The 288,358-nt window shown below is 46.5% G+C and overlaps 1 protein-coding gene across 1 annotated transcript; it reads left to right on the plus strand.

Annotated features, from left to right (window-relative positions):
* Window positions 1–2,234: 2,234 nt before the first annotated feature.
* On the plus strand, window positions 2,235–144,614 carry SLC25A10 (solute carrier family 25 member 10). Its single transcript, XM_085617517.1, has 11 exons — window positions 2,235–2,425; window positions 82,740–82,859; window positions 83,673–83,787; window positions 84,515–84,563; window positions 104,185–104,226; window positions 105,174–105,217; window positions 111,938–112,008; window positions 112,369–112,461; window positions 137,954–138,031; window positions 140,901–140,957; window positions 142,834–144,614. The coding sequence occupies exons 1-11, from the start codon at window positions 2,336–2,338 to the stop codon at window positions 142,933–142,935; spliced, it is 861 nt and encodes a 286-aa protein (XP_085473643.1). The 5' UTR covers window positions 2,235–2,335; the 3' UTR covers window positions 142,936–144,614.
* The last annotated feature ends 143,744 nt before the right edge of the window (window positions 144,615–288,358 follow it).

Below are 288,358 nucleotides of genomic sequence, written 5' to 3' on the forward strand. Positions count from 1 at the left end.
AGCTAGAAAGGCACGTATGGGAGTGCGAACAATGCCAAAGACCGGACAAGTCCCAAAGCCTGATGCGACCACCCTTAGGAAAATTTGACAACCCTAATAACCCATGGGAGGATATGTCGATAGACATCTTGGGTCCGATATTGGACGCTCAGGGAATCCAGAAATATGTGGTAGTACTCGTAGACCGGTACTCCAAGTGGACAGAGGTGGACATACAGGCAGACAGGGACACTGACAAAATATTAAAGTTTCTAACTGCTGTTTTCCTTAGAGAAGGTATTCCATGCTCTCTCCTAAGCGACAATGGGCCTCAGTTCATGTCGAACAAGTGGAACGCGTACATGGGAAGGAATGGTATAAAGGTCAAACACACATCCATATACCATCCTGCAGGGAACGGCCTAGCCGAGAGGTTCAATAGAGTCATTATGGGTTCGGTACAGTCGGCGATTGGAGCTGGGAAGGACTGGGAAAAAGAATTAAAGAGCATGCTATGGGCATATAGGATTACCCCGACCAGCACAGGATACAGCCCCTTCCAGATCCTAAGAGGTCGAGACCCATTCACGAAAGACAATGTAGCTTGGAAGGAGCGCACTATCATGAGCAAGTGGTCTCCAGTAGTAGTGCACCACAATCTAGAAAAAGCGCAAAGAATATATACGGAACACTTCAACAGAAGACGAAATGTCAAGGAGATGGAGTTAGAGAGAGGAGGGTGGGTTCGAGTCAAACTAGCCCAGTTAGGAAGGAAAGGTGACAGCAAGTTCAGCGCACCCATGCAAGTGGAAGAAGTTTGCAACCGAGCAGCCCTACTGAGCGATGGGAAAGTTTGGTCTCAGGACAGGATGTCTAAATGCAACAAGATTCTGCGATGGAATGAAAGAGAAAGAGGACAGACAGTGACTCCCCAGACTCAAGATACTGAAGCCAATCCAGTGGGAGAAGGCACAGTAAAAACACTAGAGAAAGAGAGAGAGGGGAAGAAGCAGAGATGGGGAGTGATCCAGGTGCCTTGGAACTCTTGGAAAACAACAGTGGATCACCTCATAGAGGGGTTCCCCTGAGTATAGAACGTAGTGGAGTGAAAAATTCCCAAGAAGTTGCTGTGTACACTTTCAGTACTCCGGTGAGACGCACCCGCACCGGAAGCGCTGTGGTAAGACCGTTGAAGTACAGAGACTTTGAGATGGGAGATGGGAATGAGCCCACCAGCAGGTAGACTGTGAGACTTTATCGTATTTGTGAAATGTATATCCATAAAGAAGGGAGATATGTAGCGTCGCGCTCTAGTCTTCACGTCCCAACGTGATGACGTAGAGCGCGGTGGCCATCTTAGAAGCGGCAGGGAGCGCGGAGCCCGCGAGCAGAGCGGCGGTCTCCCGGCGCTCTCCTTTAAGTGTGTATTGTAATTATGAATAAACCTACACTTACCTGCAGCATATTGGGTACGTCCTGTTCTTCCTCCATGTGACCCCACATACTACAAAAGCGCTTTACATTAACAGGATATTAGCATCATATGAATAAAACAGTATCCACAGAGTCCATGACTTGGGTCTCACTAACACAATTATGTGGCGAAAGTGCAAGTGCGTCAGTGCGTCATTAATATTTATACAACTCAATTTCCAGGTTAATACCCCAAGCATTAAACCCTTAATAAAAAGGTCAAGGTGCCAAGAGTAATCACAGAAACCTGAATAAAATACATAAAATAGCATCTTAAAACAATTTTAAGAATTTAAAAAGCAGCATTACTTAGTCAGGACAATCCCCATGCATTTATTTCGTTAGTGCTTGTATGGTTTTTCATGAGAACACAATACTGTATTTTCAAATATTGTATTCGTCCAGAGGGCAAGGCCCCATAAGGAGACCAGACTCCGTGAGGTAGGCCTGGACCGAAGAGGAGGTCAATGCCTGGGCTGTCAGTGCAAGTCAGAGCGCGGGGGTGCAGTGTGGGCGGGGTTTCAGAATTGGAGGTCGTTTCAACGCCGGACTAAGAAGACGGAGGTGCAGGCACGGCTCCGAGAAGGGGGTTTAACCCGGCAATGACGCGCGGTCAAGGCTGGCATTCTGGCCGAGGACTGCAAGTTCCGTGAACCTGCCTCCCACGTGGTTATTATCTGCACCCTACAGGCCTGTCTCCGGGCCGCGAGGCGTATCCTGGGCTCAGCCCCGCCCACATCCCGAGTTAGTCCCGCCTCCCTCGCCCGGGCCTATACCCGCTGCTTTTACGCTCGAATCCCCCGCCCAGGCCAGCACACAGCAGGCCAAGCACGGCTGGCTCTCTGCCCCTGGCTGCCAGGCTCACACGCTGACTGCCTTCACTATGGCGGAACGCCGGGTGTCGCGTTGGTACTTCGGGGGTATTGCCTCCTGCGGTGCGGCCTGCTGCACCCACCCTCTGGACCTGCTCAAGGTGAGGAGTCGCAGGAGGGCGCAGCCTTGGGAACCAGGAGTTGGCACCCATGCGGCCAGGGATGGCTGGGGGGAATTAGTGCACAGGGGGTGGGCTGGTGGGGCTGTTGTTCATGGGGCTGTAAGACTTTACACACAGTGATCGCTGGTGCAGCGGAGGGTACAAGGGTCGGTAACACGGGGTGGGAGAGAAGTGACCCGTACCCCAGGAGCTCAGTGACAGCTGTGGAATCTGGCAGGCAGGTGGTCTGGGATTTTTCTCTGAGAGGGTGGTGGTGGATGGCTCATTGCTTATCTGTGGGCTGCAGGTGACTGTCGAGAAACTTGCTGTGGCACGACTTGTGTGATGACCCAATTTTGTAGGAGACTGACCTTTATGGTTGGGTGTATTCGGTTTGGTTTGTTATGGATAGGGTCTACCCAGCGGTGATTTGTGATTTAGACCAGTTATGGAGGCGACTGGTTTGTATCCAACCATTGGTATCTTTGTGGATGGTGCGCAGCACAATTTTGCTGATGGAAGGCTTACATCTCTGGACACTGAGCAAGTAGTTCTAAAGCGCCCTTACCTCGCAGTGGCTTGTGTGCATGCCGCCTTTGCAAGGAACTGATCTCTGTCCCTGCTGTGGGCTTTGCCAGTTCTACCGTTATTATGCCTGTGCTCAGCCCTGTGGATATCCAGGTTTGTAGGCAACTGAGTATGGGATGTGCGGACTTTCAGTTTGATGTGTGTCTAGTTTGTACCCACTCATGAGTTGAGAAGAAGCACTGGCCTGCAGGTGGCTGGTCTGTCCTGCAGGTGGCTGGTCTGTCCTGCAGGTGGCTGGTCTGTCCTCAGCCATAGGGTGTGTGATTGCACACACTGCTCAAGGTAAGATTTTGAAGTGAGAATAGTTTCCCCCTGCCTTTGCAATTTGAGAGTAAACTGATCCCTTAAGGGGGTTACTATTTAATTCCCATTTCTAACGTGAGTATCTTAAGCAGGTAAAACATTATATAAAGTTATTTCAAATTAGATGTGTTTGTGTTACAATCCATGCATTCTTTGTAGCTCGAAATTAACCAAATGATTCATTTCCATTGTAAATATCACTCTTTAGATAAAGCAACAACAGTAGTAGAACTTCTTCTTGTGGCATATCAGTACCAGTGCCCCTCATATGAACGTATCTCTAGGTGGATGCCTCTGCAGTGAGTCCATCACTGCGTATGGTAGTGTTTGCCTAATGGCAGATTAAAACAGACCCCTAAGTTGCTTATCTTTTTGGGCAGCATACACAGTTCGCTTCGTGACCATCCTGTTCAGTTACCTACCAGAATGACCATTTGTACGTTTTCATTTGGTTTGTGACTAGACTGACAATGAACCCAGCCATGGTTGCAGGCCCAATACTATTTGGCTGTTTAGTTATGGTCTCTGCATAAGTCAATGCTGCTGCTAACTAGTATGTACCCAGTAATTGGTTGGTTACACACTCTGTTATCTAGGTGACCAGGCTGTACCCACCTGTGAGGGCTTACACCTGTACTAGTCTTTATGTGACTGACCTGTATCCAGCTACAGGTTCTGTGGTTGCAAGCCAAGGTCTGGTATGTTTTTTTTTAACTAAATTAAAGTTGGGGTTATGCACGAATCTGCAGGTGAGGAGCCTGCGTACACATTTAGCTTGGTTTGGCTGATCTGTGGCCAGCAGTTGGTTGTGCAGACGCCCAGTTCTGCAGGTGATTGATCTGTGCCTAGTCGCGGTTTTATGTGGGTTCACTCCTACAGCGTGGGTGGTGATCCTGATGGCTGACGTTTGATACTTATTTGAAACACTTGTAACTTTTAAAATGCAGAGTGTTTCGGCATGCACCGACATTAGAAGAGGGCCACAAAGCTTAAATGCCACAAAGCTTAAATGATTAAGCCTGCATACAAAATTGTATATGTAGTAGAACTGGAAGCAGCCCAATGATTGAGATATGATCAATTCTAATACCAAAATCTGCTGAAAAGCATATAGCTCAGTAGTTGTAATGGACCCCAACAAGCAGGCAGTCTGCTACTAGAAAGTGACTGTACAGCGGGCAGGAAGTTAAGTGTTTAAAATTCAGAGAGAGATTGCATTTCTAGTATCGCTGTTATTAGCGTCGGGGGAATAACCAAAACAAGTTTATTTTTAATACAAGAAACCCTTTGAATTATTGTATTAAATGCGGTGTTGAAAATCCTTAAAGATGAATGGAGACCACCAGTTATGATCCAAGGTATCTGGGTTTGCGGGTTATAATTTACAGAAGATATTGGTGTAATAAATGCACGCACCTGCACTGCTGGAAGACACCGCAGACCGGCTACTGGGAGGAATTGAGTATCATTCAGGGAACACTTTTCACATGTGGTGTGGTTAATCTATATACATCTTAAGCATAAAATATTATATATTTGTATATTTTAAACCTAATTGTTAAGCAGACCTAAAGAATATCTATATATTGTTAAACCACAGGTAGAATATATATATATAGTGGGCTAAAGAATGGTGATGGATTAAACCCAGATCAGTTGACTGGGGGTGAGTGCTTGCAATGTTCAACACTCCGTCCATCATTTCCTTTGGTTTTTGCTTTGTTCGCCATAAGTTGGCAGGGTATGCTCAGACGTGAGTCCCTTGCTCACTTTGCCACTGGATTCCAGCAAGCCTGGCTGAAGACGGCTGAAATGCCAGAAACCGGTCCTAGGAAGCTTGTTTCCGGTCCAGGGAAGACATGGCTTGGCAGTTCGGGCTGGACTGTTCCCATGAGGCACAGGGTCAGACTGATTTGCATATGGCCATGTCTGAACTGGGGTGGCAGAGTGGGCTAAAGAATGGTGATGGATTAAACCCAGATCAGTTGACTGGGGGTGAGTGCTTGCAATGTTCAACACTCCGTCCATCATTTCCTTTGGTTTTTGCTTTGTTCGCCATAAGTTGGCAGGGTATGCTCAGACGTGAGTCCCTTGCTCACTTTGCCACTGGATTCAAGCAAGCCTGGCTGAAGACGGCTGAAATGCCAGAAACCGGTCCTAGGAAGCTTGTTTCCGGTCCAGGGAAGACATGGCTTGGCAGTTCGGGCTGGACTGTTCCCATGAGGCACAGGGTCAGACTGATTTGCATATGGCCATGTCTGAACTGGGGTGGCAGAGTGGGCTAAAGAATGGTGATGGATTAAACCCAGATCAGTTGACTGGGGGTGAGTGCTTGCAATGTTCAACACTCCGTCCATCATTTCCTTTGGTTTTTACTTTGTTCGCCATAAGTTGGCAGGGTATGCTCAGACGTGAGTCCCTTGCTCACTTTGCCACTGGATTCAAGCAAGCCTGGCTGAAGACGGCTGAAATGCCAGAAACCGGTCCTAGGAAGCTTGTTTCCGGTCCAGGGAAGACATGGCTTGGCAGTTCGGGCTGGACTGTTCCCATGAGGCACAGGGTCAGACTGATTTGCATATGGCCATGTCTGAACTGGGGTGGCAGAGTGGGCTAAAGAATGGTGATGGATTAAACCCAGATCAGTTGACTGGGGGTGAGTGCTTGCAATGTTCAACACTCCGTCCATCATTTCCTTTGGTTTTTGCTTTGTTCGCCATAAGTTGGCAGGGTATGCTCAGACGTGAGTCCCTTGCTCACTTTGCCACTGGATTCCAGCAAGCCTGGCTGAAGACGGCTGAAATGCCAGAAACCGGTCCTAGGAAGCTTGTTTCCGGTCCAGGGAAGACATGGCTTGGCAGTTCGGGCTGGACTGTTCCCATGAGGCACAGGGTCAGACTGATTTGCATATGGCCATGTCTGAACTGGGGTGGCAGAGTGGGCTAAAGAATGGTGATGGATTAAACCCAGATCAGTTGACTGGGGGTGAGTGCTTGCAATGTTCAACACTCCGTCCATCATTTCCTTTGGTTTTTGCGTGGTTAATCTATATACATCTTAAGCATAAAATATTATATATTTGTATATTTTAAACCTAATTGTTAAGCAGACCTAAAGAATATCTATATATTGTTAAACCACAGGTAGAATATATATATATATATATATATATATATATATATATATATATATATTTTGTACAAAGAAATGCACATATCTAAATACATGTAATCAAATTATAAATGTTTATATACACAGGTATATTCTGTACGTTTGAGTATGGTGGTTATATAGAAAAGAGGCAAATCTTGAGTGCTCTTCTGAAGATAACTTAGTTATCCATGGATCTTATATTTGAGGCAATGAATTCCATAGTTTGGCTGCTTGAACAGAGAAAGATGTACCACCCATTTTGTTTTTTTCTTATATGTTGGGGTTTTGAGGCGAAGCGCCAATCTGGAGCGGAGGTTCTTTTGTTGAATGTATTTGGTGATTTCATTCCTGATGAAAAGCATTTTTGTTCCATGTACTGCTTTGTGGGGGATACAAAGCAGCTTGAAGGTGGATCTTCTGGAAACCGGTAACTAATGTAGGGCCCTCAAGGCAGGGGAGATGTGGGCTTGTGGCTTTACATGTAGGAGTAGTCTGGCGGCAAAGTTCTAAATCCATTGTAGTCTTCTAATAGTTGATAAAGATGATTCATGATGGAGGCCTCTGGAGTAATTAACTTTAGACAGTACATAATAGATAGTAGCCTGGACCTTGTGTTCAATTCCTAGGTGGGTGGAGTTTTCATAGCAAAGAAGCATGATCTTCCAAATCTGTCCACTTAAGCATTCATTGATGACTTGGAGTCCATGGTAATTCCAAGGTTTCTTACTGCCTTAGATAGATGGTGGTCCCAGATTGTCAGGCCAGGTGCAGTCATATTTTTTCCAGTCACCACATGTGAGTTTAAAACACTTTTTTTATTGAAAATGTTGCTCAGCAGACCGCTTATACAGGGGGTAAACACAGCTTTACATGTCACCTTTAGCAATGAAAATTACAACATGTCTAAATCACATTTGAGTTATCTTCAAAATGGTGCTTGCCCGGCCAGTGTACAATTCGGAAAATGGTCATCTGTGTCAGGCACAACACAGAGAAACTCCCCCGCTGCTTCCAGTAGCACACTCCCTGATTAGTAACACTTGAAAGCACTCCAGGCCCTCCACACCTTTTCTCACTTTTTAGGGTATCCCCGACTTTGATAAACCCTCTGTTCTGCCGTCTGACTTCAGTCAAGGCCTGATTCACAATCTTCAATGCTGGGGGGAATACTTTGACCCCATGCCCTTGCTATATTGCGCTTTGCAACCCCGCAGCCAGTGCTAACCAAATCTTCAGGTGTCTCGACCAGGTTTCCTCACCTGTCACCATCCGGAGGAGCCCTTTCGCATCTAGGGGCATAGGTAAAGACATAACCCGGGACATTTCAGGCACGAACTTACGGCAAAAGTCTTGTATCAGCAGAAACTCCTATAGGATTTGAAAGAATGTGCCCTCTTGGTTACATCCCTGGAGGCATAGTAGCGTGTCCGCTCTTCCTATTTTGTGCAAGAGGGTCCTTGACTAGCAAGACCTATTTACAATCCTAAGATGGACCAATCGGAATCTTGTTCTAATGACTATCTCTCATGTGCTCTGGATAGCCTCCACCCATTCTTTGTCATAAACGTCGCCCAAGTCATCTGTCCACGTTTCTGTCAGTGCTCCCAATATGTCGGGAGTTTTTAATCAGTTTTTTATAGATAGTGGATATTCCTTTTTCGGTGATGGCTCCGTGACCAAACGGTCCTTCAGAGCCGACGCTTCTGGGAGCTGTTCTCCCTCGAGAATGTGGCTCCACAGGGTGTGTCCCAGCCAGAGGTATTAATAGTACTCCGACTTCGCCATCCTAAATTCCTGGCGAAGGGTCTCGAATCGTATTCTGACCTGGCCCCTCCAAATGCCGCTCAGATGTTCTTTCACAATCAATTCCCACCCGGAAAAGCCCCCCCCCCAATTCCCCTATCTCATGGAACATGTCACTATGCCACAGAGGGGTCAGGTAGGTGAGTCTGCCAGTCCAGCCCAAATAGCTCTGCACTTCTCGTCACACCTTGACCCCTTGCATTGGCATGACCCGTTCTCTTTTCCTGCTATAGAGAATCACCTGGTGTCCTCCATGGCCCATGGCATCTTGATCAACTCGATATGGCGGCTCTTGCCTATCCAAAAAGGCCCAGTCATTAATTTCTAGCAATTGCGCCACTCAATAGTATTTGTATATATCTGGGATGGCCAAGCCACCGTCATAAACACCCCGTTGTAGTTTGCCTAGAGCAATACTTGGGGTTCCACCCAAATGCAAGTATTTCAGATTTGGAAACATTCAGAATGAGATGGTTTCATGTCATCCACTGATGAAAGACTCTTTGCAACTGAAGATTTTTTGAGTTTCCAATGTCTCTGTGGCTTTTCAGTTTAAGCAGTATTTGTGTGTAATCTGCATAGTTACAGCATGTGAGCTGAAATTAAGTGATCATTGCTGGTAATGACCTCATGTCGATATTGAAAAGCAATGGTGAGATGAGAGCCTTGAGGAACCCCTGCTTTTTGAAGTAGAATTTGGATGAGATAGGTGGAGTATGGATGACATGTGTTCTGTTTTGAAGGAAGAATGTGATCCAGTCGAGTGCTGCCCCTCTATGCTTGCTTCATAGAGTCTTTGGATTACAGTGTCATGGTCAACTAGGTTGAAGGCAGGTGAGAGGGCCTAGAGACGTAGTGCTGCGATCCCGTTCTGGTCTACTGTGTTTTTAAAGTCACTCCAGATGACGATGAGGGCAGATTATGTGCCTCTTCCTGGATGGAATCCTGTTTGGAAGTAGGAAAGTATGAAGTTATCTTCAATTAATTGTGATATCTGGGCGAATAGTCCACTTTCTATTAGTTTGCTCAGGAAAGGCCAATTTGTAATTGGCCTGTAGTTGTTGGGGTCATGTGGGTCCAAGTTTTTTTTCTTTCTAATGGAAATATTTATGCCTTTTTAAAGTCTTCTGGAAAGATTCCTGTTGTTCATTATTGATGATGATTCTTACTGGTGTAGCTGAAGAGGTAGTTAAAAGAATGTTCTTGAAGATTTGTGGTGGACAAGAGTCCGAAGAGCAGCCAGCTGGCCTGCTTGTTTTGGCAAGATACATAAATTCACTTTGTGATAGTTGTTTGAAGGAACACAGAGGTTTGGCTAGCCTGCACTTGGAGGGGATTGTTGGAAATGGTTTGGTGGTGGTGGTTTTTCTTTATTTTGAATTAGAAGTCCAACATGACTGCTTTGGTTCTGTAATGTTTTGCCAGTTGGTCAATAAATTCTTGAGTAATGAGAAGTTCTTTCTGAGTATTTAGATTTGCGAAATTCTGTGAGAATTTTATAAAATTCTTTATTTGCATGTTTAACATTTTGTATTTTGTCTGAATAAAACCTTTTTTTAGTTTTTTTGATTGTTGACTTGTATATTCTTTTGCGTTTGTGTAGGGGAAGTTTGTCGTGATTGCTATTTGTTTTGAGCCAGATGCGTTCAGCTTTGCAATTCGTCGTTTTATCTCTTTTAATTCTGCATTTCTCCAAGATGCTTGTTTGCTTTTGTCAGGTTTTGGTGTTCTTAGTGTTATTAGGATATGAAAAGCTTCCTGGAGCACTTCCTAAAGTTTTGACCTGAATTTATTGTGTCTAGATCGGTGTTGGATGTTAGTTGTGTTTCTAAGTACTCAAAATTGTGTTTGGTCAATGGGTGGATGCATGCAAGGTGGCCTTAGGTGTGTTGATTTGCGGTGTGTTATGTTGGAAAGCTACAAAATCTGACCATGTGACTTGAGTAATCCTTTCAAAGGTTCTGGATTTGCAGAACTGACATTTAGGATGTGTCTAGATATGTGTGGGGGATTTGTGGACAATCTGATGTAGGTTCAGTGTGTCTAGGCCAGCGGTAATAGTTTTTGGATGGGGCATATTGGGTTTGTCTAACCATATATTTTTAAATTCCCTGACTTAAACAGGATTACTATTCAATATGGAATGTGCCACATATTTGAAAATGGGTTGTGAAACAGCAAGCACTGTCTGTTACCCTGGCCCATTTCCTGCCTGAAGGCTGATGATGAATATGTGTTATGCATTTGCCAAACCCTGTCGTAAAAGAGGAGATGGAGAAGTCTCCAGTGAAACTGTTCCATTTTTGATGGGGTTTTGGGAAGGAAATCGTATGAAATAACCTACAGTTGCCCTTCTCTGCTTGATGTCCGAGCAGCAAGGTCATCCAGGGCACCAGGTTTATACTTACACGTGAGTAGAAATATTTGATGTGTTCCTTGGATGCAACTTGACCACTGAGGCTTTCAGTTCACTCCACCAAGCAGCAGCGGAGCAGCGAGTGGTCACTTAAAGAACACACACCTAAGCACATACATTATTCCACGTGCCAAAGAGCAGGTCTTCATTGGCGGCCCCACTGTGCTTTTCAGGTCAATCTCTCATTCCGGCGACGTCACAGGAATTCAATGTTTGCACCATTTCGAGATCTACACGATTTTGACCCATTTCTAGGCCATTTCCACACTTAAAGTAGAGCCACTGTAAAATTAAAATGCGATAGTGATTGTAAAGTTGGTGCAACATCATGTCTGACACTTTTTTTTTTACAGGTCCTCTGTTAGCTGTTGTTTGCTGTATTCAGGCATCTAAATAGGTGACGATTTTTCCCATTTATGGCTCGATTTCTTGTTAGCTGGTTACATTGTGTACAAAAAAAACTCCAGCACTAATCCCTTGTGCACAGTATCTGGTGCACTTTCACGCCATGATAACGTTTGCAAAAGTAATGAGAAAAACTGTAGAAAAGTATTTTGAGCCAACCTTTGCTCACGATATTACCTCTAACGCACACTTCTGCTTGAGCGATCTTCGACTTCTCCAGGTGGGACTTGGAAGATATTGCCTCGGCGAAAATCAGATACGAGAGGTATTTGTGCTAATCCTGTATTTGGCACACGTCCAAACTGCTCGCAGAAAGTGTCGGGCGTTCAGCTGATTTAAAAAACTTTGAATACCTATGCGTAATTCCATGAAGTGGAAATAATGATGCCTCTTTGTCATTAAACGGCCTGGCTTCACTGTTTACACAGCCCTTCTAAAAGCAGCAGTTGTTTCGAGAGAGCTCAGATTTTAGAAGAATCTCGAATGTCCTGTAATATGAACACCGGGTAAACTTTAGTTCAACTAAGACCAGTATTGGGAATAAATGAGAATTACCTGCAAGAAGTGTATACAGTAGGCCCTGTTTCTTCAGAGTGCAACATTGGATGTGTTCCACTCAAACCAGTCTTCCGTGCCTCCATGCACAACAAAAGTATTATTTGGTGACTAACGTTTTAAATAGGGTATGAATGTTTGTAATTTTCTTTCTTATGAAATCACTGTACCATTCAAAGCGCTGGACTTGGTATTTGATGAGTGTTAAAATGTCAGCATAGATAATGGTGCCCCAGAATGTGGTGAGACATAATTTGCCCATGCCACAGTGTACCTCACCTCCCATGCGGCATACTTTTGACCATTTGCAAAAAGTGGTCGCAATTTGCACACTGACTTTTTGTGTTGTGGTCTGCAAGTGATAGCAGACCACCATTCTTGTGATTGCATTCTCTAAAGGGAAAGTTCTTTTTTTTAATGCAGCCCTAGTTCTTTAACGAACCGGTGCTTCTTTAAAGCAAAAATAAGTTCCCATTTTGGAAAGCACCAGGGGAGAGCTGGCGGTGGTCCAAAGTACCACTGCCTACTACTCCCCCCTGATGCTGCAACCTGATTCCCATAGTGGGATGAGTCCCAAGAGGCCACCCTCCCCTTTGTGAATCAGTAGCCCCCTCCTTTGAGGAATCGGAAACTGGTCGATGGTTTCCGTCCAGAAATGCTATTGCAGACCATTGACGCATACCATAACGAGTCGCAATTTGTAAGGAATACCCTTGTCAGGCCCCTCACAAATTATAATTCTGTATGGATCCCAAAACCCATTTTATGAGTGCAAGCCGTAAAACTTTACAGACCCTTAAAATGAGTTTGGTACATTGGGAATGGCCGTCGTGCACTCACAACGATCGTAGGGTTTGCGATCGCAGAATCTTTAGTACATCTGGACTTTGTCCTTTATCGCTGTCTAGCTCTATATAAATCTAACTACAATGTCAAATAACGTAGGTGGACCTGCGTATAAACATAGTGTTTGCATTTACACCTTCCAAGCCAGAGTTCTGCTCCACTATCTAATCTACTTTTGTGAGCCTTTGTGCGTATCATGTTAGAGGACAGGTCTGGGTGTGTCATTTCAACACTCGGCCCTGTCGCCACCCACTGCCACGGGCGATGAAGGCAGCATGTGGTGCAATGCCAAGCCAGACTAGCGCGGCGTGCATATGTGTTAATGTGTAACGTGACCACGTGCGAGAAGCGTCAGCCTCCGAGAATTGCACTGGCTGGCTGTATCTTTAATGGGGCAATGGAGCCGGCCACTCACGAGTATTTCAGGGCTTTAAATGGGATGAAAAAACGTGGGGGCTCTCAAAGGGCGTGGCTTAAAAACACCGAAACTAAAAATCTGTACTTGACATATTTTGCCGACCGACTGGTATTGTGTTGCTTCTGTCATTGCACCCAGATATGATACAACAAGTAACATTACACCTACAACGAGACAGGGCTATTGGCTTTTTTAATGGTTGTTAGTTGCATACAAATAAGCAACAACTGTGGCTTCATTGCATATAATATTGAAATGCTTCCGTTCGGAAATGACGAGACTGTGAAAGAGCTAAACGAGTCTCCGAGATTACATTAAAGGCTGCGAGCAGTGGTACTGCTGCGGAGTTAAGATTTTTTTCCCCACTGTGAGGGTAAAAATGGAGAACCCGATAGGGAACCTGCTTTTAAGGACCCGGCCCACTTAAAGCCCTGGGAAAATTCACAACATCACGATGTCGTAGGAGCGCACATGCGAGCCAGTGATTACGAAAACAAAGACCATGAATAATCACATTTCCGCAATAACCAGGGTACCGGAGATCCGTAATTCAGCGTTAACATTATATTCAGACTTTTTTTTTACCTAATCATCAAACGTTGACCTCACAGACTTGTTGTTAAAATTATAGGTAATTAATTTTTGTCACATCAGGGTGGACTTGGTTGTGAGTCAGACCCTCTAGTGCGTGTGCAGTGGGGAATTAAGGCTGGATATATCACAGAAGTGAGTTCGCTCAGAGGCTGACTTTGACAGCACACGTTGGCAGCTTTTTCGTTCATTTTCTCACACTTGCGACTTCCTTTTAGTGCAACCCTCTGGTAACACTGTGTCTGTCAGAGCAGCCCCAGGGCTTAATTTGCCCCAGGGCTTAATTTGCCCTGGCCGGTGGGTGCCACCAACACTAATTTTTGGGGACTGGCACTTATTTTTCCTCTTCAGACATTTCCCAAGGGCAATAGAGCAAAACACGCAGAATAGAGAAAGAAGGAAGAAGAGAGAGACGGAAACCAAGGCACAAAGTAAGAAAGAAGGAAAGCAACAAGGCTTAGATAAAGGGGCAAGGGGTGGATTAAAAAGGGTCCAAACACGCAGCCTTCGGTTCATATTCGGCGCTTGGACATTTACTAGCACCGGCCTCGGGCTTCTGGGCAGACCTTTGGCTGCCAGCATTGCAACTTTGACAAATGAAGCACTGCAGCTCTCTGGAAATATTTCGCCCCTCATTTTGAGTTAATCGTTGGAATGTTTCAGTTCCAATGACTGTGGGCCCGATTACGATGCCGGCCGGACGAGCATCCTACCAGCATCGTTGAGGGTAAATAGACTGGCCGACAGGTAGTCAGTCGGCATCCCGACCGCCAAATTAGGATCCAACTGCCTCTTTGCATTGAGGCTTTTGCTGTGGCCCAGAAAAGGGCCGCAGCACAAGTCCCAATACTAAAAAGCATGTTTATAAACATCCCTGCACCCTGTGGCAGGCACCATGCAGTGCCTGCCACACGATGCAGGGATGTTTAGGGGGGCACCACAGCGGTGGGCCCTGGGGGACATGGACCCTGCTAGGGAGCCCCAATACAGCCTTTTCCCCCAGCGTTTTCATGTCAGAAGAACCAACGTAAAATTGCTGGTGGAAAAGTGGATCGTAATCCCCACGGCGGTGCCTGAGAAGGTACTACCTCCATTGTGGGGAATGTGATCCGACTGACTGCTCGACATGCTCCTTGAGCCTTTCTGAAGCTATCGGTCGATCTCTGGAGCAATGCAGTCTGACAGACCGCATCGTAATGTGGCGGTCTGACCGCAGATATAGATGTCGATGGGACCAACACTGATGGCACGTCGGAGTCGGTCCCACCGAAATCATAATCGGTCCCTGTTTGTTTGGATCAAGGTGGCCTTGTAAAAACTTGGGGCCTGCACTGTTGCTTTTGTGAAGTGGAGGGGCATCAAGTAGGTCGTTACTAACAGGAGAATGCGCACGAGTAGATTGTCTGGTTGCTTTGTTTACCTGTACAGACTCTGTAGTATCTGTTTATCAGCATGACACAAGTCCTTCAAGAGCCTGCTGGTCCTTGAGAAGGAGTCCGTTCGCACCGCAGCCTCAGCCAGTTAAATATTTCAATCGCCTCAAGATTCTTCAGTGGTGAAGTGGAATGGGAACTGGACTGTGGGGTCCCTGCTCCACTCTGTTAGAGTCCGTATAACATGGCTTGTAAAAACTAAATACGTTCCATACGTGCATGAACGACACACACACAGAATGCTGTGTGTTTGCACTAGGGACATGTGGGGACTGGTGCTGATTCAGGAACAGAGAGGAAGCAAATCAGAGGACTGCCAACAATATTTTACCTTCTAAATTGCGAGAGAATGAGACAGAATCTCCCATTGCAGGTTTCTGCCTCCCTGGCGCCCCCGCGCCCGACCTGACTTGGCATGGGCTATGTATGCCCTCCTCTTAGGGGGCAAAAGTAAGAGAGCCATTTAATGAGACTGCACTGGTAGGAAGGGCGTCGGAAAATTGAGGCCGTGCCTATCAAAATCAAACTAAATGGACAAGTTAGGGTGTTGGTTTGTGTGGCTGTAATATGTCATGTGGGGCTGTGCTTTTGATGGCTACTGCCGGACATATGGTGGCTACATCTTGAAATGTGAGCCAACCACTGGGTGGATGATAGCTATTTCTTGGTCAATTAAGCCATACCTGGGCATATGGTAAGATGTTTTTTGTTTTTTTGTAAAGAGATGCAATTCTTCCTTCGTTAGAAAGCATATGATATCCTTTTTGTATATAATGGCAACACGTCGGTTTAGGAGGCAGTGCCAAGTGTATGGTGGCTATTCGTGGCAAATAATATAGTCATACTGCCTTTGTCAGTGCCTATTTATGCAGGTTGCACTGCCAGTCTTGCCTGTGGTCTTGGAAGGATTCCCATGATATAATGTTTGCAGCTGGACATTTGAGCCTGTCACTGGACTTGCGGTAAAGTTGACTGAAATATGAGGGGAGTGCCTGTAATGTGATGGCTGTACTGGGCAGTGCAAGACTCTGCCTCGCACATTAGAATGTACCCAGTATTTGACAGCTATGCCTTGTCATGTGAAGCTGTACCTTGGCAGGTGATGTTTAGGTCCTATTGTTACTGTGATTGGGTACATGGGCTGCACCTGGCACAAAATAAACTAAACGATTGACTTAGTCATTGCTTGTACACATAGCTCCTTTGCCAGAGGCTTGCTGCTTTGTATTGCTGCAGTGAACAGCAAACTTAACTTAATTGCCTCTATTTTGCTGATTGCGGAAGGGCAGCGTGTATGGATGTTATTCGAGTCGGTGGCCTGCAGTTTTCCCAGTCTTTCCCACAGCAGTTGCATTGATCCCCTTTGCTATGTTATCAGCTGCATAGACCTGGAAAGTAGCAGAAGGAATCTGCTCTCTCGCTTCTTGTTTTTGTTTTAAGGAAGCATTGGTCATTTATCTGCAGTAATTGGAAGCAAAGTAGTTACTGATGAGAACAGCAAATGGATGAAGACTCTCCGGTGCAGATGTTTTGTTTTTGTACTGGTCCAGATTCATGCCTGTTCTGCTGTTTAAGCTAGCGCACCCTGTTGAGGGGTGTGTGGGGTTAGACCAAGGGTGCCCATGGATCCCTACTGCTTCCATGCTCTTGTGATTCTATGGCTGAAGACTATTGTTTGTGGAATCACACAGGTGCCCGGAGGAGTAGTTCCTGCCCTCTTGCAGTGTGCAAGAGTTCACTAGGCGCTGGGGGCAGGGAAGACAGGAAGTTGGTTGCTTGAACTTTGCATCAAGGTAGGCTGGCGTCGCGGGGAGGAAGTGGTTATTTAGACTGGGGTCATCTTGTCCTTTGTATTTTCCTTCCCGCGATCCCAGACCAGAAGGCCTGTCATGACTCACACCCCCACCCTCCCAGACCCCTGGCATGTCAGTGAGCTGCGCAGTGGTTGTTGGGAGCTGCAAGTGTATCTTATTGTGGGATAGAGGCCAATGGCAGCATTCAATACAAAAAAAAAATCCCATCTACAGTATAGGAACGTTTTCAATTCTATTAAGGAAATGGAGGCTAGGATTATGCTTTAAACTTTCTTCTTAATTAGTGCAGCAACCCAACATGTATGATAGAGCAAAACATCAGACACAAGGGACTTCAAATCCCGTGAGTCCAAGCAAAAGTTTGTAAAAGTCAACAAATCTGGTAACTTGGGCACCAAATAACAACATCCCCCCCCACCCCCCAGGAACAGCACTTGCTCATTCTTTGTGTGATAATGTCAGGTATGGGATCGTCTGCACTGAAATTGTTGCTCCTGGCAGTGCCTGTGAAGAATACAAAATAATCAAAACTTGTTCCTGTACAATTAATCCATACAATTCAATGTGTCATAATCATCAGAATAAAAGGAACCAAAATAACAGGCACATCTCTTCTACTCTTTGTAAGTGTACACTTGTACAATAAAAACGATATCTTACCCAACGAAGAATTCCACCCTGGTACGTAGGGAAGGGATTAACTGGCGAATGTATCTTAGGTGAAATAATCTTCGCCTCCGTGTCCTTAATAGAATTGAAACTTTCCTTCATGGTTGCTAGGGAAATTTGTATTGTATGTCTGGAACGGAGGTTCACCTTATGTTGGTTTAAATCTTACTTAGCACCACTGAAGCCATTTGCATAACAGGCTTCAAATAGAACTTCTTAAAAGTGGAGTCGTGTGACCAGTCTGCCACCTTCAAAATGTCTTCCAAAGTTCCACCCACAGAAAAGCCCTTAACCCTGTCGGTGCTCATGACGGATTGGTTCCGTCAAGAGTACAGGGGCACTAAATCCCTCTGCTGCAGACAGCCAAGGGATTTCCTTTTTTTTTACTGGCCTCAGAAGGTTGGGGGAAGTCTGTACCAAGTTTTGCAGAAGAGACAGTGCCATCTGCAAATTAAGGTTAGCCAATGAGTGAGCCTGAGCCATGAAGTGCATTGTCTAAGTACACTATCATGCGAACTCCCTGTGCTCTGAGATGGGCTATCACCAGCTTCATTACCTTGGTGAAACACCATGGTGCCCAGGGTTGCGAATGGCCTGAAAGCGGGGGGTGCAGTGGCTGGTCACTACCGGCTGCAGGGATTGCGGACGCGTATACATGCAGAAGGAACGAAGGAGGGGACAGCGAGCGTGTGGTGGGTGGGGTGGGTGGGTGGGTGTTGTGACATGGTTACAAATTCTCAGGAACTAGACCAGTTTTGTAGGAGAGGGTGGATAACACTAGGCTTGCCATTCAAGCACGTCAGGCTGTAGTGTGGACTGGGGACTAATGCACCTTCCATTCTCAGAAGTCATTCTGTCTGGTCTATCGTGTGTGATGTTTTTATTGCAATGCCGCCGGTCCTCCGGGATGTCAGCTGAATGGCCGTGTAAGAGACAACTGAACCGCTCTGCTGGTCTGTAGGGTCATCCCATTGCTATGGGATCCCGCGGCGATCTGACCTGTCCATTTACTATATATCAATAAAGGTTTAAAAAAAAAAAAAAAGAAACACCATGGTGCCGAGGAAAGCCCGAAAGGAAGGGCCAAATATTCCAACCACCGGTTCCTCCATTGAAACTGTAGGAAGCGCCGATGAGGGGGATAGATAGGAATCATCAGATAGGCGTCCTTTAGGTCCAGCCGGACCATCCAATCTCCCTTTTTTAATAGATCTGCCAACAAATGGATACCCTCCATCTTGAAGTCTTTGTAAACCATGAAATGATTGAATTCTCTCAGTTTTAACACCAACCTGTGACCACCACCCTTCTTCTGCACCAGGAAGACGTTGCTGCAGAAACTGCGAACTCCGTTGTCGCAATAAGCAATCGCGTGCTTCTGCAGCAATTCTATTTCTGCATCTATATAAACACATTCTTGTTGGGGAAAAACTAAGTTGTCTCGGAACTTTGTCCTGGAAAGGTGTCTGGTAAAACTCTAGGTGAAAACCCTGAATAGTCTGTAAAATCCATGCATCTTTGACAACACTCTACAATTGTGTATGAAGAACTGTGTACAACCCCCCCAAGGGTAGGTGAGATAATTCTGCTACTCTTATCTGTAGAGTTTTTAGCCGGAAAGCCTGCTCTTTGGCCACCTCTGTTGAACCAACATTTGTTTAACCTGTGTCTCGTCGGGTAAAAGGTTCCACCTCTGGTAGAGTCCCAGTCACCTCTACCTTGTCCATAGTCTCCTCTGGGAGGACCTTTGTAGTATTGGCGGCCTGGCGAGTGTCCTCTGCCTCGCCTCGCCCAGCCCTGTTAAAAAGGCCAGCGTAACACAGACGTTTAATTCCTGATTGGACCTTCTCTAGTGAAGTAAAAGTACCTACATACTTTGACACATCTTTGACAAATCTGTCACCTCTGTGAGGGGACCGGGTTCGGCTGAGGCTATTTCTGTCAGATTGGATAGCGATTAATGATGGTGCAGTTTGCATTCCCTAGGAGACAAATTGCCCTCTGTGTCCAGCCTTCCAGAATGTCTGGATCTATGGGGTTGGCTGATTCTTGGCCTGGGGTCCTGCCACGTTGAGGAGCTTGTCCTGGCAGCCCCACCAGGCTCGATCAATACCCTTTTTAGGATCCTTTGCGAACTTTAAAAAAAAATGTGAAGAGACTAGCATAGATATCGGGTCAAGGGCACTCCGACTGCAATCTGTTGCGCACCTCCTTATCAAAACCCTTCCTAAGATTGCATGTAAATAGTTCGCCACTTCAGGGGCTGGAACCCAAACTATGTCTGTTGGGTTAAAGGTGAATGGAGTGTTGAGGTTGTGAGGCGTCATATCGGGTACTAAAATGACTGCCTTTCTAGACTTCTTCTTAGGGGCTGCCTCTTCATCAGTAGTGTCTGTGTCAGTAGTGTCAGTATCTGTATAAACTTTTTGTTTGCGCTTTGCCTTTCCACCTTCAGTGGCTGATGGTGTGGAATAGCCATGATCCACTGCATGTGCCTGTGGCAGATTGGCTAATGCGCCAGCATGGGGCCATGACCCTGACTTCGACATACTTTTATCAGCAGGTGTATCTTTAGGTGATTCAAGAGGGTTTTGGAACCCGTGGCGTTTTGCAAAGCTTTCCAGCTGTTTGGTAATGGCTTTCAGCGCTGCTGCCAAGGCTTGTTGCACAGTGTTAGGAACCGTGCTTTCACTTGCCCTGTTGACAGACTGCTGGACAAATGCGTCCAGGGCGTCAACAGAATTATCCTCTAGTACAGACTCCTGCTGTCCCTCATAGTAGGGTTCATCCTCCTCATCGTATCTCACCCACTCTTCCATTATGGAGCCACTTTTCCCATGCTTGCCCTAGGAATATAAGGTTGAAGGCAAGGTAGGTATAGAAGGAGTCAAGGGGGGGAGGGTGGGGAGCCAACCCATGTGCACTCAGTGTAGGGAAATACAAAGTACTTAGTTCCGCAGCAAAGCTGTGGTCATTTATTGTTCCAGCCCAGTCTCGGGGCGTAATGAGCCAATTTTCAGTGTCTCTGGAGCGTGTGCGCACTCCCTGGGCTGACTATTATTGCTGCCGGTCAGGTGTTCACTCCACGAGGTGCTCGCTGAAAAGTCCGGGCTATTTTATAGTAACCCAAAGGGGCAACATGCATACAATACACTAACAGTAAAATAGCGATATTTACGGCAATAATCAAATTATGCCCATGAGCCGAGCTCGTTCAGACAATCACGCGCGCTTAAGGCAACAGCTAAATTTACATATTAGTAATAAACACAAGCATAGAAGGAAAGTCGAATTTGCACTTCTCTGCCGTGAGCAGCATAGAAAGAGGCTCATGGGATAGTGACTCTTATAGGGTCTGATGTGACATGATTGGTGGAAGAGGACCATGGGAAATGTAGTTTATTTGTGTTATGAAAAAGTTTTTTCATTGGGTGCTGTGTTTGACAGTGAAGCATAATCCGAAGCGTCCGGTCCTGTAATAGAATCCAGGATGTGGTGACTTGTGTGGCTCTCACTAGGATGATGGTGATGGAAAGTTTTGCAATCTGCGCAGATCCACAAACTTCCACCCACCCAGCATTCCCCAAAGTATCTCGAAAAAAATAAATAAAAATAAATAAATGGTACCTCACTTGTTTGGGCAGACCTACTACCTGTGACAGGAAACGGCCCAAAACGCAACATGGACACACCACATTTTTACAGTGAAAATTGACCCTTTTATTGGCTAAGTGCCTAGCTGTAGATTTTGAACCCTAGCTCTGCCGGCACCTAGGGAAACCTAGCAAACCTATACATTTTTGAAAACTAGACACCCAGGTGAATCCAGGATGGGGTGACTTGTGTAGCTCTTGTCATGTTCTGTTACCCAGAATCCCTTCCAAACCTCAAACTTTATAATAAAAAAAATACATACTCCCCACATTTCTGTTATGGAAAGTTCTGGAATCTGCGTTGGTCTACAAACTTCCACCCACCCCGCATTCTCCAAAGTCTCCCGATAAAAATGGTACCTCACTCTTGTGGGTGGGCGGGACAGGCCAGGGCCCAAAACGTATGGTGGAGACTTCAAAATGACCTATCACAAAACAACCTGGCTTTGCAATGGGGGTGGGGGGGCGCCTGGGTTTTTGGCCCTGGGCTCAGCGGCCATCTAGGAAAACCTTCCTAACCCACACATTTCTAAAAACTAGACACCCGGGGGAGTCTAGTGAGGTATGGCTTGCGTGGATCCCCCAATGTTTTCCTAACCAAAATTCCCTGCAAACCTCCCATTTAGCTGAAAAAAATCACTTTATCCACCCTTTTTTGTTTGGGATCACTGTGCCGGCACAAATGTCCTGCCACCCAGCTTTCCCCTTCGTCTCACTTGTACAATGATACCTCACTTGTGTGGCTGTCCAATGCAGAATCGGCTAAAAACTTTTTTTTTTTTAAATGTAGGGTTTAATCCCTATGTTTTTGGCCCTAACCCAGTCACAGGCCTTTTGCCCACCCACACAAGAGAGGTATCGTTTTAATTGGGAAAACAAGGAGAACGCTGGATGGTAGGACATTGGTGCCAGCATGGTGATCCCACACAAAAATGTGTGGAAAAGGTGATTTTTTTCCCCCCGCGAAATTCGAGGTTTGCAGGGGATTCTGGGTAGGGATCCGTTGGGGGATGCACGCAAGTCATACCTCACTGGACTCCCCAAATGTGTTGGTTTGGTAGGTTTCCCTTGATGGCCGCTGAGCCCGGGGCCAAAAACCCAGGTGCCCCTCCACCTCACCTGCAGATGCAGGTCGTTCTATGATAGGAAATTTTGAAGTCTCCAAAATACGTTTAGGGCCCTTGCTTGTCGCGGGTACTTGACCCACCCACACGAGTGAGGTACCATTTTTATCAGGAGACCTGGGGGAACACAGGGTGGATGGAAATGTGTGAGCCCGGTGATGCTACAACTTTTCCACTGGGGTGTTTGCAACTCCTTGGAAGCCTTCCGTGCTGTCGCAGACACAGGTCAGAAAAAAACTGCTGAAGCGCTGGTGGTCCTTGAATTGTTAGTTGAACTGCAAATTACCCTGCGACCTCTGGGAGGCTGGGGGAGTATAGGTAGGCGAAAGAGCGCCCCCCATGCCGGACCCTCCAAAAACCCATTTGTAGAACACTTTTTTCATGAATTGCTGGGCTTTATCCAGCAAGGAGATGGTTGTGATGACTGTTCAGTTCCTTTATGAATGACTCCCCAAAGACGCCGCCATCTGCAACTGACCCCTCCAACTTCATGTCGATAAGTAGGGAACAGCTCTCAGTACAGAGGGCACAAAAAGTGTTCCCGAGAAAACCTATTGCTCTCTGTGACCAGCCCAACAGTATTTCCAGGGAGAGTAGGTTGCCAGGCTCTTTAGCTTCCTAGGCCATGTCTAAAATTTTTGTTAAGGGTCTGAGGATCTCCAACAACTTGTCCTGGCAGGCCTTCCAGGAGCTGTTAATACCATTTTTAGGGTCTTTAATAAACTTTGTTATAAAAGTGTCCATTTAGCCATCAATCTCCGGTGTCCAGGCAACTTTCCTTTCAAGGCATGGTGTGGACACTTCGCCCTAAGGAGGCCTCTAACTTCCTTGTCCAAGGGTTTCTGGACTTGGTTACCCACAAACTGGGTCCCTTTACCACCGGAGCCCACACCACAGTAAAAAACCTGGGTATAAAAATAGATTGTTTGCTGTCCATGAAGGGTCATATTGCGGCCACGTCCACCTCATGCTACTACAGCCTCCGGCTTCTGCGGAAAATACTTCCATATATGCCTACCTGTCATCGTTGGACTTTAGTGCAGGCTTTGGTAACCAGCAGTTTGGATTACGGCAATGCGCTGCTGGCAGAAGTAAGAGAGACCCACCTAGCTAAGCTGCAGGTGGTTCAGAACACAGGCAGCGACAATGATCTTTAATCAACCGGCAGGCTCCCCCTCGCTTCCATTGCTTAGAGAATTACACTGGCTATTGGTGAAAAAGAGATCCTTTTGTAAGATTTGTTGTTTCACCTATAATGCTATGAACAACAGAGGGCCCCCTCTATTTACAAAAAAACTCCTCAAATATTGTCCATCCAGGAGTCTTGGATCTAGCCTGCGGGGCCTTCTTCAGGTTCCTCTTTTCCATCTTACCCGGACGGGTGGCAGAGCTTTCCCATATCGTGCTCCAAAATATTGGAATCAGCTTCCCCAGACTTTGCGATCAATTCCCAAGTACGAACTAATCAGGAAACAGCTGAAAGTCTTCTTGTTTTGAACTCTCACTCTAGTTCACTCCACTGTTTTCTTGTCCAGGATGTCAAGTCTACTAGTCAGCGCCGAGATGCCCCAGGGTGAGTTGAGCGCTTTATAAACCATTTAACATAACATAACATAACCGAACACGGGAGCTAGAAACCATCCGTTTGTAGCTTGCTTCTATCTCCATTGTCCCCATCTTACTCCCGCTTGGGGACGGCTCCAACCTGGGGCATTTTGAAGTGCCATCTGGTCTCTAAAGTCTACAAATCCCACGTTCATTATCTGAATCGTTCTGGTCGGGGTCACTGTAATCCTCCCCATCAACCTGGTCCTCACATAAAGAATGCTCTTCATTCTCAATGGGTGTTATCCTAGGTTAGAGGGGATCCAAAGGATCCACTGAGGTTTTAGCTCTGCATTTCATAAACCCAATCTGAGTTTCTAGATTGGTGTCCGAAGGAGGGGAGGAAAACATTTTAGACTGAGCCCTGCTTTGTGGTGGGGTGGCGAGGGGTGGAGGTGCCTCTTGAGGTACACGTGGCGTGTAGGGACTCATAGGTTCTACCAGTGGGAGGGTTCATGCTGCGCTCGCAGCCACCATCCATAGTTTTCCGTTCAAAGGCTCTAGTGCTAGTGTCAAGGCTGTCTGAAAGGTGGCGTCTACCGCATCTACAAATTCCTTATCAAGAAGGTAGGGTATCTGTCTCACTCGCATCTCTACAAACTCCCCTCTCTCTGTGTTCCTGCCATTGATTGCCCTGGAACTAATATATTTTTTCAGGCCAAGGTTGGAAAATCCTGAACACATGCAAGTAGATGTAGTGGGAAAATGAAGGGTATGACTGGGCCTGATAATCCCCACCAGTTTACAATATCTCCCTGGTGGTTCAAACAGAGTTACAGAGGAAGGAGGGCCCAAAGCAAAAGCGTGTAGCCCTGTCTAATAAAATGCCCGCAGATAGGTAAAGAGAAAACTGAATCGTTGCGAGGCCTTGGCAGACATGGGATCGCACAGCTCGTTTCACTCAAACCGGATAGCAATGCGATGTGACTCATGCGAGTATCTCCTAGCGAGTAGTGTCCCTCGCTGCCGAAACTGGGCACTACACCCTGCAGTCTCTGCCCACTGTGCCGAGTCGCTTGGGAGACACTGCACAGAAAGAGGGAAGCCATAGTGAGGCTCCGACACCACGCAGACACCAGTGGCAGCCTCTGGCTTGCCAAGATGCATGATAGGCAACATAATTGAAAAGCCTAGCTAGTATAAGAAAAACCCACGCATCGGGTATTACTCACATTGAACACAGTGCACCTGAATGAATGCCAGTAAAATCAAGTGCAATTAAAGCAGACCGGTCATTAACTGGAGAACATAAGCACTAATGTTATGAAAACAAACATTTTTAAAACTTGTAAATATCATAAAACGTTTCCAAGGAAGAGCACTTATCTAGCGGTTGAGCAGCGAAGAATGAGGAAGTGCTGCTCATTGGGGAGGTTGTTATATGGTGCCTGACTTACTGGATTGGTTGGTTGACCTTTGCAAGCGTTTGCTTGTACTCATGGAATCTGCATTCTCTAGCGTTTGATGCTTTGCTCTATCATACATGTTGGGCTACTGAGCTAATAAGGAAGAACATTTAAAACATAATCTGGAGCCAGGAGAGAAATCCGGTTGGGCGGAGGTTCGGGACCGACTCTGGATGCAGGTGGTTTCACTTGTGTGGTTTTGTTGGAATTAACTTTGTACCAGAGTGCTATATAATTCAAACATGCAACCAGCAAGTGTACATAGGAAAGGGTGAACTGTGAATTGAGATGTTTTGAGTTTAAAAAAAAAAAATTTTGGATAACTTTAAATTGTGCCGTATGTCTGATGTTTTGTGTTTTTTCTCTTCTAATAAATGACTTGTACATAGCTAAAAAGGTAAACTGGCCCTGTCATGTTGTGGACTCGGTTGGAGTTTGAGGGGTGGGGGTCCACACTGAGTGCCTCCTTTGCCGATTAGATCTGCACCATGAGTTGCAACAGTCTTGAAGACAAACTGGCTGTTTTTAGGTCTCGCCTGACCCAGCGCATGCGCTGGTCTGGCGAGACTTATTGAGAGGGCTCCAAAAAGTGCTACCAGGCCAGCCTAGAGCTACAGTGCATGTGCGCGCGCGCCCCGCTTTACCGTTATAATTTTCACTTTCACGGCCGCTTTGCATAGCCAATATTTCTCGCTTTTGGGACCTTATAAGTATTTAGTTATGCAACTGTTGCATGGCTAAACACTTATAAGGTCCCAAAGGCGAGACCTATTGGCTATGCCAATGCTTGTTTATTGTTTTTATCCAGAGTATGGTTTTATGGCATTTTCAAATACATAGATGTGGCCAGTGCTTTGACCCCCAAACTGACAAGTCAAGCAAGAGAAGTATGCTGCTTGTATGAGTTGACTACTCAGGGTGTGTAATTTACCTTGACAATTCAGAGCGACACTTGAACAACCAGAAAGTATTTTTTTAGCCTCAAAATACGTTTGTACCTGATTTTTGTCCGAAACACTCAAGGTTCTCAACGACATGACATAACCAATGTGTAAGATCTGTAAGATTAAAGGTAAAGAATTCTCCAAAAAAAACAAGTATGATCAAAATCATTGTGCTGCTAAACAAGTGTCTTAATAGCACAGTACCGGTGCAAAAACACTGCCTGATTATGGTAAACTCGCTTGATTTTGACACTACCCCACTACCAGGGCCTCACTGTTGGGTGCTTTCTGCTGTAGTGAGGCTGGGCAGAGGCCATGTATTTGTGTTTTGCTGTGGAGTGTGTATATTTGCTTTCAGATGATGTCTCTGTTGGACTTGCTGCTACCTGAATTTTACTTGGTATTTCCCGCTTGGTTTCACTCGCTTCCCTCCTGGAGTGTTGATTCTGCCTTCTTGCTTTGGGTTTCATCCCACCTCCAACCTTTTTATGCTTTAGTTTTTTGGGGGTATTCTGTCCCTCTCACTTTGCAGCTTCATCAAAGGAATTAGCTTTTTTTGCTCCAGTCTCCAATCTTTAGCTCTGGTGTCCTTGTGCCTTTCTGTTCTCCTGTGGGTAAGCCTTTCTTACTCCCTTTTGGATTTAGACCTTATGGGCATGTGTACCTTTCTGCCATTTCCTACCCTACTGCCCAGGTTTTGTTGCTTCCTCACTGCTGTAAAAATTGGGGAAATGTGGCCCCCTAGACTTACCAAGTGACTCTTCTGTTGCTGTTGTGATCTCTTGTTTTTCTTTAGTGGTTTTTGCCCTATCCCACTTGTCTGGGGTGTGGGCTATCCTGTGTGCTTCTTGTTGAAACCTGACCTTATCAATGGGTGGGGTGTTTTTGTACGTTTGGTGGTGCTCCCTTTGCTACCTGATGGGGACACTGGTCCTGTGTTTTCCATGAGTTATTCTCGCTGGAATGTTGGCTTTGCCACACCTTCCATCCACCTTATGTCCTCAGTAGGGATTGTTAATGCCTAATTGTGTTACCCTGTCTGCCTTAATTGGCATTGCCTGGCTTTCGACTGTGGAGATTGTGCCTGGTCACACTACTATTTAGGTCTTGTAGACCTGCGTTGCAGGGCGCATGTGCTGCTCGCTCTGTGAGGCTTCTTGTAATCGGGGAAACTTCAGAAGTGGTGTTTAAGCCCGCCCATCTTTTTGATTGGCTGGCGTCATCGTCCATGCTAAACGCTGGCTTCCGATTGAAAAGGAGGCTTCTTAGTCCCTCCTTGGTACCGCCCTTTCTCTTTTTGGGACGGCCCATCCGGACTGGATCTTTTACTTGCGGCGTTACACGTTCTCCTTCATTAGTCGGTAAGCACGTACTATTTGGGAAATGGGCACCGATGGGCACCACGGCAGCTGCAGCGCTATGTGCTCTAGAGTGTATATTGTGTATTACTTAGCGTGGCGCCAACTAGGGACACCGCGCTCACTTTTTTTACGTTGAGTGCGGTGCCCGCTTCAGGGACACCGCACTCGTTTATTTAGTCAATACTGTGCTAATGTTGTTTTCTGTGCTGCATGTGGGAAAATAGGAAGAGGTGGAAGATTAATGTAAACCTCTCACTACATAAAACCCAACACTGTTAGCTTTGCCTGTTTTGTTTTTCCTTGCTCCTCTTACGTGAAGTTAATTTTCTCTCGTGTTCTTCCTTTATCATTCCCCGCTGTAATCTAAACCTGTGCATCTTAATCTCGATGCTTATATGCAAAATTGCTTCGGGAGTAAACGCTTTAAAATGAAATAAGTAAAAGCGTTCCTACTGACTGATTGCAGACGGTTGTAAAGAGGAGCGGCGCAACCACGGCTCAGCACCAGCAGCAATTGTTTTGTGCAAGAGGTGCAAAACCACCAAGTGAAAAGTTAGAGATGAGAAAATGTCTATTTTATATTCATTGTGATCATTTTGAGTGTTTCAGTTGGCGATTCGCACTTAGAACCTCTGTCCTACCAGCGTGTGCTGAAACACGTTAATTGTGTTCTTACTTTAGCGCATTGATCGAATTAATTAGGTATTTTAAGAATTAGTTGATGTCCGCATTGTATGACTTAAGCAGAACGTCCTCCTAATTACAGCCGGCAATGGTATTTGCAGGAAGGCCATTGTTATTGTTTGGGCTTGGCCCTACTTAACAGAAAAATACAGACTCGTCAGTAGGAGGCCTCCCTGTCCGTCGCCCAACAAATAAAACAAGCGTTTGCAATGTATTAGGTCCCGTATTTAATCGTTTAAGCTATTGACATTGTAAATGGCAATGCCTTTTATTTTTGTTTTAAAAACAAAAACAAAAATTAAATGCATTGTTATTTGCAATGTCAATAGCTCAAACTCGTGTAAATGCGAGACCTATTGCATTGCAAATGCTTGTTCTCATTGGGCCTGTGCCTAGGTTTCCTCTTTCTTGGGATTGGGACTCTGTCTTTTGTGTGATTGATCCTCGCACCTATTGTTTCATGCTGGACTTGGAGTTTTGATTGGCGTTCTCTTTGGACTACTCACTGGTTTGTTCTCTCTTCTTGCTTTCCCTCTCTCCTTCCTCAATTGATGTTTGCCTCTAGGTGTGTGTGGTTGATTTAGACTGCCTTGGTGAAACTTTTTTTCATTTTGCTTCTGTGACCTCACGCCAACCTTTTGTCTTTCGGATGGGGCATGCAACGTCAGCTGTGGGTTGCCGCATGCTTATGGCTTGTGCTGTTTGTGTGCCCCCCTTCTCCTGTGTTGTTGGTACTTTTTGCAATACCTTCTTGCCCTTCCTACTCTTCTCATCTCTGCTCGCTTGACCTTTGCTTTAAAGGGTGGCTTCCTCTGCTGTTCCAGTACATTAATCCTCCGGTTTTGGTGATGACTCAAGTCGGGACACAGATCAGAGCAGTGGCTGATCTTGCTGGAGAGTGAGGCTGTTTAGTTTCTTGCTTCTGGTCCTCTTTTTTTTGGAGGCCATGCACTTGGCTGGCCTCGTTGTGCTGTGGTGTGGGTAAATGTGCTTTGGTGCATGGCGTGCATGTCTGTTTCCATATCAGCTTGATTTCTTCATTATAATGCTGAGACCTGGCCTTTGTGTAAGGCGTGCCTCCCCTAGGTTGTTCTTGGCTTTTTCCTCTGGGATGGGTCTTCCCTTTCTGTGTGTTTGACACTGTTCAGCTGCGTTTGGTTGACACTGGCCCTGCTTCTGACTTAGCACTTCGATTAGCTGATGTGTTCTTGTGTCTTTCTTCAGGTGTGTATAGTGTTTGTTTTTGGTCATGCCTCTGTAATTATGAGAGTTGGATTTGTTTTGTTGGGCTCGGTCTCCTGTCTTCCATCTGGGCTTTTTGCTTGGCATTCCTATCCACCCTGTTGGTGGGTTTTGGTGTCAAGTGGGGTCTGGTTTCTGCTTGTGCTAGGGCATGGTTCCGCTCTTGGAGAGTCTTTGTGCTGTTGCATTTTTGCCATGTCTGTCTCTTTCCAGTGTTGCTAACTGGGTTAGTTGACTGGCCGCTGTGTTTAGTTTTCTTGGCTGTCTTGTTCCCACTTGTGGATCGTTATTGCGGATATCTCGGGGGCCTGCTCCTCTAAACGCAATGGTTGTGCCTTATACTTTTTTGCTTTTAGTGTTTTTTGGCTTGCTTGTGGACTAGATCCCATCCTATGACCTTATCAGCGCTCTGTATTAGGTCCCTCTGGTGATTGTATCTGGTGATTGACCTTACAGATTGGCCATCTTTGTGGGCAGTCGTGCCTGCTGTGGTTGATCTTTAGGATCTAATGATTTGGATGAAGTGAGTAGTAGGTCATGCTTTCATTATGTTCACCTAATGTTATGTTCAGTTAATCCTGTTACTCAGATTCTACATAATCATTCCAGTGCTTATAACTCTCCCACCTTCTCCACTGTGTGACGAGCTTTGATTGTGGTTTGTTTGGCCTCCTTTTAAGTCAACTCCGGCGGTTTCTGGGATAGGTAGTCCTCAGTTGGCACACCAGTGTGGGAGGTGCAGGAGTTTGATTTGTTTTCCTTCTTTTGGATAGGCACCCCGTCTCAAGATGTGGACACATATCATGACTTCCCGCACCAGCTGGCTCACGGCTGTACATACTACCGTTTGCGCCCATCTTCCTGTGATTTTGCTTGCTTCGCTTTTCCCTGTTTTTCACTGATTAGCTGTAACTGTGATATTTACCCCATGTGACATTTACATAAAATTTCTTTTTTGTCGTTTATAAGTGTACTCTTCTATTAGCCACTTAAATTAGCATCTTTGTAAACACTAACTGTTACATTGTGTCATTGCTGCCTCTGTTACGCTTACGCTGCATTGGCACCATTTTTCTAACCGCCGCTCATCGCCTACTGCCTGTGCCCCTCTCTCTTCACAACCTTCTTAAGGGAGGCTGCAGCAAGAGAGTGCTTAAGGCAAGCCAGTCTGCAAGCTGTCGCGCCAGGATCGTGACCAGCGCCAGGAACCCTGGCTAGCCCACCACCCGAAGATACACCACAACAGAACTCAGAGCCCTGGACTCCGCAACAACTGCTGTCGCACCTCGCCTTGATTCTCAATAGGATTTTTCACCTGCCGGCACTACCTCTTCTCCTGCAAGACTGAAGCACCCACATGCACGGCGACCACCACCACGCCAAATCAAGCTCTCTGCCTCCTGCTCAACACTCACCCTATCTGCAAGCAAGCCACAGAGCTCTGGGACACCATCCCTTCCCTCACCCTGATGGCATCTTCTCACCGAAATCTGGCTCAAGCTCGCATCTGTGTCAGTCATTGCCTCAGCAAGATCAAACCCTGAACAAGATTGCACCCTGAGACTGCATCAACAAACACAGAGGTGGAATTGCTGTCATCCACAAAGAGACCATCCTCTGCACCACCGTGGACGACGCCATCCCGATCATAGCACACCTTAAATCACCATGAGAGGCACCCTAACCTACAGACATCCAGACCCTTGCCCCAGCTTCTGCCTGCGACGCCATCCCCGAATTCATCGCCCTGCTCGCGATTGATTCCAAGCACTACATCTTCCTCAGAGACCTCAACTTTCACCACAACGACACCAACACCGCATAACTACTACAAAGCATGAACAACATAGGCCTCTCCCAGCTAGTGACCAACACCACACTCATTGCAGGGCACACGCTTGACCCCCATCTTAACAGCCAGTGACAGTCAGTTACAGCCACATCACCACACTCAATTGAACAGACCACTCAATTGTCTATTTCACAATTACAGGTTCCCCTGGCTTTTGCCACAAAGCTGTCCAGCACCCATCACCGCCGCTGGAACAAAGTATCTAAGAGTCAGTGGACCGACATCCTCAACACCTTCCACCCTCACACCTTGGCCAACCTAGAACAAGCTGTCAAGAACCTCCCCAACTGGATCACCGACTGTGCTGACAAAGCCGCCCCCATCAAACCAAGCATACTCAAGAGACCCTCTAAAAAGCCAGCTGGTACACTGCAGAACTGAGAACCACCAAACGGATATGCAAGCGGCTTGAAAGGAGGTGGCACACAAGCAAGGAGCCCACGGACCGAGCCAAAGAAAGGCCTTGCTGACCGCATCGAAGCCCACTCCAACCACAGCAAAGAACTCTTCAACATAGAGAGTTCAACAACCCCTCAGCCACCGAAAACCTCATCACCCCCTCACAAGGAACTCTGGGACTCATTTGCAAACTTTTTTTATGACCAGGTCACCACCCTCTACAAAAACTTCTAACCCCAACTCACTGCTGCCAACACCCCCAACCTCCTCGCTCCCACAAGCACAAACTACGACCACCTGCGACCAGTTCACCTTGCAAAGCACCACCACCATCATGAAATCCATCAGCTCTGGAGCATCCTCGAACCCCTGTCTCAACCACATCTTTGATCTTGGGAGCAAGATAATCAGCCACTAATTCACCCCATCCTCAAAACTTCATCGCCACGGCCACATTCCCCAAAGAATGGAAACACACATAAGTCAAGCCCCTTCTCAAGAAACCTACTGCCGACCCCAGCGACTTTAAGAATTACCATCTCCTGCTCCCCTTCCCATGCAAAGTCCTCAAAGGCCATTAACTATCAACTCACGGAGGACTTGGAGAACAACAGTCTTCTGGACACCTCCCAATCCGGATTCCACAACAACCACAGCACCAAAACTGCCTTAATCACTGCCACCGATGACATCAGAACACCCCTTGACCGGGGAGAAATGCTGTCCCTGATCCTCCTTGACCTCTCAGCTGCATTCGACACCATACCCCACCACATTCTCATCAAGAGATTCCACCACATTGGAATCTAAGGAACCACCCTCAAGTGGATCACTTCCTTCCTCATCGGAAGAACCCAGAGAGTCTACCTACCTCCTTTGACCTCCGAACCCAAGAACATAATCGGCGGCGGCCCTCAAGGCACGTTCCTCAGCCCCACTCTGTTCAACACCTACATGACCCCTTGGTCAAACTCGTCATAACACACAAACTTAACATCATATCCTACACAGTCAACACCCAGCTCATCTTCTTGCTATGTGAAGATCCCTCTACCACCATGGCCAACTTCCACAGATGCATGATTAGCATCGCCAAAAGGATGACTAACAACTGCCTAAAACTCAACACAGACAAAACAGAAGTGCTGATCTTTGGGAATAATGCCTCATTGTGGACCTACTCCTGGTGGCCTTCCTAACTAAGACCTTCACCAACTCTGACAGACCACACCCGCAACCGTGGCGTTTTCCTGGACAGCAAGCTCACCATGAAAAACCAGATCAACGCAGTTTCCCCGCCTGCTTCTTCACCCTTTGCATGCTCTGTGAGATCTTCAAATGGCTCCGCGTCAAAACAAGAACTGTCACTCAAGCCTTTGTCACCAGCCGGCTGGACTACGGCAATGCTCCCTACTTAGGAATCACTACACAACTCCTGAAAAGAATACAGACCATACAGAACTCAGTGGCCAGACTCCTCCTTGGCCGTCCCAGATGTACCCACATCACCCTCCCACCTCAGGAAGCTACACTGGCTCCCCATTCAGAAGAGATGTCAATTCAAGATACTGACGCACACCTACAAAGCCCTACACAACCAAGAACCACCAAACGTCAACCATCACCTGAGCTTCCACCAACCCACCAGACATCCGCGTTTTTTGCCTCCCTCTCCCTTGTTTGCACCCCCCATCTGCCGAACAGTGAAGGACACTCCTCCTACTTAGCTGCCAGTCTTGGAACGACCTCCCCCTTCACCTCCGAACTTCATCTTCCCTGCAGTAATTCAAGAAAGATCTCAAGACCAGGCTGTTTAACAGAACCCCCCTCACCGCCTCAGGGTTCATAGCGTCTGGATACCCTCACGGGTGATTAGCCGCACTTTACAAGTCCTGTTTGATGAATGGCACAATGAAGTAGAATTGGAGTAATGGGATCAACAGTAGGTACTTAAAGCATTACAAAATAATAACAAACACATCGTCTCTATATCACTGGGAATTCCAGAACCATACTAGGTGGCCAGCCTCAGAAAACATGACCGAACTAAAGTAGTAGAAACACTGAGCAAATGTTGTGTAAGTACTTAACACAGCATAAGATCTAACTTATTTCGTAAGATCCGATATATGGCCGGTACTAATCATTTTTGATTTTTAACGTCTCCCTAACCTGCGGATCAAATTTTAACTTACTTTTAAAATAGTTGTGCAGGTGCAACGAGTTTAATGAGCTCAGAGTCCCTGTGCCAACAGTATACCTGGATCTGCACTTCAGCTTTTAAGTATTAAGTCTTGCTTTATTTTGTTGCTTCGGAGAATAGTAGGTTTGTGTATGGGACTCGCGATCATGCATGTTAGTGGGAGCACCGCGCAGGTGTTTTTGATGTTGAGGGTCAGTGAGCTGTGCGGTATTTGATTGTTCCATATTTTTATCGTAAGGTCTGCATGCATGCTGTTAAAGTGGTCGAGCACGTAACTGCTTACTAAGTCTGCTTTTGTGGTTTTGACAAGTCAACACGAGCGCGTTGCAAGTGAGTGCGTGCGTGCGCGCCGGCACGACGTTCACTGTGGAATCAAGGAAGCCGATAAGTCAGTGATTTCTGACGTTCTTTGCCGTTGTCCCAGTGACCCCCTTGCACGCATGTTAGGGTGACCAGACGTCCCGGTTTTGCCCGGACGGTCCCCGTTTTTTGTGAAATGTCCCCGTGTCCCGACACTGTACTCCAATGGAGTCAAATGTCCCCGTTTTAGAACAGTGTCCGGGTTGAACAAAGAAATGTCCCGGTTTTTCACTGTTCCGGTTGCGCGCATGCTCTGTTTGCACAGTTTGGTGACGTCACTGAGGTGAGCGCTGTAGCAGGAAGGGAAATCCTTTGAAGAGAGACATGTTCTCTCGGGATTTCCCTTCTCTTTGTCTACACAGCGCCACCTACGTCATCATGCAGCTGGTTAGAACCACCTGTGACCGGCATGACCCTGATTTTACAGCCTGCAGCAATCCACCGTGACCCTGCTCTGCCTTAAAGCGAGCGAGGGTCGGACAGTCTCAAACTACAGCAGAATCCAGCAGCAGCTTCGTGACGCCTCCCCAGCCCTACCAGCACCGTTGGGACACTGCCTTGCATCAGAGCTGCATCATCCAGGAATCCTTGCCCTCCCAGCCTGCAAGCCCGCAACGTGTATTTTAACCCTGAGAGTTTTATCCGCACCAGTGCTGGCTTCCTGGGGGCGCCGTGTAGCGTTTCTTTCCCCCAGCAATTACCAGGCCTCACATAAATGTCAAGAGTGTGATTAATTATCTTCCTGGAGAGAGATCAGCATTTTGTATAGTTGAGGTTTTGACTTGGCTGAAGTTAGTGCAGAGGGTTAATATGCCTGCTGCAAAGAACGTGTACCAAGTAGATTACAGAGTGTGTATGATGTAAACAGATCAGCAGGGTTACTGCTTTCACAAGAGACATTTTTTTGCTACTTGCAATTTATAACTTAAAGTCCTAATATAGAATAGTGAGCTATTAACTTTCATCCTAGAACTGCATACACACTGCAAAGTATACATTATTAGAACATTGATTAATGTTTCAAAAAGGGTTAATCTGGCTAGAAATCGATTCTTAATATTAAAGAAAACTCCCAACTATGCTGTTTCTTTTTCGACTCTGCGTTTGTGCTTCTCCACACCAAGCACTCTTAAACTATACTGCCTACCAGTATGGATGACATGTGACTCCTACACTTTCAGTCCTTTGGCTTATGTAACATTTCCTATACACTGATTTACACACGTATGATTGATTGTCTCTGTGTAATGTGTGTGTGATACAAAGTGCTTAGACACCCTACACTGGTATGAGTGGCGCTATATATAATGCATCTGATAGAGTGTGGTTATGGTGACTTGGTCACTGTTAAAGGGTGCTAGTGAGAGAATCCGTGGTGGAGGTGGTCATTGGGGGGGGCGCCAACAAACATTGTCGCACAGGGCGCCACCAGCACTAAAGCCAGCCCTGTCTTATATGTTCTAAACTATTTACTATGCTAATGTGCGTAAATGTTTCCACGTAAATAAAGCAAACATTATTTATATTTCAGTCAACTGCGCTGAACGTAGGGGGAGTGCTTTATGGGAAGGAGTATTCTACAAACAGCAGTATCTGATTTTGACGATGACAGAATGTGTGTGTGTGTATATGTGTGTATATATATATCTATCAAACTCGCTAGCGATGCACTCGTTCACTTCCTCGTGGCAAAAACAAGAGCACAAACTCCTCTTCGATTGTGCAATTTTCTTTATTGTTCAGTTAACAATCCCAATATATATACTTATCTAATAAGAAAACAAACTTGGACTAAAGCAAATGTTGAGGCAAAGTCTGTTTAAATGGAATTAATGCTTACTGCCGATAAAAGACCTCTGATTTGTCATCTGTAATGCTTCATCTCGGTCTTGGAGGGAGCTGTTGTAGTCCCTTTTCTATGTTTATCACAGCTGTCAAATAGTCCTACTTTTATGTCGGTGGTTACTGCAAATCGTAGTCCTACTTCTATGTCTATGACCTGTCCCCGTTTTTTGTTTTGAGAATCTGGTCACCCTAACGCATGTCCCTGTAAATACATGTAGCCTGGAGTAACCTTGCAAAGTGGGAACGTGTTTACAGTCGCTTTCTCTCATCCGGTCCGGCACCAAATTTGGCGGATGTTTGTGTCGGGGTGTGAAGAGGCCGTACCCTCCGCGGATCGGCGTGCGCGCGCTGCTCGTGCAGCCTGCGAAGCAGGAGGGACTCGAAGGTCGCTATGGAACGGCGCGAGTTTGAGTTGCTTTGTGAATATAGTTATAGTGCTCTTAAAATCCACATGTATTTGTGTTAAGTTGCTGACTGGCCTGCCAGCACAGAGTTCTATTTTCTCTTGTGATGTCTGCTTTTCGGAACTGTTCTTTTGTGAACATTTTAGGGTAATTTACTCAGTGTCCACGTGGTTCTTTGGTGTTGCTACGTTTGCTTACTTTATCATAATGTTACCAATAGAGCTCACATTTTAACATGAAGACCATTAAAAACAAAACACTGAGAGAATCCACTAGCACGCGTATGCTTTCACTTTGAAGCTAAAAATAGGAATGGCAGGAAAAAGCGCTTCAGGATTGTGTGTCCTGGCTGAAGCAACGTTCAAGGCAAGGAAGGTGTCTGCATTGGGGTTGTCAAACTTCTAACAGGTAGGTGATTGACTCGGGGTTCTTATAACCTGCCTTGCTCTGAAGATGGGAAATCTTTGACCTGACGGAGATGGGCTTGGAGTTCTTGGTAACCAGGGAGTTTTGGATATCGTGTGCTACTGTAGATGCTTTGGGCTGCCTGAGAAGCTCCACCCGGTTTCCTTTTCGTAGGGTTTCCTTGTTGAAACCAATGTGGATTAATTAGCAGGGTATGTATCCACCAGCCCCCTCAAAACGATGTCCTCCGTTTACAGCAAAGATCTTAACCTGCTGTGCACATCCGCTCACACAACACTAGTCAGTGGGCTGCTGTCGGTGTTTTGCTGGGCTAGCTCTGCCTTACTTGAAAACCCATCTGTTCTTTGTTTCTTGCTGTTGCTCTCTGAGCTCAGATAGTTGTGTGGACGTCTTATCGTTTGCTGATTCGTATTCCATCTCCTGCATAGAATTCTACTGGAAGGTAATCGAGTTGATCTGACCCCCCCCCCCCTTCTAGTTCTTGCCCAGCAGAGGTGGGAGGGTGTCCACCTGCTTTCTGTTTAACAGAGTGTTGCGGTGTTGCTCTTGCATATAAATCTTGATGGATCTGATAGTCCTCATCGGCATTTGGTGAGAGGACGTGAGCTTCACCCCACTGGCGCGTTCGTGATTCTCTGCCCCACGTGTATCCCATAACAGCAAGGGATGGAGAACAGCCCCACACAAAGATTACAGTAGAGCTCCCCCGATTACCGACTCTTGAATGAGGCTACCTGAGCTCTCGGCCCTCTGTAGAGACAAAACCACCGCTCTCGGGCCCCAGCTAGCTAGAGAACAGTGAATACCAATTGATAAAGGATAAAAAGTGGGGTCTGGACACACAGGCACCACCACGCTGTGGTGAAAGAAACACGGTGACACAGTTAGAGCTGGGTCTTCAGTTATGGAAATATAATCAAGGCTGTACTCTTATCACATGTTGGAAGCAAACTAAAAGACAGAACTTTTCCTGCCTTAGTTTGAAAAAGTCTGAATTGCACCCCAAAGGCCAGAATCCCAACGAAAGCCTCTTGACCAGTTGTCAGAACCTAATCAAATAGGATAAGGTACCCTAATCGGAATTGGGATGATTGGAGATACTTGGGTGCGTAACACTGCTAGGATAACCCATTTGAATTATAAAGGGACCCGCACTCTCAGCATGGCTTACGGCATGCTTTATCATTGGGTCCCTTACCTAGATGGTGCATGTGAGTGGGGTCAGTCTCATTCAGGGAGTTCCTGATATTGCAAGAATAAGGTATATGTTAAAAATTATCTATGGTGTAACCCTACTTTGCCATTTAATAAGTGTCACCCTGATGAGATTAAAACCAAATGAGTACTTCCTTAGTACTGTACCTGAACATTGGAGGCTGTCTACGGCCTTCGTGGGTCTACATGTTACGGCCACCAATAGTTTGCCATTGTAGGTCAGGTCACCATGGTCAGTACTAGAATATTGCTAAACCGTATTCACTGAATCCTGTTGTGATTCATATTTTGTAGTTTAAAAAAATATAAAAAACATACATGCACACACTTTTGGACGCTTAAATATGATTTGCAGGAGACTCACAGGTCATCCTTCTTAAAGTCACACAAAAGCCTATAGGGTGCGTCATGGGTCTGGTTCTGTAGTCACACTTGAAAGAGGACCTTGACATTGCATAGTGTCAGCCCTTCCCGCTACCTCGGACGTCTGCCCCCTTACACCGTATTCTCCCACTCTCCCACTTGTTAGGTCGCAACCTGGCAGCATAACACTTTCCGAACCGGTCCTCCCGATCCTTTTCCGCCTTTCCCTGGGCCTGTCTCCTATCAGCGGTCCTTTCTCTCTCGCCTACGGCGGACCGCCCCATGCCGGGCCCTTGATTTGGCCTGCCTTTCACCTAGTAACTGTAGCCCCCCCCGTTTCCGCGGACGTGTGCACCCTTTTTATCGCACTCTCCCGCCCGTTGGGTTGCAGTATAATAGCTTAACCTCCCCCGCCAAGGGACAATTGCAGAACCGGCTCTCCCGGGCTATTTTGCCAAGTGCTTCGGTCTGCCTCCCGCCAGCGGTCCCTTCCCTACGCAGGACCGGCCAATTGGCCCCTCCACCGTCCTTCACTGTCCATGACTAGTCCTTATTGCCTTCCCATCTGCATTAGCCCTGCTGACCCAAATTACCCTCGCCCCTACTCGGGGGTTGGGTTTCCACCCCCTGCCCTGCCCCCATCATTAGGCTGCCCACACGATCCTGTTTCCTCCAATCCACGTTCACTCCCTCTTATGAGGGCCCTTCCATTTTTCAGGTTTCCTCACAAGTAGCTGTGGTTTCCTGCTCTTCCACACATGCGAATCTGCGCGCCCCTGTTATCGCTTGGGACTTTCACTCCGTCCCTTACAGTGAGTCATCCTTTCTTCTTCCTTCCTTTTTTCCCCCCAGCCCTCTTTTCCTCCCTTCTCACTCTTGCCTTTATTCTCCATAGACTTAACCTTGGTATGCCTAAGGATTCCCACGACCTTGCACCCATCCACCCCGGACTTCTGACGGTGTGCCCCCAGGCGTAAGTGGTCCTCCGTACTCTGTCACTAGCGCTATTTTACACTTTCCCTCCTTGAGTCTAGACACACGGTATTGTTCTGCGGCGCCCTACATCCTCTGTCACCTTCCCTACTTTGGCTCCAATTTTATGAATTATATCCCTTTCCTCTCTACACTTTCTCCTTGGTCCACTCAGGAATGATCACTTGTATACAGATGTTTGTATAGCCCTTTATCCCCAGCACTGCCATATAAATTATTGTAACCTGGTCCTGATGATGGCCTTACACTTGGCTATCCTTCCTTACTCTGTATAATTTTAAACCTCACTTGTTAGTCGTTGCGCCCTTCACCGTGGCTGTACATACTACCTCACTTGTCACTTGCGCCGTCACAATCCTTCATGAGCCCTTGTGCACAGTATCCAACAGGTTACATGTCGTTCAATGTAACGCAGTGCAACTCTTCGTTTATTTGATGAAACTGAATATGTCAAATGTGTAAATGCACTAATACTATTTGTATTGCAAAGAATCTTGTTTCCCTGGTTTTCTCCCCTTCTTGATTTATTCTTCAGCAATTAATTGTGCTAATTGTAATTAACCTCCAACTGACACCCTTTTGAGACATTGTTGTACGTTACGGATGTTTGTCCTAGTCTTCTAAGGGTATATGGGCTACTTCCTGTAGTCTGATACTGTTTACTATAAGGAAAGACAGGCTGGTTTGTACAAAGTGAAACCAGAAAACCTGGATAAATTGCGGCTTCCAGCTTAAATTGGGTGATCTTAGGCAAATAATTTACTTCACCAAAACTCCTTTTTCTTCATTAGAACTTATGAAAACACTTCGAATATGTCAATTCAGAATACCAGTTGTACAAATCCCTATTGTGTTTGATTGAAAAGATTATAATTTTGTTCTATATTAATCTGAGACACGTATAGTGTTTACATGACAACTGTTTTGCCTCTTAGTTCACTAATGGTCCATGTTAAAAAACGTACTTTTAATAAGTGTTTCTCAGTGCAGTTCTATAATGTGACGTATTAATGTCAAAGCTTTCACTAATTAAAGAAATTTTAAAAAAATTAATAGCAAATTTTATTAGGTTATTTTGCAGTAAGAGGGACCATAGCCCTACTAAGACAAGTAAGGAAAAAAGGATTTTGTTATCACCAATAGCCACGTTTCTGTTATGCAATAATACCCCGCAAACAATATGAGCAATGTGCAGACAGTTCTTGATCTCCATAGTAACATATACAACATATCAATTTCAATGTATACATATACACATGAAAGCAATGCTCTATCTAAACAAAATAGGGAATAATAAGTAGCATGGATCAAGGGGCACCGATTAAGGGTCCGTTTCTGGCAAAGGGGAAAGGTCAATACCTCTAAGTCGCACATCGGGTCCAGATCTTATGGTGCTTCGCAGGGCATCCCTGTGCTTCAAAAACAGCAATCTCGGCCCCCATACATTTGTCTAATTCAGTCTTCCATTTGCCTAGGGTCGGGGGGGTGGGGGGTGGGGTGAAATGTCGCCTTTCACAGTTGCGCTATCTCCCTCTTGGCATTGGCCAGAAACAGTAAGGTAAGTGCTGTTTGTACCGATTCCCACCCGATATCGTCAGTAGAATGAAACAGGAAAAGTTGTGGGTCGAGTGGGCGCTCCCACGACAGCACCTCACTGAGGCAGGACCCAATCCTACGCCAAAATGGCTGTATCGCCGTCCAGCTCCAAACCGTGTGTATGAAGGACTCCTCCTCCTGGCCACACCTCAGACATGTAGTGGACTGGATAACTCCCATTCGCCAGAGGCGGACTCTTGTAAAATACGCCCGGTGTATGTATTTGAACTGAAAGAAATACATTTTTTGAGTGTTGAAGAAACTTTGTCATACATTACATCATGTTTGCTGTATGATATACATTTCAAACATCTTCAGGCTCAGCTCGTGCATGAGCTTTAAGAGCCGAGCCAGAACCGTGGCTCAGCTCTCCTTGTTCGTTTGTTGGCTCGACCACCTTTATGAGCAAGCAAGGAAAAAAGATCAGAAATAGGGCCAGGGGAATTTTAAGTAACTAAGTGATCCTAATCCCTTCAGAGGAAGTCCGGCTCTGTGCCTGCTGTTAAAATGTCTCTGTTGCTGACAAACACACATTCATAAACCCCCTCTTTCCCCTTCTTTCTCAACCCCGCACTGTGTCTGCAGCACTCCCTGGGATGCCCTCTCTCCACACCCCAACATGCAGTTCGGGTTCGCTGTGATACAAATCTAAAAGCCCCCTGACTCCTTTATGCTTTAAAGGGTATAGGGTGCCTATCTGCTCTAAAGTCTTTTGTCCCTCCTGTCCCCCTGCTATTAATCTTCACACCCAGGGCCCCGAAGGGCCTATCGAACTTGCATGCAAACTGAAAGAGGTGGGGTTTAGAACCTTGTTTTTTCTCAATTAGTTATTATAAAGCAGCTCACACTCCCCCTCTCTGCTTCACAGCGAATAGCCCCTCACCCTTAGTGAGCAGCCACTGGCCTGAGTTATGGCTGTCTTACTATGAAAAGAAACTTCCTGGGGGCGCCGTGTAGCGTTTCTTTCCCCCAGCAATTACCAGGCCTCACATAAATGTCAAGAGTGTGATTAATTATCTTCCTGGAGAGAGATCAGCATTTTGTATAGTTGAGGTTTTGACTTGGCTGAAGTTAGTGCAGAGGGTTAATATGCCTGCTGCAAAGAACGTGTACCAAGTAGATTACAGAGTGTGTATGATGTAAACAGATCAGCAGGGTTACTGCTTTCACAAGAGACATTTTTTTGCTACTTGCAATTTATAACTTAAAGTCCTAATATAGAATAGTGAGCTATTAACTTTCATCCTAGAACTGCATACACACTGCAAAGTATACATTATTAGAACATTGATTAATGTTTCAAAAAGGGTTAATCTGGCTAGAAATCGATTCTTAATATTAAAGAAAACTCCCAACTATGCTGTTTCTTTTTCGACTCTGCGTTTGTGCTTCTCCACACCAAGCACTCTTAAACTATACTGCCTACCAGTATGGATGACATGTGACTCCTACACTTTCAGTCCTTTGGCTTATGTAACATTTCCTATACACTGATTTACACACGTATGATTGATTGTCTCTGTGTAATGTGTGTGTGATACAAAGTGCTTAGACACCCTACACTGGTATGAGTGGCGCTATATATAATGCATCTGATAGAGTGTGGTTATGGTGACTTGGTCACTGTTAAAGGGTGCTAGTGAGAGAATCCGTGGTGGAGGTGGTCATTGGGGGGGGCGCCAACAAACATTGTCGCACAGGGCGCCACCAGCACTAAAGCCAGCCCTGTCTTATATGTTCTAAACTATTTACTATGCTAATGTGCGTAAATGTTTCCACGTAAATAAAGCAAACATTATTTATATTTCAGTCAACTGCGCTGAACGTAGGGGGAGTGCTTTATGGGAAGGAGTATTCTACAAACAGCAGTATCTGATTTTGACGATGACAGAATGTGTGTGTGTGTATATGTGTGTATATATATATCTATCAAACTCGCTAGCGATGCACTCGTTCACTTCCTCGTGGCAAAAACAAGAGCACAAACTCCTCTTCGATTGTGCAATTTTCTTTATTGTTCAGTTAACAATCCCAATATATATACTTATCTAATAAGAAAACAAACTTGGACTAAAGCAAATGTTGAGGCAAAGTCTGTTTAAATGGAATTAATGCTTACTGCCGATAAAAGACCTCTGATTTGTCATCTGTAATGCTTCATCTCGGTCTTGGAGGGAGCTGTTGTAGTCCCTTTTCTATGTTTATCACAGCTGTCAAATAGTCCTACTTTTATGTCGGTGGTTACTGCAAATCGTAGTCCTACTTCTATGTCTATGACCTGTCCCCGTTTTTTGTTTTGAGAATCTGGTCACCCTAACGCATGTCCCTGTAAATACATGTAGCCTGGAGTAACCTTGCAAAGTGGGAACGTGTTTACAGTCGCTTTCTCTCATCCGGTCCGGCACCAAATTTGGCGGATGTTTGTGTCGGGGTGTGAAGAGGCCGTACCCTCCGCGGATCGGCGTGCGCGCGCTGCTCGTGCAGCCTGCGAAGCAGGAGGGACTCGAAGGTCGCTATGGAACGGCGCGAGTTTGAGTTGCTTTGTGAATATAGTTATAGTGCTCTTAAAATCCACATGTATTTGTGTTAAGTTGCTGACTGGCCTGCCAGCACAGAGTTCTATTTTCTCTTGTGATGTCTGCTTTTCGGAACTGTTCTTTTGTGAACATTTTAGGGTAATTTACTCAGTGTCCACGTGGTTCTTTGGTGTTGCTACGTTTGCTTACTTTATCATAATGTTACCAATAGAGCTCACATTTTAACATGAAGACCATTAAAAACAAAACACTGAGAGAATCCACTAGCACGCGTATGCTTTCACTTTGAAGCTAAAAATAGGAATGGCAGGAAAAAGCGCTTCAGGATTGTGTGTCCTGGCTGAAGCAACGTTCAAGGCAAGGAAGGTGTCTGCATTGGGGTTGTCAAACTTCTAACAGGTAGGTGATTGACTCGGGGTTCTTATAACCTGCCTTGCTCTGAAGATGGGAAATCTTTGACCTGACGGAGATGGGCTTGGAGTTCTTGGTAACCAGGGAGTTTTGGATATCGTGTGCTACTGTAGATGCTTTGGGCTGCCTGAGAAGCTCCACCCGGTTTCCTTTTCGTAGGGTTTCCTTGTTGAAACCAATGTGGATTAATTAGCAGGGTATGTATCCACCAGCCCCCTCAAAACGATGTCCTCCGTTTACAGCAAAGATCTTAACCTGCTGTGCACATCCGCTCACACAACACTAGTCAGTGGGCTGCTGTCGGTGTTTTGCTGGGCTAGCTCTGCCTTATTTGAAAACCCATCTGTTCTTTGTTTCTTGCTGTTGCTCTCTGAGCTCAGATAGTTGTGTGGACGTCTTATCGTTTGCTGATTCGTATTCCATCTCCTGCATAGAATTCTACTGGAAGGTAATCGAGTTGATCTGACCCCCCCCCCCTTCTAGTTCTTGCCCAGCAGAGGTGGGAGGGTGTCCACCTGCTTTCTGTTTAACAGAGTGTTGCGGTGTTGCTCTTGCATATAAATCTTGATGGATCTGATAGTCCTCATCGGCATTTGGTGAGAGGACGTGAGCTTCACCCCACTGGCGCGTTCGTGATTCTCTGCCCCACGTGTATCCCATAACAGCAAGGGATGGAGAACAGCCCCACACAAAGATTACAGTAGAGCTCCCCCGATTACCGACTCTTGAATGAGGCTACCTGAGCTCTCGGCCCTCTGTAGAGACAAAACCACCGCTCTCGGGCCCCAGCTAGCTAGAGAACAGTGAATACCAATTGATAAAGGATAAAAAGTGGGGTCTGGACACACAGGCACCACCACGCTGTGGTGAAAGAAACACGGTGACACAGTTAGAGCTGGGTCTTCAGTTATGGAAATATAATCAAGGCTGTACTCTTATCACATGTTGGAAGCAAACTAAAAGACAGAACTTTTCCTGCCTTAATTTGAAAAAGTCTGAATTGCACCCCAAAGGCCAGAATCCCAACGAAAGCCTCTTGACCAGTTGTCAGAACCTAATCAAATAGGATAAGGTACCCTAATCGGAATTGGGATGATTGGAGATACTTGGGTGCGTAACACTGCTAGGATAACCCATTTGAATTATAAAGGGACCCGCACTCTCAGCATGGCTTACGGCATGCTTTATCATTGGGTCCCTTACCTAGATGGTGCATGTGAGTGGGGTCAGTCTCATTCAGGGAGTTCCTGATATTGCAAGAATAAGGTATATGTTAAAAATTATCTATGGTGTAACCCTACTTTGCCATTTAATAAGTGTCACCCTGATGAGATTAAAACCAAATGAGTACTTCCTTAGTACTGTACCTGAACATTGGAGGCTGTCTACGGCCTTCGTGGGTCTACATGTTACGGCCACCAATAGTTTGCCATTGTAGGTCAGGTCACCATGGTCAGTACTAGAATATTGCTAAACCGTATTCACTGAATCCTGTTGTGATTCATATTTTGTAGTTTAAAAAAATATAAAAAACATACATGCACACACTTTTGGACGCTTAAATATGATTTGCAGGAGACTCACAGGTCATCCTTCTTAAAGTCACACAAAAGCCTATAGGGTGCGTCATGGGTCTGGTTCTGTAGTCACACTTGAAAGAGGACCTTGACATTGCATAGTGTCAGCCCTTCCCGCTACCTCGGACGTCTGCCCCCTTACACCGTATTCTCCCACTCTCCCACTTGTTAGGTCGCAACCTGGCAGCATAACACTTTCCGAACCGGTCCTCCCGATCCTTTTCCGCCTTTCCCTGGGCCTGTCTCCTATCAGCGGTCCTTTCTCTCTCGCCTACGGCGGACCGCCCCATGCCGGGCCCTTGATTTGGCCTGCCTTTCACCTAGTAACTGTAGCCCCCCCCGTTTCCGCGGACGTGTGCACCCTTTTTATCGCACTCTCCCGCCCGTTGGGTTGCAGTATAATAGCTTAACCTCCCCCGCCAAGGGACAATTGCAGAACCGGCTCTCCCGGGCTATTTTGCCAAGTGCTTCGGTCTGCCTCCCGCCAGCGGTCCCTTCCCTACGCAGGACCGGCCAATTGGCCCCTCCACCGTCCTTCACTGTCCATGACTAGTCCTTATTGCCTTCCCATCTGCATTAGCCCTGCTGACCCAAATTACCCTCGCCCCTACTCGGGGGTTGGGTTTCCACCCCCTGCCCTGCCCCCATCATTAGGCTGCCCACACGATCCTGTTTCCTCCAATCCACGTTCACTCCCTCTTATGAGGGCCCTTCCATTTTTCAGGTTTCCTCACAAGTAGCTGTGGTTTCCTGCTCTTCCACACATGCGAATCTGCGCGCCCCTGTTATCGCTTGGGACTTTCACTCCGTCCCTTACAGTGAGTCATCCTTTCTTCTTCCTTCCTTTTTTCCCCCCAGCCCTCTTTTCCTCCCTTCTCACTCTTGCCTTTATTCTCCATAGACTTAACCTTGGTATGCCTAAGGATTCCCACGACCTTGCACCCATCCACCCCGGACTTCTGACGGTGTGCCCCCAGGCGTAAGTGGTCCTCCGTACTCTGTCACTAGCGCTATTTTACACTTTCCCTCCTTGAGTCTAGACACACGGTATTGTTCTGCGGCGCCCTACATCCTCTGTCACCTTCCCTACTTTGGCTCCAATTTTATGAATTATATCCCTTTCCTCTCTACACTTTCTCCTTGGTCCACTCAGGAATGATCACTTGTATACAGATGTTTGTATAGCCCTTTATCCCCAGCACTGCCATATAAATTATTGTAACCTGGTCCTGATGATGGCCTTACACTTGGCTATCCTTCCTTACTCTGTATAATTTTAAACCTCACTTGTTAGTCGTTGCGCCCTTCACCGTGGCTGTACATACTACCTCACTTGTCACTTGCGCCGTCACAATCCTTCATGAGCCCTTGTGCACAGTATCCAACAGGTTACATGTCGTTCAATGTAACGCAGTGCAACTCTTCGTTTATTTGATGAAACTGAATATGTCAAATGTGTAAATGCACTAATACTATTTGTATTGCAAAGAATCTTGTTTCCCTGGTTTTCTCCCCTTCTTGATTTATTCTTCAGCAATTAATTGTGCTAATTGTAATTAACCTCCAACTGACACCCTTTTGAGACATTGTTGTACGTTACGGATGTTTGTCCTAGTCTTCTAAGGGTATATGGGCTACTTCCTGTAGTCTGATACTGGTAACTATAAGGAAAGACAGGCTGGTTTGTACAAAGTGAAACCAGAAAACCTGGATAAATTGCGGCTTCCAGCTTAAATTGGGTGATCTTAGGCAAATAATTTACTTCACCAAAACTCCTTTTTCTTCATTAGAACTTATGAAAACACTTCGAATATGTCAATTCAGAATACCAGTTGTACAAATCCCTATTGTGTTTGATTGAAAAGATTATAATTTTGTTCTATATTAATCTGAGACACGTATAGTGTTTACATGACAACTGTTTTGCCTCTTAGTTCACTAATGGTCCATGTTAAAAAACGTACTTTTAATAAGTGTTTCTCAGTGCAGTTCTATAATGTGACGTATTAATGTCAAAGCTTTCACTAATTAAAGAAATTTTAAAAAAATTAATAGCAAATTTTATTAGGTTATTTTGCAGTAAGAGGGACCATAGCCCTACTAAGACAAGTAAGGAAAAAAGGATTTTGTTATCACCAATAGCCACGTTTCTGTTATGCAATAATACCCCGCAAACAATATGAGCAATGTGCAGACAGTTCTTGATCTCCATAGTAACATATACAACATATCAATTTCAATGTATACATATACACATGAAAGCAATGCTCTATCTAAACAAAATAGGGAATAATAAGTAGCATGGATCAAGGGGCACCGATTAAGGGTCCGTTTCTGGCAAAGGGGAAAGGTCAATACCTCTAAGTCGCACATCGGGTCCAGATCTTATGGTGCTTCGCAGGGCATCCCTGTGCTTCAAAAACAGCAATCTCGGCCCCCATACATTTGTCTAATTCAGTCTTCCATTTGCCTAGGGTCGGGGGGGTGGGGGGTGGGGTGAAATGTCGCCTTTCACAGTTGCGCTATCTCCCTCTTGGCATTGGCCAGAAACAGTAAGGTAAGTGCTGTTTGTACCGATTCCCACCCGATATCGTCAGTAGAATGAAACAGGAAAAGTTGTGGGTCGAGTGGGCGCTCCCACGACAGCACCTCACTGAGGCAGGACCCAATCCTACGCCAAAATGGCTGTATCGCCGTCCAGCTCCAAACCGTGTGTATGAAGGACTCCTCCTCCTGGCCACACCTCAGACATGTAGTGGACTGGATAACTCCCATTCGCCAGAGGCGGACTCTTGTAAAATACGCCCGGTGTATGTATTTGAACTGAAAGAAATACATTTTTTGAGTGTTGAAGAAACTTTGTCATACATTACATCATGTTTGCTGTATGATATACATTTCAAACATCTTCAGGCTCAGCTCGTGCATGAGCTTTAAGAGCCGAGCCAGAACCGTGGCTCAGCTCTCCTTGTTCGTTTGTTGGCTCGACCACCTTTATGAGCAAGCAAGGAAAAAAGATCAGAAATAGGGCCAGGGGAATTTTAAGTAACTAAGTGATCCTAATCCCTTCAGAGGAAGTCCGGCTCTGTGCCTGCTGTTAAAATGTCTCTGTTGCTGACAAACACACATTCATAAACCCCCTCTTTCCCCTTCTTTCTCAACCCCGCACTGTGTCTGCAGCACTCCCTGGGATGCCCTCTCTCCACACCCCAACATGCAGTTCGGGTTCGCTGTGATACAAATCTAAAAGCCCCCTGACTCCTTTATGCTTTAAAGGGTATAGGGTGCCTATCTGCTCTAAAGTCTTTTGTCCCTCCTGTCCCCCTGCTATTAATCTTCACACCCAGGGCCCCGAAGGGCCTATCGAACTTGCATGCAAACTGAAAGAGGTGGGGTTTAGAACCTTGTTTTTTCTCAATTAGTTATTATAAAGCAGCTCACACTCCCCCTCTCTGCTTCACAGCGAATAGCCCCTCACCCTTAGTGAGCAGCCACTGGCCTGAGTTATGGCTGTCTTACTATGAAAAGAAACTTGGGGTGCATTTTCCTTGCTAGCATTAGCTCCCATGTCACCATTGCTGCTCACGGAACCGGGTCCAAGCAACAGACCTGGGAGGAATAGATTTTTTTTTTTCACAAAGCAGCAGAAAGCCTGTAAGGGCCCAGTGGGGTGGGCAGAGTGGGACAGTCTGCTTCGCGGAGCTGTAGGCATCCTAGTTGCGGCAGAGTTAAAGCTGTTTTATTCTCCTTCCTTCCTTGCTTGCATTAGATGCCCAGGGCGTACTTGCTGTGCCAGTGTTGCGGGCAACCTCGGAGCCATGGCCCGAGTGATGAGGAACCCACAATATCACTATTATGAATGTTTTACTTTAGAAAGTGGGCATGGGGGCTCATTTTCCTTGCATGGCAGATGGCACCCTTGCTAGAAAAAGGAGGAGGGGCAGCATGTGAGACCTCATATTTTTTTTCTTCAGAAAGGGACATATTTCAAGATTGAAGTGAGTCGGGCATGACGGAGAAGGAGGGAAAAAGGAGAGCAGGAAGCCTGCTTCTCAGGACTGCAGCCGTCTTCAGGTGCTGTCGCATTGGGCCTGCTGCAGCCCAGTCGCGGGGAGTAGTGCGTCTGCTTTTGTTTGATGCCGCTGCACTTTTATTAGTCTCACATTACGTGCGGATTCCGAGCTACAGAAAAAGCGCCCCTGAAACCATCTGAAAAACCCTTCCTCCTGCAACGAGCCCTGCACCGCCCGGTTCCCAACGAACTACCCATATCGTTTTAGAGGGGACCCAACTCAAAACATTTTACTTGGCGGGGTGGTGGGGCTCAGAGCAAAACAAATTGAAACGCGGTGCTCCATAGTTTGCATTAGGTAGATATTTGGGGAGGAATGCGGCAGGTAGGAGTGAAGTTCACACTTGACAGTCTAGACTTGCACCGTCACTGGCTATTCAGGAGCTCAGTCATTAGTAGGGGGGGGGGGGGGGGGCCGACGCGGTTCCGCCCCGGATCCCACAGCTCAGCCTGTTCTACCTGCTTGGGAGCCGAAGTGAAGCGTCAGGATGAGACGGCGTATTCTGCATGACGGGAGGGGACATCTGGAGGGGGAGAGCTGGAGGGAAAATGGACCAGCCCCTTGTTCCATGTGCCACGAGGATGGCCTCCCGGGGACAGGCAGTCACCCTGACGCACACGCAAAGCACGTTATTGGCACAAGTGCACGGGTTTGCCAAACTAAATACAGCCGAGGCTGGGAGCGAGGGTGCAGGAGCGGACAAGCACGTACAGTGGGTACAGCGAGTCGGTAACTAAACTGCCTCCGCCCCGAGAAACGTTTGCCGATTGTGTCATTCTCTTCCCTACACTCTCACTGCTCCGCCTTGAACGGTTTCTTTTTTATCCTTCCAACATCTCTAGCGTCATTTTATTTCCCTTCGAATTTCAAAGGCTGTAGGGCCTTCCTCAGCCGGTCCCAAACCTGTCGGGAGTTAGGGTGAACGCTCATTGGTGACTGTGGGACAAACTGGTTTACTAGTAGCTTTTTTTTTTTTTTTTGAAAAACCTTTATTGACATTTCAATCAATAACAAATATGGGCCTACAACCCCCCGGGGCCGGCCGCTAAGCAGTCAGAACAACAGAGAGCAAATGTTAACACAGGCAGCACCTCGGGGAGCAGAATCTTCATGCTAATATAGTCTGGCCAGTGAAGAGCGCAGGTAGGACACCAGGATAAAAAGGGTTTTCATTTTATAATGGAAAAAAACAGAAGGATCAGGTGCCGAACAATTTCCCAACAGCGATAAGAGGCAGGCAGAATGATAAACGTAAGCAATAAACAGCAATCTATTGAATCAATGGCGCAGACACAGGAAATTCAGGATAGGGAAGAATATCATGCCCAGCTGCGCCTGCAGTCCCCTGCCCTAAAGCCCAGAGAACACCCCGGAAATTGTGGCACACATGAAAAGGCAACGATTCACAACAAAGGAGATGTACCACGCTGATCCCAGAAAAGAGAAAACAAGAAGAATCAGAGAAGAAAAAGGAGGCCATGGAAAAAAGAGATTAAAGACTAAAAGAATCCCCTCCCCCAACCCCCCACCCTGCACCTCTGCAGATGAGTACGGCCCCCCCCCCCCCAGCAGTGTGCCTGTCGCCCCGGACCCGAAATATAGAAGAAACAGGGAAAGAGGAGTAAGAAAAGAACCCCACCAGAAGGGGGGGTAGAGAGAGTATTAATAAACTGGAGGAGGGCCTTCAAAACATGCCCCCGGCGTCTCCCTCCCGCACATTATGTTTCCCCCAAAGCAAACAGTAAACAACACAAAATCGACCATGTCAAGGAAAGATGGGGAGCATTTTGCACCTACTATACCGACAGTTATACCATGAGAGCACGCAACCCCGAGCCCGCCCGCCTATTAGCCGACCACCACTGAAAGAGCATTCTTATCCTTGGCCACTCTTGGCAAATCCGCCCATGCATACCCCTCGACCCGGCGCCATGTCCAATGCTACACGGTAAAGGAGCGTCCAAAAACGACCAGGAAGCGACGCACCCCGGTGGGGTGGAAGTCTCTGAGTACCAACCCAGTCAGCAGTATGGAGGAACGTCTTTCCCAGTGCTGCCCCAGGATCTGCACTGCACACAAGGTCCAGGAAGGCGGAATCAGCCAGAGTAGACAACCGTTGCTTGAGTTTTCCCAGGGTCGCCGGAGGCCGCACACCAGACAAGGCCACCCCCCCCCACTCAAGTCCAATACCTCCGGGACAGATCAGATCCACAGCCAGCCGATCACACAATAGTAGACTGTCCGGAGTTTCCAGCTGGTCACTAGGCACAGGGGTGGCCCCGACGTTGTCGTCCTGAGTGCAGTGCAGGAAGTCCCTGTGTATCGGAGGACAGGCAGGCCGCAACTGTCCCAACGCTGATGCCACACCATCAAGCCTACTCCCCAATACCCAAACGCCATGAAGCAAGGTGGAATGAAGGGCACCGAGAGCCTCGAGAAGGTCCCGGTACCCCAGCACAGCTCTCTGCGATCGCTCCGCTACGCTCCCCAGAGTCGCACACTCCCGATCCTGCTGTGACCTGGTGGACAGGATGGTAGACTTCATCGTGACAAGATGGCCGCCGGGTAGGTCCAACCCGTAGTGGGACCGGGACCCAGGGGCAAGCGCATCAAGGTCCATGTCGCTGGCAAACAGGGTTCCGGAGGCAGACCAAAAATGTATCCGTTATGTAGTCACGGGCAACAGTCGTCCCCACCACGGACCAGCGCCCGCGAAAATCCGGGAGCAGCCCGCAGGAATCATGGCGAGTTACGGGCGGCGTTCGGGCAGCTCACCGTCGAAGGCGGAGGCAATCACCGGAGAGTCGTGGAACTGCCACCCCGGGCATGCACTTGTTCCGCTCCGCTTAATGGTAGGAAGCGACCACGGCGAAATGTAGGCCGATAGTCGCACCGATCCGGCAGTCCGACTCCACCCAGTCACCAAAGGCCGCTGTTGTGAAACTGCCACCCGGCCAAGATGTCCACTCAAGGTCCCGGCTCCAGGGCCGCACAGGCCGCAAATTGCAAATACCCGTTTCTCCGGCGGTACAACCGCCAGAAACTTCGGAGTCACTCGATCGGTTGCCGCTCTCATTCACAAACACGGGCGCATAGCGCAGGCTGAGGATCTAATGCAGGATATCCGTGCGGGATACGGAGGTTCACGGAGCCGGGAGTCTACGCTGCCGTCCCGGTCGCCATCTTGGCTCCTCCCCCCACTAGTAGCTTTTTTGGTAGCTGAGTGAAATAAAAAAATAAAAAAAAGAATTCAATCCGAGACGTGTATTAATTAAAAAGAAGTGTACATTTATAACGCTGCAAGTTCCCGTGGCAAGTGTGAGCACTACCTGTCTTAATAGGGCTACGCGGGAACGAGCGAGGGATGAATACAAAAATATAGAATTCAGCTGAACGGTCGGAGCATGAAAAGAGCGCCGTTTGGTCCAGTTCCCATATATTGTATATGACCTCTGGATCAGCCTGTGTTGTAAAACACTGTTTGGGAGCCCCACGATAAGTTCGTGGCCGAAGAACCCTGTTGCATCTTGATTTGACAGACTGCGCAATATAAACCGAAGTCTGGAAACCGTCAGCAGGTGCCCGTCTTCTGTATAATACTTCTAATCCTTTCCTGGCCACCTGTGAGGAGAGTAGCAGGTGATAGTGTGCCTATCCGGGCAAGACACAGACGGGTCTTGTGGATTCCGTGTCCCCTGGTAGTAAGATCAAAGGGGAAGAGCCTGCCTCGACCCATATTGATGCGAGAATCTTGGTTGTGCAACATTGAAGTAAAGTTGGACAGCAGACCTTTTAAGTTCACCCCTTCATAAGGTGGATATGCTTTTTAAAATCGTAAAACTCAGTTGGACGGCCCCTGAAGCCAGTGTTTAAAGCAAACAACTTGTTCTAGATGTTTGGGCCCCGAGGAAACATTCCAACAACTGGTGAACTTTGTGATGACGTTGTCTCACTATCTGTTTAACAGCAATAAAGTTGGAAAGTCTTAATGAGGCGGCCTCGTGATTTCAATGTTTTTGATCAGGTCATGTCTGTGCGTTTATATAGTAAATTATTACTGGGTCTCCTCCAGGACGGTTTTGTTTTGTGTGAATTCCAGTTGGTACAAATTCTAGTAATCCACAGGCTGAAGAATTGCATCGTGTTCTCGCATCTGCAGGGAGCCTGGCACCGGTCTCTACAGATTGCTACTAATCGCAGCTGAAGGTGGGATGTGCAGTAGACATGCATGATGTGACAGGGGTTTAAAAAATCTCCTTACAAAAATATTTACCTGCACATGAACCATCAATCGCACATTTTCCCTTAAAAATGGTAGAGGTGGAGTTAGTAAACTGACCCAGTTGAACATCAGGTGAAAAATGTGCTTGGCTGAATTTAATAATGTAATGCAGGTCAAATTTAATGTAGGGAGGTAATTCTGTTTAGAAAAAAAATGATAGTAGGTGTTTTTAGTCTGTTTTTGCAGGTTGTGTTTCGGTCTGTGTTTTCACATTGAATTGATGCTTGCTGTGATAAGAATAGGATGTTGCCAGCTCCCAGTTCTCTGTCCCTGTGGTCAGGGCTTTAAGTGGGCCGGGTCTCACCGGTGCTGAGCACCGGCAGTTTTTAAAAGGGGACCTCGAAACGGGTCTCTATCACGCTCTGTTTTGTGCCCTGGCGCAAGCGGTCCATTTTTTCCGGACTGCAGTGACGGCAGGCACATCCATGTGTGCATGCTCACACTGCTCACTTCTCACTAGTGGAGAAGTTACAGCATGATGTTATGCCAGGTGAGCGTTGTAGGGGGAAGGCAAACGGGGCCGGACTGGGAACCAAAACTGGCCCTGGCAAAGAGCTCGGCCGGCCCCCATGGGAGCGGCCGAGCTGTTTGTCAGGGCCGGTTTCGGCCGATTTTGTTACAGGGGACGATTTTGCAGCTATGCTGCAAAAACGGCCCTGTAACAAACTCGGCCCCCAGGGGCCCAAAATCGCCCCCTACCCTAGCGGCCCACCGGGGAAACGCCCGGTGCCCGCTACGGTCAGTCCGGCCCTGAAGGCAAATCCTTTAAAGAGTCATTTTCTCTCTGGATTTCCCTTCTCTTTTTGAAACTCGGGAGCAGCAACATCGTCGTGGTGTCACCAGGGCTTTAAGTGGAAGCTTTTTCAATATTATATACAAGCCATAGTTGCTGCTTATTTATCTTATGCAACTAACAACCACAGACACAGCCAATAGTCCTGACTTGTTGTGGGTATGATGTTACTTGTTGTATCATATATCTGGATGCAATGACAGAAACAGCAAAATACAAGTTGGGCGGCACACTATGCTAAGCAAAGATTTTTAGCTTATGTGTTTTTAAGCCACACCCTTAATTACATTGGCCATGCCCCTTTGAGAGACCCCCCAATTTTTTCATCCCACTTAAAGCCATGCCTGTGGTGATACTCTGCATAGGGCTTGCAGCATGCTACAGAGTTGCGGCATAAAGCAGTCCGCACAATGCCCTGCCAGCGCTGATTGATCTTATTTCAGAGGGACGTGTGCTGGACGCTCTTGAATTCAGTGTACCTGCCATTGTACTTATACCGCCATGTTTTGGGGATGGTGATGGTTGCTCCTGAATTCCCAAATGCCATAAAATCTTCAGTGAGTCTGAGCTTACGGTTGCGAGGGGAAGGAAGCCTCCCAGCCCTTCCTGTCCCCCAACAAGCGTACATTTCAAAATCTTGGAAGTAATATCAAGAATTCTTCCTTAGGTACTGCCCTGTCAGAGTTAAAGGCAATCACATGTCACAGGCACAATATCAACAGCTTTTGCATCTAGGATTTCCAGACTGGAGACACCCATGAGACCTGTGGACCTCGTGTCCACAGTGACACTTGGCTGCGATGGCCATGAGGTTCTTCTATGTGATCTCCCTCACAGTAATCATCCTCATTGGTCAATTGGCTGATGTAGACAGGAATGTGGGAAAAGGAATAATGCACATACCCCATCAAATGTTCCAAAAGGGGCCCATAGTACTTTGTGTAAGACTTGAAAAGGATTGTGCAAAATACACTGACCCTCCCCCTCCAGACAAGACAGGAAACAAGCATTGGCATAGCCAATAGGTCTCAACTATGGGCAGGCGCGCAACGCCAGTTGGGCTCAAAGGGCTTCAGTCCCCCCCTCCCCCTCCATCGTGTGTCAGCCCGGGCTGAGACGGCTTCCCCGGCACACACACAGCCGCACCGAAGTACTTCACAGGTCTTTAAAAGACCATTTACTTTCTAACAAGGCTTTGTTGTCTTTTAACCCCTTCTTAGAGCCCATGCATCTCAACTCTGCATATTTCTGGAAGAATCAGCCCCCACACCCCTGAGATTAATAGTAGCCCCCCCTGAAATTTGGCTCTAGTTGCTCCTCTTCCTTTGGGACCTTATACGTTTTTAGCCTTGCAGCACCTTAGCCTGGGGTGTTACAACATCTACTGTTCTTGAACATGGAAGCTTTAACAGTAATCTGCACATGCTCTGCCTAGGCGAGACCTAACAATGTCTAAAAACGTTCCCGCATTCTAAAACTGCTGCTTGTGCGCCTTCCTCAACCAAACTGCTTGTCACGCAGTTGGTCTTCAAGGGGGGGTATATATGGAAGACAAACAGCCTTCAGTAAAACCGATACATTTGCTATACAGGACCTTTTAAAACTAAATTCATATCAACGTAAATATTTGTTTTTATGCTGTGTGGGCGTTTTGTAACTTTCTTTTGCCCTCTTTTTCTGAAAGACAACTTACACAATTCTTACTTCTCGCGGACAATTGGGTTTTATTTATTTTTTAACTTAGGGATGGCATTTATATAGATTCACATATTCTGGGTTCCGCCTGCTTGATGATTTAATGAGCTCTGAAATTGAGTTGACTGGCATTGGACAGGGTCTTCGCATAACTGGCAGCATAAAATGATGATTGGCAGCGCATGCGCACTACTGTGTCCAAGATGTAAGCGATCTCAAGGTGTGCTTCCTGGCTGAATGGAAACTTTTTGCCGCAGGATATTTTTTTTATTCCGATAACCCGAAGAAAATCAGCACCGGTTGATGATGATCCAGCTTGAGGTCAATACCTGATCAGGGATCAATACTCAATTCATACATTTACAGTGGCCCATACACATCCACCCAGAATCAATGATACACTGGTGTCAATTTGTTTCATTCAACAATTTTCTCTCCTTTGAATCAACGTAACGAGTTTTAAATACCTTTCAATTTAATTAATCAACTTTCCTTTTACTTGGTCATGGACCAGTTAGTTGAATAGTTGATGATAATGATTATCATACCTTAATTAACCCTACAGTTGACTAAATAGCCACAGACACTTGATAAAGTTAGATGGCTTTATCTCAATAAATTGCAGTTTGCTCAAATGCATTCAATCACAAATGTAAATAATGAAAACCACAAAGGGAGAAATACACATTATCACCACAAATGCAATACAATCTCATCAGACCAACTCGATGACATACACTGAAGGAGTGGATATTTAAGAGATAAAAGTTTCAGTAAAATTTTATATACAAAAACTGAAGATACCTGACGGAAAGGATAGATGACGAGACCAAAGTTTCATCTAAAATATTTTCAATGAGTGGATAGGTGGAGAGACAAAAGATTTCAGGAATAAAATACATTTGCATCAAATTGCACAAATGAAATCGGAGACTGAAATACAAACCTATTGGTTTGTAGGAAATCCCCCTTTTGGCTTAAGTGATGATGGGGGTTCCCCGAAATAGGATCAGGGAACAAAGTCTAAAGGACAGGATCAGGACAGTACTGGTACAGCTAGGCCTCTCTGCAAACCGACAGACAGCGACTCATTCCCCCTCTTTCTCTCCTGCCAGCCTAAGCGTAAACCACACCCCTAAAGGCACACCAATTATACCCTAAAACCAACATGACCATCCCACAATTGTTGCAAACTTTCATGAACTCTCAAAGGGATTGGTAGGCTTGAGGGGTGGCGTCGTCACACCACTGTGGCTCCCCCTTTAATTCAACTAATGCATTGTTCTTTATTAGTTCCCAGGGTTTGGGTCTTAGTCCGTTCTCCCGTTTACTTTGTATGATACAAAATTTTACATTTCCATTCATTCTTTAACATCATCAGCAGAATGAATCTCTGGTCCCACGCCTGGGCACTTCATTTGGCAGTAGACACTCTGGCCTTTTCTTGTCATCTGCGGTGCAAGGCACATTCTGTTCTGCTTCTGACAGAGCGGACTCACTCCTCGAATTTCCTCCTCCCACTTCAGCCAAACTTAGGAAGATGGCTGTTTCATCCAGCACACTAAAGTAAATAAAAATGAACATTTATTAATTATGTGATAACGAAACCATCACTGTTTACCTCCCGACTGGTGCTATTCCTTGTTAAAGTTACCTGGCATAAGCTTTAAGCGCAAAATAGCATTATTTATTATTCCAAAGCAAGATGCAACATACAAAATTACTGATGCGCATGTGGCCTAGTCGTGCAACATTTCTCGTTTCTTTCAAACACTACATTTATTACAATATTATTTATTTACGTGTTAGTTCAAGCATGCGCAAAGCAATTCCCCTTCTGTTTATGTTGGGTGTACGTTAGTTTTTCTACTACTACTTACTGTTAGTACGCATTATCGGGGTACTTAATTCGAGCAGGTTTCGTTTTTGCGAAACCCTGCTCCATCAATAATAACTGGCACATTTACATTTCTGACTGTCGCAACTCCCAGTTGTACGGAAATGGAGTGGCTTGATAGTGGAGCGTTGGAAAAAGTAACAAGTAATGACTGAGGGGTGGGGTAAGAGGGATGGACGGGGTAGGGGGGGAGGATGGGTGAAGCAAAAACAAGGGAGGGTGTGGGGATGAAAACAGCAACTTGAAAACGCAAAGGGGTCGAATTTGAGGGCAAGTAAAACGGGTTGTAAAACATGCCAACCGGGAAGAAAAGGGCAACACGCTATGAGGCTACAGACTAAAAAATAGTTGTTTTACTGGAACTCTCAGCAAGAAGCTGTAGATTAATGCCAATAAGAGTAAAGCAATCCATGAAAGAGTTCCAATATGCTTAGCTGAATACACAGAATCTTATCTATATATATTGGACTACCTCTTTGCCAAATTTGGTGTCATTCCGTTCAGCTGTTCGGGCTGTAGCTACGACAACAGATCCTTTGGGAAATTGCATGGGGAAAACCCGTTTTGGGACCCCCCTTTTTTCTCGGCCCCCGCTTGACGGATCACCGCAAAACTTTCAGGGTAGGAGCCGAGCGGAGCTGGCCAAAAGTTTGGAAAATTTCGCGAGGATTCGTTAACCGGCGCCAACGTTATTCCAAATAGAATGTTGCGGATTTCCTATGGAAAATAGGTCCTAACTATAACTATCCAATGGCGACCGCCAGTAGAATATATATATATCTCACTCACTCCACTCACTCCACTCACTCCACTCACATCACTCACATCACTCACATCACTCACATCACTCACATCACTCACATCACTCACATCACTCACATCACTCACATCACTCACATCACTCACATCACTCACATCACTCACGCAGCCCAGGAGCTCTACACCAAGAAGAGGCAGGAGCTGGATGTGCAAAATTCAGTGAGAAGCTGCTTTACAGATGACAAGACCCACTCTAATAAAGCTGCAATCAAATGCAAAATTAATTTTAGATTCTGGGGCATAACTCCTTGCCCTTCATGGTCCTTTTTAGGTCTCGCCTGAGCCAGCGCATGCGCTGCTCTGCGAGACATTTAGTTAGTGGCTTTTCAAAGTGCTACCAGAGGCTTTTGCTGACCTCAAGATTGCGGTTACGTGCATGCGCGCATCCGCCATCTGTCTTTCCTCCGTCATGGCTCATAAAGCCTTACAGCGCTCTCCCAAGCGCCTCGCTCTGCCCCTCCCCCACCACAGAGCGCGTCCCTGCGATCACTTTCACGGCCGCGCTGCCAATGCTTGTTTAACTTGCAGCGCGAGGGTATTCTGGCCGCTGCAATCGCCGATCACTGCTGTGACGTGAAGCTCTTCCATAACTGAATTAGGAGTGGCACCGCTGCAATCCCCGATCACTGCTGTGACGTGAAGCTGTAGCCAACACCAGGCTGATGACTCCAGTGGTCACATGTCTCTCCTGGCTCATGCCCATTAACGGCATTCGTACAGCATACTCTCCACCTAACAGCCAGGCTTTGTAGCCCGCCAGTTGTCTATGGTGCCGCGCTATTCTCTCACTGCCTCCACCTTTCCCCATCTATCATATCTCAATGTCCTGTGTTCATATTCCCCATTGTGACTGACATCCCATGATAATATCTCCCATGGCGTACACTCCTTGTGTTTCCCATGTCGGCGACACACTGCCCATGTCTAGCGCGATCCATGCCTGCACTCACATCGTACATTGCCTCGCTTAACTCCCAACGCTCACATCTCCCTCATGTTTCATGCTTATAACTTACGTTGAACTCTCGCCCCACTCTACCGGCGGATCTCTGACTGAACTCCGTGCTCTACTTTTGTACAGCGACGGAGACACTGGATAATCCCACATGATGAGCCACCTGAAGAGATGGTGTTAGAGCTATTTATAAACACATATGTGTTAGCACGAGATGCAATGCTTTGGAAGAGAAAGGACAACTGAAATCAATGGACGTGGCCACTTTCTGTGGAGAGGGTTTGCAAGGAAAGTTAGTGATCCTACTAAAATCAACTGGAGTCACCTTGTTACTTAGAAAGGTGAAGTCCTAGAAAGTCTAAAACTGCCATATATCTTCAATTAAAATACAATACAAATACGAGCCAATGCACAGTAACCAGATTATGTCCAGCCACACTACTCCATGTCCAAGTTTCGTACCGGCATAGTTCTCCTTCAATATACCGCGTTCATCTCTACCCTCCCTCAAATCTTCCCCTATCTTGTAGATAGACATCCCGCTGGTTCGCATTCATAATTCTCAGAATCCTTGGCCAGTGGCTCACATTGCGGCGGACAATCTATCCAGGCTGGCGCTCCTCTTCAGCAGCGGTGTTTACGGTTAGGAGGCTTCGGCTCCCTTCCCCTTCCGGCTTCCAGTACTGGCCTGTTTCCGTCTGTCACCTCCGCTGAAGTCCGCTTTCTATTTCCATGGCTCTAGCTGTGTTGCTCAGCCAGGAATCCCAAACAAGCGTTAGCTCCCTCGAAAAGCAGCAGCAAACAAGCGCCCGTTCTGCCAAAAGAAGCCCAAACAGAATCCGACTCACTCTTTTAATCTAAAACAAACGAGCAGTGGCAAAGCCTAGAGATCTCGCCTTTATAATTGGTGTGTAGTGTTTTTGCTTTACCAGTGTTTGTTTGAAAAGCATTGCTTGCTTTATATGGATATAGAGTATCGCCTTTAAATTGGAATGCCGAGTTGTTGCTTTGCCAATGTTTGTTGTAAAACATTTTTTGCAAACAGTAAAAGAAACCAGCATTGGCATCGCCAATAGATCTCGCCTTTAGGACCTTAGAAGTGTTTAGCCATGCAACACTTGATGTTGTTGCACCAAGGATATTGTGCTGGATAACTAAACACTTATAAGGTCCCAAAGGCGAGACCTATTGGCTATGCCAATGCTTGTTACAAAGAGCTGCCCCTAGTAGCATCCCAGCGGTGGGGCTTGAGCAGTGCTCAATTTGTAAATATAAATAAATAACCGGCGGGCCCAAGATTTTTCTCAGAAGTCCACTACAATTGCCGCCATCCACTATCCTCGGTAGCGCTGTAAAATACCAGTATTGATGATAGCTGCAAACCATCACACTCGTGCAAAACTAGCAGTTTGGCCTATTCCAGGTCACCAAACCTATAAGAATAGCCTGGCAGCTGTGGTACTGCTTTTTTTTTTTTTTTTTTTAAAGGTATATTAATTTGTTAAAGCTGCTGCTGTTGTACTGCGATTAAAATAAGCGGGACAGTGGTACCATTTGGTGGAATGCCATAAAAATATACCTTTGCTTAGAAATGAGTGACAGTGCCGAGCGCCGACAAACACCTGCTCAAATTAAGTACTGCCATTGAGAGGCTGCAGGAAGTGCTGCTTGGTATGTCAGGGACTAAGAACACACTTTGTAGACAGACACAAGTAACGCTGTGTGACCCAGACAACCGTGATACACTTCATGTAACTAAAAGGCCAAAGCCCCAATCTGGCACTCGCCCTCCACTAGGACTGAGAGTGATGACATTCAGGTATGTAACTGCACTGGAGGTTCATGGGCGGGGGTAACGATGATGGATTGTTCCATGGTTCTTCTGTTTCAGCCAAACTACTCTCCCCGAAGATCATACATATTTAGTACATCAGCACCAACCCCACCCCGGAGCCTGTGCTTCCTGCTCCCTTGTTTCACTGCAGCCAATGTTCTGAAAATCGAGTATAGGATCGTGTCCTGCCCACAGAGATGGACAAGATCAGAGCTGGAGGAATGGGCGGCCCCCATGAAAGGAGGAGCACCGGGTGGGGCCCCAAGCAAGAGACCACCAACCCAAGAACTGACCTGAGACAGAATTCTTTGAGTAGGGATAAACATTTTAGGCCATATTTATTAACAAAAATATATTTTTGCAATAGTAAAATAACAGACAAACCATGAATTACAAGTCTTGACAATATTATGGTTTCCCATGCAGTGTAGGATAGACCTCTTCCTAAACGTCTGACCATCTTGATGCACAATCTGCTGAGAACGTATGGACTGACTCCTCCCCAGCTCCTCTGGGCATCCTCGGGAACCAATCCGAGCCCCTGTCCACCTCACACCTGCCAAACTGCCATGATACCCTCTCGGGTGATTAGTGCGCTATACAAACCAACATAATATAACTACGAGTAGTATGAAAGCCCAACAAAATGTGATTCCTCAGCTCCCCTCGAAAGGTTACTATTCCATTCTCCATCCCCAGGTCTGCCTAATCAGACCCTCCAGAATTTCGTGATTTGATTTAAAAAAAAAAAAAATCGCAAATTTAGCAGTTTTGTTAAAAGGCTGTACTTTTTAGGTCTCGGCTCGAAGTCTGCGCTTGCGCAGTCTCGATCCGAGATTTAATGACTTGGAGAAGAGGGGCTTGAACCCACCCCTCTTCTCCCCTGTTCTCCATTGGCTGGCCTCTTGTATGCTGGCTAGCCATTGGAGAAGAGGTCCGTCATTCCGATTAGGCCCCGTCCTTTTCGGATCGGGGGCGTGTTTTTTTCAACAAATCTAATTATCTCCTCCAGCCAATGGCAAGAGGAGATAAAAGCAAAACACGCCCCCGAATCCGAAAACGCCACTGCGTTTCTCCGAGGCATTTCTGCTCTGCCTCGGAGAAAGGCAGTGGTGTGCTTGCCTTTTGCTCTGCCTTGTTTGGGTTGTCGGGGGTAAACAGGTGTAGTTTTGCTATTCTATTGCAACCACGTGGATTAAGTTATCCTCCGTACCTTTTACCACTTGCTCGAAAAACTGACAATATCTATATGCCGAGAGGCTTAATAGAAAACCAACACTTAAACGCCGCGGACTTGTGTTAGTTCGCTGCGTGTGAAAACCCGACGAAAATCGGCGATTAACTGTACAGCTCAACATGTAAATCCATATAATTGTGTAGCCAGTAAACAAAACTCCAGGATGGTTACAACACTGCGAAGAGGGTAATCCAGCTGTCTGTGTTGGGGACAGCGAGGTTGGTTTGAACTGTATCGCGACGAGCGCCTGGCTGACGGACTCCGGCGCTGCGCTGTGGGGCCGGGCTGCACTCGTGGATGTGGCACGTCAGCTTGGCCTGCCGATTTCGGTGCGGGAAACCTAGTGTTTGAGCCTAGGGGGCGCATCCCATCCGGTGAGTCGGTTTGCGCAGGTTAAACGCGGGGCTCTAGTGCAGCGCTCCGATTTCTGGGGGCATATATTACTGGCCATGTTGGTGCTCTGAGCCTTGTGTGCGGTGCTCGGGTAAACAGTTGCTGGCGTGGGTTCTCCAACACTCCCCCTCCACTGGGTCACGGCCCCGCCCCTTGTTGCGGAGCTGGCTCAGGGGCCTCGGCCAGTGTGGGCCAGATGTGAGTGCGGGGCGGGGGACAGTGAGCGTCGCGAGGTGCCCCACTCCGCTGCTCTTTCTACGGCGGGGCCGTCAAGCCCCCGGCGAGATGGGTCATGTTGTGGATGGTGGGGGCAACGATCGATTGCCACGGGGTCCCCAAATAACTCTGGGGGTGGGGGGGGAGCATGGACGGGACGCTCCTCCCTCCGCTTAGATGCACTATGGAGTGCCGGTTCAGGGCCCCTGCCCCCGGGGGCTTGATGATGCGTGTTGCGGGGGAGGGGGCGCAGAGTGAGCAGAGTTCCGCAGTCCGGTATCGACTGCAGGCCACGGGTCCGGGCCTGTGGGTCGCGTCCACATCATGTGATTTTAGGCTAATTACATAATCTCCCCTGCCCAAATGTGTAATGCTAGTCTGTGCTCTGGCCAATACCTTCGGGTCGACGTGGCGCCCACGGGGGGGGCACCCAACAGCCCCGGGCTGGGGAAGGCTTAACTGCCGACTGTGGAGCAGGAAACCAGGGTTCGTGCCTGGGGGTCGCGTTCTCATGTGATTTGGGTCAATCGCGTATTCTCCCCGTGCCTGAATGTGTCATGTTTATCGGTGCTCCGGCACAGCGCTTCAATACTTTCGGGTCGCGTTCGCGCTATAGATATGATGGTGCCGACTCCTGTCCCGCATGTCGCACCGGCCGGGTGCAGCGTGGGGAGAGTCAGCGGGGTCGGATTGTGCTGGTGCGCGGGTGGGTTGGCAGACCGGGCTTTGGCCTTGGAGGCCCTGGGTTGCCTATGCTTAGCGCTCCAAATCTGTGTAACTGATGCGAAAAAGTAACGTGCCACCATATTACATCACGATTGAGACCTCTAGCATGTCATGTCTCTTCTACACCAAACAATGCTTTTAATTAGGAAAATTATTTGGAAAACGACCACAAAATAACCTACGGCCACACAAAATAAGCGATTCGAAGGAAGAGTATGTACAAAACCAACCGGATGGGATCGGGTCGCCTGATGCAACGAACCAGTGATTTATACGAGCCCACACTTTTCAACCGCACACATGCGAATTATCTATCCCCCGTTACTTCAAAAGACGCCTAAATTACTACATTAAACAAGGGGGAAAGGCGTGTGTGTGTTTATTTCTATTCATAGTACGTTTCCACTAATTAAATTACCGTGCGGGTACATACATCCTAATAATACGTGTGGCCGCAGTTTACAGAGTACGAGGCTAAATCAGAGCGGAGGGAAGAGTTAAGAAGACCGCAAGAGGGTACAAAAACTATTAAGTTCTGGAAGTCTATTATATTTAAACACTATGGCATTTCAGAGGACAGTAGTAATTTTTACATATGATACGTATTGAATAATTATCGCCTTCCTCATGTTTGGAAAGTTGCTGAAATTGATCATTTTTTCCCAAGCGAATGTAGAAAAAGAGAGGGGCTCGCTTTAACAGCGCAAATCCTCCCTCTCACATACGGTTAGACAGGGTCTAAACCTCTGCAGATTTCAAACATGGCCACTATATTTATAACACCTTCTTCTGTTTCTATTTAGCTCAGTACGTTTCGGAATCGTTACTTAGTCCTCTTTTTATTTCCATTGTCGTGTTACTTTTCTATGCTCCTCCTACTTCCTATCATCTTCCAAAGCGTGCTGCTGCCTAGTGCTTGTTTCAACAGTTTTAGGAGCTACTTACAGCAACGCCTGTGTAGCCGCCAGCATGGTGAGTCCGCTTGGGAGGGGGAACCCTTTCAATGCCCCACCACAACTCTGTGGGATTGTTATTGGCCTCAGAGATACTGTTGAGTGTCGATCCTGGGCTGTCACCTATCACTGACTACCACCCCAAAGAGCAGTAATCTTTGAGTTATTTGTGTTCCACCTTACCCATCACCACCTACAGCTGACGCATGCCTCAGCTTTTAGCTGTTTTGGGTGCATTGACACAGTGCTGTCACCTGTGTCTTCTCCTTGCCACCTGATTATAAATGACTCCGAGATAGATGAGGTATTTTAATGTCATTGGCATGTATCAGTGAATCCGAGGTTTCCCCACCAGGTGTGGGAGCCATCGAGCAGTGATCATAAAACCTATTTTGTCAGACACGCAGATAGTGACACTGGAATAAACGTCTACATCTGCTTCTGCATACAGAGAGAACAATAACGCTAAGACTGTCAACTTCCTTTTCTTACCAAGCAACAACGATCGGAGGGGCTGTCAACAGTGTTTAATTTGTTAAAAATTAATAGGTGTAAGTGCAGGCGCCTAATTTTTCCCACTAGGAGCTTGCAAGTTGCAGCTGATTGACTGTTGGTGTTGCCATTGAGCAAGATTGTTTAGTTGTGATTCCACATCATGCTCCTTTTTTCCACCATCCTACATTTTCTCTTTGTTGCTTGAAAAGATGGAATCTAGCTGGATAGTGTTGCTTTCAGTGCGCTGGTTTTGTGCCTGCCATAGTGTAACGTGCTGACTTTGTTCCTGTGCAATTTGTTGACTCCTAGACGTCTGGCTATGCCTGCACTTTGCTTGCTTTGTGTTCAGAGCAGCAAGCTGCAAGAAGTGGGGGAAGTCTCGTTTTCAGTTCTAGGCGTGCCCAACTCAAATGCCACATTTAAAGGGCAATGCCGTTTCTTTAAATGTTTTAAAAACAAAAACAAGAATAATGTCATGAGCAATGCCAACAGCTCTAACTTTAACAATGCCGAGACCATTGCATTGTAAATGCTTGTTACAAAAGTGCCTGCGAAATTTGGAGAATGTACAGATTTTTTCGGCTCTCGATTTCCAACTTTTTAGAAACGAGGACATCTTGTGGCCAGGGATGTAAAGTGATTTTTTTTTTGTTCCTATCTCTCATTCGGCCTTTGGTTGTGCGCAGCTGAAAAGGAAATCTCATGCAGGGAAGTCTGCTCCATGACTGGTGCCAGATCCGGGGGCCATCACAAAGCGCCTGTCTTTTTCTGGGCTGATTTGTTGCAAACTATCTGTACAGCAAAAATATGCTTCATACTATGAGACTAGTCAGAGGAAGTTGAAATAGCAGCCGGCACTGCTACATCTTGTCCTCAGAGTAGACATGAAATGTATTATCAAACTTGTCCGCTCATAAACATAATTTTAATGTCGCTCTGCACAGATAGGAAACTAATTAAATATATGGATCTGCGTATGGATTTGCACTACAGTGTGACTAAACATCTGAGTGACGTAATCCGGACAAGACTGAACTCGTTGTGATAGGAGGCACTCAGAACCCTTGGAGCTCCCATTTCTGGCCAACTGAGTTGGGCTCCCTCCCCCCCCCCCCCCCCCCCCCCTCCCATCACATCCCTATAGGCCAAGAGCCTTGGGGTGATCAGCGACCTGACTGTGAAAACTTAAATTGGTTCAGTTACCTCGACTTGCTTCTTCCAGTTGAGAACAATAAGAAAGATCAGTAGACTGCTTACTAGGGAGGTATTGATACAGGCAGTCCTAACTATGGTCCTATCACACCTAGATTATGCAACTCTCTTTACTTTGGCATTCCACTATATCTTATGAAAAGACTGCAACTGGTGCAGAACCAGGCAGCAAGACTGATTTTCCAACACCCTAGATGGCAACATGTCTCCCCTCTTATGAGAAGGCTGCACTGGCTCTCCATCCCACAACAATCAGCATTCAAAGTCTGCTGCCTTATCTTTAAGGCCTTGCACGGCACAAAATGTATCTCCAGCCTCATTTAAAGGCACATACCTACTTGCAATCTGCGCTCATCCTATATGAACCTTTTGGCCATACCCTTCAACAAACTCAAGCGCCAAGGTGGGTGCAGGTTTTCTGTGCTTGCACCTAGATTCTGGAACTCCCTTCCAGCTGACATTAGAGCCTGCACGGATCTTCTGAGATTCCAAGAGCTCTTTAAGACATGGTTATTCATCCAAGTCTATGACTGAAACTTAGCACATGATAAACTAACAGGGCTCCAGCAGATCCTATAATCAGCGCCAAGAAACCAATTGGTGTACGTGCACTTTATAAAATCATTTAACATAACATAACAGTGACACAGCAGTGAAATACTTTTTTCTTTTTTGTGACAGTATTAGTATTTTGTGAAAGCATTTGTGATTGATGGGCTTCATCAGTCATCCCTTGTTTGTTTATATCGGTCTACAGGGAGATTCCATGGGCCCCTAAAGTTTCTTTTTGTTGTATGCAGATTATTGTACCAGTATACTTGCAAAAGCACAGGAAATACCAAGAACTAACAATCGGTTAAGGTTCTATGGGACGTTTCAAATGCATTTTTTTCCTACAAAAATATATTTTCAAAAAGTGAACTGAAAGAAATGATGAACGAATGGGGAAGAGAGGGCGATTTCCCTGTCTGAACATAGATGAGAATCAAAAAGGGAGTAACCAACAAGAGATTGTGTTTGGATAACTTTTACTGAGGTATCGGGAACACATTATGGATGAGGACATTTTGTAGCCTGGGATGGAAAGTGATTTCAAATGGTCTCCATTATAAAGTTAAAAGGTGATCAGTAGTACTTTTTAAATAGGAATGAATTAAAGGTACAGCAGTTAACAAAAAAGTGCTGCAAAATTAACAAATTTGTTCCTCAAAATTTGCTGATCCATGCTGCAAAATCCTGGGGGGTCTGCCAAATAAGCTAATTCGGAAATTTCAGCTGATCCAAAATTCGGTGGCCAGACAGCTCTTAAATCTCCTTAAATGTTCCCATATCTCCCCTAAGCTTAGGGATCTTCATTAGCGATCGGCTGCAAGCATTGGACTGCTTGATAGGTAAAGTCGCAGATGCAAGCCTTTTCTGGAAACTACTCCAAGCTTCGCCGATCATACGGAATACCCCAACGGTGCCTGCTATGGTCCAGTATTTCACTGGGGAGAATTGTGAGAGTGCCTCTACACCAGGCTGTTCCAGAGCTCATCACATAGGCGAGGCACCAGCATGGAGGATGAGTTTGGTGTGCATTAGGAAACTGATTGCGCGAACTTCTGCGAACAGTCATTCAAAATCAGGCATCATTTGAAGGCAAGGCGTATGTTTAGTGAAAAGAGCACATGCATGTCAAACTCTGTCTCCACGTGTTGAATGGGATAACTTGGGAGTGTGGGGGAGGGAAGAAATGCATATCTGGATCGGTATATTGAAGGGGATCCAGGTGTTCATTCCCCTTTTATTTATTCATGAAAAACATAAAAAAATCATAGCTACGCCCTGTGAATGCCATTGCAACAGATGGCACCAGGGACAGTATCATAGTAGCATTGTGCACCCGAGAAATGTTTAATCTCGGTTTCAACTGCAGTACAGGAGTGCTCAAAGAGTGGCCCATCTAGGCCCACGATATGCATGTTGATTCAAAACACATCATGAAGTACCCAAGTCGCGAGCCGGCCTATCGTAATCCGGTAGGTCTTTTTTTACCCCTGGGGGACTCTTACTCAGTTTTTTGGTCCTTTTGCATACCATTTATTCTGGCTCTGTGATTTTCAACACAAGCGGTTCATTAAAGCCCTGATTAAATTTTAAGCCACTGCTTACTTCTGCTGGTCGACCTATCAAATAACCATTTAGGACCATTCCTCATCTACAGTGTGAGTTGGTTTAACTCTTGTTGGAGGTACTTTCTGATGCTATGTGTATGCTCTCTTCTGTAGTAGGGGATCTCTGTGTATAGTCATAATCTAGTGAATAGTCCCGCCCATGTGCGTGGACCCCGGAGCAATAAAAAATAATCTCTAAAAGGTGACAAATCATGCAGACCTGCATACACCTTTAAGAGAGAATTTAATTTAAAGACAGATAATGCAGCCTATACCCACAGGCTACACTGTCCAGTACTTCAACTAGAATTCCACCAACATCCACAAACAGCACTGCCTGTCTAGTTTTTCTCCACATAGGAAAAAACCCTGCCTCTACCAGCAAAAGCCTCTGGAATGATAGAGAGGAAGGAGTGGACAGACAAGCCCCATAGGCTGCCATTATGTGGCTTAGAACAGGATACTGTGCCTTTAAGAAAACTTTCCAGATTTCCAGAACTTTCCACAGTATCCCAGAATGCCCAGCAGGTCCCATTTACTTTCAGTTCTTTTTTCCGGCTCCTGCTAGCAGGACCCTGGAGCATTGAGCTCTCCCCTTTTCAAGGGTTTATTGGAGATTTTGTCAATTTTTGTCACTTTTTCAAGTGCTTAGTAGCTGGTACTGTCAACATGCCTGGCTTGTTCGACAAGTGCCCGGAATGTGGTAGAAAGAAGGCTAAAACTGATCCACACGAGGTGTGCATAGGTTGCCTTCCCCAGTCCCACGTGCCTGAAGACTGTGATATCTGCCACTCGTTCTCAGCCTGGACCCTGAGGGACAGAATGAAAATCAGGCTTCAAGTTCTGGAGGAGAGAAGACTGAAGGCACCAGGTGGGTCTGGAGGGGCTGATTTGGCCCATACTGAGGCCTCTGGGGGGCTCCCCAGGGGCAGGAAGACCAGTAAGCGCTCCCACTCCCCGTCGACGTCGAGGGCGTCGACGGCGACGTCGAGGAGGATGACCACCATCTGTTCGCCGTCTCCCCAGGGCTCTGGGGAGAAGCGGCGTCGACGATCGACGTCGAGGGACTTGAATAGGCCGCCGTCGACGACGCCGTCTAGTGGTCGGCGTCGAGATCGGACCCGGCGTCGGCGCTCGCCGTCGAGGGGAGATCGCCGTTCGCCGTCGATGAAGAGGAGACGGTCGACGTCTCCGTCGAAGAGGAGATCGACGTCGAGACGCTCGAGGTCAAGGAGATCGACGTCGAGGCGAAGGTCGCCGTCGAGGCGAAGATCGACGTCGAGGAAGAGAGAGTCATCGGGATCGGTGTACTCTGTGGTGTATACGCCTCCCCGGATGCCTACGTCACCTCCGACTCCGCCACCACCACCGCCGCCGCCTCCACCACCTCCACCGCCACCACCGCCTCCACAGCCTCCACAGCCGCGGACACTGCCTCCGCCGCCTCCACCTCGGTCGTTGCCACACACTCCAGTGGGGCCGTCAGCGGTTCCCCCGCGGTCGGTTTCCCTTCCGAGGTACCCGACTCCGTCACAGGGGACTCCGAAGCCACGACGCCCGCGGTCGCCGGGACCGGCTAGACCAGCGGCCAGACCGAAGCCGAAGAGGTCGCGCTCCCGCTCTCTCAGGAGGAGAAGATCACGGAGCCATGGACGGTCATCGTCTGACTCAGGACGACGCCGTAGGAGGCACAGGTCCAGGTCGCACACGCGCTCCTCGACCAGAGACTTTTCCCCGACGCTGTCGGACTCGCCGGGGACTAGGGTGTCTCCGGTGGACGATTTGGTCTCTTTCCAAGAGGTGCTGTTGAGAGGGGCAGCAAATTTGGGTATCACGGTGACGGTTCCAACACCCACGACGTCCGTGATATTCGAGACACTTCATAAGAAACATCTGTCTCGCCCTCTACTGCCCCTTGTACCAGGACTGGTGGAACCCGCGTTGGAGCTGTTCCTCACTCCCGCGGTGACGAAGGCCGCCCCCTCCAGGCTCATGAAAAAGTATAGGGCCCCGGAGTCGGACCCTACCTTTTTGAGGGTGGACCCGAAGCCGGATTCGGTCATCGTGACGGCGGCGAGGAAACAACATGCGACCGCCCCTTCATCGACGGTCCCGCCTGACTAAGAAAGCCGCTGGCTGGATTCTGCGGGCAGGAAGGTGTGTGGGACCGCCGCCACCACCATGAAGGCGGCGAGTGCAGGGGCTTTGTTGGGCCATTACGACCGGGCCCTGTGGGAGTCCCTGCAGCAGTATGCGGACCTGCTGCCCCGGGACAAGAAGGAGGACTTCTTGGAGACAGTGTGCGAAGGCATGCTGGTTTCTAATCAGGTGATCGGCGCAGCGGCGGATGTATCCTTGTTGGCCGCCCACGCCTACTGTCATGGCGTCCACCAGAGGCGGCATTCGTGGCTGCGACTGACGTCCCTCAAGCCAGAGGCGCAGCAAAGAGTGGCCAACCTGCCCTTCTCGGGGGAAACCCTGTTCGGGAAACATGCGGATGATGAGATGGCCCGCATGAAGGCGGAGGCGGAAACCCTGACGGCCGTCGGGTTGGAGAAGGCCGAGAAGAAGAAGCGCCTGTTCCAGAGGCGGTTCGGGTCTTCGGGCAGAGGGCGTGGGCAGGGTTCGGGACAGCAGCAGCAGCAACAACAGCAGCAGTTCCGCAAGCCCTTCCAGAAGCGCCAGAGGGGTAGAGGAGACCACCACTACCAAGGGCCCGGCCGGGTCTCGGCCCTGAGCGGCTACTTCCCCCTCAACCGTTACCCACTCCAGTGGGGGGAAGCATTCAATTTTTTCCGGCAGAGTGGAGAAAAATTACTCAGGACAAGTGGGTGCTGAATATTGTTTGCAATGGATACAGTCTTCGGTTTATCAGCCCGCCTCCAGCGATTCCGCCGGTCAGCTCTCGATTCCAGCTGAGAGAGCTCCAGGCGGAGGCAGACATCTTGTTGAGAAAAAGGGCGGTAGAAGAGGTACCTCTGTCTCAAAGGGGAAGAGGTCTGTACTCTCGGTTCTTCCTCGTTCGCAAGAAGGACCAGAACGAGTTCAGGCCCATTCTGGATTTGCGACAGGCAAACAAATGGATTCGCAGAGAGAAGTTTCGCATGCTATCGTTGCACCAGATTTACCCTCAGCTGCAACGGGGAGACTGGCTCTGTGCCATAGATCTACAGGATGCGTACTTCCATGTGCCCATAGCTCGGAAGCACAGGAAGTTCCTGCGATTCCAAGTCGGCGCCAATCACTATCAATACACAGTACTGCCATTCGGGCTAAAGTCTGCGCCCAGGACCTTCTCGAAGTGCATGGCGGTGGTGGCGGCACACCTGCGGAGGAACAAGGTGTTTGTCTACCCGTATCTGGACGATTGGCTGATCAAGGCTTCATCCTTCTCGGAAGCGCAAGATCATTTCCGATGGACGTGCGCTCTCTTGCACAAGCTGGGGTTACACGTCAACATGTCCAAATCGGTCACGACTCCGGTCCAGTGCATACAGTACCTGGGGGCCTCCATCGATACGCGGTCAGCAAGCGTGTCTCCTTCGGAGGAGAGACGGTTATCACTCCTTCGGAAGGCTCAGGACCTCATGACTGCTCCATCGACGACAGTGAGGAAGGTGTCTTCTCTACTGGGATCGACGGCTACACATGAGACCACTGCAGGAGTGCTTGGAGGATCAGTGGGATCAGAGGACAGGCTCTTGGGACGACAAGATACGACTGTCGCTGCATGCTCTTCAGTCTCTGAAGTAGTGGTGTTCGGCGGAAAACCTCCTCAAGAGGGTTCCCTTCCACAAGGAGATTCCCACGACGAGTGTCGTTACGGATGCTTCTCTCCTGGGCTGGGGAGCGCATTCCGGGGACTTGCAGATTCAAGGAAAGTGGTCTCCTTTGGAATCGACATACCACATCAATTTCCTGGAACTCAGATCTGTCTTCCTGGCACTGAAGGCCTTCCTTCCGTCCTTCCAGACCAACTCGCTGCTGATACAGACGGACAATACAACCACAATGTATTACCTCAACAAGCAGGGGGGGTCGAGATCGCGCACTCTGTCGCAGGAGGCGCAGGCGATCTAGCGCTGGCTGCTGGCCCGAGGACTGACGATTACGGCCACGCATCTGCCAGGGGTGCAGAATGCTCAGGCGGACGCCTTGAGCAGGCTGATTCAGGAAAACCACGAATGGGTCATAAACGACGAAGTACTAGGAGAAGTCTTCGCAAGGTGGGGGACTCCAGACGTAGATCTGTTCGCCACCGCCGAAAACAGCAAATGCCGAGACTTCGCATCCAGGTACTACCAGCGGGGGACGCTGGGGAATGCGCTATGGATCGATTGGTCGAACAGCTTTCTGTACGCTTTTCCACCTATTCCCCTGATTCCGGCGGTGCTCATCAAGCTGTCCCAGTCCAGGGCGCGGATGATCCTGATCGCCCCGGAGTGGCCCAGGCAGTGGTGGTTCACGGACCTACTTCACCAGTCTCTCCTTCCTCACATGCGGTTGCCGTGCAGGCCGGACCTTCTCACGAAGTTCGGGGGGCGGATGGTGCACCCCAACCTCTCGTCTTTGAGTTTGGCGGCATGGCTCCTGAAATAGTGCAATATGGCCATCTGAATCTACCAGACGATTGTATGGACATACTGAAGGAGTCTAAACGACCTTCCACTAGGACATCCTATGCTTACAAGTGGAAGAGGTTCTGTATCTGGTGTAAGTCCAAGAACTTTGATCCGACAACATGTAAGGAAGATGTCATCCTTCCATACCTTTTACATCTGGCGCAGTCTGGCCTTAATTTCCATTCCATTAAGGTTCATCTGGCTGCTTTGACTGCTTACATGAAATGCCCTTCACAGACTTCCTTCTTTCAGATCCCTGTGGTCAAGGATTTTTTGGAAGGCTTGAAGAAAGTGTTTCCTCCCGTCAGACTTCCCTCGCCTTCCTGGGACTTGAATGTGGTGCTGTCCAGACTGATGAAGGAGCCTTTTGAACCCATTCACAAGGCTTCATTGCAGCACCTATCCTGGAAGGCGGCGTTCCTAGTGGCCATTACATCGGCCCGCAGGGTGAGTGAACTTCAGGCATTATGTTGTCAAGCACCTTATACTGTATTTCATGCTGCTAAGGTTGTGATGCTTACTCACCCTAAATTTCTTCCTAAGGTTATCTCTGATTTTCATGTCAACCAGACCATAACTTTACCTACGTTCTTTCAGAATCCCTCTTCGCCAGCGGAAAGGTCTCTCCATTCCCTGGATGTTCGGAGGGTGTTGAAATTTTATCTGGATAAGACCAAGGATATTCGTAGGTCTGACCAATTGTTTGTTAATTATGGATCAGTCAGGACTGGTCTTGCAACCTCTAAGCAGTCCATTTCTAGGTGGATTGTGTCCTGCATACAATTGTGTTATCAAAAGGCTAATAAGACCTTAGGGGGTAAACCTAAGGCTCATTCCACCAGGGGCAAAGCTGCCACGACGGCTTTGCTGCGTAATGTTCCTATTGCGGAAATCTGCAAGGCGGCCACTTGGAAGTCGGTCCAGGCTTCGCTGCGAAATTTGTTCGCACAGTAGTGGGTTTGTCTTGTTTGTTCTCCACCGCTGTTGTTGTGTGGGGATGGGCTTGCCATTCTATTCACTAGATTATGACTATACACAGAGATCCCCTACTACAGAAGGAGTAGTTTCTTTTCTGTAACTCCAGTTCTGTAGTAGGGGTATCTCTGTTATAGTCATAAGCGCCCGCCCTTCTCCCCGGTGGAGAGATATTTATTCATATGAAGAATGCTTCAGGTCTGGCGTGCTACGCCTTCAAAAAGAACTGAAAGTAAATGGGACCTGCTGGGCATTCTGGGATACTGGGGAAAGTTCTGGAAATCTGGAAAGTTTTCTTAAAGGCACAGTATCCTGTTCTAAGCCACATAATGGCAGCCTATGGGGCTTGTCTGTCCACTCCTTCCTCTCTATCATTCCAGAGGCTTTTGCTGGTAGAGGCAGGGTTTTTTCCTATGTGGAGAAAAACTAGACAGGCAGTGCTGTTTGTGGATGTTGGTGGAATTCTAGTTGAAGTACTGGACAGTGTAGCCTGTGGGTATAGGCTGCATTATCTGTCTTTAAATTAAATTCTCTCTTAAAGGTGTATGCAGGTCTGCATGATTTGTCACCTTTTAGAGATTATTTTTTATTGCTCCGGGGTCCACGCACATGGGCGGGACTATTCACTAGCTTATGACTATAACAGAGATACCCCTACTACAGAACTGGAGTTACAGAAAAGAAACTACTCCTTCATGTGCTTCTCTCTTATTCTAGGGCAACCCAGGATGCCCTAGAATCTTCTCCTTCATTACGCTGCAGGGCTCACTTGCTTTGGGATTGACTCGCGCCCTTCTGTTGCCCCAGGAAATTCCTTCCCCCTTTTTTAATAATATTTGTACCTTAGACATGCCCCATCATGCTCCTTTCAGAGCCTTAACTGTACATTTTATTTCCAGATATTTTGTGCTCATGCACGTCCTGAAGATGAACTTACATTGGGAGAGGTCGAAACGCCATCAACAATAGACGTGTTTAGGCTCTGTTCCTCAAATTGCAATAATAACAACAAGCATTGGCATAGCCAATAGGTCTCGCTTTTGGGACCTTATAAGTATTTATTTATGCAGCACAATATCCTTGGCGCAACAACATTAACTGTTGCATGGTTAAACGCTTATAAGGCCCCAAAGGCGAGACCTATTGGCTATGCCAATGATTGTTTTTTTTTTTTTAAAAAGGACAAGCAGTGCTATCAAGCTCCGGCTGCCACTTAGAGGTAGAGAGAGGTGTGTGTGTAGAGAGAGAGAGGTGTGTGTGTAGAGAGAGAGAGGTGTGTGTGTAGAGAGAGAGAGAGAGAGAGAGGTGTGTGTAGAGAGAGAGAGAGAGAGAGAGAGAGAGGTGTGTGTAGAGAGAGAGTGTGTGTGTAGAGAGAGAGAGAGGTGTGTGTGTAGAGAGAGAGAGGTGTGTGTGTAGAGAGAGAGAGGTGTGTGTGTAGAGAGAGAGAGAGAGAGGTGTGTGTAGAGAGAGAGGTGTGTAGAGAGAGAGAGAGAGAGAGAGGTGTGTAGAGAGAGAGAGGTGTGTGTAGAGAGAGAGAGAGAGGTGTGTGTAGAGAGAGGTGTGTGTAGAGAGAGAGAGAGAGGTGTGTAGAGAGAGAGAGAGAGGTGTGTAGAGAGAGAGAGAGAGGTGTGTAGAGAGAGAGAGAGAGAGGTGTGTAGAGAGAGAGAGGTGTGTAGAGAGAGAGAGGTGTGTAGAGAGAGAGAGAGAGGTGTGTAGAGAGAGAGAGAGAGAGAGAGAGAGGTGTAGAGAGAGAGAGAGAGAGGTGTAGAGAGAGAGAGAGAGGTGTGTAGAGAGAGAGAGAGAGGTGTGTGTAGAGAGAGAGAGGGGTGTGTGTGTGGAGAGAGAGAGAGGTGTGTGTGTAGAGAGAGAGAGAGGTGTGTGTGGAGAGAGAGAGAGGTGTGTGGAGAGAGAGAGAGAGAGGTGTGTGGAGAGAGAGAGAGAGAGAGAGGTGTGTGTGGAGAGAGAGAGAGAGGTGTGTGGAGAGAGAGAGAGAGGTGTGTGGAGAGAGAGAGAGAGGTGTGTGGAGAGAGAGAGAGGTGTGTGGAGAGAGAGAGAGAGAGAGAGAGGTGTGTGGAGAGAGAGAGAGAGAGAGGTGTGTGGAGAGAGAGAGAGAGAGGTGTGTAGAGAGAGAGAGAGAGAGAGAGAGAGGTGTGTGGAGAGAGAGAGAGAGAGAGAGGTGTGTGGAGAGAGAGAGAGAGAGAGAGAGAGAGAGAGAGAGGTGTGGAGAGAGACACAGACACAGAGCCACAGAGACACACAGCCATCCAGAGAGAGAGAGAGAGAGAGAGAGACACAGAGAGAGAGAGAGAGAGAGAGAGAGAGAGACACAGAGACACAGAGAGAGAGAGAGAGAGAGAGACAGAGAGAGAGAGAGAGAGAGAGAGAGAGAGACAGAGAGAGAGAGAGACAGAGAGAGACAGAGAGAGAGAGAGAGAGAGAGAGACGCACAGAGACACAGAGCGACACAGACACAGAGCCAGAGAGAGAGAGAGAGAGAGAGAGAGAGGTCCCGAAATTGCGTTCTGAAAGTAAGAAAAAATTGGTTTTGATAATACATTGTGAGCATGTAGTCTCACTATAGCCGCTATGGATAAGGCGCATACCAGACATTGTCAGTCCCCAGAAATCACCAAGGCATTTCAACTCTGTCTCAAGACACTCCTAATGGGATGGAAACTAACCGCTACCAGTTCCCCCTTGTTATGCTGCCCGTAGGGGAGGGGCATAGAAATCCATTGCCCCGGTGGTAGAAGCCAAATAATTATCTTGACGCACATGTCACATCATTATTAAGTCCAGTTATCCGTGTTTAAGTGAAAGCCTAATAAGGAGAAATGGGCCTCCGTGAATACTGAACGTTCTGTCCATAGAAAGTAATGTATGCAGCACGTGTTTATGGCAAACAGTGAAGGCGCGCTACATCCCGCATGTCGCGTCATTATAAAACGCAAAATTAGTTTGCCACGTTTAGATGAAACCCGATAAGGAGGAATGGGCTGCCATATAAACTAGACGTTCCATACATAGATAAAAGTCTATGCAGCACGTGATATGGCAGACGGTGATGGTACGCTGCAGCGCATGAAATATATCACAAGCATAGGAGGAATGGGCCGCCGTATAAACTAGACGTTCCATACATAGATAAAAGTCTATGCAGCACGCGATATGGCAGACTGTAATGGTACGCTGCAGTGCATGAAATATATCACAAGCATTGGCCACGCGGCCGTGAAAGTGATTGCGATCACCAGATGGTGCCGGGAGCAGCAGCAGCCAGCGGGAGGAGCGGGACGCGCTCTGTGGTAGGAGAGGGGGAGGAGCGTTGAAGCGTGCGCTTGGGAGAGCAAGCGAGAGGAAAGCCAGATGGCGCCTGATCGAGCGATGCGTGGAATGCGCGTTACTGTGCGCACGATCTAGGCCAGCAAAAGCTTGTGGTCGGATTTCTAAAGCCCACTCACTAAATGTCTCGCCAGACAAGCGCATGCGCTGGCTCAGGCGTGACCTAAAAGGATTCGTATGTATTTTTATATGTGATGCATGTTTTCTTCTTCTATCACTTATCACTGCACGTTTGTTCACTTATGTGTGAGCACTGGATCTCTTTACAAAAAGAAATGAAAATGCATAATAATGATAAAAAGAATGTGGTTACTTAATAAACTGTTTGTTATTCAGCATTTACTGCCTGCCTTTCCGCTTGTTTTGTCTTGCCAAGGGTACTTCAGTATGCGTCTTAAATCAATGAAGACTGTATTCTCTCAGTTTGATTGATATCATAGCGAACCGTTGTTTTTTTTCTATATACTATTACCCGAGGTACTCAAAACCTTTGGGTTTACCCTTGTTTATAACACCGTCCTATGCACATGACTGCATTCAAATTAACTTCCCAATGTTAGTTTCTTTTTCTGTCCGTCCCAGTGCTCTGAAGTGGCCTAGATGACATGTAGCGCTATTTCAGAAGCTACTATAACAAGCATTGGCATAGCCAATAGGTCTCGCCTTTGGGACCTTTATAAGTATTTAATTATGCAGCACAATATCCTTGGTGCAACATTAACTATTGCATGGCTAAACACTTATAAGGTCCCAAAGGCGAGACCTTTTGGCTATGCCAATGCTTGTTCTGAATTGCTCTAATTTACTATTATGGTATGTTAAAAAGCAAGGATCATCTCATCACAAACCACTCTTATGCAATATTTCTTCTATCGGAGCACATTTGGCCTCTGATATGTGTTTGTTTAATTAAGAAATGTTTTCTAAAAAAAAAAAAACACAAGCCAAGCTGTAATGAACATGTACACATAAATGCAAAATAGGCCCATTGTGTGTGTGATACCTTTAGCCACACCGCATTTTAGCCATCTGCATTGAGTATGCTAGGATTTGTGCATTAACATGCCTACTTATAAACTCAAAACTACTAGAAAACCACTTACTGTTAGTTAACAAGTTAGCACTGGCTAAGCTTGGCACATGACGTAGTATGTCACAAGCCTTTTGTCCACTGTATTTGCAGCAATGAGGCTGCACTGACAGGACCACCTGGCATTTTTACTTGGGACGTAAGGAGTCCTGATGCAGGGCCTTCAGTGGTTTCAAGAGCCTGATTTTAGCATAACCAATCACAGACTCGAAGCCTCACCCTGTGTGCTCTGCTGTTCTCTGCAGGGCGCATCCCGAACTACAGAGGATATCACAATAGACTCCTTCGACATCTACAGACAACAGACGTACTAGCTCACCAATTTGGGGAGACACCAGATCAGTGTGCACCTACAGCCTCCAATTTAAATTGCGTGAATCCACCTTCACCCAGGACTTAGCACAAACAACTCTGTGGCTTGCAGTCCTGCCGGAAATTGCATTTCTTATAAACTAAAGAAATTAGTACCATGTTCATCAAGCTTCACATTGCATTTTTACACTTTGATCAAGGCAATTAATATGATCGGGACAATGAGTCAAAAGGTAATTACTTTTCTTTAAGACATGTCTTTCGGATTTCTTAAAAAAGCATACATATTAATCATCATTAAAGACATACAGAAACTTAGTAAGCTAATCCATACCGTATAGGGGGTGAGCCAGGCTGCAAGATGGCTGCCTAGTTGGGAGACTCTGCCAGCTTGGGGCTAAATTCGGCATAATAAAGTTAAAACTAGCGAGACGTCCAGCTTATTGCTAAGGATCCTGTGTTGTAGGTCCCATGACCAGCGATTGCAGCCTTAAAAAAAAAAAAAAAAAAAAAAGGGAGCAGCAGCCCGCTGGAGGGAGTGCAGTACGACCTTCGAATCAGCAGTGGTGGGCTGATTGAGGATAGCGCAGCGGGGCAGCGGCAGCGTTCATGCTGAGAGCAGAGATCATCGACCCCGCCGCCCCCCACTACCCGATCATAGTAGGAAGCTCTGAAGCTGTATGCGCTCCCCCTGGGAGATAGCAGCTCGGCAGGGCTGGAGAGTGCTCCTGTGGGCACCAGTCCAGGAACGGGTGCCCACATAAAGGAGCAAGTGTGGAGATGTGGTGGGTGAGGATTGCTTTTGCTCCACCCCCCCCCCCCCCCCCAAAAAAACAATCAGATACCAGACTCACTGGGATACCTGGGCCCTCTAGAAACCAGTGCATCCGCCAGGCATGCGTCATTCTCCTGGCGTTGCTGGGATGTGAGTAGGTTCTACGTTGTTAGAGGCCTCGTTTCGCGGGTGAGGAGAGCGCATATTCTGCCACCCCCCACCCTGGAGAGAGTGGGGAGGAAAATTTGCAGCGGTGGTACAGCACTTGCGGCTTGATGAACGGCAGGACCCAACACCTGGGCCCCCGCCTCCTGTCATGTCCCCTATGTAAGACTTCAGCATGGGCGGCCACTGTTGACTCCTGCCATGTCTGCCTAGAAGACTTATGGAACTGCTTGTGCCCATCGGCCTTTCTTGGGGGACGGGACCAAACAACACCATTCCACCCACTGAGCTGCCCCTGGCAATCCTGGGCTAATGTGTAATGGGATCTATGTGGGCATATCTCTCGTGGGGTAGGTATGTGCTGAGGGGCCAGTAACACAGTTACAGTTTCGGGAAGCGCACATGGTGTTAAGCCCATTGCTGCTGACTTTGGAACAGGTGTGAGTCCCGGCGTCAGCTCAGCAGCCTGTGATTCTGGGCAAATCACGTAATCTCCAAGTGCCTAAAAAAGAAATGTGATTGCGTGTAATATAACCGGTGCGCATGTAAAGCACTCCAATACCTTTGGGCCGAGTTTTTGTCATATAATACTACACAAACAAGACCGGAAGTGGTGCGCGCGCGTGCTGTATGGAATGCAGCTGATATCGAAACCTGACCCAAACCGCATGGCCCCTGCGCGCTGCTGCTGGCTCCCGAGAGCAAAATGCTCTGGGAGTAAACATTTAAGGAAAAGCTGGGACATCCACACGCTTTTGGCCAGTTGCATGCTAAAGCCAGACACAAAGGCCAATAGCGTGTAAGCACAACACGCACAAGCTTCTACTGAAGCTGAAGTGATTCCAAGGGCTCGATTTCCTATGCAGCGCATGCGTGCTGCCATAGGCTCGACCTAAAAATGATGTGTGTTGGAAAGTATGAAGAGCAGACCTGTGCACTGTTTATGTTCTGTGGATATTCATTCGTAATGAAATATCCTAGGTTTCTTTGGAATACCCCATGAAAACATGAGTTGAAGGAAAAAAAAATCAAGCGTAAAATCGCAAAAAGGAATTGTTGGCATTGGATTGCTGGATCTGTGACACATCTTTTGTTAGACTTTGTGGCGAACGAGGAGTCTTGCGCAGTGCATAACAGGAAGGCTGACGCATCCTTCTTACAGGGGCGAGGAGCAGGGGATTAGGGAAATGGGGTGTTAAGGAAGTTGACCCCAATCTTCCAGTCATCATGAAACCCACAGAGTAGCGTGAAAGGAAAACAATTCAGTATATTGGGTAAGAGGGTCCTTCAAATAGCTGCAAAGGGCAAATGGAAATGTCTCAGTATAGGATGGACTGAAGTCATCGGACACAGCTGTAGTCAAGCATAGGATCGAGAAGAGTTCTTAACAGATCCTGAGCCCAGGGAAAGCACGCTGAGAGAAGCCTCTGACCAGCATAGACACAGCTTGAACTAAACTAAAAAACAAGCATTGGCTAAGCCCATAAAACACCTGACACAGCGTGCTTCTGTTCTTTGCTCCTAGTTCCCTACAGTAACTCAAGATTAGATTTTTGGTTGTGATAAAGATTTTGTTTACAGATTCCTCAACTATTGGAGCCTTCATTGGACAGTCCATCACCTGTGTTATTCTGATAATGAATTGTTCTATCTGCTCGATGAAAAGAATGTCAAAAAGTACTTCAAAGTGTGAGTAAATGTAAAATAAATATCTCCTTTTTAAACCACCCATCTGCTTCCACCGTGTTTATTTGCTTTGGGCTTGCTCAAGTCCAGGAGATAAGGGCCAGACGAATTCGGTGCTGAAGGTTTCAGCTCATCCCATGTGCTTTAGGCTCCGGAGGAAGACCTAACGCAGCCTTACATTGACTGTGCACTGATGGGACAAAGTGCACTGAGAGGGTGAGGGCACACCAGATCCTGATGTACTGACTGGATGCTGAGGAGAGTAGTTCATTCAAAGAGTCTAGCAAGGATGCAGGGGCACACTGCACATGTCTTATACCTAGGGCATAAGAGCACACTGAGGGGTTATGGTACACTGAGGAATTTCAGAGGTGGGTTCTAGGCTACACTATATCACCTATTCTGTTTTTTCTGTTCCAGGTTCATCTTCAGACACAGCAGGAAGTGAAGCTTCGGATGACGGGCATGGCGCTCTCTGTAATACGCAATGATGGGTTCTTGGCTCTCTATAATGGTCTCAGTGCCTCTCTCTTCAGGCAGGTGAGTGACATAGGAGCACTGGACTTGTAGGTATGACTTTATAATGTGCCACAAAAGAGGTAGCTGGGCTGTTTACCTTGTACATAATAGTAACAAAAAAGTCTTGTGAAGGATTCTTTAGCTAATCATATACCAATTCATTTTTATATGGAAGTGAAGGTGAGCAAATCAATTACACTTCTTGATTTTCAAATGGTTACTATTGTAATGTGATATGAGCTTAGCCCTTAAAGTAATCCCATGTGAAGTTTAGTATTGCTGAGTCAATTTGTAATTCCAAGCAGCTGGGCAGTTCTAATTCTAGGACTACTTCACCTGGAAGGATTACCTGACATGGTCAAAATAGGCAGCTTTAAACGTAGGTGGGGCTGGCTAAAATTTCGGAAACAAGGTCCAATGATTACATCATGCCATGGGCTCAGTGGAGTTTCCGTTTCCCTCCTCCAAGATGCGGGCTAGGGTGGCCCGAAGTCTCAATCTGCATGGACCATAGACTGATCGAAGGTGCACCGACACGGTTCAGAATGCAGCAGTCATGGTGGAATGAGGACTTAAAAAAAAAAAAGGACTACTTCACCTAGGTTCATGTTAACTCTAGCAGGCCCAATGAAGAACATGGCACGCTGAGATGTAACCTATTTGCCACACACTGACATACATATCCGCTTGGTGGTAGTGATGTCCAATCCCGATACTCTCATGGTGATGCTCTATCTATCCACTCAACCTCACCTGCTCTTCTTCCTACTTGTAAAGCTGCCCTCTCTCCCCAGAGAGCACCCACAATAACTCCCTTCCTCTTCCGTTCCTCAGTTGACGTACTCCATGACAAGATTTGCCATTTACGAAACTGTGAGGGACAGACTGTCCAAAAACAACAATGGCCCCCTCCCATTCTACCAGAAGGTGATGCTGGGAGCCTTTGGAGGTGAGAAGACTTCACTGGGGAGGGGAAGAGAGCGGCTGGAGGAGAGAGGAGAACGTGAGAGGAGGCAATAGGTAGATGTACCAATGGGAATGTTAGGGAAGGGCTTTGGGTACGAGCTGAGGTTATAATTGGTTAGACCACAGGATATAATAGGCAAAGCATGGGTTCAGGAAAGTGTATCAGAAGAAGAGGAAAAGGGCTATACAAAGTAATGGAGATGAATGTGCATGTGATGGGTGGATGGCCTTTGGTGCTAGCAGTGTCTCAGATTTCTTTGAAAGTATTAGAGGTGTGAATGTGTTGAGGTGAAATATGTTTGAGTGGCAGATTGATTGATTGGTGGATTCATTTAGTACATTTCTGTAAGGTCTGCATAGATTCCTTTTATAAGTGCTGGTGAACAGCCATAACCTAGTTCGCAAGAACAAATCAGATGGTTATGCTGGGAGTTCCATAATTTGGCCTAGAGATGAGCTTGAAGGAGGTGTCTGAGTCGATTTTGTGAAGTAGAAAGGTTAGAGGTGAATGGGAGGGGACCAGGGCCTAACAGGGCACAGGTGAATGAAGCAAGCATTTGGTACACGGGTTGGCAGTGAGCATTCGAGACTAGGAGTGGAGTTGGGTGTACGCAACAGGTTTATAGAGGTGTTCTGGAGGCACTGGTTAAGGGTTGGAGATGGGTGTCTGATCGGAGGTGAGTTATTCAATCTTTTTCTTGTGCTTTCAGGATTCACAGGTGGCTTTGTTGGGACTCCCGCAGACATGGTGAATGTCAGGTCAGTTTGCTGTGCTGTGTTCCCATTATCTTCCCTCTCCATACTAGTCGCATTTTCAGCATGTTCTCTGCACCATTGCTTACAGCTCTTCCATCTTTCTTCTTCATCTGTTCTCCCATCCTAGTATCTCATCATTCCCAAGTGCTAAGGTTTCACTGCATACATTTCCCTCTTGAAAAGTGGCGCACAGCTAAGCACTAGCATCTGATATCTATTGTGATCTGCAGGTCGTTAGTTTGAATCACATCAGAGACAGCTCATCTTTTTATACCCCCAAGATTGGTAAATGTAATACTATTGAGTTTGGTAATAGGTTGACTAGACCTTGGGGCCTGTCCTGCAAAATATATGTGAAAGGAGCCTTCATCACACCCCGTGGCATTCTTGTCACCAAACTCCCACTTATTGAAGGCCACTCAAACGTAAGCTATCCCACATGCTTTGTTCACCACATCTCTTCTGTTGTTTATTTCATTTCTTGTCCCTCTCTCATTATTCCTCTATTCTAGTTTTCTCTATTATTTGTCACCTAAGTCTGCTCATCCTAGATATTTTCTATATCAGTTGTCTCACCTTTCTCGTTTGTCTTTTTCTCACTTTTAGTGTACTCTTTGTCACTTCACCTATCTCTGGTGTCAGTAGCTGTATATCTCTACTTTGCTTTTCACCTCTCTGGCCTGTCTCTCCCTCTTCCGCATAGATACCGCATCTCACCTTTATCTCCCTTTCATTCTGATCTCTAATCTCTCTGCTCTTTCTCTCAATTCTCTATTTTTATCATCTTTCCATCTCTTCCTAATCACTCCTGTCTCAGTTGTGTTTCTAAATTGAGTGTCTCTCTCGTTTTATTCTCATTTAGCTCTGTCCCTTTATAACCCTTCTCTGGCATGTCCCCTGCCATCTCTTCTGTTTGTCTTTCTCACCTGTTCCCCCTTTTTCTCTCAGCTGTTAATCTAACCTCTCTCACTCTCTTTATTACTCTCCTCCCAGGCACCGGTCTTTCTCTTTTCTCACATATCAATGCTCTCTTTTGCAACCTCTGTCTTCATGAACTCTCATCTGTATCTCTTGCTTTACCCTAGTCACATATCTGGTTCTTTCTCACCTGCCAATCTTTTTCAACTCTCTCACCTGTCTCTCTATCATCTGTCCTCTCTTTCACACCTCTCTCCTCTGTCTCTTTTTTACCTGTTTATTGCGCTGTCTTTCACACCGGTCTCCTTTCATTGTTTTCTCACCAACCACTCTCTTGATATCTTTCCTCACCTAATTTCCTTTTTAAATGGATTTGTAGAGCGCCATGGCTACTCCAAGGAGTGTCCCGACACAATCCTAAGGCACAGAATTCAGTTGCCAACTCTGAATAATTCGTAGCAAATAGTCCTGTTTTCAGATGTTTCCGAAACAGTCTCATTGCCGGTGCAGCACAATTACAAAGGGAGTTTGTTCTACTCCCTAGAAGCCAAAACAGACAAGCATTTGTAATACAATAGGTCTCGCGTTTACGTGATTTTAAGCTATTGGCATTGGAAATGACAATGCCTTTTATTTATGTTTTACAAAGCAAAAAAAAACAAGCATTGGCAATGCAACAGGTCTCACATTTATACGAGTTTGAGCTATTGACGTTGCAAATGACAATGCCTTTTATTTTTGTTTTTAAAACATAAATAAAAGGCATTGTCATTTGCAATGTCAATAGTTCAAACTCGCATATATGCGAGACCTATTGTATTGAAAATGCTTGTTCTCTCTTTTGCTGAGGGTCAAACTCTGCGGATGAGGAAAATATGCGCTGGGGCCCCAAAGTGCCACTGGTGCCAGAGAGGGGTCGGGGCAGAGAGCAGGGAGGAAAGGAAGCAGGAACAGGGGTGGGCAGACAGGACAGGGACAGTGAGCAGAGGCAGAGAGCATGTGTGGGACAGTGCACAATGAATCCTGAGGGTATAAAGGGTAGAGGCAGACAGCTGTGGGGCATAGAGGAGAGATGGAAGATACCCCAAGGGTAGAACAGGCACGGAGGACAGGGGGAGGGCAGACAGGACAGGGACGGTGAGCAGAGGCAGAGAGCATGTGATGGGACAGTGTACAGTGAACCCTGAGGGTATAAAGGGTGAAGGCTGAGAGCCAAGGGGCAGAGAGGGGAGGTGAAACAGACCCCAATGGTAGAACTGGCACGGAGGACAGGGGGAGGGCTGACAGGACAGGCACAGTGAGATGAGAGAGAAGATGCGAGAGAGTCTGAGGGCAGAATAAACAAGGAGGAACAGGGAGGAGCGGGCAGAGATTGAAGGAGACAAATGGAGTAAGGGTGAATGTGACAGTAGGCAAGTAGCAGAGGGCGCACAAAGGATAAAGGGCAGGTAGCACAAGGACAGTGAGCACGAGAGTACTGTCAGAAGTGAGGATAGGGCAGATAGCACAAGAGTACAGTCGGAAGTCCGGATAGGCCCGAGAGTACTGTGAGAAGTCAGGATAGGGCAGAGAGCACAAAAAAGTGAGAGGTAGAAATGAATGTGGGTGGAGAGGGAGAGCACAAAGGACAGACGACTGTTGGTAGACAGGGCGGAAGCCGTATCGGAGCACAGGATAGACAGAGACAAATGGGGGCAGAGGTGACAACAGTAGGGGGCACAATAATTGGGGCAGAGAGCCCCTCATTACTCACCCGCTCCTGCCCCGGGGTATATACAGCCACTCTCTGCTTACCAACTCCTGCCATGGGGTATGTACCGCGCCTCGCTGTTCACAGCTCCTGTTCCGGGGTATCTACAGCGCCTCACTGCTCACCGGCTCCTGCCTCCTGGGCTTCGCGGCTTTTGGTGGCTGAAGGGGAAACCCAAGGCGGGCAGAGCCGGGGAGGGAGGAGAGAAGGTCTACGTGTAATAATGATAGCTATGTATTCAGGTGGCTTTACAATTTGAGCTAGCATATATAAAAATCAAGTGTTTGCAAATAAACTGAATTTGGGGTTTATTATCTGTATAGCACCCAGGCCTTCTAGCATCGAAGTCTCCGCTAATGCATGCACTTTAGGATTATTTGCTGAGTTGAAAATGCAGTAATGTGTAAATGGCGTTCATTATGCAGTAAAAAGGAGATTCTGAAATCTTCCAAAGGGTTGGACGTCTCTAAAAATAAATAAACTAAAATGTTAGACATGTTCCTGAAACAATCAACAAATCATCCTCAAATGATCATGAACAAGTCTTTTTAATTAGAAAACTGTGGTGCTTGTCAAGTAATCCGACAGTCAGTTTCAAAACAATCCTAAAATCACCATTAGCAATGTATCTTGTGAAGTAATCAGGTACTTTGTTTCAAGTCATCCTCAAATCACCAGGAACAGTCACCTTGTGGAGTCATCAGATAATCATTTGGACGTCATCCTGAAATCGTCAGGGTTAATCACATCTTGTGAAGTCATCAGATACTGATTTTTAAGTCGTCTTCAAATCATCAGGCTCAGGTTTCTAAACTCTGCTAATGGCTTTAAGAGCTTGATGATGTCTGATGATGTGAAAATGACTTTTAGAGTAGTTGGATGATCCTCCAATGGCTCTGGTATGGCTTCTAAAGTAATCCTGTTTGACCTGGGATGTTACCGTATCTGCACCACAGACTGTAGAGCAGGAAACAGCTCAAATGAATGATATACACATGGCTCCTTTGCATTTGTATTGCTTGCATGTATGAAAATAATGTCCACTGTTCGTTAATGATCTTGCCACATACAGAGCAGCATTCCCTGAAAAATGAAAGGCCGAACAAGATTGTGACATGCTTTTGGAAGATACCATTCCAACCAGAAGCATCAGATAACAGTGTTGGGACCACTTACTGACAGGAAAAAAGTAAACACGTTTATTTCTGTTTCCGGTTGGCTTCAGAAATGATCATCGTTATTTGCTCTGCGTGATTACTTTTCATTCAGCGCCTTCTCGTTTGTGTCAGACGGGAAACTGGAAACTAAACATTTCTCTCCAAATGCTTCCACAAAATGGCTACTGGTATTTTAAATGGTTCTTATTTGGTGTACTTTGCATAATTTGTTACGCTAAATATGAAACCGATTGCGATCACAGTTGCAGTGCATCTGTTAGCATTTAGCTTGCATTCTGTCTACTGAAGCGGCTGACTAATCCAATGCCTGTAATAGGGGAACAGAAAAGAAACATATTCCCGCATGGATGGTCAAAATAACTGCCAACGGGCAGAATCACAAAGGGGAGTTCTGTGTACGCTCTCCCAGTGTGGATAGCGGCGGAGAATTCCGTGCAAATATCGAGTCACACACACAATCTAAACATGTGTAAAATGCACAACGAGATTGCAATTTGCATTTCGAGCTCAGAAATGCGCACTGTAAAATGCACTGTAGGGCACGTGCACAGTAGTGCACTGTAGGGCTGAGTCACTGGTGTGCATATCTCGTTGCATCATTTAATCACACCTCATCGACTCACCCCGGTGTAAAACTGAAAGTGGATATTAACGTCCTCTCCCACTATTGTAAGCACTTAGAAAGCCACAGCTCACAACAGACCTGTCAACTTTAAAAAATGTTTGTGTGAGACAACTAGTGGGTTGGCCTTGGTGGGGATGAGGCGTTAGAAGGTGGGGCTTTTTTCCAGGCACTGCATTAGCTCACCTAGTTCCCACTCCAAACAAGCATTGGCCGCGCGGCCGTGAAAGTGAAAGTGACACTGATGGCGGGAAACCCAGCAAAGTTCCTCCAGTGCAGCACAACACACAAGATGCAGGTGGAAGTAGAGAGAACAGCTGATCGCTCGTCAAGTGCTGACACGAGTCAGGTTGATGCTCCAACACTTACAGTGCCCAGAAAGTCTTGTACAGTTCAGCCGATGAACAGGACAATTCACTGTCTCGAAGGATTTTACTGTGAACAGCATGAACAGCTGATGCAGGGAAAGAAAATATATATTGGCGCTGCGACGCTTGCAAAGCGCCGCACCTTGGACAGCTTTCATTTTTTTAGAACACCATTCATACATGGAAAAAGAGCTTGAAAAAACTCTAGTTTACGCTCTTTGTTACAGGAGAGGCACTTCCCGGTGGCGCTTCATCTGCTGTGTGCAGAAGAGAGAGCTAGACGTTCTGTTATGAGTCGTATTTGCATGTTTTTTGCCCGTTTTACTGCTGGTAATTGAAGGTGTTTGTTATTCCTGTATCAGCTTGGACTTTGAATGGAAAGAGAGTGAATGGGGCAGTAGCTTTTTATATAGATATTTTCCTCTTTGCCTAATAGATGTTCAAGGACAAGGCAGACTGAAAATCACATCAAAGTGGCCGCGAAAGTGAAAGTAATCATGATCGCGATCAAAATGCTACCATGGCCGGCCTACAGCTTGCGTGCATGTGCAGGCGCTTAATGAGCATGACGAGGAAAGCCATATGGCGCCTCTGCTCGTAAGCGCCTGCCCGCGCACATGCACGCAAGCTGTAGGCCGGCCATGGTAGCATTTTTTGAAGCCCTTACTAAAAGTCTCGCCAGACCAGCGCATGCGCTGGGTCAGGCGAGACCTAAAAAGTCATTGTCGTTTACAATGCCAATGGCTCAAACTCGCATAATTGCGAGACCTATTGCATTGCAAATGCTTGTTTTAAAAATGGTAACCACTGTCTTGAAGTGAAATATCTGCAATGATATTAATAGACTTGCCCTCTAAAACGTCTGATTTCGCCCTCGTTAGGATTTCAAATGATTGATAGGTATGCTAAAAATCATGTTGGAGATTGTCTGCCTAAAAGCTGGGGAGTTTTGTGTTATGCTCTGTCACATGAGTCTCAGTGTGCTGGGGCAGTTTCTCATCTCAGTCCTCCGGCATAGAGTAGCTTCCACGTAGGCCCTGTGTCCCAACTCCCAAATGAGGATGTAATGCAGTTCTTACTGCTCTCTGCTGAAGCTCCCTCGCAAACATCTCACACTTCCATCACCCTCACCCCCTAAGTCGGACTTGGAGTCGCAGTGCCGTTCTTACTGACCAAGGGAGGTCATGATGCTCGGTGACCTGGAGTCAGCAACAAGGAATATCTTGTAGAACGGAGGAACAGGGAGCACGAAGACCGCAAAAATAAGAACAGCACCAAGTATATTTATTAACAGGGCTTTGGCTGCACAAATGGAGTTTTATGCCCCAATTTCTCGTGGGTCACTTGCCCCTCCCTGTGGCCTTCACTTCACGCACGCCATAGGACCTACCGTAGAAAGCCTTCATGTTAATATGAACAGAAAACGATAACTGCTTTTGCTGTCCGCTTTCAACAGAGTCTTCCGGTCTCAATCTGCGAACAACACATTAAGTTTGGCTCATCGCAGCCATCCTGGTTGGATTTCCCATATCTGTAGCTACTGAGGATCTTGGATATGGGCACGCATGCTATCTATTTCAGCTGAGCTGCTAATGGTGCCAAGAGAGATATACGATGAACTGTCTTGGAAAAGTTAATCCAGGGATGCTACTGTTGAAAATACACGTTAACGTGGTAAAAACTACCAGAGAGATTTCGGCTTACACTGCGGGAGGGTGTGCGCAGCGTGTGCCACGACACAGCCATTAAACTGTAATGCATTGCAGAAACGCACTAACACGACCTCGGAAAAAAAACTCACTGTTAGGAAGGGAGCGAAAACGGGACCGATCCATCCTGGAAATTGCTTTCCAAACACAAAGAAAGTAGTGCTTACAAGACAAAATAACACCTACCCTATAACAACCAAAGTAAAAGGTCCAGTCACCAGGGAGGTTCCAAATGGAGACAAGGCGGTACGAAGGTGGCACTAACAAGCCTGTTTACTAATCAGACGCCAGTATTTACGAAGGACACTGACACAAGCCAATGGCAAATATGGGCGGAGAGTGGGCGGAGCTTCCATTACATACTCCACGTCTCCCCTAGAGCAGCCCATGTGCGCTGACTCTAGGCTCGACCTAAAAACGAGCAGCCCCCAGGTCCTGTGTGATAGAACTTGCATCATCCGATGCCCCGGTTCAGACAGTCCTGCAGTGCAGGATACGAGCTGAAAGAGATTTGAGCTCAGACCTGTGCAATCACAAGATGGACCAAAAAAAAAAGCTTCAAACAGGATAAGTTCTTTTAACAGTCTGATCAACCTATATGAATGGCCCAGGTAGAGACTGACATTGTCCAACCTAGTTGTGATCAAGGCGTAGACCACAGTTTTACGTGATGTAGACCGGAATACAGGAATGTTTTTTAGGTCTCGCCTGACCCAGCGCATGCGCTGGTCTGGCGAGACTTATTGAGAGGGCTCCAAAAAGTGCTACCAGGCCAGCAAAGAGCTACAGTGCATGTGCGCAGGCGCGCGCACCGCGCTTTACCGTGATTACTTTCACGGCCGCTTTGCATAGCCAATAGGTCTCGCTTTTGGGACCATTTAGTTATGCAACTGTTGCATAGCTAAACACTTATAAGGTCCCAAAGGCGAGACCTATTGGCTATGCCAATGCTTGTTTAAGGATCTCAGCAATGCTAAATATGTGACTGCCACCGACATCACTTGAGGCTGAAAAGACAGGTTACAATCAAATTCTACTCCCAGGTTTCTGGCTACCGTTACGGGCTGCAGTTGACTGGGAAAGATGTTTAGGCCAACAATTTACGAACCAGTTCTCTTTGTTCTGACCAAAAGTAAGGTCTCTGTATTACTGGATTTTCCACTACTAATAATTTGTTCTCCTCCACTCAAAGATCTGGATAAACAGAATTTAAATGTGGTCTGTGTACTTAATGAAGAACCCTGTGGCACCCCAAGTGTAGTGGTTTGCTGCCTGATGAGTAAAGGGCCATCCAAACAGCTTGCTCTCTCCTCTCTAGGAACGACTTCTCGATCAGGTGTCTCTTTCTCGCCTGTCTCCTTGTCGCCTCTGTCCCATTTCTTTCTGTCTCACTCACCGGTCACCTCCTCACCTGCATGTCTCTATCACTTGTTTCTATCTCTCTCATACCTGTGCTGTGATTTCTGATTTTTTTTCTCACCATTCTCTTTTTTTATCAGCTCCCTCATCTGCCTCCCCTTTCCTCACTAAGCTCTCCTTCTTCCCTTTCTCTGTATCATCTCTTTCTCCCATCAGCTGTCTTTCTTTCTTGTCTTTATCATCCTTTTTCACTCGGGTCTCAATTCTCTTTCTCAGCTTTTTCTCATCTGCCTCTTAGAGACTCTCTCTTTGCCAAGGTTTTCTCTCTATTAAATGTCTTTCTCAACTGTTTTATCACCTCTCTTGTCTGTTTATTTTATTAGCTGTCACCCCTCACCCATCCATCTCTTTATCACCTCTCTCATTCACCTACTTCTCTCTCTCATCCTGTTTTCTTTCTGAGCGGTCTGTGTCTTTATCACCTCTCTCAACTGTTTGTTTCTCTCATCTGTAGCCCTATCTACCTCTTTATCACCTCTTATTCACCTACCCAATTCTCTTTCCTTTGTTTCTTTCTCACCTGTTCATTACCTCTCACCTGTCTCTTCTTTTCTCACTAAGCTGTATCAACACTCTCTCATTATCTTCTCTTCTATATCCCTCTTTCAACTTTCTATCAGCTGTCTGTCAAGATTTCTCTTTCATCAATCTCTCTCTCCTTCCCTTCCCATTGCCTTTCTGTCTTTCTTATCTGCCTGTATCTTTGACCTTTTTGTCATCAATCTCTCTCTCTCACTTGGGTTTCTCTCAGCAATGTGGAATTTAAATGCACATTTCTCACACAGCTGTCTGGATTTACATCAAATAATGAAAAGCAGGCTTTCAGAATAATTTCTACCAAATTTAGTGTAATTCCATTCATCTGTTTTTTTCTGCACTGCTTATCAAAATTTCCTGTGGGTATTGACATGGATAAATTACATTTTGCACCACCCCCTGCCTTTTTTTCTTAGCCTCCGCTTGGCTATTCACTACCAAGCCGTCCAGGGAGGAGCGCATGCGAAACAAAAAATGCTCTTCCTATGGAAACTCGGAGAATCACTGCTATGTGCGTATTATCTATCTATCTATCTATCTATCTATCTATCTATCTATCTATCTCTCTATCTCTCTATCTCTCTATCTCTCTATCTCTCTATCTATCTATCTATCTATCTATCTATCTATCTATCTATCTATCTATATATCTATATATCTATATATCTATATATATATATATATATATATTATCCCAAAACTTGCTCAGATTTGAGGCCGCAACTCACCCGCAGGCGGCTCACAAAGCCTTTGTATAGCTCATTGCAGTTTCCCATCCATTTAAAGCCCTCCATTAGGCTCCCGGATGAGATTGTGCAATGTCAATAATGCTCCCCGCTGGTGCCGATCAAAGAGGAACGTTACCTCTCTGTTGGTTCCTGTCACACTTTCAGGCAGCGCGATCCCTCCACGGCCGAAGCCGCCGTGATATTTATTATCCCAAAACTTGCTCAGATTTGAGGCCGCAACTCACCCGCAGGCGGCTGCGGGTGAGTTGCGGCCTCAAATCTGAGCAAGTTTTGGGATAATATATATATATATATATATATATATATATATATATATTCACTGAAAAAACCATAGGATTCACACACGTTATAGTTAGCAGGACATTTCACTCGTGAAAAACCAATGAAATTCCCCCGTTATAGTTCGTGCAGGCAACTATAACTCACGCGACCGCAATCCTCTGCTGATGACGTCAAATATTACATCACTGTATTTAGACACTTATTTACCCATGTCTTCTTCCATTAATTTTCAGCTATACATATATTACAAATATTTTTTTTTCAGAAAGACACATATGTCATCAGTGATGTAATATTTGACGTCATCAGCAGAGGATTGCAGTCGCGTGAGTTATAGTTGCCTGCACTAACTATAACGGGGGAATTTCATTGGTTTTTCACGAGTGAAATGTCCTGCTAACTATAACATGTGTGAAACCTATGGTTTTTTCAGTGAATTTGCAAGGTTTTTTAAATGCTAATTCCTAACTATAACGTGTGTGAAACCTATGGTTTTTTCAGTGAATTTGTACGGTTTTTTAAATGCAAATTTTTTTGGGAGATTTTTGGTAAAAAATAATATCCAACCTATGTATAAAATAATATATGTACTATATCCTGCATTATGGAATGGTTAATTTTTTAAAAATTAATGTTTACATACAGTTGTACATCACAGTTATTATCTTCTACAACTCTTGAAACTTGTATTTTTTTTTTATGCATTTTTTGCCGTGCGCGTACGGTAAGCTGACGCTACGCGCTCCGTACGTCATAAGTACGGTGCGCTTACGTGATACGATGCGCGTACGGTAAGCTGACGCTACGCGCTCCGTACGTCATAAGTACAGTGCGCTTACGTGATACGTACGTGACGTACGCGTACACGCATGCGCCTTGCGCGGAAGCAACGTCGCGGTTACGCAGGGGCATGTAATGCGCATGCGCGAGTGCGTCTTACGTACGCGCTCCGTAAGCGTCACGTTCGCGCATGCGTACTTGTTTACGAGCGCGTACCGTAAGCTTACGGAGCGCGCACGGTAGGTCATGTGATCCACAAAGAACACTTTTCATTGGTTGAAACTACTTTCAGTTCCAGAAACTTCCCATACCACACCCATTCCCCTCATTACTGGTTGAGATCCCCTAGGAGAAGGAGCTGAATTGACATTGAGATACAATGGCAGAGCAGCAGACCTCTTCTGAGAGTGAGCCTAGCAGCACCATCATCAGACAGAGAAGGAGGAAACAAAAGGATTCTTTTGTGTGGGAGTATTTTACTTTTCCAGAGGGGCAGAAAAAGGTCAATGCTCCATTGGTCACTTGCACACTTTGTGACCGTGTTTTATCTAGAGGAGATCCAAGGAAGAAGTATTCCTTTGGAAATCACTCTATGATGAGACACCTTAGGGATAAACATCCCAGGACCTTTGCTCGACATACTGAAGAAAACTCTTCAGTAAGTCACCGGAGCCCAACCTCATAAGCTCAGCCGAGTACATCATCGGCAGCTCAGCTGAGCCCTTCCTCTGAGGTGGGAGCATCACCTTCTTCTGCTCCTCTGGACATTAACCCTCGATTTCGGAGGGTTTCAATGAGGTGTACAACGTGTTGTGGTCTTATTGTTTTTGGGGAGACCAGTGTTTCCCTTATTAACAATAAGATAGACCAGCATGTTTGTAGACGCTCATAATATTCCCATTCTTTCTTTCCTCTATCCCTGTATTAACCCAACGGCTCTTTTAAGAGCCAACCTTACCACACAATTTTGTAATTTTTTTTTTTTTAAGCTTTCCTTTTTGAAATTTTTTTTTTGCCGTGCGCGTACGGTACGCGTAATAGTTACGCGAAGTTCGCGGAATTTTCCCTTGCAGAATTTCTCCGTTTACGCCGTGCGCGTACGCTACGCGCATTCGGCGATTTTTTGAAAAAAAATGAAAATTAATTTTTGCCCTTGGGGGTCCTTCTGGGATCTCCTGACAAAGCCTAGGGGGTCAGGAACTGTCCACCCTGCCCCCTTTTCACGTTCTCCACCTTTGTTTTTCACCCCCTCAGACTGCGAGAGACAAAATGGCAGCCGACACTTCCTGGTTTCGACCGATTCGAATGTTTACTGAGATCTAACAACCAATCAGAATCGCGCTTGTGCACGGCGACGTGCGCGTACGGTAAGCTTACGGTACGCGCTCAGAGCGCGCCTATAGATATATATATTGATTTAAATGCTATTTTCTCAGGAAATACTGAACAGATTTACACAAGACCTTCAAAAGGCACATCCCTGACCTGAGGGCTACCTCTCTGCCAAATTTCAAGTAATTCTGTTCAGCCGTGCGGGCTGTAGCTCGGACTAAAGGTCCTATGGAAAAATGCATGGGGAAAACGCGTTTTGGGACCCCCCCTTTTTCTCAGCCCCCGCTTGACGAATCCCCCCGAGACTTTCAGGGAAGGAGCGGAACGGAGCGCCCCACCTATTTTGAGAATTTCGCGAGGATTCGTCAATCGGCGCCAAAGTTATTCCAAATAGAATGTTGCGGATTTCCTATGGAAACACGGTCCTAACTAGAACTATCTACTGGCGACCGCCAGTAGATAATATAAATATATATATATATATATATATATATATATATATATATATATATATATATATATATATATATATATATATATACACACACACACACGCAGCATACATGAATTAAACGAGAAACAAAATTGCCAACGCTACCCCCGTGTCGGTGTCCTTTTCATCAGGGTGATTCGGAAGTGATGTGTATATATGTGTGTGTATGTGTGTGTGTATATGTGTATATATATATATATATATATATATATATATATATATCTCGAACATACCTATAATACACCCACATTTATCATTTAGTTATACTTACATTTGTGATATGTTTGCTACTATGTTTTTGAGCTGACATGTTGTCCATGATCTGGGCGTTAGTATATACCATCTGGGTGATATTAATGTAGCATTTTCTCCATTGTAAATGTCCTTCGTGAAGATCTTAAAGACCACTACAGAATGCGTCAATTGGTTGTTATTTTGATGGTCTTTGCTACTGTCTGTTCCCTGTGGCGCACTGGATTATTCTCTAGGGCTACATTTACGGAGAATGCCATGAAGTTAAAAGTCCCTGCTCTGTTCATAAGTCGTCGCTGCAATTGGAATTTGTGTCGTAACACAATTGGAGTGGTTCTTGGGTTGCTGCAATCCTTACTTGATTAATTTTGATATTGTACAATTCCCAACCACCCGCCACGACGCCACCTGTCATACCCTGCATATATTTAGACTGTTATGTGATGTTTTGGTCGAAAGTGCTTTCAATTAATGATGTGTGCAATGTGTACCTTTAAGGAACGAATACCAGTTGGTGATGGGCAAGTCGTGCTGTTTTAGGTCTCGCCTAGCATGGCAGCGCATGCGCTGCTCGCTCTGCGAGATTTATAGTTAAGGAGGACTTTCAGAAGAGGGCTTGAAGCCCCGCCCCTTATTTCAATTGGCTGGCATCACCGTTTATGCTAAACGGTGGCCTGCCATTGGAAATGAGGGTTTTAGGTTCATGCCCTTTCGCCTCCGAACCGGACTCGGTGGCCTGCTTTGCGGTTGTAGCAAAGCACTTTCTTATCTTTATGGGGCCATGTGTTTTTAATTAGAAACACATGGCCCCATAAAGAAAAGATCCCCATGCTCCAGCTGCAGCACAGTCCTCTTTCACTTATTATATATCTGTATGCAATGACAAAAGCAGCAAAATACAAGTTGTCGTACAGGACCACGAGCAAGGCTTTGTTTAACGGCGCTGTGCGTCTTAATCTACACGTCTGTCCAGCTGCAGCGTTGACTGTGGCGTTACAACCAGAACTGCAGAATTTGGAATTTGAGAACCATGATCGAATCTCGGCGTGCTCAAAATCCTGTGATTCTGGGCACATCACTTCTCCCCATGCCTCAAAACATGAATGTGATCTTGTGTTTTTTAACCGGTGCTTATGCACAGTGATCCAATATCTTTGTGTGGAGTTTGTGCTATATAAAACTGCAATAAACGCTACTCCATCATGGTTTTAGATTTGTTTACATCTTGTTACTTAGAGAAGTCGAGTGAAATGCTGCGCATGGGTGGCCTGCTGTGCCACTTCTTTTCAATCTCGTAGTGCTTGGGCCGGCTCCTCTGGCGTCTTTCCCGGGCCCAGCTGCGCGAAAAACCTCTTGTGTGCCTGCGCAAGTATCCGCTCTTCCTCACACTTTTGATGTTACTGCTGCTGCACTTTGACTCCAGGGAGCACTTTAGCTGCATGCTGCAGATCCTCGCTGCCCCTCCTGCTACCCCACTGCCAGGGTCTTTAATGGTGCACTCGTGAGTGCCCTCGACCGTGGCTAACAGAGGGCACCTTGGCCCCAGCACTGCAATGGTTCGTATTCCTCGAAAGCTATGCCTCGAGGTTAACTGCAAACGTGACGCACTCTTCAAAATTTCAACACGCAGCACGCTGTTTATTTGCACCCATTATTGTGTGCCACTGTGCTTGTGCAAATTAACAAAGCAGTGCTTTCTTTTAGCTACATAAATAAAAACATTCCGATTTTGAAACGCAACGGTCACTTTATTTTCAGGCGCCATTTACGGGTGCTTTTTGTTGTACATGTTTTATGTTTAACGCACTATTCATTTATTTATAGTCTAAGATTTATTGCTCAATGTTTCTCATTTTTGTGCTGGAATGAGGGGAAAATGACTTAATTGACGTTAGTTCAACCCCAATGCACAGCGGCAGGGCTGTTTCAGAGGTCTCCCTTCTGTTGCTCTTCCCCCACATCTGTGCTTTTATGGCTCTCTCACCAGTGTGCCTCTCTGCTCCGTGCACTTCCCCCACATGACGGACCTGGCATGCTGTCCTGCTCCTCTGTATTCTTTCTGCTCTGCCACACTTTTCACACACAATAGCTATTTATTTTCTCACATGAGGGCCTGCCGAGCTGGGCCGCTTTGCTAGGTAGCTCTTTTCCATAAATGAGCTCCCTGCCGAGATTTATGGCTGCATCTGCTACTCCACCCTCCTACAGTGAGCCATTAGACTTCACATGTAATGTCACCAGGGCAGTGTCATAAACCCAGCACACTAGCAGATCAAGACTTTGTATTTAGATTACTGTGCAATTTGTATGTCTGAGTTCTAATCCTATTTCAACAAACATGTTTAGAGCTTGCATTTTTAAACATTTGAAATGCTGCTGGAGCTTTATTCATTAAATCTGCATTCGCCACCTAAATTATGTTTAAAAAGTTATTTCTTTTCCAAGTCAAAGGCAAGGGATGGTTTAAAGTGCTGCATCCAAATTGTAATATCACCTGAAACCCTTCATTTAAATACTCTTTCTGGCAGCATCTTTAGGATCTGTGTTTATTTATTTTTTGGAAATGTTGTAGCGGTTTCTGTCTGGTAACTTTGCATCCAACAACTTACTAAGGCTAAAATGGGCCCTGCAAACTCATATAATTTTGACAGTCCTCCTGCAGCTGTTTTTATCGGTATTCATAAAGGATAATAAAGTACATTCAATATAGCCTTTGAACATACGTGCACATTAATCATTGCCACCTAATTACACTCTACTAACTACCAGATAAATACATCCCAAATGCATCCAACATAAAACCACTATGCCACATAGCAACCATCCATAAAATACACTCCACACCATGCCACATAATTCCCATCAGCATAATTTCACTCCCAATACCACACAGTTCCACCCCACGCAATTCAGCTCCACACATTTCCATTCTGCAACTCATAATTAAACAACAAACCACATTATTCAAATCAACACACTTGCACAATAAATGCATCCAATCCACACCTCAAAATTCAACATCATGTCACACAATTCAACTGCTCATCACATAATTAAATTCCACTACATACCACGCCACAAGACAACATACCAATACACATATATACACTCCATAACACGTAATCCCATTCTACATATTTCCAGCTAATTTAATACCACATAATTACTATCCACATAATTCCACTACACAAATACACACACACACTTTTCCACCCCACACAATTCCACAACTAACAAGTTCAATCCAACCCATATAATTAAACTCCACACTACATACATCCCCTCCATAAGCAAAATACATTGTCCTTTACAACACCATTAACTCCAACTTTCACGAATGGGAGACCAATTGCATTGCAAATGATTGTGTTATTGTACTTTGTGGCAGATCTGCTCCACTGTATCTCTTGAGGATCTACAAACAAATTTGGTGATGAAGAGTAGATTATATTTTTCTTAACAACTTTTTAATTAAAACGTTCTTCTCTTTAATTTCCTGTAACTCCCATAGTTAAAAAACACAAGCATTTGCAATGCAATAGGTCTTGCATTTCACGAGTTTGAGCTATTGGCAAGTGGGCTGCTGGATGCTGCTGGCGTAGGAGTGGTTGATCATAAGAACTTGCAGGAGACACATGTGAACTCTCATTAAACGGTGTGTGGTGCAGTGTGGCAGCAGTGCGGTGAGCGGCAGCCAGGCCTGAAGGCACTAAGGAGTGCAGCACGGTAGCCGGGCTTGGCACAGAACCAAGGTCCCTGGTGCTGGACACGGTGCAGGTGCAGATAGGCGCTGCTGTGCCTGCTGCACGCATCCTTTCATCATCCGTTTTGCGGCTGCCATTACGTAGCTCGTGGGAAAGAGGAGTAGTGCAGGGTGCCGTGGGCGGGAAACAAAAGCCAGTTATGTCACTTCCTGTATGATGGATGATCGGAAATCCAGTGACGTCCCTTTCTATGCAGATGGTTGATGGGAAATTAAGGTCTTTGTAGGTTTCTTCTTCTGCTTTGATATAAGCCCTCATTTATTCCCCATGCTTGCGGTGCAATACAGTAAGTTAAACATTCACACTACACATATAGCCAGCGCACCTTTGTACATGACGCCGTTTACATGCATGACCACATTGAAGCTTGGTACAATTAGACTACAGCATTAGTTCTGTATTGAAGAGCTAAAAGTTGGAGAGATTGAGGCTCTTTTCGAGAGTACATATGGAAAGATAAACTGTTTTCAAAGTCTGCGTTCTATACGTTTTATCTTGAGTAACACCGATGCAGGCCATGGAACTGCTAAGCTCGGCGTTTCATTATTGCAAAATATCCAAGATAAGGATTGCCTGATAACTGGTAAATATAAAACTTTGCAATTAACACAAAGGTGTGTTATTACCATAATTGCTTGGCGCTGCACTGTAATGGCATTCTTGTAAAAAAAACATCTCTGGGGTAAAAATCTTTCACAACAGGGCACATAATTTGACAGATTATTTTCCCCTTCTTACTACCATACTCCCATCGGTGCACTGTAGTCACCAGCAAGCCACTTTCGTCCTAATGAGAAGGAATTATGGCAGCCGTTTCACCAACTCTCTGAGGAATACGGCTGGGTTTGGCAGGTACCATGCATGCAGTCGGAACAACTTGCAAAAAAAAAAAAAAAAGAATGCATTACAAATGCAATAGGTCTCGCCTTTCATTAAGTTAAAGCCATTTGCATTGCTATACAATACCATTAGCAAAGCAAATGGCTTTAACTTAATCAAAGGGGAGACGTATTGCATTTTCAATGCATGTTTTTGCCAAGCTGTTGCCTTTGAAATGGCAGTCTGCATGTGGGCACAATCAGTCACATGATAGCTAGCTCCTGACATCAGGAGGCTCCCTCGCTGCTTGTCCGACCAGCCCAAGATATCACTGCAGCTTATCGACTAGTTGGTAATATGTTCACTGTCTTTCTTGGTTCTACACTGCGAATGCGAAGTAGGAGTTCCTAGAGATGGGCAGGCCCGGCAGTTAATATGGAGAGCCGAGCCAGAGGTCTGGCTTGGCTCTGAGAACGAGTGTTTACAAGCAGGTGCCGCATGCGTCCTGTATCAATATGATGGACTATAAAATTCAAGAAAGTGTATTTCTCTCGTGTGTGGAAGCTTTTCATTTCAGTACATTACATTGTATCATTGCATTGAGTGGCATTTAGTAAAAGTGATGGTTTCTAAACATAGACTTAGAAACATTTATGAACTGCTCGCCTTTGCCATGAGCCAACCAAGCGACAAGTCACATATCACGTGCTCCCTAAAGATGACCTTTATTCTTATCGATGGAGCAACATAATAGCCTGTTTAGATATATGTAGGAGGTTTTTTATGTACAGAGATCATCTAGAACGGAATTGTTTGTAGGAGCTCTCAAATGTGATTATCAGGAAAAGGATTATTGTAGTAACTTAATTGTTAGGATCACACAATTTGGTCAAGTGAACTCGGATTTCTCATTGCAGTGTGTGCAATTCATCTACTACATGGATATCTCAAAGGACAGGGCTGTGTGTTTATTTTTTGAAGAGCTGAATCAATAGTGTGTTAAATAAATAACATTTATCGCCGCTTCAAGCAAGCGGACACAAGGTCTTTCTAGAAAAGGGTAAAGCGTTAAAGAAGGCAGGGCTCTCTTATTTGTATGCTTGTATCACGTTTCTGCTTAATATTGACACACAAAATAGACGTAACTTAAAAAGGCTTGTTACGTGCTCGTGTTTGTGGCTGCTCTCACCTGACTTCCAGTTCCAGTTAATCAATTGAGAGGGGTGAATATTAACCCTCACTTAAATTGTTGGAATCTTACAATGAAGTGAGGGTTGGTTTCCTGTGTTTAAGTATTTGACACCCGAGTGAGAAAAGGCTCTGCTTTTGAAAGAAAGGAATTGACGAGTATCAGTAAAGTGAAGTTTGGGCTGTTTGTGGGACAGTGAGAATTAATAGCAATGGACGGCTTTCATAAGAATATAACCGGAGAAGAAAGGTCACAACAGGAAATCTCGAAAGTATAACCCAATGTATAAAGAAGAACAAAGAAACCGCAACATTAACAACAACAAAAAACACAAGTAGCAGCTGGGACTGCACGGGAAGGATTCCTCGCGGCACACCACCCCTGGACAGATGTTACATTTGTAACCACACATGCATGGCTCACATGTCCGTTTACAAAGTAAAGTGTCTCACTGCACGCTGACCCTAGGTGTTTGCTTCACACACACTCTCAATTTAGCAAATTGATTAAAATGGCAAAGCTGGTAGTTTACTCATTCAGAGTTTGCCATCATTTAGTGTTTTGGATAAAACTGTTTGGCAAGGAACTTACCGGTATCCCTCAGAAGCCTTTTTTATTGGAAGAGTGAGCGTGCAGCCGCAGAGCCCTCAACGCTTTGAAGGGCATGGCTTACCTGAGGTGCATCCTTGAGCAAACTCCGCTCAATCGGAGGAGGAAGCCATCATTTTGGAAAATAACCATCTGTGTGGAGGTGGCCACAGGGCTTTGTTACAAAATGGACACATTGCACCTATGGAGGCTCCGTGCAGTCATTGCATCGCTTTAACCCAAGTCTCACCGGTGTAGAGCATCTGACCTGTAATGCAGCGGTCATCTCTCCACACAGTGTGGTACAGTGTGCTGCTGTCACTTCACCTCCAGAAGGATACATAATCAGAACAGGCCTGAATGCCCAGCTGCTGGAAGGCATTTCCTGAAGTTCAACACAGTTTTCTAAAAAACATCTAGGGCAGAGGATGTTCCTTAAGGATGAAAAACAAAATGGCGGTCATTATTGAAAATTAATGTATCTTCTACCTGTAGTTAATTACAGCGCTGAAACCGTGTTACTGTCTCCGTTGTGGCTTTGGGGTCTAAAAGGCATACATAATGCTAGCCAGCAGTTCACCCAGTGACCATTGAGGATCTCTGTTAGGTATCCTTAACCACCCGCCATGTGTGTGGGGTCAGCGTTCCCCCCACCTCACCGGACACTAAGAATCCATGGTCCCAAGGGTTGTTATTCATGGGGTGGCCATTCTTGGTGAATTTGTGTGTATACGCATGCTCGGGAGAGGTAGCAGTCTACTCTGGGTGTGTCCTTTCCCGCGGTTGTCGGGGTGCACACTGATAATAGGTTATTCTGGAGAGGTGGAGTGCCTCTTTCGTGCTAACTGATTCATTTTTTTCTGTTTTGTTTTCAGGATGCAGAATGATATGAAGCTGCCGGCGCACCTGCGACGCAAGTAAGGAGTGACTGTGCAGGTGTGATGGGGAGGGCAGGTTCCTGCATAGAAAGAGTCTGATTCTATCCCACCCACAGTAGCGGGAGTGATCGGTGCCAAGAAGACCCACTTAACCCTTTCCCACTTGCAAGGGGTATTTTTGGCATTACCAGGAATCAAAAGCACCAAAATGTGTTGCTTCTGTGCGTTGTTCTTCCTGTGTTTGGACTACTTTGCATTTTTTTACGCGCCTTCTGTAATATATATATATATATATATATATATACATACACATATATATATATATATATATATATATGTGTGTGTATATATGTATTTTCTGTATATATACAGAAAAGGATTGCTGTTTAAATTCTACCTCCCACGTACCTCCCTTTGAGGTCCCTGGTCATGAGTGCATTGCTGAGAAAGTGTCTTGCTGGTGTGGGTGAAGTGTTGTCGTCACCGTGTGTTTAAACCATGGTTAATGGTCCAGCTCACAAGCATTTGGGATTAAAATCCATCCCGCTGACTGATTTATGTGATGGCACCTACCTGTAGACTGAGTTCTGGTGGGTTAGTACACACAGGGGCATTTAATCATTAAGCCCCAGATCGAGGCAGCCTAACAGAGCAAAATGACCTTGCCACATGTGTGCCACCTCCCCTTACTCCCACCCTCAAGCAGAATGTGTTACGAAGCCAATTATTAGTGAAAGTAATTCTGGTCAGTGTAGCACACCGGACTTGAACATGTGTACATTATATACATGAATCCCCTTTTTTATGCAACACCAGCTTTCTTGATTCAGCATTTTGACTGCTTGTCTTGTGCAGTCTTCCCAGGAAACCTTTTGACTGCCTAAAGTCGAGGTGGGGGTTGGAATGGTTTTCCACGTTAGTGCATAAATTGCTTGTATTACCATTACCAATACCAAATAACCCGTTTTTCAATGTGTGCCCTGCAGTTACGCCCATGCAGTGGATGGAATGTACCAGGTGCTGCGCAATGGTAAGGACGTAGTACAGAACTTAAAACAAGCGAGATTGGGTGAGACTTGAAGGGGGCAGGCGGACATGTGAAAAGCCTGAAGTGGGTTACAGTAGAATTAGTAAATAATGCAATATTCGGGATCTCCAGTGGTAAAATGAGGTGCCCCTTGATGGCAGGAATTTTTACTGGATATTTAAGATTTTCGTAGGTCTTGATCCTTCCTTTTCATCTGGCTATTCAGTCGTCAGTCAGGCCCATGTAGTAGAATTTCCCCAGTGACCTGTGGCCCTTTCAGTGAATGTAGTTGCTCACTGCTTTGAAGGTTTCTCTAGTCGTTGGAGGGTTCCTCAGAGTTGAGGGGAAACTTCCTTGTAGATTATGTTCTTTTACTTGCGTGCAGTCTCCCTGATGTAGGGGGGGGGGGGGGGGGAGTAGATTTTCTTGGAGGTTTGGGAAGGAGGTCTCTTGTGGATGGTGGTTACTCTTGGTGGTTTATGTCTACAGTACATGTTTGGGTCCCTAGTGGTTGGGAGGGGGAGTCTCCAGTGGGTAGGAGAGGCCTCTGGTGATTCAGGATACTAATATGCGGCTGTGGCTTTTCTTTTGTAGTTCGTCATCTCTAGTAGATCGTGAGTGATTTGGTGGTTGTAGAATCTCTCTGGTAAACGGGCTATATCACTGGATCCGTTTGGAAGGCATCTCTGTTGTTTTTTTGTTGTTTGTTGTTTGGTGGGGTTCACATGGTGCCTGGTTCTGTCTTTGTACTGGCTTTGGTTATACCAGCGTTTGGTCACTCCAGTGAGTCGGGGATCTCTGGAAATATTATTGAAAATCTCACATTATTCACAAAGAAAGCCATACTTATAAAAAATAAGTCAGTGATTTTACACTTAAGGTGAATACTTAATCGTGTGGCCAAGCCATATTAAAACTATAAATAAATGTGTTGCTGTCTGACCCCACACATTGTGACTACCAGGCCTTAACCATGAGGGTTAAGGTACTTTGCCTCTGATGTCCTGGGATCCGTGTGACTATGGCTTTGAAACATGGGACAAGTATCATCCTTTCTACACTTATATCTCAGGATAGCATGGGCAAACATTCACAGCCTTCTCAGGGAGGTTGTGAGGCAGACCTCAAGCTCAGAGCTTAAAACTCAATCAACAATCCAATAATGTGAATGTGCTGCCCAAAGCTTGCCTTCACAAGGAAGAAAATACTTTATTACACACGGATTACTTAATACTGCAAGTTACAAGCATAATCCGGCACAGATGTAGATTAAAGAAATCCAAAAACAGTTTGTGTGCATAGTCATTCAGTTCTTACCTGCTTGCAGGTGATTATCAGTTTATTCAAAGGAAGCCCTTCGTACCCGGTACTTTTGGACGGCCTGTCGAATATGTGGCAATGTACCAGCAGTCAGTCCGAAAGTTTGTCATGCCTCAGTGCTGGGCCGCATTCAGCGCGGCACACCCGCTTTGGCTCTGCAGGTGTGCAGGGTGGCAGCAGTTTAGATATGTCTCTGTCCCGCTGGACCATTGGTCAGTGTTTGGGGCCTCTGAGTCTTGGCGACAGGTCACATCTTTGGCAATGCAGCCCCCGCATGGGCGAAACTCTGGGCAACTGTAGATTCGTGGTTGGGAATCATTGGGAGTATCTTGGAGGCCCTAGGGTGTCTGGATTCTCCTGGATTGCGCTCCAGCAATCTGCTCTTCTGGGCACCCCACAGCCACTTGGAAATCACTGCACCACCTTCTTCCTGGACAGTCTCTCCTGCAGGGGAGGCCGGCTCCTTTCCTCTCTCAGCAAGCAGGCAAGCCTTTAAGCCCTTTTGGACCGGTATACAGCTTGTTCAGCAAGAGATGTAGACTTTAAGTGATGTCCCCTCCTCTCTAGGTGACTGTCTGTCTGGCAGACACAAATCCTGATTAACAAAATGCCTTCCTTGGCCATAGAGTTCTTGCAACTGGAACCACATGTGGGTTAGTTGGGTCCTAACCTTATACGCAACAAGCAGTCAGGAGTGGTGGATCTACTGTCTGAAACTGTGTAACTGGTTTAAGGTTGTTTACCTTTCAAGTGTCCTTTTCAGAATGTTCTATACTAGACACAGCCCTGCACAACTGGATAATCTCCAACCTGGAGCACCCACAACAGAGGCAGAAAGAGGTGTGAGTTTTCTGCTACTAGTGGCCATCAGCCCAACTGAAGGAGTATTCGGAGAAAGACATAAGTGCAGGCCTCGCCTAAAAGCTTCCTCATCTTTCACTACAAACCCATACTAAATGGCAGCATTCATGGAGGCTAATCAGCAGATTCTTTGTAACGAAAATGCTTCATAGAATAACTAAGGGAACGCTATCTCCTCACTTCACAGTATAAGCCTCCTTTCTCCTTTCAGCTTTAGGAATGTGAGCAATTCACTTCCACTGTCTAGGAGCACCGTTTTTACCTCCATTTTGTGTAAGGGTAGATCAGGGGCACTCAAAATGGATTCCACTGGCCTCCATTACTCTGGTTCATTCACACGCCATGCAGGCTACATACAAGACATGCATTTTGAATGTTAGCATAAACAACTGTGTAGTGGTATCACAGCGGTGGACTTTTACATGAGTGGGCCCGTAGGCCTCCTCTCCAGTGACTCCGAAAACAAAGGTCTAGTTACAATATTAAACAAACCACTGTATCCTGTTACCCTAACTCTAAGTAATAAACCCATTAACATGGGTCTGGGGTTGACCGTCATCAGTTGACTGCACACTTGTTGCACCCCTCCAGGTCACAGCATGAGCCCATGACCTACTCATGCCAAGAATATGCCTAGGCCTTTGGGCACATGCTACATTAGCATGGTGCCAGAGCCAAAATCTAGTCCGGATACCCAATACATGCAGTCGGGCCCTTCGAGATGGGGAATACTTCTGTATACCGCTCAGCGGACATGTGTTTCCCAACAATTACTAATATTAAAATTAAATGTTCAGAAATCAGAATATTTTGAGAAATGTATGTCACACATTTTAAAGGGTCCCAGCAATGGAAAAAGAGGCAAGGAAGAGAACCCCGAAGGGCGTGATGTGGAAGTGGTGAATGTTACTTGATGTGTTGCCCCACAGAGGCAAAAATATAGAAATGTTTAAAAAAAAGAATTGTCAAGGCATTCTTTATTTAGTTTTTGTTCATTCATATTATTCAAAAGTATGGTGCAATGAGTTCTAAGTTTTGGAGTCATGTTAAAGGCCTTCGAAATGCTAGCAATTTGGGGGGATTTCTGTGGTGTTTGCAGGGATCTTCCTGGTTGCTCATAGCCTTTTTGGTGAGTGGTTCCAAGGACTGTCTGCTAGATATAGTGGGGCATGGTTTCTGGTACTAGGTTTGCATCCGTTTACTTGACGTTTGTCTGGTGGTTAGAAGATCTCTGAGGGTTTGTGTCTGTTGGCACACCAAAGTCCCTTGCCTGATGATGGACGTATATTCCTGCCCTAAGTGCCCCCAACTGCAATAATGTGACCCCTGATGCTGATTTTTGTTGTTATGGGGGAACACGGATCATGCATGTGCGCAATAACATAGGCCTATCTCATGGATAGCACTCTTTATTTACTCTTTATTTACCATGAGGGGCGCATAGAGCATTTCTCTCACATTGCAGAAAGGCTACTGCGTTTGACAGGAGTTCAGCAGCTTGAGTGCTGTGGTTGCAGCATACCGTGTAATGATCAGTAGAAGTGAACGGGCCTTTTTACCTATGTCACGAGAGTGAGGCCTAGAGGTTCACTCATTTAAGGTTCCACTACTATGTGTTGACTCATCCTTGGCTCACATGAGGTAAGTATGCAGTGCTGTGCAGTACATTTGTGCATATGAATGGTACAATGCATGGCAGATTCTGGGTTACCAGGGTTGACTGGAGGAGCATGAGGAGAAAGAGAAATACTCCCAGACGGATTTGTGGATTGCTGCATTCCTGTGAGCTGGGTGGGATATATTGGGGGAAGGGAGAGCCAGGCTCTTCAGTATACTTCAAAGGGTGCTCTTTGATTCATAGAGTGGTCACTGGAAAGGGGCCTTGGCACAACTCAGGAAGGGGGTGGGGTTGATAAGAGAATCATAACGAGTAGGGCCGAAGCGCTTGAGTAACCTTTTGTTACACATCACTGTGGCTGACAACCAGGTATAAACCTCTACTCACTCCCATGGCCTGCGTTATGGTGTTTTGGATTTGCCTCTGCGGTGACGCACTGGTAAGGCAGAGAAAAGGGCACCTCCAAAAGAAGGCAGACCCCAACATAAACTTCAACTATTCAGACCTTAAATCATGTTTGGTGTCTGTAAATGAGCTATAAGAAGGGGAGCTTGAGGCCGCCAGCATTGTCAACTGTCAAGCAGCCAGACGGGCTGTGTAAGGAGGAGAAGCTCTGCAAGACGTTTGCCTTGAACCAGGACTGGAGGCTAAGGCCTGTTTGGGCTCTCAGCTGGATGAGGGGACATCACCCAGGGAATCCAAGACCACCTGACCCTGGAGCATTGGGGACAGTGACTGCCTGCCTGCTTGCTAAGACCAGTGTGCCCTGTGAGGAAAATGAGAGCGCTGGAGGGTGTGAGGTCCATGGGAAAGCCTGGCTATCGTATCTCTGAAGTGGGGAGTGAGGAAATAGCTTCTGCACCGCTCATAGCCTGTCATTGAAGATTGCTGCAGTGTCGATCGGACCATAGCCTGTGTGCAGAGGAAGGATGGTGACTCTGTAGGCCAGATGGGGTCACTGGGAAAAAGGCAAGGAGTGTGGTCTGGTTGATACTGTCGTCAAGAGGAAGAGGCTGCAGTGGTAAACCATGCGGCTCGAACGGCGAGTGAGTATCTGTAGCAGGGTGTTGTATTCCTCCCCCGCCTCATCCTGTAGGGAGGATCCAAAGAAAGTTACCAGCATCGAAGGAGCGTCAAGAACACTCGGCTGCTGTCCCTGCAGAACCCCATGTGAAGAACTCGAGGACACCTGACTGCTTTCCCTGCAGGGCCGCATGTGTGGTACTCACCAGAGACCGCAGTCATAGCTTCAGCGCCCACAAGGGGGCGCTCTCAGAGACTTCATCGTGCAGGTCCTGCTGGTGCAGGTCAGACTGATTAAGAGGCCAGAAGGCCCAGGGTGAACTTGTCTCCCATTTAGCGCTCCAGCGCTGAAACACTTTATACTTTAATAGGAGTTGGAGTGAGACTCCTGAAACTCAAACTACTAGTGGGGCTTAATCTTAATGTCGCCTATAGTGAATGGGGAATAACCAGTACTGTTAGCCAGGTGTGAGTGGGACTCAGGAGCTCCTTATTGAAACACTAGAGCTCTGACCTCGAGGTACTGTGTATATAGATACAAATGTTTCATAAAAGAAAGTATTTGACTGGACAATCAGTTATCGCTGCTATTGAAAGTATTTTGAGTTGTGAGCCTGTATTCACAACTCTGTGTCTACCCCCCCTCGCCCTTTCCTGAGAAGGCTCGGACTGCTCAACCTGCGCTACCACTGAAAGTCAAGTATTGAAGGGGCACTTGGGCCAATTGCTCAGGATGTATATTATGTCGGGCCCTGAGACATCAAAAGTCCTCAACCACCACGGTTAGGCCCAGTAACTCCCGCTTGCACCGTGACTTTCGGAATGAGGTTCTGACGGCATCCATGCTAGTTGGGCTTGGGTGGGGTAGCTCTGGTGGTTGGTGGAGTCTCAGTGGGGACTGGAGTATGGCTATGGAACATCTCTAGTTGTTGGGGGTTGTCTTATGTTTGTCAAGCTCAGGTAGTTTGGAGTGTCTCTGTGATGGTTTTGATTATCTATGTATGTCCAGATGTGTCTCAGGTGAATTAGCTGTCACTCTCTGGTAGGTTTTCAAGTGTCTCTCTAGTTTATTGGGGTTGGGAGTGTCTCTTTAGTTTTTTGGGGATATCTCTGGAAGTTGTGTGGTTTCTCATGTGGTTCAATGGGTTCTCTGATAGTTGTTGTGAGAAATGCCCATGGTAGTTGGGGGTGGTGCTAATGGGTCTGGGGTGTCTCTGGAGGTCTTGGCGAGCTAGTCAACCTGTTTATTGAGGGTCCCTGGGAACTTGAGTGCCTTGCTGGAAATTAGAGTGGTACTCTGGGAGTTGGAGTGTCTTCCAAGGACTGGGGAGTCTGTCTGGGATCTGAGACTAGATGTCTGTCTGGGATCTACTGTGTCTTGGAGTTGTCCATTCATCTGGTGCTTGCAGGATTCCTGAGAATGAGATCCTTGATGGGTGGAAGTGAAGTCATTATGATATCTAGGGGGCTGAGGTAGTTGTTGGTGGGGAGGGGAGAAGGTCTCTGGTTTGTGAGAGTCCTTGGAGGTTTAAATGTGTGATTCTAGTGCCTGTGTGGTGGTTCAGGAGAGCTTCTCATTTTATTGTGGGATCTTTGTGTCTACGTCCTTTGGTTAGGAAAGTTACTTTATGATTGTGATATTTTTCTCATCGCTTGGAGTATAACTGATAACTCGAGAATTCTCTGGTGGTTGCGGAGGTAGTTTTGGTGTATGGAGTCAGGTCTCATAAGCTCTTTTTGTAAAAGGCATCATATAGAAGTCTGTAGAAGTCTGCAGAGCAAATTAGAGGCATAAAAACATGTGGATCATGATATGAGAGTTATGGCTTAAGCAGCTTAATGCAGAGCTTTTCGTTCTGCGTGTTGTAATTAAATCCACACCTTCTCTGGTTTCTCCTTAGAGGGCCTAAAGAAGTTATTCTCTGGTGGAAGCATGGCATCCAGCCGTGGAGCCCTGGTCACTGTGGGACAGGTGAGGGTCTCTTCTTGAATACCCATCTACACTTGGTTGCACCCTGTCTGCCGCTTGGCATGATCACTTTTCCTTACAGCTTAAATCTTTTCACCTGGTCCCCTTTACTCTCCATCTCCTTTATTTACGCTTTACTTACGCTTCCTCTGCTTCATTCTTATCTATTAATTGTATTTCCCTGTCCTTTACACTCTCCCTCTTAATTACTATTTCTGATATATTTACGCTTTCATTCTTTCCTACGATATTTCCTCTAAATTCTACCTGATAATCCTCCCTCTCTGTTACCCTGGTGCTCTACCTCCTGTACTCCAGTGTGCTTTCTCACTCCACCTAATCCTCTTCCTTACCTCCTTATAGCTGGCATGCTATGACCAGGCTAAACAGCTTGTGCTGACCACAGGGATTCTGTCAGACAACATATTCACTCATTTCCTGGCCAGTTTCATCGCTGTAAGTATAAGGCTTGCCTTTTTAATTGACATATGTATGACATGAGATTTTTATCTCCCTTTTTTTAAAGTAATCTTCTTTTGAATTGTCAGGGAGTGACTGGCTTGGTTTTTAAGACCAAGTGTTGAACTTGGTAGTAGTAATATCTTTCTGTTCTGACCGGTTGTATTGCTTTTTGAGGTGTTCATATGATTTGATACTGGACTCTTGGAAAAGTTCTTCAACCTTAGGCTGCCTTTAAGTTCTAGGTTAGCAAATGTTCCTCCTGTTACTGGGGAGAAATGAGGATTACCTATCAATGGAGTAAATGGTAAGGGAAAGGAGAGGGACACGCCTGCACTGCAACCTTGTCCCACATCGCTAATGCCGCTCGTTATGGGCGATGAGTCCCCAAGCTCTTATTTTGATAGCTGCATGACTGTCCAGATAGACCACTCTAATGCAAGAACAGCCAAGATATCACATAGTGATTGGTCATGGGCCCTCCTCATACTTTCGACATAGTAATACATGCATCAACTGTAAGCTTAGTCACCTCAATTTAAGTTGTGGTTGCTAAGCTTATGGTTGCCTTATGAACATAAGTTGAGATTGCTAAATGTATGGTTACAGCCTGAACATAAGTTTCTGTTGGCAGTAACGTGGTCCCACCATGTACAACCATTTTTATGCATGGAATCAATCAAAATTGTTTACAGAATTCCAGATAGCGAAGAAATTTCATCCATTGGTGGCGATAGATTGACGTGTTGGCAGTATGGCAGGGTTCTTTGAAAGATGTCAATAAATTTGGAGATTCGAATAATTGGCACACTATGGTACAATTACTCTAACAACTGAAAAACTAGATGAAAACTTGTTGGAAATAAATATCGGTATAAAAAAAGAATCAATCCATAAAGGATTTATTTTCTAAACCAACAGATACGAGCAGAATTTTAGACCCCGAGATTTGTCACCCTAAACCATTCATCAATAATCTTTCTTAGAATCAGTTATCGGGTTTAAATAGCATAGTATCTGACCAGAATCTTGACAAAATCAGAGAAATGTGTGAACAATTTGGGCAATGGAATTGCAATTAAAATGTTTGAGAAATATAAAAGGTTTTAAGACAAAAATGAGAGCAAAATCTGCAAGATGACCCAAAATATGACATTGTCTTATAACAATGATTACATCATTCTCATAGAAAAGTAGAAAATTATCAGAATCCTTTAGACACATGGATTATTTTTTAAAGTTTTAACTATTTGATAGAATTATGTAGTCAAAAGCCAATGATTGTATATTCTTGTAAAAATAATCTTTAACAAATACTGATTAGAGCAGACCTGTTGAAAACCTTAGAACAAAGCTTTTAACATTAAAAGCTAAAACACTTGACCAAGCCTATAGTGTTCTACATGTCATCATGTTACCAAATGGTATTATATACAGCACACAACCTCGTAAAGAAGATGTATTTGTGACCTGTATAACACCCAGTTTCATTTACTTATTAAAATGCCAAGGTGGGAAAGTATGTTAGCCAGACTTCAAGGACTATGAAACTAGTGGAACATAATTCTGACATTAGTAACAAATATGTCAAATCAACTGTGGTGAAACAGTATACGCCTATACGGCAATGAAACCATGTTAGCCAAATTCAATTTCAAGTTTTGGAAGTGGTCAGCAAGTCAAGAAGAAGAAGCCATATTCACAAAAACCTTTTACAATGCGAGCTGCAGTGGATTGAATTTCTACAATCATATGTTCCAAAAGGGTTAAATAAATTAATTTCTCATAGTAGCTTCCTTTAAATAGTATTAACAAATGATGAGGATGTTGAATAAATCTCTTGGTTCAGAAAGTGAGGCACTGAGGCATTATAGGAAGACTCTCTAAATTACAGTGGACATGAAGGAAAGACTATACGGCTTAAATTGGGTCATAACTGTTTCATTGTTTTTATATCACTTTTTAGCATATAAATATTGTGAATTGAGATTGAATATATAATTGGTAGTTGTCATTGGTGTTGATTGATTGCTGAATAAAGTTAGTCTTGTGATGTGCCGGATATTATCAGGACACCGCAGTACCACCATGTATGTCTTCAAAGAGGAACGTTGAGGAAACATGGGGAATGTCAAACTTAAAGCAATGTTAATGAAAGATGCTGGGTAAGTTGAGGTTACTAAATTCATGGTTGCTGCATAAATTGCCATGTCGACAGAAGGAGGAGACCCCATGACCAATCATTAGGTGATATCTTGGTTGTTGTTTACTTTTGGTTCTAATATCTTGAGTGAAATTCTGCTTCCCTGAAGTTGGGACATCTGTCCCGAAACAGGGTGGGATGTACATGAATGACATCGCTGTAAATATATGCAAAATTTAAGAGCCCGATTTGCAAAATTTGATTAAATAAGTGAATATTTGTAGATGAAAGCTTAAATTCCCCATCCCTTCACCATGTGCAGCATGTTTGATACCCGTATTCTTTTAGTTGAGGAATTGAGACCGCTGGCATTAAAGCTTACAGTTGTAACCATTACAAAGTGTACTAATATTGCGGTGCCTAGAGCTATATGGGAAGACCCAGATCGGTTTGTCTTTGCGTTAATAACTCTTCTGCAATTCACTCCTTCAGCTGTGGAGTAAGTCCATGAAACCCCAACATGAAATTCTACCACAGTCTATCCCACAGAACAAAATAACTTTACCTTCACCCACCTTTCAGTTCCTCCTGGAGTATACCAACGTAAACTCCTCAAACTGTAGTTGTAGACGTGTATCTCTTGTTTTTCCCCATGCACTCTTACCACTTAATGTTCATGTTACTCATAAGCATGATTATGTTTCTCTCGTTCTACTTGTGAATATGACACTGGGGTCCTCTGATGTAGATCCGAGTTCTGTTTCTGGCTCAAATCCTTTAGACGTATCACCCCATCCACCTTGACTGCAACTACTGATTTTGGGGACAGTCTTGTCTTCTTATCAGCTTCTCACTACCACCGCATTATCGCTTCTTGAGTAACATACTGTTATAATCCCCAGAGGCAGGATCTTTCAGTCCCAGGATTTTCCCAACATCTAAGTTTCTGCCTATGGTACGTCTCTGGTTCCCTTGTACAATGATACAGATGGGGCTCCACCACTATAAAGGGAGTCTCTCTGATCTGAGTCTGATAGCCTGTGATCTCTTTGAACCTCTCGTTCACAGAGTTTCTTTCCGATTCTTGACACAAGAAGGGTTTATGACCTTGTAATATTATTAGCTCAGACTAGATTCATCAGCTCTTCCTTCTTGAATGTGGTTTCTTCTTAAGACGCCTGGATGGCCACCATTCCTAGTTCTTTAGAAGACAATTTGTGAATACAATCTACTCTTATTGGAGGGTTTTGGGGCCTGTGTTTAACAGAGTGCAGCATGTCACATATGAAGCTATGAGTTTCTGATGGATACTTATAACTGCAGATTCCTCACCTTTTGAATAGTCACCAGGCATTACACTGGATCCAGAAGCTGTGAAGCACTTCCCCTGTGCACTGGTAAGATGGCGTCCTGCATCTCTGCACTGACATTGTTCTGCTCCAGAAGTTACATGCGGAACCTCATATAGGCACTACAGCGCTGACATTAGTTCCTTACTTTCTGCACCACCAGATGGGGATCCGGAGCAACTCAGTAACTTAAAGGTGCTTGTTTCAGAAATTCCATTAAAACTCCAGTGTGCAAGGGAAAATGGAATCTCCCAAGACTACAGGGTTTAAACTTTGTAGGGACTTTTGCAAACAAATGTCTGTGACCCACCCTGATCAGGTGGCTGGGGTCACAGCACGACTTCAAGGCCTGCAGTGACTGCGACTTGCTGAATCTCAAGGCCACACAGGACTGCGAGGTGAAGCTCTATGCTGTCCAACACCAAAACACTCCATGTTATAACCAGTTGAAGAGAAGGTCCCTTTCCTCTTCCTTTAGTCATTCCCATGACCAATCATAGTCCTCGCCGAGAGGGTGTGTTTGTGCCTCCTGGTATCGCCTCTGAACCCGTTCCTCTTTGGAGCGGATTTCGGCCATTTTCCAGAGGCAGCCCAAATTTCCGGGGCAGTCTGCAGTGCCACTGCAAATTCGAGATTTCCACGAAGCCATGCTGCAGCCCATTAGCCGCTCCCTCTAGCATAACTTTGGGCCCCAAGGAATCGCAAGGGCCTCCACCTGGGACTCCACTGGCAGGCACACCTTTGGTGCCAGGAGACCTTCTAGACCTGCCATGGGATCCGCACTGGCTTCGCTGCTGACTCCGATCCTGAAGCCATGACCCAATCCAGACCCTGTACCTGGACTACAAAGCGCAACTTACTGTGCCCTCCGAATCAAAGTCGGTGCAGCTTTGACTTCTACAGAGGCAGCGGCATAATCCCCATGGGCTGCAGCCTTTAGTGAACCCTTCAGATTCAGATTCTTCGCCCCACCTCAAGGAATGGCCCAAACCTTCCATTCTCTATGAAGAATAAACTCTGGCAATGATGCATATGACGCTGGCGATGAATTTGCTCAACTTATACAGAGGATAATTGGTATGAAGACCTTCAGAATGCAGGTGGTCTTAACACCTCACCAGACAATGGGCTCATTTCACCTCTGGCTCTGCCATGGAAGAAATGGCCTCCTTTGCCGTAGTCATGTGAAGGGCGGCTGAGGTTCATGACCTCCCAGTTACCTTCCTTGGAGGTGAACAACATTGTCCTCACTGAGGTACTTCAGTCTGGGCAAATAAATACTGAACCCCTGCTACCATTCTGAAGCCCTCACAGACACCCTTCTTGGGGCATTTGCAAAACCCAGTTCCAGGCCACCAATGAATGGTACATGGAAGAAATGCTATGCTCAAACCTGAACAAAGACAAGGGATCTGTTGCTTCTACTGGGCAGAAACCGTTATAATTAAGGCTCCCTGTTCTCCGTTTTTACTGATTTTTACAGATAAATACAGACAGAAAACCATTTACTTTCCTGTCTGTATTTATTTTTAAATGTGGATAAAAACGGAAATTGGGTTATTTTTGAGTGATTCTGAATGCTGTCAACAATGACTGCCAGACCAAAAGCTGTGCAGACTGACTGGCAAGGAGGTTAAAAAAATAAAAAATAAAGAATTTAGTAAAGAGCCTTAAACAGTGGTTTAAACTAACCCTGGGCGTAGTACTACACTTTGCTCACGTAGATTACACCACTACACCCTAGGCACAATGCACAGTGCATAATCTGTGCTACAACAGTAGTTTAGCAACTATATCAACAATACCCACAAATGCTTTGTTAAAGCAATTTTACATGCTAAAAAGCATGTAACCAATTCACAAAAGTCAACTGTGAATGAAAATATTAGGCAATGAGAGAGGTGATGATTTTGGGGTCCCCCCTAACATAGGGGGAGGACCAAACCGATGCCTTGAACACAAAGAGCATATCATGCTGGTGAACGATTCAGTGTTGGTCCCTTCCTCATAGGACCACCCCAAGCACAGTTATGGGCAAAAACCAATCCCAACCAAAGGCCCTGGAAAGCATTATGGGACTATATTAGCAGTGGGCAGTGAATATTATAGTATCCAATATCAAAATAATTCTTCAAAGAGCTGCATTTCAACTAGTTGTTACTAGATGTCCCTCACGAGTCAAATGCAAAAGCATTGAAATTATTACATCACGCTGCAGTTCCACTAGTCGTTACTAGATGTCCCTCACGAGTCAAATGCAAAAGCATTGAAACCCTTTCATGAAGCTTTTGCATTTGACTCGTGAGGGACATCTAGTAACGACTAGTTGAACTGCAGCTCTTTGTAGAATTATTTTGATATCGGATACTATAATATTCACTGCCCACTGCTAATCTCGTCCCATAATGCTTGCAGAGCCTTTGATTGGGATTGTATTTTTTCCAATAACTGTGCTTGGGGTGGTCCTAAAAGGATGGGACCACGACTGAATTGTTCAAGGAGATGTGCTTTTTATTTTCAAGGCATCTGCTTGGCTCTCTCCCTAGGTTAGGGAGGATCCCAAAATCATCACCTCTCTCACTGCTTGCTAATTTATCATTTTCACTTTTGAGAAATTACTGTATGCATTTTAGCATACAAAGACAGAGATACTTATTTTATCATAACTTGCACAGTGCAAGATGCTGTTTGCAATTATTTCTCAGAGCAGACAAGCACTCAGTGCTAACAGCTACACACTCTTTCAAAGTGTACTTTGCGTAGCTACGTGTAGTGCTACTACGCAAACTACGCCCAGGGTTAGTTTAAACCTAAAAATTGTGTGTATTCTTATAAGTGCATATTTTATCATCTGAGTGGCTTTATATCCTTGCAACCTGTCAGGCACGAGTGTACATAAATTGGTTTAAATTAATGTAGAACTATACCCATTTCAGCATAATTTTTTCCCAAAACCTAAAATAATTATGGATAAATACAGGTAATATGAGCGAAAAATAAATATGGATCAATACAGACGGAAATGTAAAAAAAAAACCATAAAACTGGGAGCCATGGTTATAATGTGCTGAAAGAATGCTGTATTTTGAGATGCCCTGAAGTATACAAAAAGTGATGGGTGAAATGCATGGATTAATCTCAGCCACTGGTAATTAATTACTTGGGCCTGTGTCCCAGTCCATCGGTTTTTTGTACACATGCAACCTCAGTTTGGACGCAGCCACATGGAAATCAGTCTTTTCCCTACTCTAATAAGAACAGTCTAGGTCGAACTGCTAGGACCGGTCTTCCCTGCACTAGACACAAGCAACCCACAACTGGTTTTGCCCTGATTGGGGCTCTTCACTCCGGTGTAGCTTGGTTCCTGTGGCACAGTGAGCACAGCATCAATGTCTGGGCATACCCATCACCCATACGGCTTCACACTCAAGTATACAAAAAAGTGATGAGTAGGATGCATAATTTAAACTCCGCCACTGGTAATTACACTGGGCCGCATCGCAGGCCATGGTTATTTTGCACTCCATGCCATCTCAGACAAAGTCTTCATTGATTTTACTGTGCTGAAAAAAACTCAGATGCCCTGAAGTATAAGAAAAAGTGATGGGTGGAATGTATGAATTAATCTCTGCCCCTGGTAATTATTCGGGCCCGTATCCCTGTCAATCGTTATTTTGCACACCATGCCACCCCAGTTTCGTCCCAGCCATATGCAAGTCCGTCTTGAGCCTGCTCCACTGAGGACAGTCCAACCCTAACTGCCAGGCCTTCCCTGAACTGGAGCACAAGCAACCCAAGACCAGTTTTGCCCTGATTTGGGTCTCTTCAATCGTCGGCAGCTTGGTTCTAGTGGCAGAGGCCACCATATCAATCTGCTGGAGTTACGACCCATTCAATTAGGTCATTAAGGGCAAGGCTGTCCAAGTCATTGTGCTCAAAACTACCACCATGTGTTAATGCTACAACTGAGTGGTGAGGGGTCTCGTGCTGTTCCAGGAAGTGCAGTGACAGTCGAGGTTGCTGTGTCTTTAAGGAATGTCCCTGAAAGTCAGCCACCTGACAGGCTTCCTGAGCTCATCAGGTGTCCTTTAGCCAACCGCGAGTTTTGTCTGCACCTTGATGTATGTGCCTTGAGTAAATTGTTGTGGTTCCACCGAGAATGCTAAGTATTGCACCTCACTGGGCTCAGGTGGTCTGTTACTCTGTTCTGCTGAGTCTGTGCCTCTATTCTCCCTCTTTGTAAGGGCTTACTGTGCCAGCAACTGGGCAGGGTTCTTCATTCGTTTTACCACAATCTGCATCTCCATGCGTGGAGATTGAGAGGAACCTGATAAGTGGTTTTGAGCTGCTTGAGGAAATGGTGTGGGGGGGTGGGGGGGGGGAGCATCTCTTGCTGCTCGTCATGCATACACAAAGTCCATCTATTGTGAACTCTAGGCAAAGTTTATGGCCTTGTGTGAGGACCATATGGACGATGTGCAGTTTGTTCCGCATAGCAAGGTCATGCTGTCGGCATTGTTAGGTTTTTGGACACGTTGGTCAGTTTTTGCACATTCCTGATTAGCCCTCCTTATTTAAGTCACCTTTTGTGTTGCATTTTCTGAAAGGGCCTATTCACATGTTTCCTCCTGTGCCTCTTTTTATGCCACAGCAGGACCTCAATTTTGTTCTTACATTCTTGATGTGTGTACCTGTTCTTTGAGGTTGCTGGCTCTTAAGACTGCCTTCTTCATTGCTATTACTTCTGCACGCTGAGTCAACTGCAGATGTTGTTTGTACAACCACCCTATACCACCTTCTTTCCATTCTGGCCGGTGCTTAGGACTCTGGAACCCTTTCTGCCAAAGGTGGTGGCACCTTTCCTTGTGCTGCCTGTTTCTCTCCACCACATCCCTCTAAAGGGGAGCGGCTTCACCTGCTGCACCCCAAGATGGCCTTTACCGTCTCCATCAGTTTGATGAAAAAGCAGCGGGTGGACTCACAACCACTTCTGTTGGATTCGCTGGAGTAAAGAAGGGAAAGGCAGTTCAGAAATGGACCCTTTCAAGATGTATTGTCCTCTGTATCAAGATGTGCTATGTCCTGGCGGAGAAAATACTCCTGAGAGCCTTTGGGCTTATTCCACCAGAGCCAGTCACCACTAGTGTTTTGGATTGTGCTGTTCCAGTGCTGCACCTCTACCTGGCCTCTCTACCTGTGTGTCAATCAACATCTTCATCGAGCAGGCTACTGGATTGCAGGGACGACAATTTTGCAAGTTCTGTCCTCCAGGACTTCCTTGTGCAAAGTGCAAAGTTCACCCTTCAGTTTCACCTCCTTTGATGGTGCCATTTCTGGTGGATACTCTATCGAACCACAGATTCCTCATCACTTTCCCTCCCTGTTCTGTTGAGTTGACTTCTAGGTGTTAATAATGTTCCATGTTAGTTCTGCACACTGTCACTGTTGGAATTCAGATTTAAACTGACCTTCATGCATAGGTGGGACGAGGCTACAGCAGAGTACAATGGTGCCACCTACTGGCATGTTATAGCAAATGCTGGAAACATTCTGGATCCATTCCGGCGTATCGAGGGAATTCAGAAGGAGAAGATCCTATGGCTTGATATCGTTGTTTTTTTTTTTTGCATATTTATATAGCGCGAACTCGACCCGAAGGTATTGGAGCGCTTTACATAGCACCGTATTTACATTACACATTCAGGCACGGGGAGATTAAGTGATTTGCCCAAAATCACAGGATGTGGATGCGACCTCGAGGCTCGAACTCTGTAGCCGACGGACCACATCCTGAGAGAGCAGTACCAAAGGGAAGTAACGTGTTCTCCTATTCTCTCCGGGCAGCATCTAATCATATTTATTTAAACAAAGCTACAGTTTTTATAAAACACCTAGGACTTTATAGAAAATTACCTTTTGCAACATCAGCCTAGAATAGAGTCCTATGCTCTGCATAAGCCTGCGTTCCTGTGGTTGGTCAGGCTACATGCATAAACAAGCATTTACAATGCAACGGTCTCGGCAATATTATAGGTAGAGCTATTGGTATTGCTCATTATTTTTTTATCATTTTTGTATCCCTAAATAAATGGCATTGTCCTTTCTATTGGCATTAGCTTTTTTTTTGCATATGTGATACCTATTGCATTAGCAGAGAGAGTGTGAGGTAGTGAGATAGAGAGAGAGAGAGTGAGGTATTGAAATAGAGAGTGAGGTAGTGAGAGAGAGTGAAGTTTTTAAGTAGTGAGTGAGAGATAGTTACTGTGGTAGTGATATTGTGTTGCTGTGAGAAAGAGAGAGTTGAGTAGCGAGTTAGAGAGTGAGGTAGAGAGTTAGTGAGACAGAGTGTAGTATAGTGAGAGATAGTGAGGTAGTGAGAGATAGTGAGCAGAGCCACACACATACAAAGTGTATCACCCAGACATACATACAGAGCCACACATACAGAGTCAGCCAGACACAGATAGAGAGCTATCCACACAAATATTCAGAGCTACAGACATCCACATACCGAGCCACTGACTTACACATACAGAGCTAGCCAGAGACATAGTCACTTAACACACATAACGAGCTAGCCACATAAAGATACTGAGCCATCTATACACACACAGAGGCACCTATGCACTTATTGAGCTACACATTCACTGAGCCACACACACGCACAGCTACACACATAGAACCACACAGACATACACAGACTTACACATACTGAGCCACACACACACAGAGCCACCAACACATACAGAGCCACACACACGCACAGAGCCACACAGTAACCTCAAAATGTGACACATATTTACTTTTTGCTACTTCAAATGTCACCGCTACCATAGATCCAGTTGTAGAGTGCATCGATTAAACTATGAATACTGTGTTGAAGATGGAAGGACGCAGGCAATACCGCAGTTAGTTATTTATAGCAGCGGCGTTGCGTTATGATTCTCAAGCACAATTTAGAATAGTTCCACCATAATTTACGTTAAAAGCATAAAACAGCAATATTCGTGTGACGTCATTCCCACCGGAAAATACCATAGGCTTGAATCTTCTGGCAATATTTACATCGTGTCCGTGGGCTCAATTAACTAGTAGTCCTTTAAAGGATTTCCTTAATTAAAGGGGGTTAAATTAGCTGTAGATACTTCCACTTGCCAGTGAACTCGAAAGGAGGGTATTACAGCATTACAAGTTCAACCCACCTTCAGCTCTTCGCCCTCTGCGGCTCCTAGGCCCGTACGTGCCCAGGTGAATCCCAGAATGCAGCGCTGCTGGCCCCAGAGATCTGACGTACGTCACAACTATTAACTGGCCCAGGGCAGGAGTTTGAACTCCTGCGAATTCAGCTAGCATGTGATGTGTCCGAGGCCCAATTGGGCAATATTAAACGGTGTAATGACAACAGCTATTGCTTACAGTGCTTTAAAACATAAGTGAGGCACTATATAACAACAGTCAATTTGCAGGGTGCCCGCTAGGGCCACACTAGGAGGTTGACGGTGTCACAGATGACACAGGAAACTCAACCGGTGCTCCGTCTCCCTGCATCACTTTATCAGGGTAATAAAACACGGCGGACTCCGTATCAAAAGCTGAAGAATTCCTTGGAGTACCTTACACCCACAGGGCCGGGAGTGTTCAGTCAAAGAGGTGCGCAAGAACAAAGGCGAGACACTGAGCGTCAGTAGCAGCCAGGATCAGATAGGATCTACGTTGGCTGGGAACCCGGGATTAGCAGTTGAAGCCTGCACACTGCCCCCACAGTAGCCCACAGGTCCAGAGTCAGACACCCCACTTCTGCACCACTCAAGGAGTCAAGACAAGGGGGGGGGGGGGGCACCTCACTAAGTGACATCACCCGGTACGTGCTCACATTTCCATCTTGTGGTCGGAAGTGCGGCCGCCAAGCCCCGCCGCCAGACAACTATATTACGTTTCGGGTTGTTTGCCCCCCACGGGGGCTCCTTCTGTGGCTATTGTTGGGAGACAAAGGCGCCCCTGTGAACTGTCTGCAGAGGCCCGGGGCCAGGAGATACAGGCCTGGGGGCACGGGCGTGTCTCAAAGTCGGCAAATCAATCAGGTTTACAACTTTGTCGCGAGAGCTCACATTTAAACACAAATCACAGATAAGATCTGCAGGCTGTAACTAGAAACAGGCAGCAAGCAGAGGGACCCCCTTAATGAATGTAAGTGGCTTCTACACCTGGGCTCCCTAAAGGAAGCAGCCTGGACTACCAAATTAGGTAGCTCAGCGAGCTAAGCACTCGCTGACGAGAAACGCAGGTAACAGATTCAAATCTCTACAAAGCTGTCCTTTTAATCTGTTAAATGTTGTTAAAATGAGTACACGAGCACTTTGCCAGGGCCGGTTTTGGTTCCCAGTCCGGCCCTGGATGGAATCAGCCTCAGCAAGCCTCTTTTGGCATCGGCATTATTATGTCATTTTGTGGTGTATGTCATGTACTTACTTATAGTGGAGGGGGCGAGTACAGGTCAGGAGCTAGTCCTGCGAGAGTAAAGAGGAGCCATTGAAACAATAGAAACCATGCGTGTTTTAAGTTTTTGGTTGCCAGCTTTCAGCATATGATGAAGTACTGTTTTATAGTTCGAGATTAAAATCCACTCTTTTTCCTATTTGTGAGGGACTACACAGCAGGGCATGGCCATCCTCACATAAATTGTCTGACAGCAGGCTGGGAGACAAAACTGTTATGAATCCTTAGCAAAATTTCAACAGTGGCTATAGTTCTGAATATTGCAATCCCAAACAGGACAGCCTGCTTCTCAGAGGCTTGATCTGCAGGGGTCTGTCTGTCTGTTAAAGTGTCTGCCCGTAGCATGGACTGCAATCTCACAGATGGGCCAATACGGCGGGTTGTGGACATCATTTGGGGAAGAGGTTAAACAGCTAGTTCACAATATTTCCTTGTGCCAGCATGTCAGTCCATCATTAAACTACAAAAATGATTGCAACAATAACAGTGACATGTTTATAAAGTGGCATGTTTGTATAATATGAAGTTAAATTAACGTAAATAAGGGCGTAGCTTTATTTTAAATATTGCACTTACACTTAAAACAGAAATGAGGTCTTTTGCTTAATTACATAGGAATGGTTCAGAATGTAAACGAATTTACCACCAACAAACTTCACACGTGTTCAGTCACTAATATAAGGCTTCCAAGAAGTAGCGTACAACCCGCAGGGCATGCACTACAGTGCCTCGTAATGTGTAGTAGACGATATGCAATTAGTTTAGCCTGCCCCCACTCCCAAATAAAAGGGGGTATGCATATTTCTTTAACACCAGTCTAGGTTTTAATGATGCCCCCCGAATTGTTTTACTATCAAGCATAAAAGAGTATCTCCTGCCCCTGCACATAAAATCATTTCTAATCTTACAACTCAATGGGGCATCGATGCTTTAGTCCCAGCAATTTCAATCAAAGCGAAAACAGAGACAAAAAACAGCGCAAGTCACATTTTAAAGCTAAACGCAGTTAAACCTTTTACTGCCTGTGTTTGTATGCCGGCGTTTTGAGCATTATCTGTATTCATGCACCTTGCTTAATGTAAAACCACGGGCCGCTCGCATGACCATAGACATTACAATTGCCCGACAACTTGAAACTCCATCCTGCACAAACGAGTTTCAGTACTGTTGGCTGTCACACAATAGCACTGGTAACCTCAATAGAAATACGTGCAGGTTAGTACCCGATGTGGAAGCAGGAGCCCGGTGAGTATGTGGGAGAGGTAGAAGGGAGGGGAGAGTGAGAGCAGAGAGAGTGGGTAGAGGAGCAGGGAAAGAGACATAACTAGCACAGCAGCCTCCGGTCTGACGGTGTTTGTTTAGCCAAAGCGCTGCAATATCTTCGGGTTGAGTTTCCGGTATTTCAAAAATTTAACAAAGAAAATAAACAAGAAATCTGCAGAGCGAGCTGCAAGGCTCCTTATGTGTAGTGGACCAGTCACCATTTTAAACCAGCATCATTATTCAATGTTAGCAAAGCCTGTGCCACGCTCTTGCGATCAGCTAACAATGCACGCGGGAGGCATACACAGCCGCAAGCGTTATCTGGGGTCGAAGAGGCGAGGCTGGCACAGGCCGGGGGCTCCTCCAGTCTTCGGGACACTAGGCTCCTGGTGAAGCTGCACGGAGAAGGAGCGGAGCAGCCCTTTCGGTTTCAAACGCACCTCTCGGCTCGACGCTGACATCCTGCTGGGCAGCCCCTCTCTCTAGCAGTGAAGGGGCTGAATGGAATCCCGGTTGCTGGAACATGCCTGGCTTATCAAACAAATCAAACAAGGAGCGAGGGGCGGTGGTGGTGGGGTGGGCAACACCGTGAAAAGTGGCGCGTGTATATTAAACATATGGTGGATGGAAGCTTCGAAACTCGTCCTAGGGCCCTGCCGATAACATCAGTTACAGAAGGTTCACAAAAACCTCGGAGCGTCTCCAAGACAATGGCTTCATTCCTCTGTCACAAGCAAAGTGCGTGATCCTTACGAAGTTCGTAATTCGAGCCGTTAGGGTCTATCGGATAGCTCGCACAATAGGGAAAACGCACAAAGGAGGAAAAACAAGCACAGCGTGAAAACCCGGTGTGCAGGGCAGCGAGGAGGACGCAGGCGGGCAGCGCGCGAGAGCAACAGGAAGAAGATCCTCACGGTCAGATGATAGGTAAAAAATGGCGGATGGGAGCTTCCAAACTTTTTCGGATTCGGGGGCGTGTTCCTGCTGTTCTAAAAGGGCGTGGCTAAAAAGTAGAAAGAACAGCAAGGAACACGCCCCCGAATCTGAAAAAGACGGAGCCTATTTGGAGGGACGGCTCTCTCCTCCAATGGCGGGCCTCCGTTTAGGAAGCCAGCCAATGGAGGAGAAGCAAAAAGAGAGGCGGGCTAAATAGCCACTCTAGGAAACATTAAATCTTCCGACTTCCGGTTCTGCCTTCGGCCGGTAGTCCTCGACCTAAAAAGTAAAGATTTCCTCTGGCAGTCCGCCTTGATGGCATATATGAAACAGACACGCCTCATGACTTCAAGTGTAGCCCATCAGTGCCCTCGGTCAGTCCAGCGTCTCTTTCCGTTTGGGATGTTTGCAACTTGGAGACATTTCTGCACAGATGAATCAACAGGAGTCTCCAGTTAGGCCATGAACTGGCCCCTCCTCTGAACTGGATCTCCACGGTTCCCTTTCTGCTGCGAGTGGCACCGGATGTGTCCTTCAAGGCTCCTCCTTTTCCCCAACCATGTTCTGTACCTTTCTTTGGCCTCTTGGCCTCATAATTTGCACATGTCTTCCAGTTGTATTTCTTTGCTGATTAAACCCAGGTCAAGGTATGGCCCTTACAGCAGGTTGTTTTAGAGATTGCTTTGCTGTCAGGGTAGAGTAGATGAGAATGAACTCTTATGTAAATACCAACAAATACAGGTTTTGGTGATTAAGGGCGGCGTAGATCTCTGAAACACCACAGTCTGGCCTTTACCACTTGATGATTCCCCTGTGACTATTGCCCTGTTACAATGTTTTTTTTTTTGTTTAAGTCGGTGGTTCCAACTGACTATAGAAACACCCTTCATCTTTGGCTTCCAGTCACAAAGATACGGTGCAGTCATAAATTGGGCCAGGATTCAGCCATCCATAGGCAGTGTGACGTCATGAATTTTGATCACGTCTGTGGGGCACAACAGTTTTCATAGTCTTCTTGTTCAGCAACTCATCTATTGTAAGACTCTCCCTCTCATTTTATCAATGTGTCCCTGCTTTTTCGCAGGACAAACTTGGACCCTATAAGATTGTGTTAGGCATCTATATTTCTTCTGTCATTTTGCCATTTTGCGAGGCCTTGATTTTTTTTTTTTTTTTTTATTATTGGTATCCTAACATTGGAATGCCTTCCGGAACGGTATAGATCACCAGGCCTTCAAAAAGTCCATCTTTTAGTATTTTCTCTTGCTTTTCGGCTTCTGTCTCCAACATTTTCTGTAATGAGAGCTACTTCTCATCAGTGAAAATTGTTGTGAGCTATTGAAGGCCAAGTAACTCGCACATTGTTACCAGACACCCCTTTGCCCTTTATCGACTTTAAACTTAATGTCCATGGAGCCCGATACTTCGGTTTGAACAAAATACGGTGACTAGGGGCACTATGAAAGGGCTGCCATGTGCGACAGTGACTGCATAGTCTGTGGCGATGTATGAACATGGGTATGAATGAATGGGATATATGTGTATGGGTGACTGAGAGCCTGTGTCGTATATACTTGTGGCACAGGACATACCTTTCATCATATGTGGCACCCTTACATATACAACACAAACATACAACCATTTTTTTTTTTTTTTAAATGGGCGAAATTTAAAGCGCAGGATTTTTTTTATAATGGGGTTTATATTTCTGCACTTTAAATTTCCCCCATAAATAAACAAATAAATAAATAAATTGCTTTATTTTTCAGTTACAAGTATGGCAGTGTGTCTTCCAGCCACTGGGAGCAAGAGGCCTCTTGTGCGTACATGTGACATTTCGAAATGGGAGAAAATTCAACTGAAGAGTTAACTTTATGTTTATATGCATTACATAAAATTCATCATTTTTATTTTCTCCCAGAGTATCTTTACAAACAGCAGGCATTTTACTCCCTGTGGCCGGTATACATGTTGCCACATTTATAACATGAAAATACAGTTGTTTGTTTAAATGTGAGAAATTCAAAGTGAAGAAACATTCTTCATAAAACATTAGGGCTTAATTGGCTTAATTTTAAGTAGAGAAAAACATTAAGACCATGTTTCATAGAAACCTTTTTCTCCACTTTTAATTTCTCCCATTTAAAAGAAAGTGGCTGCATTTTTCAGGTATAAATATGGCACTGTGCCTAGAGCCACTGGGAGCCAGAGGCCTGCTGTTTGTAATTGCAACACTTTGAAAAGGGAAACAATTAAAATGAGGAGTTAACTTAATCATTAAGTTAACTCTTCAGTTTAATTTTCTTTCATTTAAAAGCATTCATAAATATCATTTTGTTCTCGTGCTCCAATATTGAGTTAAGAACAACTTTTATTTAAGAGTTAAAGATCTTAGTGCTTCAGTTCCAAACCTCGGCGTGGGTCTGAGTGGAGCACTGCTCATTAAAAGGCTCTGCTATCTGCAGCCTGATAATGACATAGCGTGTCCTTAACTTTAACAGGAAAACGCAATGCTTTCTTATTGCAGTTCTTAGTTAAGAATGAATTCTGAAGGCGTCTGCGAGCTAATAGCAGCTCGCGATCGACTGGTTGGATACACCTGGTCTAAGCATTTCTTCTAGCTATGCTTTATTGTCAGAGAAGCCTTAGGTGCATTGGTGTATGTGCACTTCTTAACTTCAAACTCCTACTCATACCCATGCATTGTTTTTTTTTTTTTTTACATATGGTATCTCACAAACACAGGAAGAAGATAAGGGCATTGCAGTTAACTATGGCAGCAAAGTTCGGAGCCTTTTTGTCTTGGGTGATAGGTTCTATAATCATTCTTTGATGATCGCACTTTCCTGTCATAGATAACAATGGAAAATCTTCCTTTACTCAAGTGCATCATATTTGCATGTTATTGGAGGAAGTTTATTTGGAAAGCCCTCTTAGTTCGAAGCATGGAACGTATAGAAATTAGAGGGCTTCCCATTTTGGATTATTGGTGCTTGGAGAATGAATCTTTGTATGTCTAGTTTAACAGTCCTTCACCTTTTGTTACCAATTCTTTGCAAAATTCTCGAGTTATTTGCAGGCTACTGTGCTCACTTTTGGTGGTAGGGTTCCTTGTGGAACTGCTCACTTTTGGTGCTAGGCTTCTTACTGGAGGGTTCATTGGGAGTTCTTGGTCTTCTTGCTGTACGGTTTTTCCAAGAGTTCCCTTGGTGGACCTTTACCTATGGCACTTATTAAGTCCCGGGCCAGTGGTTTGTGCTCCTTTGCATTTGGAGGCTTTCTACCAGGTTATCAGGGGTCAGTGGTTCCTTCATGCTGTTAGACTGTCTCTCCATTTTATCAATCAGGTCTGTGTTTTTTCTTGGCCTCTTCAGTGTTTGGTGGCCTGTGTCTTTTTTCTGACTGTTTTTCTCCTGATCCCTCCAGACTATGTGGTGTTGCCTGGCTTTAGCTTGAATTATGGTCCCAGTTCTACTGGGAACGTGACATTCTTCTGCCAGAATGTTGTTTCTGGTCTTCCTTGCTTCTTGGGAGGGACGCTTGTCTTAACTTGGTGGGGTGCTTGGCTTGCTAATTCCTCTAACCCAGGCTGGGTCCCTTCGCTCCTGGTAGCCTTTATTGGTAGTTTAAGTGCTGAAATGATGCATATAAAATCTTCCACTGTGACCTTTTTATTTTTTGGAGTTGTGAGGCTGGTGGTGGCCTTGGGGGTTTGTTGTTACCACAGGTGATGACTGTGTTCTAGACCAATGCTGGCAGCTTGACAGTGTTCGTATTCTGAGAATTTGGCTGCTTTGTGTATCTCTGTGCGCTGCAACAATTTACTCCACGTCTCTTCTCGTCCTTATAGGTTCTTTGATGGTGTTTTACCTCTGTCACAGTGGGCCGCTGCCTTGTTGTGTCCACTGCTTGCTCCATCCTTTTGAGTTTCCTATTTTTGGTTATTTGTTGCTCGTCAGTCCGCAGGCTTTGATGTGCTTGGTATATTTTTATGCGCTAAAGACTGTGATGAGGAAGACTGGACAAGATGGCAGTGCCACATTTACCTACCCAAAGCTCGAAAATCCTCTTGCATTTGTGAGCTAGATTTAATTAGGATGAGCTATTTTTAGGTCCTATTCGCCCTTTCTGGTGAGTAGGAAGACAAACTGACTTTTGACCTGTGCTTCTGAAAGCAGAGCAAATGTGACAAGATAGCAAGATTTAAAGGTATCTTTATTGCACACAAAGTGAATGAGCAATAGAAATGCCTTTAAATCTTGTTAACTTGTCAAATTTGCTCGACTTTCAGAGACAGGGGGTCATGTGCATTACAGTTAGGTCGAGTAGATGTTTCAAGTTACTAAACCTGCAGGTCTAGTGAAATGTTTATGATTTTTCTAGCCCTGCTACTTATCTTCATCACTCCAAGTCTGCTTCAACCTTGCCGCAGTCTCTCTTCTCCCCAGTCTGCTTCCAGCTGGGCTTGGTAATTTTAGACCTTTCTGGTGGCTGAAGAAGCTTTATGGGTAGTGAGGAGGAACAGCTATGGGTAGCAAACAAGTTAAATATCTTTCCTAAGATTTTAGAATTAAGGATTTCTAAAACGCTTGTCTTTTTTTTTTTTTTTGTCCTCATTCTCAACCCATTTAAGCATGCCCAAACTGATGATAAAGAGAAAGTTCCACCGTCTCAGTACAGTGGATCTGCGGGCTTGTACCTAAAGGGCACAGCCAGCCGGTGTTATCTCCATCAAACAATTCTCAAGACAATACCCTCTTGGGAGGCCCTTAACTCAGCTTAAAATGCTGGAACATCTCAATCGTACCCTTAAAGATGATTAAAGGGTATACCAGAGAGGGAGGGCTGTGTAATCTTTGGACTAGGGGAAAAAAAAACCACAAATAAACACCCCTAGTTCCATTTCAACAGCTTCCAGAAGTCTCGCTTCTTCTTATTTCCTGCCCTTGAGAGATCCAACCTGGAAACCCTCAAAAGAGATGCCTGCCAGTCTTGATATGTAGGTGGTAAAGGGTCTTTCCATTTCATACAGATCTCTCTTCTAGCGAGTAAAATAGCCTAAAATAAAAGTTTCTTGGCTGGACCTTCCAGCTTTGTTACTAGGCCAAAGATAAGCATTGGTAGATTGATAGGAATATGTGTCCCTAGTGACCTTGAAAGCATATTGCCCACTCCTTCCAAAAAGTCTGCAAGGGCGGGGCAGTTCAAAAACATGTGGATATCTGATGCTGCAATTTCCCCACATCTCTCACAACAAACTGGTGGACCATCTGAGAATGTTGTTAGTCTCTGAGGTGAATAGTAGGCTCTGTGAATTGTGAAGAGGTGGTTCCTGCGGAGCCAGGCTGGTTTTACAATGGCCCACAGCATTTTGCAAGAGTTCAACCACATTGACTGGAGATCTTGTTGTGGGATGCAGCTCTCCTAGAGTAAGGTTGGCAGTAGAAATTCACCGTCCTCCTCTTCCAAAATACACCAACACCAAAAAGCAACTTCTTTCTTTGCTGGAGATTTTTGTATAATCAAATGCTCAAATTGGTTGCCACTACCCAATAGATGTTTATTTTGGGAAGTTTCAACTGAGGTAGCCCAACTAGTTAGTTGCAGATATTTAAATCTAGAAAGAGATGGACCTACTTTCTCCCTGAGGACCTCCCAGGGAACTAATGTACTATCCACAAAGAGATCTCCCCACCTCTCAATTCCAGCCGTCCTGAGGGGCAAAGATAGACTGTCTAACAGACATTCCGGGGTCCCTGGAGAGTCCCAGATTGGAGCACAGCTAGAGAAATACCCCAGCTTCAACGAGACTTTCAGCTTAACCCACATTCTTGCCAACCCCTGTAGTACCATCAACCTAACTTTTTTGAAAAAATTAGGGTCGCCGTATTTATAGAAGAAACCGTCCTCTGGGATACTAGACCCTCTCAACATGGCCAGAAACATAGTTCCAGCTCCCTTATTAGTAGGTTTCTTTAATAACATACGCGAGTGGGATAATTGAAACGCCCAGGCATACAGCTGTAAGTCAGGGGCTGCCAGACCTCCCTTCTCCCTACGCCTTCTAATTTTCTTCCAGGCTATCCTGGAATGTCCAGAAGCCCAAAAAAATGTATTAAGTTCACTTTGTAATTTAGTCAGGGCGACAGTATCAAAAAATAAAGGGATAGAATTAAAAAGTAAAGTAAATCTGGGCAGAATGGACATTTTGATTAGATTAACTCGCCCCAGTATAGATAAGGGTAATAATATAGCCCAAGATTTCATTAGCTTCCGAGTTTCTCTTGCAACCAGTGTTAAATTATAGGTAGGTATCTTATCTATGTCTTGAAGAATATGTATACCCAAATATCTCTTGTTAGTTTTCAAAAGGGGGAGCTGATATTGGGTCTGCATATTCCAAGCCATTATTTCGGTTTTAGAAGTATTAACCTTATAGCCTGAGACTATACCAAATTCTTGAGCCAACTCAATAACAGCGGGGTAGGCAGTATTCAAATCTGATGTAAATATCAAGATATCATCGGCGTATAAAGCAACTTTTTTTCCCCATACTTGAAAGAAGATAATCTATGTTCATCTCGCAACATTTGGTCGAAAGATTAAATGTATAAATAGAACAGTAGTGGGGAAAGGGGACAACCCTGGCGCGTACCCCCAGAGATCTCAAAGGGTTCTGCAAGGGAGCCATTTATAAAAAGGTTTGCCGATGGTTTACTGTATAGGAGTGCAATAGAACGCCTAAAGTTATTCCCGATCTTAAACTTAGCCAAGGCCTCCGACAAGAACAACCAATTGACCCTGTCGAAGGCCTTCGCCGCCTCAAGGGTCATCACTTCAAGTGGAAGAGACCACGGTGAGGCCAGATCTATAGCCCAAATCAAGTCATATGTCAACTCCGACAAGTGACGGCCCCCAACAAAGCCCTTTTGGTCCTGATGTAAAAGATCCCCTGCGACCCTTCCAAGCCTAGTAGCCATTATAGAGGCATAGATTTTATAGTCCGCATTAAATATAGAAATTGGCCTATATGATTTACAGCTTGTGGCCAATTTCCCCGGCTTTAGAATTAGGGTCATGGTTGCATTATTCCAAGAGGGTGGGGGTGCCATTCCGTCTTGAAGAATTTGGTTGAATAGGGTTGTTAAGACCGGGACGACCTCCTTAACAATACATCTATATATCTCAGAAGGAAGGCCGTCCGGGCCTGCTGCCTTACCGTTTTTCAGCCTCATTATTTCTCTATAGACCTCCTCCTGGGTAACCGGTTGATCTAATGCCGCGTGTTGTTCCGTGTTTAATGCAGGGAGATTTATATTACTTAACCAGGACTGAATTTTCAAGAGGTCTAAGTATCCATCCTCCTTGTATATTTCCTGAAAAAAAGAGTGGAACACCCCTCTGATATCCGTATCAGATGTATAGGATATACCATCTTTGAAGACAGAGTTAATATAATTTCTTGCTTGGTCAGATTTTACTTTCCAGGCAAGAAGTTTCCCTGCACCTTCACCATATTCAAAGTGGGCTATTTTACTAGCCTCCCACCTTTGCATTAAACGTGAAGCGGTACAGCTTCAAGCTTTCCCTTAAGGTCACGTAAATTAGCTTGCACTCCTTCAAAAGAGCCCAGGCTAAAATGCTTGTCTTGTTGTTGAGGACTCAGCCTCATGTTTTGAGGACTGATGGCTTCAATAGTAAGTAATTGGGGCACAATAGGGTGCTGAGCCAGACCACAAAGAAAAGTTTATTCCACAATATCCAAGTTGCTTTGTTCAAAGTTGCACAAAATTGGCCTAATCACCGTCTAAATAGAAAGGTATTTCATACAGATACACAAGATGTACTCAGTACTGACTGATCTGTTGAGTTCTGTTCACCACTGGAACTTGACACAAGTTTTGATACTGACATTTTCAGTCAGACAAAAGTTCCTTTAATATCAAAAACACTGGCCACAGACCTCTGCCTTCCCCACCAAAAGACAGTGGAGGACTTGAAACAGAGTAAAAAGAGATGGTAGGAATGATGCACTGGCCAAGGATGAGGTCTGTCGCTTAGAATAGCAAACTTGATGGTATTCCTGGCTTGGTATCACATAGAGGTTCTAAGAGCAGGGGGTGACAGAGGTCCATTCTGAGGAGAAAGTGGTCCCAACTGCATCTGGACAGCACTGGATGCATGCATTTATATCCAAAGATAACAAACCTCGATACTACTGTCTCTTCCAAACATAAAGCTTGTGATATGTGTCTTTAACATGCCTTTTATTGACAACACACTCTTCGATATTAATGTGACAAAAGCCATGGTGGCAGCATTGTCCACAGGTGACGTACAATGACTGATGGGAGTTGTTGGGTAAAATTGTACTTTCCAGAGAAAACTGCTCTCTTCCCCCTAAAGGGCAAAGTTCTAAAAGATATCGGGCCCCATCCCGTCTCCTCGCCCTTTTTGGAAGCCGTATGAAAGATAATAATGTGCAGCACTAGGCGTCTATGGGACGAGGTAAAGCTGCAAGAGGAGTACCCATGAGAGAGGTCAGACTTTGCCACGGAAACTCACATCCAGAGCGTCCTACTATAAGGAAGATGCTACAACCTCAAACTGCATTGCAAGGCATAAAGGGGGAAATGAGAGCTGGGCAAAGTCACTGGTGGTTTCAGGGTCCAGTTTGCCAGGACTTTCGTGTCGCTTCCACCCAAAAACACCGCCCACTGTTCATCCACCCCTGCACTCTGAGCTGGGCCAACACTCCTCTAAAAAGTCTGATGGGGTCTGTTTATAGTACAAAAAAGATGGCATGCTAGGGCCCATCCTAGACCTTTGACCGCTACAGCAGGGGAACAAGAAAATTAGTTTCAAATAGCCGCACTGCATGGGTTGTATGACAGAATGTTGTAGTCGGAAATATATGCTGACCGATATTGTTCCCTACTAATTGTTTATAAAAACGTTGTCCCAATGGGTGTTGATTTCTTATTTTAACGCCAATGGGGAGCTTTTATGTAAAATGTATTTAGGACACAATTTTTATGTTGGATGATCTTGCGACTGTGATGTTCTGGTACTATTCTCACTGCCTGACATAATCCCCACCACTCAAGAAGGAAAAAAAACCTGATTCATGTATATCACATACCCCCATACACCCAAAGGGCTAGAAGTGAGAAATGAGTGATGAGGATTGAGTGGTATTATTTGTTCTTGCTAGTAGGTTTTCAGCTTTGATGTGAGTTTGTACATTGAAAGATGCATGGGAATGCATGCGGAGTTGACTTGTCTCACATTTCTTCATTTCAAGTCCGCCTAAGGGCTTGTCTCCCGGTGCATTTGCATCATGAGGTGCAGAATCCCCACTCAGTGTTCCCCTCCCTGTCAACTAGAATTTTGTGTATACCTGATATCAAACCTCTGCTACTTAGCCGTTTACTAGCGAAGTTTTCAATGGGAGCTAGTTCTCTTGTTGCCCAGCCCTAATTTGCAGATGTAGAACCCAATGCCTTAACTGCTGATATTGAAATATGTCTCTGTGATGTAGGTGTAAATGATGGATTTTCAGGTATTGAGTCCTCTTGTTCCATGGCAACTTTTATAATTTTACCAATGACACGTGGCCTTTTACATGCCCATATACAAGATTGCAAGTTTCGGTGTAAAACGTCAGTGCCATCCTCTGGGATGGCCACTGGCAACGTCTGTAACAGATATAGAAGGCGAGATAGAACATTCATCTTGATGACCTGAAGTATGCCCTAGTGGGACATATACTGAGAGTATTATCTTTTAAAGATCCATCTTGATTTGACTTAAACACAGACACTTTTTCAGACTCTTAATATCTCCATATAGTGCCAGCCATGCATCTTGGTCAGTTAATGTTAAAAGAATGTTGTCTGCAAAGAGACATATCTTATACTGTTCACCACAGACACTATGCCTCTTATCTCTTATGGTTTCATATTTGTATTGCACAGGGTTCATTTACCAGGTCAAAGAGGAGGAGAGACAAGGGGGTTAGCCTGTCTGGTCTCCCTATGTAATGCAAATTGGTTTGACTACAATCTATTTACTCTTATTCTCACTTCTGGCGCTTTATAACCTTTATCTTGGGATCCACACCAATTTTGTGTAACACTTCTTCTGAAATACTTAGCTGACATGGTCAAAAGTCTTTTCCACACCAAAACATAAGACTGCTGGGATTCATTTACACTTCATATTTTCCATTAGATACACCACCCGTTGTTCCTTCCTTGCCTGTCTTTGACAAATCCTACCTTGTCTATGTCAATGAAGTAAAGCAATTTCTCTGCGAGTCTGGAGGCCATTATTTTGGCGAAGGGCAATTGGTTAAGAGAACAAACCATCTTCTTGGTTCTTCCTATGTTTGTGGATCAAGGAGATATCAGCGCCTCTAATTGAGGCTGTGACACCTGTCTCATCATCAAAGGAGTTGGAAAAAAAGAATAGGCTCAGCTAAGTTTGAGAAAAATGTTTTGAAAAATATTAATGTGTAATGGTCTGGTCCCACGACTTTCCTCATCTTCTGGTCTTTGAGTATCCTACACGGATCTGTTAGTTTTATAGGTTCTTATAGCGCCTTCTTCCTACCTGGGGTAGAGTTAGCATCTCTCAGGTGGCCAAGAAGGCCCTGGTCGTCTTTACGAGTGCAGTCCCGGAAAGAACCTTCCAGAGGCATGCCTCTGCTCCTCTTCCCGAATTGGCCACATTACTTCAGATGTTTTAATGTGCTCCCGAGGGCCCTTCACATCCTCAACTATTTGAGAAAATAGAGATCCTGCTTTGTTTCCCCTCTCAGAGATTGCAGGTCCCAAATCTATCGCATATATTCTGCGTGTTCACCCTAATTACGTTCAGCCGGTGCAGCTCTCACTGTAGATGTCGCTGAGGTCTGTCTCTGTAGCGACTGCGTACGATATTAGTGTCTGGTAAAGGTGCATGTCTACCACGTATACTAATAATACCCCTGTCGCGGTCTGTGCGCACTATCGATGTAACTGCTGCCTGTGCCGCTGTGCTGATTGTGAATACTATTGTTGAATGCACCGATGTTAATGGTTCCCACTGCAGTTGTTACTGGTGCCGGTCTCCACTCTGAATGTCACTGGTTTCTCTGCCACAGTTGTCTGTGCTCATTGTGAATGTTGTTGGTGTCATCTGTAATGGTGTGTGTGCGCCCTAGATTCATACCATGTTCTGTCACACAGCATGCCAGGACCACCTGTGCCAATTTTTTGTACCATCTGTGTCTTGTTGATTTGTTTCCCTTCCTATTTAGGGTGGATGTGCCACATTCCTGTGCCAACCCATGGACGTACTTAAGACCCGCCTGATGAATTCCAAGGGGGAGTACCGGGTAAGTGTGCGAACAGAGAGTTAATGTCACTTCACTATCTGCTCTCTCAAACAAATACTATTACAGGAACTGTGAGTGCCTCCCCACCTTTATCACTCTCACAGTGCTGCACAGACACTGCAAATACCACAGTAGCTTTAGTGTCTGCAAGTATGTGCAACTGCACACACTAAGTGCAGTAAAACAATTAGCAAGCACACAATGTAATTACGCCCCAGCTTCCCCACACTTGAACAATTGCAGCGACACCTCTAGCCTTAACTCGCGCCTTCACAAATACCTCGAACATGGCAGTGCCTTCATTGCTCACAAGCACACTTACTTCTACACATGCAACTGTGACAAAACTGCAAGTGCAACCCCACCAACCGTGCACATACAGTGCTGCAAACCACAGGAGTGCAGTAACACATTCAGTATCCTCCATGTATGCAGCCAGCATGGATGACCAATGGCGGCTCAGAGCATCCCAGTGAACGTGGAAGACTGACCTTTAAATTAGGCTCTCCGTTCACTGGATCTTCACTACCGGCATGCTTATCACAGCAAATCTTCCAGAACATTGACGTTGCACAGGAACATCAGAAGATCCATTGATGAAGCAAAGCATAAATATAGAGTAAAACCTGTACGCAGCATTACAGGGATGGTGGCTCCAACCACTGTCCAAGGGAAAAAAAACTGGAATGTGTTTGGAGGATGACATTTCTGACAGCCAAGATTTTGCACATTTCTTGTGCTTGATACCTGCTCATTTCACAAGTCCCCCACCTCCGCAGATGGTATATACATGCTACCTCCTACACACACTCTCCCACCATAATAATCATAACTTCAAAAGCTAAATGTGCCATCGTGTTATGCACACCATTTTGTAACAATTTATTTTTTAGCCGGTCTAGCTGTATTTCGCATTGTTTGCAGAATCTTGCCACCTTGTGTTGGGCACAGCTGTTGCAAGTTGTTTTTCTTTTGAAGTTTAAGTTTCGGTTTCGAGGTGACTTGTGATCCCTCCCTAAAACCTACAATGCGCTAGACAAAGACTCCATCTCACACATTTTTTCCCCCACCATGTGGTTCAGCTGTGCATTCAAAGGTCGTGGGCCGTTGAGCTACGAAACAACAGTTCTACTCCAAACACCGGACTCTCCTGTTACGACTAGAGAAGACACCACCAGAGGAAGTCTCAGAATCAAGTCTGGAGGTTTTCTCTTGGAGTCATGCCATATCAGAATGACTCATTGGGGGAAAGAGTGGGGTTGGTTATGAAGAACATCCCCACACAGTTTTGCCCCACGTGTGCATAGTATCTGTAACCTCTGGTTACCCAGAGACCATGAGAAATGAAGCTACTTCACCTGCAGGGCCTTCAAAGATAAAAAGTCTCTTCAATGTTGGAGGGCATGTCGATGAGATCTTTATGAGATACAGCATCAAAGTTGTCCATCACCATTGATTTTCCTATGCGTTGAGGACTTCGTAGGAACCTACTCTGTTTGGGAGAGGAAAGGCCCAGCCAGTATCCCATTGTGCCCAGTGAAATCTCCACCCGGGACACAGGCTGCATCGTAAACCTCCACAGCATTCACGCCATCCGAGGAAGATTCCTCTGAGCTTGACCCATACAAGAGGCTTGAATCCAGGCTAAGCACAGGGCTGCAAGCCCTGAGACTGCACTGAAGAGGCCTTGCCTGGCCGCCAACCACTGTCCCAAGCCCTTTAGGCACCACCAGCTCACCTCGGCTCCAGAGTGCATGGCCCAAAGCCTAAAAGCCCAACCACGTCACTATTGCCGATTTACAAAAGCAATATATCATTACATCTGCTAGACCCTTCTGGTGTGGAGATATATATATATATATATATTTTGTGGGTTTGTCAAGAACTCAACGTACCCAGAGCCAATAACTTAGCTGCACTTTGCAATGCTTTTTCATTGTCTACCGGCTATAGAGCAATTCATATGGTAAAATACAAAGAGTGAAAAACAGGTATCAAGGAAACCTGTGTATTTCCGAAATAGTCTATGAAAAGCATGTGGCCTACAGCTACAAACTGAAAATGTGACTTGCCTTTAACTATCGTGTTTTTAGCTTGTAGTGCTGTAGATTCACATGTGCCCTCCCACCTCCTCAGATGGTCTATATTATATCTATCACTAAGTCTTTCTCCGCGCACCATTTACTTCCTACTTTGCCTCTTTCCACTTACATTTGGGGTGAAAAGCAATCTGAGGTGCAGACTTTGTGCTTGTGCATTGTGGAATTTGGTGAGAGATTGAGTCATCTGGAAACGAAAACTTATATTTCTTAGAAAAGCAACTTGCTACGAATGTACACAAAACTAAATGACAGAAGTGCGCAAAGCATGTGACTCTACACTACGAGCTACAAACCAATAGTTACAGATAAGTGACATTTTCCAGTCCAGCCAGTGAGAAAATACTAAATGTGTGTGTTCTGAAATTCACTTTTTGCATCATCTACCAGCCCATTAATCTGGGATGCATGTAAGCTTGTGCATTGATGTATAATAGTTATAGCCAAACATCTACTTAGCTGTTTGACATAGACACACCTGCACTCAATCTGCCCACCAACTGCAGCTTAGAATGTGCAAGAACACAACAGCCAGTCTATATGACCTCCATGGAAACACATGCACACCTGTCAACTCTGCATCTGAGACCATGGGTGATCCGGCACTTACATAAGTGGCACCACAGCTGTTCACATTGAGGTGCCGCACCATATTGTGCTCTTTTGCAGCACGCCACATCACATCTGCGCCTTTAGGAACGGCACACACAACTTACACAGGTGTACTCACAACAGTGTTTATTTTCACACTACGTTTGCTTTGCTTTCAGGGCGTTGGTCACTGTGCACTTGAGACTGCCAGGCTGGGACCCATGGCGTTCTACAAGGTGAGAGCATCTTCCGGGTGCAGAGGGCCCTTCCTGTCCTCTTGAATGCAAGGCGACTCTTCGCTTTTTTTTTCTGGGTATCTGGGCAGTGTGAGTGATGTGAGATCAGCTGGGTTGATGTATTCTAAGAATGAAAATACCCCTTACGGCAGTGTTTATAGAAAAATGGACACTCTTTAATGTACAAAAAAGAACTTTTATAATAACCCTTGAACTCTCAAGGGCTCCATGTAACAGCTGTCTCCACCTCTATGATATCTATGCATTTTACAGCTTAAAGCAAGAAGGGGGAATTAAATAATATTAAATACTTTTGAAGGGTTTGAGATATGAAACGTTAAAGGAAATCCTCAAAAGGGTCAGAGATTGCATAACAACCCTAGTAATAATTTCCAGTCCCATACCCGATTCTCCAACCAAGTATACACACACACACCTTTTGGACGTACCACTGTAGCGCTGTAGTTTTAACACTCGGGGGATTCCCGCTATAAAAGCTCATTAGTGAGTATTTATTAAAACACACTGACATCAGTGCGAAGTTCTCTCAGCGGTACATGACTACTGATAGGTTAGTCTTGTGCTGGAGCCCGTGAAATAGACTAGACCTGTGTGACATTTCTGGGCCATTGGGTCTGGATAAGGTGGTACTGCAAGCAGTGCCATGTTAGAGGAGAAAAATGAGCTGATAATGAGGAAATCAGTCGCTGGAATGGTCCAGGACCACAGCTGATCTGGCTATAACAAATGTTCAGTGTTCTTCGGGCTTCCTGTTTCCTTAGCTAATGTCACTGGCCTACAAGAGAACTAAAAAATATAATCCTACTTCCCGACAATTAATGGTCATTCAGAGCAGTACACCCCCCCCCCCCCTCCCCCCAACAATCAACCTAAGTTTCCTCCAAACAAGGCAAACATAACCGAACCAAGACAGGTAATAATCACCAATGCAGCGGGCAGTGACCTACCCGTTCTGTGTTGTTGTTCTGGGTCCTCACCAACCTGGGGGTAGATGAGCAGTGAGGCTCTTAGGAAGCAGGAGATTGGATGTTCAGTGCCACCGCCAAGAAGGTCGAAGAGCTGCCACAAAATGACTCCGCCTCTGAAGGGTAACTGATGGCGTCTCAGCCATGGAAACCACTGCAGCAGCGCGGCGGCCATTCCCTAGAAAAGAGACTGTGCTTGCAAGGACCAGCCTCTTTCTTTCATTTAGGTGTTTGTATGTGCAGGTAAAATCTTTTCTGGTCTGATAGCAGTTGTGCACTTAGAATGCATCCATCAGCCCCCATTGAAGCCTATTCATGTTGATAGGCATAGGCTGGCCAAACACGCACTCGTTATAGTCCTGTTTCCCTCTGCTAGATTCCCCAGACAAGGGCAGCGAAGAGCCTATGAAAGCACGCGGTTTACAGGCTAGTTTGAGCCAACACTGCAGCTAACTCACACCTACGAGGAGACCCCCCATATCTGCCCCGACAGCCAGCACATGAAATGTTGCTCTCAGGACAGACCCCTAAGATGGAGATGGATAATAATTCATATGAATACACTTAGCCTACTTGAAGCTGCCTCCCAAACGAGAATAACAGAACCCTTATCTCCACTATACATTATTGAATCTGTAAAATGACCAGTGCAGAATCGTTTCTGTTTCCTCACCCACGCCGTTATCTTGGGTAAGACTATAGGCAACCCTGGGGTTTCAATTTACTTCTGAAATGTATGCTCGTGATGTCTGGTTCTACCCTGTGAACATCCAGTAGAGAAATATGCGATTTCCAAATGTAGCAAAACTTACTCTTAAAAAAGACTATACTTCCTTCGAACATATACCTCTTGTGTTTGACACTTCATGGGTTATTTTCTCTCTTTCCAGGGCTTTGTCCCAGCTGCCATCCGATTGGTCCCTCACACTGTCCTTACTTTCATCTTCCTGGAGCAACTGCGGAAGTATTTTGGCATTATAGTCCCGGCTTGAACGGGTCGGAGTTTGGACCAGTATTGCCAAACACCAAGAAGTGGACTCCAGAACTGCACTTGTGCCCAGTGTGCGTGTGCGAGGGCAGAGTATGTTTGCCAAAACGCGTGTGCATCACATGTGGCAGAGTGCGCTTACCTGTGGTATATGCACTTGCAGACAGGTGTATGTGCATAGCGGTGTTCCACAAACGAATGGATGCTAGTGCTTCCAGTGTGTGTGAGTGTTGTGCATGTGAGATCTTTTAATTATCACTTAGTGAATGTGAGGGAGTGTGTGTGAATGTGCTAAAGGATGTCTGTATAACAATAAAAATGTGAAAGACCGTAATCGAGCAGACGTGCTTGGAAGCCATCTTTGCTCAAGGAGCTGTTGCAGGGCCTGACATTTCAAGATTTCCATACCCTGGTGAAAGAGTGTGGACTTCCATTTCTCCTTGTGAACTTCAAGACACAAGGATCCTTGTTCCTTTGCTTTCACCACCGCCCCTCTTCATGCCCTAGGGGAGGCTCCCCACCATTCCACCCACAATGCAGCCAGTATAGTTTGTGGAGCCTACCCGTCTCCCCTGCTGTATGTCTTACATGTTCCCCATCGTGATACTGGGATACTGGTGTTTAATGGGGCATTGAAAAAGAAACCATGCAGGGCAGCATGTGGACACACTAATGGTGCCCAAACACATGGGGACAGTTTCTAGAGTCTTAATTGGAAAGGGATGAATTTAGGGAGTGGTTATAGAGATGCGGATTGGAGGGCAACAGTATAGGGATACTAAGGGCAGTTATTAAACACACGCAGAGAGCAGGAATACAGGGGGACCGGGGTCAGGGATTGGTTCCAAACTGTGAAGCTGGGGATATTGGAAGGTGGTGGCAGAAGTATAGGAAGGCAAGAGTACAGGAAGAATGACGTCAGGCTACAAAGACTGAGGACACATAATAGAGCCTCACATGGGAGGGCACAAATACGGAGATGCTGTGAACCGATTTTAAAGATGCGCAGGACATGACAGGATGGTTAAACATACAGTCCGTGTGCACCGCAGTGAGCCCTTGCACAGAACAGTGGCTGCGATGAAGAGAGGTTGGGTGGATTAAGGCTTTTCTCAAGCAAATGCTTGGTGAGAATGAATGGGATGTTACCAGGAGAAGCAGAGCACCTCCGTACACTCAACCCCTCCTTCCTTATTCACACCAGCCTATGCAGCTTCCTTCCTCTGCTGCACCTCTGTCTCCGGCCACCCTGATTCTTGTCGCCCTTTTTAGCTTCCTTTTGCAAAATGCTGTCTTTGCATTCTTTGCTGGAGCCATTTTCTGTTCATTATTGTCCAGCAAGACATCTGAAACACTTGACCTCCTTATCCTGGTCCTAGTTACCCAATGAACCTTGCCTTAATTCTTCCTTGTTCTTCGTGATCTCTGAATCCTTGGACCTTCCTTTTCCCTGCACTTCATTACTGCAACCTTTATCATCCCTGCTTTTCTTTGCCTCTTTTTTTTATACGTACTCCGCTCTTTGTAAAGTACTGGACCCAACACTTTCCAGCTAGTCATTACCACTAAAGCCCTAATGTTTATATGTTGTAAGAAATCCATTTCTACACACAATGTGGAAACAAGTTTTGGTCACTTAATACGAAATTGTAAAAAGCAAACTAATAAATCATGATGAACAAACTATGTCTTTGCTAGTTTTGCTGTAAAATACAAATCCCAACTTTATAAAAGTGTATGATGAAAACACTTCCCATCATTTACTCTGGTGCGCTGACTACACGTGAGAAACCTGCAGATCTGAGTGAAAGGCCGTGAATCAACTCAAAATGACAATGTCCCTGTAGAATGTGGTGGGACCCCTGACACTTTTGGGATTCTGAAGATGCATTAGATATGACGAGATGGTCAACACTTGATAGGTTTCAATAACGACTTGCAAAGTGATCAGGAGTAGGAAAGGTCTTTAGCACAGCGTTGTTTAGAAATACTATCCAGTAAGCTTTGGAACAACTTTATGCGATTTAAAAAAACAATACATGTATACTGTCATTCCTTGGGCAGCCACATAGTTCCCCTTTGGCATTTGCATAAGCTCTCTGCACTTACACTTAGCAAGGGTTGTACCCGGATAATGTATGTGTAACAGTAGGGGTTTAAAAGACTATTCAAATGGTTCCCCCCAATCATGGACACAAGCTTCAGGATGGAGTGGAAAAGCCTCTGTCCCTCTGGTGCTGTATTTGGGCAGAATGAGACTCGCCATGAGTAGACAGCAGGTTTGGTGCAGTCTCGCCACCCTTTCAGCCCTGGAGTGCCTCTTTGCAGATCCTCAGCCTCTGACCCAGATTATCACCTCTTGCATTCATTTTGCTGAGCTTGGCTCCTCAGTACAGGCTTCTACATCACCAACCATCGAATGCAAGCCGTCCAGACTTGTAGACCGGATGAACCACTTCACCAATCCCATCACGCTGTTTGGTGTCCAACAAACACATCCAATCCAACTCGGAAGAGACCAAACAACCTTCAGACCCTGAAGTAGTTTCTCCCTAGACAACCTAAAGCTCGAACTTAACTCTAGCCCTGCCACCTCCGCATCGTTCATCAGCACCCTTCTTAACAACTACAACGCAGTTCTAGAAAACCATATGAACATCTTCTCTCCAGCGAAAACACATTTGGGCAAGCCTAAACCTTCTGCAACCTGCCAGTCCAAAGATCTTGCTGACAGACAGCAAACTCTTCATCTGCGGATAGGCAAGAATATGGACGAAAAACATAACCCTGACAGCCTAATGCTACTGAAGCCCCTCTGCACACAGAGAACTCATCACAACAGCCAAATGCTGTACCGTCGCCATCCCTGAAGCTACCAGCAGAAACATAACATTGTTCATAACAATCGAGCTCTGCATCAACTCCTGCCAGACCCTCCTTTTCCCCACTTCACAAATAACTGCAATGCTGTTAACCACTTCTTCAATGAAAAATACAAAGGATCCAAAAGCCTATCAACAACAGCCTTAGTTCTCCTCTGATACCCACTCCTTCCCACTGCACCGCACAGTGGTTATCCTTCAAACCCCTGTCACTCAGAGTCCTTGCTGACATCCTCCACTCCCTCAAAGACACCACCTAGAAGACATCTTATACTTATCCTTCACCAAAGCTCATTTTGGAGAAGCGCTCTCACCCATGCTCACCATCGTCAACATGTCCCTCACTAAACCCTGATGACCTTGTCAACTACCGGCTCATCGCACATCTACCCTTTATCAGCAAGATCACCAAAAAAGCAGTCTTTATACACCTCAGAATGACATCAACACCAGCCATCTCCTGCACGACTGTCTGGCTTTAGGTCACACTGAGCACAGAGATGGCTGCCTTTACAAATCCTGCATGATGCCCTACTGACCTAGATAAAAATGACACCGCCTCCTGATCTTACTGGATATCTTCAGTGTCTTTGACACTGTCGACAGACGCCCCCCCCCCCTCCCACTGCCCCCTCAACAGCAACCTGAAGTCTCAAATTGTATTCACAGGAAAACATCCTTCATTGGTTGTTCTCCTAATTATTGACTGACAGAAATGAGTTTCCATTGGCTCCTCGGAGTTCCTGGTGGTTCCCTCTTGTCACCTTCAACTTCTGCAAGGAGCAACATGGGGCTCTACTCACATTCACTTGTACACAGACCCATATCTATATTCAAACTCTGCTTATACTGTATCCAGGCCTGGGTGTCCTGCATCTACTTGAAACATAACCCACCAAACAGAAATCCTGAACAACATGCAACAACTAGTTCAAACCTGGCTCAGTGACATGACATAGATACATGAAAGGGTCAGGGGGAATTTCAGATATTGTTGAAGAATTTTGGTCTTGGCAAGGGAACAGATGTATTGCCTCATTACACCAAACAGCTATAGTTTTGTAGCAGAGGCCAAGGAATGAAGGTGCATGAGGCAACCACATCTACAGGAGGACAGAGGCAAGCTGAAAGATAATTACCATTTTTACTCAAACTGAAAAGAGAGGTAGCAAACGAACATGTATATACAAAGTTTGATCCAAAGTAAAACTAGTAGATGCATTTCATGTACGTTTATCTTTATTCAAGTTCTTCACCTGAGAATACAAACGCAGCCAATGCGTTTCACCTTAAAGGCTATTTCAGGGCTGCAAACATGCAAAAGACATGCATGTAACAGAACGCAAAGTCAGTGACTGACACACATAAACATTAAACCAAGAACATATTATTGAATCACAATTTTAAATAATGGTTTAAAAAGCCACACCCTATAGACCAATCCATAGACCATGTGAACAACCAGAAACAAGCACGCACAAACTTGTTGAAAGCAGAATGAAGGTGGTCTAAAGGCATCAATATGCACCTGTATGAAATTTACAGGACAATTGACCATGCAAACTACACAAATAAACTGTAGAAAAAAAACAACAATAAAGACACAGTGCACCTGAAGATTTTTTAAAAGAGCAATTGAAAAAAGGCCACCAACAAACCCTTGTAATTGTATGAAGATACAAGTGCCACAAAGTGCAAAACGTAAAAGAGAGACGAAAGAAAAAGGAAATGCATAAAAGGATGAAAAAATAAAGAAAAAGGACATTATAGGCAGTGTAAAGTCATTCATAAAGCCTCACTTTGGTGCAACATGATTGGTGAGCTCCCCCTTAACTAGTAAACCTAAATCTTAACAGTTTACTCCATCTGCTAATGTCAACCAACTGTGCACGCAATGTCAAAGCACAATCAAACCTCTGGGTCACAGTAAATAAAAATGAATACCATGAAATGCGACACGCTAGCACATTACCAACGTCCTAGCTTGATGAAATAGACTCTGTGGTGTCTAACTCCCTAGGGCAGTTATTGCAACCCACCCCAGCGACATCGGTGCCAGTCAGAGTAAAATCCATTTCACGTTTAAATAGTGCTCCCAAATGTAATGCCATACCCAAGTGCGAGTGATCTATGGACCCGGACAGTCAAGGATCCAGGGGTAATACCTTGCAACAAAGTATGTATGTATCCCTCTATCCGTCCATTCCAAGAACATATACTTTGTAACGTGGTTATGTAAGTCCTTCCAGCTAGTACAACAAGAAGACGAGAACAGTTAAAATAACATCCCTTCAGGGTCACTTGGTCCAATTCATAATGGAAACCTCCACCCCTCATTCATTCTGTCAGTCGACCACGGCATCTATTATCCTCCAACACGCACAGAGCCTCACAGCTAGTAGGTACACACGCACACGCAGGGCAAGCAATCCATTTAAACATGTCTTTTATAACCTAGTACAGAAAAAAGCACTACATTTCGCCATGTAATAACAATTCATCACCCGACCAGTGGTATAAGCATAAGTGTTTGTGACACTCCCAAAAATCCTCCCACAGGTTTTTAAACTAAAGCGCGTGCATTCCACCATTAGTGGTCTAAGCATAGATGTTGCTGAAACTCTGGACAGTCCGTCCTCATATTGCTAGTGGGCGCACGTGCCCATGAAAAGCATGCAATTTGTTTACACATTCGTTCCTCAGCAGCTAACTGGGGAAACGGGATTAACCCTCTATCTAAACCTCACACTACAGCATTATCAACATCATCGGCACCTATACAAAACACTGATCCTGCAAATACGACAAACAGTTCCCTTGATAATATGTAATCAATTACATGCAGAATGCGCTAGTGAACTGTTGAATGGTAAATATCTAGATGCTGACCTATTTCATGTAATAAAACTAATAAAATGTTTTTTTTTTTTAAAGTACGATAATCGGTTCCCATGACAATCGGAGCTCAGCACGCATATCCTAAAGGGATCCTCAGTCACCCTTCTGAATAGGGAAATAACAAATGTTGGAAAAGGCACTGGTCCTAATCAATTGGATCTAGATGTTCGAGGCATATGAGCTGCAGATTATACACTGTGCATAGATCGCCATCTGGTGTTGGGCCCGGATGTTTGCAGTTTGTTTTTCCTCTTGGAAAGTTTTTGGAAGTCACGAGGTCGGTGACTCCTCCTTTGGATCGTATTGCGCATGGGCTTCGGCTCCATCCTCAGATTGTTTTTTTACTCCATTGGGCTCGGATGTAATACTTAGCGCTCCGGTTCCGAACTTTTCCAGTTCAACGATCGACGCAAAATCCTCGTTCATCGAGATTCTTCAGATAATAAATCATCTTAATCACCTTCTCTTCGACACTTCTTTGATTCCGGTCGTCGACGGCGGCCTTCGGGCCTATCCCGGCTCCGGTCTCGGCTGATGGAAAGAACTCCCTTCAAGAAGTGCCCTCGATGTGGGTCCAAATTCCCCCAAAACGATCTTCATGAGGTGTGCAACCTCTGCCTCTCCCCTGAACACGAGGCTCGAGACTGTCCCGCCTGCAAGTCTTTTAGGTCGAAAAAGACTATTCGAGATCGAAGGGCCAGACGCAACATGGCGCACTCCTCGACCTCCGCTCCAGTCGACATCTTCGGGGACGACGTCGAAGCTCCGGGACAGCAGAACATCGAAGAAGATGACGACGACCTCGTCAGTGCTTCCGAGGCCGACGACTCAGATGTGGAGGACATCACCCTGGCGCAGAGGGTCGTGAGTACTATACCCCCTCCCACACCTGCGCCGATACCCAAAAAGGCTTCGGTCACGCCTTCGAGCCTAGGCAAGACCAAAGACACTGCTTCTAACACCCCGCCTTCGGGCCCGGTAAAGAAGCCCCATAAGCCTCCGGCAGCTCGGGCTCGAGCCAGCCTACCAGCGGTGCCGAAAAACACACCTCGGCACCGAAGAAAAAATCGGTCTCCACCTCCACACCGAGCTCAGCACCCTAGGTGACGAAACCCGGCCTCTCGGTGCCGACCAAACATCAGAAGGCCCTCGGCGCCGACACTCCCGTGCCGAAGCCTCTCTCGGCACCGAACAAAAAATCGGAGGTCCCGAAAAAGCACGGCACAGACAAGCCTAAAAAGCCGTCGGCCCCGAAAACCTCAGCACCGACCGAACAACCAGTGTCGCAAGAATTATTCACACCAGATCCTCTGCAAAAGACACTTACTAGGGATCCAAAAACTGGACATTTGACACTGTCTTCAAAGAAGAGACATTTGGACAAACCAGCTCCACCTCCTCCTCCAAAGAGGAAGGACACTGCTACCTCCCCTTTCAGAGTGCCTTCCCCACCTCCTCCACCTCCTCCACCCTCTCCACCTCCGCCCCTTCCAACTTCTCCACCCCTGCCTCATCGCTCTCCAACCCTGTCTCCAGACCATGATGATCAAGGGGACCCTTACTACGATCCAGCAGATGTGCCACAAGACCCCACCCCTACTGGATCCCCAGACCCATGGAATGATTATAACAATACAGACATCCCAGATGTCCCACAGGATGACCTTTATCCATCTAGGCCATCCCCACCAGAAGACTCGTTAGGTTTTCACCACCCTCTACAGAGGGCGGCACATTATCACGGGGTAGAGCTACATACTGACCCAGTAGAGGAAGATTTTCTCTTAGACACCTTCGATACTGCACATAGGTCCAGGGCTATACTACCTATGTTAAAGGAGTAATCAAACATGCACCAGAGGTTTTTAAAGACCCAGTCAGGGCTAGGGTCCTAAACCCACGTATAGAGAGAAAATATAAAGCCGCTCACACAGATCCTGCATACATTAAAGGCCCTGCACCACTGGATTCCTTAGTGGTATCTACAGCTAGGAAGAGATCAAATTCTCAGGCGTGAGGCGAAGCACCACCACCTGACAAAGAGTCCAAGCTCCTAGATGCGTCAGGGAAGCGCACTGCGTCACAAGCCGCCAATATATGGCGTATCGCCAACACTCAAGCGCTATTGGCCAGATACGACGGAGCGCATTATGATGAGTTAGAAACCATCATGCACCATCTCCCTGAAAAATACAGAAATAGGGCTAACTAATTGATTCAAGAGGGAAAAACTATAACTAATACCTCTATACGCTGTGCCCTAGATGCGGCAGATACAGCCTCCAGGGCCATAAACACCAGTGTCCTCCTTCGTCGCCACGCCTGGCTAAGAGTTTCAGGCTTTAAACCTGAGGTGCAAGTCTCCATATTGAACAGCCCATTTGATCAACAACATTTATTTGGTCCAAAAGTTGATGAAGCTCTTGAGAAGATGAAGAAAGACACTGATACGGCGAAATCCATGGGAGCCCTACAGTCACACACTCCTAGACGCTCCTTTCGCCGCTCTTCCTTTCGGGGCACGGGTAGAGGCTACTCCTCGGATAGCGCATCCACGTCCTACAAATCCCCTCCTCAGTCTACCTTCACAAGGGGTTATCAAAGAGGCGGCTACAGAGGAAATAATAATAAAGGCAGAGGCAAGACAAATACCGCCCGCTCTGCCACACCGCCTACCCAATGACTTTCCCCCGCTCCCTCCAGACCATTCCACTCCGTTCGGGGGCAGAATACAAAATTTCCTTCACGTCTGGGAGACCATCACCTCAGACAGATGGGTGACCCAAATTATTCATTCAGGGTACTGCCTAGAATTAACATCTACCCCCCCAAACATTCCACCCAGGCAACGCCCAATGTCACAAGAACATGCCACGCTATTAAAACAGGAAGTAATCTCCCTCCTGCAAAAACAAGCCATAGAGCAAGTCCCCATCAATCAGCAAAACTTAGGGGTCTACTCCCTGTACTTTCTGATTCCAAAAAGAGACGAGACTCTACGACCTATTCTAGATCTCAGACCTCTAAACACTTACATACATTCAGACCATTTTCATATGGTAACCCTTCAACAGGTTCTTCCACTCCTTTCCCACAACGACTTTCTCACCACACTGGACTTGTAAGACGCATACTTTCACATTCCAGTACACTATGCTCACAGAAAGTACCTCAGGTTTGTAGTGGACGGGCAACTCTACCAGTTCAAAGTGCTCCCGTTCGGGGTCACAACAGCACCAAGGGTATTCACCAAGTGCCTAGCGGTAGTGGCGGCACACCTCAGAAGACAACACATTCACGTCTTCCCATATTTGGACGACTGGCTAATAAAAAACACGTCCTACGACCAATGTGTGCACCACACCGCCGCTACAATCCAACTACTTCACCATCTAGGTTTCACGGTGAACCACCAAAAGTCCCACTTGGTACCTTCACACACAAAACAATACCTCGGTGCCACCATAGACACCTCAAAAGCCATAGCCTATCCCAATCCTGCCAGGATTGCAAACATACAGGCTCTGCGTCAAAAATTCATACTTCAACACTCTCTCCCAGCAAGAGTGTTTATGCAACTTATAGGGATGATGGCCTCTTGCATTTTCATAGTGCCCCATGCAAGACTCCAGATGCGTCCACTCCAAGAGTGCTTAGCGTGCCAGTGGAACCAGGCACAGGGACAACTGACAGATCTGGTGTTGGTGGACGGTCGCACCCATCGCTCTCTGCAGTGGTGGAACACCACAAACATTTCCAAAGGTGACCGTTCCTGGACCCAGTTCCACAAATAACCCTAACAACAGACGCATCGCTCTCCGGCTGGGAAGCTCATCTGTTACATCTCACAGTGCAGGGCACATGGACCCCGCAACAGAAGTTACTCCACATCAACCATTTGGAGTTACTGGCAATCTTTCTAGCCCTAAAAATCTTCCAGACGCAGATTTCAGGCAAGGCAGTCCTCATTCGCACAGACAACATGACTGCCATGTACTACATTCAAAAACAGGGGGACACACACTCTCCACAGCTTTCTCAATTAGCACAGAGCATATGGAGATGGGCAATTCTGCAGAAATTTTTTCTCCTGGCCCAACACGTCCCAGGAATCCAAAACACCGTGGCAGATCTGCTCAGCAGACAAACGCAACAGATCCACGAATGGGAACTTCACCCACAGGTTCTTCACCCGTTCTTTCAGAAGTGGGGGCATCCTCAGATAGACCTCTTTGCCACCCACGAAAACAAAAAATGCCCAAGCTTCGCCGCCAGATATCCACACCCATTGTCCAAAGACAATGCAATATGGATGAACTGGTCAGACAAATTTGCATAGGCTTTTCCACCTCTCCCACTAAAGTTACACCTCTCACCATGCCTCCTAACCCAGAACCATGGAGAGATCAGGCACCCGGACCCAGCTCAGCTCAACCTTGCGATCTGGCTCCTGAGGTGCTAGAATTGGGATACCTTAACCTTCCCCCTGATTGCATGAATATTATCAGAGAAGCTAGACGCCCTACTACTAGGGCATGCTATGCTGCAACGTGGAAACGATTTGTGGTTTACTGCCATAACAACACAATCAACCCTCTAAATGTGTCCATACAGCACATCATATGTTACTTGCTCCCATCTACAAAGGTGTAACCTAGCATATACATCCATTCGGTTACACCTCGCAGCAATTGCTGCTTACTTACAAAACAGGCAGCACCTATCGCTTTTTTGGGTGCCTGCCATCAAAGCGTTTATGGTAGGCCTCAAAAGAGTAATTCCACCCAGAGTACCACCCTCACCTGTCTGGAACTTGAATATAGTTCTCACAAGGCTAATGGGACCGCCTTTTGAACCATTACATAAATGTGAGCTGCAATTTCTCACATGGAAAACAGCTTTTCTAGTGGCCATCACTTCCCTTAGAAGGGTTAGTGAAATACAAGCACTCACTATACAGGAACCTTTTCTCCAAATGCATCAGAACAAGGTTGTACTCCGCACCAACCCAAAATTCCTACCCAAAGTAATTTCTCTCTTCCATCTCAACCAGTCGGTAGAATTACCAGTCTTTTTCTCACAACCTCAAACCGTTTCGGAAAGGGCTTTACACACACTGGATGTTAAACGGGCATTACTTTACTACATCCAAAGAACACAACCTTTCAGAAAAACCAAACAGCTATTTGTCTCTTTCTCTCCACCACATAAAGGCAACCCTATTTCTAAATCAGGGATAGCTAGGTGGATTGTAAAATGCATACAGATTTGCTACCACAAGGCAAAACGAACGCTATCTGTTCCCCCTAAAACCCACTCTACAAGGAAGATAGGGGCTTCTATGGCTTTTCTAGGGAACATACCATTAGATGACATCTGCAAAGCAGCGACATGGTCAACACCGCACACTTTCACAAAACATTACTGTGTAGATGTGCAAACCAAGCAACAAGCTAGTGTGGGCCAGGCTGTACTAAATACACTGTTCCAAACAACTGCAACGGATGCCGGTGGTCGCCGCTAGGGTTGGGTACTGCTATATAATCTATGCACAGTGTATAATCTGCAGCTCATATGCCTCGAACGGAGTATGCTACTTACCAGTATGCATCTGTTCTTGGCATGTAGAGCTGCAGATCTATACACGCCCACCCGCCTCCCCGGCTACCTGTATCCGTTCCAGTCTATCTTATTTAGATACAACACACATGGGTTTCTTTACTGTTACTACCACGCTCCATCTTTCCCTGCTGGCGAAAAACAATCTGAGGATGGAGCCGAAGCCCATGCGCAATACGAACCAAAGGAGGAGTCACCGACCTCGTGACTGCCAAAGACTTTCCAAGAGGAAAAACAAACTGCAAACATCCGGGCCCAACACCAGATGGCGATCTATGCACAGTGTATAGCTCTGCAGCTCTACATGCCAAGAACAGATGCATACTGGTAAGTAGCATATTCCTTATCAACCAACCCACACACAGAGCATGTGTTGTTCTAAGGTGTGGAGATGCGTGCGAAAGGGCAGCCAAATATGCTTGGGGCAGGACGTGTGGGGTTGCAGATTGGCATAATCCTTCTCTATACTCTAACATTGGCTCATATTCTCCAGCCATTCTGAAGGGCTGGGCGATCTGACACTTCCCTATTGTAAATCTATCCCCCTTTTACCAAGTAACAATCCCATGGAAACAAGGGGGCGGGATGTGCGGGGTACATTATGTGTATAGCCCAGAAGGTCCGGGGTCATTATTTTTTCAATCATGGCGGATATGTGTGTGTATACAGCCAGTCCCAGGCATGTCCAAGTTATATGTGCAAAATCCGCTCCGGGAGCATGGCATTTCAGACATCTGCCGGACCTGGTGTGATCCAATTTAGCGATATCCAATGGGGGAAAGGTAGTATCGGTGCACATATTTGAAATGTAGTAGTTTGTGCCTTTGGTTGATGGAGATGCGTTGTATTTGCTCACAGCAGTAATTTCATACCTGGTCTGTGAGCGAGATCCCCAGCTCCACATCACCCCCCCAGCGCATGCAGTTGTGTCTGGCTTCAGGGCCATTGATGAATGATAAAGTGTCCCAACAGACTTGTGTGCAGCCTCCTGCCCATACCAGACGTAGAAGGATGCCATGTAGGGTGCGAAAAAAAGCCTGCGGCAGTGGGATACGGATGTTGCTGAAAAGATATAGAAGGCTGGATAGTACTACCATCTTCATAATGGCCTCTCGTTCCGCCATAGAGAGTGGCAGTCTGATCCCACTGTCTACTTGTGCTGTAAGAGATGCCGTTGTTGGGCAGTATTTAAGCTGAAGGATCTGGTCTCTACTTCTATGAATGTGGATACACAGGTACTTGGTGCCAACTTCAGGCCGTCTGAGGGGGTAGTCCACGGTTGGTGATTGGGCTGCATCTGTTAATGGGAAAGGTCTGATTTTGCTCTATTAATATGGAGTCCTGACCGGTCTCTGGATCTCGTTATTGTCTGCATGATTGATTGTAAATTGTCCTGCGGATGTCTTATGAGCAGCAGGATGTCATCTGCATATAGAGATAACAATAGAGGGCTGTGTGTGAGTTGTAGCTTGATGTGGCACGAAGCCAGACTGGGCTGGGACGATGATCTGCTCCATCAACAGAGCGAGTCTAGTGGTGAGTATTTTTGCTAAAATGTTATTATCTAAGTTTAGCAAGGATAGGGGGCGGTGAGAGCCGCATTGACCCGGGTCCTTACCTGGTTTCAGCGGTATCATCAGGACTACCTCGCGAAGTGTTGGTGGTAAAGCGCCAGTTGTTAATGATTAGGTTGTATATTGCAAGGAGCTGCGGAGCCAGCTGTTGCTTGAAAGCTTTATAGAAAGCTCCAATTAATCCATCTAATCCAGGTGCCTTAGTTCCATCTTGAGCAGCGATAGCCTGTGTCACTTCCTCCAGAGTGAGTTGTTGTCTAAGAAACACCGGTCAGCCATTCAATAGCCAAACCATCACGACCTCCTCAAGATATGTGGTGATCTCAGAGGGGTTAACTGTGACATGAGAGGCATACAACTCCTGATAATACCTCTCGAACTCTTTCAGGATGTGATCTCCAGCTGTGATAGTGGCTCCTGAGTTAGAGCGGAGGCCTGGCTATGTAATTTTACTGCCTGTCCCGGCATGGTAAACGTGCTAGGATGCAGCCAGGTCATTGCCCTCCCCCATAGCGGCGGGCCTTGGCATGTTTGCCCAGGTACGCAGTCTCTGTCTGCAAAATCATGGAATTCTGCCAGGAGAACCGAGCTTTGATGCAACCGGGCCGTATCTTCATTCACAGCCGTCTGCTCCAAGTCTCGCAGTGCATCCTAGACTCGTTGCAATTAGGTGCGAATGTCACGAAGTATGCCTCCATGTTTGGAGATGCACACTCCGCGAATGTACGCCTTGAAGGCCTCCCACTGGGTGGCCTACATGGATACCGGACCTGTATTCAGTGTGAAATATTCGGTTATGGCGGTTAGTAATTCGCTATGGAATACTGGGTCTTATAGAGCTTCTCCCCGCAATCTCCAGTTATATGCAGTGGTACAGCTGTATGGAATCTCTAATTTAAGCAACACTGGGTATGGTCTGACAGCGTCCGGGGGAGGACTGCAATGTCAGAGATCCATAGATGGACACTGGCTGATAGGAACCAGTTGTGCAGTCGGGGCCAGATGGAATGGGGAGGACGAGTAAATTGTGAATCCGGGAGTGGGCGGGTGCGCCACGTATCTAGTAAAGCATATGTATTGTGATAGGACTCAGGCTAAAGAAGTATTTAGACCAATCAGCGGGTTGTGAACTAGTTGAGTCTGTCTGTAAGCATTGTGGCATATTAAGGTCACCTCCCAATATTATATGGTCTACCTCAAAGCTGTCTAACCGTGCATATAAGGCCTGAAAAAAGTCAGGTCGTCGGCATAAGGGGCATAAATGTTTACGAATAAGATATTTTTGTCTGTTCTAGTACCCTGCAGGAGTAGATAACAGCCGTTCGGATCTGAGTGGCAGACATATTGGAGAAACAGAATGCTTTTATGGGTCAGGTTGCAGGTGCCTTGGGAATAGGAACTATAACATGAAGTTTCCATGGGAGCCCCATTGTTTGGCAAAAACGAGATCAGTGTGGGGGGATAGGTGGGTCTCTGGTAAGAAAGCAATTTTGATATTGTGTCTATTCAAATAGGAGAGTACCTGCTTCCCTTTCCGCGAGTTACTGCCACGAAAGTTCCATGATATAACGGAGAGATCAATTATTCTGGTCATTGTGGAAACTGGGGGCATCCTGGAGTAATAGGCGACCATGTGTGATGGCATGCAATTTGTGATATGCGGTGTAGCAGAAGACAATAGAACTTCTAACAAAAACATATAATTCCCCAAGCACCCTTCCTCCCACCCACACCAGATTGTCATGCAGCGAAACCCAAGCAAACTAATAAAACAAGAAAATAAGAAAAATCCCAATACACAATAATTGGTGATCACCCTGGGGGCGCAATAGCAACTTGGCCTTCGACGGCTCATCTGAAGTTTGTTATACAATGCAGTGTGTAAGTAACCGCTAATAGAGAGTAACAATGTGAACCAATTACAGAACCGTTGGTACTGTCTTCATATAGTAGAAAACTCTGCCGTACCGGCGGGGAACTCGCAAACTACCTGGGATGGCGCTCCTCAAGATGTGGTGTTGTGTGCCATGTAGGATGAGTGTCTCAAATGTTCTGGCACTGGGTGTGCAGGCGATGATCACCGAGACATGGACGCTGCACGGATCGCCCTACAAAACGCATCCACATCCGCGCGGGTATCCATGATTTTGGCATGTCCTTTATATTCCACCACAAAGACGTGTCGGGTGTAGAAAGACATATCGGATGCCCAGCTTGCGAAGAGTGTTCTTAATGTCGCTGAATTTTCATCTAACCTCTTGTACCATGGGAGTGAAGTCTGGAAAGAACAAGATGTTGGCACCCTGGTGTCTCATGCACCAATCGGAGGGCAGTATCCCGGTCTCTGTAGTTGAGAAGGCGGGCTATTATATATCAATCAATCAGGGGTTTCTATAGCGCACTACTCACCCGTGAGGGTCTCAAGGCGCTTGGGGGGGGGGGTGGGGGCGGCTCCGGCATATATTATATACCTTGGTGGGGTGCCCTCCAGGGTCAAGGACCCAGCGAGCGGTGTGCCCGCTTCAGCGCAAATTTGGTAGAGAAGCTGGAGCAATCAAAGAGGTCCACCAATAGTTGCCCCACGAAGTCCTCTGGGTGCCTCGTTGGTGGTCTCCCCAATTCCCGAAATGAATATATTGTTTTGGTGAGACCTGGCTTCAAGGTCCTTATTTTTTATGGACACCTGCTTTAGCACACACACTTTTTTTTCTCCAACCCCTTCGGGTTGTGGTGTAGGTGATATTATGCTGATATATTGCTAACATCGAATACTAAGGACCCCCTTCTAATTGGACTAGGACTTTTGTCTTTTGGACACAGCAATATTTTCCCAGAAAAAGTCCCTATGTGGTGGAAGAAAAAGCGTTGGCTGTACTTTTGTGTCCTTAGTGTGAAACAACTATTAAAAGAAAGAATACAACTAACATACAAGTCAATTTGATGCCTTATTTAGTTTTTTCAGCCCTCTAACATACTGTTTTGTTTGATGGATTTATTGAAATTGAAAGAGATGTGACTTCAGTGATATAGCCTGTCTTATTGACTAAATATTAGAGTAAGATAGTGCTCCTTCTCCTATTAGTTTTGTGAGTTTTACTTTTGGGGTGTTTCCAACGGTTGACCCTGGAAGAGAGCATATCTAAATCAGGAACTACACAGTGTGCTGCATTATAAAGTCTTCCACAGGCAACACTTGCTACTCAGGAGCCGTGAAGCTACCTAAAGAGCCTATTGACCTGCTGAAAGAGGGAAGGAGTGTGCCAGGCCCTGCAGAAGGACAGGCTGTTCAGGAGAAGCCCAGCATGTTCCTGGTGTGAGGAAACCCTGAAAAAGCTGATAACTCAAGAGAATGATACAGGAATTACTTTTACAGTTACAGTATCCACTAGTCTTCCAGTGCAGTTCGGGTGAGAGCTGTATCAGGATTGAACCATGGTATGTATTCCAATAAAACCTACCGGTCTGCCATGGGCTCAAAAAACTAGTGCTGCCTTTACCAAACAAGGAGAGGAAAACCATGTTGTCTCTGAACTGAAGAACCCTGAGCGGCCTAAAGGCTGCAACTGCCCCCAAAGACGTCACCATGAGGAGCTCAGCCTGGAGGCCCACAAATGCTAAAGCTGAGCATTTGACTGTAGCCAACCAGGGGCCCTAATACACATAAGGTTCACTTTCCCTGTTTGCACCACGGCGCACCTTAAAAGGGTGTGCTGGGCGCATACGGGGAAAGTGCGCCCTATTCTAATGGATGCGCTGACCCCTGGGCAGCCGCAAACTCGTGCTTTCCTTGGGGGGGTAACTCGTTAAAATGAAATACGAAGCGGCTTTGAAGCAGCCGCTGCGTATTTCACAGGCGGTAACCCACCTGTACTTTTAAAAAGGAGAGAGATCCTCTTGCAGGTGGGTGCAGTGAGTGACTGCAACCACCTGAATGGGAATGTTTAGGGGGTTCATAGTAAGCCTGGGGGGGGTTTGTTGAGTTCTGCTACACGGAACTCCGCAAAGTGCAAAAAAACTCCACCACGCTACGCGGAGCTCCGCAAGCGGCGGAGTGCGATAGATAAATGCCGTTCGCCGTGATTTTCAGTTGCAGGTGCTTGTCCGCACTGTGCAATCATTGCGAATGACGCCATGCACAGCGCAAGCAGACGCTGCTTCCTTTCTGCCGCTCGAGTAGATTTTTACTCGACGGGCAGCTTTCTCAACGCGAACGGACGGTTTCTCAACGCGAGCATACGTGACCACTTGCAATGAGAAATCTGACTGCCCCGTTGAGAAATCGTGCCAGGAGGTTGATTTTCCGCGCTCACCAACTTGATGTTGACGATCGCGAATGAGGGAAAATCTCACTGGGAGGTGGATTTTCCTAGCTCGTGCTTGCCAACTTGGCATTGACGAACGCGAGTAAGGGGAAAAACTCTGCTCCGCATACTCCGTGAGTGGATCGGAGTTCACCAACCGGACATAGTCCATAGGATCCCTCTCTCCTGCCTCCATGGGGCTGCCATCAGGGGGCGGACTGACAGTGCGCCTCCCGATAGCTTCTTTGCCTCTGCGCACATCTATAATATGGTGCGGGTGCAGAGGCAAAGAGATTCCCTCATTTGCATGGGGCCCAAAAGCCATGCAAATGAGGGAATGCCCTCTTGAGAAAGCGCTAGTGTTACATGTGTACCAGGATTTCAATATTACAGACGGGGCTGCACAAGTGTCTGCGACCTCTTCTGTAATACCCAAGTGTCAGGCGCACGTGCACGTTGCTCCCCTTGGGCATGTTCTATAATACAGCCTCAGGGGGGTTACCAAGGTTGGAGTTCGGTGCTGTCACAGATCCACCTCCCTGAACATGTCTTGCAAATGTTGTCCTGAGTGTGGACACTGCTGCGGTTCCCTGTGAATGAACAGTCAAGTCATGAGGGCGGGAGTATCCATGTGTCCACCACACAGTCCTGAATGCTGCAAACAACCAGCAAGTACCCCACAGGGCTTAGTCTGCGCCAGGCAGTGCTTAATTTGAGCTGGTGTTTTCCAGTATTCAGCACCTGCACTTAATCATAAACACCGGCACTTTTCATGAGCACCAGTTAAGGACACATTCATTTCTGGTAGGCATGGGGAGATTAAGGTGTAGTAAAGAAAACAAGGATACCCCAATATTTGAAACTGGGGTGGAGAATTATTTACAGAAACAACGGTTCTTATGTGGCCAAAAGATTGTTCCAAAAACTATGCAAGAGTTGCACCAGAAATTTATGAGCAATAAGCCTAAGTCTAGAAAGGCATACAACGCCACAAGGAGCGATAATTAGTGTGACCAGGGACACAAAACATTCATATATTTGTTATTTAATTTTTGATAATGTGCAAAGGATCATTCAGGTGCTCACATAAGAATGTGACAACAAGCATGAAGTGAGAAGTGGGGGTGACTTTAAAATATGTATATCGCATTGACAACACATAAGAGAACTCCTAAAAGATAGATTGGACAGAATGTATGAAGTTCTTGTTGTAGGGGGCCGACGACGTTTCGATCTCGGTTATCAGAGATCATCTTCAGGACACAGCATATGTGAGCAGGATGAATCTATAAAAAATATATTACATTTGTTAAGATAAGGTCCCTGGGTCTTCGTTAATACTATTTTATAATGATTTATACTTGAGTTTTTCATGTGTGATGGTGCTTCCAGTGAAACAAAATTTGTAAAAAAACAAAACTCTTTATACTAGGTATGTGATCAATTATCTAGTATTAAGAGTTGAATGATCCTTTGCACATTATCGAAAATTAAATAAATGTTATTGTGAATGTTTTGTGTCCCTGGTCACACTAATTATCGCTTGTTGTGCCATTATATGCCTTTCTAGACTTAAGCTTATTGCTCATAAATTTCTGGCGCAACTCTTGCGTCGTTCTTGGACCAATCTTTTGGCCACATAAAAACCGATGGGGGATTAAGGGGCACATGCATCAAGCATTTTTGTCATCGCAAACGGACCGACTCGCAGATTCGGCCCGCTTGTGAACACACAAGATGCTTTTCAGATGCAGCAAACCCTATTTTGCGATTCGGTATTCTGTTACCAAATCGCAAAATGGGTTTGCTATTCGCTATTAGAAACGGGTGTATTTAGGGCGTCCCTTCCTAATACCGAATCACATCGGTATGTAGGAATGTTTTGTGACCGAAATGCATTCGAAAAACATTTGCATTTTACTACCTACTTTAAGGAGGTGGTAACCCACTCCCTTATAGGAAGGGGTCCCCTTTGTGAATTATCGTTACAGTGTTTTTTAAGAGCAGTCAGTGGTCTCACGGACCACTGCCTACTCTTAAAAAAAATTAAAAGAAATCTTTTCATTTTTGTTTTAGAAACATATCCCGTTTTCCCTTAAGGAAAATGGGCTGCATTACAAAAAAAATTGCTTAATTTAAAAGCAAAAAATCAAAAGGGAGTGGACCACTTGTCCTGTGTAGCCAGGGTCTTATTACTGTTCTTTCCTTCGTAAAAGAACCCTCATAACTATACACAGGTACCAGAGGCGGCATGAACTGGGTTACCGCTTAAGTGTAAAAGTGCAGCATCATCATCGGGTCTTTTTTGAATGTACGCTGCCCTCCACCCGGAGGAAGACCTTCTGGTTCAACAGTAGTGTCCAGACATGAAAAACAAAAAATGTGAGAGGGTTCGTATTTAGTGAGTTAAAATCTCTTGGTCATTGTTTCCATAGTGACTTTATTATTGAAAGCTTGATCAGAGAGTTAAAAGAAAGGAGTGCGGGGTGAGACGGGGTTACTGGTCTCCCGTACTAGTCATGATATAGGGGTCAACATGTTTCAGCCTTCTGCAAGGGTCTAAAGGCTTTCATCAGGACCGTTATTTGTAGGAAGGCGCTCTGTCGCTCCTAAAGTGAGTAAACTTACACTTGTTCTGAGTAAAGGGGTCAGATCAATAGTATCTGTACCTAGAAAAGGTAGAAAAGGTTACTTTCACCAAAATTCTCTTAATTAAAGGTCATAATTTGCTGCTTCATGCGATCGTCTAGGGCAACTACTTATGTGAGGGGAGGTAAGTTAGGATAGTGTGTAAAAGCAGAGCAAAAAGGCGGAAGTCAGGGACAGTTACGTGAGGTAAAGAGATGCTCATCTCAGCGAGATGAAATTAAAAACACTGTAGAACAATGCTTAGTTCATAACAAGGAAACACGTTGTAGTTAAAAGATTACAAAGCCCTGTAGATAATATCCAAGGTGTGTTTGTAAACAGTGGACTCAAATTGTCGACATAAATATCATCAATAATAGCGATTTGCCGCTTATTGCTACGTGAGTGAGTTGACCTTTGTCACATCTTATAAACAAACAGTCGTTGGTATTTCTGAACAGCACGCTGCAGCAGTATGTCAATGCATATTTACCTCAGACAAGATTGGTAACATTCATACGTGGATGCCCGGGGGCAGGACGAGAATTCATTTCTGTATTCAAATTAAGGACAAGAAGGTAAATTAGAAAGACCTTACTTAAGTTAGGAAGTTGTACCAAAACTGCGGCGGCCATCGGAGCTTACCGATTCTCGCACGTTCGGTGTCTGCATCTGCCTCTTCTCGCGGTACACCCAACCAGATTCGTCCGTGTAGGCTTACCGTTAAGAGGTGAAGAAGTAGTGGAGGTTAAAGAAGGACTTCACGTTTTACGGTAAAGATTGGCAGAGTATCGTGGTTGGCACGGTACAAACGTGTGTTCGAACCAGTTAAATGAATATAGGTTATTATTATGTGAGATTGTATTCACTGATCGAGGCGAAACATTGTTGTACGTGATTTAGAATTATATTTTGTTAGTGTATGATCTTGCCAGGAGAAAATATCATGATTGATTTTGAGTATGATGGTAGAGGAACTACGATACTCTCAGGATTCAAAACTTGAATGGTGGAATGAGTATGCGTTATGCGTTGTGAGCGTGCCTTGGTGAATGAATTGATCAAATACTACATTCTTGTTTGTTTCAAAATATTCTTGTGATGGAATGCTTACGTAGCTAAGGTGTACCATGGGATATTATCGTTGAGGCCTTGTTTGTCCGTGGACAAGCGATCAATCCAACGTTGTTCTTTCTCATACAAGATACGTTCGGCATTATGGTTGACAGTTCTTAAACTTTCTAGGACTACCCATTTGAGGTCACTGGTGGCATGGTTGTTCTCTATGAAATGTCTGCTCATTTTGGTTGTCGCTCTTTTGCAGTTCACGTTGCTTTTATGTTCTGTGATTCTCAATTTTATTTTTCGACAAGTCATTCCAATATATTTGAGGTCACATGGGCAGGTGATCATGTAAATTACGTGGGTAGTATTGCAGTTAGTATGCTGTCGCAATGTCCACGTAAGGTTAGGAAGGAGTTGGATGGTTTTGGTCACTTTTGTTAGACTGCAGACTGAGCACGTCCCACATGGATAGTGTCCTGTGATTGGTGCAAGATTCCATGCTGCTGTTATGGTTCCTGTACTTGTTTGCAGAGCAGGTCTAGTATGTACTAGAAGATCTTTTATGTTCTTTGTTCTTTTGTTTGCAAACCTTGGTTTAGGCCATTGTAAAGTGTCAGAGGTTAGAATTCTCCAATTTTTGTTCACAATCTTTTTCACTGTGTTGGACATAGTATTATAAGTGGTGACACACGTTAGAAGATCATCTGGTTCTGCCCGTGTTGATGTCTGTAAAAGGTTTTCTCTCGGTTGGTACAAGGCTCTCTTCTGACACTTCCTTATGATTTTCACTGGATAGTCTCTTTTGATTAGTTTCTCACCCAATTCTTTGGCTTGAGTTTTATAAGTTTGAAGATTGCTACAGTTCCTCTTGAGTCTAAGGAACTGACTGAATGGTAGATTGTCTCTGAGAGGACGCGGGTGGAAGCTATTGTAAGACAGCAAGCTGTTCTTTGCTGTTGGTTTATGGTACGTCTTAGTTTGGAGAAGGTTATTCTCTGAATAGATAGTTATATCTAGGAAGTCAAGTTTGTGTCTGTCAAAAGTGCAGGTGAATTTTAAACACTCGTCTCTGGAGTTGATCCATATAAGGAAATCTCCTAAAGATTCAGCAGTATCTTCCCAAATCATTATAACGTCATCTATGTAACGTTTCCAGAATTTTACTTTGGTCAGGTACGGATTGTCAGGGTTGTGAATGTATTTTTGCTCAAAGTCACTGACATACAGACCCGCCACACTAGGAGCAAAGGTGCTGCCCATCGATGTACCGTGGCGTTGTCTATAGAGGGTGCCCTCGTATTCAAAAAAGTTTTCAGTTAGAGCTAACTTGCAACACTGTAGTATGAAGTGTCTCGGTGTTGAGTTGGTCCAGGGTTCCGAGAATAGCACGTTTTCAAGTGTGTCTAGGGTCTTCTGTTGGGGGAGACTGGTGTATAAGCTTTCCACGTCTAGTCCCACCAGGTACATGGTGTTTTCATTGTATACCTGGTTGTCCAGTTGATTGAGGAGGTCACGTGTGTCCTTCAGGTACGTTGGTGTTCGTTGTACAAGAGGTTTGAGGAAATGATCGGCAAATTGTGAAAGAGGTTCCAATATTGACCCAATTCCTGAGACAATTGGTCGTCCTGGTGGTGGGGATCTATTCTTGTGTGTTTTTGGTAGGGAATAGAAATATGGTATTCTGGGTGATTTGGTCATTAGGAAATCTGCTTCGTGTTTTGATATCCACTGGTTCGTCTCAGCTTCTTCTATCATGGATTTGATGATACTTTGCAGTCTCTTTGTTGGGTCAGTGGTAATCTTTCCATAGAATTTATGGTCTGATAGTAGGTTTTGACATTGGGTGTCGTATCCTGATTTGTTCAAGAGGACGATTCCTCCCCCTTTATCCGCAGGTTTGACAATTATGTCTTCATTGTTGCTTAGTTCTTTTATTGCCAATCTCTCTCGTTTGGTGATATTCATAAATGGTCTTTGGGATGAGGGTTTGATATTGTCCACTCCTTTGAGGATAGCTTGTTCGAAGGCTAATACTTCTATTGGGACCAGATGGTTGGGTGGACAAAAGGTGGATTTTGGTCTGAGGCCGGTGTCACTTGTTGGTGTATCGTGCTGTTTGTTTTTGAAAAAAGCTTTCAATTTTATTTTTCTACAGAATTCTGAGAGTTCGCACTTGACTTTGAATAAATCTAAAGGGGGGGTGGGGACGAAACCTAGTCCTTTGTTCAGTATTTCCTCTTGATCTTGGGTTATCGTGGTGTCCGTTAGGTTTATCACCAGGGATTCATGTTGCTGGGGCCTGGTTGGTCTCTGGACATGCTCCTGGTGTATATCTGTCTCTCTTGGTCGTTCCAGGATACTTCTTTCTTCCTTCCTCGTTGGGTGGTCCGACCTCTCCCTAAAAAAGGCGGCCGTTGGATGTTCATCATAGGGCCCATCATGTGTGGTCCTTGTAAATATGGGTTCATCCATCCCTGAAAGTTAGGTGCGAATGGTTGGTAAAGTTGTTGTGGTAGGTAATAGAACTGTGGCGTTGACCAATTTGCACCTCGTCGTCGTTGATTTCGTCTGTATCGACCTCTTCCTCGTCTAGGGTAAGAGCCTTCATCACCTGTTCTGCTTTGGTTTTTCCCCCAGATAGAACCTGCTCCACAGAGCCTTTTTAACCCAAACCAGAACGTTACCCCCTCCCTAGGGCCTTTTTACACCTAAATAAGCACATATATATATGCTACCTAAGGACAGGGAATTCCTATTATATATATATATCAAGACCTCACAGCCTCGCAATCTCAGCACCCACAGTCTCGCGACCTCAGTCAGGTCCAGAATCTCCTACCCATCCGGTAGCAACACACACAGTCTCGCGACCTCAGTCAGGTCCAGAATCTCCTACCCATTCGGCAGCTACATACAGTCTCGCGACCTCAGTCAGGTCCAGAATCTCCTACCCATTCGGCAGCTACATACAGTCTCGCGACCTCAGTCAGGTCCAGAATCTCCTACCCATTCGGCAGCTACATACAGTCTCGCGACCTCAGTCAGGTCCAGAATCTCCTACCCATCCGGTAGAAACACACACGATCTCGCGACCTCAGTCAGGTCCAGAATCTCCTACCCATCCGGTAGCAACACACACGATCTCGCGACCTCAGTCAGGTCCAGAATCTCCTACCTACACGGCAGCCTTAGCACGAGCTCATCCTATTATTACCGTGCTACACGACAGGGGAATCGGGATTACCATATATCAGATCACACAAAGACTATTAGTTGAGCACAACCTGTTCTCTAGTTCGAGGGGCTTGTTTTCCCCCTCATCCAGTTACCACTTACCTGACCAGGATTAACCTCTGTTCATTTTAAGGCAACTCTGACTAAAGAATAGGCTATCCTCCTATACAAAAGTACACAACAGGGGAATCGGGATTACCATATATCAGATCACACAAAGACTATTAGTTGAGCACAACCTGTTCTCTAGTTCGAGGGGCTTGTTTTCCCCCTCATCCAGTTACCGCTTACCTGACCAGGATTAACCTCTGTTCATTTTAAGGCAACTCTGACTAAAGAATAGGCTATCCTCCTATACAAAAGTACACAACACATGCTAACGTACAACAAGCTAAATACTTTATTTAAATGCCACATGCACATTCGCAGAATACATTATATATATATAGACAACCTGCAAGGAAAGTGAAAGGTTAAGTTGTATACTCTAATAGTAAAGGGTTAACATCACCTGATTATATTCAGCCTGTACTCAAAGGTCATCTAGGTTCCCTTCCCGTCTGCGCCTTGGCTTCGCCTGGAAGTCACACCTCTGTAGTCACAGATCTACTCCCTTCTCTTTTTCTCCTAATCACTGGAACCTCCTCCTCATCAGCTGCTCTCTCCTCTTTAGATTCAGGTTCGTCATCTGTCTTCCCTGGAATAAGTAGTAGCTTTACTGCTAACGGCCAGATGCCGCCTATGGTCTAGAAGCAAGTGCAAGTGTCTGCCTCAGACTTTCACTAATATAGATGTGCATTCTCTCATGGAAATTTCCAGCTCGAAACCTGCCGCCCACCAAATTCCTGTACCTCCCCGTGCCAAGGACACGTTCCCAGCCGGCCGGCCTGTTGTAGTGTCTTCGGCATGAAGGAGAATACAATCCTTCGATAAGGGCCGGCCTGAACCGGTTCTCTCCAAGCGAATAACACCTCCTAACTAAAACACTGCCTATGACCTAGAAACTTTCCAAGCTGCCAGAGCAGGAGGAAAGATGGAGTCTCTCCCGTTTAAGGCCTACCAGGCCTGAATGCAGCACAGCTCCATTAGATACCCTTACTACAGAACATATTACCCCTAATGCTAACGAATCTATCCCCTAGGATATATATATGCAAACCCTGATCTATGGGGAAGAACACAGGATCATGTTGAAGTGCCTAATAAATAGGCTCTATACACTACTCTAACCCTTAGACTTGAATGGAAAGAGACTGAAGTCACATTAGGCCTCCCTTAACACGGGAAGGCCGGGAAAATCGAGCAGTACATCACCGCTCCAATCTGAGTTATTGCTAGATGTTTCGCCAGTGGAGTCTTCATCATAATGGTCAGGTATTGTGTAGTCTTAGTGAGTTAAAATCTCTTGGTCATTGTACTAGAGTAAAAGTTTACTCACTTTAGGAGCGACAGAGCGCCTTCCTACAAATAACGGTCCTGATGAAAGCCTTTAGACCCTTGCAGAAGGCTGAAACATGCTGACCCCTATATCATGACTAGTACGGGAGACCAGTAACCCCGTCTCACCCCGCACTCCTTTCTTTTAACTCTCTGATCAAGCTTTCAATAATAAAGTCACTATGGAAACAATGACCAAGAGATTTTAACTCACTAAATACGAACCCTCTCACATTTTTTGTTTTTCATGTCTGGACACTACTGTTGAACCAGAAGGTCTTCCTCCGGGTGGAGGGCAGCGTACATTCAAAAAAGACCCGATGATGATGCTGCACTTTTACACTTAAGCGGTAACCCAGTTCATGCCGCCTCTGGTACCTGTGTATAGTTATGAGGGTTCTTTTACGAAGGAAAGAACAGTAATAAGACCCTGGCTACACAGGACAAGTGGTCCACTCCCTTTTGATTTTTTGCATTATACATAGGAAGCCGAATGGACCACAGCTTCTTTTTCCCTCCCCTTGATAACTTTTAATTTAAAAGCAATCACTGACATTTTTGCAATTCCTAGGGGGTCGCAAATTGCAACCTACCTCCTTAATATTCATGAGGTAGGTAATTTGCGATCCCATAGGAGACGCAAAAAGTGTTCAACACACTTTCATGCATGCCATTTTGCGATTTCCTGATTGCGAATTGCAAGGATTCACAAATAGGAAATCGGACAACGGTTTCTTCATGCATCTGTCCCTAAGTGATTTGCCTAGAATCACAGGATTTTGAGCTGATGCCCAGACTCGGACCTGGTTCCCCAGCTCCGAAGTCTGAGCCTGGCCACTATCCCACATCCTCTCCCCACATTCACGGCTAGTAGTTGATTCTGTTTTAGGCGGTGCTAACTGGAAAATGGGTTGGTGCAAACTGACTCCTGACTAGAGCCCCAGCACTTTTTTTTTTGTAATACAAATTATCCACTGGTGCCAGGGGACAAGAAACTGAGGCGTGCAGCAAGCCCGATGCACTTACTTGAGACTATTGGCAATAGGAACAATAAAAAACGTATAACTGAGTTGTTCAGTGAACAAGTGAGATCTTTAGAGCCATCTGCACCGGAGTCTGATCTTGCTTGGACCCATAAACGGTTAGTGATGGTAATTGTAATTGCATTTACATAGCGCTTACTACCCGTGATGAGGCGTCAAATCGCTTTTTCGGCGAGTAGCACGCTACTCTGGAACCCAAAAAGGATTTGTGGTGAATTAGTATACGGAAATAGGAAATTAATTTGAGTGGTGGCCGTGTTAGTTTGTTCTGTGGATTAGAAAAGACAGTGGCGGCATAGAAGAGGGAAGGTGTGAGAAGTTGGCCTGATATGTAGTGCTCACTATTCTAGTGATCACTGTGTATCATTCCAAACGACCCTTATTGATGATTGGTTGTAAGTCAACCTTATAGACCAGCTATCCTAGTAGCGTGGATACGAGCAGTCTTAGGCTAAACTCTAGAGGGCGTGTTAAGCCAGCTGTTTACCATCACATATACCCCTTGAACACCAAGTGAAAGGACACCACACAAGTTGTTATGAAAATAAAAGGATATTTATATATAACAAGACTACCCTGGCTCTTTATGAGTCAGGGAGCTAAGCACACTACAAAACTCTTAGGAGAATACTTCAGTTGCACAATTTACACAAATGCCCGAGGGGCACGAGAAACCATCTACACTAACAGTGAAATGCGAGTGGTTAGAGTCTGGAGGTACTGATTCCGGAGTGATCCGATCAGTGGGACTAAACGAAAAAGGAACTGGACACTTGTAGAGCGAACCTGCGATGGAGCACCGAGATGCTCGAGTTACCTAGCCCGGAGGCTGCGGCTGCGTGAAGTTCGGCAAGATGTCGGGAGTCCTCGTGTAGTCTCAGGAGCCTGAAAGAAGAAGTTGCTGGCAGGCGACCAGTGACGATGTTCAGAGCGATCCAAGCCTGGATCGGTGATGAAGGAAACCTGAAAGCAGAGGGGACTCAGTTCTCAACCGCTTGCCAGCGATCGTGTGGGTACCAGGAGGGTACCGGCTGAAGTCACCTCGACCAGGTGAGTGGGTGACGTCGGACTTGGCTGTTCCTCGGACCAGGAGGCGCGGCGGCGACCAGGATGGAGGGCGAGCTGTCCCACGAAGGTGTCTGCTGTCGATGAGGCTGGGCCCAGGAAGGGCGGCGGATCTTGGCAGTGGCAACCCAAGCGGGGGAGTCAAGATGGCGTCGGGAGTGGACCAGGAGGGTCCGTGGTACTCCTCTGTTGAAGGGGAGCAAGAGTCAGTCTGGAGCAACCAGACTAGTGATGAAACCAACGTGGTGCGTCGTGAAGAGGGCCACAAGCCGGTCGGCAAGTGGTCGGACAACGCGGTGAACAGCAAGGAGCGGAAGGGCCCCCACGCAGATCTCGTGGATGCTGGGGAGACAGACTTCGATGCTGGAGCTGCTCAGGGTTTAGGGCTTCTCAAACCCTAGGTGCACTCACTCGAGGGTCCCTCGGTGGGCGTGCTAGATAAGCGTCGTGCAGGTTCTGAAGATAGCCGGTCCCGCAGGTCTCGTCACACCTATGACTCTCAGCTGGGCTGATGAGGTAGGTAAAAGGTCAGAGATGGCAGGGAACTCGGGTCTCGTCGAGCTGGGCAGTCTTGATCCGTAGGAGAGACTTACAGCAAACCGCAAGCGCTTAGGTGGTGCCTGCTGGTGCAGGGTGGCTACTCCTTAGCCACAAGGGAGAGTCTTCAGAAATAGTCAAGAGTTCCTTTCGTGGAAAGTGGTTCGTGATTCGGAGTTATCCGATTATCTGATTATCCAATTTGGGAAGGGGACGCGCTCCTACCTTTATTCTAAGAAAAGGGGCTGGCCCGTGACTAGGTTCTACCTATGGGTGGAGCCAGGAGGGGGGTGGTTACACCCCTATCCTTTGTCCGGCTTCGCGCCAGCTCAGGGGCTGGTGTGCCCCCGAAACTGGTTTGAGCCGGGCTATGCACAGTGAGCACCGGGGTGCCACTTGCAATCACCTTCCTTTCAGCCCTGCCTACCTGGGATACACAAACCCTGTCTGGGACGGTGCTAACACCGCCCTCGACAGGAAACCCTTTGTCCAAGCTCCCCTTGCTGGAAGGTCCCCCAGCAGCAGGAGGTCAGACTTGTGTCTGGTGGCAGCATCCATTTTGTGATGCTGAGGCTTGAGTCAACTTTAACCGGGGTTCAAGGTTACTTCCATGTCGTGTCCCTCTAAAAGGGGGGAATGCTAACCCCGTCACCAGGACTGGCGAGGGGTTCGTATTCCCATTCGTATGACACCTTACTCGACATGTGTAGGTGATGTGAGGCCAAAGTTAGCAAATAACCGCTAGGATTATAATGCATTAAAAGTAGTTGGCCCGCGTCACCATGGAACGGCTATTAGGACTTGGTTCCGCAAGCCGTCGACGGGCTCAGCTCGCGCCAGAGCACCGTCCCACATGATTCCCTGCACTCTGCCTTCAGGATTGATAAGGCCTGCTATAGGAGTGACTGATAGGAATCCATGTGTCCATTTTAGGGTTTAGGTGTAGGAATACTACACCTACAGCAACGGGTGATTACACCACGTGGCCCCAGCTGTCGTGCAGCCAGTTGTGTCAGATTTGGGCGGCCATTCCAGGGGTGGCATAATACATGCTTCAGCCCCTGGTAGGCCCTGGGTACACCGATGCCCTGGATACCTGCGGTATGCTGAGACAGGGACTGACAAGGCGGCCCAGTTCCAATTAGTGGATGCACCTAACGTACATGTGTGTTAATTTCGAGAGAGAACAGCTAGGCTGTGGGTCTGATTGGCAGGCCCACAGCCGGGGAAAGTCGTAAACCAATGAAGCAAAAGCAAAAAATCTGGGTGATCATAGGATTGCAGACCCTACTCTCCTACATGACCCCCCCCCAAACTTTGGGACAATAAGCTAACCTTGACCAGGTGAGTCTTCTTGCTCTAAGTGGAAATACCTGGAGAGCCCATCTGCATTGCCATGATCAGTGCCAGGTCTATGCTCCACTGTGAAGTCCATCCCCTGTAGGGAAATGGACCACCTAAGTAGTTTGGGGTTTTCACCCTTCATTTGATTTAGCCACAAGAGGGGCTTATGGTCGGTCTGAATCTTGAAGTGAGTGCCAAACAAGTATGGCCTCAACTTCTTCAGGGCCCAAACCACAGCAAAGGCCTCCCTCTCAATAGCTGACCAATTCTTCTCTCTGGGGGTCAGCATCCTGCTAATAAAAGCTATGGGCTGGTCATGACCATCAAAATTCAGTTGCGATAGAACAGCTCCCACACCCAGCTCCGAAGCGTCTGTTTGGACAATGAATGGTTTGGAGTAGTCTGGACTCTTTAGGATAGGTGCTGTGCACATGGCCTGCTTTAGGTCATCGAATGCCTTCTGACAGCTTGCTGTCCACTGAACTTTTTTTGGCATCTTTTTACTTGTCAGGTCGTTTAGCGGGGTCACAATGGATCCATAATTTCTGACAAATTTCCGGTAATAACCAGTCAGGCCCAAGAAAGCTCGAACCTGAGTCTGGGTGGTTGGAGGAGCCCAGTCCTGGATGGCCTGTATTTTGCTCTCCAATGGTTGAACCTGGCCTCCACCTACAAGGTGGCCCAGGTATACAACCTGTGTCTGCCCTATCTGGCACTTGGTGGCCTTGATAGTGAGGCCTGCCTTCTGCAGGGCCTCTAACACTTTCCTCAGGTGGACCAGGTGATCCTCCCAGGTGGAGCTAAAGACAGCGATATCGTCCAGATACGCCGCACAGAAGTCGTCCAACCCAGTGAGAACTCGATTCACCAGCCTTTGGAAGGTGGCAGGTGCATTTTTCAAACCAAAGGGCATTACCACGAACTGATAATGCCCACCCGGGGTAGAAAATGCTGTTTTGGGCTTGGCCTCCTCAGCTAACCTGATTTGCCAATACCCAGCTGTCAGGTCAAACGTACTTAAGTAGTTGGCCGAGGCCAACCGGTCGATAAGTTCGTCTGCTCTTGGTATCGGGTGGGCGTCAGTCTTAGTGACCGCATTGAGACCTCTGTAGTCCACGCAAAACCTCATCTCTTTCTTACCGCCCTGGGTGTGAGGTTTCGGCACGAGCACTACGGGACTAGCCCAGGGGCTGTCCGAGGGTTCAATGACTCCCAGCTCCAACATTTTCTGCACCTCTGTCTTGATGCAGTCTCTGACATGATCAGGTTGCCGATAGATTTTACTCTTTACGGGCAGACTGTCCCCAGTGTCGACCTCATGGGTACACCACTTGGTCTGACTGGGTGTCAGAGAGAACATATGTCGAAAGGATTGAAGAACCTGTTTACAATCCTCTTGTTGATGTCCAGAGAGGCTGCCACAAAAGACAACACCATCTACTGATCCATCGTCAGGGTTCTGAGAGAGCAGGTCTGGGAGAGGGTCACTCTCCTCCTCCTGTCCCTCATCTGTGGCCATGAGCAAGCCCATGCCCTCCCTGTCGACATATGCCTTGAGCCTGTTTACATGGAGCACCCTGTGGGGGCTCCGGGGAGTTCCCAGGTCTACCAAGTAGGTGACCTCTCCCTTTTGCTCAATGATCGTGTGGGGCCCAGACCATTTGTCTTTGAGTGCTGCTGGGGCCACTGGCTCCAGCACCCACACCTTCTGTCCAGGCTGGTACACAGTCAGGACAGCCTTTTGGTCGTGCCAAGCTTTCTGTAATTCTTGGCTCGCCTCCAGGTTTTTAGACGCCTTTTCCATGTACTCCGCCATCCGCGAGCGGAGACCGAGCACATAGTCCACAATGTTTGATGCCGGCTTCCTGAGAGGTCTCTCCCATCCTTCCTTTACCAAACAAAGGGGTCCCCTTACAGGATGTCCGAACAGAAGCTCAAAAGGGCTGTAGCCAACCCCCTTCTGCGGGACCTCTCTGTAGGCGAACAAGAGGCAGGGTATCAGGACATCCCATCTCCGCCGAAGCTTTTCAGGTAGTCCGTGAATCATCCCTTTTAGGGTCCTGTTGAATCTCTCAACAAGCCCATTGCATTGTGGGTGATAGGGTGTGGTGAACTTGTAGTTGACACCACATTCCTTCCACATAGCAGTCAGATATCCCGACATGAAGTTTGCACCTCTGTCTGAGACGACCTCCTTAGGGAAGCCCACTCTGGAGAACACTCCAAGTAGGGCCCGTGCCACCACAGGTGCTGTAGTGGTCCTAAGGGGAATAGCTTCAGGATACCTGGTGGCGTGGTCCACCACCACCAGTATAAACTTGTGCCCTGATGCTGTCTGGGGTTCCATTGGTCCGACAATGTCGATCCCCACTCGTTCAAAGGGTACCCCCACCACTGGTAGTGGTATGAGGGGGGCCTTTGTCGTGCCACCTGACTTACCACTGGCTTGGCAAGTGACACAGGAGCGGCAAAACTCCTTCGTATCTTCGGACATGTGGGGCCAGTGAAAGTGTGGAACAATTCTGTCCCAAGTCTTATTCTGGCCTAAGTGTCCTGCAAGGGGAATCTCGTGGGCCAAGGTGAGAAGGAAACCTCTCAGAGACAAGGGGATGACCAGCCTCCTGGTCGCACCAGGTTTGGGGTCTCTTGCCTCAGAGTACAGGAGTCCATCGTCCCAGTACACTTTGTGGGTACCTGTGGCGTTCCCTGCAGCCTCAGCAGCGGCCTGCTGTCTGAGGGGTTCAAGTGAGGGGCAGTCTAACTGTGCCTTCCCCAGGTCTTCCCTGGAGGGTCCCCCTGAGCCCAGAAACTCAACCTGACCAGGTTCAAGCTCTTGCGGCTCAGTTTCCCTCAGTTCTTTAAGGTCAGCCTCCTCGGAGACTTGATCCACGACCTGGGGCAAGGGGGAAGGCGAAGCCTTACCCTTACTGCTCCTTTTCTTGGAAGGTGTCTGGTCCGTTCTTCCAGGATCCAGCACCTGTTCAGTGGGGCATCTTTTGGCCTGTGACCTGGTCACAGCAAGGACATGTGCTGGCAAGCCTAACATTTCCATGTGAGTCCTCTGCTCCACTTCTGACCATTGTGACGTTTCCAAATCATTGCCCAACAGACATTCTACGGGGAGGTCTGAACTAACCACAACCTTTTTCGGGCCACTTACCCCTCCCCAGGAGAAATCAACAACTGCCATACTGTGATTGGTAGTGACGTTGCTGGCATTGGTCACTAGGTAACTGGTACCTAGCATGATCTGTCCAGGGTCCACGAAGTTAGGCGTCACCATGGTGACACTGGCACACGTGTCCCTGTAGGCCTGAGCCACTTTTCCATTTATCAAAGGTGTCTGTCTGTATTTGCCCAAAGTATTGGGACTGGCATCAGGGGACATATCCATATCCCCTGTACAGACAAGGACGGCCTGAGTGAGCGTGCCAACTAAGTCGTCACTCCCCTCAGTTCCCAAGGTTAACCCAACTAATGCCTTGGGAGGCGCACTACCACTGCTGACTGTACTAGGGGGCGCAGGTGCCTTAGGGGCTGCAGTGGCAGGAGTTTGCCCTCCTTTCTTGGTGCACTCACTAAACCAGTGAGTCTTACTTTTACAGTATTGGCACCACCTTTTTGACTGGCCTTCTTGAGTCTTCTTCTTCTGTGAAGCCTGACCCCCACCCTCTTTGGTTTGTTGGGGACCTGTCGAAGACTTCTGGTCATTTTGTTCGTTCTTGTTACCCTTTTGGTCTGCTTTCTTCTGACCACCCTGGTTCTGATTCTGGTTCTGCTTGACCCTTGTTCTGACCCATCTGTCTGCCTTCTTTCCCAATTCTTGGGGAGAGGTCAGATCCGAGTCGACAAGGTGCTGATGCAACAATTGGTTCTGACAGTTGTTTAAAATCTGTTCTCGCATGATAAGATTGTACAATCCTGTGTAATCAGTAACCTTGCTACCCAGCAACCAGCCTTCCAAAGCCTTAGTGGCACAATCGACAAAGTCAGCCCAATCCTGAGACTGAATTTTCTGGGTGTCCCGGAACAGCACCCGGTACTGTTCCGTGGTTAAGCCGAACCCATCAATCAGTGTGTTCTTCAGGACTTGGTAGTTGTTAGCATCCTCAGCTCTTGTAGTGAGGAGCTTGTCCCTTCCTTTACCTTCAAAGGAAAGCCACAGTATAGCTGCCCACTGACTTGGGGGGACGCACTGGACAGTGCAGGCCCTCTCCAAGGCAGTTATCCACTTGTGGATGTCGTCCCCTTGTTTAAAGGGGGGCACTATTTTACTCAGGTGTCTAGTGTCTATACCCCTGTCTTTCTCTCTATTGAGAATGCTGCCACCAGTGGGATCTAACCCACTTAATTTCTGCTCTCGGGCCAAGGCAAGTCTTTCTTCGGCGAGGGCAAGTTCTTCCCGCTCGATCCTCAGATTGACCTCCCGCATCTTCGCTTCATGCTCCCTCCTCTGAGGGGAAGTCATTCCTCTCTGAGAAGATGCCCGAGAGACATGTGTATGAACCGATCTGCCAGAGCCTCTGGAGAGAGACCTAGCTCGTCCGTTCCCAAGGTTAAGCCTGCTTGAGCGTGGGCCCGGGGCTCCCCCAGCTCCATTCTCATGCCTGCTTAAGTTGGTCCTTGTAAGCCTGCCGACTACCACTGGACCTTTGTCTGCCTCGTCTCCCGATAACTCGTCCTCGTCCTCCTCCTCTGTGTGGAGGTCGAGGTCTGGGTCACCGAGGGTTCCCTCTAAGGGAGGCATGTTCCCATCTGCACTGGGGGGACCTGGGTTAGAGGACCTCCTAGCATCGTACGCCTCTAAGAGACCTATCAGTATTGCGATGGTAGGGTTAGAACCCTGGTTTAGCTTCCTGGAGGCACACAGTTGTCTCATCTCCTTGAAGCTAAGAGTTGCATATCGTGACACGACCTGTGGAGGGTCACTGACCACTAAGGGAGTCTGCGAAGACTCTCCGTGGACCGACATGCTTTTCTAGTGAGGTGTAAGTGTTGCACCTACCTACACTATGTGTTTACCTACAGATCCCTTGCTAAGAGTTGTAGTCAGGGTGTGCTAAGCCCTGTTACACTACAACAGCCGGTTCAGTAGAACTCGGAGTATTCTAAGTTAAGTTATATGTACCTGGGTACTTATGTGATCTTTCACTGCGATATTCTTAGGATACGTGTGTGGTAAAACAACAGCAAGCTCAAATCCCAACCGCTGCTCACCAATGTGAGAAGTTGGCCTGATATGTAGTGCTCACTATTCTAGTGATCACTGTGTATCATTCCAAACGACCCTTATTGATGATTGGTTGTAAGTCAACCTTATAGACCAGCTATCCTAGTAGCGTGGATACGAGCAGTCTTAGGCTAAACTCTAGAGGGCGTGTTAAGCCAGCTGTTTACCATCACATATACCCCTTGAACACCAAGTGAAAGGACACCACACAAGTTGTTATGAAAATAAAAGGATATTTATTTATAACAAGACTACCCTGGCTCTTTATGAGTCAGGGAGCTAAGCACACTACAAAACTCTTAGGAGAATACTTCAGTTGCACAATTTACACAAATGCCCGAGGGGCACGAGAAACCATCTACACTAACAGTGAAATGCGAATGGTTAGAGTCTGGAGGTACTGATTCCGGAGTGATCCGATCAGTGGGACTAAACGAAAAAGGAACTGGACACTTGTAGAGCGAACCTGCGATGGAGCACCGAGATGCTCGAGTTACCTAGCCCGGAGGCTGCGGCTGCGTGAAGTTCGGCAAGATGTCGGGAGTCCTCGTGTAGTTTCAGGAGCCTGAAAGAAGAAGTTGCTGGCAGGCGACCAGTGACGATGTTCAGAGCGATCCAAGCCTGGATCGGTGATGAAGGAAACCTGAAAGCAGAGGGGACTCAGTTCTCAACCGCTTGCCAGCGATCGTGTGGGTACCAGGAGGGTACCGGCTGAAGTCACCTCGACCAGGTGAGTGGGTGACGTCGGACTTGGCTGTTCCTCGGACCAGGAGGCGCGGCGGCGACCAGGATGGAGGGCGAGCTGTCCCACGAAGGTGTCTGCTGTCGATGAGGCTGGGCCCAGGAAGGGCGGCGGATCTTGGCAGTGGCAACCCAAGCGGGGGAGTCAAGCTGGCGTCGGGAGTGGACCAGGAGGGTCCGTGGTACTCCTCTGTTGAAGGGGAGCAAGAGACAGTCTGGAGCAACCAGACTAGTGATGAAACCAACGTGGTGCGTCGTGAAGAGGGCCACAAGCCGGTCGGCAAGTGGTCGGACAACGCGGTGAACAGCAAGGAGCGGAAGGGCCCCCACGCAGATCTCGTGGATGCTGGGGAGACAGACTTCGATGCTGGAGCTGCTCAGGGTTTAGGGCTTCTCAAACCCTAGGTGCACTCACTCGAGGGTCCCTCGGTGGGCGTGCTAGATAAGCGTCGTGCAGGTTCTGAAGATAGCCGGTCCCGCAGGTCTCGTCACACCTATGACTCTCAGCTGGGCTGATGAGGTAGGTAAAAGGTCAGAGATGGCAGGGAACTCGGGTCTCGTCGAGCTGGGCAGTCTTGATCCGTAGGAGAGACTTACAGCAAACCGCAAGCGCTTAGGTGGTGCCTGCTGGTGCAGGGTGGCTACTCCTTAGCCACAAGGGAGAGTCTTCAGAAATAGTCAAGAGTTCCTTTCGTGGAAAGTGGTTCGTGATTCGGAGTTATCCGATTATCTGATTATCCAATTTGGGAAGGGGACGCGCTCCTACCTTTATTCTAAGAAAAGGGGCTGGCCCGTGACTAGGTTCTACCTATGGGTGGAGCCAGGAGGGGGGTGGTTACACCCCTATCCTTTGTCCGGCTTCGCGCCAGCTCAGGGGCTGGTGTGCCCCCGAAACTGGTTTGAGCCGGGCTATGCACAGTGAGCACCGGGGTGCCACTTGCAATCACCTTCCTTTCAGCCCTGCCTACCTGGGATACACAAACCCTGTCTGGGACGGTGCTAACACCGCCCTCGACAGGAAACCCTTTGTCCAAGCTCCCCTTGCTGGAAGGTCCCCCAGCAGCAGGAGGTCAGACTTGTGTCTGGTGGCAGCATCCATTTTGTGATGCTGAGGCTTGAGTCAACTTTAACCGGGGTTCAAGGTTACTTCCATGTCGTGTCCCTCTAAAAGGGGGGAATGCTAACCCCGTCACCAGGACTGGCGAGGGGTTCGTATTCCCATTCGTATGACACCTTACTCGACATGTGTAGGTGATGTGAGGCCAAAGTTAGCAAATAACCGCTAGGATTATAATGCATTAAAAGTAGTTGGCCCGCGTCACCATGGAACGGCTATTAGGACTTGGTTCCGCAAGCCGTCGACGGGCTCAGCTCGCGCCAGAGCACCGTCCCACATGATTCCCTGCACTCTGCCTTCAGGATTGATAAGGCCTGCTATAGGAGTGACTGATAGGAATCCATGTGTCCATTTTAGGGTTTAGGTGTAGGAATACTACACCTACAGCAACGGGTGATTACACCACGTGGCCCCAGCTGTCGTGCAGCCAGTTGTGTCAGATTTGGGCGGCCATTCCAGGGGTGGCATAATACATGCTTCAGCCCCTGGTAGGCCCTGGGTACACCGATGCCCTGGATACCTGCGGTATGCTGAGACAGGGACTGACAAGGCGGCCCAGTTCCAATTAGTGGATGCACCTAACGTACATGTGTGTTAATTTCGAGAGAGAACAGCTAGGCTGTGGGTCTGATTGGCAGGCCCACAGCCGGGGAAAGTCGTAAACCAATGAAGCAAAAGCAAAAAATCTGGGTGATCATAGGATTGCAGACCCTACTCTCCTACAGAAGGGTTTGCATTTATATAGTGCTTGCTAACCCTGATAAGGTGTTGAAGCATTTTTCGGCGGGTAGCAACCTACTCTAGAACCCAAAACAGTATTAGTGGGGAATTAGTATAAGGGAATATGAAATTGATTTGAGCGGTGGACATGTGAATTTGTTATTTGTATTGTAAAAGGATAGAGGAGGGATAGAAAAGGGAAGGGTTTGCATTTTTATAGTGCTTACTACTCCCTGATGAGGTGGTGAAGTGATTTTTGGCAGGTAGCATGCTGCTCCGAAACCCAAACGGTATTAGTGGTCAATTAGTATAGAGAAATAGGCAATTCATTTGAGCGGTTTGACATGTTAGTCTGTTATTTAGATTGAAAAGGATAGTGGACGGATAGAAGTGGGATGAGTCTAGAAAGATTTGTTTTTTTTAGCTCGTAGCAGTAGCAGTAGTAGGAGGTTTGGGATGAGTAAAGGGGGTGTGGAGGGGAAAAGAGTCAGAGAGGAGAGTTTAGAAAAGCTTGTCTGGAAGCTCTGAATAGTAAAAGAGGTATGAGATGATGCAAGGAGGGATAGACGAGGAAAGAGTTTAGAAAGGGATATTTTGGTGATCATAGTAGTAGCATGAGGTTTGAGATAAGTCAGAGAGTGTAGGTAGAGGGTATATTGAGAGAGGGTATAGGGTGAGAAATAGGGAAGTGCATTGGAGAGAGTAGTAGCATGAGGTATGAGATGAGTCAGAGTGGAGATTGTGTATGTTTTGAGAGGTATAGAGTCAGAAATAGAGTAGTGCATTGCAGATGCTGAATTAGAGGCAAAGTCATAAATATAAAGATACATAAATGCATGGAAGATATATATCTATAAGGAAGGTAAAATATGTAGATTTAAGTTGTATTTAATAAACTCAGACTTTTCAAGTTTTGCTGTACTTTAAGTTTATTTCTTTTTATTAATTCTTTTTTTATAATTCAATAGTCAAGTGATTGTAGGTAAATAGTTCTGATAAAATATTTAGTTATTTATACAGTCACATATATACATGTTAAACATACAATAATATGCCTATAAATAATATGTACATCTATAGTCCAAATACATGCTTATATACAGAGGGATAAGCTGTATATTTATGTTTGAGTGGGGTGGTTGTTTGGGGAAGAGCCAACTCTTGAGTAGTCTTCTGAAGATAAGGTCGTTATCCGTGAATCTTATGTTTGGGGGTAAAGAGTTCCATAGTTTTGCTGCTTGAACAGAGAATGATGTGTCACCTATGTTTTTTAATTTGTAAGGTAGGATTTTGAGGCAAGGTGCTAATATAGAGAGGAGGTTCCTTTGTTGAATGTATTTGGTTATTTTATTCCTGATGAAGAGCGGTCCTTTTCCATGTATTGCTTTGTGGGTGATGCACAGCAGTTTGAATGTGGTTCTTTTGGCAACCAGTAACCAATGTAGGGCTTTCAAGGCAGGGGAGATCTGGGCTTGTGACTTTATATGTAAGAGTAGTCTGGCAGCAGAGTTCTGAATCCGTTGCAGGCTTTTTATAGTTGTTAAAGATGACCCGTGATAGAAGCTATTGGCGTAATCAAGTTTTGACTAAACAAGAGAGAAAGTAGCTGGACCTTGAGTGGAAACCGCAGGTGGGGGAAGATGTGTCGTAGAGGGTTTATAGTAACGAAGGTTGATCCTGCTAGCTTCTCCACTTAGGCATTCATTGATAGCTTGGAGTCCATGGTAATTCTGAGGTTTCTTACTTCATTTGATACATACTTTAGGCTGAGGTTCCCAGATCCATAAGCCAGGCGGCGAGTGCGTCATAATTTTTCCAGTCTCCACATATGAGTATTTCCATTTTGGAAGCATTCAGTTTGAAATGGCTCCACGTCATCCATTGGTCCATGGCTCTGAGACAACTGAATATTGGTGCGTTTCCAACGTCTTTGGGGCTTTCCAGTTTAAAGAGTATTTGTGTGTCACCTGCATAGTTATAGCATATGAAGTTAAATTGGTTGATCAGTGCCATTAATAACTTCATGTAAATGTTGAAAAGCATGGGCGAGATGATAGAGCCTTGAGGGACCCCTGCTTTTGTGGAGTACGGTTTGGACGCGAAAGGTGGGGTATGGATGACATTAGTTCTGTTGTGAAGGTAGGTTGCTATCCAGTCTAGAGCAGTCCCCTGTATGCCGGCTTTGTAGAGTCTTTGTATCAGAGGATCATGGTCTACCTTGGCAAAGGCAGCCGAGAGGTCCAAGAGAAGTAGCGCAGCAACCCCGTTGCAGTCAACTGTGTTCTTCAGGTCATCCCAGATGGCAAGGATGGCAGATTCTGTGCCTCTTCCTTGACGGAATTCCGTTTGTTAGTCTGAAAGTATTGCATTATCTTCAATAAATTGTGACATCTGGGTGAATGCTGCTCCATTAGTTTGCCCAGGAAAGGTCCATTTCTAATCGGTCTGTAGTTGTCCAGGTGAAGCAGGTCCAGGTTTCTTTTCTAATGGGTGTATGTATGACTTTTTGAGATCTTCTAGAATATATTCCAGTAGCTGTGATTAATTCTAACATCTGTTTTAGAAGCATCAAATGTGACCCTCATTGCTCAGCATGAAGGCAACTGTCCCTTCGCATTGGAAGCTGCAGATGCTTGCAGCTGCAAGGAAAGCAGAGGTGACACCCAGACAGAGGTGATCTCCAAACAGAACTTATCAACCTAATCTGCGCACAGTCCAACCAGGAGGATTCTAAGACTTCTGTCTGGATCCCGTTGCTGGACTATGCTGAAATCAACGACTGTGCTCATTTCCAAAGACGTTCACGTCCATTCCAGAAACGTCCCACTAGGTGGCAGGAGTGTGCAAAGAATGGGAAATGGTAACACACGTTGAAGCTTTAATATCGCTTTACAGTTTTGTGATGTATTTCAGTATAACGAATAGGTCGTGCTTCTGCAATAGTGTACAGCCAGGGCGATACAATGCGGCCTCGAGATACTCTTGGCTTGCATGGACTCTTGACTGATACCGAGTGGCCCCAAGCAGCCCCCAACGATGAAAACGATAGCATCAATCGGCGTTTGCGTGCAAACGGAATTTTGCGCCCAAAGTGAACACGTGCTCAGCTCTGTGCTAACTGCCAAACCGCATTGTGTCACGCACCGCGGCACCCCGATAATTCAAGCAAACGAGGCACAAAGGGGTGGAAGAACACAAGACGCCCCAGGATTTCACACAAAGCAGTAGCAACTTGAAGTCCCACTAAGATCGCATTGTGCCTTTTGATGGGATTACTTGTTCTCAGGGGCGCGGCTGCTATTGGTGCAGCAGGTCAGTGGCACCGGGGCCCAGAGCCCTGCGGGGCACAGTGAACATTGAGAATTGCTGTGTTTACTACCCCAGAGGAGTCCACGTGGCCAACAGGGGCGTAACAAACGCCCCCGCAGCCCCCGCGGTGCGGGGGGGTCCCTAGTCTTCGGTTAGGTGAAGGGGGCCCCCTCAGCTCTTCGGTAAAGAGCTGGGAGAGAAATGCTTTGCTCTAGAAAGCAGGTGCAGTCTGCAGCCTGCTCTGCGCTCCTCCCATGGACCCAGGGCAGGACTGAAGAGAAACAAAGTAACAAGTTACATTGTTTCTCTTCAGTCAGAGCCCGGCCGGAAAAAGGATGGGGCCCTGCACTCTTCAGAAACACCGGGGCTTTCAGGGAGAGAGGTTAGACTTGTAAAGAGCAGGACAGATAACATTCTGCAGCGTTGTCGGTAAGTCTAGCAGTTTTAATTGTGAGTTTTCATTGTGAGCTCCTTCAAAAAACATGCTATGTTGTGGGTTGATAACAAATGCCTGATATGTTTTAAAATGCAGCATTTACATTTCTACAGATAGGTTATCTATTAGACCCAGCTGTAAATATCCTCCTGTCGCTGACCCTTTTCTTTGTCTCACACCACTAACAAGTGCAGGATATGTTACCTCCTTCCAGGCCCGGTTCTAGAGGGTGGGGTGGGCCGGGTGGGCCAGGCCCACCCAAACATGAGCCTGGCCCACCCAAACATGAGCCATGGCCCTCCCAGTGAATCTGCCACCGATGTACAACTACAATAAAAACTGTGCAGATAACTGATGATTTACGATCCTGCTGCAGAGTAACCATTTGTCTGTTGGTAGTTTTTAAGTGCTGATAAACTGAATTTTATGGGAATAGCTCATTGGGTTACTACCTCCGTCACAGATATTCTTGTGTTACTTGCAGTTCAGAAGTTACTATCCTAACATAGGACAGTGACCTATGAACTGTCTTTAAAGAGCTGCATACAAACTTCGCTTTTTTGTATTGTGATATAGTTAGAACTTCTCCATTCCTTCATTATTCTAATGTTGCCAAAAAGAGTTTGTTTGGGCAGTTATACATTTTAATCAGTAAAGCTGACCCCCAACCACTGGAGTACTCTTTAAATCCTGAGTTTGTGCTTCTCCAGTCCAAACCCCCGTAAAATATATTGCCCACCAGTATGGATGACGTGATTTCTACACCTTGTAATCCTCATTGGCTTATGTGACATTCCCCATAGACTGATTTATTGTCTCGGTATAATGCGTGCTGTTATGTAAAGTACTGTGACACCCTACACTCATATGAGTAGCGCTGTACAACAAATGGAATGGATATGAGAGAGGGGCAATGGAGAGATGAGGGGCACAAGTGGAGGGTGGCAGTGAGGGAATCCGAGGAAGAGGTCATGGGGTGGGGAGCTACGGAGAGATGAGGGGCGCTGGTGGAGGGTGGCAGTGAGGGAGTCAGAGGAGGAGGTCAACGGGGTGGGTGGAACTACAGAGAGATGAGGGGCACTAGTGGAGAGTGGCAGTGAGGGAAGCCGAGGAGGAGGTCCTGGAGTGGGGGTGGAGCTGCGGAAAGATGAGGGGCACTAGTGGAGGGTGGCATTGAGGGAAAACGAGGAAGAGGTAATGGGGTGGGGAGCTACAGTGAGATGAGGAGCACTGGTGGAGGGTGGCATTGAGGGAGTCAGAGGAGGTGGTCACGGGGTGGGGGGGAACAGCAGAGAGATGAGGGGCACTAGTGGAGGGTGGCAGTGAGGGAATCCGAGGAGGAGGTCACAGGGTGGAGGGGAACTACAGAGAGATGAGGGGTACTGGTGGAGGGCGGCAGTGAAGAAATCTGAGGAGGAGGTCATGGGGTGGGGGGAACTACAGAGAGATGAGGGGCGCTGGTGGAGGGAGCAGTGAGGGAATCTGAGGAGGAGGTCATGGGGTGGGGGGGCTATGTAGAAATGAGGGGCACTAGTGGAGGTTGGCAGTGAGGGAAGCGGAGGAGGAGGTCATGAGGTGGGGGAACTACAGAGAGCTGAGGGGCACTAGTGGGGGGTGGCAGTGAGGGAATCCAAAGAGGTTACGAGTGGGGGGATCTACGGAGAGATGAGGGGTGCTGGTGGAGGGTGGCAGTGAAGGAATCTGAGGAGGAGGTTATGGGGGTGGGGGGAATTATGGAGAAATGAGGGGCACTGGTGGAGGGTGGCAGTGAGGGAATCTGAGAAGGAGGTCAGGGGTGGGGGGGAACTACAGACAGATGAGGGGCACTGGTGGAGGGTGGCAGTGAGGTAATCCGAGGAGGAGGTCATGGGGCTCGGGGGGAATTACAGAGAGATGAGGGGCGCTGGTTGAGGGAGCAGTGAGGGAATCTGAGGAGGAGGTCATGGGGTGGGGGGGCTACAGAGAAATGAGAGGCACTAGTGAAGGATGGCAGTGAGGGAAGCCAAGGAGGAGGTCATGGGGTAGGGGAACTATAGAGAGATGAGGGGCACTAGTGGAGGGTGGCAGTGAAGGAATCTGATGAGGGGGTCATGGGGGGGGAACTACAGAGAGATGAGGGGCACTGGTGGAGAGTGGCAGGGAATCCGAGGAGGAGGTCATGGAGTGGGGGGAAATACGAAGCTATGAGGGGCGCTGGTGGAGGGTGGCAGTGAGGGAATCTGAGGAGGTGGTCATGGGGTGTGGGGGAGCTACAGAAAGATGGGGGACACTGGTGGAGGGTGGTAGTTAGGGAGTCTGAGGAGGAGGCCATGAGGGGGAGTGGCTATGGCGAGATGAAGGGTACTGTTGGAGGGTGGTAGTTAAGTTATCTACAGAGAAAGAGGTCAAAAAAGAGGTCAAAAAGACGTTTGCACCAGCAATAAAGCCGGCCCTGTCATGGCCTTTCTGTTTTCATTTATTTAATTAACAGTCAGGTGATTAGGACAACTGTGGAGCATACTTTATCATGCATGCTAATTATTTTTACTGCTATATTCAATGTTTCAAGTTTGAAGGTGATTTTACTATTGTTTTTTACTGGGAATAGTGAAAGTGGAACTGAATGGTGGCTGATATGGGCTAGGGCCCAAGGTCAGGTGTGAGATAAGGTGTGATGGAGAAGGGTGGTAGAAAAGTGGATAATCAAGCCTGTAAGAGAGTGCGCTGCAGAGTCAGAGGTCAGGTGGAGGTAGTAATGAAGAGGGTTTCTCCCTGAAGGCTCGCACAGAGGAAGCCCGGGTAGTGTCACTTGCTTGATACTCCCACCTTAGAAACTTCCTCTTCCCATCAAAGGGACATTGCACATTGCATCGAAGAAAAGCACTTTTTGAGAGTGATAACATTTAGAAAGAGACTTTGAAAAGAGTGCGTTTTACTGTGCCTTGTAAGAGTAAGGAGAGATAAAGGAGGGCCCAGAAGCAGGCCTGGCTAGATATATAAGCGATAAATTGGGCCAGCAGTGGCCCACCCGAATGTACCCTTGGCCCACCCAAATAAAAATTCCTGGAGCCGGGCCTGCCTCCTGCCCCCAATTTTACCATTCCCCGTCCCACCCTTCGTGTTAGTTGGCACTAGCTTGGTTTTATTTTACCTTTGCCAATGCTTGATTACTTGCTTCACAAGCATTGGCTGCCGCTGCATGGCTCCCACGTGCTGGCCTCACACTTCGGAGCTGAGGAGACCCGTCCCCTGTTGCTGTAGACGCCTCGGTGCTGTTGCTCCACCCTGGTGTAGGCTGCCAGCTCCTCACCCTGCTCCTAAACCTCTTACTCATCAGCTCACAGCCTCACATCTACCGGGGCACATGAGCTGAGCTACCGGGAGCCGTTTGTGTTGGTCTTGGCGCTGTTCTGTGGTATTGCTTGCTGTGCTGGAAGGAGAGAGGGCTCCTTCCTGTCCACCTCTAAACAGGTGCCGGGGACTACAGAGAAAGGGGGCCGGGATTGACAACCCTTGTTGCATGTGACAATAAATGACCTAGTATTACATTCTCTCTATAATGGTGAGTTCAAATCAGAACATGCCAAATGTGGCCCTCTGGGTAAACGCACTGCTTCTGGGCGCCAGAGACACACAAAAATCACTATTCGGCTCCCGGGCATCGGCTAAGCTTTATCCAAACAGTTCTGAAGTGCTGCTCACGTGGTATTAAGAAGTATTTTCTTGCACTTTTTCGTCGAACAGCACGTCACAGAGACCGGTCTGTGTGCAACCCATTAATAAAACAAATTGCACCTCTGCCAGTGGCATAGTGTTAACTTTTGTTGAAATAGTGCCAAGAAACACGCTTATGCTGTTTGTGAGCGCTATAAAACACATAAACTGTACCTATTTCAGCTGCACGCAAGTTACCAACTGAAGCGTGTTACAATAGCGCTTAATGGAAGGTCCTTGCTCTTCATCTGATGTGTACATAAAATGAAAAGCATGTCATGCTTTGTTAGCACTGGAGTCGTAGAAGAATATGGAATGATTTGCTGTCTTCGTCTTTCTTTTCTCATCTTGGTCTCTTTCAATCTTACTTTCATTAATCTTGCACTTAATTTACTAACTTTTCCTACTTATGCCTACTGCTGATTTTTGTTTCTACTCATATGTTGCATACTTCCTCTTACTGTGCTACGTAACCTCTTAATTTTACCTTTCTCTTACACCTCATATTTGTTCCCACTCTTACGTTTTATTATTCCAACATACTCTTGCTTCCACTTACAACTTATTACGCCTATTTCCTCCTGCTCCTACTCATTTCTCCTCTTACTCCTATTACGTCTTCTAACTGCTATTCTTACTTTTGCTACCGTATTTACCAATGCCCTTATTACCATTAACTTAGTCCTACCTACTCCTACTTGCACTCTTACTCATGCATACTCCTACTTGAACCTACCTTCCACTACTTTTACATCTAAATACTTCAGCTCTTCTGCTTAGCCCTTCTTATGCCTATTCTTACTCATACTTGGGGGAGGAGTTGGCCTAACGGCTAGGGCGGTCGACCTCGAATCTGGGGAACTGGGTTCGAGTTTCAACAATGACGCTGAACATCCTGTGATTCTGGGCAAATCACTTAATCTACCTGTGCCTAACAAATATGAATGTGTCCTCATGTAACGCAACTGGTGCTCATGTAAAGCGCTATGATACCCGATACGGGTCAAGTTCGAGCTATATAAAACTCCATAAAATAAATAAAAATAAAAAAAATGAACAGGATCTGCTCGGTCGCATTGGAAGGTAAACAAGCATTTGCAATGCAATTGGTCTCGCATTTGTGAGAGTTAGAGCTATTGACATTGTAAAGGACAGTGTATTTTACCTATGTGTTTTCTGCTTGGAGTGGAGTGAATGTGTGTGGTGTCAAGTGGACATATGTGGTTTGGATTGGAATTGTTAGTTGTGGAATTGTATTGTGTGGATTGGATCTGTGTAGCGAAATAATGTAATTATGTGGATAGTAATTGTGTGGTATTGAGTGTACTGGAATTATGTGGAGTGGGATTGTGTGTCATGGAGTGGGATTGTGTGTCTTGGAATGAGATTATTTGGAATGATATTTTGCGGTGTGGAGTAGTATGTAGTGGAGTTTACTTATGTGGTGTGCTGTTAAATATTATAGCATGATGTGGAATTTTGTGGTGTAGATTGGATGTATGTGGTGTGTTATGTAATTCTGTTGTTGGTTTGAATTATGTAGTTTGTTGTTGAATTATGTGGTGTGGAATGGAAATGTGTAGAGATGAAATGTGTGACGTGGAAGTGTTCGCTGCTGGGTGAAAATTATGTTGAGTGGTATTATGAGGCATGGTGTGAAGTGTAGTTATGTGGAATGTTGCTACGTGACAGACTGGATTTATGTGGAGTGTATTTATGCAATATGGATGAGAGCATAATTATGTGGAGGTTAATTATGTGGTGCTGAGTGGTATTATGTGGAGTAATTATGTGTGATGAATTGTGTGGGGATGAATTGTGGAATTGTGACGTGTGGAATTATGTGGCATGGTGTGGTCTATAATTGTGCGGAGTGGAATTATGTAGCATTTTGCAGAGTTGTATTTTGTGGAGGGTAATTCTGTGTTTTGGAGTTGCGTGTAAATATGTTGTGTGACGTATAATTATGTAGGTTGAAGTGGAATTATGTGTACTTGAATTGTGTAGTGTGGAGTGTAATTATGTGGTTTGGAGTGCTATTAAGTTGTGTGGAATGTTATTATGTGATGTGGAATTATGAGGTATGGAGTGAAGTAGAAATATATGTTTTTTCATATTTAGGATTGTAATTATGTGGTATGGAATGTAGGGTTAAATTATTTATAGTTGAATTGTGTGGCATGGAATTATGAGATGTTCAAATGTGCTGAGTTTGGTAGAATTAGGTAGCGTGGATTTGAGCAAGCTGTGCACGCTAAGGCTTTTATGTCATGGGGTATAAAGTTGACGATTGTCTATTTTTCTTTGTAAAAATTATTTGGGCTGTTTCTTTACCTTCCGGTACATTTCTGAACAATTTGTTTAGCTAAATTGTAATGTTGCTTTGTGTGCGCATGCAGGGAAGAACGAGTGTATGCAAAAAATCATCCTATGTCTCAGTATTAACTTCCACACCTCTAAACAATAATCCCAATCCTAGAGTTATCCGTTTGCTTTACAACAGTTAGTAAAACAAGGAAGTGCTTTGCGAGTCTGTAAGTAGCAAAGGTTTTAAAGGGACTTGTTCTTGTGCAAAGTATTGCTTTTCCCAGTTCAAGGAAGGGATAAAAAAATATCTTCAGATAATAATAGGGGTGACAGGATGGTGCGATAGCAGAATATTGATTTGGGTGGATCTGGCGAGGACTGCGGGCAGCAAGTGCTTGATACGCTATTTGCATAAGAAAATACTATATATTTTTTTCGTTATCCTCCATTAGTTATTAGTAAGGAAGGGGGAAGAGAAGCGTTCACCGACAGCATTCGGTTAGTCTTAGGGAGACAAAGAATGCTGTGGTCTGTGGTAGATGGCGCCCAGAAGGCATAAGTATATGTATCAGGAGCTGCCATTGAAAGGAAGTGGAAATGCGCTTTAGACGTTGCTGGTATTGATGGCTACTGTGCGGTTTCAGACTTCGCTGGGCTGACAGTTGGTGGGGAAATGCTACGTTGTCATTGTAGGTTTCATTCATGAATCGCTCATTCTCTCTGGTGTTTGTCCTTGGGGTACTTGTTGACTGGTGCTACATATGGGATCTGGTTTGCCTTTGACAGTAGGTATGGTTTAGTGGGGAACATAGTGTAAATTAATGTTGGCGTGAGGAAACAAAAATAGGACCCTTTGTACATTTGATATTATTGTGTGCATCATGCAGAGGATGAAAAGTAGCAGGAACGGCTTTGATGCCGTATAGGCTAGCAGGAAGAAATGTTTTGAGGTGGTCAGTTGCAGAGATTGTTTAACATTTTTTAAACTTCCATAGTGGCATTGGGGAGGCCAGCAGCTGAAAGGCTCTGCCTTTACTAGTAGGCAGTGGTTAGATGGTGACCGGTCATCAGTCTTTCTGTGGGTGATGGACAGGGGAGCAGTAGGCGGCGGTCACAGGTTTGCAGTGACATCCGAGGGGTGGTTTTAAAGGCGGGCAGAAAAGCATAATTGCAGGATTCATAGGGGTGAGGGTAGAGTGTAATGGATGGGTTAGTAGCAGGCACGACGGAAGTGATCTGCGTTTGGAGGTGGTTAACTGAGCGGGCTTCGCTTGAAGGTGGCTCATCAAGTAGGAGGATGTGTTTGGTGGGCCGGCTGGAGGCAGTGTTATGTAACTTTGCTGGAGGGCGCAGCAGCATTTACTGATGTATGTAAATCGCTCGATGAGAGGGCAGATGTGACCAATAGAGGAACCAGAATCCTTTTTTTATGGCTGGGGTGAGCCCCTGCAGTATGGCGGGTCGCTGGCCTGAGGGCTCTTGACTGGCGAGGAGAATGGGGGGCCCCCTCCATGTACTTTGCAGGGGGGCCCCCTCAAGTTTCGTTACGCCACTGGTGGCCAAGTTACGTCCCTGCACCGGTGCCCACGGTATCCTTGCTACACTAAAAAAAACAGGTTCACAAATGGCAAACAGGTTCACAAATGTGTGACAGGTGCATTTTTTGTATAAAAAAACATCACGTATTAAGTGATACAACCATGGGTGGTCGTTTGCGTGAAGAGAACTGACTGTATGAACGAAACCCAAGCAAGACCCCGGTCACTCTGCGGCCTTTGCACCATGACAAAGCGCTAAATCGTGTTTAGCGTCACGCACATACAGCATTATTTATGTTTGCGTGGCTATACGCACATTTTGACCATGTGTGCAATCTATGTTGAGATTTCTTCATAGCGTTCTCTTGCAAAATGTGCTCCTTTGTCTTTCTTGTAATATGGCACAGGTGATTGCTGTGATGTTGACATATATTATGCCGCATAATTTGCCTTTTCTAGCTGCATTATTTAGTGCTGCATAAGTTGGTCCTCCCCTACCTCATTATTCCAGTGTCCCTGCCTAAAGCTTGCCTGTGTAGTGGAAAGGTGATGTATTTTTAGTTGTTTTGTAAACCATACGGCCTTTAGGGCATGGTGCATCATATAAAACATGCCATATCACTGTAGCTAGCAACTCTATACAAAAGTGCAAGGAAGTAGTATAAAGTCTTTAGTGAAAAACAAAAATATAATTAGAAATCATGTGTCAAAAAAGGCCTAGAATTGGCCAACTGCATTTTTTTAAGAGCTTAGGAAAAGGCTGGTGAAATTGTAATTGGATGAAATTCGACCGAAATGAATTCCAAATAATGAGCTTACTGGAGATGTTTCTTTTTCTTGAAAATTTGGACGAGGGATTCTGCTCGTTTGCGTCAACACTGACCAGGACTACTGACCGTTACACTGACTTTTGGAATTCGGCAATATTGCAAGGGACCCTTTGTGGCAATCCGGCCCTCTATAGAGGATTAGAGAGAAAGCTGTTTTTCTATTCACATTATTCGAACTTTGGAATTCATTGGCCCACACATATATGCCAACCGGACTGATAGTTGGATATGTGAGCCCTGATGAAGTTCCTTTCTGAACGAAACGCGTTGGCTGATGACCACAGCTACAATAAAGGATATATTTTTTAATAGATTTGAAGCTTATTGACTACTTCCTGGTGCACCTTCATTCTTTGTACAAATTGAATTATCTGGTTTCCAGTGGAGTGGAAGTGCGGCAAACTCCGGAAGCGGTTGCACAGACTCTTGAATGGTTTTTCTAAATTTTGGAACGGAGGTGCTGAACCGTGGTCAGCCGCATTTTGTTTTTCTATTTACTTACTGGTGATGTGAACTGCTATACGTTTCTAATACAGTTCTAATAACGAGATAGTAGTAAGATCGGCAGATCCCTTGAGAACCCAGACTACTTCAGTGAGCTGGAAGACAAGTGAGCATGTTCTACAGACCTCCTTTGTTGGTCACAATCATTCCTCACTGTGTGTTTTCAGTTTTTTTCAGTGAGCATGGCGTCAAGATATTTTATTATCTTGGGGACACCAATGTTGTCATCGCTTTGATTCAGCGCTGTGACTGGTCCTTAAATGTAAGTGTTAAACCATGGGGCACTGCCAACCTGGAATCTAGATGGACGTGGCAGTAGGGGGCCTGTTTCAGAAATCCTTTCACCCATCGAGTGCTTACAACATGTAATAGCCTCCTGGCATGTGGAACTCCCACTTTTTAAAGTAGTTTATGAGGGTGTGAGGTAGGATTTGAGCTTTTGACAGAGTGTGCCAAGACCTCTTCGCCATTGAGATGCTCAGATGTGGGGCAGCTATGGTTTGGGTATCACTGACAGGAGGTAACAAGCACATGGAACGAGGGATAGCGTGATGTCCTTGTGCGCGACACAAGTGAGAAGCAGAAAAAGTCTCCGATTGTCAAAAACAACTCCGATGTATATTCAAGACATATTTAATCTCCAATCTAAAATATAAAAAATCCCTGAGAAGTGATTAATGGGACGAAATGTTTGGTGAAAAAATAGCTTATGCAGGATAAAATGATTCTCAACCAAAGCTACTTTTTGTTGCTACTAGACCAGCATCGTATTGATTTTGCGGTAAAAACATAAAAATATTCAAAACATTTGACTGTGACTGCTCCTTTGACTACCTTTTCTTGGCACTGAAAGCCTTCCTTCAATTCTTTCAGCAGGAACCTCGGCTTGAGGCTGGGAGCCAATCTATAGTGCCAAACTATGAATGATACCTGCACTATCATCGGGTCGGCAACTTCCAGCATGGTCATTGAAAGGATTTACTCAAACTTCTTCATTAAGGCAAGCAGCCCTATGTGTTGTCTTGCAGCCTTGGGAGAGGGATGCAGAGCTCCAGTGTTAGTCAGCATCCTCAGGGGCACACCTCAGAATGAGCATGATGAACATGTTAGCGGTGCTATTCAGCACCTTGTTCCTTGGTTCTGAGGCAAGTATCCTTTGCAAATCATCAATTACAAAATACAGTTTATGGGCAACATACACTCAAAGTTCTAATCTAGCCGCATACTTTAAGTAGATCCTTAACATGTGCATCTTAAACTAATATTAAAATCGAGTTTAGATAAGAACAGTCTAGAACAATTTTCTTCATGTTATTGTTTTTGTCATACATCACAAATTGAATGAAACTAACAATTAGGAAAATTTGCACCGATTACCTTGTGTATAAAATTAGCATATAAAATCTTGCTGACCTACATCAGGCTATGCTTAGGGATGGTTTAGCATGCACTTTGCGTCATGTACAATCACATCGCCATTCGGCCCGGGCGTAATTTCTGTAATTCTGCATTCTTTGATGTGGAATTACTGATAATTACACAATTACTCCGGTTTGCATAATTATCAGTCATTTGGGAGAAAAATCCTACAACAAGCACACATAGGCGCGAGCGACACATGCTAACCATTCGTGTTCTACTGCATTTAGCGCTATTTCTTAGTGCAAAATGCATCGTTATTTTGCGCTAAGTAAATAGTGCTAAATACTGGGAGTAAGTTAGGGGTAAATCCTGTCCCATGAACAGATTTAGTGAGTATGGGCAGCTGCTCGCTATTTTGGTTCTGTTGCATTTAGCTCTATTTCTCAATGCAAAATACATTCTCGCGGCCATTTTTGAAGTGAGGAGGCATTATTGCGCCTAAAAATATGACTAAATGCAGAATTACTCTTCGTGCCCAATTGAGCAAAATCTTGCAGAATTCTCGGGTAATTCTGCTTGATTTCCCCCACACTGAATTACACGAGTTATACCCACCACTAATCACCATAAATACCCCCAGAAGAATAATTAGTCACTTTATCTCTCTACTAGCATCTGAGGTTATCATTCGAGGTACCCTAAAATCCTGTTTCTAAAGTCCTTGTTTTCCAGGTTCATTCATGGCATCCCTTTATACAGTTCCTTACTCTCAATAACTTCCTCAGATACACCCTACACTAACCATACTGTAATGTAGTACTCAATCCGGTGCAGCAAACCCCCACATTACGTAAGGCAGTGTAAGGGATTTCCATTTTGTATGGGGTGATTTATATTCCCATGCAGTATAATCATCAAAAGAGTTAAGTTCCGAAGAGATTTCACAGTTTAGTGGAATAGGATTATTCAGGAATAAGTATAGCGGTTTAGGCAATACCGTGATCTTCACAGGCGAGGCAGCCAGCTGAATATAGCGGCAGATTCATCCATTGTGTAATTATTGTATTTATCTCTTGTATTGCTGTGTACCATAATTTTTTTTTTTTTTTTTTTTTTTTTTTGAAAACCTTTATTGACAGTTCACTCAAGAACAGGTATGGGCCTACAACCCCCCGGGGCCGGCCGCTAAGCAATCAGAGCAAAAACAGGCAAATGTAAACACAGGCAGCACTTCGGGGAGGAGAATCGTAATGCTAATACTGTGAACAGCGTAGGTAGGGCACCAGGAGAAAAAGGTTTTCATTTTATAATGAAACAAGGCAGAAGGATCAGGTGCCAGACAATTTTCAAACAGCAATTACAGATATGCAGAGTAATAGACAGAAACGATTTACAGCAATCTGTTAGGTCAATGGCGCAAACACAAGAACATCAGGATGGGGAAGAATATCGTAAGCAGTGGCGCCTGCAGTCCCCCGCCAGAACTCCCGGAGAGCACCCCGGAAATTGTGGTACACATGGAGCGGCAGCGAGTCATAGCAAAGGAAGTGTATCACGCTGATCCCAGAAAAAGAAAAACAAAAAGAAACAGAGAAGAAAAAGGAGGCCATGGAAAAAGAGAGAAAAGACTAAAGAATCCCCTCCCCCCAACCCCCCACCCTGCACCTCTGCAGATGAGTACGCCCCCCCCCCCCAGCAGTGTGCCTGTCGCCCTGGAACCAGACCCGAAATATAGGAGAATAGGGAAAAAGAAGTAGGAAAAGAACCCCACCAGACGGGGGGGTAGAGAGAGTATTAATAAACTGGAGGAGGGCCTTCAAAACATACCCCCGGCTTCTCCCTCCCGCACGGTAAGTTTCCCCCAAAGTGAACAATAAACAGCACAAAATCGATCTTCTCAAAGAAAGATGGGGAGCATTATGCACCTATTATGCTGTTAGCTATGCCAGGAGAGCACGCAACCCCTGAGCCCGCCCGTCCACTAGATGACCACCCCTGAAGGATCAGCCTTATCCCTGACCACTCTTTGGAATTCTGCCCATGCCTACCCCTCGACCCAGCACCATATCCGATGTTCCAAGGTAAAGGATTGTCCAAAAACGTCCGAGAAGCGACGCATACAGGTGGGATGGAAGTCTCTGAGCATCAACACAGTCCGCAGCGTGGAGAAACAGGCTTCCCAGTGCTGCCCCAGGATATGCACTGCACTCAAGGTCCAGGAAGGCAGAAGCAGCCAAAGCAGACAATAGTTGCTGGAGTTGTCCTTGGGTCGCAGGAGGGCACGTACGGGACGAGGCTACCACATCCCACTCAGGGCCAGTGCCTCCGGAACAGATCAGGCCCTCAACTGGACGAACACACTGTAGCATACTGGCCGGAGTGTCCAGCTGTGCACTAACCTCAGGGGTGGCCGCCAAAGTGTCCTCCTGTGCGCAGTGTGAGTAGTCCCTGTGTACGTGCGGACAGGCGGTTCGCCATTGCCCCAACGCCGACGCCACACCGTTGAGCTTACTCCCCAAGACCCCGACACCATGGATCAAGGAGGAGTGAAGAGCACCAAGGGCCTCGAGGAGGTCGCCGTACCCCAGCACAGCTCTTTGGGATCGCGCCGCCACACTCCCAAAAGTCGCACTCTCACAAGCCCGCTGCGACCCAGCGGACAGGATGGTAGGCTTCATCGCAACAAGATGGCCGCCAAGTATGCCCGACCCTTACCGGGGCCGGGACCCTGGGACAAGCGTCTCGATGTCCACGTCGCTGGTGACCGGGTTCCGGGGGCAGGCAAAAAGTTATCCGTTGCGTGGTCACGGGCAACAGTCGTCCCCACTACGGACCAGCTCCCGTAAAAATCCGGGGGCGGCCCGCAATGATCCGGGCAGGATACGGGCGGCGGCCGGGCAGCTCACCATCAAAGGCAGGGGCAGCCACCGGAGGATCTGAGAACTGCACCCCCGGGCATGCACCCGGTCCGCTACGCTTGAAAATAGAAACGACCACGACGAAATGTAGGCCGAGTTTGGCACCGCTCCGGTGGACCGACTCCACCCAGTCACAACAGACCGCTGTTGTTGAACTGCCACCCGGCCACGGCGTCCACTCGAGGTCCCGGCTCCGGGGCCGCACAGGCCGCAAAGTTCAGATGCACATTTCTCCGGCGGTACCGCAGCCAGAAACCTCGGAGTCACACAGTCGGGTGCCACTCTCCTTCAGAAACACGACCGCGTAGCACAGGTTGAGGATCTCGTGCAGGATATCCGTGCGGGATGCGGAGGTTCACGGAGCCGGGAGTCTACGCTGCCGTCCCGGTCGCCATCTTGGCTCCTCCCCCTGTGTACCATAATTTTCATGGATAATAACTCCAGTGTCCCTGTGAACCTTCACACTAAAGTGTCCAAGAGAATGTGCTGACTACATTACAGAATATTCCACTACACATTGGACAGTAGTTTTCGTTGATGGAAGTATCTGGGATTTTTCCCAATTTATTGTGAGTCCGGAAAACGCACTACGCCTAACAAATTCTATGACACAAAGGGAGAGGTTATTTGCTGTTTTTTTTCCAAACCGCAGTATATCATATGCATAAAGTAATATATATTTTATCTGCTCGTTTGCAAATAAGTCCCGCTCTGGATATGATATTTGTGAGTATTGTGGTGTATTATATGGTGTGATTGTGTGACTTCACCTTATAGTACTCTTGCGAAACCATCTTGCATCCAGTCAGGCTCATTTGTAAAGCCTCTAGCACAACCCTGGGTATCTGTGACCTCGAACATCAAGGCTTAAACAAAGGAAAGGGTGTAAATCATTTAAAAACACCGAACAAGAGAAAAAGAAATTCACACCACATGAACGAAATCTGACTCCAATTTATTAAAATTATTTTATTTTATGAATCTTAGTCCAAAGCACAAACAAGCGTTGGCAACTGTAAAGTTTGAAATCCTGTGGAATTTTGAAATAGTTGTGTTTGACTACTCTGGCCTGGTTTGGGCGATCAGTTCTGACAGGTAGAAGCTTTGTGGGGGCACCAAGGAGCATCTTGACAGTTACCTGGTCACCACAGCATTCGCCAGTCCAATTCCACACTTTATAAAAGGCCCGCCATATACTTCAATGAACTGGTTCTGATGCTGAAGATGCAGAATGCTGAAGACACTGAAAGATGTTCTGGGTGCTCTGCGGTCGACGGGGGTCATCCTGTGTTTGTTCCTCTATTCACGGTTGAGGTGGGGGTAGTTTGGGCCAAAGGAGTCAGAGTCCCTTAAAGTCCTATTTGAGCCAGCACTACTCAAAGGACAGCTGGGCTACCAGTCTCAGGTCACACCAGGCCCAGTGTTTTTCTTTGGTGATGGCTAATGTCCATCATCTTTGACCACCGATGACTCTCCCGGCTCTCACAGACATGGATGCAACTTTTGAGCGCCGAGGGGGTGGTCTTGGCTCTATGTTGGTGGTTAGGGGTATTTCTTTAAAAATGGCTACTGACTAGACAGAACGAGGTACTTCAGCGTTTATGGCCCTGGTGCTGGAACAGAGTCAGCTGACTGACTCTAGCAAACCACTGTTTCTGTCTGGGCCTCTGGTGCGACTTTTCCAGGAGCCGGGCACCACAAGCATAGTCCTCTCTTCTCTCTTCACTAGTCCAAGGAGCAGCAAGTGATAGTGCAGCCTCTCTTGCCAGGCCCGAGGGTCAACAGGGCAATCCTTCCTTAGTCCTTTCTCCAGTCCAGATGGGATCTGAGGTCAGGGTGTCATATTTAAGCCCTGAAAGTGCCCTGGGGGTATGGGGGGTTGAGTGATGCGATCACTAGCCAATGAGCTACCTGGTTCCCTCCTGCCTTATGACAACTTCCGGCTATATTCGGCATCTAGCTATCCCAACCTCCTGGTCCTGCGTCAACGACGACGAGACACGCAAGGTCATGAACCCCATCCACTCAGGATCCCCGTCAGACCCCTGCCCTCACCACATATTCAACAAAGCTGAAGCATCCATCGCACCTCAACTACGGAAGGTCATCGACACCTCCTTCAAGACAGCGACATTTCCGGAAAGCTGGAAGCACGCCGAATCAACGCCCTCCTCAAAAAACCCAAGGCGGACCCCAAGGACCTCGAGAACTTCCGGCCCATCTCTCTGCTCCCTTTCCCGGCGAAGGTCATCGAGAAAACCATCAACATGCAACTGACCCGCAACCTCAAGGACAACAACATCTTAGACCCCTCCCAGTCCGGATTCAGATGACACCACAGCACCGAGACAGCCCTCATCGCCGCCACAAATGACATCAGATCCCAACTAGACAACGGCGAAACATCAGCCCTCATCCTCCTGGACTTATCAGCCACCTTCGACACGGTCTGCCACCGCACACTAAAGACACGCCTCCAAGAAGCCGGAATCCAGGAGAAGGCCCTGGACTGGACCACGTCCTTCCTCACCGGCAGAACCCAGAGTCCGCCTCCCACCTTTCCGATCCGAAACCACCGACATCAGCTTCGGCGTACCCCAGGGCTCATCCCTCAGCCCTACCTGTTCAACGTCTACATGGCCCCCCTCGTACAAGTAGCCTGCCAACACGACCTGAACATCATCTCCTATGCCGACGACACCCAGCTCATCCTCTCCCTCACCAAGGACCCGCACACCGCCAAGACCAACCTCCACGAGGGAATGAAGGACATCGCCGAATGGATGAGGAGCAGCTGTCTGAAACTGAACTCTGACAAAACTGAGGTCCTCATCCTCGGCCCCACCCCCTCTGCCTGGAACGACTCATGGTGGCTGACCATACTGGGAACAGCACCGACACCCACGGACCACGCACGCAACCTAGGATTCATACTCGACTCTTCCCTCTCCATGTCGAAGCAGGTCAACGCCATCTCCTCCTCCTGCTACAACACCCTCTGCATGCTCTACAGGATCTACAAATGGATCCTGACCGAAACTAGAAGAACGGTGACCCAAGCCCTCGTCACCAGCAGGCTGGACTACGGCAACGCACTCTACGCAGGAATCCCGGCCAAACACCTACAACGCATCCAAAACGCCTCTTCCCAACTGATCCTCAACATCCCACGCTGCAGCCACATCACCCCCCACCTGAGAGACCTACACTGACTCCCCATCAAGAAGAGGATCACTTTCAAGCTCCTCACCCACGCACACAAAGCACTCCACAACACCGGACCAGCCTACCTGAACAGCAGACTCGGCTTCTACACCCCCACCCACCAGCTCCGCTCTGCCAGCCTCGTCCTCGCCGCCGTCCCCCGCATCCAACGAGCAACCTCCTGTGACAGGTCCTTCTCCTTCCTCGCCGCCAAGACTTGGAACACCCTCCCTGCCCACCTGTGGCAGACCCAGGACCTGCTCACCTTCAGAAAACTCCTCAAGACCTGGCTCTTTGAGCAGTAGCAGCACCCCCTCCCCTCAGCGCCTTGAGACCCTCAAGGGTAAGTAGTGCGCTTTACAAATGACTGATTGATTGATTGATTGATTGATCCATCCCAGAGTGCATTATTCTGCCCACTTTCAAGATATCTGAACCCTTCCTTTGGTGTGAGGAGCTTGGTAGGCCACCCCAGAGTTGTGGTTACCTGTGGGCTACACACTCACGGTTTGGCAACTCGTTTCCCCTCTCTGCTCCCGCAGCTTGCTCGTCAACCTGAACAAAGAGGCAGCCCCTCTCAAGTGTGGTTGTCATTTGCCCATCAAAGACAGCTTTCCTTTTGTAGCTTGCCTTATGGGTCATCCCCCTATGTGACTTCCTGCATGGGAGAGGTAACCCCTCTCTCTGTGGCAGGCCTCTATTGTTTGCAGGCTGGGAGTTGTTCACACCACTCCCCAAGAGGGCAGAAGACTGTCTGGTGGCCAGCAACTGCAAATGGCTATTGGATAAACTGAGAAAAATTGCTTCTCCTTAACAGTGACATTAAAGTTGACTTGAGCATCCAGATGAGTTTAATGCCACGGTTCATTTGATACCTTGAAGTACCATTTTAGTAATCCCATTTAGAAGTCATCATGGCTAAGAGGTCAACCTGTAACCCTGTACTAGCCACCAGGGCAACTAGATTTTCCACAGTACAAAACGACAATTTGTGGGTTTTACTGTTACATATTAATGTGCATGTCCTACTTAATAATATAGAACTCCCTGCCTTAGGGCTTGATAGCTTTCCTTAGGGGAGACTTATATATATTGTAAAGGGAAGTAGGGGCTTTGCCATAGGTTTAAGTGGCAAAGTCAAACTAGCCTTTTGAAAGTGCACCTCCAGGGTGCAGTGGCAGGCTGGGAGCCATGTTGTAGTTTTTCACACTCAGGGAGTGCAATCAGTGCTGCATCCCTCGGTGGAAACCTTAACGCGCATGCACCGAGCACCTCTGGTGCCATATACTAGGGACTTCTTGCTGCGCTGCCCTACGGCAACGTGAAAGGGCAGGAATGCACTGTATTTATGAAATATGGTCTATTCCTGTCCTTTTCACTGGCTGCCTAGCACCAATGTACCTTCCTTCCCAAAAACAATCCTGAGAGGCGTTTTCCTCTATGTGAGTTTCAGAATGCAGCACACGCGGATAGAGGAAACATGAGGAGAAATGAAAACATTTCTCCTTGTTACGCCTCTGCTGGGGGAGGCGTAAGGTTTTTGCGCTGCCCCAGGTTTGTGATTTTTGTAATTCTGGGGCAGCATCAAAATCCATGGATGTTGCGTGGGAACAACCACACAATGCCCATGGAACGCCTCCTTGATGCAGAGTAAGGCAGTGCAGCGACATGCGCTGCTTTGTCTTAATCCATGTCCATGAGGCCACGAAAAGCCAGGCAGGGTGACTTTGCATCGCCCCATAGGTATGGTTGAGATGCTTGTGCAGCGGGAGCGTAAAAAAATGTAATACTCTGGCGGTGCAAGCCCTCATAAATGAACCCCAAAATATTCTGTACGTTTTTTGGGTGTTTCACCATCAGGTAGGTACATATTAAATAATGAACTTAAATAAAAAAAATACATTTAGGGGTACTAAGGGTTGTGTAAATACAATTGCGATTAAAAGCATGATTAAATGAAGGGACTTCACAGTTCTGTTGGTACCTCTTTGCACTACCATTAAAAAAAAAAAGCAAATCTTTGTCATCACAAAGCTTGGAGTGATTCGATCAATTAAGCCAGAATTGCTCCCAAGCACCCTTTACACTTGCAGATTTGGATTTCATTCAGGCAATCGGGCACCCTGGCATGAAGGCTGTTCACAGCACAGGAAACTCGATTTATGAAACTTCGGCAGAAGCATTTTAATGATTGGCGCGCCCCCCTGGGGGACGCGCCCCACAGATTGAAGACCTCCGCTTTATAGTATTCTACTGATACATTGTCCCCACCAGGTGCTCTATGCTTTGCATGGACTGCACCACTACTTTTATTATCTTCTCTACTGAGTGTGGCCAATAACACCAACCTGTGCTCATCTTCAAACCATGCTTGACCCCTCTATTTCACAATATTATTAGTGGTCAATGTCTGTCTCACCACTGTAGCAAACTTTTTACTAGGGCGCTCTCCCTCTCCATAGTTCCTTGCTAATGCATATTTCCCTTGACAGTGCACTTCACCTTCTGCGACTTCTCTGTATTCGGTACTTATGACATCAAGGGCTGGATGTACGAAAATTAGGAATAGCGATTTCCTAATTGCAACTTTTTGCAAATCGCAATTAGGAAATCGCTATTCCTAATGTATGAAACAGTTTTGAGTTTCATTAGTGATTTGTAGTGGGTCCAAAATAGACCTACCTCATGAATATTAATGAGGTAGGTCGCAATTTGTGACCCACTACGATTCGCTGCCACCACAGGGACGGTGGCCTACTGGGGTCAGCAGATGACCATGTCTGTGATTGCTTTTAAATATAGCAATATCTTTTTTTAAATGCAGTCCGGGTTTCTTAATGGAAAATGGGATCCATTTAGAAAGAAAGAAAGAAATGAAATGTTTTTGTTTTGGACCACTGCCTGCTCTTAAAAGATATTTATTCATTCATTCTCAAGGGGGAAGGGGTCCCTTGGGGACCTCATCACCATTTGCGAATGGGTTACCACCAACTTTGAGTTTACGGTAAAGTGCAAATGTTTTGCGATCGCATTTCAGTTGCAAAATAGTTGTACATACCAGTGCGAATCGGTATTTTGAAAGTGATGCCCAAAACATTCCCCTTTCAAATACTGAATCGCACACCTGAATTGCGATTCAGTAGCAAGGTTACTGATCGCAATTTGGGCTGTGTACATCAGAAAAGGCATTTTTGCATTCGCTAATGGCTCAATTCTGCGAATTGGGCAGTTTGCAAATGCAAAAATGTTTAGCACATCTAGCCCTTAGTTCTGTCACTAGACGACTATCTCTGGTGGCTCTGATGTCCCCTTCCAGACCCATCATCCTGCTCAGCTGGCGCAGGTGGGCTCTTAGAGTTTTTAATACCCCAGCATGTTTAGCAATTCAGTCACCCCGTATGTATACCGTAAATGCTTTCCAAAGCACCCCACTGCTATTGTCTGAGCCCTCATTAAGTTTAAAATTTAAAGCACTCTGCAATTGATGGCGCCAATCCTACCATCCAACAAAACGAAGGAGAGGAATTGCCAGAAGCGGCTTCTTTTGTGTGGTCCTCGGACGTTGTGCAGCAACTGTCCTGGGGTGTGATCAGAAAGAGTTCAACTGAATCAATCCAGCCTTGGGTATTTTTACTACCCAGCCCATAATCCAGTCGCGAAAAGGTACCATGTACCGAAGAGTACAGTGTATAGCCGTTATCTTTGCAGTGTCTATGATGCCATATGTCAACTGCGGCGGCTCCTCTGCATTGGCAGAGGAGAGTCGCTCCACTGAGAATGAGAAAATATACCATCAATAAGACTATTTTATTGTCGTTTTATGTTATACTGGCAGCCGATGCTGCTGAGTCTAGGGCAGAACCAGGCAATCCTTTGAGCACTAGTGAAGTACTGGGAGCAGGAGTGGAGGGCACTTGTAAGTGCGCATGGCTGTTTGGCTGGATGTCTTAGGCCGGCCAAACAGACATGCGCACGTAGAATTTCTCCACCCAGCTGTGTTGTACAGCTGGGTGGAGAAAAGGCACAGGCTCCCAGTTCTTTCATGAGTGCCTAACAAAGCCACCCAGACCAATCAAGGCGCTGCTCTCACAGCATGAGAGCAGTATCTGAATTGGGTGGGGAGTCTGGGAGCCTGTGCTGGGCCAGGACTTCTGTGGCATCCAGCAGACAGAGTGGCAGTGGGAGAAGCCGATAAGTGTGTATTTTTTTTAAAACTATTTGCCCCCCGTCCCGACTGGGAGCCGAAACCAGCCTGGCAAACTGGTCAACTGGGCCCCCTAGGGGAGGGAGGGTGGTGCGGCCGAGCTGTTTGCAGGGGCCGGTTTCGGCCAATTTTGTTACAGGGGGCCGATATTGCTGGCTCCCGGTAACAAAAACGGCCCCCAGGGGCACAAAACCGGCCCCCACTCTGGCGGCCCACCGGGGAAACGCCAGGTGCCCACTTCGGCCAGTCCAGCCCTGTTTGCCCCGCTTTGCCTCACCATTTTATTTTGGTAGCAGGCTCTGCTGTATGTCAAGTGAGTCATGTTGTGCCATTGTTTGCTTCATTGCTGTGACTGTCATCACTGGCTGAAAACTGGGACCTGGGTAGCCCTGGATATAGCTCTGGACCTCCCCAGACTGCCTGTGGTTACTTTCTGATACAAGTCTGGTGACTCCACATTTAAACTATAAACATTAACATAGTAATACAACTCCCTATCAGCCGCCCTTGAACAATCACACGAAACTGTTCCTCATCTGTGGGTACATGCAGTGTATGGAAAGGAGTAGATTGTTTAATAATTATCACCACCCTTTTTGCATAGACCGGGTATGACGCAAAAATATCTATGCACACTCCATGTAGGGCCCTTGTTATGAGTGGAATCTTGATTCTGATGGAGTCCGTAGCAGCAACATTTCCTAACTGCACAAACTCTGTAGCAAATAGTGTAATGAAGACCAACAACCCCACATATTTACTATTTATGCTAAACAAATTCTTAGGCTACGGTATCCCAAATGCTCCTGCACACCCCCAACCGTACTGGCTCTCAGCTAATCATCAGTCTTCCAAATGCCATCATCTTTCTTTACTTTCATAACTCATGTCGAGCAAAACCTTGCTGAAGAGAAATCCTGTATATTTTCTGCAACATAATAGCTCTATGCATGAGGGGGCCTAGAGGAGAACTTAACACCCACCAGACTCCGGCGGTGACCAGTCACCCCATGTAATAGGCTTGTTATTATCATGTAATATTTAAGTCAACATATCTAGGTACATAAAGTATTAGACCAATAGATCACACTCTCAAAGTAGCACTGGTGAAGTATGGTTGCCCCACTTAACACTGTGTCTACAAATCACTAGGCAAATATTATCATCTGTCATTTTCATTTGACTCTGAGTTGTGAGTTCCCACTTCATCATGTGGAAACAGTGAAGCACTGGTCTTAATTTTCTGTAAAAAAGCGGAAATGGGCGAAAGCAGAGTTGCACCCCCCACTGAATCATTTTAAATCTGGCAGGGTATAGCATTGCGTACTCAATAGTCTCTTGATTTAGCATTTTCCTATTGAAACTTTTACGTAATGGGGTTATAGGCTCTTTAAGCATCCTGTACCTCCTATATAAAGACAGGGAAGAAGGTGATCCTGGATCCTGCCTATTACAAACTTTGCTTCTTCATAGAATGCTTCAGAACTGTATCTTGATCTCTTTAACTTAATAGCTGAGCCACTATAGGTTGTGCTGGTGTGCACGGTTGCAGCTTTGGTGCCAGCAATCTAAGCACTCTCTCCACTACAAATAGTGGTGAAAAAATTGATCTATCGACAATATTAATGAGCAGGCTTTCCATAAAGGTTTTCATTATACCAGCATTTGTCATTTTAGTAATTTCACGTATACGTAGGTTATTCCTTTTTAGGTCGAGCCTAGGCAGCACATGCGCTGCTTTCTAAGGCATGCTGTATCCAGAAAATGAACCAATAGCAAAACTGGGTTTGGGCTCGAAACAGTAAGGCTAAGCCTCCGACATAGCAAATAACAACAACAATACCAATACTGTAACTACTCTTTGTACTCGCATTTAATTGCGAGGGGACATATTGAAAGAAAACAACATGAACCTTAGACCTCTCTTTCCGTCGAATTAATCAATAAATCCTTTTATTCAATTTCCATTTTTTTCACCTTCCATTTTAGTAATTTATCAAACCTCAACAAAACATTAATACATTATACTGCAAGAAGTTTTTCACAACTACATCCTTTACTCACTCCATACATTCTATTCATACATATCTATCACTGCCCACATTCATCTCAAACATTCAAAACGATACATCATCTCAATTCTCCATAACAACATTTGGAAACTTATAAAAATCTTTTCATATAAGCCATAGAAAAAATGCTACACAAAGTTGTCACTATGTTCAACACTTTTTAAATTAATTCATAGTTCTTATGGTCAAAATAAAGGTCTACGCGTTTCAAGACCCCTTCAATCACGGGGCTCTCATCAGGACCCATAAACTGAAAACAAAGAAACTTTTTCAGTATTACTGGACGCCCAATTCCTCTTAATACAAGTCAAGTCCTTATTTACAACTTAGTTTACCTCAGTAAGACGGTGGATAGATCAGCCGATCTATAAACCAGGAAAAATCTAAATTTGGAAACAAAACAAATGGGGGAGGGCCAGAGTCAAACGTTGATTGTACATCAATCTATAGCCTCACATTCACTCTGATCCAATCATTTATTACTTACATTGTAAGTGTATTTTCTTTCTCTATATGGGAACGTGTCTTTTGTTATTTCAATACCTGGAGCAAAGTGAAAAAGACTTCTTATTTCCACCTCTGCCAAAAGATTTAATCAAATGAGTAATTTTTTGTTTTTTATGCCATGACTTACTTGAAAAAACGTTTGTGGAAGGTAGTTTGTATCAGTTGAAAGATGCGATCTTATTGCCAGCTGTAAGAAATATGGATACGAACAAACCTTGAGTATTTTTCTTTGTCAATAGCCAAAAAACGATTTTTGGTGTGGTATATGTCTAGATCAAGTACCTTAATTCTTTAGCCGGCAGATGTTAGTCCTTCTCATTATATCCGGCGGGCTGACTTGTCTCCGGCTGTATTTACACTTTTTGTCGTCAACTATAGAAATACCAAGGTTGGACTTATCTCCATGACTTTTAACTTGTATAATTTTCTCCAATGGAACTTATGTGCAATAAACGTACCTGAATCCTTTAGGTATTTGATGCTGCTCTTTCTTACTGTGTTCGGCGGTCTGGCTCACGCCGATTGTGTTCGCGTCGCTCTACGTGACGGAACGTATTATGTTTGCTCACGGGAGTTGTAGTTTTTTAATAAAAAGTGAAAAAAGACTCTCGTTTATTTTCATTCAAGTAGTTGGAATCGGCTCGATTGCCTGTAATTTAATACAATTAGAATTCGGTATAGTTCTTGCTTGCTGTATTTGGCGTCAATTACTAGCCGCAGCTATACATGCACCTCTCAAGCTGAGGTTGCGTATTACACGTTTTTATAAAGTTGTTTTTTTAAAAATAGAAGGTGGAAGACAAGCTGTGAAATATTAATTTGCATATACTAAGTTCAAATTGGTTAGAAATGATGAAATACCGATGGAACAAGTTGATTCGTAATCCTAGCTTGAATCCAAAAAAACTTTATTGAAACATACATTTTTGACTGTTAGTGCCCTTCCCAAATGCCTGCTTTTGTTTGGTGGATATGCTTAATTAATCCCGCCTTTTTGTGTTTTGGACCCTCCCAGCCAACTGCCCCTGTTACGCGTTGTCTTACTCTTTTTTTAATGTATGTTCCTTTCTGCACACTCTTTTTAGGTTGAGCCTAGCGCATGCGCTGCCCTAGGAAAATGACCTCTTGAAATCAATCTGTACTTTTCACACGCACGTTTTTTTTTGCTATCGTTCTATTGGTCTTTGCGTGCGAAGGCAGCACGCAATTGGGCAAAGGCGGGTGCATGTCCCACGTTTGCCAGGAATTGTAGCCATTCACGGCCAACGGCTTGCGGTTACGCGCAGCAGCGCGCAGTGTGCCATCTGTTTTTCGCGTGCAGCGGCGGGCACAAGCGCGCGCGCCCGCACCACTCCCGGGCTTGTTTCTTATTGTGTGCGTGTTCCACGGTCTCCAATATGTCAGTAAGCACCCCTTTTTTTTTCTTCTTATTGTGTGCGTGTTCCACGTTTTGGTCTCTGATCTCTGTCTTTTGCAGCACACTTGGCGCTCACGTCACGTTCTAAAACAAGGCTGTCTTCCATTCCACCTTGTCCCCAACCCCTTTTTAGGTCTCGCCTGACCCAGCGCATGCGCTGGTCTGGCGAGACTTATTGAGAGGGCTCCAAATAGTGCTACCAGGCCAGCCTAGAGCTACAGTGCATTTGCGCAGGCGCACGCGCTTTACCGCGATTAGTTTCACTTTCGGGGCCGCACGGCCACTTTGATGTTTAATCTTGATCGATCGCGATCACTTTCACTTTCGCGGCCGCTTTGCATAGCCAATAGGTCTCACTTTTGGGACCTTATAAGTATTTAGTTATGCAACTGTTGCATGGCTAAACACTTATAAGGTCCCAAAGGCGAGACCTATTGGCTATGCCAATGCTTGTTTAGTTTATCCTTCACCCTTTTACATCATGGTTTATGTGTCCTGGGTCATTGACCGGCGCAAAGGCATGTTTTGCGCCGCTGTGTAGCCCGCCACGAGTATTTTTTTTCCCGGTGTTACTTTGTCTGCCAATGCCCCCGGAAGTGCCTCTGGAACCCCGGTGATTTTCGTGTCTGCGCCGCACCGCGGGATTTCACTTTGCGGCAGATGCAAGCGGTTAAAAAATAGGAACATGAGACTTGGGGACACGGGGTTCTCTGCTTATCCCCGCACCCCTCCAAAATGAGAAAAGGGATGTAAACAATCAAAAGCGCTCGCAAAAGTGAAATGGGCTGTAATGGACGGTGTATCTCCCCGTGGGGTGTCCTCCCTTCCTCCACCACCAGTCTGTCATCATTCATTGTAATATGGCTAGCTTCCAGTGTGTTAAGGAAATCATGTTGTTCCTGCTTACATTTCACATGCTTTACTAAATCATGTTTTTACTAACAGTCCGCGCGGTCCCCGAGGGCTCCAGACACGCTGCATTGCTGGGCTCATTATCACCCCACCCCTTACTTCATCCTTCCATGAATATGGAGGCCACCCACTTTAATTTGGTTATGCAGATCAGAGTGGCACACAGTGCTTTCTCTTTACATGTATCGGCGTTGGATTCTTGCACTGCTGGCCCAAAACAATTGGGACATGTTCTCCCCCCTTCAGACTGGTGGAGAGTAGAAACTTTGAACCACACAATGGGAGCAGTGTTTTATTCATTGACAGACTAAAGTAGGTTTGCTTTACATTATTTTAAGGCTGCGCACCTTTTAATGACACTCCAGCAACCCTCACGCTCAGCTGCCACTCACTTCTCTCCTCCGCTGCCGCCTCCTCCCCCATCTCTTATTTCAAGGAATGCGCCTTTTAACAACACACATATAAACAGGGAGTGCCCTATTTCCCCGTGGGTTGCCCTCCCTCCACCACCCCTCACTTTGCATGTCATCATTCATTGTATTATGACCTTGTTCCAGTACGTTAAGGTAGCCATGTTGTTCCTGCTTACATTTGACATGCTCAAGTTTATCTTATTTTTAACAGCTGTCTACTCGTTTTCACTTTACATGTAGTGACGTCAGATTGTTCCACTGCCCGCACACAACAGTTGGGACATGCTCTTGCCCCCCCCACAGAGAGTGTGAAGTTTGAACCACACAATGGGAGTGGTGTTTTATTCCTAAAATAGGTTTCTAAAGTTATTGTTCCTTGGTAGTTGTGAAAGCCAAGCATGCACCATCATTTGTCCACTTTAACAGCCCAATTCTGCATTGTTCCTCTACTCCAAACTGCATTGTGCAGATAAATCAATTTGCTGCCTTGCTTTAATGTAATTACTTCTCAGCTTTGTTCTCTTGTTTTTTTATCTTGTTTGTGTATGTGCGTACGTATGTGCTTACGGAGTGCCCCAAGCTCCCACACCATCTCTTTTTTTAAACACCCAAATACACCATCTACAGCTTAGCTCCTACCTATCTGTTTTTCTTTTAGTCACCAGAAAGGCAATGCTATCCACATAGTTCCATGCCACACAATTCAACTCCACACATTTCCAATCTACACCACATAATTCAACTCAACAACACAATTATACAGCACAACACAAAATTCCACATCATGGCACAAACATTAACAGCACACCACATAACTAAACTCCACTACATATCACTCAACAACAGAAAGTGCACTCCCACATAATTACACTCCATAACACACTATCCCACTCCACAAAATTCAAGTAACTCAATACCACATAATTACTATTCACATATTTCCACTGCACACCATGCCACATAATTCCAATCAAACCACACAATTCCACTATACACCACATACATACACTCCATAACACATAGGTAAAAGATGTAATTTACAACGCCAAAAGCTCTAAATCAAGGAAATGTGAGAACTATTGCATTTCCAATGCTTATTTTTTTCTTCATACCCTCAGCTCGTGTATCAGCCTGGCACCCGCTTCAAAGATGCCTCGCTTTAAGTTTTGGACAAGCAAGAATGTTTTATTTATTTGTATATGTTTTATCACAATGTACGTCTTTCGTCCACTCGCAATAAATCCAACCGATCACATAGATTTATCTGCCTCACCATGGTGCAGGAGCCCCTTACTGAATATGATGAACCCCACCCCTCTCCCCCTCACCACACATCTCACACCGCCTACCTCCCCACAGTGTTCACTTCTCCTGCTCTGCCGTTGGCAGCTGCCCCCCTCCTTTTCTTCCTCGTCGGTTCTCTCTTTCACTCCTCACATGCTGAAAACCGTAACTTTGACAAATGGCTCTTACCCTCTCTTTCCTCCTCTTTCCTTTATGTGTTCCCTTGTGAAATGGATCCAAAAAAGAAAGAAACACTTTTGCTGCAAATGTTGCCTTTTTCTGATATTTTTCTATTCCAAATTGCAGCCTCGGGGGCGGAGAGGGACAAAAAGGTTCAAACTATGAAAAATAAATAAAAAGCCAAATAAAACAGGACCGAGTGGTAGCAAAGTGGCCAGATTGGTTTTATTCACACCCACACACATTAGCGACACTTTACAGAGTTTACCAGTGAAGTGCTACTTTCGTATTCTCATCTTTCTTTGAACAACATTGTTTTGCCGGGTTGGGGAAGTGCACCATTCTTGGAGATACTGCAATACCTGGTTGATGTGTAGAGTGGAAAATTTAGATTTTTCACAGCCTGCTGGGCAGAAAATCTGGATTTTATTAAGGACACGGAGCAGCTCAAAGCAGCAACAATGAAGAGATCTAGAACTTCAAAACATTCTAACAGAGTATATAGTCCATGTGCACGTAGACATCTCCCTTCTTTGTGCAGCGAACAAGATCACTTTCGAATTTCTTTGAAAGAACTTTACTGAGGACGTCCGAAAGATCTCTTGAAATATCTAATCTGAAAGACAAGAGAACAAAAATAAGTTATATTCCCAGGGTGGGATCAGTAGAGGAGGGATAATCTTAGCCTCCGTGTCCTTAATAAAATCCAGATTTTCTGCCCAGCAGGCTGTGAAAAATCTAAATTTTATGGCATGACACGGAGGCCAATATTATGCAAGTTTAAAGTGTGTTCAATACATTATCAATAACATTTGAAACAGGTTTAAAGTAACATCTTTTGAAAATGCATTGATTTGACCAATCCGCAGTCTTAAGGATATCTTGAAGGCCACCACCCAGAATAAATGCTTTGGAAGCCGAGGCTCCTCTAAGAGAATGAGCACCAAAAACTGAAATATCAATTCCAGCTTCTTTCATAACATCCTTAACCCATCTAGCTAAGGTGGGGGAGGAAACTACTCTATGGTGAAACCTGTGAGATATTAATAATTGATCGACAAGACCTCTTAACCTTAAGGTTCTCTTTTCGTACTCCAACAAACACTTCACCACACACAAACTTTCGTTCTGAGGAAAAAAGGGGTAGAAAACAGAAGTTGACATAGTTTTAGTTCGTCTTTTAAGGAAAAAACAAACTCCCTCAGGTTGATAAGCCCTGGAAGAGATATCTAAGGCTTTAACATCCGACATACGTCTGAAGGAGACAAGGCATAGTAAAACAGTCAGTTTATAGGACAGTTTCTTAAGTGAGAGAGTGGAGTTCTCACCCCAATCGGCAATTATTCTAAGGACATCCCTTACATCCCATAGTTTAGAATATTTGGGCAAAGGTGGATTTAAAACACGCATACTTCTCATAAGTTTTTTAGTTAATAAGTTCTGACCTACTGAGGTACCATCTACCAAGCAGTGTCCTGCTGCGATGGCCGATCTATAGACATTAACGGTTCGGTAAGCCAGACCTGAGGCAAAGATTTCAGCCAAAAAGTTGAGAACTTGAACTACATCAGTTGAAATGGGATCGTTATTCCGTCGAAGGCACCAACAAACCCATTTACGCCAAGCCAATCTATAGGCGTTCCTTGTTCCAGGTGCCCAGGATTCAGACATGAGTCTGAAAGCGCTCTCCAAAAGTCCCGGGAGCTACCATTGTCTCCTGAAATCCTCCATGCCATCAATGACATGAGTCCCTGAAGAACAAGGGGGTGACACTCTCCCTGAGGATCTGTGATTATTTCCTCGAAGGTAGGTAAGAGAATTGGAAAGTCCACACTCATCTCCAACAGGATGGGAAACCATGCCTGAGATCTCCAGAGGGGGGTTATTACTACCACTATTTCCTTGTTTCTCCGAATTTGAAGGAGAAGACGTGGAAGCCTGGCAAAGGGCGGGAATGCATAAGGTCTCAAACCAAGCCAGTTCTGAAAGAACGCGTCTATCCCCAAGGCCAGAGGGTCCGGCCTCCAGCTGAAAAAGTTGAGGAGTTGAGTGTCTGCAAACAGGTCTATTCCAAAGGGTCCCCATAGAGACTGGATGGTTAGAAAAACTTCCCTGTTCAGTTTCCAGTTGCTCGAATCTTTGTAATCCTTGAGAACCAGTCTGCTACCCCATTGTTCAATCCCGGAATATGTTCGGCAATGACTGAAATGCCCTTGTTTTGGCAGTACGCCCAGAAATTCTTGGCTAGGTCCGAGAGTCCTTTGTAATGAGTGCCTCCCATTTTGTTCACGTATCTCACAGCGGATACGTTGTCCATGTGAAGCATGACTGAACACTTTATCAAACCCTTGGTAAAGCTCTGGATTGCAAAGGATCCTGCCAGTAGTTCTAGGCAGTTGATGTGTAGTTCCTTCTCCTGGGGCGTCCAAAGTCCCCCTGTTGAAGAGTTGCCACATGTGGCACCCCATCCCTCTAGGCTCGCATCTGAGTCTATTAATAAGTCTGGTTCCTCCCCGAAGATTGCTCTGTCGTTCCAGGCCTCTGCATTTCTCAACCACCAGAGTATTTCTTTCCTGGAGTCTGGATTCAGGCAAACTATCTGAGAGTAGGATGGATTCTTCCTGAGGGCTTTGAGTCTCTGAAGGGCACGATAGTATAAGGAACCCGGATAAATGTCTTGGATAGTTGAGGACAACAGGCCCAGTACCCTTGCTAAAGTCCGTAGAGGAAAAGAGTGAATCTTTAGAATTCTCCTTAACTCCTTCCTGAGTTTTTCCCCTGGCAATTTCAATTCTGCTTGGACTGCATTTTCTGTAAAGCCCAGAAACTGTGTGTCTTGGCTTGGAGTTGTTAAGGATTTTTTGGTGTTTATAACGAAACCTAGATGTTCTATGAGTTTTATGGCAAGGTTTGTGTGTTGGGAAGCAACCTCCTTGGACTGAGCCATTATTAAAATGTCGTCCAGATATAGAATTAATCTTTCTCCCTTGCTTCTCAGCCAGCCTGCTACTGGACGAAGGACCTTGGTGAAGCACCAAGGGGCTGATGAAAGGCCGAAGGAGAGGCTGCAAAACTGCCATAGTTTGCCTTCCCAAAAGAATTGGAGAAATTTCTGATGTGGGGATGGTTAGATAAGCATCCTTGAGATCTAGTCGAGTAAGCCAATCCCCTTTCCTTAAGACATCTCTGAGAAGGTGGATTCCTTCCATTTTGAAATGGCGGTAAACCACCCATTGGTTTAAGTCTTTTAGATTTATGACGGGTCTCATCTTTTAGTCCTTCTTTTCTACTAGAAAGACATTGCTGACAAAGCCAATCTCTTGTCCCTCCCGGATTGCACCTTTGGCAAATAGGTCTCTTACTTCCTGAGTCACCAGTGTGGAATCTCTCTCCGAGAATCGAATTTCCCGTGGAAGTCTCTCCTGAATAGATAAGTCTATGAATTCTATCTTGAAGCCTTTGACGGTGTCTAGTACCCAAGGGTCTTGACTCACCATGTTCCAGTTTCCAGAGAAAAGGTCTAGTCTCCCTCCCACCTTTGTAGGGGTATCTGAAAGGTCTTTGGTTGGACTTACCTGTTGAGAAGCCTTTCTGCTTTCTTTCACCTCTGAAGCCCCTTCCGCGGAATCTTTGCCTTTGGGGAAAGAAGGATGACTGAGTTGCAAAGCCAAATTGGGAAAATCTTCCTCCTCGTCCCATGAAGGGTCTTGATGAAAAATTTCCACGGCCGGGGAATCAACCCCGCATCCTCCCAGCCCGGGTAAAAATTCTGCTGTTAAAGACTTTAATATATTTTTGAGATTTTTGGATGGAGTTGAAGACTCCTACATATTTGGCCATTTCCTTGATAAATTCTTCTCCGAAAAGAAGGCCCTGTGAGGATGCTCCCCCTTCTTTATTAGCTAGCTCGACTAGCTTGGGATCTATTTTTAAGAGCACACTCTTACGCCTTTCGTTAGAAAGCGCAGTGTTTGCATTGCCCAATAGGCAAAGTGCCCTTTGCGCCCATTGACGCAGCTCCTTTGGGTCTATGGGAGTATTATTAAGATAGGCTCCTTCGGCTAATTCAAAGATTTTAGTGAGTGGACCCGTAATGTCTAAGAGTCTATCTTGGCAGGACTTAAGTCCTTTGTCAAGTCCTTTTCTCAGGTCTCTTCCGTTTTTGGCAATGAATGCCACTACCTTGCTGTCCAAATCGGGGGTCACAGCTATCTTATCCGGCAGGGAGGGGCGGGGACGTTCAGATCTAAGACGAGATCTGACTTCTTTAGGTATTTCTTTGCAGAGCCAGAAAGAGAGATATTCTCCAATGTGATGAGACGGGACCCATTCCGGAGAGAGGGGGTGTTCAATCTCATCCATTAGTCCATCATCACTATCGATGGGGATAGGAAGGTTCTGGCCTTTGAACTGGCCATTCATTGTGCCCGAGGCACTGTCATTGTCACCGCCAAAGCGTGAAGTCAGGAGGGTATGGTTGGAGCTCCTGTGTTTTTTTGTACCTTTTAGGAGGGTTGACGTTAAGTTGTCTTTTTCTTTGCGCCGTTGTAGCTTTTGCGGGGTCCTCCTCCTGAGGACTTGTGGATGGCCATCCGTTTTTAGATAAGTTTTCACATTTTTTGTTAATGGTGTCATCCAGTGACCCCATAACCCTATCTATGGCTTTATTAATGAGTCCTTCTAATTTATCTTCCATACTGCTCGATGAAGGATCTGAGGACATGGTGAAGGCTGAGGTCAGGGACAGTTGAGAGGTATTAACTGTCAATCAACAAAATGGATGTTAAGTTGTTAAGGAAACGGTGATATAAAATGGATGTAATTATGTGCTAAGGAGCTTTCCTTTAATTGGTGCAATTGGGGAATATTATGTAAGTCCTTTCTCTATTTGTGTGAAGGATAAGCTGCTCGTCCTTCTTTTCTTTTCGTAACCTTGAGTTAACAGTGAGCTCTTCGTCCTTCCTTTCTGTCTTTTTTTTTTTTATTGAAAACTGCTTTCACTGACGGAGATCGGTGAGGGGAGTTAGGGCTGAAGAGAATGCGGTAAGGTCGTGTCTTTAAATAAGTATTTTAATCATGCGGAGTCTCCGTGATCTCAAACGGAGACTCCGTCGTGTCCCGTCTCTATGGCAACCATGCGCGGCCTCCCCAAGCTTCGGGTGAGGTCGCAGAGTCACCACAGAGACGAGAGCAGCAGCGCAACGCTCGGCACGGGATCGGCGTTTGAAGGACGCCGGTCCCGTGTGAGAAGAGCTTTCCTCTGCATGAAAGAGCAGAGGAAAGTTGAGAAAAAAGGGGGGGGGGGGTCGGAGGGAGGTGGGAACGCCTCCGGGTTGCTCAACTGGAAATATCAGGGTCCGCAGATGTAGAGAGAGAGACGGCGCGAGTGCAATGTGACCAAAAAGGGGTTAAATCGGCAAAACCCCTGAGAGATGAGGGGCAAAATGAACGCGAGTCCCCGCAGAGGGGGTGGAAGCGCTCGGGGGGGAAACACGAAATGAGCTAAGAGCGCAAAGTGAAACAAGAGCATGAGTAAAGAAAACATGAAAAAACAGGCAAACTCAGTGTAGCATAGAGGGTGGGGAGGGGGAAAGGGGGGACACATTCAGCCAGTCATTAACCACCCATATCATCAATAAACGCGATCCAAAGAGTATAGATCAAGGACAAATAAAATAAAAGTACTTGTGAGCAGCAGCAACAAAGAAGGGAGATGTCTACGTGCACATGGACTATACTCTGTTAGAATGTTTTGAAGTTCTAGATCTCCTCCGTGTCAGGCCATAAAACTTTAATGTGATACCTATCAGCTGTTTTCCTTATTTTAGTTTATAAAATGTGTACCGCAGCTCTGTGTTCAGGGATATGGTCTTTTTAAACCATACTGCTTAGGTTTTGTAAGGATATAAGCAATGGAAATTTAATCGGTTCCCTTCCAGGCCCTGTAGTCATGTCCTTAACTTTTCAGGCAAAAGAAATATATTGATTTCTGAATAATAAGTGTAAAAGCGAAAAGGTAACCATGTTCCTGCTTACATTTCACATGCTTTACTTCATCTTGCATTCCCTATGAGTGTTTGCTTTTTCCAGGATATTGTTACTTTTTTTTTAGGCAGCATATTACTCTTGTCACTGCCTCCCTCATAACCTATTTTCCATTTTCTGGTTCTCCAGCGCCGCAAGGTCATACGAATGGCAATAGCGCTATGTATATATGATCACTCTACTGCAAATAAAAAAACAAAAGTAAAAAACATTGTCATTTTCAATACCAAGAGCTCTAACTTTCACAAATGCGAGACCGATTGCATTGCAAATGCTTGTTGATCTAGCTTCCAAATCTTCTTTATTGACCCTAGCTATTTTTAAGACCTTTTGCATTTCCTACATTTTCTGATAGCTTGCTACAAAATTGTCTTTAAAATCTGATATCCTCAGTTCTGCATATCAATCCTGGTTACATGCTTGTGCAGATCTTTAGACATATGATCAAAGCAAGTCATGAGGATATCAATATTTCCATGAATAATAGACCAGCTGTATTTTATATTCAGCAGCAATGTTTTGACATCCTAAGTCTTCATAATGCGGTCCTCTGCCATCTGTTCTTAATGTTTTTTCTTCAATCGAAAGGTAATTTTGTTAGATTTTGGTCTCTTTTCCCCCATGTTTAGCATTGTTTGCAATTGATCACCATTGTGTGCCTTTCGTTGTGGTCTGCAGCCTCTTTGTAGTTAATTAGCCCTCTAGCATAACCGTTCACTAGTACCCCTGTCATGTCTCTCCACGGGCAACACTGAATTATTACAGATCACATTGGATCGCGACTGCTTGGCGAGCACTCGAGGGAGAGTGAGCCATCTCTGTAGTTGTACAATGTATACTTCAATCTTCCAACTGGCTGAATCAGTGTGCCTTTCAAACATCGTGTGAATATGTGATGTATTTTGTCACCTTTTACACCACTGCACTCAGTTGCAAGTAAGACCATCTGTAATGCTCTCGTGCACAAAGGTAGGATAACTATCCAGGCATGGTGGTGCCCAGCATTCGTATTTACAGCAGCTCTGACCTGGTGGTTTATCCCCAATTTACACATGTAGGCCCCCAACAACACTCCACAAGATGCAGCGCAGAGCGCACAAAGTGCTCTTTCTAGTGCACTCGATGCCAACTACATCAGGTGGGGACTCACTCATTTACACCGCCTCAGGGCTCCTTCGTTGCCCCAGCCTCCTCACGGTTAGTAATTAGATCTGGTGGTGGACGGTGAAGGAATCTGCTAACATATAGGTGCGCCACAGTCGCTTCAGTGGGATGTTCATTCTGCACATCAGCAGTATGCCGTGTGCCTCTAAACTGTCTCGTCGGTCACAACACTCTGCGTGACCCCACATCCTGTGCATAGTGGGCTCACTCCATTTTCATTACGCTGTCATTGTGTAGCCACGTCATCACCTGTTTACGAAGGATGTTATTGGGTCCAAGGAGAATCACAAGTGCAGCCATCTTGGCTTCATGTGCTCTGCTCCCTCCCCCCACCACCTTCATAAGAATAATTGATATAAAAATGATGTCAATTCACTCTCTTTCAGGATGGATGCTACTGGAACTCCGAGCAGTGCATTCTTGTTGTTGCTCTAAAGGATGGGAAGACCAATGTGTGCCCAGCCTAGTTTCAACATTCTCTCAACCAAGCAACATCACATGCAAATATATCATGTCAATGACTCAGATGACCCCTGCGTGTTGATTATTTTGTCAGCATAGTTAACCAGCATAGTTAACCAGCTAGTTTAGATGTATATTTTTAGTGCAAATGACAAAATGCCAAACTGAAATAGATTAATAGCATTCAAATATTGACATAGAAGACAGCTAATCAAGTAATGGGATACAAAATACAATCCACGTATGTTCAAGGATATCCAGAGAAGCTTGAAAAATCACGACTTTGGTGACAATATGGTCACATTTTAAGTCTGTTTCTCCTTGTAACAGTTTCCGTCATAGTCACCACCACTTTGGAATGGTTTAACCACCTTCAGGAACTGTTCATGAAAGAATCCCTTTCCGTTGAATGACATTTCATCGCAAAAGTCTATTCAGGTGAATTAGTTTGGCAAGAAGATGAAGAAATACAGACGGGCCCAGGGGCAAATGCTGGGTTAGGGAAAACTAGAGAAGACGTATCGCATGTCCTTCGATTCTGATTGGTAAGCACGGTTCACTAAGAATGACTGACACCAATGTAGTCCTGTACCATGAGTCCAGATAATTTTTCCAAGGGCTCTATTAGAACTTTGGGATTCACTGTATCGTAAAGAGAGGATAAGGGTTTTTGACTAGTCTGCAATACAAAAAGGATTGAAATTCCTCCCTTATGTCCACTACAGCATATTCCCTGTCCCTTGGTGGTCTGAAGCCCGACTGATGGCTATACTGTCTCTTTAAATTGATAAAAGGCCACGCCCTTTATAATTTTACTTATTCTGGAAAGGAGATGTTAGGAAAATGGATGGTATTTTGCCAAATCTTTATGGTCTTTAATAGTGAGATTATTATAGTGTGCTTGTAGAGCGCTGGGGTCCACATTTTGTACGTTTGTTTGAAGTATTTGTATAGCAGCAACCTATCCAAAAGGCAGCGGAACACTGTACAGGGCCATAGACAATGACCCTGGCAATGGGTAATGGGAAGGGCAGATGGTTTGTGGACTGTTACTTCTTAATGATGTAATGTTCTTTAAAAAGATGAGTCTACAGCTCTTTGCGGCATTGATGCAGAGTTGGGCCAGTCTTGATGAACATAGGGATGTTGATCCAGATCCTCAGTGCATAGATAGAGGACTCCTGTTGTCTTATTTTTTTCTTCTAAGTTTTGTCTCATTGTTGAAGAGACACATTGCTAATCACTATGATATCAAGTGTCAGCACGTCCATGTGGGCTTTCAGGGAAGACATCTAAAATAATTCAGTTGGAAGGCCTGAGCCATTGATTTTTTTTTTGGAAGCCATAAGGATTTAGCCACAATATGGTATGGAGAAGGTGGAAACTGTGTGTCGCGTCCTCTGCCCAGGCCCTGCAATAAAAGACACAGGGAGGCTGATGGGTGAGTACAAAGGGTTCTTTATTCTTCCTTGGGGTGCAGCCTGTGCAGGCATGTCCTCCCGCTTCGCGTCCCCGCTGTAATGTGGTAATGGGGGGCGGGGGCGGGGTGGGGGGGGTTGAAAGTAGAAGGATGTGTGTTTTCTTGGATTTAGTCACCACATGGAGGATTGTAAAATATTTTCTGGCCTGGTTTGCAGATGGCTGATTCAACCCATCAAGTGCGCTTTTCTGCCCCTTGAATAGCCATGTTTCGTATCGATTTTACATCGGGCTTTCTCAGATGTTAGCTACATTTTTCTCCACTCCCTTTCCAAGTTGTCTCAACCTTTTTAGATCCGCCAATTGTGTCTCAAACAACTCGTTATCTAACTTGGAGTTTACTCCCATTATTGCAAGAGCGGTTAAACTGTTATTGGCAGTGTCTCTTCGTTTCCTGGAAGCAACAAGAAGCCTATGTTTTTTTTTTACACTAATACATCATAGCTTTCCGCTTTAATCGTCTTCGTATCCAACTATGGCGAAAAGCCTGTTAGAAAGTTAGGACATTTCTCAGCTGATCACTGCCTCTGAATAGCTACTGGAGCCGGGACATGCTTCTTAAATAAGCCAGGAAGCAACTGAATCCATCCCAATCCTGCCAACCCTTTTTGAAATATATGTATTTCACTATAGCTTAGGGCATGCGAAGCTGCATTGTTTTTAAACCTTTTTGCTGCTCTATGAAAACTTTCATAACATTGTGCTATTGTTATTTTTGCAACAATTTATTTGACATGTATCATTATTTAACACTGTGAAATGATCCTGTAGAAGACATAGTTCCCACGAACAAGTTGCTCACAGGTAGCTCTAAAGGTAATCCTGCATACTCATGGACCACTGCCTACTCCCAAACAAAAACTTGTTTTTAACATTCACAAATGGGAAAGGAACCCCAAGGAACCCCTTCCCTTTTCAGAATGGCTTGCCAACCTAAGTTGGGGGAGGCTGGGGGGATAACTTTTGAGTGCTATATGACTGCTATTTCGGTACTAAACCCTTGATACATATGGCTAGGATTCACTATTTGGAACAACACAATCCTTTCCAATAGGGATTCTTTAATCCATTGTAGGAGTCGGTAAAAAGATACCGACTCCTAAAATGGGTTTAGTACAGTGCTTTAAATGGGCAGGTACTGTCAGGTACTGAGTACCTACACTTCTTTATTTTGAAGGAGAGAGTACTTTCACATATTAGCAGAGATACAATACTTTTAATTGAAGGCAACCAGCATTTCTCAGAAGCAAGTAAGTACGCTGGCATAGGGTTCCACAGGTACCTGCACTTTTATTTTTTTCATTTCAAGCACTGGTTTAGTATATTGCTAAAAGAATCGGTGTGTTTGCAACTAAAAAACTGTTTTGTACATCTAGGGCCAGATGTATGAGGCATTTTTCCGGTCGCAAAGGGTCCATCAGGCCCTTTGCGACTGGTAAAATGTAAAAAAAAAAAAGCATTTTGCCATGTACAGAAGGCAAAAGGCGACTCGGTAGCTTGTTACTGAATCTGATTTTTCTTTTGCAATTCGGTATTAGGAAGGGGCATGATTAGGGCATCCCTTCCGAATACCGAATAGCACTGTATCTATGAATGTTTTGTGACTGGGAATGCGGTCGCAAAACATTTGCAATTACCACCAACTTTAAGTTGGTTGTAACCCATTCGCAAATGAGAAGGGGGTCCCCAAAGGACCCCTACCCCTTTGAGAATGTGGGTGCCAATATTTTTTTACGAGCAGGCAATGGTCCCACGGACCACTGCCTACGCTTAAAAAATGAAAAAGGAGCTTTTCATTTTTATTTTTAAAATACATCCCTTTTTTTCCTTTAAAAAGGGATGCACTACCAAAAATAAATATTGCTTTATTTAAAAAGCAATGACGGGCATGGTGGTCTGCTGACCCCAGCAGGCCCCTCTGATTGTAGTCATTCTCAATTGGTTGCATATTGTGACGTGCCTCATGAATATTGATGAGGCAGGTCCATTTGCGACTCGCTGCTAATCACTAACAAAGTCAAAAACACTGTTGTACATCGTAGTTCGCTATTTCCTGATTGATAATTGCTAAAATTCGCTATTATGAAATGGCAAACATGCAATTTCATACATCTGGCCCCTTTAGTATGCAGTTGTGAATAATATGAGTCCTGTTAGGCTTCACTGCTTTCTGTGACACTGAAAATTCTCGCTAAAATGCAAGGGCGAGCAAAGGATGTGATGGAAAATCAGCAAATTTTGCAAATCTTAAAGGACGAAAACCTGGAATTTCATAAAAGTGTATCCATGTACGCCATACATGCCAAAACACCCAATTCAGCGGGAGACACACAATTTTAGAAGCAAAAAATGGCTTCATTTTGGTTGTCTCCTGCCTGGAATTGCCTCTCCTTCTACAGAAGTCAATGGGGGAAACACATTCTTCTGATTATAATTTTTTTTTTTATCTCCCACTTTCCTCTTCTAAAATGTTGGTATATATGGGGTACACATTGCTTCTTTTACTTCTTTGTGACTCCATATCCAACAGTTTATATTCCGCTTCCCCAAAAAATGTCCTACGCATGGAGGGCTTGCTGATGGAAGGGCCCTCCCAGGTCAGCACGTCACCTGTTGCCAGGTTACCAGAAGTGGCGCGCACCGGGTCCGCCCAGAGCTGGGCTCCAGATTTACAGCCGGGCACAGGCTGGGCTCCTGATACGATTGTGTCTGCAAGGAGGGCTGGCTTCGCAGCATTTCTTCTTGCCAGTTTTTGTTGCTTTTTATGGGGGCTCCTAAAACTGTCACTCTCATACTTGGGGGACTTACGCTGCTTCTGGCAGTTCAAATAGACCAGGAGGAACAGGCTTTGTTTGAGGAAAGTCATAAAAAAGAATTATCAATATTTTCCTCTGTAAATTTTAAGCTGATGGTAAGTGCTCCCCAGGTCCTAACACCCAACAGTCCTCGTGTGCTCATCCACTGGGCACTCCATCCCTGTGTGCCACTGCATTCTGTACCCTTCTGTGTGCCCCTCGGTTCTGTACCCATGCAGTGACCTTAGTGTAACAGCAGTGGCATTGGCACTGTGATATATAGGGTGCTATATGGTTGCTAGGGGCAATGCCAGGTTAGCATTCCAAAGGCCCAGGCAGAGACGTTTTGAGACATTGATAAAGTGGGCTCTGATCCAGGGCTCCAGTCTATTTGGGGGACCCCCGATAGAGTCAGCTCTGTTCTGCAGAGTCTTTCCTTGATGACCTTGAATTTTTCTTAGACAGATGGAATACAATTTTCCTTTCATTTGTTTTTAATGTGGTTGTTGTGTGAGAAACTATTACAGATATTTTGCAGAAAAATGTGTATTTGATGCAACATACATGAAAAAAGCTTTTTTAGATCAAAATAGGACCTCACATACGAGAAATGGAAGGGTGTCACATAGATAATTTGCAGTGATATCAGTGAGCTGCTGCTGTGGTACAATATTGAAAACACGTCACTATCCCTCAATATTGGATGTAAGCGTTAAGAATGTGGACAAGTGTGCCTGTGCACTGTCAGTGACCTGGTCAAAGACAGCATAACAAGCTGAACTGAATCATCAATCCAAAGCTGTTCCGTACTGGGGCCCCCAAAATACGTTTTGCTCAGGTTCCCCAAAATCCTTAAGATGTCCCTGGGCCCAGGAATTCTTCAACTAAAGTTCACAGGTGAAATGTCACTCAAATTACAGAAGTTGCAAACAGTGGTGGACTCTGCGAGTGTAGCAAGAGGGCAACCCCTCAGGGTAGCCCCCCCCCCCCCCAGAAATGTTTTAGTACAAATTAGGGTAAATGGTGCATTGAACAACTGCGTATGCCACAGAGACCGACTATAAAGTCAAAGGTTAGAGAGTCTTGTCAGTTACGGTGACCAACCGTCTGTAATTTGGACCTCAGGTCTGTTGTCCATGGGGATCCCTTTTTACGGACGCCTTTTGTCCCTAAATTTAGGCCTTTCAGGGAGCAGAGCTGTTCCCCTGTGAGAGACCTCAGCTCCCTGATGGGGCCGCCTCACACTCATCCTCTGAGCACAACAGCAGCCCTACCCCGCCCATTTTCTTACTATATGCCGGCTGATTGCCACATACAGAATGAGAATAGGTCAGTCAGGGCTGGTACAGCATGTGGTGGCCTCCTCCAGCCTTGGTCTAGGGCAGGGCATTCTGTCACATGTAAGTGCAAAAATGCCCATGCTGCTGCTACTTGAGAATCCAGTTAATCAAAGGAAGGCGGTGAAATAAGTTCAAAGGAAAGGATTATAGTTCTTTCAAAGTCTCATCATTTTAGACCTGACATATTTTCAATATTATATTTAAGGAAGCCATAGTTGCTGCTTTTTTATTTTATGCAACTAACAACCATTGACAAAGCCAATAGTTCTGGCTTGTTGTAGGTGTAAATATACTTCTTCTAGGTGTAACGTTACTTGTTGTATTATATATCTGGATGCAATGACAGAAGCAACAAAAATACCAGTTAGGTGTTTTAAGCCACCCATTTAATTACTTCGAACACCCCCTTTGGAGAGACCCCCCCCCCCTTGTTTTTTTCATCCCACTTAAAGCTCTGGAAAGCACACCATGTCACAGTCGCCTCATGTCCAGGCACAGTGCATCATGCATGACTCATGCCTTCCACAATGTCACATTGTCTATGTGTGGGGTCATAGTGAACCCTCCCCCACACAACCCTTGCTTTAGGAACTTCAGCGAGGGTGGAGTTCTTAATGGGTCTCTTCTGTCTGCAACTCTGCAGACAAAGGCTCAGCTCATAGTTAACGTGAAAAGGTGATGAGTAAGTAAGTGAAAGGATGGGTGGGTGGAGGGATGGCTGGATGGATGAGGGAAATGATGGATGGATGAGGGAAAGGATGGATGATGGGTGAGTAAATGGGTGGATGGATGAGTGAACTGATGGATGGATTGATGAATTGATAAGTGAAAGGGTGAATGGATGGATGGACGGATGAGTGAAAGAGTAGATGTAAGGCTGGATGAGTGAGTGAAAGAGCGGGTAGGTGGACAAAAGGATGGATAGATGAGTGAAGGGGTGAAAGGGTGTATGGATGAGAGAAATGATGGATGGATGAGTGAAAGGATGGATGAGTGATGTGTTCAATGGATGGATTCATGAGTGGATGAGTAGATGGGTGGGTGGATGGAAGGATGGATGGCTAAGTGAAAGGGAAATGGAGAGCGAAAGGGAGGTTGGGTGGATGGATGACTGAATGGGTGAATGGGCGGAAGGATGAGTGACTGGGTAGATGAATGAGTAAGTGAAAGGATGGCTGGGTAGGTAAATGGCTGGATGGATGAGTGAATGGATGGATGGGTGGAAGAGTGGATGGATGAGTGTACAGATGGATAGGGTGGAAGGGTGGATGGATGATTAATGGATGGATGAGTAAAAGGGTGGATGGAGGGATGAGTGAAATGATGGATAGAAGGATACATGATAGATAGGTTTGTAAATGGTTGAATATGGACATGGATGGACACACAAATGGAAGAACAGAATGAATGGTGAAAGACTGAATGATGGATGAAAGTATGATTACACCTTGTGACCCCCATTATCTTAAGCAACTTTTCCTATACATTGACTTTCATATTTAATTGAGTCATTGTCTCTATATAATATGTGTGTGTTGTAACGCACTCAGACACCCTGCCCTACATAATTGGGATGAGTAGCACTATAAAAGAAATTAAATACACATGAGAGAGGGTCTATCTGAAGATGAGGGGCACCATTGGAGGGTGGTAGCAAGGTCAGACTGGCCAGACCGGGCATCAGGCGTTTTCTCTGGGAGCTGGAAAGGTGGGGGCGGTTTTGTTACCACGAAAAGACCTGCACATTTGCTTAAAGTTGCACGCATACTGAAAAACCATGAAGTGCACAATTGTCTCAACCTAATATAAACTTCTTTTCACTTGTACTTAAGTGGTTGTCTATTTACTTACTTATATACTATTGCACAAACGCCTCTGATGTGTCTGTAAAATGTACCTTTTGTCTTGAATTTTGACCTCATGTCCTGAATTTTTGTCCTGAATTTTGACCCTTTGTCCCGAATTTTTACACTCACTGTCCTGAATTTGCACCCATGCCAGTTGGTCACCCTATTGTCAGTGCTGGTCTCGGGTGCAGGGATGTGAATCGATCACCAGGAGCTAGTCTAATTGATTTTCACAAAAGTGTCTGCTGTAGCTGAAGACGCAGACTTCTTAGCCACTGATGGAGAGAGCTCTGAGAGGGAGCCCAGAAACTCCCCAGAACTCCTGGTCTTCTGCACTTCAAGGGATCTTCATCCATGTCTAGGTGAAAAGGCCTCTGTGCACGAGAGAGATGTGTGCACCGGGTTAAACTAAAGCATACACTGAATATTAACAGTGACTACCTGATTCCTTACAGGCACCACAGGTGCGTGACAAATAACAGCAGTGTTTAAACACAGTGATAAACTATAAAACCCCTAGTGCAGGTCCTGCCCGAGTGAGTGTCCATCAGAACTCAAATGTCATGAAAATACATTCTGAAGCGCCGTACTCTGCTCCCTGTCTGCTTCATCCCGTCCCTCGGCTGCACCTGCTACACCAAACGTAGACGATGCTAACATTTTGATATTCTTATTTTAATCTCACCCTGTCCTCTTTACCACTCCTACTTTACATGCAAAATGTACCATTTTGCCTCAATCTATTACTGAGATCTTTACTGTTCTCATGACCGCTTTTGTGTTTCGGCTCAAAGGTTCATTCTCTCTGCCTAGCAGTACCTTTGCTTTACTGCTTCTCTGCCCAATCTCACTTGGGTTTTTCACCTTTTCCTGCTTTTTAGGTCGCGCCTAGCTATTGCGTTTACGCAATCGCAATGCGAGACTCTAGTAAGAGGGGCGTTTCAAAGTGCTCCCAAAAGTGGATTGCATGGTGAGCACGCGCACAATCACGTGCATCGTGCCGCCATGCAATCCGTTTGGGGAAGCGCTTCAGCCCACTGGCGCGTGCACGTGTAGCCACAGCCTCGGCATCATACTTCAAAGGGTCCGCTCCCCCACCTGGAATGCGCTTCCCCGCCACAGCATGCCGAGAGATTGTTTCCTCATGGCGCCTCTCACAACTGTCCCTCCCCCACCGCAGGGCTAGTCTCACGGACGCATTGCCATCCATTGATTTCACTTTCATGCCCGTGTTCTCTTTGCCTTTCAGCACACAGCCCGCCCTCCCTCCTTTGTGTTTTCTTGCAGCTTTGCCCAGATCTGAGTTTCAAACAAGCAAAATAATAAGTTTGCCCTGCACGCTTTCTGCGCTTACAAAGTTTAACATATGCCGTGCTCTTTCCCTTTTCATCCTTCAAAGGTCGATAACATTAGCTCCATTAATTCTGCGTCTAAGGATTTAAATAACCATATGTTTTCTTGCAACTTTAGGCACTTCACACACACAGCCCCACTGCTCACACACACAGGCACTGATCACACGCACCCCTGCGTCTCAAACAACCCAAAAAAATAGTTTACCCTGCACGCTTTCTGCATTTACAAACTTAACATAGGCCGCGCTCATTCCCTTTTCATCCTTCTAAGGTCGATAACATGAGCTCCATTAATTCTGCGTCTAAGGATTTAAGTTACCATATGTTTTTCTTCAGCTTTGCCCAGATCTATATGTCACGCGCCCCAACAGTGTTTGCCACACCCACATGCCTCTCGCCTATCTCTCAACTGCCCTCCCCCCGCCGTGTTTTCTTGCAGCTTTGCCAGATCTGAGTCTCAAACAACCAAAATAATAAATTTACCCTGCACGCTTTCTGTGCTTACAAACTTAACGATTGCCATTATAATTTACAGTAACTTCTATTTAAGTATTAATTATTTGCAAAAATTAAAAGCCATTGTTATTTGTAATATCAATACATCTAAGTCACGTAAATACAACACATATTGCATTACAAATGCTATAGGTGTCACATTTGCAACAGTTAAAACTATTGACATTGTACATGAGAAAGCTAGTAATTTCAATATTTTCAATACCAACACATAAATAAAAAATTAGTCAATTTACAATATAAAAAGTTCAAACTTTCCTAATGCGAGACCTATTGCATTGCAAATGCTTGTTATTCTTCCCTCTATGTTTACCCGAATTCACATTTTCTTACTAATCAAAATACATTTCTAAATATGGCAAAACTGGACTTGAGTTGCTTGTTTTCCGGTTCAGGGAAAACCCAGCCTGGCAGTTTAGGCAGGGCTGTTCCTGTCGGAGTAGGGTTCAGGGTGATTTGCATATGGCTGGATCCAAACTGAGGTGGCAGGGTGAGCAAAAGAAGGATGGGTTGGGATGCTACCCAAGCGATTGCTAGTGGTTCGATTTATTGCAAACACTCCTCATCATCTTTTGTGTGTTTTGATGCAATGCCTGAAGTGGCAAGGGTTTGTCCAGACTGGGACACATGATCACTATGACACTGGAACCAAGCTATGCCCAACTGACGAGCCCAAATCAGGGCAAAACTGGTCTCGGGTTGTTTTGATTCGAGGAGGACCTGGCCTAGCAATTCGGGCTGGACTGCTCCTATTGGAGCGGGATGAAGACTGATTTGCATATGGCCGGGTCCAAACTTAGGTGGCATGGTGGGCTAAAGAACGCTGCCCCATGTGTTTTCCAGTGGTCTGACTTATTGCAAGAATTCCTCCCAACACCTTTTGTGTGGAAGCTGCTGCATTATCAACATCTGTGTTCGCCTCTCTGGAACCAGCACCTGGATTTCCCATTTTAGCCTCATTGTTCTAGACCAAAGCCAACCTGACGTCTGCTCCAGACTGCTAATCAGGGGCACCAGGTCACTGCTAAGGTCATCACATATCAGCAGATTCGAAAACAAAGAGGCTGTAGAGTCAGGGAAGGTAGGCAAACTGGGATCTCATGTTAGCAAATCTGCTGCCTACAGCACTACAATAGGACAATGAAAACATTGACTGCACGGGGCAAGTTTACAGTGGTCCATGGACAGCTCTGAGAGGTCCTTCCCATATACAAGTCGCAGACATTTTACGAAAATCATGGAAGGGCATGTGTGATCAACCAGATTGCTGAAAGAACAGCAATCTGATGTCTCATTATTTCAACCACCAGAACAGGTTGCTGTGTTAGAGCCACAGCCAATCAGAGTTGCTATACTTTGGCCAGACCTCTGTGGCGCACACTTTAAGGTTCAGTGGGATGCTGGCAACTGAACACATATAGTTTTCAGTGTTTGGGCACAAAATCCGCGCATGTTTGTTAGTTCACTTACAGTGCAGATTTTGGCTTTTCTTAATACAAATTCACTCCATAGGTGGGCTAACAATAAGTGCCTATATCTCCTCTGTTGGTTTTCAGTGAATGTATATAACCTGCCCCATTTCATTAATAATGCTAACCAAGCAATGATACAGAACCATGACGATACTGGGATACTTGCTAGTACTCAACAAGTGATGATAGAAAACATCTGTTATTACCAAGCCATTGTTAAAGCAGACCCAGTAATAATATTGAAGCTATTGATGAAACTGAGCCATTGATGATACTGAGCTGTTAATGATACTGAGCCGTTGATGATATCGTGCCATTGATGATTCTAAGCCGTTGAAGATACTGAGCCGTTGAAGATACTGAGCCGTTGATGATACTGAGCCTTTGAAGATACTGAGCCTTTGAAGATACTGAGCCGTTGAAGATACTGAGCCGTTGATGATACTGAGCCTTTGAAGATACTGAGCCTTTGAAGATACTGAGCCGTTGATGATACTGAGCCTTTGAAGATACTGAGCCGTTGAAGATATTGCACCGTTGATGATATTGCACTGTTGATGATACTGAGCGGTTGAAGATACTGAGCGGTTGAAGATACTGAGCGGTTGAAGATACTGAGCGGTTGAAGATACTGAGCGGTTGAAGATACTGAGCCGTTGAAGATACTGAGCCGTTGATGATACTGAGCCGTTGATGATACTGAGCCGTTGATGATACTGAGCCGTTGATGATACTGAGCCGTTGATGATACTGAGCCATTGATGATACTGAGCCATTGATGATATCGTGCCATTGATGATACTAAGCCGTTGGAGATACTGAGCCGTTGAAGATACTGAGCCGTTGATATTACTGAGCCATTTGTGATACTGAGCTGTTGATGATACTGAGCCGTTGATGATACCGAACAATTAATAATTCTGGGGTATTAATAATAATAAACCATTGATGATAATGAGCCGTTGATGATACTGAGCCGTTGATGATACTGAGCCATTGATGATACTAAGCCGTTGATGATACTGAGCCGTTGATGATACTGAGCCATTGATGATACTGAGCCATTGATCATACTGAACAATTAATAATACTGGGTTATTAATAATAATGAACCATTGATGATACTGAGCCATTTATGATACTGAGCAATTAATAATGCTAAGGTATTCATAATAATGAACCATTGATAATATTGAGCTACTAAAATATGAATCCTTTAATTATACTCGGTCAATGAATATTTTGAGATGCTGGTAGTGCAGTCACGACAAAGGCTGAACGATGTCACAGTAGGTCTTGAAGGCCATGCAGACACCATCAAACAAAGGAATATTCTCCAATGTCAATTGGTGGGTATTATTAGCGGTGCATGAGTCATTAAAGAGAGCTGTGTATTTCCTCTACATTGAGAGGCCCTCTTTAAAAGTGTGTGTGTAACTAGGAGAATGCCAGGGGTCAATGACCAAGAATGAGGCAATTATCGTAGCGTGGCATTTATGTAAACTACCACCCTCTAGATGATTGTGGATACTCTCCACTCCTCCCCAAAGGAGTAATGAGTGGAGTCTAGAAGGGAGGTGATCATCGCCTGCCTACCTTCACAAGGAAAAGGATATGTCTTGCATCGTCCCTTCACTCTGCAGGGAGGACTACATCACCCATCCAAATGACAGCTCCCTGCTGACAAATGCCAATCATCGGGAAACAGGTGCTCAGTGATGTCCAGCACTGGCTGCACTGATATCAGGTGGTGAATGCTTACTTGATGGTGAGTCCAAACATCATTGAGAACTGCGTATACCATAATGCACTGGAAGGACTGGTCCACGAAGGAATGCAGCACGCGCACACACCTCCTGCCTTTTCTTCGACCACTTCCAATGAGAGACGCTCCAGACAAAGTCAACTGGAAAGAACTCTAGACTTTTGTGTGGGAGATTGAAGCAATTCTCCAAACCCATATGAGTGATTATCTGGAGTTAATGGGTAATGAAATGTTTACTCTAAGCTAAGCAAACTCCCCAGAGGTCTCCTTAACAACATTTTTTGTTGTCTTTACCAACTCGGTTAGAACTGATGAAGATGCACAAACTGAAGATTCATTAGTTTCCTTCCGACATGGGAGAGCCATGGAAAATATATTGGACTACGGGAGACCGCAATAGGTTACTGCGAGTTTTCATCTTGAGGAAAGTGTGACTACAGATGAGACCCCTCCCGGGCCCCGAATTTCTGCCTAACACCATAGTATAGTGTTTTTTCAATTGTGTGTCCGTAAATATACAGACACCACCTAGCACTACAACACACCTTAGCGCGTGTGTTGGATATTAACATTCACGTGGCGTGATTTTTGCCACTCACACACTATTCACCCGGTCCTGATGAAAGCCCTCTCACATTTTTTTTCTGGGCTGAAACATGTAGACCAGTATTCGACAACCAGGAGTAAATCCCTCAATCAGTTGCGCCATCTGTTTTTAACTGTATCCTGGGCCGCCACTAATAAATATATTAGGCAAGGATTCCCAGAGATTTTTTAATTTACACTACTTCACACAAATACACCACACCCGCTCCGCTGTAATCGGGCATTGTAGCAAAACCGGGGGGCATTCGGCCACCCGGTTGGGACCCCAATGATGAAGCATGACACCAACTAGGTTGGTGTGTGAGGGGTCTTTTAAGAAAACCTAATGGTCCCCTGACATTGCTTATCACAACAGTGAGTCTTGTTAGTCTTCTTTCCAATGGGTTCGTCTATAGTGTTTTGCTTCTTAAATATATTGGACTATCATGTTTTATTACGCTCATTAGCAGTGCATGAGAAGTGGACCCAGCCTGTTTTGCTAGAACTCTTAAGTAGAAATGTTTTCTAGCTCCAAAAAAGATGGAATGTTATTTAAAATAAGCACTCCTTTAGGCTTCTTCAGGTATATAATTTGTTCAATCTCAGTGACAGTGAAATTGATGTAATCCTAGACGTCCATAGTAAATGTCAGGGGCCATCACATTATCACCACACCTAATCCCTACGCTATATTCTCTGCCTCAGCCAGAGTCATCACAAACATTAGTGTAAGGCCGTTCAGCCATCCTTTTGAGAAACAGGACCTAAATGGTAATAATTTGGGACCACGTCCACCCTTTCCTCAAGGTAAGTTGTCCATTTGAAGGCTTCGACAGTCATTTTACATTTGGCAATTGTGGATACAAGGATTTGTGTAGACGAAAATCAAAGATAAGCAAAATGGGTAAAACAGTGATCTTCTGTTTTGGTGTCTGGCACCGTATCACCTGTGGAGAGCAGTAAGAGTACTTTTTTTCCTAAATTCTACGCACAATTGGCTCTTCTTTCCGAAAGGTCTTACAAAGGCCATTAAAGTATACATTAAAAAATAGACAGGTGCTACATTACAGCCTTGGTACATTTCTTCACAAACCTGAAACGACTCATTAATTTGGAAGTTTTACCTTCTAGTATATACGCTATATATCCTGAATAAATCTTAAGACTGTTCATAACAGGACTGTCTGATCCCCCAGCTCTCTTCACACTGTCCACAGCAGTAATCTAAAGATAGAACCTGAAGTGTAACAGAAGTCCATAAAGGCTACAAACAGATGTGTCTTCGACAGTGTCGCAAGAGATTGATAGAATCTTATTTCTCATGCCGTTATGAGACTCTACCTTTGCCTCCCTCCCCAGACTCTTTACCATTTTTTATATCTCTCACCACTTATGGTTGAATCTGGTTCATCATTCATCATTTCCATAGGCCTCAGGGTGGGCTTGTTTACCAGAATCATGAGAGTGCACCAGCGTGTTTGGGTGGCACATAAAAAGTTGGACCATCTTAATAATCCTCAGTCTTGCAGGACTGTGTTGATCTTGGGGGCATAACACAGGCCCCTGCAGTTCAGGAGGGCCCAACCTTCCAGGACCCCCAATGCAGCCCAAATCCAATGAATATCTGCGAACTATGGGAGACTTAGGGGGCTCTCAACACATTCTGCTGGGGATCACATTATTTTGCCTTACGTCACTCGTAGACCTTTGCCAGCCTTAGGTATGTAAGTGGTTTGAATTCCATTGATAGGGAGGACAGGACTGCAGCCCACAGTTACATCAACCTTCAACCTAATGAGTTGAATTATATATTTTTATTTCCAATCAGTGGTGTTTAAGAATTAACTAATTGTTAATGGTTGCAATTTTAGTTCTCCCCAATTGAGGAATGCTTAGAAGCATGAAAAAAGTTAGTAGCCCCTGTCTGAGTTCACCTTGAAACTCCCATCTACAAGGAGGTCCAAAAGTATCACCTCTCAGGTGCAAGGTCAACCAATGTCAAACTTGGTGTTAGTATTTTGCAGTCTCTCATTCCACAAGCCATTCCATTTCATGCACTATCAAGAGATGTAGAGAAGATTAACCTTGTCCCCACATTCACCGCAGTCGGGGTGATATTTCCTGCTATTGATTGTATGCAGCTTGATATGTGTGATCCCATCTACCCCTGATTCTCAACAGTAACTCATTCACCGGTGAAATTGCTGCGATTGTGTTCCTTCCTTTATGCTCTATGTTCCTTTCTTCTCCAAGGGAAGCTTTGGTTTTGATCCCAGAGCTCTGGTGTGCTCCGGTTCTAAGGTCTGTCTTTGTGTACAGCTCTTAGTACAAGCCTGGAGCTTATTTCATGGTCAGGATGCGCCTTTCCTTCCTTGGTTACTGGGTTTGTGATCCAGCATCTAATCGTGTTTTAGAGTGTCCTCACAATGTGACTCTGAGTTGTTATGGGTTGTTATCTATCAAAGCACTTCACATATCACAGGCATGTGTATGATGTGCCAAATGCTTGTGATCGAGAATGGTCTTAAAATGATCAACTTTCAGAATTATACAGAGAATTCACTCCAAATACACGTAGCATGAGGTGAATATATTATCACTATTTCTGAGATTGTGTCAAACATTTAATACATATGCTCATTTAATGCCTGATTGTTCAGGTGTGTTCCCTTCTCTATTTAATTGATATTTATGGGGTTGAAAAACAAACTTTTAGATCTCCCGCAATTTCAACATCATTGTACAAAAGTCATGTTTGCTTAGTGTGCTTAAGAATCAATTTCAAATGTGGAAATAAAAAATAATTGCTGTTAGCATGAGCTGAGGCCATCTTGGTTGTGGCGTCCATTTTGTTAGCCATGTGATTCTTACGTCTTCACTGTTGCTTGCCTTTCTATTCTGCTTGAGTCATCCGCTTTAGTTAACTCCTTCTATTCTAAGCTCAAGCAATGTATGAGCTCAGAGAGGCCTGTAGCTGCTGGAATGCACCTGTTTGAAAATGTAACTGTCCATCATGTCTTACTGATGTAAGCAGTTCTGTTTCCCCTCCCACTTCGCTGACTAAGTGATATCCACCTGCCCATGTTTGTCGATAACTATTTCTGTGAAGAACTGTACCTTTTATTTGAGTCTCCATGCTTACTCTGCAACAAACTCAGTATATAAGGCCCATGGTCTGTGTATTCAAGCCACTACCTCCTGGAACACTTGATGGTGTTGTATGGACGTGGTCTCACTCATGAGTAAATAAACTTGTTCTTTGAATTCCAGCTTCAGTGCCAATTTCTTCTTTGTTGGTTTAAGGAGCCGTGGACAGAGAAGGGTGAACCCCTGCACTGGTGGGCCCCTAAAAAGGCTCATACCCACACAAACTCTTTCATCGACTCAGTTTTTAGGTCTCTCTTCGGACAGCTGACTGCTGTGAGACACTGTGTTACCTTACAGTGGGCTTGGAGTCTGCCCATTAAGGACCATTGGATGGCTTCATTGTTGTTCGCATTCATTTGCTTCTGAGTTGTTAACTTGTTTCAGGTGCTACTTTTCTCCTTTTAGGTTCTCTGTGAGAGTGTGTTTGTTTTCCTACTTTCTCTCTCGTGTACAGCTCCCCCTCTACTGCTCTCACTGCCCATCTGTTTGCCACTTCCGCATGTGCTTGTTCCACCCCACGCTGCTTTTTCACACTTCTACTTCTCCCCCACCTCTGCATTGCACTTTCTCTCATTTGCTTTCTCCCCTAAGTTCCTCTCTCTTTCTGTTTGCTCACCCATTTTCCTTCCCTGCACCCTTCATGTTGCTTCCTCCCACCTGCACCCCATGTTGCTTTACGTCCCCCTCCTGTTCCTTCCTGCTCCCCGTGTAGATTTCCCCCTCAGTATTACCCTCCTCTCATTCATTTGCTTCCCCCACACTCCCTGTGTTTTGCTTTGAACAATACCTTCGCACACCCCCTTCCGTTGCTTCGCCCCCCGTTGCTTTGCCCCCTTTGTTTTGCTTTCCTCCACAATTGTGTTGCTCTACTCTTTGCTTCATCCCGCCTACACGACTTTTTTTACCCAATCCAACCAGGATTGGCAAACAAAAAAAACGCTTGCATAATTTTCGAGGCACATGCATGCTTGGTGTGGAGACCTACAAAATAATTGAGTCACTGTTAGAAGCAGCACACAACGTGTGTAGCTCTCTGTCACTGGTAGGCCAGACCCTACCACTGTTGCAACTCAACTTACCATCGCGGCTGAACAATGAACTCAGACCTTGTGCCCGCCATTACCACTGTCAAAACCACAGCTACCATGAAGGCATCCACTCAGGGGCCCTATTGGATCCTTGCCCCCTCCAAGCCTTCACCAAAAGACTCTGACTGATCATTGAAGCAATAACCCCGTTCTCAATGCCTAAACAACTCCGCCACATTTCCAAATACTTAGAAACACTCCACCGTCACATCCCTACTCAAGAAACCATCTGCTAACTCAGTCACATTCTCCAACTACAGACCCATCTCCCTCCTACGTCATAGAGAAGCTAATCAACTGACCCCTCACTGACCACCTTAGCAGCCAGCTCCTTGATGCCACACAGTCCAGATTCCGACTCAACCATAGTACAGAGACAGTACTCATTGTTGCCACAGATGACATCTGCATGATCCTTCACAGCGGAGACACCGCAGCTTTCATTCTTATGAAACTCTCTGCAGCATTTGACACAGTCTCACACCCTATCCTCCCCAGCAGCCTGCATAAGATTGGCATCCAAGGACCTGCACCACGCTGGATCTGCTCCTTCTTAACGGAGAGAGCACAAACTGTCAGCCTGGCACCTTATCCCTTAGAAACTCGCAAACTTATCTGTCGAGTGACTCAAGGTTACTCACTCAGCCGCACCCTCTTCAATGCATAGTTGATTCTTTTGGCCAACGTCATCCACGCACACGACATCAACATCCTCTGCTTTGCCGACTTAATGCGACTCATTACTCTCGCTCTTGGACAAGATCTCCAACACAAGAAGCAAGTTCAGCTTCTGCATGACCAAAGTTGCTAACTGGATGAAAGCCAACTGTCTCAAGCTCAATACTGCCAAGGCAGAAGTAGTGCTCTTTCGGCAAGAACATCTAACCATGGGACTCCAACTGGTGGCCGGCTAACTAGGACCCACATCCACACCAAGCACTCTCACAGGAACTTCGGAATCACCCATAACAGCAAACTGAGCATGATTGCACACGTCAACAATCTCACCCCATTCTGCTTCCACACCTTGAAGATGCTGAGGAATATCTTCTAATGACTTCCAAGCAACACCAGAAGAAACGTCACTCTTGCCGTAGTCACAAGAAAGTTTGAATATGGGAACACCATCTACACCGGGATCACCAAGTAACTTAGCAGAAGATTACAAACCACCCAGAACTTGGCAGCCAGACTCTTCCCTTAACCTTTCACACAGAACTCATATCACACCTCAGGGAACTCCACTGTCTCTCGATATACTAACACACTCATTTGAAATTCCTCACACAATTATTCATGGCGCTACACCACTTAGGCTCCTCCTACTGAACAGTTGCATCTCCTTCCAGCTACCACCCACACATCTCCGCTTCCCATGACTCCTACTAACACACATCCCAAACATACACCGAACCAGCAAGGATGGACATGTGTGTGTTTCTGCAGTGAGTAGTCGGGGCTAGCGTTGTGTTGCTGTGAAAACATAAATCACTGTAGGAAACCAAAATCTAATGATGTAAAGATCCTCAACAAGAATGCAACAGGCAAGTCCCCAATAAAAGGGGCGGTCTCTATCCATAAAGCACAAACATGTACAATTGTGCCCCACCCGGTGTTAGTAAACCAAAACGCTTTTTACCAGAACGAGTAAAGCAAGGGCCTTTGGCTCATCCTCCTTCAGCCGTTGGCTTCTTTGGCTCAGGAGCTTTCTGCCATTGGCTTGGGACGTTGTCAATCACATCTTCGATCAGCCCAGAGAGCCATTTGACCTTCACTTGCTTTTTATTGGCTGCTTAAGACTATACTTCCACCACCAATGGAATGCATGACAGACTGTTTTATATCTGTAAAGTGCACTCTGTCATTACTCTTTAAGCAAATCTTTTTTTTTATTTCTTTCACTGCAACATACATTAATTATTGCTCTTGTCAGCGCTCATGTGCACGTGTCACACCTATTGACTTTGCCAGTGCTTGTTCTCTGTGTATTTTAGTCCTTTTAGCTTTGCTTTTCACAAATGTAAACAAAATGCAGGATTGTAAAAGGGGCTCGGACCGGACATGGGCAATGCGATATATTTGTGTGTCTTTCTTCACTGTTTACTATTCTCTGGTTCTCTATATAGAGGCCTAGACTCACGCCATCCTGTTTGGATTCTGCGATCGAAAAATGTAATCCGTGTTTGCCGTTTTCCAAAATGAAGCGTGTCTGCTTGGAGCTGCCAGGCCTCACTCAGCTGCCTCTTACGCTTTCTAGCACACGGTGGCGACCTGCCATTGCTTGGACCCCTGCTCATAGATCAAAGGCACGTGGGCGATCGTGCCCCGCTGAGAAGTGAAGGCTTATCACCCTAACACGAACTAACAAGCCTGGCATGGACCATGTGTATGTGGGCTGGCGGCCGCCTCCGTCCTGGCCCCAGTGGCCCTCCGGTCCCACAGGAAGGCTCAGACCTGGCGGGGAGGAAGTAAGACCATGGTTGCTGCTTAGAGGTATGAGGGTATTGACCGAACCCCCACCAACCGACTAGGACAGACACACAGGCTAAGCCCCAGCAGGCGGCCGAGGACAAGGAACGTTCCAAGGGCTTTCCATGATGGGGGCGCACACTGGAGGAAGTGGAGACATTAAGCCAGGACCTCCAGCTCAGCTGGGACTCTACAGAGAAATAAGGCCGCGGGGTGAGGGTAATGCAGCGGGGAAATACTCGAGACAAACCCAGAAGGAGGACAGGGCTGGAAGGAGTTAGAGGTGACTGCAAGGAACTGATTAAACTAAAAGAAAGGGTGGTGGTCCCGAAGGCAGAGTGGGTGGGTTGTATTTAGCGGGGTGGAGGGGAGCGGCTGGGGGGCGAGGATCGTTTGAATGAATGGATTAGAGGTTGGTGAGGTGCATGTTTCTGCAGTGAGTGGTCAGGACTAGCGTTGTGTTGCTGTAAAATGTGACCTGTGACATTAGGAAGCCTTTTCTCACAAAGTTTGCATGTCTCCGGTGGTCCTTGTGGAAGTGCCCCACCCCCATGCAAACACGGCACTCCTGAGGGGTCTGCTGAGGGGCCATCTGGATTACATTGACCACGTGTCTCCACTTTCCAAGCGTCAAGGACCTTCCATTCTATGGGACCCTTCGGGTTGAGACCCTGTCCAGAACCTGCACTCGTTCGGCATCGCTTGTGCTGCTGCGGCGCTGAACGAGGTCTTTAGAAGCTTGTTGAGGCCTTGGTTTGGGAGAAGGCACAGACTCATTAGAGTCACATCTCCACTGCACCCCTCTCTGGTCACACCCTTTCTCCGTGCGCACAGCTGCTCTCTACTGTCCCCTGTGAGAAGCACCCTCAGTGGGTGCCTCACAGAAGTGACCACAACATCAGTGAAGGTCTTAGGAGAGAGCTCCCTAAACACGACACCCTTGATTTCCAGAAAGTCAATGGCCCTCTCACCACTCAATCCCTGCTTAAAGTCTGTATTCTGCTTCCTTTGGTGTCCTTGCAAGGGGCCCATTTTCCAACCACCTTTCGGGAACTTAACTCTGTAAGTTAATAATAATAAACAAAAAATATTCAGGTGCAAACACAACCGTAAAAGATACCTTTATGCAGTAAAGTAAGTTCATGTGGTTTAATTATGAGTCCTGAGAAGCAGTGTTAGCGTGGCTCCTTGGCTGTACTATGGACCGGCCCCTGCTTGTGCCAATGCCTCGCTGGCCTTTCAGCGGGTAAGTCAAATAAAGCACCGCCTTTTCCCCTTCAACACTTTGCACATTTTCCTACAAAGAAACCAAAGAAGGTGAGATGGCTATACTGTTCCCACCCTAATTGTAAGAAGTCCATCCTCTAATATTCAGTCTAATGACCTGTGGGCCCACACCTCCTGTGGACACGCGCCCTGCAGTTCCACCCTCTTCACCTGAAGTGGGTAGGAGCTACATTTAGGCTCATTGACTATTCCTCTGCTCTTGCAGCTATTTGCTCTTGAGGATCAGCTGGGCCTCAACTGGAGTCTTTATCTGAGCCACGGTCCTAGCTTTCTTCTCTGGTATCTGGGCGCGGAGGTGGTGGAGAGGGATCTGTCTCTCTGATGCAGATCCCGGTGCATGTAAAGGATTGCTTATGGTCATTGGTCTCCTGGGCTAGCATCCCCCAGTCAAACTGAGGACCCCTGCCAAATGTACTATGAGCCCTCTGGCTGGGGGACTCATTAACATGAGGGGATGCATGACCAAGGTGATGGTCTTTTTTTGGGAATTCCGAAGCTGGAAATGAAGTTGATGACATGATGAAATTGCAAATCTGGCCTCTCTTGGACCACTTCCACTGCCCCTTGCCCTTGTCTATGAGATCCTTCCAGTGCCTAGGGTTTGGACTGAGAGTCCAGCTCAGCCTCAGAATGAGTGCTCCTCCTGTGCCAGATTGCCCTTCCCTCTCAGTTATTGTCCAGAGGGCTGCTCTGGTATTACACATCACTTTCCAATTCACAGGGGGCTGTTTGCTAGTCTTCTGGGAGGGTCTTGCATAATTAGACTGTGTCGGATGAGACTCAAGCCTCACGGAGTAGCTTTCCAGGGATTGCATCAATGTAAATTATTAAGACAACAATGTTAATAATGAGCAACGGGTAAAGGACAATCAATCAACAAAGAACAGGGAATTGATTGAAAGAAAAGAACCAACTAAATGATTTACAAAAAGTACAAAATATATTTTATTAGTAGTCAATTCAATAATAAAGAAATTCTATCATACAGTTCCAGTCATATCTACAATCACACTCATATGATCCACATTTACATTTAAAAACAATATATAATTGACAAACAATTGCACAAGGATTCTGATATTTAGTATACGTTTTCATTAACAAACAATGTGGCACAATAATGTTTCACTGTTGTATTCAGATTCATGGGGGGGTGAAAAGTATGTTTAAGCGATGTTTTAAGACTTTTTAGAACAGTATTCTTGAATATTCCCACCTCCGGTCCCAATTGGTCCAGTCTCGGGGTAAAGGTGGAGATCAGATGAAGTCCTGAACAATTATCTGAGTGATCAGCTTCATTTTGGTTAGGTTCAACAATGCCCTGAAAATATTTTTTCAGACGATCTTACGGAAAAATGCCATTAGGTCTTGGTACAGCTCAAAGGTGTTTATGCCTGTCTGAGGTACATGTGAGAGGCCCTTAGATAAGTGTGAAATGGCCGCCCAGTCCTGGTAGAACGGGGTAGGTGTGTACGAGACACGGACTCGGCGTGTCACTGTGTCCATATATAATTACAGAACGCGAGGAACTCCTTGCGTTCATCTACCAGGAACTGCAGTGGACTGTCCTTATGAATTGTTAGGGTAGACCGAGCTGCAGGTAACACTACATTTGTGACAGAGAATGCTCACTGTTTATTTAGACATGATGTTGAATTTTAGATGTAGATAGACAATCATCTTTTTGGTCCTGAGGAATCGCCAGAGTACTTCTCTAAATAGAGCGAGAAACATGTCGACCCGACTGAGGCAGTGTATATAACTTAGTTGATAACTCTAGGTTAATAACACTTAACCTCAGAATTTTTTAATTAGGGGAGAAGACTTCCTAATAAATTGGTTGAGTAAGTACTTCGACCCCTATTTTTAACAATCAACGTATTTCATCTACATCACTTTAGAGCCCCACACACCCATGCATCCACCGGCTTCATTGGATTAAAAAGATCTCCATAAAAGTGCTCCTTAAAAAAGAGCCCGTCGGGTATTGCACCAGCCGACTCGACGCAGGAGCAGCCCGATGATGATGCAATACATTCGAAGGGGTAACGTGAATTACGATACCCTTGAGTTTGTGTGAGGGCCTCAATATCCAATATTTTAAGTGTCCGTGAACACATTCCTTCCCTTTTTCTTTCCTTGCTTTTTCACCTACAGGAACAGCTCTGTTATTGTTGTTGTACATGTGAGAGGCCCTTAGATAAGTGTGAAATGGTCCATTGCTGCAGTGGCTGCCTAGAGAGATTAAAAAACGGTATCTCTTTTACGGCGTCCAATATTGGACATTCCGTGTGACCAAGTACTGCTGTTAGTTCTGCTGGTAGTTGCCCCGATTGAAGGTATTGTGATATCTTGGTAGATATCTCGGTCTTCATTGGCCTCGGCATGCCTGTCGCCTTCCTAAAAAAGGCTGCCCCGATGATTGATTTCCGGAGTAAGTACCTCTATTGCCTTCATGGTTATAATGATGAGAGCTCTCTTCGTTGTCAGAATCAGAGGCTGAGGTATCGTGTTCCAGGGATTGCAGCCATGTTAACTAAACTCCTGTCAATCCCCGTCTCTTCCTTATGGTCATCCAAGCCCTCTTCCACCATTTGTCGCCTCAGCCTCATGCCTGACTGTTGGGTCCTTCCCTTGTGTTATGGCCATCCTTACTTCTGCCATAGAGCATGTCATATATCCCCTGGGCAATGATTGATCATCTTGGAAACCATTTGAGCTTGGGTTGCGAAGGCTTCCGGGTTCCCTCCTCGTTAAGTACTGGTCCATAAGTTTGTTCAGGATTCGCCCGTCAGGCTCTGGAGTTTGGTTTGGATTGCCACCTATTTCTTTGCAAACGGGTAGTATTTTCTCAGAATCTACTGAACAGATTTACACCAAACCTACAAAAGGCACTTCCTTGACCTGTAGACTACCTCTCTGCCAAATTTCAAGGAACTCTGTTCAGCCGTTCGGGCTGTAGCTGTGTCTAAAGGTCCTATGGAAAAATGCATGGGAAAAATGCGTTTTGGGACCCCCCTTTTATCTCAGCCCCCGCTTGACGAATCCCCCTGAGACTTCCAGGGTAGGAGCGGAACGTAGCGCCCCATTAGTTTTGAAAATTTTGCGAGGATTCGTCGACCGGCGCCAAAGTTATTCAAAATAGAATGTTGTGGTTTTCCTATGGAAACAGGGTCCTAACTATAACTACCTACTGGCGACCGCCAGTAGGTAATATATATATATATGTATGTATATATATATATATATATATATGTATATATGTATTCATATTTAGGATCCGGATCCAAAAAGGAACAAGTTAAAACCTCTTGGTAAAATAAGAACGATGAGAAATCCCCCACAGACATAGAAGTCTGGAACCAGGGCCCCCAGACCCAGCTAGTAAACCAAGAACCACACCCAAAACACACCCGCTGAGGCAATGCCCCTGCCCGTCCCACCTGGGCCTGGTAGTTCTCCCGGGGAACTCATGAGTACGGTCATGTACAATACAACGGCCTGGAGTTCCTGCCATGGGATCACTTTTTCAAATGTGTTTTCACTGTATGCACTCTTCTTCGTCTCTGCTACAAGAAGCTTTGATGTTAGAATTGTCAAATCGGTGCATGCGGACCGGGCTTCGTATTTCTAGTCCTCACCTTTTAAACATCATTTTTTCAAGTGACTGACGGCCCTGTGTTCTAAGCCGGAGTTGGAAATAGAGGAGGACACGCAGACAAATGTACTGGGTGTGCCGATCCAGAGCCGAGCTTTGGGTCTGGCTCAGCTGTAACAGTCCGCACATGAGCCGAGCCATGAAAACGTTTGACATATATATCATGCAACACATATAATGAAAATATAAGACACAATCGCTTCAAAATTCAATAACGTATTTCATTAACAAGCAGAAGTGTTTCACCTTAGTACATCAAAATATACCACTTCATAGACTGACATTTATTAAATGTGATAGTTTTAAAAAATACTAATGGCTCGCACTCTAATGAAAATGCCATTAGTGAACTAAGAGGCAGGCAGTAATCATGTAAACTCTAAAAATGGCCTAGATTTTTATTATAAATGGGGCAACATTATAGTGTATTAAATCAAACGTAAGAGGTGCTTGTATAGCGCACATCCTGAACTCAAGGATTTAAAAGTTTGCTGATATGTGATAATAAAGAAAAATGAGTTTCTGTGAAATAAAACATCTGCCTAAGATCACACAATTTTGACAAGCAGGGAAGCTGGTATTGATTACTGGTTATCTGGTTTCACATTTTGAAATTCAGTCACTAGAAGGGGATCTCTGTCTTCCATTTACATCAAAAGTCACTGTTTTGTGTTTCATTCGTGGCTCTCGACAAGAAAAACAGACACAGGCACTGCAAAACCAACTTAAGGCCCCCAGAACCAACTACAAAGACAATAATGCGTTTTTGTAGTTGGGATTGGGATGATACCTCAAACACCCCCTTAAAGCTTCACTCCTGGAAGCTGTAAGGAGGACATTTATTGGGTGATGGGATGAAGGGGGCTATTTACAGTAGCAGTAGATGAGGGTTGGCTAAAATAGATACGCTTCTGTATTTTCTATTTGTATTGTAATTGCATTTTATAGCACTTACTACCCCTGCCGAGGCGTCGAAGTGCTTTTTAGTTGAGTTCAACTCTACTCCGGAACCCATAAATGATTAGTGGTGAATTAGTATAGTGAAGTATGAAAGTAATCGAGTGGTGGATATGTTAGTCAGTTATTTGGATTGAGAAGCATAGTGGAGGGATGGAAGAGGGGAAAAGGTTTGCATTTATATAGCGCTTGTTTTCCCTGATGGGTGAAGGCTACATGTACAAGGGGGGGGGGGGGGGGGGGGGGGAGCGCCCTCTTTTCGGCCAAAATCATGTGCGACGTGTGGATAACGCTCGTTGATGAGGTGAAGGCTGTTGATAGGGAGGGACTGGTGGGTTTAGCGCTGTTCCGCGGGGCAAGAGACGCATGAAGCGCTCTTGGCGAGTGCGGCGCAGCGAGGGTTGTTCGTGATACGGGCAGAGTAGGGGTCGAAGACCTCTCTTTTGGTAGGAGTAGGCGCCAAGAAGGGCTCTCTGTGGCTGCCGGTGGGGTGCAGAGGGCTCAGGGAACTTTGTTCGTCGCTTCACCCCAGATCCGTCCTCGCTAATGTAAGTCTGTAACAGGCTCCGTTGGCCGCGGGGCCTGGCTGTGCGGTGCTCGCTGCCTGCCCTCTTACTCTATAAATGGCCCCATTGCGCGCCACTCTGTTCCTAAATTGTACAGATTTCTGCGCCTCGTAATGTGCTTAGGACGGCGCGGTCCTGGGGTTAGCGGTGGCGCCGAGGGGAGACGGGCCTCGCGGGCCCGCCGTCCCTCCGACGGGGCGCCTCAGACGGTGTGAAGATAGAAGCTAACCCACTTACCTGCCGGCGGCCGATGTTCCCGTCTTCATCCGTGTTTACTGCCCCATAAAACGTGCTGGACAGGAGATGAAGTCAGAGTGGGGTTAGGAATAGTTTAAAGGTTGTCGTGGTTCGCACGTCGGTTGTGGTTTGTGGAGTTTTTGGAGAAGTTGATGTGGTTTAGCGTGTTTGGTTGGTTAGAGGTAGATGTCGCTGGCAGGATGTGTGAGTGAGTAAAACGTGGACTGACTCCCATTGCACTGGGCCATGGTAATTAATAATATCTGTTATTCACGGCGCGTAGAACCTGCGCCAGTGCCTTATGTAATTAAGGGAGCGCTATACAAGTAACTAGTGCTTATGCCCGGTAGACTCAGATTTTAATGGAACTTTTCCTCTCTGCGGAACCTTTCAGCCTCAGCTAAGCTCTATCCCCGATTATGTATCGAGATATGTGTCCATCATTTGTTTGAGAAGGCCTGGTGGGTGTTTCAAAAAATCACTCAAGTTGGCTGAGGTGGAGCTGGGAGTGACTGCTGAGTCGCGTGTACTCGGATTCCCCAAGAAAGAGGTGGTGCCCGGCGCCATTTTACTGCAAGTCTGATGGGAATCGCCGGGCTTTGGACGTGTGTTTGCATGCGCCTCGTTTGTATCCTCGAAAGAAATTTACATACATGACAATCTAGTTTTGCGTCGTGGTGAAAGAACAGATGCATTTCTTTTGTAACAAAGAATCCATAAGGAATTCCTTGCCTGATTTTTTAGACCTCAAACCCGGTCCATTTTTATAATTTAACAAAACATTTAATCCCCTGGAAACGTATATATCAACTACTGCTGGGGAGAAGACGTGCGTAGTGCATCTGGTGCAATGTCTTGTGGACAGCAGGAGAGATGGCCTAGCCTTTACCGCACTGATTACCTACTGTCAGTCTTCATTACTTCAGTTTTCACTCTCCATCACTGTTCTCACGTTTTGAGGTGGTCCCTTCCACAGACACCCTGGGATCCAAGCAATGAGTGACACAAGTTCCTTTCCATGCCCTCCTCCCTCTCTATTGGCAGCGCCCCACAGTGTGCGCACAGCAATCACCGCCACCCAACGCCCATTCAGTTTTCAAGCAACCATGGTAGCAGGGAAAGGTTTAGAGTCCTGGTACGAGGAAGGAAAAATGGAGCGGTGAAGATGATCAATAGGTGATTCGCGTATCAGTGACTCAAACTCATTCTTGTTCCAGGCCTTATGTATTGAGGATATTCATATTAAGTGTGCCCTGAATCTGATCCCCCCCCAAAAGTCACCAACTCCAGAAGTAAGCACACATCTGTTCACTCACGGAGCTCGTCCAGAATAGACGCCCCTGCTTCGGACGAGGGGGCGCCCTATCTCTGGGACGTCCGTCTCCCAGCGTATCTAGCAAAGCAGCACCAACCAACTCATAAACTATTGATTTGATAGTTTGGATCCAACGGGTCAGAGTCAAAGTGGTGGCCTCTTGACCCTGATTATATGGGCCAGAGTTGATAAATCATCTGTTGCACGTCTTTACTTTGAGGACCTCGAAAGGTAACATTTAACTGCCCTGGTGGCATCTTATAGATCATGGGGCAGGAAAAAACAGGAAGGTGGACTCATCTCCTATACCCGAGGAAAGTAGAGACAACCTCAAAAACAAACCCCAAGCTTAACTTCGAAACTCTCATCTCTAGCAAAATGCAAAGGCGAGGGGGTCAGCTATTGAATACAATTCAACTAGTCTCCTGGCTGAATTAATTTCCATACAAAAAGGTTTTCAGCATAAGAAGTGTTAGCACCACCACAGACAGAGTAGAAAGCGATTTCTGAAGCATGAGAGATCAGGTGTAAAGCCCAGGACATCGTAGAGTGAAGCCGTTCAAGACATGACTGCTCCATCCTTCAGTAGATAATCCCCAAGCCTTACCTGCAACAATGGCCGAGCATTGCAGCCAGAGTGGAGACACTAGACCTCTATCAAATCCATTCAAACCCTGTGTGACAGGCTGAGAAATTATTAATCTCAGGAAGACAAAACCACAATCGAAACAAAGACTTCCCCAGATTGAAAACATAAACATTAACAAAGTCAATCTGGGATAAGGCAAAAGCATTTAGGCCAAGCACTCTCTACCTCCTGGACAGAAGCTGTGCTCTCTGGAAGTTGCAGTTACACTTTTCGCCCTAAGTGAGATGGGTATGCCCAGATTTAGGTCCCTTGCTCACTGGATTCAAGTTAGCCTGGCTGAAGAAAGGTGACATACCCCAAAACCAGTCCCAAGATGCTTGTTTCTGGTCCAGGGAGGACCTGGTTTAGCAGTTCGGTCTGGACTGTTCCTGTGAGGCACAGGGTCAAGACTGATTTGCAAATGGCTGGGTCCAAACTGGGGTGGCGTAGTGGGCAAAAGAACAACGAGTTTACCTCAGATCTCATGACTGGGGGAGAATGTTTGAATCATTCAGCATTCTGTCCATCATTTGTTGCAGTTACACTTTTCGCCTAAGTGGGACAGGTATGCCCAGACGTGGGTCCCTTGCTCACTGTTCCACTGGATTCAAGCTGGCCTGGCTGATGAAGGGTGACATACCCCGAAACCGGTCCCAGGATGCTTGTTTCTGGTCCAGGGAGGACCTGGCTTTGCAGTTCAGTCTGAACTGTTCCCATGAGGCGCAGGGTCAAGACTGATTTGCATATGGCTGGGTCCAAACTGGGGTGGCATAGTGGGCAAAAGAACGATGGATTTAACCCAGATCTCTTGACTGGGGGAGAATGTTTAAATCATTCAGCATTCTGTCCATCATTTGTTGCAGTTACACTTTTCACCCTAAGTTGTACGGGTATGCCCAGATATGGGTCCCTTGCTCACTGGATTCAAGTTAGCCTGGCTGATGAAGGGTGACAGACCCCGAAACCGGTCCCAGGATGCTTGTTTTTGGTCCAGGGAGGAACTGGCTTGGCAGTACGGTGTGGACTATTCCCATGTGACACAGGGTCAAGACTGATTTGCATATGGCTGGGTCCAAACTGCGGTGGCATAGTGGGCAAAAGAACAATGGATTTAACCCAGATCTCTTGACTGGGGGAGAATATTTGATTAATTCAGCATTCCATTCATCATTTGTTGCAGTTACACTTTTCGCCCTAAGTGGGATGGGTATGCCCAGACGTGGGTCCCTTGCTCACTGCGCCACTGGATTCAAGCTAGCCTGGCGGATGAATGGTGACATACCCTGAAACCGGTCCCAGAATGCTTGTTTCTGGTCCAGGGAGGACCTGGCTTTGCAGTTCGGTCTGGACTGTTCCCATGAGGCACAGGGTCAAGACTGATTTGCATATGGCTGGGTCCAAACTGGGGTGGAAGAACAATGGATTTAACCCAGATCTCTTGACTGGGGAGAATGTTTGAATCATTCAGCATTCCGTTCATTATTTGTTGCAGTTACACTCTGGAAGAGTATGTCATGAGGGGAGGGCTCCTCAATGGGCATGGGATCCATGGCAGCAGTGAAAGTGGAGCAATGTCCAGAAGTTATAGAAGGGGGTTCACAGAGAGCCATTGGCGACTCCTCCACTATGGCGGAGGAGCATCGCCCCACTGCTTTCTTGCAGTGCGGGAAGCAGAAACATAAAATGGTAATAACGTTTAATTATTACCATTTTATGGGGTTTTTTGCTGGCAGGTGGGCAGGGCTGCTCTGCTTACGGAACAGGGCAGGGGAGGAGTGGTTTGCCCACTCTTGAGTGCACAATGACTGTTTGGTCAACCCTCTCGGGGTGCCCAAACCAGTCATGAGCACAACCCTGCCCACCCCTCCAGCCCCTGGCTGAGCGCCGTGTAACAGAGCTCAGACCAATCACAACGCTCCATTAGAGCATTGGATCTGGCTTAGGGGTGGGAGCGTGGCTGCCTGCTTCTTGTTACAACCTGGAGTTGGACACAGGCTGGGAGGAAAGAAGACGCGGGACCCGGAGGCGGCAAGGTAAGTTTTATTTATTCTTATTTTTTTGATGCGGCCGCCCCTCCGCTACCTCTGCGCCCGCCCTCCAACCTGCGAGCCGTGCCAGCCGCCCCTGCATAGAACCAATAAACATGCAGCTCTCATATTGACGGGGGCGCTGTTTGAGGCCTGACCCATCCTGCCCAGCATGTCACTATGACAGGTGGAAGCGGACCTGGGAGGCTTTCAATCAGACTAGAGGGGTCCTTGTTCAAATCCGTACTGGTCTCCCATCGATAGACCATTGCAGGACGGAAGAAGCCTTGCGCGGCTCCAGATGTCGAAGAGCATAAACGCAGCTGCGTGACTGACTGAATTATGAGGAGGCAGTCCTGCTCTATGCCGCCCAGATGCGTTAGTGGGAATGTAGAACAAGGTACACTCAGCTCTTCCAGAGCTCAGTGCCCACATTCTCAGTCCCTAAGGATGCAGGATGCCTATACTTATGAGCTGGGATAATAGTTTGAAAGACAGAATCTGATGAGCAGCGGTACAAGGGTACATAGGATGAGTGTAATATGCCACTGAAGGCCAAGTCGCATGTATTTATTTATCAATCAATTTTTTTTTCAGGTTTTATATCATGTAAAGTGCTGCAGGAGTGAGTTTCAAAGTCAGTTTGCACCGGTGGAGTAAGAATGAGACATGGTATGCTCTTTATTGCTTGTCTATGATTCCAAAAGAAATAATTCAGCACTTCATGCAGACCATTGTCCCATCGATGTTTTCAGCTATTTGGCCAAGTAGGTGAGTGGCGTCCCCCCACTTATTTTACCGGGTTTTTACCGGGTGGACGCCGTCCACCCTGCCCAAAAGATGGAGCCGGTACCCGAGCCTGCGCGCGCACTCAGCACTCACCAAACCTAACCTTCTATTGTCGAGAGAGGGCGAACAGAGCTCTTTAAGTTGTTTCACGTTGATGGAGCCGTTCAGTATGACAGACGGGCGCTCGTGGCCGTATATTAGAAAAGGTCAGTATGTGTTTATGCATTTCAGACGGAGACCGGCAAATTTACTGTGGGCAATAAATACGCACCGAACAAGCGCATCTTTAATTTCCCCGTTCCTTTGAGTGTCAATACGGTGACTAATTCCAACGTAAACATTCTCCTTTTCCCTTTGAACCTGCCCCCATCGCCTTCTAACCTTTGTTAATTAGTGGGGACTCCATCTCGTGACGTCACTTCCGGCTGTGAGGTCACTTCCGGTGACACCACCTAACTTGGAGCGTCCCCCCACTTCTTTTTTTAGGACTTGTGCCCTGGTTGTACAGTCTAAATATACGTTCTCTTCCTATCTGTCTAGTGGACCACAAGAATGGCGGGTGTTATTCACTGCCATCCATCGTTAGCAAAGAACAAATGTGTTCAGGTTAACAAATGGTGGACGGTTTCTGGTGGCGTGCATTGGTGATCTGTCAAATATTTGTAGTTGTGCTACAGACTACCTCCTGGATTCTCTAGGAAGCTTCTCCATGCAGCACATTGTTTTTTATTAACTATTAAAGGTAGTGATCTGTAGTGCAGGTAAAATTCAGCATAACTATCCCAACATAAAACTACTCACTGTGTCTTGTTTTGAAAAATACCCAGCAGGTGGCGCTCCAGTACTACTATTCGGGTACAATGTATTTTAGTACTGGTTTCAATGTTCGCGTTATCGCCCTGTTACTTCACTGAAACAACTGCGTCCAAAGGTGTTACTCCACAAGCGAGAGGGGTGGGTTTCAGGTTAACCCCTCCATCCGGGTTTAGATGCAGCGGAGTAGCAATGGTGGCATGGGCCCTAATGCAACGGCAAGGAACCTGCCTGGAGGCACCTCACACCCTTGTGCCCTTGTGCCAAGGCACCTTCTGCACTATTGGCATCCAAGACCCTGTCCTAATGCACTTTCGCACGAGCCTGTTTCTGACTGAAAGAACATGTAAAGGGTGACATTAGCTAAGGATACACTATATATAATAAATGACAACATGTTAGTGTGTTGATTATCATGTGTGGGTTCAAGGAAAGAGATTTATGAGTGACAGAGCTGACTCTGTCATTTTGCCCCCCCCCCCCTCCCCCCCGTACCAAAAGCTCATTTGCTGGTCCAGAGTATCACTAGCACAGAGCGCTCCACACATTTTAACTCAGAGCAGTGGAAGATCAGCCAGCCCGACATGCAATGTAGTGATCGAGGATTGTTTCATGTAAACCCTTCCATAAACGTAACTAGTAAAACCACAAATATCGTCTATCGACAACACAAATATCGTTATTAAAAATATAGATGTTAACCTATATCGAAAAAAAGAAATATCGGAAACAAAAATATCATTACCTTTAAATAAACATATAATATGTCAAAAATATTGATTCACACAACATTATCTACAATATTATCATCAAAATATAAAAAAAACACTTTGCACATTAAATAATTGCTGGAAATAAATCTAAAACATTTCATAGACATTCTCAAATTAAATATAAATATATATCGTCAACAAAATAGTTACCAATCAACCCAAAAAAATACTTACATTCATTCATACTAATACAATTGAAATAAGTATTACCATTAACTACAAACATTTAAACAACACCCAACACCCTAAATTTTAATAAATCTATACATATAAATACATTTATGTTAAAACTGTAAAACTATATATCATAAATTAAAATAGAAACCTAAATTAGCTAAACTACACAAAATCAACCAATAAAATATAAATATAAACAACTTTAATCAATTAAATCACACAATTAAATCAGCAATTTAAAAAAAGGCACACTAACTTAAAAAACTAAGGGGCTAATATACAAGCCCCTTGTGTCAATGGTGCGTCACTTTTAATATGGGAAAAAGTGATGACTGTGGCTCAAGGGGCTTGTAGATAAGCCCCTAAATACTTAAAAAATGAAAAACACTGCAAGATGAGGAAACACTGTCGGATTCTCTCACCAAACCATTAAATAAAAAATATATACATCTCAACAACTACCTAACCAAGTAAGTAAAACCTAAATTTAACCTAAAATGTACTTGTTGATAAACTTAAAAATATGAAATAACAATTAATTAATAAATGACTTCTATCTCTTTAAATAGACTTCCTACAAGACAAAACATGACTACCACAAACCAACAAAATGACAAAATAAAGCAAGTATACATAAATGATTGCAAAATTGTCAACTCACCCAAATAGCGAATAAAAGTCAACCTCTTGACCTCAGCTTCTACAAACTTCTACAAACTACCACCAAATTAACATTTAAAATAAAAAAAAATTCATCCAACAGAAAAGATAACACCTGCTCCACATTAGAACACCACCAACAGAAAAGCTGCAAAACCGTGTAAAACATATTAACAGAATCTACATGTAAATATACAAAACAGAAGTGATTGCATAAGTTTACACGAATATACCAAATGTACAAACTTTAAATTATTGTATATATTTATGCTATTCCACTACTTTCAGATACAATGACCGAGTCAGCAAAGTACATCTCCTCTGAGAAAGGAACATGGTTACTAAATCACGTGTGCTACAACCACAGCCAAGAAAGTGCATCGCTAGAAAATATAAACTGGAAATATACCAAATATTATTCTAATGCATGCTATGAGAGGGCAAATACACACATTATGTGGTAATCTGTGTAAAAGAGCACAACCACCCCTCAAATGTGACACACATAGAAGTAAGGGAGGTGTTACAAGACATAAGCGAGACAAGCACCTTCTCCCAGGAACCCAGAGATGATACTCCTGCCCCCAGAAGATATCAAGACATAGAAATACCTGAACATTTAACAATGACACATAATAAAGAACCTTTCCTTTTACATGACAACCTACATAGTGAGAAACAAATCCTACTAATCTCAGCCACTGGCATTCGCTTGTGCTGCATTAAAATCAATAATTTTTCTCCCACCATGCTAAGTCAGTTTGGACCCGGCCATATGCAAATCAGTCTTGACCCTGTTCCTCACGAGAACAGTCTTGCTGGAATTGCCAGGCCAGGTCACTACACACTCAACAATAAACTACATACAAATGAACACTGACAAACGATATTACATACAACAACTTTTCCTACATCAATATTCTTACACAACAACATTAAAATAATACTAAAAATAATATTCCTGTCAACAATATTTCTGTAATGCCAGTATTCTTGAAACAATATTTTTGGATCACAACATTTTTTTCCTGATGTTTTGTATAAATACCATTATTTTACTTACGGCAAAATGGGATTCCTCGCTAGTGATTACCAGATAGAGCATCTCTATTGGGATATATAATACAAAAACCTCAGCACACAAAATGGAGTCACAGTAATTATCAAATGGTGCAAGATGTGAGCACAAATTTCTACACAGAAAATTAAGTTCTTCGTCTTTTTTCCTTTATTTCTTGACTCTTCAAAGCAGTGCACGCAGCCGACAAGTGTTTCGTCGCATTTACAAGGGAAATAGTGCAGCGACTTTATCAAGGCTGTACAGAAACATATGGAATAGGCAATGAATCACCTGATACACTATCAGATATGCTAATGTTTCTACAATTTCACCCAGTGAAAAATGAAACCCAAAATGGGTGGGTCTCTAATCATAAAAAGGGGGCACAAGGTTTGATGAATATATATTTCCATGGGAAATCCTGTTAAGGAACGGATATAAAAATATCCCACATACCTAAAGTAAAATGGAGTGAGAAACGGAAACACACGTGAAAATCAAGAGAGTCAAAAACAGTAATATTTAAAAAGAGTGGCTAGTCTGGGAAATGTGACTATATATCGAAAATGAAATAGATCCCAAGTATATCTATTTCATGATGAAGTGAGTGGTAGGGAGATATTATTACCATGGTGAGCCCAAATACTAATAAAGGTGGAGCTCTATAAATACCTATCTTCTCTGTATGTATTTCTCTGTAACAACAGGAGACATGAAACACCCCACTCTCCTCCATCACTGGTTTATAGCCAAATCCAGCGTATTAGGTTCTCATACATGAGGGGAGGCCCCAGCGTCCACTCACTCACGCAAACCCTTTGGACCATCTCCTTAAACAATATACCATGGGTTGCTGCAAAGGCTCCAGACCAGGAACTTGTGTTTTCAATGCATAGATAATGTAGCTCCAAGAAGTGGTCAGTACCATTAATCATGGTATGCTTCTGTCATAAGTGTATGACTACAGTAACGTGCCCCCTGTCTGATGCGTATGATTCCCGAACCACTCGCAATTAGGGTAAGATGTGTGACTGTACCCGCATGGTTTTTGGAGTGTTGTAATGTGCATGCCCACACGTGCAGTGTACTCTTGCAATGGTTTGCCATGCTTACACTTCATAGCAACATTTTATATAACACCATATGAAAAAGCTTTTAACTATACACTAATCTCATGTAGACAGGTGGTTGATGCCGGACTCACTCTCACAGACACTCACACAGACATTCTCTCACAGACACTCTCTCACAGACTCTCTCTCACAGACACTCTCTCACAGACTCTCTCTCACAGACTCTCACACTCTCACAGACACTCTCTCACAGATTCTCACACAGACTCTCTCACAGACACTCTCTCACAGACTCTCTCATAGACACTCTCTCACAGACACTCTCTCACACTCTCTCACACTCCCTCAGACACTCTCACAGACACTCTCTCACAGACACTCGATCACAGACACTCTCTCATAGTCTCTCTCACAGACACACTCTCACAGACACTCTCTCACAGACACTCTCTCACAGACACTCTCTCACAGACTCTCTCTCACAGACTCTCACACTCTCACAGACACACTCTCACAGACACTCTCTCACAGACACTCTCTCACAGATTCTCACACAGACTCTCTCACAGACACTCTCTCACAGACACTCTCACAGACACTCTCTCACAGACACTCTCTCACACTCTCTCACACTCCCTCACACTCTCTCACAGACAATCTCACAGACACTCTCTCACAGACACTCTCTCACAGACACTCGATCATAGACACTCTCTCACAGTCTCTCTCACAGACACTCTCTCACAGACTCTCACAGACACTCTCTCACAGACACTCTCTCACAGACTCTCACAGACACTCTTGCACAGACTCTCACACTCTCTCACAGAAGCTCTCTCACTCTCTCTCACAGATTCTCTCTCACAGACTCTCTCACAGACTCTCTCACAGACTCTCTCTCACAGACTCTCACAGACTCTCTCACAGACACTCTCTCACAGACACTCTCTCACAGGCACTCTCACAGACACTCTCTCACAGACACTCTCACACACACTCTCACAGACACTCTCTCACATTCTCTCACAGACACTCACTCTCTCTCACAGACACTCTCTCACAGACACTCTCTCACAGACACTCTCTTACAGACACTCTCTCACAGACACTCTCTCACACTCTCACAGACACTCTCTCAAAGACTCTCACACTCTCTCACAGACACTCTCACAGACACTCTCTCACACTCTCTCTCTCAGACACTCTCTCACAGACTCTCACAGACACTTTCTCACAGCCACTTTCTCACAGCCACTCTCTCACAGACACTCTCTCACAGACACTCTCTCACAGCCACTTTCTCACAGCCACTCTCTCACAGACACTCTCTCACAGACACTCTCTCACAGACACTCTCTCACAGACACTCTCTCACACTCTCACAGACACTCTCTCAAAGACTCTCACACTCTCTCACAGACACTCGATCACAGACACTCTCTCACAGTCTCTCTCACAGACACTCTCTCACAGACTCTCACAGACACTCTCTCACAGACACTCTCTCACAGACTCTCACAGACACTCTTGCACAGACTCTCACACTCTCTCACAGAAGCTCTCTCACTCTCTCTCACAGATTCTCTCTCACAGACTCTCTCACAGACTCTCTCACAGACACTCTCTCACAGACACTCTCTCACAGGCACTCTCACAGACACTCTCACAGACACTCTCTCACAGACACTCTCACACACACTCTCACAGACACTCTCTCACATTCTCTCACAGACACTCACTCTCTCTCACAGACACTCTCTCACATACACTCTCTCACAGACACTCTCTTACAGACACTCTCTCACAGACACTCTCTCACACTCTCACAGACACTCTCTCAAAGACTCTCACACTCTCTCACAGACACTCTCACAGACACTCTCTCACACTCTCACAGACACTCTCTCAAAGACTCTCACACTCTCTCACAGACACTCTCACAGACACTCTCTCACACTCTCTCTCTCAGACACTCTCTCACAGACTCTCACAGACACTTTCTCACAGCCACTTTCGCACAGCCACTCTCTCACAGACACTCTCTCACAGACACTCTCACAGGCACTCTCTCACACTCTCACAGACACTCTCTCTCTCCCTCTCACAGACTCCCTCTCACAGACTCACTCTCACAGACTCACCCTCCCACTCTCTCTCACTGAGTGACTCACTCTCACTGATGACTCACTCTCTCTCACTGACTGACTCCCTCTCACTGACTCACTCCCTCTCACTGACTGGCTCTCTCTCACGCACTCTCTCTCACTCTCTCTCTCTCTCACGGACTCTCTCACTGACTCTCACTGACTGACTCTCTCTCACTGACTGACTCACTCTCACTGACTGACTATCTCACTGACTCACTCTCTTTCACTCACTGACCGACTCACTCTCTCACTCTCATTCACTCTCACTGACTGACTCTCACTCTCACTGACTGACTCATACTGACTCTCACTCTCTCACTAACTGACTAACTCTCTCACTCTCACTGACTGACTGACTCTCTCACTCACTCTCACTGACTGACTGACTAACCTTTACCCTCCTGTTATTTATGCCCCCCATAACAAAACAAAACACAACAAGCAACCATTGGGACAGGCAGATACAAGTTGCCAGCATTGAAAAGACAAAAAAAACTCAAGACATTATTTTTAATACTTTTTTAATATGGTCGTTTAGTTGTACATAATCCTTTTTGGGTCATATCTAAGGTAACAAAAATGCTTCTGACACTTCTTTATTATAACTTTTCAGCATGCTGCAAACTTCTGTACAGCACAGCTTAAAGACATAGATAAAGTCAATATCTCTGGCTAAACACTTATAAGTTCCCAAAGGCGAGACCTTTAGCCTATGCCAATGCTTGTTATGATTAGAGACCCACCCATTTTGTGTTTCATTTTTCACTGGGTGAAATTGTAGAAACATTAGCATATCTGATAGTGTATCAGGTGATACATTGCCTATTCCATTTGTTTCTGTGTAGCCTTGATAAAGTCGCTGGACGATTTCCCTTGTAAATGCGACGAAAAACACGTGTCGGCTGCGTGCACTGCTTTGAAGATCCAAGAAATAAAGGAAAAAGAAGAAGAACTTAATTTTCTGTGTACAAATTTGTGCTCACATCTTGCACCATTTGATAATTACTGTGACTCCATTTTGGGTGCTGAGATTTTTGTATTATATATCTAAGTTAGCTTTGGCTACCGCTTTGGGGAGTCTAGTGGTTCTCCTCTCCTTGCAGCACCAAGAAAAAGATAGGCAATTTTATTGATATCTGTGTTATTCTCTCAAGTGGTGCCTTATTCCTAAAACAACACCAGTTCTCAGTGGTATTTTCATCTCTCTTGGGATGCACCACAGATCCAAATATTGTGAATAGTCGTGTAACAGGCATTTTGTATTTTCAATTTACCACCAAATGGAAACAGGTAGTAATAAGGTACAAACTATAATAATCAGATGCAAACAATATAAAGGGACCCAGACTACAGCAGTGTCCAACGCAATTGCTGCTCTGTATTCAGTTGCGATGAGGATGCAGATACTGTGTGGATAGCAGTGAAGGAAAAGAAGACAGGAGAGGGCAGTACTTAATTTGCAAAAGAAAACGTGTTGTGCCCAAAACTCTGTTCAGAAGCCTGCGGCCAATGCAATTAAATGTTTGCATGCTCAATAACAAGGCTGCATACTCTTTATTCCACCTTGGGCCTCTTTAATCCACTACAAATGCTCCCTGTACATCTATCTCACTCTTGCAGATTCCTGCTTTCTTCTTTATGATGTTTTTTCCATCTTTCTCTTTCTCAATCCTTCCACTCTGTTGTTTTTGTCTCTCTTTCTCTAGGTAAATATCTGAAGCAGAAAAATTAGTTCCGGTCCACAAAAATGAGTACTGGTGGCACCCACCAGCGAACACTGGCTCAAATTAAGCACTGGGAGAGGTTTGGGGCTACACTGTTGAAGCAGACAGAGGAGGAGATCTATAGAAAATCTTGACTCTGTAGGGTGGCCATATTAAACCTCATTGATGAGCTGGAAAAAGGGCTAGGGAGAGGCACTTTCAGAAGGCAGCCATGCCCCCACATGTTCAGGAACTGTGCTCACTGCACCTCACAGCCGCCAGTAGCTATCAGAGTGTCATTACTGTAGCTGGGGGAGTTTTCCAAAGTGGGCTATGCATATTTTTTCTAATTCTCTCTATTGTGTCTAGAATCACCAAGCACATTCTATTTCTTTACAACCCACCCTTAAGAGGTGGCCTGAGATTGGCCCTTACCTTCTCTGAGTAGAGCCAGGAAGGATGATAAGGGCGACCTTCTCCAAATGCCACTCTTTCGAAACTCTTAGAAGAACGGTATCAGGAAAGTGAATCCAATGTAAGTGCCAAAAAAGGAAAATAACGTATACTAAGTCTTCCAAGGAAGATGCAGAACACAGTACCTAAGAGAGAAAAAGAAGAAGTAAAGCTTTAAAAACTCTTCGAACTGTACAATGCAACAAACAACCAAAGCAGTATTACAAAACACACAATAAAGACATAGGGTCTGATTAAGAGTACAGCGGTCGATAGGATCGATGTACTCGCGGTGGTGGCCTGACCACTGCCACACAGCAGGCCCGCCCACAGTACTATGAGTGTGGTAGACGGACCGCCACAAAACCACTGGCTCCGCTAGGATTAAGGATTCTGCTAGGCCGAAAGGCTGTGACCGACACAATTATACTGGCTGTGCCACTGCCGGCACCGCCAAGCATTTTCTGAGTTGCCTTTTCACTGCCCTTTCCATGGCAGTGAGCCTGCCATGAAAAGAGTGGCAGAAAGGCAACTAAGTGATTTGAGACTGGGGGTGTATACGGGGGGGGTGTACATGTTGTGCCCCCCTGTAATTGCACCCCAGTTCCTGCATGGTGTGGCATGCATGCCACACCGTACAGTAACATGTAGCGGATGGTGCGGTGTCTGCACCTTTGGAGGACAGCCAAAGTCATAATAAGGCCCTAACAATAAATTCATAAGACAAGGGATGTCGAATGCAAGAGCTCGACGAAAGAATAATCTTGTAGTGCTGTGACACATCAAATGTATGACTTCATATTTTAGTATCTTCAGTGACTACTTGCGGCATTCCAGAAGTACTTGTGTCAGCCATTTTGCTTTGGGAAGACTATGGGAAAAGTGTTACATTTCTCAATGATAGAATGGCTTTAATACTATTGTTGTCCAGATGACATTATTAGTCTTTCCAAAGAGATTGGCAGTCAGCAAGTAACATGTGCATCATGCAAAGAAAAACATTCCCCCAGAGCTTTCTTACAGGGGCGTAGCTACCATTGGTGCAACTGGTGCACTGCACTGGGGCCAACAGCTGGGTCGGGGGCACAAATACAACAGCCCCTTGAGCACTGAGAGGACACCTAAATAACCTTACTGAATGTATGAAGGTGAAGGAGCATTAAAGATGACTTTACATTTTTATTTTTGTAATGCCACATTTTATGTACGTTCAAAAACAGAGGTCAATGTCAATCTAATCTTCTGACAAATTACTGCTTACTTCTTTTTTTAATGGAGACTGGTGTTTATTTTATTTTTTTCTAGCTTACTGAAAAGTTTGAGGATTTTGTAAAGTGAACTGTGTGAAAACCTTGTTGGTGTGGAAGGAAAGGCTGAAAGATGCCTTTTTCATCTACACACAAAAATATTTAAATACCTACAAATAACAAAGAAATAAACAGGAAAGCATAAATGAAGTGTTTTTTCTAATTCTAACCTGGGATGGAAATAAATATTTTAATAGGGTCAAAACAAATCAAGACACGTTACTTGGTAATGCACAAATGACAAATATTCACTGAAACCCAATTCCACACATTATCTTTTGTGCACTATATCGTCTTATTATGTAAAATTGTATGTCTGTGCAAATCTAGTGGTTGTTACAATGCAAACTGTGTTGTCTGTAAATGACAGTGGGTCCCACACCATGCTTCAGTAAAATAATTGTGACAGTGTGCTCCTTAATGCAACACCAGCTATATACTACCCCCTTACCATTTGCCTGTGGAATAGACGTGGCTCGTTTGAGACACTTGTTCTTTGTGTGATGCTTTGATTTTTTAGAATCCCTATGAATTCACTGATGTAACATTGATGGTGGCACCCTCAGTCTGAAAATTGTTCCAGCACCACTGCCTAGTAGGGCCACAGAAGCTCTTACAGGACTGGGAGCTTGCTGTCAACTCTGTCCAATTCCCTCAGCTGCAGGAGTCAGACTCTGGGCAGCAGAATCTACTGAAGCACCCGTGGGGGCACTGCGATGGCCTCATTGCTTGCACACTGAATGGTCAAGCAGTGCGCATGCTCACTTTTGTAAATGCAGAGTGCGCCATTTAGCTATGGCTTCCTGACGCCATCAGAGATCAAAGAAGTTATGCCCATGCCGCTGGGTTGCTTCTGGCGTTCCGTTCCGCCGTACATTTGAAGAGCAGTAATGGCAGTTAGAAAAAGTATATTGCTTACGTAGGACAGAGTGCTGGAACTGGGAAAATTCATGATTTGAGAGTTATTTGTTTCATTTTATGCTACGAAAATGCACAGGTAATGTTAAACAACTTCTTGAGGTCAGTAATGAGCAATTCTTCCTTATGAAAACCAGAAGTAGAAATAGTTATACTTCTGAGACCCAGGGACACCGGGCAAAATCTCAGAAAACATGATGTTGCTCCCCAGAGTGAGATACGGAGAGAGAGGGGGAACTCGAGTAACTGTTATACACAGTGCTGCAGCAGTGGTAGTAGAGCTGAGATGAGGGTCTGTCTTAGCACAAGCTGAGGCATGGAAATTGTGCAACAAATATTAGGTGAAAAAATTAGATAAAGTGTATTCCAAATTCAAAGAAATATATTCCTTTGACAAGCGTTTCACCTTAGTAAATCAGATTATATCACAGAATTGAGAGGCATTTATTAAAAGGGATAGTTTTGAAACATGAACTTAGAAACATTCGTACCTTCATTCCGATGACAGTGCCATTAGTGAGCCAAGAGGCAAGCCAGTTGTCATCTGCACCCTATATGAGGACTATATTCCTATTTTACTGGGAGCAAGATTATGGTCCATTAAGTCAAACACAAGACATTTTTTTTTGTATAGCACATGTCCTCACTTATTTCAAGGTTCTCTTAAATGCAGTAATAAAAAAATAATTGTCTAGAATCACACAGTTTGGTCAGGCTGCTAAATTGGGATTGATCCCAGATTTGCTGGTCTTACATTTTGTAATTCAGCCACGAGATTTGTATCCCTTTCTCACTCCTGTTTGACATCAAAGTTTAATGCTTTGTCTTTCATTTCTGGTGCTTGAGGTTTGAGCGTGGGTAGTATACTGAAGCCACAAAAAAGCTCCGTTCATTTTGGACTTAAAGGCTCAAGAGGTCCTCGATCTGAATCAGAACCTAGTACCTGGCTCAAGACTTCAGGAGCTCACCCACTTCTATATTTTACTCTGGGCATTCTCTGAGGGAAATAAGCTTAGATGATGCTGCCAATGTGATACCTGTTGTGTATGGGAGGATATCTTAGCTTCCACTGCTGATGACCATCTTGTACCTGTGATGTTCGTGTGGGGAACTTACACTGCTGTGTGTGTTTAGACACAGGCTTTGACTGCTGATGCAGATGATGTCCATGATCTGTGCATGCGAGGGAAGCTTTAATTGTTTCTGACCAGATCAGTATGCGTTCTATAGGTGTGAGGGAAGTATGTACTCCTGCCTGATGCTGTACCGGTTTTGTGTGTTGAATCTTGATATGCGTGTGAGTCAAGCTTACACTCTTTTTTTTTTTTTTTTTTGTCCTCATCTCACCTATAAACTGCTAGCAGGACATAACCGGTCAGTTTTAATAATGGGGCGCCCTCCGACCGCCTGCAATTGTTTAGGCTATCCAACCAATCCCCTTTTGTCGTCCGGGATTTAGGTGTTAATCATAGGACCATGGTATTTATCGACCCTTAGCAACTGCAGAATGGAATCAACAGAGTCTCAGTTCCTGGCCCAGACGAACAAAGGGTGCCCAGAGTGAAGGAAGGCTAGGGCTGGAACTCATAACATCTAACCGGGCCATAGCCAGTGCTGATTTTAACCAGTCTTTTACTTTCGGGGGGAGGGGGTCTTTCCACCTGAAACATATCTCCCTTCGGGCCAGCAAAATCAAACATAATAACAGCCCTCTGAGTGGTTGAGCCAAACCGGCAGTGAACACCTGGTCGTTGGCAAAAAAGATCAGAGAGCCGTTCAACACGATATCTATTCCGAAGGTCATACATAAGTATCTGCACACCCTTTCCCAGTATTTTCCTAATTCAGCGCATTCAAAAAAGATGTGTACATCGTTGGCTTTAGGGAGCGAGCACCTGGGGCATCTCGGCTCCGGGTCTGGGGCAAATTTCGAGATCTTCTCCGGCGTATAGTAAATTCGATTAGTAACAAAAAAGTGATTTCTCTTCAAACTGGCAGATTTTGTGTATTTATAAAGCAGGGTCATGGAGGGTTCCAGGAGGCTCCCAATATCCGGTTCAAAAGGAGAGTCATTCCAGGCTGAAACCTGATGAGGAATACCAACGTCATCTGCGTTGATCAGGAGCCTGTACCAGATAGAGATTTCCTTCTTAAGATGTTGAATGTTCTTGAGAGCATCTTCCACCTCACCATTTCCCCTTAGATTCTCCTTCTCCATTTCAAACCATGATTTTAGTTGAATAAACTTGAACCTCGAGAACCCCGAGCCTATTCTTGCTTTCAATACCTCCCAAGGATGTATGCCATTTTCATCCCCCAACTCAGACCAAGTCGCGACCCCGGCTCTTTTAATTGGGAGTGCCATACTATCCTGGAGGCAGGGGGGGGTCCCTGGAGAGTCCCAGATCGGTGCCTGATCGGAGTAGTAACCTATCCCACATCTGGAGCGGATGAAATACCAGACCTCCAAGGCATTTTTGATCACCTTCAACCTTACTCGTTTGAAGAATTTTGGGGAGCCAAACTTGTAAAGAAACCCTGCTTTATTCCCCCCGCCTTCAGTGCTGACCGACTCCCCCAGCAACTTACCCCAGGCACATGCAGTTGGTTCCCCTAAAAGCATCCTGATAGCCTTAAATTGAAAGGCAACCAGATAGCAGCGGATATCTGGAAGGGCCAATCCCCCTTTAGCTAGGCGGCGCCTCAATTTTTTCCAAGATAGCCTAACGCCCTTCTCACCCCAGATGAAACTCTTATACACCAGTGCTGTTTCTCACACTTGTACCAAATATTAAATGCTGTTTGTTTGTTGTATCTAAGGGAGACAATAAATAGTGTTGCCCAGCTACCACACTTGTTCTGTCTCTTTGAAGGAAGCTTGCATTGGCTGGCCCTGCAGTACCACATTTTTAACATGTCTTTGAAGAAGCAAGCTTGCACGGGCCCTGCAGTGCCACGTGTTCCTAGTCTTTAAAGGAAACTTGCACTGGTCCTGCAGTATTACGCTTGTTCAGTGTCTTTCAGGGAGGATTGTGATGCTCTTGACCAATGCTATAAGTCTTATGAGTGTGACCCAAGGACCCCCTGAGCTCCTGCTCCCTGTGTTCGATCTATATCTGTGTGTTTAAGGTCTGACCAAAAGGCTGTTCGCCTCACCAGCCCCATGTTTTCTAAAAAATAATGCATAATCTTGCTTGAAGAAAAAGGGTTCCAGGTGAGCCCACTTCAGCTATTTGTCATCAGTGTGATTCACATATTAGTTCACCCCTTCTGAACAGCTCACATACAATTGGATAGTGGGTAATTCCTCTTCAGCCATTGAGTTGTTGAAAATGTTTGGTTCTGCCTTGTAGACAATTGCTAGTCTTAAGGATGTCAGCTAGTCAAAGTAACAGTATTTTGCCTGCTTACTCTGTGTTACTCTGCATCCAGCGAAGTCCGACCTCAGGAGATATTTTCTTTAGTTCATCCCCCAGCAGCTCACCTGCAAATGCAGACTAGAGCTAAATGAGTAATAAGAGTACCAGCCACTCTACTGCCATTGCTACTAGACTGCAACTTTCTTATGCATGCCACCATTGTGAACTGGTAATCTTCATACTGAATCATTTTTATTGTTGCGAGATGGCAGACCAGTGCAAAGCTGCATTTAAATTTTTTTTTATTGAAGCACATGGTGTACACATTTAGGGCCATGTTTTAGCTCTTAGCGAACCTGCCGACTTGGCGGTCCACCCCCCCAATTTAGATGTTAGCGGGGCCATAGACAAAAGTCCGCCAGATAGTGCACTGGGTTCCTGCTAACCAGATTCCTAGTGTTAGACCTCTTTCCTAAAAACTGTATCACGATTGGCACAACTCCAGCAACCCATACACGTCCCTAGTAAATGGTACCCCTGGTACCTAGGGCATTGGTACTAGGGCTGCAACAAAAATTGTGCCAGCCTAGGGACGCCTCACCAAGACCATGCAAACTGCCTTTGCAGGCTGCGTTTCTTGGTGCAGAAAAAACGGAAAAGTCGACATGGTACACAGCCCTTTGTTCCATGCCCACAGACACTACATGAGGTATAGGTAAGTCACCCCTACTGCAGGCCTTACTGCCCTAAGTCAGGGTGCTCTGTATCCCATGTGTGGTGGACATGTCTGCATGAACAGGTATAACCCTACAATACCTACATCCATTCTTGGATATTGCAAGTCCCCAGGGAAGCCATAAAGAGTTAATGGCCGGATACTTGTCATTACAGGTTTCTTAGCTCCATGATGGCTTCACTGTACCCTAAGATGTTTGATACCAAACATCTTGTCTGAATAAATCCTCATTGATGCCGATGTTGGATTTATTAATAAATGCACACAGAGGGCACCTTAGTGGGACCCCTGAAAACTTACCAAACACTGGTGTGGTCTCTGACTAGTCTTAGCCAGCCTTCCACCACCAGACATGTTTCTGCACTCATGGGATGAGAGGAAGTGCTCTCAGAGGCTAAAAATGAAGCCTGCCCTGGGCAGGGGTGCTTCACACCTCCTCCATGCCAGAATGGCATTTCAGGGCAGGAAGCTTCAAAGGCGATGCCACCTTTGAAATGCAACCCAGATAGTGAAGGATGCCAACACCCCTCCATTCTTCTCCACATCTGGTGGGAGGACAGGATGGAAAATTAATTAGATTAGGAGGTGTGCCCACATTCAGCCAGCACCATCCCTAGCATGGGGCAGGTGATGTGGACACTACTTTTCCGATTCCTCCAGCTTGGGATGGCAGGAATTAACCTATCAGGGCTAGGGTAGTGCCCCTTCCCATAGGAAGTGGTCACTGAGAGGGTGTAGACACCCTAAAGGTAAATAGCCCATTGGCTACTACCTGTCACTCCCTTTAAGACCCCTAAATTTAGTATTAAGGTGGCATCCCTGGAACTTAAACTTTAGATTCAACAGATACAAAGAAGACCCGGACTAAGAAGAGCTCCTGACCCTAGAACAGAAGACCTGCTGCAAACATGTGGTGCAAAACCCTGCCTGCTGCTTCCAGGACTCAACCATCATGGTGTGCTGTCTCGTCCTGCAACTGAGGCCTCCAAGAACCCCAGAGCACCTCCAGCCCTTTGACAATCACCAGAGAATTCCCTTGTGGTCGAGGAGCTGCGCCCCTGCAGTCATCAGACACCGAACCCACAGGTTTACCGACTTCCTGCTCCCCAGTGACTCTGACACAGCATCCAAGCAAAAAGAGGCACATCAGCTCCGGAGGGTCAGATCTGTCTCCCCACCGAGTTTGGAGACATCAGGACCTACCGTAACTGTGCCGGACCAATACCCGGGGTACTGTACTCCCTGCAACCTACACTGAGATGAAGAGTCCAATCCAGACTCCAAATGCCCAGGAAGCAATCATCTGTCGAGGGACATCTAGACCCCTGAGGCCCCCTTTGTGAGTGGCCCAGCTGTCCCAGAATCGTCCCTGCAACCTGCCTGCCCCTGACCGCAAAGACATTTTGATGCACGCCGCCCGGCTGACCTATCTGCTCTGCACCCACCCCACCCTGCCTGGGTCCCGATGAACCAGCTCTGCTCCTGTGGTCCTGAGACCTTTGCAACCTGCTCCCTTGAGTGGGACCCCTCGGACTTACCTTTAAGTCCCCTAGTGTGGTGTGTTTTCTGGTGGCCCCCTTCTCTGTAGCGCCTGCTACCAATGACCTCAGCACCTTACTCCCGGCCAAATCCGGGTCGCTCCTGACAAACCGCTAGTGGAACATTAGACCTGGCTTTGCTACTTACCTAAATCCAGAAGGTGAACCTCGAGATCCAACTGTATGATTGTATATGCATTTCCTGTTTCCGCCCATAGCCTTCTATGGTGCGTAATTGTTTTTTTGTGAACTTTGAAAATTCATATCTTAAAAAGTCCTTACCTTAGAACAAGGTTCTTGGTCTGAAAAATGAAATAAAAATCGAGGTTATTTTTACAAAATGGTCTCAGATTTATTCTTGAGTGTATCATTTATTGCCTCTGTGAGTACAACAAATGCTTACCACTACCCTCTGATAACCTGACCTAACCTGGGATCCACGGGACTCTCTGCACAGTGTACTTTGTTTTAGTGCACTAAAGAGAGCCAGCTTCCTACATTGGTTGTGTCTTACATGCAGAAGGATACGTGTCTTACGTGCAGAAGGGTATGCACAGTGAGGGCACCGGGGTGCTATACTTACTCATTCACTCTGAAGCTCATGAGCTTAGAAGAAGTAGGTGCAGAGACAAAGGGCTTGGTTCACAAAACTGTCTATGTGTATGTTTAACAAATAACATTCTTCTTACGAGTAAAAATCAAATTTGACATTTTTTGACATTTATTAAACGTCGGTTTACACTCGTAAACTGATTTATTCACATAATAGTTAGTGTGTGAATAAACCTACTCTCCAAAGCAGTGAGTAGGCATTCCCTGACAGAAATGCCCTGAAAGTTTGTGCAAACGGATATATTTGTGGATAGCCATAAACCTTATCTCATTCCATTCCACCCCTTAAGTTGATCCAAGATTTAATCCTGTGAAGGTCAGGAGTATCTCCTTTTGCAGAATGGAAGAAGAAGTTTAACCAGAAGAGCAGAAGGTCTGGAGGCCAGGAGAGAAGTGTATAGAGTTAGGTAAGGGGATGGAGTGGAGCTGCAGGGGAAAAGCAGAGGACCTGTGTCTTGGAGGGGTTCAGCATGAGTGAATGAGGGCCATCCAATGGGGAATTCCATTAAGACAGCCAAAGATGCACAATTGGGAGTTAGGTCTGGAAAGGATGCGGGAATGGATAAGGAAGAGGTGAAAAAGAACTGTCTGTTGTCAGCATAGAAGTGGCACGAGAAGCCAAAAGAAGGAAGGAGGTCCCCAACTAAGCTGTTGTAGAGCAAGAACAGGAATAGACCAATAATTGAACACTGAAGGACACAGACTGGGAGAGCGGGTGATTGGATCTCTCTCAGTCCCATTGAACTGGGAAGGATATGATGAAAAACAATGGAATGGAATAAGGATAGTGACATGGGGTGATCTACAGTGCCTAAAACTGCAGCTGGATCTAGAAGTACGACGGTAGGAGACTGTGATGTTGTGTGCAGGGGGAATAAACGTGACAACCTGTGAGTCCTTTTTGCGTTGAATGAAGGGCTTGGAAGCCAGATTGGAAGGGCATGAGGAGATTGTTAGAGGAGTCGTATGTTGGGAGTAGGGTGAAGATGAGGTGATAGGGTATTTAGAGAGTAAAGGAAGGAGAGATACTGGGTGATAGAGGAGGGCGTTCATCAATGGTTGTTTTTTTTTCATTGGAAGAATAACAACAGCGGAACTGAAGCACTGGCGTAGATCCTAGATAAAAGGGAGTGGTAAAATAGTGAGGCACAGACTATTTTGGAGAAAGAGCTAAGCATTTAATAATTAGTGGGCAATGGTATATATGTAGGATTACCTGATTTGAGAATGGGAATGTGTTTGCTCTGTGAAGTAATACAGAAGTCTGAGGGAGTAGTGGAGCATGGTGTAGGAAGGTGATGGTAGTGAAGGTGAAGGAGTAAGAAGGTGACGCAATACGTTAAGTAGTGGCGGTGTTTCTGATGGTGGAGATCTTGGGGAATCATATTGCAAAGACGGTAGCAGACAATGAGGGTTGATTGGTGGGTGGCTGTAGTGGAGTCATCAAGTTGCTAATTGTATGTGAGAGAAATTAGGAAGAAGGTACAGTGTTGAGATAATGTTTTGGGAGTGCAAGGAGTTATCATTTTCAAGAGATGGAGAAACTAAATCAAGTGTTATGAAAAGCCATGGTAATAGATTTACTATAATTTTGTAAGGAGTTCTCGGGGTATCTCTCTAAGCTCATTTACCGTAATGTTCTTGCCCTCTTTCAACAGATGGTGACAACTGTGGTGCTAGCAGAAAGCAGAGAGGTAAGGGGTTGTTTATGTTAAAAAAACTCCCATAAATCTCAATTCTGGCTTGAGATGGGTCTACTCCCCACAAATGGCCTGTGCCAATCTCAAAACTTGCATGCAAACTGTGTTTGCTGAACAGTGTCCAGGTCCATGACTTTGCACACAGGCCGAGTCCATCCCCATCTAAATGTGTTCCTTGTCTCAATCTGTTCACTTGGCTATAGAATCCGGCTGTTTTAAGGGTACAGGGGCATGGGGGTAGATGGATATGGTACAGGCAGGGTAGAGGGGCATGGAGGGTAGGGGGGATAGGTTACAGGCAGGATACAGGGGCATGGAAGATAGGGGGATATTGTCCAGGCAAGGTACAGGGTCATGGAGGGTAGGGTATATGGTACAGGGAGTGTACAGGGGCATGGAGGGTAGGGGGATATGGTACAGGCAGGGTACGGGGGCATGGAGGGTAGGGGGATACGGTAAAAGCAGGGTACAGGGGCATGGAGGGTAGGGAATATGGTAGAGTCAGGGTACAGGGGAATGGAGGGTACAGGGATATGGTACAGGCATGGTACAGGGGCATTGAGGGTAGAGGTATGGTACAGGCAGGGTAGAGGGGCATGGCGGGTAGGGGGAATGGTACAGCCAGGGTGCAGGGGCATGGAGGATAGGGGGATATGGTACAGGCAGGGTAGAGGGGCATGGAGGGTAGGGGGATATTGTACAGGCAGAGTACAGGGGCATGGAGGGTAGGGGGTATGGTTCAGGCAGGGTACAGGGGCATGGAGGGCAGGGGGTATGGTACATCCAGGGTACACAGGCATGGAGGGTAGGGGGATATAGTCCAGGCAGGGTACAGAGGCATGGAGGTTAGAGGGATGTGGTACAGGCAGGGTACAGGGGCATTGAGGGTAGGGAGATATTGTACAGGCAGGGTACAGGGGCATGGAGGGTAGAGGGATGTGGTACAGGCATGGTACAGGGGCATGGAGGATAGAGGGACATGGTACAGGCAGGGTACAGGGGCATGGAGGGTAGAGGGATATGGTACAGGCAGGGTACAGGGGCATGGAGGGTAGAGGGATGTGGTAGAGGTAGGGTACAGGGGCATGGAGGATAGGGGGATATGGTACACGCAGGGTACAGGGGCATGGGGCAGGGGGATATGATACAGGCAGGGTACAGGGGCAAGGAGGACAGGGGGGTATGGTACATGCATGGTACAGGGGCATGGGGGATAGGGGGATATGGTACAGGCAGGGTAGAGGGGCATGGAGGGTAGGGGGGTATGGTACAGCAGGGTATGGAGCATAGGGGGATATGGTACAGGCAGGGTACAGGGGAATGGAGGGTAGGGGGATATGATACAGACAGGGTACAGGGGCATGGAGGGTAGAGGGATGTGGTACAGGCAGGGGACAGGTGCGTGGAGGTCAGGGGGATATAATACAGGCAGGGTACAGGGACATGGAGGGTAGGGGGATATGATATAGGCAGGGTATAGATAGAGACGGGCACAGCAGGGTTGTGCATCTGCAATACAGGGAGACCAGGGGCACCGGGGGAACAAGGGCAACATCAAAATAACAAGCCAGACGCAGAGAGGGGAGGTGATGAGGAGAACACAAGAGAGTTAGCGACAAAGGCAATATATAGAGCTGGTAGAGCAGAGGGAAGAGAATGGGGCAGAGGCACATGCGAGAAGGAGGGGCAAAAATCAACAAGCATTTGCAATGCAATAGGTCTCGTATTTACACGCGTTTGAGCTATTAGCATTGTAAATGACAATGCCTTTTATTTATGTTTTAAAAACGAAAACAGAAATAAAAGGCATTGTTATTTGCAATGTCAATAGCTCAAACTCTCGTCAATGCGAGAGCTATTGCATTGCAAATGCTTGTTAGATTAGTGAGTAGAAATGCTCCCTTTCGGCCCGCGTGGCAAAATAATTAAATAAACAAGCGCGCCCGCTAAATTGAAAGAGGACCGTGCTGCAAATAAAAAAAAAAAAAAAATAGTGCTTACCGACTTATGAAGGAGACCGTGTAACACCACAAGTAAAAGATCCAGTCCTCATGGGAGGTAAGGAATGGCGACAGAGCAGTAACAAGGAGGGACTAACAAGCCTCATTATCAATCGGAAGCCAGCATTTACCAAGAACAATGACACCAGCCAATCAAAAATATGGGCGGAGAGAAGGCGAGTCTTCCACAGCATACTCGACTACTGCATGCCTCGCAGAGCGAGCAGCCGCTAGGCTCGACCTAAAAACAGAGCTGACCTGCAAAAGAGAAGCCTCGGTTAAAGAGGCACAAAGGCTGTAGGCAGGACTTGCAGACGGAGGTACAGAGCGGGCAGAGACAGGGCAACGGCAAGAGAGAGGAAGATGGACAGAGGCAGGGAAGGAGCGATAGAGACAAAAGAGAGAGGGGGTCGTGGGAGATGTAAAAATAGACAGGGGCTTGTCATCCGGGAGGAAAACACAAAGTAACACACCAGGCAGCAGAACATATGAATAAGAAAGTTATCAGGCAGGCCCTGTATCTCGAAAGTTCAAGCAGCAAAACAAACATAATGAACAACGAGATAAAGAACCTAGAAGTGCAACAAACCTGGAACTATCAGTAGCGAGAAAAGCGCAATATTCAACTCAACTACAAACTGTCCCAAATGGAGATCACGGTTAACGCCTGTTCACTCTGAAACCCTGGAAGAAATGCGGAGCACGCAGCTACTGCAGGGTGACTGACCCCTGGAGGCCCCTATTAAAATGTTGCACCCCTAAAAATGCCCCTAAGAATTTGGCGCCTGAGGCAACAGCCCCTGTGACCCCCCCACCCCCCACCTCCCCACAAGCCACTGCCTGGAGGGACCACTTACGAAACGTAAATGTGCTGCAAAAGATGACAAAAAATCATCTAAGATCAGAGAACTCGTCTGTGATGGCCCCTAGGCCATGTGCGCTCGTGGCTGACGCGCTGCGCGCTTAGAAACACACCGGGACACTCTCTGTGGTTCCAGCGTGGTCCCGACTGCCGTTTGCGGGCCACGCCTCTTTATTTATAGCGAGTGCCTGACGTCATGCGTCAGCGCTCGCGCACCACCTCCGACGCGGGTAGACTGCACCGCTACCTCGCGTCGGAGGACACTACATTCCTTCTAACCTTTATCAAAACAACAAACAAACATTGACCATATGGGTCCGTTACCAGTCACTAGAATTCCAGTCCCAGGTCCGTCACACCAGGAAATCAGCCAGCTGGGAGGATGGCGCAGGATTTCTTCTCAGGCCGTATCCGGACTGCTGTCCCCGCACCGACGGTATTGTTGGGGCCCCTCCTTGCGAGGCTGCGCTCCCAGGGGACCTCACCGGAGAGCTTGGCGACCCTCCGCCTGGTGTTCCTGGCAGCGAGGGCGCGCTCTGGTCGGATTGATCGTCATCCTCGGTGGGGGTGGACCCTTGGCCCCCTTCTGGGCCTTCCTCCGCTGGCGGTTGACTTGGCCGGGCGCCCTGGCGTTCTGACACCTGCGGGGCTGGAGTCCCGGGGTACACCTTTTTGAAGAAAGATACGTTCTGCGTGACCTCCTCTGTTCCTCTTCTCCCTGTGATCATGGTGCCAGTTCGGCGGATTACTGTCCAAGGTTTGCGTTCAAATGGGAGCCGGAATTTGCTCCCGGGATACCTGTCTTTGAGATAGACTCTGTCCATTACTTGAATGGCTGACGTCCGGGCTCCCCGGTCAGCACTGGCCTGGTCATTGGAGTGGGCCCTGTTGGCTAGGACCTTCCCAGCATCAATCTGGGGCGGGATCCAGCTTGGGTGATGCGGGATGGTGTCTCGCACTACTCTGCCCATGCTCGCAGGTCCTGGAGCTGCTTCTGTCGTGAGATGAAGCGTCAGCCGATATTCTCTCAGGAAACTGTAGATGGCTCTCTCGAGTGGCGATCCATCGGCATGCGCAATGCGTACCACTTTGTTGAGAGTCCGCATGAACCTTTCTGCTTCCCCATTGGCCTGAGGCCAGCGCGGGGTCACTTTCTGGTGTTGGATCCCCCAAGCCTTAAGATAGTCCGCAAACTCTTGCCCTTGGAAGGGCGGGCCATTGTCCGTCTTTACCACTTCGAATATTCCGTGCGTGGCGATGGTTTTCTCGAACTTTGTGATGACCTCCGCGGCGGTCTGGCTTCCCACCACCTCGACTTCCGGGTACTTTGTATAGTCGTCGATGATCACAAGGGCATAGCGTCCATCCGGGAGGTGCCAAAGTCTGCACTCACCCGCTCCCATGGTCGTTGGGGGGTTTTCCTCGGTGATGATGGGGTGGGGGTGATCCGGCTGACCCGACGCCTGGCACTACGAGCATGTTCGGACGTTTGCTCCACCATAGGGTCCATCCCCGGGAACCATACCTTGGCCCGCAGCCGACTCTTCGTCTTCACCATGCCTTGGTGGCCCCGGTGTGCAAGGTCCACCGCTTGCTGAGCCAGACGGGATGGGATCACCAGTCGCGGGCCTCGGAGAAGACATCCGCTGTTGTCAACCGAGAGTTCATCCTTGACCCGCATAAGTGACTCCAGGACGGCCTTTGCTTGCAGCGTTCGTCGGGCCATGGAGGACTGGATGGGGCGCCAGTCATTCGACTGGACTGCCGTCAGGGCCAGTTGCAGGCATTCGTCCCTCTGGGTGGCTGCCACGATCGTTTCAAGGCTCATGGGCAATGGCCGGGATCTCTCTGACACCATCCGGACGTACTCCTCCGTATCTTCAGCGTCCTCTTTTTCCGCTTTAGTGGCCACTCTGGGATGCCTCGAGAGATAGTCCGCGGGATTAGAGGAGCCTGGCTTGTACTCCACTCGGTAGTCGTACTCCTGTAGTTGAAGGATCCACTTTTCAATCCTCGGCGGAGGCTTTGATGCTGATCCTTGAAACAGGGGAATGAGGGGTTTATGGTCTGTGGACACAGTGAACGGGTGTCCGTACACATAGACGTGAAAATGTCGACAAGCCCAGTGGATGGCGATCGCCTCTCGCTCTATCTGCGAGTACCTCTGTTCTGTGTCCGTCAAGGAGCGGCTCGCATATGCTATCGGGCCCATTCACCATTTTCCTGCAACTGTGCGACCACCGCCCCTAGCCCATATGGGCTGGCATCCACTGCGACGTTGGTGGACCGGGCCGGATCAAAATAAGACAGGGTTGTGTCGGCCGACAAGGCCGCCTTGGTATCTTTGAAGGCTTGGTCCTGCTCTGGTCCCCAGTGCCAAGGGGTGGCTTTGTGAGGTTCGACAAGTCCGGGACAAAACGCTCGCAGAAGTTCACCATCCCTAAGAAGCTTCTTATTTCTGAAATGTTGGAAGGTGCAGGGGCGTCCTGTACATCTTTTACCTTGTCCGGGTCCGGGGCGACTCCTTGGTCGGAGAATGTGTAGCCGAAGAAACTGATCTTCCTCTTTAAGAATTGGCACTTCTCCCTGTGTATGGTCAGTCCGGATTCCTTAATCCTCTGGAGGACCCCTCACAGTCTCCGATGGTGATCTTCTTTCGATGAGGTGTACACCAAGAGATCGTCGCTTACGTTCAAGACTCCCGGTAGCCCGCTGAGGACCTCCCGGATAGTGTTTTGGAACACCTCCGCGGCGCTTGAGATTCCGAAGTTAAGGCGTCGGTACCGCCTGAGGCCGACATGCGTTGAGAAGGTGGTTATGTAGCGAGAGTCCGGGTGTAGCGGCAGTTGGTGATATCCGGACCGAAGATCCATCGTTGAAAACCATCTTGCACCGTTCAGTTCTCCCAGGATGTCGTCGATGGTAGGGGTTAGGTGACGTTCCCTTTTCACCGCGGCATTGGGGAGTCGCATGTCCACACAGATGCCGACCTGCCCCGGCTGTTTCGGTTTTCTTGCCACTACGATCGGGGACACCCACGGGGTGGGTCCACTGACCTTCTCGATAATCCCTTGCTTCTCCAACGCCTCCAGCTCGTCTTCAACCTTCTTGCGCAAGTGGAATGCAATGCGCCTGTGCCTCAGCGCCACCGGTTGGACTGACTGGTCGATGTGGAGAGATACTTCCTTCCCTTTGAGGCATCCGATGCCCTTGAAGACGTCTTCGAACTCCTCCATGATGGCCTCTACTTCTTCCTCTTGCACCGCCAGGGCGAACGATATCAGCTTCAGCTCTTCCGCTGACTGTCCACTGATCAGCATCCCGTTTCCCTCTGGGGTCACGTACACTGTGGTGGGGACCCTGATGTCTTTGTGGCTCATCTCCGTCTTGAAACACTCTAAGAGCGGGATTGGTGTCTTCTGTCCATACGCGAATACTCGGATTCTTGCTTCGCTTAGTGGGGGGCTTGGATTTAGTTGATCATACACATTGGCCGCCATGAGCTCGATCGATGCCCCCGTGTCTATGGTGGCTCTCACATCCTGGTTGTGGATCTTGATTTTGCACCTTGGAAGTCGTCGTCTCTTCTGTCGTGGCTGGTCTACTGCGAACACCTAGTGGACCGGGTATTCCTCCGCATCATCATCCATATCCTCCCCGTCTCGCTCTTCGCCCACCGCCTGAGTTGCCTCCTTCCGTGATTTTGTGGACCGGCATACTGCCGCGAAATGGTTCATCCACCCGCATGCACTGCATCTTTTCCCTTTCGCCGGACAGTCCTGCAGGCGATGGGGCGTGCCTCCGCAGTATCCGCATCCTTTTCTCCTGTCTTGCTGCTTTCTTCCTGCATTTTGGTGCGATTTGGGCCTTACTGTGTTGGTCGTGTCCACCGCGTTGACCTGCTCCGTCTTGACAGGGCGGTGGAGCGCCGCCTCCATGTGCGACGCCCTGGCTTGCGACAGCTCCTTTGACCGGCCCAGAGTGAGGATGTCCGCAAGGGATTTGCCGTCCTCCTGAAGAATGTTGACTCTGAGTTTGGACAAATAGCATCCTTGTATTATCTGACCTCGGATTTCTTCTTGTTCGTCCCTAAATCCGCACGTGCTGGCCAGTTCCTTCAGGCGCCCATGGAATGCGTCAAGCGATTCCTCCGCTTCCTGCTTGGCGAAAAATGAATCTTTCTTAGTCCCTATTCGCCATCGGCTCGAAGTGCGCATTCAGGGCATTGAGGAGCGTGACGTAGGTCTTAGGTGTGGCTTCCACCAAAGTCTTGTAAATACGATGGATGTCCTTGCCTCCCAGGTGGAGGAGTAGGGCTCTGCGCCTCACTCGGGCTATGCCCGCCCCTTCGAAGTAGATCTGGAGGCGATCAGTCCAGTCTCTCCATCGTGGGGCAAGGGATGAGGAAGCTCCGTCGACCACAAATGGCTCAATGGCGGGAATCGACGCCATCTTGGCGCAGCCACAAAGACCCTTCGCAGCACGTGCGCTGCTTACCTCCTGGGTGCAGTGGCAGCCGCCTGGCTGAGGACAGGGGAGACACAGTCAGGGCTTGTCCTGTGGCCTGTCCATGTTAGGCCTCGCCGTAGGGATCTCTGCTCACCAGGGTGCTGGGTACACTCCTCCACGGGCTCCGCCGGCAGGGTGCGGGGCAAACTCCCATCTGCAGGCACTCCCCTGGGTAACAGGGCTGCACTAGGCGTCCTTCACCCTGCCTGGGGCACATGGCAGGGGAGCTCAAACCAGGCGAGACAGCATGGATCCAGGGCCGAGGGCACAGCTGATGAACAGGAAGAAATGGCCTGTCAGCACCTCTGCATGGGGTCGTTTCAGCCCCTCGTCGCCAGTGTGATGGCCCCTAGGCCATGTGCGCTCGTGGCTGATGAGCTTCGTGCTTAGAAACACACTGGGACACACTCTGTGGTTCCATGGTGGTCCCGACTGCCGTTTGCGGGCCACGCCTCTTTATTTATAGCGAGCACCTGACGTCATGCGTCAGCGCTCGCGCACCACCTCCGACGCGGGTAGACTGCACCGCTACCTCGCGTCGGAGGACACTACATTCCTTCTAACCTTTATCAAAACAACAAACAAACATTGACCATATGGGTCCGTTACCAGTCACTAGAATTCCAGTCCCAGGTCCGTCACACCAGGAAATCAGCCAGCTGGGAGGATGGCGCAGGATTTCTTCTCAGGCCGTATCCGGACTGCTGTCCCCGCACTGACGGTATTGTTGGGGCCCCTCCTTGCGAGGCTGCGCTCCCAGGGGACCTCACCGGCGAGCTTGGCGACCCTCCGCCTGGTGTTCCTGGCAGCGAGGGCGCGCTCTGGTCGGATTGATCGTCATCCTCGGTGGGGGTGGACCCTTGGCCCCCTTCTGGGCCTTCCTCCGCTGGCGGTTGACTTGGCCGGGCGCCCTGGCGTTCTGACACCTGCGGGTCTGGAGTCCCGGGGTACACCTTTTTGAAGAAAGATACGTTCTGCGTGACCTCCTCTGTTCCTCTTCTCCCTGTGATCATGGTGCCAGTTCGGCGGATTACTGTCCAAGGTTTGCGTTCAAATGGGAGCCGGAATTTGCTCCCGGGATACCTGTCTTTGAGATAGACTCTGTCCATTACTTGAATGGCTGACGTCCGGGCTCCCCGGTCAGCACTGGCCTGGTCATTGGAGTGGGCCCTGTTGGCTAGGACCTTCCCAGCATCAATCTGGGGCGGGATCCAGCTTGGGTGATGCGGGATGGTGTCTCGCACTACTCTGCCCATGCTCGCAGGTCCTGGAGCTGCTTCTGTCGTGAGATGAGGCGTCAGCCGATATTCTCTCAGGAAACTGTAGATGGCTCTCTCGAGTGGCGATCCATCGGCATGCGCAATGCGTACCACTTTGTTGAGAGTCCGCATGAACCTTTCTGCTTCCCCATTGGCCTGAGGCCAGCGCGGGGTCACTTTCTGGTGTTGGATCCCCCAAGCCTTAAGATAGTCCGCAAACTCTTGCCCTTGGAAGGGCGGGCCATTGTCCGTCTTCACCACTTCGAATATTCCGTGCGTGGCGATGGTTTTCTCGAACTTTGTGATGACCTCCGCGGCGGTCTGGCTTCCCACCACCTCGACTTCCGGGTACTTTGTATAGTCGTCGATGATCACAAGGGCATAGCGTCCATCCGGGAGGTGCCCAAAGTCTGCACTCACCCGCTCCCATGGTCGTTGGGGGTTTTCCTCGGTGATGACGGGGTGGGGGTGATCCGGCTGACCCGACGCCTGGCACCACGAGCATGTTCGGACGTTTGCTCCACCATACGGTCCATCCCCGGGAACCATACCATGGCCCGCAGCCGACTCTTCGTCTTCACCATGCCTTGGTGGCCCCGGTGTGCAAGGTCCACCGCTTGCTGAGCCAGACGGGATGGGATCACCAGTCGCGGGCCTCTGAGAAGACATCCGCTGTTGTCAACCGAGAGTTCATCCTTGACCCGCATAAGTGACTCCAGGACGGCCTTTGCTTGCAGCGTTCGTCGGGCCATGGAGGACTGGATGGGGCGCCAGTCATTCGACTGGACTGCCGTCAGGGCCAGTTGCAGGCATTCGTCCCTCTGGGTGGCTGCCACGATCGTTTCAAGGCTCATGGGCAATGGCCGGGATCTCTCTGACACCATCCGGACGTACTCCTCCGTATCTTCAGCGTCCTCTTCTTCCGCTTTAGTGGCCACTCTGGGATGCCTCGAGAGATAGTCCGCGGGATTAGAGGAGCCTGGCTTGTACTCCACTCGGTAGTCGTACTCCTGTAGTTGAAGGCTCCACTTTTCAATCCTCGGCGGAGGCTTTGATGCTGATCCTTGAAACAGGGGAATGAGGGGTTTGTGGTCTGTGGACACAGTGAACGGGTGTCCGTATACATAGACGTGAAAATGTCGACAAGCCCAGTGGATGGCGATCGCCTCTCGCTCTATCTGCGAGTACCTCTGTTCTGTGTCCGTCAAGGAGCGGCTTGCATATGCTATCGGGCCCATTCACCATTTTCCTGCAACTGTGCGACCACCGCCCCTAGCCCATATGGGCTGGCATCCACTGCGACGTTGGTGGACCGGGCCGGATCAAAATAAGACAGGGTTGTGTCGGCCGACAAGGCCGCCTTGGTATCTTTGAAGGCTTGGTCCTGCTCTGGTCCCCAGTGCCAAGGGGTGGCTTTGTGAGGTTCGACAAGTCCGGGACAAAACGCTCGCAGAAGTTCACCATCCCTAAGAAGCTTCTTATTTCTGAAATGTTGGAAGGTGCAGGGGCGTCCTGTACATCTTTTACCTTGTCCGGGGCGACTCCTTGGTCGGAGAATGTGTAGCCGAAGAAACTGATCTTCCTCTTTAAGAATTGGCACTTCTCCCTGTGTATGGTCAGTCCGGATTCCTTAATCCTCTGGAGGACCCCTCACAGTCTCCGATGGTGATGTTCTATCGATGAGGTGTACACCAAGAGATCGTCGCTTACGTTCAAGACTCCCGGTAGCCCGCTGAGGACCTCCCGGATAGTGTTTTGGAACACCTCCGCGGCGCTTGAGATTCTGTAGTTAAGGCGTCGGTACCGCCTGAGGCCGACATGCGTTGAGAAGGTGGTTATGTAGCGAGAGTCCGGGTGTAGCGGCAGTTGGTGATATCCGGACCGAAGATCCATCGTTGAAAACCATCTTGCACCGTTCAGTTCTCCCAGGATGTCGTCGATGGTAGGGGTTAGGTGACGTTCCCTTTTCACCGCGGCATTGGGGAGTCACATGTCCACACAGATGCCGACCTGCCCCGGCTGTTTCGGTTTTCTTGCCACTACGATCGGGGACACCCACGGGGTGGGTCCACTGACCTTCTCGATAATCCCTTGCTTCTCCAACGCCTCCAGCTCGTCTTCAACCTTCTTGCGCAAGTGGAATGCAATGCGCCTGTGCCTCAGCGCCACCGGTTGGACTGACTGGTCGATGTGGAGAGATACTTCCTTCCCTTTGAGGCATCCGATGCCCTTGAAGACGTCTTCGAACTCCTCCATGATGGCCTCTACTTCTTCCTCTTGCACCGCCAGGGCGAACGATATCAGCTTCAGCTCTTCCGCTTACTGTCCACTGATCAGCATCCCGTTTCCCTCTGGGGTCACGTACACTGTGGTGGGGACCCTGATGTCTTTGTGGCTCATCTCCGTCTTGAAACACCCTAAGAGCGGGATTGGTGTCTTCTGTCCATACGCGAATACTCGGATTCTTGCTTCGCTTAGTGGGGGGCTTGGATTTAGTTGATCATACACATTGGCCGCCATGAGCTCGATCGATGCCCCCGTGTCTATGGTGGCTCTCACATCCTGGTTGTGGATCTTGATTTTGCACCTTGGAAGTCGTCGTCTCTTCCGTCGTGGCTGGTCTACTGCGAACACCTAGTGGACCGGGTATTCCTCCGCGTCATCATCCATATCCTCCCCGTCTCGCTCTTCGCCCACCGCCTGAGTTGCCTCCTTCCGTGATTTTGTGGACCGGCATACTGCCGCGAAATGGTTCATCCACCCGCATGCACTGCATCTTTTCCCTTTCGCCGGACAGTCCTGCAGGCGATGGGGCGTGCCTCCGCAGTATCCGCATCCTTTTCTCCTGTCTTGCTGCTTTCTTCCTGCATTTTGGTGCGATTTGGGCCTTACTGTGTTGGTCGTGTCCACCGCGTTGACCTATCCGTCTTGACAGGGCGGTGGAGCGCCGCCTCCATGTGCGACGCCCTGGCTTGCGACAGCTCCTTTGACCGGCCCAGAGTGAGGATGTCCGCAAGGGATTTGCCGTCCTCCTGAAGAATGTTGACTCTGAGTTTGGACAAATAGCATCCTTGTATTATCTGACCTCGGATTTCTTCTTGTTCGTCCCTAAATCCGCACGTGCTGGCCAGTTCCTTCAGGCGCCCATGGAATGCGTCAAGCGATTCCTCCGCTTCCTGCTTGGCGAAAAATGAATCTTTCTTACTCCCTATTCGCCATCGGCTCGAAGTGCGCATTCAGGGCATTGAGGAGCGTGACGTAGGTCTTAGGTGTGACTTCCACCAAAGTCTTGTAAATACGATGGATGTCCTTGCCTCCCAGGTGGAGGAGTAGGGCTCTGCGCCTCACTCGGGCTATGCCCGCCCCTTCGAAGTAGATCTGGAGGCGATCAGTCCAGTCTCTCCATCGTGGGGCAAGGGATGAGGAAGCTCCGTCGACCACAAATGGCTCAATGGCGGGAATCGACGCCATCTTGGCGCAGCCGCAAAGACCCTTCGCAGCACGTGCGCTGCTTACCTCCTGGGTGCAGTGGCAGCCGCCTGGCTGAGGACAGGGGAGACACAGTCAGGGCTTGTCCTGTGGCCTGTCCATGTTAGGCCTCGCCGTAGGGATCTCTGCTCACCAGGGTGCTGGGTACACTCCTCCACGGGCTCCGCCGGCAGGGTGCGGGGCAAACTCCCATCTGCAGGCACTCCCCTGGGTAACAGGGCTGCACTAGGCGTCCTTCACCCTGCCTGGGGCACATGGCAGGGGAGCTCAAACCAGGCGAGACAGCATGGATCCAGGGCCGAGGGCACAGCTGATGAACAGGAAGAAATGGCCTGTCAGCACCTCTGCATGGGGTCGTTTCAGCCCCTCGTCGCCAGTGTGATGGCCCCTAGGCCATGTGCGCTCGTGGCTGATGAGCTTCGTGCTTATAAACACACTGGGACACACTCTGTGGTTCCATGGTGGTCCCGACTGCCGTTTGCGGGCCACGCCTCTTTATTTATAGCGAGCGCCTGACGTCATGCGTCAGCGCTCGCGCACCACCTCCGACGCGGGTAGACTGCACCGCTACCTCGCGTCGGAGGACACTACATTCCTTCTAACCTTTATCAAAACAACAAACAAACATTGACCATATGGGTCCGTTACCAGTCACTAGAATTCCAGTCCCAGGTCCGTCACACCAGGAAATCAGCCAGCTGGGAGGATGGCGCAGGATTTCTTCTCAGGCCGTATCCGGACTGCTGTCCCCGCACTGACGGTATTGTTGGGGCCCCTCCTTGCGAGGCTGCGCTCCCAGGGGACCTCACCGGAGAGCTTGGCGACCCTCCGCCTGGTGTTCCTGGCAGCGAGGGCGCGCTCTGGTCGGATTGATCGTCATCCTCGGTGGGGGTGGACCCTTGGCCCCCTTCTGGGCCTTCCTCCGCTGGCGGTTGACTTGGCCGGGCGCCCTGGCGTTCTGACACCTGCGGGTCTGGAGTCCCGGGGTACACCTTTTTGAAGAAAGATACGTTCTGCGTGACCTCCTCTGTTCCTCTTCTCCCTGTGATCATGGTGCCAGTTCGGCGGATTACTGTCCAAGGTTTGCGTTCAAATGGGAGCCGGAATTTGCTCCCGGGATACCTGTCTTTGAGATAGACTCTGTCCATTACTTGAATGGCTGACGTCCGGGCTCCCCGGTCAGCACTGGCCTGGTCATTGGAGTGGGCCCTGTTGGCTAGGACCTTCCCAGCATCAATCTGGGGCGGGATCCAGCTTGGGTGATGCGGGATGGTGTCTCGCACTACTCTGCCCATGCTCGCAGGTCCTGGAGCTGCTTCTGTCGTGAGATGAGGCGTCAGCCGATATTCTCTCAGGAAACTGTAGATGGCTCTCTCGAGTGGCGATCCATCGGCATGCGCAATGCGTACCACTTTGTTGAGAGTCCGCATGAACCTTTCTGCTTCCCCATTGGCCTGAGGCCAGCGCGGGGTCACTTTCTGGTGTTGGATCCCCCAAGCCTTAAGATAGTCCGCAAACTCTTGCCCTTGGAAGGGCGGGCCATTGTCCGTCTTCACCACTTCGAATATTCCGTGCGTGGCGATGGTTTTCTCGAACTTTGTGATGACCTCCGCGGCGGTCTGGCTTCCCACCACCTCGACTTCCGGGTACTTTGTATAGTCGTCGATGATCACAAGGGCATAGCGTCCATCCGGGAGGTGCCCAAAGTCTGCACTCACCCGCTCCCATGGTCGTTGGGGGTTTTCCTCGGTGATGACGGGGTGGGGGTGATCCGGCTGACCCGACGCCTGGCACCACGAGCATGTTCGGACGTTTGCTCCACCATAGGGTCCATCCCCGGGAACCATACCATGGCCCGCAGCCGACTCTTCGTCTTCACCATGCCTTGGTGGCCCCGGTGTGCAAGGTCCACCGCTTGCTGAGCCAGACGGGATGGGATCACCAGTCGCGGGCCTCTGAGAAGACATCCGCTGTTGTCAACCGAGAGTTCATCCTTGACCCGCATAAGTGACTCCAGGACGGCCTTTGCTTGCAGCGTTCGTCGGGCCATGGAGGACTGGATGGGGCGCCAGTCATTCGACTGGACTGCCGTCAGGGCCAGTTGCAGGCATTCGTCCCTCTGGGTGGCTGCCACGATCGTTTCAAGGCTCATGGGCAATGGCCGGGATCTCTCTGACACCATCCGGACGTACTCCTCCGTATCTTCAGCGTCCTCTTCTTCCGCTTTAGTGGCCACTCTGGGATGCCTCGAGAGATAGTCCGCGGGATTAGAGGAGCCTGGCTTGTACTCCACTCGGTAGTCGTACTCCTGTAGTTGAAGGCTCCACTTTTCAATCCTCGGCGGAGGCTTTGATGCTGATCCTTGAAACAGGGGAATGAGGGGTTTGTGGTCTGTGGACACAGTGAACGGGTGTCCGTATACATAGACGTGAAAATGTCGACAAGCCCAGTGGATGGCGATCGCCTCTCGCTCTATCTGCGAGTACCTCTGTTCTGTGTCCGTCAAGGAGCGGCTTGCATATGCTATCGGGCCCATTCACCATTTTCCTGCAACTGTGCGACCACCGCCCCTAGCCCATATGGGCTGGCATCCACTGCGACGTTGGTGGACCGGGCCGGATCAAAATAAGACAGGGTTGTGTCGGCCGACAAGGCCGCCTTGGTATCTTTGAAGGCTTGGTCCTGCTCTGGTCCCCAGTGCCAAGGGGTGGCTTTGTGAGGTTCGACAAGTCCGGGACAAAATGCTCGCAGAAGTTCACCATCCCTAAGAAGCTTCTTATTTCTGAAATGTTGGAAGGTGCAGGGGCGTCCTGTACATCTTTTACCTTGTCCGGGGCGACTCCTTGGTCGGAGAATGTGTAGCCGAAGAAACTGATCTTCCTCTTTAAGAATTGGCACTTCTCCCTGTGTATGGTCAGTCCGGATTCCTTAATCCTCTGGAGGACCCCTCACAGTCTCCGATGGTGATGTTCTATCGATGAGGTGTACACCAAGAGATCGTCGCTTACGTTCAAGACTCCCGGTAGCCCGCTGAGGACCTCCCGGATAGTGTTTTGGAACACCTCCGCGGCGCTTGAGATTCTGAAGTTAAGGCGTCGGTACCGCCTGAGGCCGACATGCGTTGAGAAGGTGGTTATGTAGCGAGAGTCCGGGTGTAGCGGCAGTTGGTGATATCCGGACCGAAGATCCATCGTTGAAAACCATCTTGCACCGTTCAGTTCTCCCAGGATGTCGTCGATGGTAGGGGTTAGGTGACGTTCCCTTTTCACCGCGGCATTGGGGAGTCACATGTCCACACAGATGCCGACCTGCCCCGGCTGTTTCGGTTTTCTTGCCACTACGATCGGGGACACCCACGGGGTGGGTCCACTGACCTTCTCGATAATCCCTTGCTTCTCCAACGCCTCCAGCTCGTCTTCAACCTTCTTGCGCAAGTGGAATGCAATGCGCCTGTGCCTCAGCGCCACCGGTTGGACTGACTGGTCGATGTGGAGAGATACTTCCTTCCCTTTGAGGCATCCGATGCCCTTGAAGACGTCTTCGAACTCCTCCATGATGGCCTCTACTTCTTCCTCTTGCACCGCCAGGGCGAACGATATCAGCTTCAGCTCTTCCGCTTACTGTCCACTGATCAGCATCCCGTTTCCCTCTGGGGTCACGTACACTGTGGTGGGGACCCTGATGTCTTTGTGGCTCATCTCCGTCTTGAAACACCCTAAGAGCGGGATTGGTGTCTTCTGTCCATACGCGAATACTCGGATTCTTGCTTCGCTTAGTGGGGGGCTTGGATTTAGTTGATCATACACATTGGCCGCCATGAGCTCGATCGATGCCCCCGTGTCTATGGTGGCTCTCACATCCTGGTTGTGGATCTTGATTTTGCACCTTGGAAGTCGTCGTCTCTTCCGTCGTGGCTGGTCTACTGCGAACACCTAGTGGACCGGGTATTCCTCCGCGTCATCATCCATATCCTCCCCGTCTCGCTCTTCGCCCACCGCCTGAGTTGCCTCCTTCCGTGATTTTGTGGACCGGCATACTGCCGCGAAATGGTTCATCCACCCGCATGCACTGCATCTTTTCCCTTTCGCCGGACAGTCCTGCAGGCGATGGGGCGTGCCTCCGCAGTATCCGCATCCTTTTCTCCTGTCTTGCTGCTTTCTTCCTGCATTTTGGTGCGATTTGGGCCTTACTGTGTTGGTCGTGTCCACCGCGTTGACCTGCTCCGTCTTGACAGGGCGGTGGAGCGCCGCCTCCATGTGCGACGCCCTGGCTTGCGACAGCTCCTTTGACCGGCCCAGAGTGAGGATGTCCGCAAGGGATTTGCCGTCCTCCTGAAGAATGTTGACTCTGAGTTTGGACAAATAGCATCCTTGTATTATCTGACCTCGGATTTCTTCTTGTTCGTCCCTAAATCCGCACGTGCTGGCCAGTTCCTTCAGGCGCCCATGGAATGCGTCAAGCGATTCCTCCGCTTCCTGCTTGGCGAAAAATGAATCTTTCTCAGTCCCTATTCGCCATCGGCTCGAAGTGCGCATTCAGGGCATTGAGGAGCGTGACGTAGGTCTTAGGTGTGGCTTCCACCAAAGTCTTGTAAATACGATGGATGTCCTTGCCTCCCAGGTGGAGGAGTAGGGCTCTGCGCCTCACTCAGGATATGCCCGCCCCTTCGAAGTAGATCTGGAGGCGATCAGTCCAGTCTCTCCATCGTGGGGCAAGGGATGAGGAAGCTCCGTCGACCACAAATGGCTCAATGGCGGGAATCGACGCCATCTTGGCGCAGCCGCAAAGACCCTTCGCAGCACGTGCGCTGCTTACCTCCTGGGTGCAGTGGCAGCCGCCTGGCTGAGGACAGGGAAAACACAGTCAGGGCTTGTCCTGTGGCCTGTCCATGTTAGGCCTCGCCGTAGGGATCTCTGCTCACCAGGGTGCTGGGTACACTCCTCCACGGGCTCCGCCGGCAGGGTGCGGGGCAAACTCCCATCTGCAGGCACTCCCCTGGGTAACAGGGCTGCACTAGGCGTCCTTCACCCTGCCTGGGGCACATGGCAGGGGAGCTCAAACCAGGCGAGACAGCATGGATCCAGGGCCGAGGGCACAGCTGATGAACAGGAAGAAATGGCCTGTCAGCACCTCTGCATGGGGTCGTTTCAGCCCCTCGTCGCCAGTGTGATGGCCCCTAGGCCATGTGCGCTCGTGGCTGATGAGCTTCGTGCTTAGAAACACACCGGGACACACTCTGTGGTTCCATGGTGGTCCCGACTGCCGTTTGCGGGCCACGCCCCTTTATTTATAGCGAGCGCCTGACGTCATGCGGGTTCACTGCACCGCTACCTCGCGTCGGAGGACACTACATCGTCCTACAAGCCGATGCAACGGAGGAGTTAAAAGACAAACTCAAAAAATAATAACTGGAAATGAGAAGCTGAAATATCGCTCAGAAGCGGGTGAAAAGCCCTGATAAAAGTACACCATTTCATAAAGCGAGCTGCACACGTCGAGACGTGTGGCAAGGAGGGCTGATCAGCCCCTCCCCCCGGTAAAGATGGGGCGCCATGAGCTCTGGGGTGTACATCAGCACCCGCAAACCTGTGTGCAGCCTCAGGAGCCACAGGATACTGGACACCCCTCAACTGCAACTGTTCGAACAAGAGCCACGCAGCCTTCGTCCCAAACACAGAGCCAAAGATCATACCCTCCCCTTCCGGACAATAACGGGCAGGTATGGAAATACCAAAAGGGCCCATAGATGGAAAGTATCTGATTGTTTCGCAAGCTTCAGAGAAGTATTTGACTCGACCAGATGCCCAGGAGTAAACATTACAGCAGCTGAACCGAGGAGAGCAGAGGGGGCTATCTTATGGGAACTAAAATGTTCCCCCAGCACAGCCCAGCCTCCAGGAGCATTACTGGAAGAGGAGGCTTTGAGTGCAGGTGGAAATTCACAGCCCTCTAAAATATCCATCCAAATGGAGTTTGTTTCTTGCTGTTACAGAAGTTCAGAACAGTCTTCTTACCTGGGCTGAAATAAGCTCAGAAGTCAGTCTCTGCAAGTGATGAAACCCCCATGAGAGCAAAGAGTTTGCAGGAAAGAGCTGAGGGACTAATAGTTTGCAGACTTTGTCTCTATGTCCATCATTTTGGTCTCAGCCCCTCGCTAAAAGGTGGAACGTGCCTGAGAGAAATACAGAGAGAAGGAAGGGGAAGGGAAGGACATACAGAAAGAGCAGGGCAGGACAGAAGATGAGAGAGGAGGAGGACATGCGGAAGGCGCAGGGATCGTGCAAAAAGGCATAGATAGAGGGGAAAAGGAGAGAAGATGCCACTGGGAAGGTGTAGTGGTAAAGGAGGGCGATATACAGACGGGGCAGAGAGAAATAAGGGGAGGGAGGAAGAGAGCATAAGAGGAAGAGATGACAAAAGGGACGCAAACGAGGGAAATACAGATGAGGAGAGAGAGAAGGAGGAGAGAAGTGGGAGAAAGACCAACGGAGAGCAAAGGATGTGTAGAGCATACCAGAGAATTGGAGGAGAGGAAAGAGAGAAAGACTGTCTCCCCTTCCTGGTGCATCTAATGCACAATTTCAAGTACTTTAACCCAGATGCTCTTCACCCTGATAGGGAGACCACGGCCTAGGGGTCCCTTCTGCATCTGTCGATGGTAGGCACCCTGGGCGTGGATGGAGAGGAATGTGGCGCCCTTGCTGATGGTAGTGAAGTAAATGAGGCAGTAGGGGGCCCCTTTTGTGCTCCTTGTTCAGTAC

This window comes from Triturus cristatus, chromosome 7 (genome assembly GCF_964204655.1).
Source record: "Triturus cristatus chromosome 7, aTriCri1.1, whole genome shotgun sequence".
Taxonomy (NCBI): domain Eukaryota; kingdom Metazoa; phylum Chordata; class Amphibia; order Caudata; family Salamandridae; genus Triturus; species Triturus cristatus.

Bases quoted from the DNA above. Each gene is read 5' to 3' on its own strand.
- SLC25A10 (XM_085617517.1), top strand. From the start codon at position 2,336: ATGGCGGAACGCCGGGTGTCGCGTTGGTACTTCGGGGGTATTGCCTCC. The intron at 112,462-137,953 runs GTAAGTATAAGG...CTTCCTATTTAG, and splicing joins TCCTGGCCAGTTTCATCGCT to GGTGGATGTGCCACATTCCT. The intron at 138,032-140,900 runs GTAAGTGTGCGA...CTTTGCTTTCAG, and splicing joins ATTCCAAGGGGGAGTACCGG to GGCGTTGGTCACTGTGCACT.